Below are 288,358 nucleotides of genomic sequence, written 5' to 3' on the forward strand. Positions count from 1 at the left end.
AGCTGTGTCCGTTATTTAATCATTCATGCCCTCTAAGGGATGTTTGGGTCCCCGCTAAAGTTTCCAAGGTTGTAAATAGTGGTTAATTGTTGCACTTCTCTTTTGTATATGTCATAAATATTTCTCTACTATGTCTCAGGAAGTGAGATCATGGGCAGACCTCATACTACTTCCTTTCAGTGTCACTACAGGCTATCAGTTTCCTAGTTTATCTTAATAGGTGTTTCTACATATTGGTCCTCAAAAAACACAAAAAATTTCCTGAAACTATAAAGTTAATTATTTGTTAACAGGATCCATACTCAGGCCAATATTGACCCAAGAATAAGTCCGACTCTCCTTTGAGTGGTTGTATTAAATCCCAGGAAGGGGAGAATGGGCAGCCTTTTAGCTGTTAATGCTTGGGGGGGGGGGGGAGGCTACCTAAAAGTTTGAGATCTGTAAAATTCTTTGCTTCAACAAATGAAAAGAAATGCTTAAATTTTCTTTCCCTGCCTCCCCCTCCCCCCCCCCCCCCGTAGGGTTTCACTCTAGTCCAGACCTGAAATCCACTATGTAATCTCAGGGTGGCCTTGAACTCATGACAATCCTCCTACCGCTGCCTCCCGAGTGCCGGGATTAAAGGTGTGCGCCACCACGCCTGGCAAGAGTGTTTAAATTAATACTTATGTTTGTTTGTTTGAAGCAGGGTCTCACTCCAGCCCAAGATTACCTGGAACTCACTCTGCAGTCCAGGCTGGCCTCAAATTCACGGTGATCTTCCTACCTCTCAGCCTCCTGAGTGTTAGATTTAAAGGTGTGCACCACCATGCCCTGCTAGTTAGCACAGAGTTCCTAAATGCCCATAGCATGTGGCACTGGGTCAACCTCACCTACGATAGATTTGGTTGAGTGCTTCCTTGTTGAGCTTACCCGCGGTCTGCCTGTCTTCCCTGCTCTCCTCCCTCAGCTAAGGATTCATCCCAGAGCTCTTGGGTTATCTTTCCCACACTCAGGGGAGACGTTCACCTAGAAAATAATCCAAAGGCCTTTTGTCTTTGTGCTTCCTCAGTGCATGAAGGAGGCAAGTTTAACTAAAACTCCCCAGCAGGGGGCAGTGTTGAGGGCAAGAACGGTGTTGGCTAGCGGTGAAGTTCTCCAGCCTTCTGCGGGAGTTCTGGAATGCTGGACCCTGAAGGGAATACATTCAAGCCGCGGGAGGGGATGGGGAGTCTCCCTGCATCTTCAGCCTCTCTTCTACTATCTTCTACTATCAAGCTCCTTTTCGATATACTTGTTTTTCTCGGGTGCTTAGTTCCTACCTCTGTCAAAGCATGTCCCTGTGATTGTCATTTTCATCATGTAAGTGTTATACTTCAAAAAGAAGAAGGAGCCGGGCGTGGTGGCGCACGCCTTTAATCCCAGCACTCGGGAGGCAGAGGTAGGAGGATCGCCATGAGTTCAAGGCCACCCTGAGACTCCATAGTGAATCCCAGGTCAGGCTGGGCTAGGGTGAGACCCTACCTCAAAAAAAAAAAAAAAAAGAAGAAGGAGGAGGAGGAGAACAAGGAGGAAAGAAAGAAACGAAGAAAGGAAGAAAAGAAAAGGTATTCAAGGTTTCTGGCCATGCACTACTGGCGATCCCTTGGATCACACCCACCCCTGATTGGATAGTCATTGCGCAGTCCAGTAGAAAACCACCGGACATTTCTGTTCTTCAAAGAAGTTTGTGATTCCCTGGGAAATGTGCCAGGCCAGGTTATTTTCCAGGTTTCTTTGTACTGAGTACTGTGTGGAATGCCTTATGGATTGAGCTGACTAGATTACGTGACGGTGTGTATGTGGTAGAGGTGTCTGTCTGTGTGCAGATGCATGTGTATGTGTGTGTCCATGCACTTGGAGGCCAGAGGACAATCTCAGGTGTCATTCCTCAGGGGCCATGCAACTTTTTTTTTGTTTTGTTTTTTTGTTTTTTTGAGACAGGGTTTCTCATTGTCCTGGAGCTCCCAGAGTAGGCTGGGTTGGCGGGCTAGCAAGTCCCAGGGATATGTCACTGCTTTCCCAGTGCTGGGATTAGATGACAAGTGTGTGGCCCCTTATCCTGCATTTAATGTGGGTTCTGGGGATCAAATTTAGGTCTTCATGCTTTCAAGATCAGCATTATATTGATTCCACTGCCACCCTGGCTCCTAATTTATGTCATGTTTTTTTTTAAGGAAGCCCAACAGAGTGGCCATTCTTTTTAACCCAAGAGAGAGACAGAGAGGGGGGGGGGGAGAATGAATGAGAGAGAGAGAATTGGTGTACCAGGGCCTCCAGCCACTGCAGTCAAACTCCAGACAGATGCAACCCCTTGTGCACCTGGAGAGTTGAACAAGGGTCCTTAGGTCCTTCTCTGCTAAGCCATCTTTCCGTGTCTATGTCAATTTTTTGCTGGTGATTTTCCACCTTACACAGTGGTCCATAGAATGTGCATCTTTTGATGACTGAAAGCTTGAGATGCAGTTCTGAGAATGAAATGTCCTTTTGGCCACTTGTGCCTCAAAAACCTACAGGTTCCCTTTCAGGAGGATCTTTCCTTCCTTCTGCTTGGAGCTCTGCCTGGGGCCTTGTAAAAATGAAGTAGCCAGAGGTGGGTGTGGTGGCGCACACCTTTCATCCTGGCACCGTGGAGGCAAAGGTAGGAGGATCACCATGAGTTCTAGGCCACCCAGAGACTATACAGCAAATCTCAAGTCAGACTGGGCTAGAGTGGGACCCTACATCAAAAAAAAAAAGGGGGGCTGGAGAGATGGCTTAGCGGTTAAGCGCTTGCCTGTGAAGCCTAAGGACCCCGATTCGAGGCTCAACTACCCAGGGCCCACATTAGCCAGATGGACAAGGGGGCGCAACGCATCTGGAGATTGTTTGCAGTGGCTGGAGGCCCTGGCGCGCCCATTCTCTCTCTCTGTCTGTTTGCCTCTTTCTCTCTCTGTCTGTTGCTCTCAAATAAATAAATAAACAATTTAAAAAAATTTAAAAAAAAAACAGGGCTGGAGAGATGGGTTAGAGGTTAAGTGCTTGCCTGTGAAGCCTAAGGACCCTGGTTCGAGGCTCAACTCCCCAGGACCCACGTAAGCCAGATGCACAAGGTTGCACATGCACCTGGAGTTCGAAGTTTGTTTGCAGTGGCTGGAGGCCTGCCATGCCCATTCCCTCTCTATATATATCTGCCTCTTTCTCTGTCTGTTGCTCTCAAATAAATAAATAAATAAAAATAAACAAAAATGTAAAAAAAAAAAACATTTAAAAATAAATAACAGGAAAAAATACTTAGGTTGGAGGGATGACTTGGTGGTTAAAGCACTTGCCTGCAAAGCCAAAGGACTGAGGTTCAGTTCTCTAGGACCACATAAGCCACATGCACAAGGTAGAACCTGTGTCTGGAGTTTGTTTGCAGTGGCTGGAGGTCCTTGCTTGCCCATTCTGCCTGTCTGTCTGTCTGTCTGTCTCTCTCTCTCTCTTTCTCTCTCTCTCTTTCTCTCTCGCAAATAAATAAATAAATAAAGTAGCCAATAGTAGGCTAAAATTCTATTAATTGCCTGACCATCATCTACCCTTCTCCCAGGAAAATTCCATGATTTCAAAATTGCCCTTGTAGCTACAGTCAAAACGTCATTATCTCACGTTCCTCCTTGGTCATGAGATGATGTAGCAATTTGGTTGTTGCCTAGAGGGTCCAGCCAGGCACACACAGCAGAGCTCTATGTTGCAAATAGAGGTTTACCCAGGTTCACCTGTGGATGTCAGCGTCTGAAACAGCCTCCCAAATGCCATATGTTTACTTATCTGAAATAAGATTTCATGTAAAAAAGTTAAAGCATCAAATGTCTTTTGCTTTTCACTGAAATTGTATAAACTTACCAGTTGAGACGTTGGCCATACGGAGATGAGGAAGACATGGTCCCTATTTTCAGGGTTGTCACTGTCTAGCAGGATATGTGGTAAGTACTCAACACATGCTTGTTGAATTAAATTCTAAGCCAAGAAACCCGAGGTGATCGGCACCACAGACTCTGTCACCCTTCACTCACCCAAGCTTGCAGGGTTGCTTCAGGTTTGCACTGGAGAGGCTGGTCCTTGCTTGGGAGGGAGGGAGTGAGGTCTCTGCTCCAGCCTTTGGCTTTGAGGATTCTGGCAAGTCTTCCCCGTGCCTCCAGCATATCTGCCACTGTCTACCCACAACTTGACTTGAAATTCTCACTTTAACAACATGCCTTTACATTAAGCCACTGTTTCCATTCAAATTCAGTTTTGTCCTACTAAATACAAAGTTTAAAACATCAGAATTCTCTCTCAAATAAATAAATTAATTAATGAAATATTAAAAAAAGAAAATATCGGCTGGGTGTGGTAGCTCATGCCTTTAATCTCAGCACTCAGGAGGCAGAGGTAGGAAGATCGCCAACAGTTCGAGGCCACCCTGAGGCTACATAGTGAATTCCAGGTCAGCTTGGACTAGAATGAAACCTTACCTCAAAAAATTGTTTTTTAAAGGGGAAAAAAGAAAGTATCAGAATTCAAAATGCATTTAGAGGGCTGGAAAGATGGCTTAGTGGTTAAGGCATTTGCCTGCAAAGCCAAAGGACTCTGGTTCAATTCCCCAGGACTCATGTATGCCAGATGCACAAGGGGACACATGTGTCTGGAGATCGTTTGCAGTGGCTGGAGGCCCTGCTGGACCCAGTCTCTCTCTCTCTCTCTCTCTGTCTCTTTCTCTCTCTCAAATAAATAAATAAATAAAATATATTTTTAAAAATGCATTTAGAATACCCAATGTACTGAACATCAGTTTAGTAACTCAGCACGGTACAGACATAGGGTGTTTGCTCTTGTGTCCACGTGGCTGGCTGTGAGCTGAGGCACCCTGTCACTTCCTAGCATGGAGTCAGAATATTGCACAGCGTGTCACTAGGCTGGGAAAAGGGCACAATTCACTGTGCAGAGGATGCTTCCTACTGCATGTGGGTCACTATGCATTATGAAGTGCATTGTAAGCCACGCTGTAAGTTAGGAACTTTCCTACCTAAGTTCCTAGGAGAGAGAGGAAGCTGTATGTCACACGCGTACACGTGTGTACAGTGTTCAGTGGTAAAGAGGGGAGAGACTGGAATTCCCTCTTATCACCACTGAGCACCATCAGTTTCTACTGGGCTATCTCGTCAGCAACTTTGGGAGCCTGGGAAACTGGGTTTTGATGTAGGAAGCCAAATGCCTCTGGGCAAAGGCGCAAGGATGGCAGTGACTCACTTTAGCGTCATCCACAAGCCACATGCTGCTCTCAAGCCCTTGGAATTTGATTAGCCCAAATTCAGATGTGTTGTACCACTGTGTCAGCTTCCATGAGGAAAAAAAAAAGGAGTACAGTGTATTTCAATAACTTTTATATTGATTAACTATGGAACTATTTTCGGTATGTTAGACTAAATAAAATACATTGTTGAAAGTAATTTACATATGTGACATCATATGACTTTGAGCAGCACTGCTGCCAGGACTCGGGGAACAGACCCCACTCTAGAGGGCGCTGAGGTCCAGCAAACAGGCCGAGGTGCCAAAGGAAAGGTGGAGGACAGTCACTAGGAGGAAAGGGTGGCCTCATCACCAGGTCAGTAACAGGAAGTCCTGACTGAACAGACCTTCACTCTGCATATGGTGGTGGACTTTCATCCCGCGGACTCCTGTCTTATGAGACAGGAATGGAGTAGAAATGAGGTCTTTAAATAGCCATGGCTTGGGATTCACTCCTAAGGTGGCTCCTGCTCTTTTTGATCCTAGGTTGTACATGTAGAATCTACGCTAGACACTAGTGAGGGGTTTGATCTCAGCCTGAGGCCAGGCTTGGGAGGGCTGACAGTTCTCTTGATTCTGGTGATGCCAAAATTTCAAAGTGAATGTGGTGACACATGTCTGCAAAGCCAGCCCTGGGGAGGCAGAGACAAGAGAATGAGGTGTTCTCGGCCAACCTATGCTACATGAGACCCTGTCTCAAAAATTAAAAAAAAAAATCAGGGTTCTGGGTAGATGGTTCCGTGGGTTAAAAAGAAATGCTTGCTGCACAAGCACGGGAGCTTTAGAAAGCCTAATTTTCCCTAAGTCTGATTGCCCAGCACTCATGTAAACAGCTGGGTCTATAATCTCAGTCATGTGATGGGGGCTGATTCTGGAGAATCACTGGGGCTTGCTGGTTAGCCAGTCTGAAAAAAAAAAAAAAGAGAGAGAGAGAGAGAGAGAGAGAAGAAAGACTGGGCATAGTGACACACGCCTTTAATCTCAGAACTCAGGAGGCAGGGGTAGGAAGATCCTTGTGAGTTTGAGGTCACCCTAAGACTACACAGTGAGTTCCAGGTCAGCCCGGCTAGAATGAAACCCTACCTCCAAAACACAAGACAAGCAAATAAAGAGAAGAAGCAGCTCCAGTGAGAGATTCCATCTCCAGAAAACAAATGATAGGTGATAAAGGAAGATGCCCAATGTTCTCCTTTGACCTACAGAGAGGGAGAGAGAAAACATGTATCTGCATGTACACACATGCGTATAAGCCACATATCCACACAAACCACATCACACATCCTACACACACACACACACACACACACACACACACACACACGCACACACGTACGTTTTATGTATAAGAACTTGTTTGACTGTTTTCCTAAACTGACTTTGTGGATCCACACACAGATACTGGTATCATGTAGGAATAACTAGATTTTGCATAATAGTTTACAGCTTTCAATGTCCTTTTCAGCAAATTATCACTTTTAATTGTCACAACATATTGTGAGGCAGACAAGGCATGTATAGATTTTTATCCATATGCTATAGCTAAGAAAGTAAAAAAAGAGAGAGAGAGATTCCCTTGACCAGCATTTGAAAGCTGTTCGGTGACAAGATTGGGGATGGATGAGGAACGATGGGATTCAATATCTTGGTCTCTGCCCTTTGGCCTCTTCTACATGTGTAAGGTGGGTCACTGAGGTGGAGGGGGCGGGGCAAGTGGTTCACAGCTTCCTGAATTCTAGCAATGCTGCCCCCTTAAAGATTAGAAACGTAACTCATGGGTCTTGAATGTCAAGGTTTGGAAAGCTGCCATCTGAAAATCCAGGGAAGGGGCCTAATTGGAGCATTACCTTCCATTCTGCGGGAATGCTTTGATGTCTCTGCCTCGGTTTAATTCCTGCATTGACCTCCCTGGGAGCCTGTGAAAGGCTGGCTAGTTCCTTGCAGACAGAAAGAGGTTCTTAGCTGCGGACAGAGACCAGCAGAGGGTGCTGGGAGCCAACTTCAGGGTGAGAAGGGCAAATGTCGGTTTTGCAGAAATGGACAACCAGTAGCGAAGGAAATCGTAAGAAAGACAGGGAGCCAGGCATGGTGGCTCATGCCTAAAGTTCCAGCACACCAGGAAGCTGATGCAAGGGGATGCTACAAGTATGGGGCCAGCCTGGGAAATATAGTAAGTTCTAGGCCAGCCTGGGCTACATGTGGACACACTGTCTGGGTTGTAAGGGCTTTCTATCAGAGTGATGATTCATGATGATCATGATAGAAACAGGGGCCTGGATTCATATCATGAGTGTGAATGATGTGATCTGGAAACGTGAGAGAGACTAGAGCGAGTTTTTACCATTTGAGCTATGGCAGTTAGTACCAAGAACAAGCTGAGGACCTAGGAAATAGGAGGGCTGGGGAAGTGGTAGGCATGAGCTCTGGTTTAGTGCCCCAGATTAATGTGCTGGTCTCAATCACACTGGCGTGATAGAGTTAGAGGTTACCAAGTCCACTGCCCTGTACATTTGGGAATAATGGGCTCAGCTACATTGTGATCTAGATCCCAGCAAATCACTGTACAGCCCACCTTAGAACCAGTCATTCAGTGGTGATGAAGTGAAGCCTTCATTTGTATAGATGGGGAATAAGAGATTAAGAGATGAGGAAATGGGGGCTGGAGAGATGGCTTAGTTAAGGCGCTTACCTGTGAAGCCTAAGCACCCATGTTTGACACCCTAGGTTCCACATAAGCCAGGTGTACAAAGTGACCCAAGGTTGCACATGCACACAAGGTGGTACACGTGTCTGTAGTTCTATTGCAGTGGCTGGAGGCCATGGCACGCTAATTCTCTCTCCCCTCTCTCTCTTTCTCTCTTTCTGTCTCTTGTGTGCATGTGGGATTGTTCCTGCTCTCTCACATTTAAAAAAGAAAAGAAAAGGCCAGTCTGTTGGGCTTGCCTCAAAAAGAGAGAGTGAGAGACAGAGGTGGGGAAATGCTGGAAAAATACTGGACAAAGGTCACAGAGAAATGACTAGTATACAACCTAGATGCAGTGAAGCACTAATGTCAAGAATATGCCTGGCATGGTGGCATATGCCTTTAATCCCAGCATTCTGGAAGCAGAGGTAGGAGGATCGCCATGAGATCAAGGCCAGCCTGAGACTACACAGTGAATTCCAGGTCAGCCTGGGCTATAGTGCAACCCTACCTTGTAAAACCAAAAGACAAAAAGAAAGAAAGAAAAGAAAAGAAAAGAATAATGGATATGACCAAGGCTGCAGACTAAAATTCCAGCTATTCAGAAGCTGAAACAAGGTGATCATAAGTTTAAGGCTGAGCTGAGCTGAAGAGTGAGTTCAAAGCCATTTTAGATAAGACCTTGTCTCAAAATAGAAAGTAAAGCAAATTAACAAAACAAAACACACAAGCTCCACGGGACTATGGAATCAAATCTGCCTTGAAATCTGGGCTCTAACAATTATTTGTTCTTTGACTTTGGGCAATTATTACTTATGTTCTATTTTTTTTTAAATCTGCTTCCTCCTTTGTAACATAGGTATAAAAAGTATCTCCTTTAGTTGGTTGTTGTATTAAGTGAGGCAATAACTTTCCACATTTAATAAAATATTGTTGTTATTAGAACTCAGCTCTCTGACTTCCAGGTTATAATTCATTCTGTTTACTTAAGGCCTCCCAAATCCCACTCGAGTTTCTGCTTGCCTGTGTAGTTCTCACTTTATTAGTGTTTTTTGTGGGAGGTTATATGAATAATATTAAGGAGGCTATTTGGCTACACGGTTTATTTACCTCTAGAGAAGGCTACAACTAGTTAAGTGACAGAACAAGTCCTAAGAGGAATGGCTTAAGCAGGACAGGAACTTGTTTTTCTTTCCTGGGTCAGTCAGTAGAAGACGGGTAGGACAGTGGAACGCCCTCAACATGTGAATCTGATCTCTGGGTTCACAGTGGCTTCTTCCATTTGACATCTTCTCAAGTAGACAAATGGCGCGAGGAGGTGCACGGTGTGGGGTGGCCTGAGGGGATGGCTCGGTGAGTCAGGGTGCTTGCTGCCCCAGGACCAGCACCCATGTAAGAAACTGGACATGAGCTGAAAACGCTTGAGATCTCAGTCTTGAGGGCCGAGTGACGGGTGGATTACTGGGGCTCACTGTTCAGGGAAGCTTCTGGAAAAAATGGTGAGCTCAAGGTTTGGCAAGAGACCATGTGTTAAGGAAACAAGGCATAAGAGTCACAGAGGAGGACACCTGACATCCTCCTGAGGCCTCTGCATATGTGTGCATGGGGCCGGCACATCTGCACACACAGGTGCATTCAACACACACACACACACACACACACACACACACACACACACACACACACTCACACCGTGGAATAGGGATCTAACTCAGTGGTAGAGGACTTGCTTAGCATTTCTTAAGATTGGTTCAGTTCCCAGCACCGTAAAAATCAACTAACTAGTGGCCTAGGGAGACGGCTCAGTGGTTAAAGTTGCTTGTGTGCAAAGCCTGCCAGCCTGAGTTTGATTCCCCAGTACCCACGTAAAGCCAGATCTGCAAAGTGGCACATGCACTTGGAGTTTGTTTACAACACCAAGAGGTCTTGAGTGCCCATTCACAAATATTCTCTCTTCACAAATAATTTTAAAATAAGTGAAATTAATTAAAATAAAAGCAAAACCTCCAGGTATGGTGATGCACGCCTTTCATCTCAGCACTCAGGAGGCAGAGGTAGGAGGATCGCCGTGCGTTCAAGGCCACTGAGACTACATAGTGAATTCCATGTCAGCCTGAGCTGGAGTGAGACAGCCCCCCCAAATAAGTAAAACTATCAATCACTTCTCTCTCTTAGCCAAATCTCCACCACAGGCTCATATTCCAGTGTGACTGAAGGAGAGCAGAAAAACACAGGCTTGTGATGGGCAGTCATGGGGCTGGATGGAGATGTGGGCACCTGAAGTCTATCACGAGCTCCTTACTATTCTGAAGATCTACTCAGCGCCCCTTTTAACAGAACAGACTAATATTAGTTTCCTAGGAAAGTCTTACTGATTCTGAATGGTTTGTGGTTCAAAAGAATCTGGAGGCTGGAGGATACAAAGTGATAAAGTTAGGACTGCAAAGTGCCTGGGAGAGCCATGGAGCAACGGACAGTGGCCTTCCAGTGAAGAAGGAGAGGACAAATATGGAGGTGCTGCACCAAAGTATGAAAATGGATGGCGTTTTGACCATTCGAAGGCTCCATTCCCTTCCCTAAAGGAGATGCCCATACAACACAGTGAAACCCTGGGTTCAACACCATTTATAGAAAGCTTCAGAAATCTAGTTCAGCCATCTGAACCCATGAGCCTCTTGCTGAAAATCATCTCATTACAACGTAATTTCTAAAATCTGAGTACCCTCCCAGTGATTGAACCCTGGGCCTAGCACTTCAATAGGCTGAGAGGACTATCAGATTTAAAAAAAAAAAAAAATGCCCGAGAATACTGAGGAGATCCAAGATCCATTAATGTAAGGAAAGACAGCTGAATGCTCGTGAAAAGCTGGGCCACCTCTGCCACATGGACTGGGGTCCAGAAGAAATCGCAGAGGAAGCCATGACAATGGCAGACCAACACCCACAAACACCAGTGAGTGGAAACTCATGATAACAGAAACACAGGCTACAGAGAAGCCAACACCAACCAAACACTCCTGCCAAGGCTCAGGGGCTGTCGTGGAAGAGGGGGCCGGAAGATTCTTAGAGCCACAGGGTGGGTAGAAGCAGCAGCCTGAGGCGCAGCTCCCCCAGAGACAGAGGCTCTAATTTACCCCACACTAAGCACCAATAACCCCACCAAGGAGGGCCTGCAAGGGAAATGGGGACCTGGGGAGGGAACATACTGCAACCCATGTTAAAACAATTTAAACAATTGCGGGAAGGTGGCAGGCAGCTCACCCCATCCATTCCCTCGGCTCCTGCCCTACACTTGGTGCTCAAGATTGTCTGGTAAACTTGGTATGTTGCTAGTTCTGTAACTTGTCTCCTTACCCCTCATCTTTTGTTTCCTGCAAGCCATCTTGCATAGTGTCCTTATAGCAATTTCTAAAATCTCTTTCATTATGAGCATACTTTACCTCAGCATTGACCAAGAAGAATCATAAGGGTGGTTTTACATTCTGTTTTTCTTTTTCTTTTCTTTTCTTTCTTTTTCAAGGTAGGGTCTCACTCTAACCCAGGCTGACCTGGAATTCACTATGGAGTCTCAGGGTGACCACGAACTCACAGCAATCCTCCTACCTCAGCTTCCCAATTGCTGGGATTAAAGGCGTGTGCCACCACATCTGACTTAAAAACACATACATGTTTATGATGAAATTATTTACACATATGGGTAAGAATAAACAAAATACTAAGCTCTGATAAAAAAAAAAAAAAGGCACAGTGACGCACGCCTTTAATCCCAGCACTCAGGTGGCAAAAAAAAAAAAAGTATATGTTTTATATTAATGAAATGATGAAGTCACTGTTAAATCCCTCAAAAATACAGGAGGACAGTTGGGAGCTACTGTGGCTCTACTTTCTTCCTTACCAAGCCAATATCCCTTAGGACAATAGTTGAGAGCCTCCATTAGCGATCTTTATCTGGCTAATGTATAGGTGGTCCTGTGGACTCAGAAGGAAAGCCAGGCTAATTCACTCTGTCCAGCTGCGTTTCACTGTCTTCCTAAGTCTCAACCTGCTTTCCAAGTTGAGTCAAAATTTTGTCCTCCTGGCAAATTTTAATTCTTAAGCTTATCTGTCACTTCTATGACATTATACTTATGCCTGTGCCATGTCCCTTGGGAAATTAGATGTTGCCAACTGTTCGACCTGAATGAATTCTGTTTTCTCAATGGATTCCCAGTTCATTAAGTACAATGGTGAGGTCTTGAACTTCTTTGCTTTCCTCACACCATCTGCCATAGTTCTAAATACATAATAAGTAGAGTTTGTTCGTTACATTTTGAGTTTTATGCCCATCACAGCTGAATGGCTTAATAGGTATTAGACCACTGAGCCATCCTTCTTCTGAAAAATATTTATAGGATTTATAAGGATAGGGTTATGAATCTAAAGGAACATGGAGCTAATTGGAAGATTTTGGGGTGACAGTAATAAGCATGGCCTTGGTAAATATGAGTTCTCTAGTCCATAGAGCTCTCTGTGATCCCTGTTGACTGATCTGCTAAGATGAACTTATGTCCTTAGGAGGCTGTCAACTTCATTCTCTTAACATCATTCCTTACTACATGGCTGCAGACAGCTCTATCCGTTTATCTCATTCCCAACAGCATTAGAGGTGCCCCTCCCTTTCACCAAGGAGCAGACACTAAATGTCACCAGTGGGTTTGAGAACTCACCTTCTCTAAGGTCTGTATTTGAGTACACCACTCTTTGGCCCTACAAGTTAACATGACCATGTGCCTTTGTGCAAAAGGCTTCAAAATTTGTTTGTTTACTCATATATTTTGCCCATCCTCTGTGTGCACAAGTAGGAAATGTTTCTAGTAATAGTTGATCTTAAAAAAAAATAGTTGAGGACTCAAGAGATGGCTTAGTGGTTAATCACTTGCCTGTGAAACCTAAGGGCCCTGGTTCGAGGTTTGAGTCCCCAGGACCCATGTAAGCCAGATGCACAAGGTGGCACAGGCATCTGGAGCTCCTTTGCAGTAGATGGAGGCCCTGATGCACCCAATTCTATCTCTGTCTGCCTTTTTCTCTCCCTGTCTGTTTGTTGCTCTCAAATAAATAAATATAACAATAACAAAACAATTAAATGACTAAAAAATAATTAAAAATAGTAGCCAGACTTGGTACACACCTTTAATCCCAGAACTCTGAGGCAGAGGTAGGAACATCACTGTGAATTCCAGGCCAGCCTTGGCTAGAGTGAATCCCAACCTCAAAAATAATAATAATGATAATATTTTTTAAAAAGTAGTTGATCTTAAACTGTAAGCTCTGAGAGAGTATGATGTTGTGTGGTTAATGTATTTGGAGCATTCCCTGGTTCATAACAGCTCATCAGGATGATAATTAAGTATGCTTTTTCACAAGGCCATGTTCACAAACCTCCTCTATGACCTGTCACTTTTAGGTTAATGACATAACTTGACAAAAGGAAGGTCTCAGTAGCTCTGAGGCTAGTTAAGTCCTATTCTTAATTGGCAGTGAGACTACATCAAATATACAACCTCCATGAACTCACTGTTGAGAGTGAAACATTGATAAAAACAAGTCATTTCTAGTAGCATCATGAGGATCCAATGAACTAAAGCAAGTACATGCCTAGAAACATTCATAGATATTAGTTTTACAGTCACTTTCATTTTCCCCCTAAGCTAAAAGGTAGCTGTGTAATAACATAAGTGACGCAGCAGCCTCTCATAACAGTTGTTGCATTGGGTTGGATCTGTGACCTACATTCTGACTTCCTGATATCAGTAACCGCTTGGGTCTTTCTGTCAATTCAGTGTGAAGGGTGCTTTTCAGAACCATCACCTTTTTCTTTGTTGTTCATATTCTTTTTCCCAAGGTAGGGTTTCACCTAGCCCGGGCTGACCTGGAATTCACTATGTAGTCTCACCTCTTTATTCTCCTTCCCCAGGACTAGAAATATCCATGGAGAGATGGCTGAGGTTAAGGTACTTGCCTACAAAGCCTAACAACCTGAGACTGATTCCCCAGTAGCCACATAATGCCAAATGCACAAAGTCACACATACAACTGGAGTTCATTTACAGTGACTAGAGGCCCTGGTGCACCTATTTTCTCTCTCAATCTTTCTATCTCTCTCTCTACCAGAAATGGTGGTACACACCTTTAATCCCAGCACTTGGGAGCTGGAGGTAAGAGGATCACTGTGAATTCAAGATTAGCCTTGGACTACAGAGTGAATTCCAGGTCAGCTTGGGCTAGGGTGAAACCCTACCTTAGAAAACAACAAACTAGGGGCGTGTGGCAAACGCCTTTAATCACAGAACTTGGGAGGCAGAGGTAGAAGGATTGCCATGAGTTCAAGGCCACCCTGAGACTACATAGTGAATTCCAGGCCAGCCTGAGTTAGAATGAAACCCTACCTCAAAAAAACAAAAAAGTAACAAGAACAACAACAAAAATATATCCATGGTAGTAATAAAAACAAATGGTCGTTTTGCAGAAGGGGCTGGAAAGGATGAGAGAGTTGCTCCCTTAAGTGCTATGGTCACCCCCCAAAAAACTGGGGCTTATATCGTGGAAGAAAGGTTCTAGCTGGAGTCTTCCCAGGCTGGTGGGGAGTATTGATTGGAAGAAAGCAATCAATTTGTGTTTGGTTTCTGGGAGGGAACATAGAGCAAGGTCATTCAAGTTTTACTGGCTAAGTGCCAATAAAATTAATTAATGTAAATTAATATAATTATCTATTAGTTACAAATAAATTAATGTAAATACCTAAGCAGAGCTCACAAAGGACAAAATGTTGAATCAAAAAGATAAGCCAGTGCACCATGGTGGTAATGCCTTTAATCCCAGCACTCAGGAAGCAGAGGTAGGAGGATCACTGTGAGTTCAAGGTCACCCTGAGACTACATAGTGAATTCCACCTACCCCAGGACCCATGTAGATGCACAGGTGGTGCATGCATCTAGAGTTCTTTTGCAACAGCTAAAGGCTCTGGTGTGCCCATTCCCTCTCTTTATCTGCTTCTCTTTCTTTCTCTCAAATAAATTAAATAAATAAAAATTAAAAACATTAAGCACTCAGCCAGAGAAAAAGCTAGCCACAATAAGACCAGCACAAGAATTTATGAACCAGATGGAGAATATAGCCCAGGTAGCTATTTTCTTTCATAAAATCAGACCGCTATAGAGGGAGGAAGATAGCAATATTTTATTTCTTTGTTAACATCAAACAACATCATCCACTGTGCAACTGTAATGCAGAAGAATCAGAGAACTGTTTCTGGAGGTCTCCCAGCCATGTGGCACAACACCTTGTGTCTCTGGAGCCAGAAGCAGTGCCCAGGGGACAGTCAAAGCCTCTTAGCCTCTAGTCCATGTTATAGAACGCCACTCCTAGGAACTGCATGATGAGAAGTTCTACACACTAAGCTCAGCCTGCTGTGAATGACTTTGACGTGGCTTCTTCTCATGGTGTCCTGCTAACGTCCACGGAGCCAATATTCAACTCCTTATCCAAGCTCAGTCATTTTCACTATTAAAGAATGTGAGAGAGAGAAAGAAAGGTGGAGGAAGAGCAGGAGAAGGAGGATTTAGATTAGTAATTGCTGAATCTTAGTATATATTGTGAATATTTTCAGTTTTTACTATGTTCCAGGAACTGCCTGTGCAACTAACATATGGTATTTTGCTTAATCCTACCCATTCTGTTAACTATTTGTATTTTGCTCATTCGACAAGTAAGGAATATGAGGCTCATAGAGATAAACTGACCTCCCAAATTCACAGTGCAAGTAAGTGACAAAGACCAAGACTGAATCTATAAGTTTAAAATCTGGGAGCATGATTGTTAATTTCCCTTCAATATTTCCACAAGTTTTCAGAGTTATTAAGAGCATTGCAGGAACACATAGACTATTGTTCAAATAAACTTACCTTCTAAAAAGAGAGTCATTTCCTGTCCCTACTCCAAATACACACTGGCTGGAGAAGCTCTTTAAAGATCCTAGATCTCCGCCCCTCCACCCTCCACCTCACCCAACAACTTCTCCACTGGTCTTTGCTGGGGAAGAGGGAGGAGGAGAGGGGAAGGGAGAGGGAAACAGAGAGAGAGAGAATCCTTCTTCCTAGGCATCCCTCATCTGATTTCTCCCTAACAAGGGAGTTCCTAGTATCCAGCCCTAAGAAAAAGCCCTGAGGTAACACAAGCCATACTCTGGAAACATTCATTTTCTTGTGGAGAATGGGGGAGAAGAGCTACACTTCTGCATGCCCTCCCCTGCTCCAGCACAGACATGTTAAGGGTCTTGGCAAGCTGGGATTTCTTAAATCCTGCTGCTAAACCCAGAGGATTGAGATAAATGGATAGAAAACTTGGAAGACAATGCCTACTATTTCTTGTAATGGGGGGGGGGGCAAGGAAAACAAAGTAGCTGGCAAGTGGATAGTTATGTTTAGAAGGCACTGTGGTAAATCTCCCCTGCTCCAGGGCGCAGCCTCCTCAGCCCCAGCGAGCAAGGGAGCGGAAGTCTGAGGTTTGCTTCTGTTTAGGTATTTGCAGCGTTGCTGTCTGTCATGAGTGGTTAACTCTTGGGCAGATGGTACTATGTAGAATTTCTCTGGGCTGTTTAGGTTGGTTTGCATTTTTAACAGGACTCGATTAAAAGTCTTTCTCCTCAAAAACCAGTCCAGTGGTTGAAGCTGAAAGGAGCCCAGCTTTAAAATCCTCTCACAGAAAACCAGTGACAATCAGAGTAGCTTCTCTATTACATGTCTCAGCTGGGAGCCATTACAGGTTTAAACCAGAGGCAACTCCCAAGACCACCCCCAGCCCCCATGGGAGGTCACTGGGCCAGCCATGGACCAAGAACATCCCTTGTGAGATCTGCAGTGGGTGCCAGCTTTCAGGGGTACTGTGGGGTTTCTAGGACCCCAGAGCAGCATTTACTGGTTCACATGTTTGAAAACCTCTTTCCCATGAACGCCCTCTCTTCTTCCAGCTTCCAACTGGACAGGCTAACCAGAAACTTAGTGCTTTTTGACTTCTAAAAGGTTAAAATTTGATGGACAAATAAAATGACTAGATTGCAAAAAGGCAGGTGGATCAGCTGAGTGACTTCGATGTCATCCCATTATGAATTTCAGTAAGCATTACTTCTGAATTGTCAATTTTATCAGCTAAATGTAATTTTCGTGTGTGTGATACATTAAGTATTGCACATCTCAGCCAATGTATGCTTTTCCTTCTTCTACCCTATTCCCAAAGGACTTTGAAGAAGGGAAATCAATAAATCAATAGGTACCTTGTCCAATACCCATTTCGATGACATCACAGCCCCATTTGCTAAAGATCAGGCATTAGTTACGGAAAAAGACAGAGACATTGTCATTTGCAATGTGTCTCTTTGCCTTTGTGAACAGGAGAAGAGGGGTCTTGTAATGAACGATTTTTGTGTTGACCATATTAGAAAACAAAAGAAGGTAATTAAAGAGATGGTGACAATGCCCTTTGTCTTGTATGCATTAGGTTGATCATAAAGCCAGGGTGTCAGTGTTATTTATTTATTTTTGGCTTACTCTATAGCCCGTTTATCCACACCCTTCCCCTAGTACTGCAAAACCAACCTTTTCAAAATTAAGCTTCAGCTTCACTTCAAAGACAATCCTAAAAATATGTATATGCACATCCCTTTTGGGTCTTGAAAATAACTCTGGAATTTAACATGTATGAACTTATAACAGGGCTAGAGAGATGGTTTGGTGGTTAAGGCACTTGCCTGCAAAGCCCGAGCTGTGCTCAGCTCCCCAGTACCCACGTAAAGCCAGATGAACAAAGTGGTGCAGGAGGCCCTGGCAACCATGCACTGTTCCCCTTCTCTTCAGACAAATGGATTAGCTTAAATGAATATACTCATGTATACCAAAGTAGAACAACACACTGAAATGCTTAGGTCTGATGTATGAGAAAAAGTTATGCATCTTGGAAGAAATCCTTTGTGATACTACAAGTCTCACCTTTTTTTCTGTCCATTCACAAGTATGTAATATCTAATATTCTCAAATAGGGGTAAATGATAAATGTTTTTGTCTACTCTTTCTCTTAAGTATTTTAATGTTATATGTCACCCATGTCTAAACTCAATCTTCGTTTAAACCTAACATACTACTCTCACTCTGAAGGACCTTCCAAATTTTGTGATGATTACAATGATGGTGTTCGTATTAACAGTATAAATAAGAGCATTAAGGAATATGCCTCACCAGGGACCCTAAGCTGTGGAACCACAATGATAACCACCAGTGTCCCATGGTCATAGCAGTGCGGAGCCGAGGTGGAGAGGAGAGCACCAGGGGCAGCTCCCGGCTCAGGGCTCTCTCCTCTGCAGATATTGCCTTCCCACAGCTCAGGTCGTCATCAGTGAACTACAGCAGATGGCCAGATGACCTTGAGGTTTGCTCTCACATACGACATCCTTAGCTTTCATGATTCCCTTTGAAGAAGCTCTACACGTGTGACCTCAGGACAGCACCTACCCATTGTAGGTTTCAAGAGAAGGATGGATTTGGTTTTAGTGGGAATAATTGACCAAGAATTCTGTCTTTGGTTCTCATCACAGTGTAGTCAACTGCACGGGACATGGATTAACAGTTCAGCAGCCAACAGCAGTCCCCTTGATCTTCGATGAATACTTTTTTCCTCCTTTCTTGTTGATGTTTTTAGTTAGCATACAAAATAATGGGGTTTACCATGGCATTTTCATGCAGTTATGTCGTAATACATCTATGCATCTACCAAACCCTGCTTTATCACGCCTCCAAGGAATCTTCTGAGAGGTGACTGAAGTTGCTGGGAGGCAAGAGAGGGCTTCTGTTTCTGGCATTCAGGCAGCAAGCCAGCAGGGCTCGTCTGACCTACTGTGTGCTGGGACTACCTAAAATTCACAGGTATAAATGACTTGAGAAGTACACAGAAAGGGAAAAATCTCCTAAACTATTTGAACTGAAACTCGAAATTTAAATCCGGGGAACTAAGACTAGTTTCAACCACAGGTGTCTATGCATGGGGGGGGGGGGGCAGAGAAAAATACAGACATCGATATACATGTGAGCAAAGGTGAACTTGCTTGCTAACTCATGCAACTACGCTGCTCTAGTTCTCCCCTGTCTTCCTCGTTCTAACGCAGCCAGGAAGGAGGCGCGGGCCAGGCCTGCTCTGCTCCTGAACGGCGGGTCCCCAGCGCAGGTAAGGAGGTCATGGGCAGAAAGCGTCCGAGGTAGACCATGGTGAGCAAAGCCCACTCGAGGCTGGGACCCAAGCGGCTCTGGAGACTGCGGCGACTCCCCCTACTGGGAGTCCAGAACAGCGCCCGTGGCAGGGTCCGAGCCGTCACAGCTTCCACCCAGCTGCGGTGGCTTCGAGGGTGGGATCTGGAAGCTGCAGTCCGTCCGCGGGGAGGAAGCGCTTGGCCGGGGTAACGAGCATTTTCCTGCACAAGCAATTAACTGCGAATAAACACGTGAAGCAACGGTTCAAGAGTGCAGCCGGCGTTCGCGGAGCCGCTCCAGCATGCACTGTTGGGAAAGAAGCGAGGCCTAGGAGGGAAGAAGGGGTGGTGGAGGGGGTGACACAGGGGTGCAGGGAGGTGTTCCTTCAAGCGCTCCCTGCTCCCCGACTGCACAGGCCCTTCCAGTGTGGGCCCGTCTGCGATTGTGCCCACTACCCAGAGTCTGTCTTCGCGGCCTGGGATCTGCGTGCGCGCCGGGGTTGTGGGCACTCGCGACACCGGGACAGAGCGTCCCTGCGGACCCAGCCTCTGCGCTCTGGCGGGTCCTGGAACACCGGACCCCGGGGGTGAGAGCGACCCTGCGGGGGCCCAGCCTCCCCGCTCTCGCGGGTCCTGGCAGCACCGATGGTTAACTGAGGCCTTCACGCTCAGGGTCTCAAGTGGGCAGGGGAGGACCCCAGCCCAGGGTCCGTGGCCTTCGGAACGACTCTCCTGTGTCTTGGGTCCCAGCAGCGCCTCGGGGCAAAGCAGTTCGGGGAGGAAGACTAAGTGGAGCGCAGTTTTCCAAGCAGCAGGGTGTGTGCAGGAGCCCGGGCCGCCAGCTGGCTTCCTCGCGCGCGCGAGGGCGACGCTGGCGAAGCTCCCACGAACGCGCGCTCTGAGAGCCTGGCGCGCTCGGCTGGTCCGAGAGCTGGATTCTTGGTGTCGAAGCGTGCCATGACCCCTCCCGCTCCGAGGTCCAGGGATAGTCTGAGCGAACAGGGCGAAGGATTTGGAAGGGAGTCGCGGGGGAAGTCAAATAAGAAAATCCTAATCCAATCCTGGGGGCATTTTTTTCCCCACTCCGGAGTCAACTGGTGGACTGTTAACAGCCACACCTTATAAAGATATGCGCATGATAAAGAGAGATAGGAACAAAGGGGTGAAAGTTTGATTGGTGCAGGGCGTCTTCGCCCGGCTCCTGCGCTGGCCAAGAGGGTTCTGGATCCAGCACAAAGGGTGCCTCACCTGATACCCTACCCAGCCCCAACAGCCTACGGGCCTACGCGGAGCCTAGCCTAAGAACCAGGGTGGCTGAAACCGTGGGCCAAGTTTCAAGAGGGGAGAGGCAGAAGTTCGAGGCGTCGCTGGAGGCTTTCCCGGGATCCTTGCACGCGGGCTGCGACCTGTGAATGGAGTCAATTGCTTTTGCTGTTGCGGGGGGAGGGTTCTCCTGGGTCAAGGTCGCCACCAGAGGTGGTAAAGACCCTCCTGGACTACCCACACTTTATTGCCCCACTGGGCTGAGCCGAAACCATAGCCTGCACCCTTTTGCAGTCCGGGTAGCAGCAGGCTTGGTCCTGAGACCAGGGGAGGCCCGGGGCGGGGATATGGGGGGGGGGGGAGGAAGGGGGTGGAAGGGGGAGTTAGTCTCTCTTTTGCATGCTTCCTTTTTTCTCTCTGACTTCAAAACACGCCAGTGATTTGGCACTTGGGTGTAACAGAGTCCGACTTTCTAAACTACCCCTCCCCACTTCCCTGTCGGCGTCTCAGTGTGCACCCCCCCCCCATTCAAACACACCTTACTCTAGCTCTCCTCCTAGGTTCCGGGAGAAGGGTGAGTAATCCGAGTGAACAGGGACCTGGGGCTGTCTGTAGCTCACCCGCAAGCTAACAGCCTGGGGAAGGGTTCAAGAAAGTGTTTCTTTCTGATGTTGCTGACGTGCGGGGCCTTCCGAGGAGCTGGGCTTGTTGCCCATTAAGATGAGGAAGCCAGAGAGGATCTGGGGCTGTGTGCGCCTCGCCTGGGCAGCTGCCCTGGGCTCTCTGCGCTCCAGGCCCCTGGACTCTGCCAGGGGCCAGGGCTGCCCACCAGAGAAACTGGAAGCTAAACAACCTCTCAGCCCGTTCCCCCCCCCCCCCCCCGCACATCTAGTGGCTGGCTTTTCTGGATTTAGGAACCCAGAGCCGGGGAAGCAGCTGCAGGAGGAGGAGGAAGGTCAAAGGGGTGTGCGAGGTTAACTTCCCCCAGACCTGGAGGGGGCGGTGGGAGCTAGGAGAGCCAGGCTCCTGGATTGCTTCTTTTAACAGGTAAATTAGGTCGCGGGATCTAGAGCGGTGACGACCACCCGGCCGGGCAGCGCCCTTTCCTGTTATCAAGACGTTTAACCCCGAGGCTGTGTGCTGGGGACCTCCCTTGCCCGGGACCTCCCTTGCCCGAACAGTTTCTCTGCGGACCTTAGGGGCTGTTCCTTTCCGCGACGGGCCGGGGTTCCTGAGCTGGGCCCCTCCTGGCCTCCGAGGAGCGGCCTTTACTGGGGCGAGGCTGGGGGAATCCGGGCAGGCCCTGGGGCCTGTGGGTTCTCGACCGCCCACCTCTGCGGAATCCGGTTCACCGGCTGGGTCTCCCGCAGTCCCCAGGGTCACCTCCCCCCCACCACCACCACTTGTCTGAAACTTACCAGATTCCAACCTTAAGGCGGGGGGATGGAGGGGGAAAGTGTTTCATATACAAACCGATCAGGGTATTTGCAGATAATTGCGAATGTCAAATACTCGGGCGCGATGACAAAATGCAGGGGTTGCCCTGGGGGAGGGGGAGCTGTGCCTGAGGGGCGGGGGGTAAGTGGCCAGCTCAAGGCAAGCCAGGAAGGAAGGAGGTGGTGGTCGTCCACAGCTACCCCACAGTCGTTTGCCTGTTCCACCCCTGGCCGTGGAGTTCAGCCTCAGATACATTTTCTGAGTCCGCAATGTAGCCGGCTCAGCAAGGAGGTAACAGGGGAGGTACACACCAGTCCAGCTCTTCCCAACCCCGAGCACTTCCAGCCCTAAGCAAGCAGCACACACCCGCCCATCCGCTGGCCCTCCAAGCAAAGGCAGGCCACGTAGCTCTCCCACAGCTAAGCCAAACTGTCACCCACCCCCCAGGCTTGACAAGCGGAGAGGAGCGAGTTAGAGTCACGGGCCACTTTGGGGCCAACAGCTGCACCCTTTCACAGAAATGAAGACGGATGTTGGGGCGGGGTGGGGGGAACGAAGACAAAGGTGAATCCGCCCCAGTCCTCCTACCACAGTTGAGGGGCCATCGGAACTCCGGGAGTATTCTGATCCAGCCAGAATACACCCTAACAAGGTCTCAGCCACAGCAAAAAGCTCCCTATGGCTTTCTGGACATACACTCTTAAGAGACCCTCCTCCCCGCTCCCTGCGGGCGCGCTCAGAATGTTTCCAGCGCCTCTAACCTCGCGAAGGGGTTCCAAATCTACTGGCATTCGAAGGGATCACTTACAGATGGCACAGTGACCTGGTGGTGGCAGATTTGTGGCTTTGGGGCTCTGGAATCTCGGGTGGATGGCAGGAACGTGAGTGTTGGCCAGGAATGGGGGAGCGTGAAGGCTGGAGATAGGAAAGAGAAGAGCAGTAGACGAAGGTTCACCGCACACAGCTTAATAACCCGCATCGCAGGCAGCCAGCTCTAGTGATCTGGCCCTGGGTCCTTGGCCAACGCGTTAAGGGTGGACCTGGCAGCCCCCTTCTTTTCTGAGGGCGGAGGAATGTGGCTCAGATACTTCCTAAGACCCAAGGAGAAAAAGGATGGCCAGAGAATGCATGCTCAGCAGCTGCTGGGCAGCAGGGGAAGCAGGGGAGGAAAGGTCTACAGCCCACTGGACGTCTGTCCCCTGTCCCTCTCCCCACCTTCTGGCCCCTTCTCCTTACACTGAGTCACTGAAGTTGAAGTCAGAGCATTCCTAAATTTTAGACTCCAGTTCCAGAGTTCTCGATGACAAATGAAAAAACAACTCCTTAGCTGGAGCCAAGAACCTAAGAGAGTTGGGGGGGATTGGATAGAAAGTTGGAAAAAGTAGAGCTGTGCCACCCCCCCCCCCCCATTTTTCAGCAAGTTAAAACTTCTGGAATGAAAGAGGGAGGAAGCAAGCTAAGGCCTCAGGCTGGAGAGTGCTCTATAGCAATTGGAAAAGCTGATCTGATCTGCAAGTAAGAGTGCCCAGCTCCAGATCCACTTGGAGCTTGGGGCACCCAACTTTTCTCTTTATTGCCCAGAAGGCCTCCATCTAGCCAAGTGATTCTGACTTGAGGTTCCTGGAACCCCAAAGGAAATTCGCTCTGGCCCAGTGACGCTGGTGTGGAAGGGTAACAGCGAATGTCCCTAGTCTCACGGCCAGCCCAGGGCTCCCCCCACAAGAGCAAGATGTGATTCTATTTGACTTTCCAAATCAAAGTGTATTGATTGGAACCCAAAGAGTTCACGGCACATAACTATCTTAATTAAACCTGCTGTAAACAGACAAATCACTTCTTGTTCTTGTAGTTAGAGCTCGGGGAGATCGGCAGCAGGTCTGGCAGAAAATGGGCTTCGGGAGGGGTGCCCTTAAAAAAATAGGGGGAAGAAAGTGCAAATGAGGCAAAACTAGAAAAAGAATGAAAGTGGATTTTCCACATCCTCAGAAAACAGCTGAACTGAAACCAAAACCCACTATAGCACCCAAATAATGAAGAACAAACAGGGTCCCCAGAGAAGTTCTGTGTTGCCCAAGTCCAGCGTAGGACCAGCAGTGGAAAGGCGGGGAAGCTAGTAAGGTCCCCAGCTCACTGAAGAGGTGGAGGTGCCTAAGTGGCTCTCAATGATGCCTCAGGCACTGCACTTAATCCTTCCATCTTTCCCGTCACTTCCTCAACACGAGTAATTCACCCCTCTCCAACGTGGTCTGCTCAGGGAACAAGGGTCAGTCATCCAGAGCTCCTTGGGCACCAGCACTGGGTGACAACTGGGTGTCAAAAGATGCCTACAATCGAGGGCAATGGATAGTCTTCTTAGGTGGGGAGCAGTTAGAGAGGAAAGCCGTCTGCAGGAAATGCTAAAGATTTGTTCAAACTGCTTGCTTGTGGCATAACTGAGTACCAACGTGGGCTAAGGCAATCTGATGGAGAAACAGAAGGGCTTCTGCACTACAGTGCTCCTACTTACTCTAGATGTCGGGGACAGAGCCAGGGGAGGTCAAACAGATGCCACTTTTCTTCTTGAATGTGCTAAGGGTCTGGAGGTTAGTTACCTGGCAACCTTCAGCGGACTTTGGGTCTCACAGCTTAAATCCATTCCAACGAAGGGAAACCCACCAATTTCCTATCTAAAAGTGGAAAGGAAACTTTCTTCAGAAGAAGACACAGGGGTTATGAATGCACAGATTTGCTTTTTCTCTGGTAGCTCCAGGCATCAGCATTTTCTTCCCTCCTTGACTCACAAACTTGAATCCCATTTCTTTTTAATTGACTATTTAGCATCCGACCCTCATCACTAATGTAATTCCTAAATACTCCCCATTTCGTTAGGTTGACATTTATAACTACCACTGATGTCGCGTTTAGCAAGGAATTTAACTTCAGGTAAGTATTAGCATAGCATTTCTCCAACAAGTTTTCTTAATGCTGTCTTTAACTTCCATGCAGTATTTTTTTTTTAATCACGATGGCTAGTGGAAAACATTTAGATTATTTTTAGGTTTCAGAAATTTTGGATAGGTGGGAACAACTCTGCAAACACCAAAGAAGTGGTTATTGACAGTTACTCCACACGAAAGATCTTTCATATTTTAAAATTAGGGCTTGATTCACAGGTAAAAATTTATTTATTGTTAGAAATATGGTTAAAACTTGTTAAAAATAAAAATGAATGCTTAAAATGTATTATAGTATGGACTATTTTTTACTAAAAACAACAGATATCGCTATAATCCATGAGGCGGAATATAGTGAAAGTTAATTAAAATGCAAAATATTAAGGAAACAATTCAGATTTCCTATCACATCAAATGAGAAAATCTTCCAAGATCTTCTCCCCTAATATTTGACTTGTTCAACTTGAATTGTGAACGTTTTTCTCCTCGGAAATGATGACAATTGACCTTTCCTAACTCTAGAACAGCAATCATGCTTACTCTGCAGGCAAAAGACTTAGAAACAACTTTCCCACATTCACACTCACGCAAAAAACACACTGTAGTTGACGGGTTTTGTAAAGTGGGGAGAGAAAAGAGAGAGGAGGGGGACAGCAAGCGAGAAAGAAAGAGAGAGAGAGAGAGAGAGAGAGAGAGAGAGAGAGAGAGAGAGAGAAGAGAGAGAGGAGAGAGAGGAGAGGAGAGAGAGAGGGAGGGAGGGAAGTCGAGCTTAGGTAACCAACAAACCCAATTACTAGGCTTTATTGATACTAAAAGGAAAAGTTCCCCTCATAAAATTTCTCTGAGCTTATTAGTTATTTAAATCAGCCGCAGGGCTGGACGAGCGACGCCTGGGGCGCCTTCCCTTGGTTCCTGGAGGTGAGCAGCCAGTGTCGGGCGCTGACCCACCAGCCTCCTTAGGTGCTGGGCACCAGGGGCGAAGGCTAGCGCGGCGAGCTGAGGTGAGCCACTTGGCAAGGGGCGTTGGGCCTGGCATGCTTCGATGGGCTCCGCGTCCTCTACAGTAGGACACGGGCACCACCACACTTCAGAAAAGAGCAGGTCACAACCCAATAATGAGGATGTGAGCCAGCAGGCCAAGTGGCAGCTCTGGTGGCACTGGGCACAGGTCCCCCAGACTTGGGCTGGGCCGGGCTGTGGAACCGGCTCAGGCATCCAGAGCTGTCTCCCTGGTAGGTGTGGGCCTGGGAGCTTTATAATTGGGTGGACACCAGGTGAGTTTTATACCTTTCTGGGTTGTTCCTTTTAATAGCTCACAATTCCACTGTGTGTGTGTGTGTGTGTGTGTGTTTGTGTGTGTGTGTGTGTGCGTGCGCGCGTGAATAGGGTGGGTAAAGAATTGAATTTATTTAAAATAAGCCCAACCATTCCAGTCAAGTCCGCTAAGCCCGACAACACGGGCAGCACCAGGTGATGCCCAGCTCTGCTCGACTGGTCCTTAGGACTGGCAGCAAAGGGGCCGCTTCGTGGGTGGCAGAGGACAGTCTAGCCATTGCCTAAGGGGCAGCCACCTGGACTTTAGCCTGGGTGTCAAGCCTTGAATGGACTTAAGAGCTTGTCCTAGGGGCTTCCTGCAGCCTCGGGAACCGTCGATGCTTCCGCCAGGGAAGACTTTGAGGTTCCCTGCCATTCCTAAGAGTTTGGATGGCTGAGGACACTGACGACCCTCCTCACCCTCGGTCCTAGTAAGTGCCCGGGACTTTTGGTCCCCGCAGCTTGATTTTTCAGCCTCTCGGAGTGGTTCGAGCGCACTCGCGCCCTGAACTGCAGTGGCCGGAGGTGAAGGGGGGTGGGGTGGGCAGTGGCCAGGGGTGGACGCGGATTTCACGGTGCAGGTAGGCCCGCCTGGAGTTTTGAGTTTGGGGTGTTGATGGAATGCGATGCCATGCATTTTCAGGTGACCCCGTCCTTAAGAGGGATTGGGACAAACCGTAGGCAAGGATGTTTTGTTTGTAGTCGAAGGTGCCCTGGGCCGGGGACCGCCCCCCCATCTTTCACCCCAGGACTCGACGCGTGGCGGCGGCCGGGCGGGCTTAGCCCGCGTCACAGGTTTCAAACGCAGCCCACGCGGTGGCGCTGTCGGGAGACGACTCCTCGAAGCTGGGCCGGGACCCTTGCCTGTGACCCGGTCTCCAAAGTGGAGGGCCCTTGACCACCGGCCATGGCCGTGGGTTTTTAGTCTCGGGCCTCAATCTCTCCGTCACGCTCGTTTTCAGAAGGAAAACGAGGCGAATTCGGAGCGCGCCCCCAGCTCGCGCACCGGAGGTGCGACGGGGAGGGGGGGGGGCTGGAGAACGGAGGCTCCTTTGGCTTCCCTCGCCCCTGACTCCCCACATCATTTACAGTCGACTTCTAGGAATAGATACATTAGCAGCGGCGTCGTTTTCCCGCTGAGCTGCCGCAGGAGGAAATCAACTATTAAGACACTCCAAAAGAACGGCCCCCAGGAGTCCCTGGGGTGCGAGGGGGGAGAGGACATTGCCTTGCGTCGTTAGGAGTGCCCACAGTCCCAAGGCCCTCCGTCTTCCAGGGCCTCCCATCCAGCAGCTGGGGACCAGACGTCCAAATCTTCCACCGAAAGACTGCCTCAGCTCTGAAATCTGCCTTTTTGCTCTCCTCCCTCTGGGTGGGCAGTACCCATATCCATCTACTGGGGACCCCAGTCAGAAAGTTGGGGGTCCTCACCTGGGACAGTGCACGGACCAAACATCCAGCTGCCCTTTCTGCCCAGTGGGCTACGCTGCTGTGGGGTGCCCTGACAACCCCCAAGGTCCTTCGAGAGCTTAGCAGTCTCGCCACCATTCTGTACTTGGGCACACCTCAGTCCAGGCCTCAGGGGCTCTTTCCTTTGCAGACCGGGGGAGGACCTCCAACGTCCCTACCTCCGGTGGCCCGACGGCAGCCTCGCCGCTCCGCCCCCTCCCAGACCCCAGAATCGGCTGCAGACCCAGGCTTCATTTATCTTTGCCTGGCGCGGGTTGATCTGCAAAGGCTCTGATGCAAGTGAGGAAGCGGTGCGGATAACTAAGCAAGCGTCCCTCGCCTCTGTGCTCTGGCCAGCCCTTTAGAGCCGTCCGGGGAAAGGACTTGAGCCCATCCTAGCCCACCTGTCTTTCAAGGCTCGTCCTCTCCCGCGCATTCTGACTCAGGGCCCTGGTCCACTTGGCATATCGGATTTGCGATCTAAGCCCGTGCCAGTACGCTGTCTTTGGAAGCGTTGGTCGCCCAACTTCTCCACGGACAGTCCTAGGCAGAAACTGGCTTCAGAGTCGATGTGGGCTTAGTAAGAAAGAACCGATTGATTCCCTCCCACCCTCTTCCCAACCCCCGCAGGGCGACTAGCGACGAAGTTGGCCCAGTTTTGGTCCTAGAAGCGATTGAAGGTTTCTGACCTTGGCGGCTCCTGTGAAGTTCTAACTGTGGGTCCTGTGTGGAGGGAAAATGCAGCACAGATTGCCAGGGCTTTTTGCGAGAGGCAGCGCACCACTGGGAGGGCCTCTTTGCTTAGCTTGACAGAACTTGTAAGCCTGTCAGGCCTGGGGTGAATGCTGGGCCTTCGCGGTAGGGCGGTGGTGAGCTCTTGCGCCTTGCGCCTGTCCTACACCAGGATAGTAGGGCCTAGGCAGTCCTGAGCCTGAGTGGGTGATGGAAAGTTGTCCTGGGTGGCACGGGCACAAGAAGAAATCAAACAATGTTGTCGTTAAAAGTGCAGGCCATAAGAGGAAGAAGAAAGGCCTGGCATGGCTTAGAAAGAAAAGAAGCATGGAAAAAAGGAAACTATGCACATTTGAATTCACCTACGAAGTTTTTTTTTTTTTTTTAAATATTAATCTTAGCGTGATTGTGAAAGATAGGCGACCTTTTACTAAATGATTTTTTTTTTTAAAGTTGGGGATAGTAGAAAGGGGGAAGTCTGAGCAGACCACCTACAAAAATGTCACTTAGAAGCAAACTAAGAGGTAAAACTGTACCAACAAATGCGAATTTTATGTTTTTAGCACTTAGCAAACTTTCTCCTAATGCAAAAGACAAAAAAAGTTTTGGGTCAAAATATTTGGAGACAAACGTTCTTATACCATTTTTTTGGTAACATGCGATTTTGTTTCAAAAATGTTTGGAAAGAAATCATCACGAAGGGCACAAAATGAAACCAAACAAAAATTTTAGAATGATCATCATATTTATTTTCTGCTTCTAAAAGGGAGAAAATCCTAGCAAAGGGCAAAAATATCACTTAAAATATCTCAGTGCAGAAACTAAACAAGACTGAAATAATCGCTTTAGTTGAAATAAAATCAACGTAAAACGTGTTGAAATGAAAACATGATTTGAAGCTGACAAGGCTTTTATTAGGCGTAAAACTAAAGGGTAAAAAAAGAATCACAAACCTTTCTAGAATTCATTTATAAATTGAGAGAAATTTGTAAAATGTGCTGCTAAAAATAAATCTACAAACGTTCAAAATACATTCCCAGTAAAAACGTATTGAATTTGACATTTTTTGTGTATGTTAAATGTAAGTTATTTCTTAAAATGTAATTTTAAAGCCTTTGCATTTTCATCCCAAATGATTGTTTTTTTTTTCACTACAAAAAATGAACAAGGAAAAGCAATAAATTCGAAAGGGTGCAGAACTAAGCCACAGTACACATTTAATTGTACTGAATTGTATACTTCATTTAAATAGCCTTTCTCAGGGGTTTAATAATTTAGAATCAATAGATCTCCTCAAAACATAATAAAATATTTACCCTTTATAAAATATTAACTAATTAACAATACTGCCGTGTTGTTTATAAGAGTGTTACTGCAGTCCTGCAATCATGCTGTTGACATAACCTGTGAGGTTAGCGAAATGATCCTTAGCGAAATGTAAATGAAGATCTTCAGTCAGTAGTGTTTATAAAATAGCTCATTAATGACAGGAGAGAATCATTCCAACCATTCGCATCATCAGATATAATAATAGTGACGAATCAGACAGGAAAGATCCTCACTAAACGATTTGCATTTTTTTTCCAGAAGTACTGAAGTCCTAATACCATCAATTCTTCTAAGTTCCTGGACATTGATCTGGAGGTGGATCCGCAGTTCCAACACCAGGGTAAGGAGGGAAATGGGGTTACTATCGTTAAGATATTAATAAAATAAGCGCCCTTCCCCATTTTGAAACCGGGCTAAGTTTGCCTGTGGTAGTTTTTTTTTGCAACATCCTCTTCTCATTTTGATTAGCTACTATCATAGATTTTAGGAAGAAAAAAAGTTTGTCGATCAAACTTACAGTTTGCTTCTCTGTTGCCCAAACCCTTTTAAAAAGCTACCATCACAGGTTGATTTCCTGGAGCCACTTTACTCTCCTCGACTTTGAATTTTCTCTAACCCTTTTGGATGGGGGTGGGGCTGGGGGCGCTGAATTTGGGGAAAGCAAACGGAGTAAAGGAAAGGTTGTCTAAATCTCCCAGGGTGTCTGCCCAGTGGTTTGCTACCCAGCTTGCTTCCTTTCTCCGGCGGGCTCAGACAGCTTTCCCGGGTCGCCACGGACTTCTTGGGAAGTTGGTGGGCGGCTCCTGGGTGTGGGACTCCCAGGGATCCGGACACCCAGACCTAGGCCAGGGACAGGTTTCCTTTCTGGGACCCTTATGCTTCCATCAGCTGAAGCCTTCCAAGTCGTGAGCATGCCTCCCGTGGGGACTTGGGTGCCCATATGCGCGGACAGTAGCCTACTCCTCGGGTTCTCTATCCCCCTTCTCAGCTTTTCCGCGGTTACCGCGCGAGGCCGGGATTTCCAGAATTGCCCTGGAGCGCGTTTCCCGAAATTGAGTTTAGTTTGGCCCTCTGGCGCCGCCGTACAGCCAACGCTTCTTAAGGGGGAACCTGCGGCTCTAGCTACGAGTAGTGCGAAAGAGCTGGGGGGTCTAGGGAAATTGGAGTGGGGGGGTGGCAGCCGAGGTGCGCTGGAGGGACAAGAGGCACAGCCGGCTCCGGGGGGCTTCCCAGGCGCCAAGGCCGGCAGGGACTCGTCCACATTTTCACGCTAGAGGTCCTAGCGGCGAAGTCGCCGACGCCCCAGGCGTCTCTCGGGGGCTGCGGCCCCAGCCCACGTGCTTTTTTTTTTTTTAAGGAGGTCCGCGCTCGAGCGGGACGGTCAGGACAAAAGTGCGGCCGGGAGCCGGGTGTGCTCGGCTAGCGCTGGTGCCACCTTAAATGATCGCGGAGGCCTGAGCCCCAGCTGCGTGCGGCTCAGGCCCCGGGAGTCCCGGAAAGTTTGTGGCTCTGACCTCTTCCCGGGACCCGCCGGGGACGCTGCGGCGCGGCCTCGCTCGGGGCCGCGGGGAGGCTGGCTTCTCAAGGCACAGCTCCGATCGCGCCGAAACCCGGGACCGAAGCAGCTCGGGGGAGGGGGTCCTCGGGAGTCCTCCCCCCACCCCAGTTCCGCAGCCCGAGGCAGGGCCGCCCCGGTGCTGACACCGCCGCCGCGTCTTGGCCACCCCGGGCTGCACCACCCGCGCCGCAGGGATGCCATGCACGGATGCACCCCGCTCTGCGCCCACCAGGCATCCCTTACTCCCGTGCCACCCGCAGCGCAGCAGGAGGTGGCTTCTCCCCAGGCATTGGGACACCGGTGCTATTGTTCCCGAACCGTGGCCGTGCCGGTGCATGACGGCGAAGCGGCCTTATGTGCGCCGCGGCGGTGGCCCGGTGCGCAGCGGGCCTGGCGGTCGGCTCCGCGCGGAGGGGGAGCTCGCTGGCCGGCACCGGGAAAAGTTGCTTGGAGGGGCGGAGGCGGTGGGTGGTGGGCGGAGGCGGTGGGTGGGGGAGGCGATCGCCCTCCTATCTCCAAAGTCGAAAGTATTCCGCGCAGTTAACAGAGCCCGGAGCTCAGGCAGCCGCTGCCCGCCGCCAGTGTGCCGGTCCGTGCCTCTATACCGGCAGACTCGGCACCGCGCGACCGCCTTGTCGCCGCCGCCTCCGCGCCGGGACCAGTGCGCCTTAGGGGCTGGGCGAGGCGGCCGCGCCCTGGACTTGCCACAAGGAGGAGGACCAGACCCTGGGCCCTGGCGCCTGCCAGAAGCACCCAGACGCACCCAGCTGCGGGCTGCGGCCACCACCTCGCGCTGCACTCGGTCCTCTGCCATCAGCGTTCCTTCGCCGCCCCGGTGCACGAGGTCCTTGTCACCCCGCTCCCGCCGGCGACTTTCCCCTTCTTCCTCCTCCTTTCTCCCAGCTTCCCACCCACCCCCACCCCACCCTCTCGCCTGTCCCTCTGCCTCCTTCGCAGCCCCGCCGCCGTTGGGTCGCCGTGCTCGCAGCGATTGATTGATTGATGTTTAATTTCCTGCCAGGCGGGCCCCCCTCCCCCTGCAACCTCCCCAACCCTCCTCCCCGCCCCCCACTCCCCTCCTTCATTGCGGTGGACCAGTCTGGCTTGGGTTTAGATCCGTTCCCCCCCCATTCCCATCCCGAAATAACCCAGAGACTTCCCCTACCCCCACCCCAAATTATTATTTTGAAGGCGCTAGATCTGGGGACGGAAAGGGGGAGGGGGAGAAATCGGAAACCGAGGACAACCCAAAAGGACTCACTTTGCCTGATGACTCAACGCAACTAATAATCATCTCGTCTCAGTGTGTGTGTGTGTCTCTCTCTCTGCGGCTCGTCAGCGAGTCCAGCTCTGGCTTCTGGCAGAGGCGACCGAGAGCTCGGAGAGAGGCTGGAGGTGACAGCTTGGGCGGCCGCTGCGTTATCTCGTGCGCGCGCGCTCCGGGGGTCCCTGCGCCTTCTCCACTCTTGGTGACACCGGCCCGGCGGCTCCGGCCGCGCCTCCTCGCGAGCTAGCGGCACTGCGAGCCCGCAGCCGCCGCCGCCGCCGCCTCCCAGTTCTCAGCCCTTTCTCTCCAGAACCGGTCTCCTTCCCGAAGGTGTGAAAGGCTCTTTCAGCCTCCCCCCTTCCCCCCTCCTCCGCCGTCCCCTCCCCCGCTCGCTCGGGTGCCCCTTTGGAGGAGTCCTTTCCCTCTCCTCCTCCCTCATCCCCCCACCCCCCATCATCATCATAACAACCATCTCCGCACCAGAAGAAGACACCCTGACCCAGGACCTTAAACGCTAGGGCCTGGGGAAGAGGAAAAGGGAAGGAGGAAAGAGAAAGGAAGACTTAGGACCGCACTGCAAAGCAAAGCACCAGAAACTTTCCACCCTGGATTCTCTACTTTTGCTCCATGGACAGAGCCCCAGCCAGCCAAGTTTCAGACAGACCGTGAGCAGTAAGTACGCAGGGCGAGGGCTCCTGCGCCACGCCGCGCCGCGCTGCGCTCGGGACTTCGGGGAAGCCCAGGGCGCGCCAAGTTCCCTCGCGGCGGCTCGCGCGCGTCCCACCGCGAAGCCAGGAGGTGCGGTGGAACCCTCGCCCACAGCACCCATATCCCCCTCGGGGTCTCCCGCATCCTCCCCCCCCCCCTGCCTGCCACTTCCACCTTGTCTCCTTGACCCATGGCGACACGGCTTCTCCCGCGGCCCCAGCGCCGGCGAGGATTCCCGGCGCTCTGTGCTGTGCCGGGCTTCTGCTCTTCGCGCGTGTCAGCGACAATGCGAGCGCCTTTTCATCAGGTGTCTCCCCTTCTTCCCGGTCCCTCCCTCTCCCCAAAGTCTGGCGTACCCAGACCGGCGGCTTCCAGGTGGAGCGCGCTGCCCGCCTAGCGACCCGGAGAAAAACTTTGTAGAATGATTTCAAAATGGGGTCAATGAAGGCTGCTTCGACAGCTAAGAATTTGAGAGTATTTCGCTCGGGTGTTCTATACTGAATAGCCTTTTGAAAGCACCCAGAGTCAGATGAAGATGAGGATATTCCACAATCACATTGTGGCTCCCGCTCCTGTGGTGGGTTACATCCCGATGCCTACCTCTTGGTGTTTTGGGTGGTGACTAACGTGAAGTTAAGAGTTAATTTCATGCAAAGGGGTGTGTGTTGTGTATCCGTCCACTTGCTCCATAAAAATGAAAAAGCAAGGATTCCAGAAGTCCATTGGCCCGGCATTGGGTGCCTGCCTGACCATTCCTTACGCATTTATCTAGAGATTAACTTGGTTATGGACTAGTGTTATATCCCTGATCCCCTTCTGGACCTGAGAGACCTCCTTCTCCGATGGTCTCGCCCTTGGCCACCCTGAGCCCCCGATGGCGAGGCTTTCACACTCCTGAATGATTTCTGCCAGCCCTGTCCCAATGAATGGACCACTGTTAGGCGCCACGCACACCTACTTAGGTCCGTGCCACCGCGGGCTAACTCCTGGGGGGGACAGCGGCCGGACCCAGGCGCAGCACGTCCACTTCTGGACCGCTTCGGGGCCTCCCAGGGGAAGGTCGCGACCGGCTTGGGCCCTTCGGGCGGCGTGGGAGGAAGTTTGTGTGGCTGAGGTGCTGCGCTCCGCCACTGGCCTGTACGTCTATCACGTGTGTGAGCAGTTTTTCCCTCTTTTTTTTTCCCTCCCCCTTCCCTCCCTTCCGCCCCCTCCCTAGGTCCCTGCGCGTTTTATTGCGACCTGCCGGTGGGAACTTTGTCTCCGAGTCGGAGCAGCATGGAGCGGCGGAGCGAGAGCCCGTGTCTGCGGGACAGCCCCGACCGGCGCAGCGGCAGCCCCGACGTCAAGGGGCCTCCCCCGGTGAAGGTGGCCCGGCTGGAGCAGAACGGCAGCCCCATGGGAGCCCGCGGGAGGCCCAACGGCGCCGTGGCCAAGGCCGTGGGAGGTAACAGCCCGGGGCTGGGAGGCGCGCGCAGCCCGCGGCCGGCTGATAATGGCCGGGGTGTCAGGGTTCAGGTTGATTAGGTGCTCTTTCGGTGTAGGATTACAGGAAGTTAATTTCACGTTGCTAATAATGCCACAGTTGCCTCTCTGCAACGGGTAGCTTCGTCTCGAGTTAAAGCAAGAAAGTGGTTTACCCAGAGGGTGGCATTTTTTGGGCACTTTGCCACTGTGTGCTGAGGTGTTGGCAGGTTTATGTCACAGCCAGCTAACTGTTTCTAGATTTTCCTAGAGAGCTTTTTAGTGTTTTAACTCCTTTGCTTTGCCTGGGGTATCCGTGCTGGGGATGGAGTTTAGGTGTGCTGGCTTTGGTGGGGTAGGGATTAGCGTTTAGGCCGGAACAGGAGGTGCAAGAGTTAGGTGTTACTTTGTAGCTAGGATCTTGCTTCAAGTAGGAGTTTGTCCTGCCTTGTGTCAGGTGGGAAATGAAGAGTCGCTGTGAATCTATCAGGTTCTTAGAGGCTTTCATGCTGAGGTTGTAGAAGTTTAGACACTGACATTTGTAACTTTGTGAGGGATTAGAGAGCCGGGTAAAACAGCAAGGTAACCAGCTACCTACCTGCTGTTTCCCCATTCAAGAGTTAATACTGTTCAAGAGAAAGTCTTTTGTTGTTTTTCCTACCTATAAAAAATACTTTCCTTAAAATTACCGGGAAAAGCAATGTTACAAAATATACAATAAGAAATTTAAAACACAGTATTTTTGGTTTGCATGCGAATTGCCTAGTTTCTTTTGCATATAAATGCAGGGATCTCCATGGCATGCGGATTTGTGTGTGTGTGTTTGGGTATCTTGCTCCTTGAAATTGTATTACTTCTCAGGTCCCTCAAGCCATGGTCATGTTTTCAATAGTAGCTTAATACAACTCTATAGTAATTGGTCGGTATAAAATGGTACAGAATCCTGGCAAAACTTGGCGACAAGGTTGCATTTTGGAGAAAATACTTAGTTTGCAATGTCTACTCCCTTTTAAAGAGTTAAAGCAAGAATGCCATAGAATGGCACTTTCTTATTATGCTATTCTTTTTGTACGTATGTGTTGGGGGTGTGATGGACATTCGGATGGTTTGCCTTTATTTTTATGTTACTTACCTCATCTGAGAAGGAGCCTTCTCCCAAGTTTTAAAGTTTTGGGGGAAAAAATTAGCTCCAGAGTGTGTTTTCTGTGTATGCCCAGTTAGAGATGTGCAAGTATACTATTAATGAAGCAAAAGAAAACTTGATTGGTCTGTGACTCATTTTTCACCAGTGGGTTGTATTGCTGTGCTGTTCTGAGACTGGAGCAATCACCTCAGACTTTTCCTATAATCACATCTATGCATGTCCTGAAGAAAATACATAGAGAATGAGGTAGGACCAAGCTTGAGGTGATATAAATGTTGATAGTGTTTCCTTGAAAAATGTTCAGAAATCCTTGAAGGCAGTATATTCAGAATGGGGCCTCATAGGTAAGAAAAATAATTTCAGGGTCTTTTTGAAAACCCAGTGCAGTTCACTGCACTCTCTGAATATTCTCTGAATGCTCTAAACAATTTTGAATGTAACTGTTAGAAATTGTGCTTCCCTTAAACAAGGTTGCCTTTATTTATCTTCTATGTCACATTGAACTGTGAAAGAAACTGCCTTGTTCTGTTGCTCAGCATACCTTTAGTGTAAAGCAGTGGTTAAATTTTTTGAAATTATAATTCATATTTGACCACTTTAGTATAAGTTGATACAAACTGAAATTATTGTCTTATAAAGAATGATAGATGTGTTTCAATAACCTGCCTTAACTACCACCTTTGAGGCTTAATTTAATTTAGTAATATCAAAGGTCCTATTAGATGGCTCTCAAACTGGAAATAAAGATAACATTATTTTGTTTTAATGTGTGCCATTTATAGTACTCAATAGCAAAGGGCTTAAAATAGTTTATGTGGTAGATTTCTAAAGACTTTTTTAAAGAAAACTTTTTATTCTCTATAGCATAACAGAGTGTTTGGAAAGAGATTTAGAAAACTTCAAAATATAACAACTTAGAAATAAAACTTTTCAGTACAATGTTTTCTTATTGAATGTTAATAATTATTTTGCAGGCTTAAGTTTATATAGTTTCCAAATGTACATTAAGATGTTAATAATTTCATTTCTTTGTAACTTTTAATCATGCATATAGACTGGAGGAAAGCCAACCCTTTTTAAAAATGCACATTCTAAGTTTTGAAAAAAATGTTTAACGTACATTTGTAGTTAGAGGTACTTTCTAGTTGAAACATTTTTTCTTTGCACATAGGGTAAGTACAAAATGGTTTATTTCTATTATTCTACAACCTTTTGTTTAAGTTTTCTTTACAAAATAATAAAACAAGCATAGATAACTATAAAATAATTACAGCTTTGCATCATTTATTTATCAGATATATCACAGCTTGTTAACATTATAAAGACAGATATAATTTGAGAATAGATTTGGGAGTACATGTATATTGCTCTTTAGTATTCTTTCTGAAAAGATCCCCTCCTCAAAAAAAAAAAAATAGAGGAAATCATTAAGTTAATTCCTTACTCAATAAAATAGCAATTAATCTCACTACTTTTTGGTAAGCAGCAAGAGATAGATGGTTTGACCCTACTGGCTACAGTAGTAAGCTCTGTTCCTATTCTGCTTTTGTAAGCAGTAAGAGCTGGTTAGGATTTTTTATGAGAATTGAATATTCATAAAAACGGGGAACATTGTTTCAGTATTTGGTGTGAACTAGTTGAGTATTCCTTTAGTCTCTAAGGTTGTGTTTTAATAGTGGACTTTAAAGTTTGTACGTTGTTTACAATGTGGTTAGCTGCGGAAGACTATTAGAGACTAGATCAGTTTTACTTTGTCTTTCCAATACTTTCCAGGATGTTTTGCTCTGACTTAAGCAGTGTGTTTTAAAGCATGTATGTAGTAAAATGTAAGTGCTCAGATGTATATGACAGTTAGCTTTTATAGAAGGTCTTCAGGAAAAAAAAAAGGCTAATATCTCTTTAAAAAACATATGAAGGCTGGGAAAGAGTTTAGAGCAAGCAAGAGTACCACGGTGTTGACAGCTTTATATCCCTGCTGGGTAACATTCACTTACTAGAATTGGCGGCCCTCTCAGCTAGTAATTCACTCCATAAGGATTTGGAAAGAGGATGATTAATGGTGGGGAAATTTATATTTGTGAAATTGTTGATTAAAACTTATAGATCTATTTGAAGATTTAGAAAGAGAAGAGATTATTAAGAATGACTAAATAAGAATCAGATGATCCTTTTTACTCCCATTAGCATAAGGACCCAGAATCTTCTATATGGAATGCTTCAGCCATACAGTGCAGCCTACAGCCTAAAATGAAAGTGGTGCCAGGGAAGCTTGCAGAGGGAGCAAGCGTTCTTTTTCCCCCTGGACCACTGGGAGGGGCTGGCCAGTTGTGCTCTAATAGCAATAAATTACTGTGCTTCATTCATTGTTAACACAGGCATTTTCGCTTTTTAATGTTTGGCTTAAAGAAGAACTTTAGACAGCTTTATTTAAGCTGAATGAACAGCGCTTGGATCTAGCAGATGGTGTATTTGCTGATGAGAGGCATTAAACATCAGAAATCTTTTTGATATTTTTCTTTTTCCTATGAATTTTTATGATTTTAAGGGGGTGTTAAATGTTCTAGCATTTTGGGAAAAGTATTTGAACATTGGAAATAGCTTATGGAGATACCTGCCCTTCTTGGAAAAAAAATGCTTAGCTTTGAAAAGTATTTCAAAAAAATTTGTTGAATTATTTTTTTAAAAGAACTGCTGGTTGAAGTTATTGGATAACTAATCTGACTGAAGTATACCTATTCTCATTCCCAGGCCATTTGAAGAACATGGTTGTCTTGTAAGGGGGAAAATCATTATGGAGTACACAGTGGTGTATTCAAGCAGAGAAGCAAATGTGATCAAGTTTGTTAGGCAGGGCCCCATTTAGAGCTGAACATTGCCTACAACAACAGCTAGTTTAATTGTCTACATCTGGGACATTTCCTTTTAGATGAAGAATCCAAGAAATGTGGTTTCAGGTCAGGCGTAGAGACTATATTAACAGTAGTGGAGGCATACTTTACTTTTTGAAAGGAGTGTGCAGATAGTAAAAAGTACAGGTATTTATACATTTAAATGTATAAAATATTTAGAACTATAATTGTCAACATTGAAAAATGGAAAACCTCCATTTGTAAGTATAGATGCCATAATATTTATAGGAAGGACTTAGTGTTTCAAGAGAAAAGCATTCCCTCTCCCACCTACATTTTCTTTCTCAATTTAAAAGTTTAAGGTCTTTTAAATAGAGTGTTGGGTTTTGGGGTCATCTAACAGTCCAACATATCCTCTGTAGTTTTGCTGAGGTAGAAAAATAGCCCTTCTCTAAAGTGTTTTTAGTCCTTGGCCTGTTATTAAAATAAAGACATACTTGGTTAAAAAATATATGCAATGGAACATACACATTAAACAGAACATAGGGTATCCGCCCCTCAGAGTCCTGAGCATAATTTGGTGTTTCAAGTAATTTTGGAAGCCTTATGTTCCGTCAGCAGAAACCCACTGACCATTATGTATTCAAGATCATCCGCAGTGGGGGGTGTGTATGTGTGCGCGTGCGCACACTTGCATGTGTGTTTGTGTGTGTGCACGTGCGTTTGTGTGTGTTTGTGTGTGTGTGTGTAGTGTTACAACTATGGAGTTGTTCCTTAGGCATCTGTTTTTTACCCCTGCAGATAATAAGCAACACTAACATTTCCCTGTGGGTAGTGACCAACAGAATCAGTCTGTACATCTTAGCTGTCCTGTTTTGTTTTGTTTCTTTTTAAATTCATGTATCTCTGTGGGGAAGAAAAACTGACCAATCATGATTAATTAGATATTTGAGGATATGAATTTGAGCCATTTAAAGAATAAGTACATTAGTTTTATTCCAGGAAAGACTATGGTAATTTTTGGGTATAACTGGCAAGACAGTAAGCAGTGAGACTTGATGGTTCTTCTTTGATAATTTAAAGTTCTTTTTTTTAAAGTATTAAGTATAGACAGAGTTGATAAGAACATATTTTAAATATATATTACATTAACAGGGTTAGATGCATTCCAAATTATCTTTTTTTGGTTATTCTTATTTTTTCAGAGTATTTTTGGTTTTTGTTTAGATGAAATTAATACAAGTTCTCACCATTATGAAAAGTTTCATATAACTAATAATACACACACACACACACATATATACATATACATATATGTATATATGTGGCTTTATTTTAAGAAGAAAACTTTATCCTAAGTAGTACATAGCATTCAAATTACCAACAGATACCATATATATCTTTTTTTTTTTTTTTTCCAATGTAGGGTTTTACTCTAGCTTAGGATGACCTGAAATTCACTATGTAGTCTCAGGGTAGCCTCACACTTAACAGTGATCCTCCTACCTCTGCCTCCTGTGTGCTGGGATTAAAGGCGTGCAGCACCGTGCTTGGCTTTATGTATGTTATTTAAGAAGTAGCTTAAAAAAAAACATGCAATGAGTATATAGTGACTTTTACTATCTTCCTTACCCTAATGCTGAGCTACAATGGCATTTTGGAACATATTTAAAGATGGAGCATTTGACAAAAGTTGTATGTGTAACAGTTTGTCAGTGAAAAGTGACAAGTGGGAAATGACAAATGAAATGTTGGCATCATCACTCTTTATTTTGATAAAAGTGTCTCAATTTGCAGTGATATAATACTGTTTCATATTATTTCATGAGTTGTGTGAGATGCATAAGGAGAATTTAGATTTTGTGAACGGAAAATTAGCAGCCCAAACTCTCTTTTCAGAAGCTTTGGCAGCATGCTCCCTTTTCCCCTACTCCCCAAGAATAAGAACAGCAGTGAAATGTTGGATGGAACCCACACATTTTAACTCATTAGTTTTTGAAAAAGGGGGGGCCGTAACTGAAAATGGTTTCAAGTAGGAGACCTTTATGCTTAGCTCAAGAAATTAAGAGAGTTTGCCTTTTAGTTTTCTTTTTTTCTTTATAGCAATGTGGAAAGGAGTGACTTCCCTGTAGTGATTTTGATTGTATAGGTCTTTTCTCACTTCTAATCACTGCTGCTCTCCAGCATTAATGTAAGGTGCCAGGAAGGAGAGCTGAGAAGCTCCTTTAACTTAAAGTGCAGGAGAGGTTTCGGCAATGCCTATGTGTTAAAAATGGATCTTTGTATACAAAGGATTCATCAAGCTACTACTTAAGAATAATGTGATAGGCATTTCAAAGACAAAGTACATGTCCGCAGTGGAGTTGAGATATGAATTAAAACAAAAGCCAGTCAAGGACAGGTTTAAAAAAATAGATATAAAAGTAGCCTCTATAGAGTGCTAGTTTCCAGTTTTTGAAGTAAAATTATTTATTGTTACTGGTCAACTAAATATTCATTTTTTTTCTTTTCTATACACACAGCTTGATAACCCTTACATGCTATGTAGTAGTTGAGAGGCTGAAGCAGGAGGATTGCAAGTTAAGTCTGGGCTACATAACATAGTTCTAGGCAAGCCTGGGCCAAAGTGAAACCCTATCTTAAAAAAGCCAAACAAGTAGGACTGGAGCTATGGCTTATTGGTTTAGGCACTTGCCTGCATAGCCAAAGGACCCAGGTTCAATTCCCTAGACCCATGTAAGCCATATGCACAACATGGTACATGTGTCTGGAGTTTGTTTGCAGTGACTGGAGGACCTTCATTTTCTATCTGCTCCCCCCTCAAATAAATAAAAATAAAATTAACAAATGAGCTGAAAATAAATCCATAATGGTTTGCAAAATCACAGAAGTCAATCTATATAATTTTTCAATTGGTAGAACTATTTTGATGTTTATTGGCAAATGATTTAAAAATTGTGACAACATAAGTATAATTAACAGCAAAAGGCATTAGAAATTGTGCCTTTTGCCTACATTTGCTTTAGATATATAACTGGCAACTAGGTTTACAGCATGTATGGCATATATTTTTGAAATTGGTATTTATGCCTTTAAAACTTCAGAAAGAAGAACTTACAATGGAAATAAAGTAAATGACATATATATGAAGATGGCATAATGATACCCATTAGACTGTATTCTAACCTAAAAACTTAACAAAAAAGGCTGGACATGGTGGCTCACGTCTTTAATCCCAGCACTAGGAGGCCGAGGTAGGAGGATTGCCATGAGTTTGACATCACCCTGAGACTACATAGTGAATTCTGGGTCAGCCTGGGCTAGAGTGAAACCCTACCTGGAAAAAACAAACAAACAAACAACAACAACAACAAAATATATATGTATATGTATATGTAGACACACACACACACACACACACACACACACACACATATAGAGAGAGAGACAATAAATAAGAAAACCAAAAACATAGTTATATTGTAGTGACTAGGTAGACAAATGCCTAAAATGCAAAAATACCAAAGCAAATTATATAAAAAATTGATAGGAATTTTAACAACTTAAATCTTGAAATAAAGTTATCAGCAAGCCCTGCCAGCCTACAGCAAGCATATCAGTAAACTATAGTTATGATACATTAGTGTAATAAAATCCCCTGAGGAAGTCTGTTTCAATTTAGTTGTTCCTGGTGCAGTTAAGAATGTTACTGTATAAAACAAATTGAATTCTTCCCTTACGTAGTTGTCTTGCTATTGGAATAGAGTTCTGTCTTTGCTTGGGCAGTTATTCAACTATGACATTATCATAATAGCAAAGATAAATATATCCAGGGGCACCACTGCAAGCTGTTGTTTATAGAAATAGGTGAATTCCACATCAGAATATAGGTTTGGTACCCACTGATGGTTGCATAGTACTCAGTGTCTGTCTTTCTTTCCTGGAAGACTCGAGCAGATAGGAGACAAATAGACTCCAGATAAAGCAAATGTTTCCTAAACTTACTGACAAAAGTGATTTTCAGGACATCACAGAAAGAATGTGAACTTCATCATTTATTGTAGTTGCTATTTTCTTCTTTAAAAAGATCTTTTACTTCTTTTATGTTTGGCTGGAAAAAATTTTATCAGGACTCATATACTAATTATTACTTTTTTCGCAAGAAAAAGTTCTTTGTAAAGAGAGCAAATTTGGTTTAATATTACATCAAGACTCTTGAGAAATTACCAAATGCATACAGTAAAACAAGCCCTCATATTTTGATATTCCCTGATATGCCCATATAAGAACTGAGCATTTTACTGCATTTGTTTCAAGTACTTATATATATAAGGAAAGTTAAAGTTGAAATTTTTAATGGCTCATTAGAAAAATATATTCATACCAAAACTCTTTAGATTTCTGTTTTGCAAACATTATTATTTTTGGTTAATAGAACAAGAACTTTCTTTTGTCATAATCCAAAGATGTTCACAGAGCAGCATGATAAATGTCTCTTTAAGCATCGTAGTAAAAGAAAATGACTTGTCTCACAGGCAGTGGAGAGTTTATGTTGTTCTGGACCCATTTCCAAGCAGTGATCGAAAACAGATTACAATAACAATTATACAGTCAGAAGATGCAATATCCATTTCTGCTTTAATTGAGTGAAAGAATAATAAAAACATCATTAAGAAAAATGAGGTGGACCTGTCACACAGTGCACAGAATTTTAGTCTTAGAAGATGCAGAATAATCCCAGTGCTTTTTCTCACTTTGTCATGTTTATTAGCTAAAATCTACATCAGCTCCATTCTTCCCTGGGAAGTTTGCAAACCAGACCTTGGAAGTGGTGGCAAGGCACTAACAATGCTCACTGAGGTGTCTCCCTGTGCCATGTGATCAGGGGTACTACATCTTCTTAACTGCTGCCTGAGGTATAAATAGCCCTTACCCCTTTTAAAAACACGGAAGTCAACATTTATGACCATTCCTTCTGCAACAGATCCTTGCTGGGAAAGGGCTAAGTGAGGTCCCTGGCTTGCTTTTCTTCCTCTTCCCAATGTCTTCAGGAGACTGAAGAGAATATTGAGGCAGAATAACTAGCGTTCCTATATCTCAGCATGTGTGGGTTTGTAGGGAATCTGAGGTTGCATGTCTGCATGTTACCCCATCTGTATTCAGGTGCTTTGGGCTGTCACTTTAGTAGAGAGGATCCGGTTCCCATCTGCAGTTGTGTGAATTATCCCATCCAGAATCCTTAGCATTGCGGGGCCTTCAACTTCCATCCCCCAGCAACTCTGAGGAAACCACAGGCAGTAGCCAAGATCAGTGTCTAGTTTCTATATCGAGGACTGCGTTTGTTACTTGGAAACTTAGCGTTTTTGAAAGCATGGTGATGACAGTTGAGTTGGGCCAGTCACGTGCTCGTTGAGGGGTACCAAAACTCCAAGTACCAGTGACCACCAGCATAGTTGCAGCCAGAGCTTGGACTCAGTTGACAAACTTAGAGGGGACTGTTTCTTTAATCTGTTGCTAAGCTTTCTTAAACCCATTATTTAGCCTTTCAGAGGGCAGCAAAAGGAAATTTGAATAAAATAGGCAGTATGTCCTCCTGGTGGAAGCCCAGGTCTGTCCCAGCATAACATCCTCCTCCTCAAAGGAGAATTTTATATGGAACAATCCAAAAAAGCTTTTTAAAATTTTTACTCAGTCCAGGGACTTTAGTTAATAGCACCTTCATTAAAATACTTTTGTCAGTAAAGAGTTTTTCAGTTTGAACATTTACATAACCTAACGGTGTTGGTGAATGCAAACAGATTTAAAGGTCTATTAGTGGTTCTGTTTTCTCTGGACTTTACAGTATAAACCTAAATGTTAATTCTGGGTGGAACTTGGCATAGTGTCTTTTTGCCTCAAAGGGGATTTTTGTTGTACAATAAAAAAAGTGTTTTTTTCTTTTAATACAATCACCTTCTTCTCCATGTCCCTTCTCTCATGAGCAGTCAATTAAATATTCAACATTTTAGGAGTGCATCTTTACTTTTAAAAAAAGGAATGGCTAATTTAGATGAATTAAACAATTTTCCATTAGTTTATATTGCAAACCTAGTGCTTTTGATAGGAAAAAAAAAAAAAAAAAGAGCCCGAGCCCGGCATGGTGGCACATGCCTTTAATCTCAGCACTCGGGAGGCAGAGGTAGGAGGATTGCTGTGAGTTTGAGGCCACCCTGAGACAGAGTGAATTCCAGCTCAGCCTGAGCTAGAGTGAGACTCTACATCGGACCCCCCCCCCCCCACCAACAAAAAGAAAGAAAACGAGATCTGAGATGGTGAAAATGTTACAAAAATATTATCTCTCCTTCTCTTCAGTTTTTTATAAAATCATTTTTGATGACCCTTGAATCTTATAAATCCATTACATATGTTCTTACGTTCCTTAAGTTAAGTTATAAAAAACGTTCCTTATAGTATATGCAATAATAACTCTATAAAGAAAGAAATATAAATCTCTATGCAGAGACTGAATTTTGTAATATTAGCTTGGAAAATATACTTGTACTAACTTCTTCAGATGATCATATATGTATATATGTATATGATCTTCTTACTATTATTTTTTTGGGGGGGTAGGGTCTTGTTCTAGCTCAGGCTGACCTAGAATTCACTATATAGTCTCAAACTGGCCTCAAACTCACAGTGATCCTCCTACTTATGCCTCCTGAGTGCTGGGACTAAAGGTGTGTGCCACCATGCCTGGCAGATCGTCTCTCTCTCTCTCTCTCTCTCTCTCTCTCTCCCTCCCTCTCTCCCCCTCCCACCCCCCTTCTCTCTCTCCATATATATATATATATATATATATATATATATATTTCGAGGTAGGTTTTCACTCTAGCCGAGGCTGACCTGGAATTCACTATATAGTCTCAGGGTGGCCTCTAACTCACAGTGATCCTCCTACCTCTGCCTACTGAGTGCTGAGATTAAAAGCGCGCACCACCATGCCCAGAACTTTTTATATTTTAATATTCTATGTTACAGTTGGATTTTATACAAATTACATAGTAAGTACGCAAGTCAGCCCTGCCATGATAGATTGTCGTCTCATGAATGCCTGAATGTGTTCAGAGTGTCATTCATGATGGTGTGGTCTGTCTATGCCAGGGGAACTCTCGGCAAAGTGGGGCTAACCCAGGTACTTTAGAAGGCTGGCTTCACTGTCAGACTGAAAAGTAGTTTCTGACACTTAGACTTGGAAAATATGGTGTCAGAAGATCTACAGCCCTTTGTTGAAAGAATGTAAGAGGAGTAAATTGTTCTTTGAATAGGAAGTCATTACACATTTAAGACTCAGGTAAAGTCTCTTTACAAGGGTAAATAAGGTGATCCCCATATATTTTTTTCTTCTTAAATGAATCCCTAGGTAATGTTCAGCAAAACTAACTCAATTTACAGGCTAGTTCATAAGGCAAGTTTATGCCTTAAGCACATTTTTATGACTTATAACCCCCCAAACTGGAGCTTACCACCGTAAGTCCATCCATGCCGATGCAAATAATCATTAGTTCCCAAGAGAGTTCCAGGAGAGAAAGAGCCTCAGGAAATGCTATGACTTTAGTAACAACCATTTTGTTTCATGTGTGTTTTCTGTCACATTGTCGACACTAGACTTGACTTGCATGTTCACAAGTGACTGTGAACAGGATCCTGTACAATGTATAGAATCCCAGTTAGCACAGGGTCAGGGTGTAAACATACATTTTTCACACTGTTCAAGCGGCTAGTGGAAAACAGGCTGCAGAACAACTCCCTTGGCCCCCTAATAAAAAGATTTATAGCAGAATAATTCTCAGCTCCATAATGGGACTGTTGTAGGTTCCTGTTTGATATTTGTAAAGCTGAAATACAGTCAATGTACCCAAACTAAGCATTTATTGTAAACAAGTTAACTGCCACGAGCTTATATTCTGTCAAACATAATTATGTCGAAGATTGATGTATAGCCTGAAAGCAAGGTTGAGGGAGACAGTTCCTTTACACCCAGGAAGGCCTCTGAGTTGTAGCTCTCTGCTCCTCTGATACTGGGACTGGACTCAGGGAAGCTGCCTTCCTCCCAGGCAGTCCCAGATGTGTAATAAACAGGCATGCTCTTGAAAGCAGATCTGTTTGTCTATCCTACTTTCTGTCAACACATTAGAGAAATGAATTTATGTCCATGGGTGCTGGTATATGCACATTCCTGGCATCATCTTCATCCCCATCTGGCAGCCTTGGAGCTGGGGTTAAATAGCTGCTCTTCCTGGGCCCTGCTGGAATGCCCTGCAGACCTCACCTAGGATCAGCTAGCCCACAGGAAACATTTCTCCCCTCCAAGGGAGTGCCGGACTTATCTTTTGGCTATTTTGTCTCCATCTTGTGATACTAGAACTCTGAGGAAACTGTAGCCTGGGGTTGGAAGGGAATGCTAGGATAGTTCAGTTTGGGGCTCAGAAATTATTTTAAATTTGAAAAAAAATTGAATCCAGGGATATAGAGGAAGTGAAATGATTTTGAGGTTGAGATGTGCATATCTAGAATTATCCCATTTAATATAATACATTACTCTTCTAGGATTTTCTTTTTCCGTAGAGGAAGGTAAATTTTTATATTTTATTTAGGGTAAATATTTCTCACTTATTTTCCTAGGAAAAATAGTTGTTTAGACTTTGGAAACACCCAAGTTAAAAATAAAAAAAGGATAACATTCTTTCTTTGGCTGAACAGTAGCGTTTTACTTACCACAGTAAGGATGGAAATAAAATTCTAAAGCTGAATGATATGGCTCAAGAGACAGAGGTAGGAGGAATGTAGCAAGTCCCAGTATGAGAGACCAGCGTGGGTGAAAGAGTAGGACTTGTCTCAAATTCAAAAATAATAAAAATAAAATAAATTAAAAATAAATTAAAAATTAACAAAATAAATAAGGAAAAGGAAGAAAGAGGATAAAAGGAAAGAAAAAAAAGTGAATTTCTGTTTAATGACTTAGTGGTCTCTATTTTTTTTTGTAAATATAATATTTGATTTTGGAAAGTATATAAATTACAAGGAGAATGTCTTAAAAGCATAAAATGAAAAAACAATAGTAATACATTAGTCTTCTCCATTCTATTTTTCTTAAGTAATTGCTATAAATTACACAGGTACATATATACTTAAGATATTGTATCTGGGAAGAATTCCATCAGACCCTGTTTCTCTGGTCTGTAGGCTGGGTTTTATTAACTTGATCTGAGTCACAATAATAATATCCTAGGTATTGCAAGGGAGAGATCTCATTAACCCCTAAGGGAACTGGAGAATACACACTATGACTTTGACTTTCTGGTGCTTCGTCTCCTCCTGTGCTTTTCTCTTCTTCCTTCCCAAGTCAGTACTTTCCAGGACTGGGTTGCTATTGCCTCTCGGCAGGCATTTGTTGGCTATGAGTCTGACTGAGGGGCTTGCAGCACTTAGGAAAGGTACAAAGTCTGTTAAGGTTCTGCTCTGTGAAATCTGCATCAACTTGTTCATATCAAAGTGATCATTTTTATGCTTTCATTAAATATCTAGAAATGTACATAGACAATAGGATTTTTTTTTTTTTTTTGGTGGAGGAAAACGCTTTTGCTATAAAAACTTTATTTTTCAGGTTTTTATTTGATAACAATCTTTCCAGTCTAGTATGATTTCCTTTGAGGCTGTGCACCAGTGTTTGATCTCAATTTTTAATAATTTTTGTGAGTTAAACTCTCCAAAGGAAACATGCTTGTGCTGTGAAATATTCCCACTAGAAATGTGGGTAGTCTCGTCTTATTGAGAGCTGAGTGCTTGATTCCTTTATTAATTCCTTGGTAGAGAACCTTAGTACACAGTTACCCTTTCCTTAACACTACACTGGAGAAATTACTCAAGGATTAAAAAAATGTTTAAATTAGGTAAAATAACAGTTAAGCAGAGCTCAAACCTGAGGTGATTGAAGCAAATGTCATTTTACTGAAGTCACTTTTATTGACTTCTTTTTTGACTCACAGGACTCCAAGTTGCAAATAGCTTTTCTGGAGAGGTTAACAAGAAGGAGGGAAAGAGAGAAATGTGTGTCCTTATAAATACTGTCTTTAAGACTGTCCTCTCAGAAACCTTCAGAATAGAATTTTACTGTAATAGAGGAAAGGAATCTGATATATTTGAATTATGGAAAAATCACTTTGACTACACCATTGGTTCTCAAGACCTATTTGAAATGTGCATTTGTAACGACTATGAAAAGAACCCTAAGAATTTAGTTTCGAATTACAGATGCTCTAGCAGTATTCTATTTGCTTGAAGTTTTCTGTGATATCCAAACTTGTATCTTCTACTTTTTACTATTTTAAAAAAGAACCTTTCAAATTCAAAGGTTAGTTAATAAGTTTAAAGAAGATACTGCTATCATGCCTTGTAGGACATAGGTAGGACTGCTCACAGTGCTGCCTTCCCTCATCCCAGGCCTTGATTGTGGTGTCTGCAGCCCCAGGGCACTGTGTTGCAAGAGTCCCTTAGGAGTTCACCTGGGTGTTTTGTGTTGAAACACTAGCAGTTTCTGCAGTGTGGACATATGCTGTCTGGCCAGCTCCCCTGTACAAAGGGGAGTGCTCCTGAACCCACTGGGGCACATCTTTTCCTAGAAAGCGTTCCTTTTCCACTGGCTGAACATGGTGCAGGAGGTCCACAGTGATGTCTACACATGTGGCAGCCGGGGAGTTTCCAGAAAGCAAGTCAACACTGCCTGTTAATGGAGATGATTGTCTAACTGGAATTAGTATTTTCTTAAATGGAACCACCATTTATTTTGGTCCTGCTATAGGTCAGGCTTGAGGTGGGGTGTGGAGAAATGAAGGCTTATCTTAAAGGTAGGTCTCTCCCTCACACCAGCTACAGAGCAGGCATTGGGGATTGAGTGTGGTGGGTCAGACTCCCAGGTGTAGCTCAGAGTTCTTGTTTAGACAAGCTCCCACAGCGTGCCGCCTGCAAAGGCTCACCACTGTGTCTCTGTCGAGGGGTAGCTGCAGAGTTGGATTTGGAGACAGGGGTTTATCCTTCAGCCTTCATACTGGCTTCAGGCTGAATTTGGATTTCTCAGCTTGGGAACAGGTCTGGAACTAGAGGTGCAGAAAACTGGAACGAGTCTCTTCTTCCTTTTCTACCGCTTGAGGCCTACTTTGAGCCTTTGTGGGATCAGTGATTGAGGACCAAGGTTCATCTCCCTACCCTAGCCTAAGTTTAGTCTTGTTTCTTCTGGTTAATATCAGCTTCAGGGTCACAAAAAAAAAGTAGTATCTGTTTTTACCAGAGAGAATTCTTAGAATAGACTATATCCTGATAATTATTACCAAATCTCTTGTCCCCCCAAATAGTGTGGGAAGTATTAAGGAGTTTTGTTGTTAAAACTTGACATGAGAGCCTGATATGGTGGCACATGCCTTTATTCCCAGCACTTGAGAGGCAGAAGCTGGAGGATCACTGTAATTTCGAGGTCAGCCAGGGACTACATAGTGAATTGCAGGTCAGCCTGGGCTAGAGTGAGATCCTACCTCAAAAAAAAAAAAAAAAGACAGAAACAAACAAACAAACAACCCCCAAAAAAACAAATCAGGAAAAAACTTTACATAAAGGTCTGATCCTAGTTACAAACTGTTTGGTGAAGACGAAATTAAATTTTTGCATTTATGGCTCAGTTTGCCTTTCCTCCTAGTTGTACAATTCACTGAGGTCTTCCTCTTGAGAACCATCCAGAACTTGCTGCTGTCTCACCTGTGTTTTAGGTCCTGCTTCCTCTACCCAGAGAATTAGAGATAAATGAAACAGCAAAGCACGATGTTGTCCTTCAAGAAACTCTCAAGCAAAGGGCAGGAAGAAATCCTGTCTCCTGGCACATATCAGGGAGCCCTGGGGCCTTTGGTTGATCTGTGGACCCTTCGACTCCCTTGTACCCAAATGACACATGTCCTTTTCTCTCAAAATAGATCAACATTTTATTTCTATTTTATTATACTTTTGAAATTTCTTCCATTAAGTTGATTTGGAATGAAATCTGTTTCTCTTGCAGTGAAGATTCAGTCACAGCCTTAACAGTCATTTAGTACTGGAACGCATATGGGGCAGAGGTGTTATAAGTCATCCCCTAGTGCGGCATAGCTGTCTTAAATTTGTGTGAGTCTATGCTGTGAGGTCAGTACAAGGCTCAGTGAGGCTTTTCTCAGAACATGTCTCTGTTGCTGAGTGAAACACAGCTATATATCTGCGGAGTCAAGGCAGACCACCAAGCTAGTCAGTAGCAAAGCGTAGAACCTTTTCTTCATAATGGTGCTGAGGGTTGCACTCAGGGGTTTATACATGCTGGGCAAATGCACTACCCCTGGGCTATACCCCCGCCCCTAAAGTGTAATATCTATGACCCACTTTGGGCCTCTTGTGATCATCTCCCGAGGGAGAGTAGGAAGCTGGAGTAGAATGTAGCTGCCTTAGCTCAGAAGGTTTTGTGCCTGAGAGGAGACAGAAGGACAACGGCGCTGGCAGAAGGGAGACTAGGAAAGACAGACTTAATTCATTTGAATTTTCTCTGGGACCCCAGACAAATGATAGAGGCACTTTCTTCTTCCTTTCTGTTTCTAGTTGCTATTCTTGGCACTCAAATTTGCCTCTCTTGTTTTAGGGTAGGAAGAAAAGGCTAGGGGTTAGTACTTTTGTTCTTGTCACTGACTCAAAGTGTGTCTGTACGTGTGACATAGATACACTGAGATTATGTGATTACAGAGCAAGTAAGTTGTTTCATTTTTGCAATAGGAAAAGATAGTCATCCCTATCTCCCCGGTCTTTGAAAAGCTCCCTGTCATTCTCTCAGCTACATGGAGGAATTAGCTGCAGTCTTTCAAGGGGCTTGGCCTAGGATTTATTTATTGTAAAGGTGGCTGAGTGAGGTACTTTGTTTCAGGCTCAGTTTATGCAAAGACCAGATATGAGAGGCTCTGCCCACAGCCTTTGTAATCTTCAGTAAGCCCTGGTGATAGGACAGATAGACTGAAGCCCCAGGGCAGGGAGTGGTCCTGTGGCTGCCTTCTTTACTGAAATGGGTGGACTTCTAGAACCCTTTGAAACAGAAATGGAGAAAACTTGGCCTGCTATCTTCTTAGACTAGCTCCTGTCATTCAGGGGGAAGTTCCAAGAATGAGGGTGGACCCACAAGACAAAGGGGCCAGAGAAAAGGTTGGAGACTGGACTGTTTCTTGCGCTGCACTGTGACTTGTCTTCTATTTTTGTCAGCTAGTGACAAATGGGCCTGAACCTTTCTGTCTGCCCGGGGTGACTCAGGAGCTGGAGGCCCATTTGGTTCCTGGTTCTTTCAGGCCTGGCACAACACTCATCACCAAGGGGGCCTCAGAAGCTGAATTCCCTTAAGCAGCAGTACAGTCTACTCATCACGCATAGCAAATGGCAAAGCATCCTTTCTGTGGTAAAAGGATCAACCCTCAGGTTTCTGTGAGTGCGTGAGTTTGTGGTTTCGGAAGGAGAGTTTTGGAGTTAGATGGGATAACCTGAATGGCTTTATTCTTCCCTCACTGTGTTTCTAAAGGAGATATTATTTATTCTGCCATAGTTCGGATTATTTTTTAAAGTATTTCTATTTATTTGTTTGCAAGGAGAGAGAGGAGAAGTGGGGGGTGGTAGAGAATGAATATGAATGGGTATGCCAGGGCTTCTTGCTGCTGCATACACAGTCCGGATGCATGTGTTACTTTATGCATCTGACTTTACATGGATAGTGGGGAACTGAACCTGGCCAGCAAGCTTTGCAAGTACGTGCCTTTAATCACTGAGCCCTCTCCTCAGCCCCCTCAGATTATTTATTAAATGAGATTAATAATCTCTTCACATGAAAAATATAGAGAGACTATAAAAGCACCCATGTCATACTTCATACTACTAGCTCCTTTTCTCACTGTTATATTCATCATGGTAGCATTTCCTGAAGACTGTAGATGTTCTTTAAAATGAAAGGAAGGTAACAAAGCCTTTTTCCTAATGAAAGATGAGTTAATATAGTTAGGAATAACTGCCTACAGTTTGCTTTGTGATAAGGAGAGGGACTCACATTTTGGATTTTTTTTTTTCAAGGTAGCTCAGGCTAGCCTAGAATTTACTATGCAGTCTCAGGGTGGCCTCAAACTCTTGGCCTCACCAGTGCTGGGATTAAGGGGATGCACTACCATGCCCAGCTAATTTTACAGTTTTAAACCAGAAGTGTTTCTGATTTTCAAGTCACTTTAGATCTAGAGCATAAAGGAAAACATTGTCACCTAAGGGATATCCAAGAAGTGGTCATGACAGTCTCCCATAAGTATCCTAGTATAAATTCTCGTTACGTTATCCTATGTGAGCAAAACCATTGTGTGAGTACTTGCCAGATTGCTGTGAGTAGTGTTATCTGAGAGAAATATAATGCAAGACACATGTGCAGTTTTACATTTTCTAGTAGCTTGAGTTAAAAGAAGTCAAAGAAACAGATGAAATTAATTTCGATAATATATTTAACTCAGTACATCCAAATGTTATTTCTACATAGCAATTAATTTTTAAAAATTATTCCTGATACATTTATTTTCATTGCTTCTTTGATATCAAGTCATTAAAATTGATTATATTTATGCTTATAGCCCACTGCAATTAAAGATGAGTCATATTTTAAGTACTTAAGAATAGAGTGTGATGTGTTTTAACACTTTACTTTTTTGCCATGGGATATGGTGAGTGCTGTAAGCCAATACTACTTGCATAGCAGGCCATTCTATGATTATTAGCTTCATTGGGTCATCCAGTGATTAGGCCATTCAGTGACTATTATCTTTATTAAAGTAATACTTGTTAGTGTCATGATCATTTTTTCCTCCATGAAATGATATTAATGCTCATATTAAACAAAACATCTTCTCCTGTCTCAGTTCATATGGCTCTTGTGGTTCAGAGAGGCAGTAACAGTGGCTCTTTATAACCATGCATACTTTTTACAGAAGTAACACAATGAAAACAGCAATTTCAGCATCATGACAAACGACAGTGTGAAAATGTGTTTTTCTAATGGAGAGAATTCCAGGCTTATTTTCCCTCTGTGATGACAAAATACAGCATATGTCCCAGTTGCCTGAACATGTCATGATTTTTAGTAAATGGCTGGGGCCCAAGTGCTTGTCCTCCAGATTAAACTACCTGCCTACCTCCTGCAATTGTAAAAGGCTTAACAAGGCTTATGATCAAAAGGTCCAAAGTTCTCTACTTGATCATCTGGAAATGGGTCTGTGCTACAATAAAATAAAAATAATGCCATAAGCTCAAATACAGGGTTACAGCAATGGTTTTACTTTTAAATTTTTACTTTGCTTCTGGATAATTTCTAAATTTGTTGTGAATGCATTTAGTTTGCAATTGCTCTTATTGGAACTTACTTTTTATTCTTCCTATTTTTAATTTACTTTTGAAGCACTTTCTAAACACCCTCCCTATAATTTTCTCTTTTTGCTTGGGGAAAGTGATGATACTAATTGGGTTAATTTTGCTCTTTTTGGGGGGAGGGGTTGTATATTTCTACTCATCCTTTTTTGATTTGCTGTTTTAGACATGTGCTGTTTTTAAAGTTATATTAATCCTATGCTTTAAGTTTTTTATTCCAACACTTCACCTCAATTGTGTTATTTTTATCTCTTTTATAATTATCAGCGGTAATTTCATCCATTTTTCTTACTTTCCTTCTGGAAAATCTGAATTTTTTTGTTTTGTTTTGCTTTTGTTTTTTTGAGGTAGGGTCTCACTCTAGCTCAGGCTGACCTGGAATTCACTATGTAGTCTCAGGGTGACTTCAAACTCATGGTGATCTTCCTACCTCTGCCTCTCAAGTGCCCAGTGAAAATCTGATTTTTCTTATGAAAATCATAATTTTTAAATGGATCAAATTCTAATAAGAAAGTGAATTTTTCTAGGAATTAAATAACCTATTGTGATATTCTTTTTTGTGTCATGTGGTTTGAAGGAGTCTTGTTATATATTTCTGGTTAATAATATTTTATTTTACTAATGACCAAAAGACCTTCAAGTACTCTTTTATTTTAATTTTTTAAGATTTACTTTTATTTATTTATTACAGAGAGAGAGAGAGAAAGAGAGAGAGAGAGAGAGAGAGAGAGAGAGGGAGAGACAGAGAGTGAGAGTGGGCGCGCCAGGGCCTCTAGCCACTTCAGATGAACTCCAGACACGTGTATCTGGCTTATGTGTGTGACATGGAGAATCGAACCTGGGTCCTAAGACTTTGTAGGCATGTGTCTTAACCACTAAGCCATCTCTGCAGCCCAAGTACTCTTTTCTTGTAGACGCTCTCTAATGGTGGGAGAGGAAGGTTCATGATTGTCTCATTCTAAGAAGTTACTGCTGTCTGTCATGCCAGCTGACAATTACTTCCTTCAATCAGTAAGCTAATATGTTTAGGAAATATTTTACTTATGGACAGTTGTACAGTATATCTCCCTACATGTTGTAGGTCCCAGAGCTTTAGTGTTATATTTTGTACCTGATTGTACTGTTAGTATTTTAAAAAATCAATAGGACCCTAAGTGTTTTCAGTTGACTACAAACTTGATTTAGTAATGGGCACATGATTGCTTATGGAGTAGCTAGATTCATTTAAAGATCTTAGCTGTGGTCCCCAGATGTATGATACTCAGATTATGATACTAGGGACTGCACATGGATTTTCAGTATTGAAACTTATGTAGACACCGGTATTCATGGTGACATGGCTTATGGTAGTGCTATCTACATGGCTGTCGTGTGCATATACTTTAGTCACTAAAGGTAGAAATCAGCTTGTTTCCTTGACAAAGATCATACACCAGCAAGTAAGAGTTAAAAGGTCTAAATGGGGGCTATTCCCTGGAGGTAAGGGCTTTCCTGAATGGGCCCTATAAAATGCCATTATGCTTGCTCAAGAAGATTTTACCGTGCTCCCAGCTACACTGAGAAGAGGGCAACAGCAGACTTGTTTCCACTTGTATTCATGGAGCCTAGGGTGATATCTGGTACATAGTGGGTGTTCAGTGAATGAATGCCATACAAATGAAGGATGATAGTAGGGTAATCTGAAAGAAGTCTAATTTATATTAGTTTTACATCTTAAACATATTTTGGAATAAACTTCCATAAATAAGCAAGCATTTCATATGTGAATAATAGTCACAATGAAAAACTGCATTTTAAACAGCATTGTGGAGGCAGGCTATATCCTTTTCTTAACATTGTAATATGCGCCACTCTTTTTTAATTTTTATTTTTTTAATGGATTTTTCAATGTAGGGTCTCATCATAGCTCAGGTTGACCTGGAATTCACTCTGTAGTCTCAGGGTGGCCTCGGACTTACAATGATCCTCCTACCTCTGCCTCCTGGGTGTGCCACCTGGTGTGTGCCACCAAGCTGGCGATATGCTCCACTCTTACTCAGATGCCACGCATAGTGTATTTAACCTGCACAATAATGCTGCTTGTTCTTCTCAAGAGTGACATGGTGTCAGTAGTTGTCCCAGGGATGGTAAGATGAGACTTGTTAGACTGTTTTGCAGTCTTAATAATAATTACCATGAACTCAAATGATAGCAATTCTTAATGAGTATTATTAGTGTTAATAATGACATTTAATAATTATACCCAATACTTATTATCTTTAATAATAATAATTAGCACATGGGAACCAGTTGCACCATTGTATTATCATTAGAACAAAAACTGAAATCTGTAGCTCAGTGGTTTGTATCTCCCTTCACCCTCTGCTTTCCAGAGCAGAATGAGTCAGGAGGCATCTAGGGTCAGGCACAGGGAAGGACTTCTGAAAACCTCTTGTGCATTTTGTGTGTGGGACCCTATTTCCTAGAGACCTTGTTTTCATTGTGAATGCCCTCACCATCACCATCACCATCACCATCACCATCACCATCACCATCATATGCTCTCCTCCCCCTCCCCCTATGCTTGCCTACATATCCTTCATAACTTTTCATTTTTGTTGCACAAAGACCCAGAGCAGATCCTCATCCCATAACATATTAATTTATGTGAATTACGTAGGGCAGAGTCCATGTTTATTGTATGTTGGTAAAACTTTGATCTTCTTCTGCCTTGGAAATGTTTAGATTTAAATGCCTGCATGATTTTTTTTTTTAAATAAAAAGTTTAAAAAAACGTTTGGTGAATTAAACATTTTTTTAAGCTTTTCACACTTTGATACAAAGCAGAGAAATATTTCAGTGACAACAGATTTCAACAGATTTTCAAATAGACTAATTTGCTTGATTCTTTAGGGTAGTTTACTTCTTTTCTCTGCAAACATAAGAAAAGTACTCTTTTTTTCCAATGTTAACTGGTGTTACTGTACAAAATAATAATTCTAAGGAGGTGACGCTTTGAATATGGAAGCATGTTTTATATTAGTTAAATACTTGTTAAGATTTTCATGATCAGGGGATTCTCAGGCTGACTTGATGGCTAGTATACCCAGATTAAAAAGAGAAAAATAACCTAGAGGAAGATTTCTTATAAATCCTTCTTGATCTTCTTTTATATATTCATATAACATCTCAGGCCCTGAAATCAGACATGCCTCACTACTAAGTACCTTAGGAGTAGAAGCTTTGAAGTTCATTTCTAGAAAAAAAAAAAAAGCAGATACAATCTGAAAATGACAGTGTGCATTTGTAGTTAATGATAAAACAGTAGGCACTACAAATTCTAGGGTCGGTAAGATCACCTTGACCTCAAACTGTGCTAGGCCACCTCTGACTGGGGCAGTCTGTGTGTTAATGACTGGAATGTGAGGGTCTGCCTGTGCCCCGAACAATTGTGCTACAGTGGGATGGTAAAGATAGAAGGAAGGGGTGCAGCTCCCCCACAGGACTAAGAAGCCTGCTTAATCTAAACCACTGCCTTCACAGATGAGTGCCTTTGACTGCTGCCCCTTCCCTTCTCCTGGTGACTCAGAATTGCTTTGTAATACCTGTGTTTTGCTCTTGGATTGTGCCCCTCCAGGTTTGATGATTCCTGTCTTTTGTGTGGTGGAGCAGTTGGACGGCTCTCTCGAATATGACAACAGAGAAGAACATGCTGAGTTCGTCTTGGTGAGAAAAGATGTGCTTTTTAGCCAGCTGGTGGAGACGGCGCTCTTGGCCCTGGGGTATTCCCACAGCTCTGCAGCTCAGGCCCAAGGTATTTCATGCTCGCTACTCTTTCCCCTTCAGCCTCCCATGTGCCATGATGGAAGGCAGAATTTGTTCTCCCAAGTAATTTTTCAAACAAAAGAATGGTCAGATGCAGAATCTAATAGTGAGCAGTAGAATGTGTTTTGTAGAGTTGTGCTTCTTTGTTGTTTTGGGGAGTGTTTGACTACTACCAAAGCTATCCAAATTGGTTTGGTCTTTAAAGCAACTGCCATAGGTTTTTGCACATTTGCCACTCCTGGTATTTTCTCTAATTGAGCAAAGTGGTGTTCATAGGGCTAGTGCTGAGATGTTTGATTCCTGATTTATCCAACTTTAATACAGGATTTATAAGCATTCAGGTTTTGAAAGGTATTTATTGCTTTGGGCCTATGGCTTCTGCCTTTTGCCATCAGTTTTTAATTAAACAGAAAGACATGAATGCATCTGATTCTTTTGTATCTTTGAAAACTGTTCTATAGTTTTGATGTAATCCATTCATTTAAAAAAATCACAGTTTCTTTATAATCACTTCTTTTACCTATTTAATTAACTACTAAATTACATCATTATTCCAGTGCATAGAGTCTCTCTTGTTTCTGTCGGAAGCATAGCCCATTGTTCTTTCATGTCAGAGAATTGACAAATAACAACAATGCTCCCCAAACCTTGAATACTGGAAAAAATTTGAGCCAGTGGAATTATTATTCTTGTTTTTCAGCTGAAACAATTAAATTATATAGGTTATGATAATGGTTGTAACTAAGGTGAGAAATGTATTATAACCAGGTGTTATTTGGTACATTAATTTCATGTCTTACAATCTTAAGGTTTGTGTAGGTCCTAGGAATTTCTGCTCTTTCTAGAGTTCCTCTTCACACCCTTCCTAAGAACTATTAGAACCTCAGTGATTCTGTGACACAGCATTGAGAGGTTATGTTTATACAGTTACAAGTGCAAAGACCAAGGACATGGGACTTAAATGTCGAAGCTCTTGGCTCTGATTCTACAAGTAGATCATTATGTTAAATATATATATATGGGGCTGGAGAGATGGCTTAGCGGTTAAGCGCTTGCCTGTGAAGCCTAAGGACCCCGGTTCGAGGCTCGGTTCCCCAGGTCCCATGTTAGCCAGATGTACAAGGGGGCGCACGCATCTGGAGTTCGTTTGCAGAGGCTGGAAGCCCTGGCGCGCCCATTCTTTCTCTCTCCCTCTATCTGTCTTTCTCTCTGTGTCTGTCTCTCTCAAATTAAAAAAAAAAATATATATATATGCTTTTATATACATGATAATTTAGTTCTACCATGAGTCGAGAATGTCTTCCCAGGTGAGGTGTCTGCTGCGTGCAGGTCACCTCTCGTCTCAGTGCAGTCTGTATCCAAGTGTTTGGCTGGCCTGGGTACAGTGGTAACAGTCCAACCCTAGAGTCCACTACTTTCAAAGCATCTCTGTAAAGGATGACTCATTTCCTTGCCCCAACTACTTAGCCTCTTGTGAGGGACTCAGGATTTGGTCCTCAGTAAATTGCATACTGGACACCATTGCTTTTATTTCATGCTATGTGCTTAAATGAAATGAAAGAACTCCCTCCTGTATCCCCACAAACTTTCATGCCATTGTAGGGATGTTTTTCTTTGAATGTAAAGGTCATTGTATCCCTCTGCTAGCATCTTGGTGTGCCAGCTTCCTGCTTGACAGGGCTATCCATCTCAGTTAGCATGGCTGCTCAGCGCGTCGTGAGCTCACATGTGGAACACGAAACACTAAGTGGCCAAGATTTGATTCTTGGCACATGCTGAGGAAAGGGGCTCTGAGGAAATTTGCACATGGGATCCACATTGACTTTCAGTGATGTGGCCTGAGAGTTCTACTCACCAAGGTGAGGTACACTAGCAATAAATATCTACAATGGAGGATTAAACAGAGGACAAGCCAAATGTGATTATTTGCTTCCTCAAAGTTTTGGAAGGCTAAAGTTAACAATTACTATATGATGATGATTATTATTGGTAAGTTGAATCAACATATTGAAGGGGCCCTAGATCACTGAATGCTTTGTGCTATGGCTATGTGGAGATTTTTTGTCACCAGAGCCTGCATTGGAACCTCACAGACTAAGAATAAAAATTGGTTTGTCTATTTTTTATTTTAGTGCTGCCGACTTGTTTTGGGTGAATGGAAAAACTTAAGAATTGTTCATTTTGTGAACAGATGTATTAGGTTTTGTCATTTATGTAATTAAAAGATCAAAACCCTTTGTTTTGGGTAAGTGGAAAGCTTAGAACTGTTCGCTTTTAGAACCAATATATTAGGTCTTTATTGCCATTCCAGTGACTAGGAGAATGTGATTTGCTGTATGTTTATTTCAGATAAAAAGCATGCTTAATAAGACAGTGAGTCATGAATCACATAGACAACAGAGTGCCAAGAGTTGAGGAGAAGCTCAAACTAGATAATACATTTTGGTGACTTAAGGCAGAAGGTTTTTTTGTATGTCCTTTCCCTTTTGTTGTGGTTTGGTCTTGTTCTTCAGTGTTTTTGTAATTCTACCAGTGTCATGGGTCACCCAGGGAACCTCCTGTAGGGGGAATGCCTTTGCCTCGTCTTTTTTTTTTTCTTCACTGGAAGAATTAGGCAGAACTACCCCATAAGGATAGTGACTTCATTGAGCCTCTTTAAAAAACTGAAGTTCTTAAAAGGCGACTTTTTATTTTGATGAGGCCAGATGGTCAGTGACTGTATTGGAAGGGTCTTTCAGATTGCCTCTAAAGGAGTAAACACATCAGCAATGGCATTATTTCAGAATAGAGCTCAAGTCCTAATAGCCAGGGACCACAGTGGTATGAGCATGAGTTGTTTCTTTTCTAAGAGGGTATTTCCTCCAGGTGAGCTGAAAATATTTTATTAAGAAACAATATTTGGGGGCTGAGTGATGGCTTAGTGGTTCAGGTGCTTGTCTGCATAGCCGAAAGATTCAGGACCCACCTAAGCCAGATGCACAAGATGGTGCCTGTGTCTGGAGTTAGTAGTGGCTGGAGGCCATGACACATATATTCTCTCTTTCTGCCTCTTTCTCTCTCTCTCCCCCTATCTTAGTCAGATAAATAAAATTAAAAAAAAATTTTTTAAAAAAGAATACTTGTGTCTCAGGGATAATAGAAATCCTACTAAAACAGTTCAGGGATTCCTCCTCCCATCTTAACATAATTTTTATTTGAAGGATTCAAGAAAGAGAGAATAAGGTACTGGTAACTGTGATAAGTCATAGGAAGTATGTTTCTATGTCCTCTATTTCCCACACATGCCGCTAAATGCATGATCCTTAGGGAGAGGAGATGCGGATTTATCAGACCTGCTGTTACATATGCACAAAGCAGAAAGCTGGCTGACCCTTTGCTTTTCCCAGATCTGTAGACTAAGGTGTAATGCAGTGTACACATCTCCACTGCCTGGAAGACTGTCCATGTCTCTGCATTAAAAGTCCTGGGGTCCTTGGAGGTGGGTTTAACCTGTGGTACTGATGGTACTTGGGGAGCACTAGAGTTCCCCTTCTTTTACCATAAACTAACCATTCACTTTATTCTTTCCTTTTTATCTTCTCAACTTGGCTGTATAAAATGTTCCTTAGTATCCATGAAGCTCCTGCACCATCCAGAGTCCTTTGCTCATGATTAAGCAGTCAGTCATGCTTACCAGCCCAATGGTGGGCTTTGAGAGGAAGTGTCTGATGGAAAGATGATGTCTCACTATACATAACTGACTTCCTTTGCAAGTGGTCATTTTCTCTGTCCTCTGTATTCTGTAAATTTCAAAATAAAATTTAAAATTTATGTTGACTAGAGAATTTTATTTAAAAGCTAAGCAATAAATAAGCAAAAGTGCTTTGTAACTGGTTATTTTGGTGTTAAAACTGTAGGTTCAAGAAGAGGCGTAGTAATTTTCATTTCTCATTTATGTTGCAATAATTATATTTGTGTAGTCATTTTAAATATTTTTGAAAATGGCACAGAAATATGTATTTAGTAAATGTTATATAAGGCAAACAAGGTGTCAAATAGCCTCAATTATATAAAATTCCACATATGTACACAGAAGGAAAACAAAGGAAATATATTCAAATGTGAACAGAGTGGGTAGAAGGATTATACAGGCCTTTTCTTCTGAAAAAAGTAAAAATAAGGATAAATTTATATTTTCTCCATGAATTCTTCTTGGAATAAGTGGGAAGTTTTTCATTTAAAAATTTTATTATTTTATTTATTTGAGAGAGAAATAAAGAGAGAGAGGCCAATAAAGAATGGGCACACCAGGGCCTTCAGCCATTGCAAGTGAACTCCAGACACATAGCCACCTTGTGAATCTGGCTTATGGTCTTGGTGAATAGAAACTGGGTCCTTTGGCTTTGCAGGCAAGCGCCTTAACATGTAAGCCATCTCTCTAGACAGGAAGCTTTTATTTCTACATATTTCTATGTTTTGGTTCACTTTGTCCCAATTTTATCTATAAATGTAGAAACTTACCTAGGGAACAGATACATTTCTGTTGTTTTTTCAGTAGAAGATATAAAAAAAAAAATTCCCAACAAATTTATGAACTCTTGTAATGCACAGGCCAAGGGATTTCTTAGTCAATATTAGTATTAAATAACAATTGAGCAATGACTACATGTCAGGCACTATTCTAAGAGATTTACATGTACAAATTTATCTAATTTTCACACTAGTCTTTTCAAGTCATTTGTTGATCTCTTCCATTTTAAGGAAGAGGACACTGAAGGTAAGGAAGAGTGGTGGTTAGTGACTTTCTCAGGAGCCCAGGCTGATGGGTGGAGAGCTGAGGTCTGCTGCCCTTTGACCTGCCTGGAGTCAGGGTCTTCACCTCAGAGCTACCCTGTGAGGGGGCTGATCTTTAGCAGTTTAGAGCTGGGGTAGTAGCTGTTTCTTATTTAATATTTGTTCTATTTTTAAAAATTTATTCATTGATTTCAGTTTGAGGCAAGGTTTCATTCCATACCCCAGGTGTACCCTGAGCTCGCTTTGCCATCCTCCTGCCTTAGCCTCCTGAGTGCTGGGTTTCAGGGCTGCGTGGTCATGCGGCACACACCCTTTGTTTTTTGATGCCCGCTTGTAAGAGCAAATAAAAGTCCTCATTATTTCAAGTATACAATTCTCGCTTTTTGATCCCACTATAAATATAAAGCATATTTCTTTGCAGTTCTGACCTTTCTGTTAGTTGATTTGACATCTTACCTGCCTGTAATGCATTGGCACCCTTCAAAGTTTTGAGAACAAAGAGTTAGGAAAAACATCCTACTTTCATTGAGTTTGTATTTTAAGTAGACATAAAAATTTAACATGGGGTACTCTTAAAGTTGATTTTTGACCCTCTGAGCTCAAAACTATCCAGTATGAAGTTTCAGAGAATATAAATATGTATAAAATTTGTTTATGAGTTTGGGGCTGATTTATAACTAAATGGTCACTTTATTCTAAAAAAAAAGTATAAAAAATTCCTCTTGTCAGTTTTTGGAAATGGATACACAGATTAAGCTTCCTAGAAATTTCTTGCTTTGTCTCATTAAAGGAAAACTCACTTGTCATTTCTTTTTTTATTTTTATTTATTTATTTGAGAGTGTTACAGCAAGAAAGGCAGAGAGAGAGAGAGAGAGAGAGAGAGAGAAAGAGTGTGTGTGCGCACCAGGGCCTCCAGCCACTGCAAACGAACTCCAGATATGTGTGCCCCCTTGTGCATCTGGCTAACGTGGGTCCTGGGGAATCGAGCCTCGAACCGGGGTCCTTAGGCTTCACAGGCAAGCGCTTAATTGCTATGCCATCTCTCCAGCCCCCACTTGTCATTTCTTTATATAACTTTTTCATTTTAAGAATAGGCCTCTCAATGCTTTGGCTTTTTGAGGTTTTGATGAGGCTCTAGTTTGGTTAGGTACCATTTCTCTAGACTCTCATGACATTGGTGTCTGGCGCTCAGTCACCCATGTTCAGTTATTGTTGGAAAAACAGACAAATGAACGTGGCAGGTGCTGTGAGCTCACGTACATGTTCTAGAAAGTACTGCTTTGCTTTCTTCAAGGCTAGATTCAGAACCCTTCCCTTCCCTTTTAAAGAGTAATAGTACGCAGCACAGTGTGAAGCCCACAGGAATTCAGTAAGTGTGTAGCAAATGGATGGAAACACTTTTTTGAGTTTCATTTCTTTAAATTAAACTCATCTGGATTTTTTTCCTCTAGTATATCACTGTGAAGTTGGTTTTCATTCACAATGTAGATTTTTTTTTTAAAGTGAGAAGTCAAATATACTTTGATTCTGTTGGTCAGCTGTTGTCATTTCCAAGTTAAATTATGCCATGTCCCCATTCGATACTTGATTCTGTTTTGGCTAACAGTTTTTACAAGAATAAAAGCTATTGTTCAAAAGGTACTTACTTGATTGTGGGGATCCAAATTCTTCTGATAAAAATTTCTAGCTATTTTATCAGTGTTGATCTTGGCCTTAAAATTTTTTTTGTTGTTGTTGTTTTTGGAGGTAGGGTCTGCCCTAGCCCAGGCGAACATCAGGGTGGCCTCGAATTCATAGCAATCCTCTTACCTCTGCCTCCCAAATGCTGGGATTAAAGGCCAAGCCTGGCTTTAGGTCTAACGTTTTTTGAGGGCAGTGAATGTAGAGAGAATAAATTCAGTCTATGACCTAGAAACAATGGTAAGATTAAGTAGAATAAGATTTCAAGCCAAAATAGTAAGGACTTAAAAAAAAGTCTTTGTTTATTTATTTATGTACACTTTCCAGTGGACCAGCCCTTCGCATTGTAACACTGGGAAGACCTTTACCTAGAAACTACCTTTACAAGGCATGATGGCACACACCTTTAATCCCAGTACTTGGGTGTAGAGGTAGGAGGATCACCGTGAGTTCAAGGCCAGCCTAAGGCTTCATAATGAATTTCAGGTCAGCCTGGGTTACAGAAGACCCTGCCTCGAAAAAACAAAAACAAACAAACAAGGAAAAAAACAAAAAAGAAACTACCTTTAAGGTAAATTACTTCATTAAATGTGAATAACTTTTCAATTACATAACTTCCCACATGAGCTACTCTGTTATTTATTTATTTTTTTTCCGAGGTAGGGTTTCACTTTGGTCCAGTCTGACCTGAAATTCACTATGTAGTCTCAGGGTGGCCTCAAACTCATGGTGATCCTCCTACCTCTGCCTCCCAAGTGCTGGGATTAAAGGCGTTCACCACCATGCCCGGCCGTTCTTAAATTATCTATGTAACATACACAAATTTGAGAAGCTTCTCATGAAATGTCCATGAACTATTCATACAGGATCCACAGTTAGTGGCTCATATCCAACATTTTCTTCCATCACTGTCCTTAATGATGTGCCTTTCCTTTTCCACTGGGTTACTTTCTTCCCTCACCTTTTCCAGAGGGTCACTCTCAAACACACTCTAGACCTCTTATCTATCTAGATATTTTACTAAATAATGCTAAATGATAAAGACTTTGCCAGGTGTAGTGATGCACACTTATGATTTTGGGAGGCACAGGCAATAAGATTGAGAGTTTTAGGCTAGCCAGGGGTACATAACAATTTTAGGCAATCCTAGGTCACTGATGAAATCCTTTCTTGAAAGCCAAAAATCTAATCCCTTTCAATATACAGCCATAAATGCTATCATGACTTCTAAATTTTTAAAAAATTATCTATTTGCAAGCATAGAGAGAGAGAGGAGAAAGAGAGGAGAGGAGAGGGAGGGAGGGAGGGAGGGAGGGAGAGAGAGAGAGAGAGAGAGAGAGAAAGAGAATATGAATGAGAATGGGCATGCGCATGCCAGGGCCTCTAGCTGCTGCAGCAAAAAACTCAAGATGCATGTACCACTTTGTGTATCTGGCTTTATGTGGGCACTGAATAATTGAACCTGGGTTGTTAAATATTTTATTTATTTATTTATTTTAAGGAGGGGAAGCAAATAAAAAGAGAATGGGTGTACCAGGATCTCTAGCCCTGCAAACGAACTTCAGACACATGCACCACCTTGTGCAACTGGTTTATGTGGGTCCTGGGGAATGGAACCTGGGTTCTTTGGCTAAGCCATTCAAATTTTTGTTTTATTTTTTTCTGTGTAACTTTTTTTTTTTTTTTTTTGAGGTAGGGTCTCACTCTGGCCCAGACTGACCTGGAATTCACTATGGAGTCTCAGAGTGGCCTTGAACTCACGGGGATCCTCCTACCTCTGCCTCCTGAGTGCTGGGATTAAAGGCATGCGCCACCATGCCTGGCTTGTAACATTTTTTTATTAGTTGTGTGCACAATGTATACAGTCATGTTGGTACCATCATCAGCTTCCTCCCTGTCCTCCCGCTTTTAAAAAATATTTTTTTCTCTTTTTATATACTTATAAGCAGAGGGAGAGAGAATGGACACACCAGGGCCTTTTTAAAACAATAAGTTATGTACACAGTGTATATAGTCATGTTGGTACCATCGTTAGCCTCCTCCTTGCCCTTCCCCCTCTGCAGGGTCCTTCCTCATTGGGGAATATGGGTTGTGCATTAGCCTCTCTAAATGAATTCCAGATGCATGTGTCACTTTGTGCATCTGGCTTTGTGTGGGTACTGGGGAATTGAACCTCCTCTCTCTCCTTCCCTCCCTCCCTCTTTTCCTCCCTCTCTCCTTTTTTCTTTCCCTCCCTCTCGTCTCTCCCTCTCTTTCTTTTTTCCTTCATTCCTTCCTTCCTTCCTTCCCCCTTTCTTTCTTCCCTCCCTCCCTCCCTCCCTCCCTCCCTCCCTCCCTCCCTCCCTTCCTTCCTTCCTTCTTTTCTCTTTTTCTCAGTCTCACTCTAGCCCAGGCTGGCCTTAAACTCAGGGTCCCAGAAGCTGGGATTATAGATATGACACCATCACACCCTCTTGATACTCCTTTAATATCATAAGTAGTTAATAAAGGTCCAAAATTTTATAATTACTTTATGTTATTTTTAGTGTTGGTTTATTCAAATCAGGAGTCTTAGGCATCTATGAATTGTATTTGTTGATGTGTCCATTAAGACTTTTTGATTCAGCTAGGAGTGGTGGCACACTCCTTTAATCCCAGCACTCAGGAAGGCAGAGGTGGGAGGATCACCCTGAGTTTGAGGCTGCCCCGAGACTATATAGTGAATTCCAGGTCAGCCTGGGCAAGGCGAGAGACCCTACCTTGGAAAAAAACAGAACAAAAACCCCAGAGAAACAACAACTCTAAAACCTTTTTGATTGTATGGGTTTTTCTATTCTCTTACATTAAACAAACAATTGGCTGGTTGGTTAGCACACCCCTTTAGACCTAGCACTCAGAAAGCTAAGGTGGGAGGATGGCCATGAGTTTCAAGGTCAGCCTGGGCTATCGTGAAACCCTACCTCAAATAAATAAATGAATGAATGAATAACTAAACAAATAGGAAAGAACCCTCTCTGACATTCATTGCTTTAATTCAGAATTATTTTTGTTTGTTAAACTTAATGCCTACCCTCAGCCTATAAATTTCTTCAAATACTATAGTTTTAAGTGAACAATTAGTAAGCTCAATCATCATTTTTTTTTTTTTTTTTTTTTGGTTTTTGGTTTTTGGAGGTAGGGTTTCCCTCTAGCCCAGGAAAACCTAGAACTCATTATGTAGTCTCAGGGTGGCCTCTACCTCACGGCGATCCTCCTACCTCTGCCTTCCGAGTGCTGGGATTAAAGGCGTGCGCCACTAGACTTGGCTCAGTCGTAGTTTTGAAGAGGAGTTCAGAAGTTCACACTTTTCCTTTTGAGGAGGATGTTAAGACATGTAGTCTAGAGCCAAAAGGTTTTCATGCCTTGAAATTTTGACATTTTCCCTATTGAAAATGCTTAAAATCATCTCTCATTTTGTTTTCTCTGCCTATTTCTTTGGTTTACTCCACATTCCCCACCATTTTTTCCCCTTAATTTCTCATTTATGGAAGGATTTTAACAGATTTTTTTTTTCTTTACAGTGGCAAAAGTTTTAGGTCTGGAGAAACTTGTTTTTTAACTTTTCCTTGACAACCTCCATACTAAACCAAACATTTTACAAACAAGTTCTTTAAAAAAAAAATCTAGCCGGGTGTGATGGTACAAGCCTTTAATTGTAGCACTTGGAAGGCAGAGAGGTAGGTGGATCACCATGAGTTCAAGGCCACCCTGAGACTACATAGTGAATTCCAGTTCAGCCTGGGCTTGAGAGAAACCCTACCTCGAAAACCCCCCAAAAAATTTTAAAAAAAACAACAAAAACCAAAAAACAAAAAACTATGGTTCTAAAATGTAGCCTAAAAAAGCTACCTGAAATTGCTATTGCCATGCCTTAGCCCTGTTCAGAGGTAGGTGGGCTAAGATGTAAACCACTGGCTTGTGCATCATAATAATTTAACGGATTTCTCATGCCCTTCTCTCTTGGGCTGTATACTATTAGGTTTTCATATGTGTGTACATCTCTGTGTTCATATGTACTTGACAAGCCCTGAAACACTGTCTTCTAAATAAACACCAAGGGAAAAATAATGATCATATTATCTCCTAGACCATTGTATGGTTAAGATTGAATATCTAATATGAATGTTTATATTTCTGTATCCTTGTTTATGTTGTCATAATAGGTGTTATTTTAAATATATATGTATGTAATTAATGCCCATATGAAGGTCAGCTGATAGAAATATTATCTGTATGGAAATTTAGAAATGGAAAAGACTCTGTCCAACTTGGCTTTTGGGATACTTAGTAGTTGAGCCAATAGTGTTTGGTAAACCCCCCCGAGGGGGGTTGGTGACATGGCTCAGCTGGTAGAGTGTTTGCCTAGAGTGCACAAAGCCCTGGCCTGGTGGTGGGGAGGTAGAGACTGGAAGAGAGAAGCTCAAAGTCAGCATGAGCTTCATAGTGAGTTCAAGGTTAGCCTAAGTGCATGAGACCTTGTCTCAAACAAACAAATAAACAAAGATAAGCAAATAGAAAATACAAAATATTGAGGGCTATGAGTGCAGGGAGATCTGTTACTTTTCCTCTGACCTACAATTTCCTGTGTGTGTGTATGCCCACGTGCCTGTGGAGGTCAGAGGTCAACATTAAGTACCTTTCTCAATCGCCCTCTCCCTTATGTTTTGAGACAGTGTCTCTCATTGAACCTGGAATTCACTGACTTGGCTAGATTAGCTAGCCTGTAAACTCCAGGTATCTTTTTGTCTCTGTTTCCCTAGCTCTGGGATTATGGGCACACACCACCACATGGGTGCTGGGGCTCCAAAAGCTTCATGCTTGTGTGGCAAGCACTTTTCTGATTGAGCCATCTCCCCAGCCCTGACCCTACAATTTCAATTTAAATGTTTATTTAAAAATTTTAGTTAGGCATGGTAATGCACACCTTTAAGTCCAGCACTCTGGAGGCAGAGGTAGGATCACCATGAGTTTGAAGCCAACCTGAGACAACATAGTGAATTTCAGGTCATTCTGGGCCAGAGTGAGACCCTCTTTTGAAAACCAAACAACAACAAAAACAAAAAAAATCCAGTTAGCTGTGGTGGCCTACCACTTATAATCTCACCACTTGGGAGTCAGATGCAGAAGGATTGTCAGTTCAAGGCCAACTTGGTCTACTTAGAGATACATGTTTAGGAGTAGGACAGAGCTACTCATCTGTGCTCTGTGTTCTGACACTTATGAATGATCCAAGTTAAACAGATTGATCTACAAAGACATGCAGCTTTTATTTAATAACTAAATGAATGGATAGTTTCATTTCTTCTTTCTTTTATTATTTTACATATTATTCTATGTTATTGTGTACTTTAATATCTCATTAGCATATCTAGTTTTGAGGTGTTGCAAGTGTCAAACCTATTGTTTAATATTGGTAATACTCTGATACAATTTATATATGCTTAACATTTCATTTATTAAATTCACTATATATGCCTGACTATTTTTCTATAAAATTAGATTTTAAGTGCAAGGTTGAATTGTTTGCTAAGGATCTAGGTCTGAACTGGGCATGATTGTGCATGCTTTTAATTTCAGCACTCAGGAGGCTGAGCTAGGAGGATCACTGTGAACTGAAGGCCAATCTAGGTCTGTTTGTGCTTTCAGAAGATGAGCAGATTCCATCAAGGGTGTTGTTTGGTATAGAACATGTTCATTAAGATACTTATAAATGCACCCATAATGCTTTTTTCTCTTGAGCAAATCCTAAATTTAAAATTATCTATAAAGTTTCAGAGTTTGTAATATGTCATACCATCATTTTCCAACCCTAAGTAGAGTATATTACTTTGAAAATACTTTAAAAATTATTTTTATTTATTGCAGAGAGAGAGAGAGAGAGAGAGAGAGAGAGAGAGAGAGAACACGAATGAATGAATGAATGAATGAATGAATGTGTCTGCCAGGCCCTCTTACTGCCACAAACTACAGATTCATGCACCACTTTGTGCATCTGGCTTTGCGTGGGTACTAGGGAATAAAATCCAAGCTAGAAGGCTTTGTAAGCAAGTGTCCTTAACCACTGAGCAATTTCCCCTGCCCCTGAAAATGCTTTTGAAAAATTTTAATTTATTTTATTCATTTACTTCTGTATGTATATTCCAGAGTCTCTTACCATCTTACAAATTATTTTTTTATTTGAAAGTGACAGACAGAGAGAGAAATAGGCAGATAGAGAGAAAGAGAGACTGGGCGCACCAGGGCTGCCAGCCACTGCAAATGAACTCTAGACGCAAGCGCCCCCTGTGCATCTGGCTAATGTGGGTCCTGGAGAATTGAGCCTCAAACCAGGGTCCTTAGGCTTCACTGGCAAGTACTTAACCGCTAAGCAGTCTCTCTAGCCCATCTCTTTCCATCTTGTTAGCCCAAGTAGAATATATCTTGACATTCATGTTGGGCTCTAAATTATCTTAGCCATGGATAGAGCATTTTGTAATGTTAATTTTTTAAAAGCACTATAATTTTTCTTCTGTTTTGGAAAATAATTGTCATCATTTAAATCGCATAATTTAGTCAATTCTTTGTGAAATTTTCAGAGTTCAGAGTCAGGTCTTTCATTTCCTGTTGTAATATATGTTTTCCATCTATGCCTTGTCCAGATTTTCTCAGATCTAATATTATTGAATTTCTGTGTTCTTATGGGATCACATTCCATTGTTGTCTGCATGGAGTCAGAAAGGGTCATTTATTGCTAACTTTCCATAACCTGGTACCACTGGGACCCTGAGCCATTTGGAACTTCCTCTTCTGTCTGCAGTGTGACTGAGGGAAAGCTGAGTGGTATCAGTGGAAGGCAGGGGTAAAACGGGAGCACTCAGCTGGCTATGTGGCCACACATGGAAACCTTAGTTTGGTTTCCTAGGTGCCAGGGGTATTTTCCTCAACAGTGAGCATTTAAAACCAGCACTTTGAGGGCTGGAGAGATGGCTTAGCACTTAAGTGCTTGCCTGTGAAGCCTAAGGACCCTGGTTCGAGGCTCGATTCCCCGCTACCCACGTTAGTCAGATGCATAAGGAGGCGCACACGTCTGGAGTTCGTTTGCAGTGGCTGGAAGCCCTGTCACGCCTCTTTCTCTCTCTGTCTGTTGCTCTCAAATAAATAAATAAAAATAAACAAAAAATAATTTAAAACCAGCAATTTGAAATGTAGTGTTTTCTTGACTATAGCTGGTAAAATTCTAGAATTCTTAAGTCCAAGCTCTAGAGCATGTGACATTTGCTAGCTCAGAAGCCTTAACTGGTAAAACTGTTTGAGCGTCAGTGCCAAAGAACACAAAGATTGTCTTCGGTGTCTGTTTGGTTTGGGGAAATACCAGTCAGGAGAGAACAGCAAATCTGCACTATTATTTTAAAAGCTCTTTACTCAGGTCAGGGAAACATTCCTACAGGTGATATGCAAATCAGGTAACACCAAGGCCCCCGCTGCTTCCAGCTTGCAGCTCTGGCATGGCAGAGGAATACTGTGGATCTAGTCCATCTGCCGGTTTTCCGTCAAGGAACGGGGTGCTGGAAGGGGGATAGCACATTTCAGACTTCTGTTCTTGATGGTTCAGCTGCATCAGAGAAGTAATGTCTCAGATAAAAGTGTGCTGATATGAGAGACCAGTTAGGAGGGGAAGTTTGTTCTCCATCCAGAGCTCTGATTAGGGCTTCCAACCTCAGATTGTTCTTGAGAATGTATGCACCAGAGGAAAGGTAATAAATAATCTAGAATGTCTTAGGTATTACGAATGTAGTGAACTCTTCTTTTTTTTTTTTTTTCTTTGAAATAGGGTCTCACTCTAGTCCAGACTGACCTGGAATTCACTGTGTAGTCTCAGGGTGCCCTCAAACTCACGGGGATCCTCCTACCTCTGCCACCACACCTGGCTTGCAGTGAACTCTTAAAGGGGTGGCATGACTTCATTTCAAAGAGGCTTGCTTTACATAATTTGCAATGGGAGATATATCAGTATTATTTGGAAAGAAACCACTTTTTAATATCTTTAACATACTGAGTATGGAATCCCAGCACTTGGAAGGCAGAGGTAGGAGGATCCCCATGAGTTTAAGGCCACCCTGAGACTACATAGTGAATTCTAGGTAATCCTGGGCTAGAGTGAGGCCCTACTTTGAAGAAAAAAAAAAGATCCTTAACTTGTTGAGAGCCATTGGAAGATAGAAAAACTACAAGGAAACTTAAATTGCACATCTTGATTCTCTGATTCTATAGTGCTGTAGTTGACTATCACTTCTTTTATCCACTCATTTTTTATCCACTGTGTACAAGGCTATTTAAGTGCTTGCTAACCTTACTATAACCCCAGGACATTCATCCCATCACCCATATTTTATCCACGAGGAAACGGAGGCTCAAAGGGCTAAATGGTTTCACCCACATAAAACACTGTCCCAGTGACTATGCACTCAACCAATATCTATCTGAGTCAGTGGTATTATATTTCTAGTCTGTCAGTAGATCTCAAATTCAAACTTTGCAAGCAAGTATCTTGAGCCACTGGCCCATCTCCCCAGCCCCTAATTTCTATATATTTTTTTAAAATACTTTTTGTTCATTGTTTATTTATTTATTTGAGAGTGACAGACACAGAGAGGAAGACACACACACACACACACACACACACACACACACACACACACATATATATATATATATATATAGAGAGAGAGAGAGAGAGAGAGAGAGAGAGAAAGAGAGAGAATGGGCACACCAGGTCTTCCAGCCACTGCAAACAAACTCCAGATGTGTGTGCCACCTTGTGCATCTGGCTAATGTGGGTCCTGGGGAATGAGCCTCAAACCGGGGTCCTTAGGCTTCACAGGCAAGTGCTTAACTGCTAAATCATCTCTCCATCCCTCTATATTCTTTATTATTATTTTGATACCACATAGCAGTGAAGCTTTTGATCTTCATATTAAATGTGAAAGCTCTCTCCTTTTTGTATGATTGATCCTTTTTGCAGTCTTTAAATTCTAAAGAGACCCAGCCCATGCTGACAATCACTGATTTAGTCCTCCGTTTATGTGTAAATACAGTATCATTTGGAAAATCAGTTTTTCTTTTCTTTCTTTTTTTAAAATTTGGATCTTTGCAGGTGAAATAAACAGTTAATAAACTCCCACTGCCTCCTTTGGCTTGTTTTCTTTCTTACCTCTGCCTTGCAGTAGAGTTAAGTTTTGTGTGTTTGGAATTTTTATTTTTCATGTGTAAGAAGAGCATAAAGACATTATGCCATTCATGAAACATCAGTTAATTGAGTTCATATTTTGTTTTTGTAATAGTCTTGTTCTTACCCACATTTTGGTCTTTTTCCTCTCTGAAAAGTGTGCGCACAGCATGGTGTGGGCTCATGACTGAGTGCTTATGAGTGTCAGGATGACAGTCCCGGGTCACGACGCCCCTCGGCCTAGGAACTAATAGCTGACAGCAGTCTGTGCTGGTTAGCGGCTGGTCCCGGCTACGGAGTAGGACGGGGATTTAAGGAAAGTGTCTTTTGGGGGAAGCTCTTGTGTTTGCGTTAATTGAAGATAGTGTTCTATGGGAGGTAGAGCATTTGTCAGACAAATTACGAATGCCCCCATGTTTGACGGAGCAGTGACTACAGTCCATGTTTGTGGTTTGTTTCCACCAGGCTACTAAAATATTGGGCATGAAGAAGAATGAAAGTTTATCTCTTTTTCTCTTTTGAATTTTGTACTTCTAACATGGACCCGTAGACTTCTGTAGATTTCTTTCCATAGTTTTTCCTGTGCTTTAGTGGAAGTAGTCCTGGTTTGAATTCAAGTGCATTTAAAATGCTTTTAAACTTTCAAGTGTCTTTAGGGTCTGTGGTTCATGTCTGTCATCTCAGCACTTAGTTGCTGAGGCAGGGGGTCATGAGTTTTAGGCAAGCTGGGAGGGGAGGAAGAGCTGAAATTCAGCATTTGCCCTGACTTACTGTGAGCCTTCCCCAGTACTGTCATGGGCTCCTCTGTGATCATTCCCTGCCCGCACACCTTCCTGGAATCTCTCCATTCACTCACAGGCTGTCCTTGCAAGCAGGGAACATTTTCTTCCTCTATATGTATGTTGGTGGCTTCTAGGCAGAGAAATACTTGCTTTTTAATAAATATTAGGTGGCTTTTCTTACTAGACATTGCACACTGTTCAGTATTTATAGAACACAAATTATCCATTAAAATATGTTCCCTGTAACCAAAAATACCAATTTATATGAAAGAAGAGTTTTACATGTAACATATTAAGGTATAATCTGCTACTGTGTTATATCTTCTAACCCCAGTAAACATTCAAATGTTTGCAACTTAAACTAATTTGCAGTTGAGATCTATTTTTACTTTTTCAGCTTCCTTATTGAGGAGTTTCTTATTGTGACTATGATAAGACCACCTTGTTTGATATTGATTTCAATTCTTATTATTACTTTTTAAACTATTTTATTTATTCATTTGAGAGAGAGAAAGAGAGAGTACTCCAGAGCCTCCAGCCACTGCAAATGAACTACAGATGCATGTGCCCCCTTGTGCATCTGGTTACGTGGGCCCTAGAGAATTGAACCGGGGCCCTTTGGCTTTGCAGGCAAATGCCTTAACTACTAAGCCATCTCTCCAGTCCATATTATTATTTTCATTTTTTTGAGGCAGAGGCTGTTCTATCCTAGGCTGACCTGGAACTTACTCTGTAGCCCAGACTGGCCTCAAACTCACAGTACTCTTCCTACCTCCTCAGCCTCTTGAGTGCTGGCATTAAAGTCATGGGCCAACACATACAGCTCTAATAGATATTAATTTGATCAAGTAAATTAAAAGGAACACAGGCCAGCTGTGTTGTAAGTTAGGGGGAGTAGAACACATATGGGAGGTGTCATCTCCCATCTTAGTAAGGGTGCCAAGGTACATGGTGTCGAGGCTCACTGACAAAACCAGTTATCATTTAAAGCTGTCCCCCAGAGGGTATTCTCTTCTTCCCCATTGGAATGCCCTAAAAGCAGCCAGAAAGACCTAGGCTTATAGGATTCTTGTGTGCACTTAGTCCTAGAAAAAGAGGGCTGGGGCTGTTGTTGCCAATTAAGACACTGGCACACTGAGCTTACTATGTGCCAGTCATTGTTCTGAGTGTGCCGCATATGTGGACTCATTGAAAGCTCACAAGTCTTACGTGGTATAATGACCTCCATCCTGTACCTTAGGAAATGGGGGCACAGGGAGGTTATGTGACAAGTGCTTGGGCACTCTGCAAGTAAGTGATGGAGCCAGAATCCAAATGTCCAGAGCAAGCCATTCCCCTCTTGAGATGGTGGTTTGATTTCCATAGCCCTGCCTGGCTGCATGATTAAGGCTTTGTTGTATTATGATAGTGAGTTACTGTTAAGACTATTAGCTGGCCATGGTGGTTCCATGCTTCTTCTCCTAGTACTCAGGAGACTGAGGCAAGAGGATAGCTGCAAGTTCAAGGCCAACCTGGGTTACATAGCAAGAAGTTGCCTCAAAAAAAAAAAAAAAAGACCATCAAAATAAAAGCCTATATAAGGCCTGACTTACTATAAAACTAGAGTCACTCATTAAAATGCTTAATATTTCTCCCTCTTTTTTCTTTCTTTATTTTTTTTTCCTTCAGGGTGTAGATTGGGAGGGAGTAAAGAAGAGAATTTCAAAGACATTATGAATGCATTCTACTTAATCTGAGATATTTTGATGCTTCTGGAGAAGTGAGATGATTTAATTTCATATATAATTGCATGAAGAATTATAAATTATGTTTTCTAAAATACCTATGACACTAAACCACGAAATGAACAGATAAAACTGATTTGTTCTCTGACAAATCAAGATATATGGCCGTGTTTTCATTACAAGTGCTGCTCGTGCACAGGAAACCGCTGAGCATGCTACAAGACGACAAGGCCTGCTTCCAGGCGCCGCTGCTTTTGCAGGGACATCTCCAGGTGATTTATAACCAGGCTAATTTATTTTTGTTCTAAAACATGCTGTCAAGCAAAGCCCAGGTTGAACTTCTAAAGTGGGGGCGTTCAGATACGTCTTTCTCACTGACCTTCTGTGGCATGGACTTCCTTCTCAGAGAGAGAAAAAAAAAAAAAGTGAATTATTCGGTAGAGTGAATGAATGATCCATTGTCAGAGACTTGGGGGTGACAGTTAAGTCATTTATCTCTCAGGATATTGGGTAGTTTTCTGGAAGGTTGGTGTTGACTTCTGGAGGGGAATTTGTTCATAATAAGAGTTCTTTCTCTATCTAGCTAGACTAAGACAGCATGTGCCTTAGCTCTCTGTAGTGGTGGAAGGTAAGAACTCTGAAATTTGGATGTTGCGATTTGGAACACTTCTCAAAGGACCTGTGTCCCATCTTATGTCCCCAAGCTGCCAGCATCATTTGTTTATTCTGAACTATAAAAGGGCTTTGAAGTGGAAGGAACCAAAATAGTTCTGCTTATAAGATTAAGGATTCTGAGCAAAAGGGAGAGTGGCCTTCTGAGGGAGAAGTTGATAATGGGTTGTGGCTCGGAGGGTATACCCTCAGGGTGTAGGTTGTATCTACAGTGGTGGGAGGGGTACACCCTCAGGGTGTTGGTTGTAAAGTCCAGTGAAGGAGTGTCACTTACCTGATGAGGCATCTGATTTGTGGTGAGCTGTGAGGCATTAGAGTAGAGCCCAAATCTTTGAGTCAGAAAGAAAGGAACTCTTCCCTTGGTCTATTTTACATCCAATTCCAGCCTTAGAAGAAAGAGACATTATTCCAAAAACAGGGACTTACGTTAAATACTTCATGTCCTATTTTCTTTGTAGATAGATTTCTTTTTTTAAAAAATTATTTATTTATTTATTTGAGAGCGACAGACACAGAGAGAAAGACAGATAGAGGGAGAGAGAGAGAATGGGCGCACCAGGGCTTCCAGCCTCTGCAAACGAACTCCAGATGCGTGCGCCCCCTTGTGCATCTGGATAACGTGGGACCTGGGGAACCGAGCCTCGAACTGGGGTCCTTAGGCTTCACAGGCAAGCGCTTAACCACTAAGCCATCTCTCCAGCCCAGATTTCTTTTTTCATTGTGTGTTACAAAAAGTTGACTAAATGTGGCTATTAATTTAAATGTTAAACCAAACACAATCAAAAGGGATCATTGATCAGCTTGCAGAGAGCGCAGGTCTTCCCTTCTGCCATTTGCACTGCTGTTTTCAGGACATGGGCTTCATGTGGTGGCTACATGCAGTGCCCATGCCATGACTACTGGATTCTGATTATTGGGCTTTTTATCTTGATGATTTCCTAGTTCTGTCACTTTTACTCAGTTTTGTCATCTCTAAAATGGGAGTGATACTAATAATTCTGCATAGCATTGTTAGAAAGGCTAAAGGGAACAGTTTATGTGAAGTGCTTTCCTTTATCTTTGACCTAGGTCAAGGACAAGATAAAGTTGGCTGCTATTAAGATGGCTATTGCTGTTATTACTGTATAGTGAACAAGCCCACTAAATCCTGTTCATTTTCTGTAGTCTCAGTTTATATACCATTCCTCATTCTGAGATACTGGATGTGAATTACCAGTGGGGCATAAGAGGCTTGCTGAAGCTTTCTTTAGATGTCATACCCGTTCCACAGCTTTGCATCAACTTGAGAGAGTTGTCTTTTTTAAGAAAGGCATGATCTGTTTAACATCCCCTTACCTGCCTTTATAACACAGTACCTTTTATGTAGGCTGACACTGTAATATAACTGTGGTGGTTTGATTCAGGTGTCCCCCATAAACTTAGGTGTTCTGAATGCTAGGTTCCCAGCTGATGGAGATTTGAGAATTAATGCCTCTTGGAGGCAGTGTATTGTTGGGAGTGGACTTATGGATATTAAAACCAGTGTTCCCTTGCCAATGCCATTCTTTTGTTGCTATTGACCACCTTATGTTGGCCAGGGGTGATGTCCACCCTCTGCTTATGCATGCCATCATTTCCCCCTGCCATCATGGAGCTTCTTCCTCTCAAGTATGTAAGCCAAAATAAACCTTTTTTTTTCCTCACAAGCTGCTCTTGGTCGGGTGATTTCTGCCAGCAATGTGAACCTGACTGCAGCAATAACTTTCTCCTGGAATCATCTGGAAGCTGACTACAGGGAAGACATTTGAACTAGTTGCATCTTTTCTTCTCAAGCAGGCCTGCCTCAGATAAATGAGGCTATGTGGAACATGAGGGATGTCACAGGGCAACTGATGTAAATGATGTCCTTCGGGGACATGTTGCCAGGAGGTATCTGTATCCTGGAAAATTTGAATGTAATGAGAACTGATCATGTCACCTTTGCATGCTAGCTCTTCCCTTTCACCCTCCCTCTTGGATCGTCTCATGGGAGCTAGCTTCAAGGCTAAACTTCACTAATTTCAGAGCACTTTTTCCTGTACTAAATGATAAGAACTTAAAAAAAAAAAAAAAGAGAGAAAGAAATGTAATAGTGGTATTTATATAACTGAAAGCCTAACTAGGTGGAGGCTGTAGGCTATGCCATGCTGTGTTCCGCTGTGTCGCAGTGGAAAGCAATGGGCTTGGAAGGACAGCACTAAAGGTTCCGATGGCAGTGAACTAAAACTTAGTTTTGATTTGATTCTGATTTATTAACTTTCCCCCTTTAGCTCTCCAGTCTTCTTCTCTTCTTGCTGTTTCCTCCTCTATTCTCAGTATTTAATCTCTCCCTGTCTCCTTTGTTATTTGAGCAAAATTCTATCCTTAAAAATATTAAACATGAATTACCTGTGAGAAAGCAGCATTTGAGTAGACCTGTTTTTTTTTTTTTTCTTCTTTTTTGCCAGTTAGTGGATGTGTGGTCCCACTCTGTTTTGGTGTGTTTATTTTAATATTAGAATTACCAACTGAAAGCTAATAATACTTCAGGAAAAGTATAATTAAGAAGGTAAATCTGTATCAAAAATTGCATGGTGTACCTCAAAGTAAAATATAATTATTTAGTGGATAGTCCTCCGTTTAATAGTTATCCATTCACAGACTTGTACATAGTGTTTTAAAATTGTGTTTTTAAATCATTCAAATTTCCATAAAGCATAATCTAGCAGATCTTAGACAAAATAACCTTCTTTGGTATAATAGCCCCACACCTATATAGCAATAACTGAAACACACTAAAATAGAATATGATGCTCCTTCTGCCAAATATTATAATGTAATTTCTGCCAAGCCCTGGAACTCGCTCCTTTCTAGGTCCAGTGGTTCTATTTTTACTTTCTTAGTGCTCCCCCCTCCCGGCTTGTGCATTTGACAGCCACCTCTCTGCTCTGTGGCTTTTTGCAGTGGGAGTGGGGGCAGGAATTGCTACAAGCTGCTATACAAACTCGTGGGCTAGGACAGCCCTACAGAGAAGGGCAGCTGCTCCTTGCTTACTGTCCTCAGAGGTCTCAGAGCATTACGTCAGGAAAAGGAAGAGGTGCAGGTTCCACAGGCCCTGTTTCTGATCCTAAAAGGTTTGCGTGGTACAGAGTAGAGACTCTGGACAGTGGGTCATTCAGAGAGCACAACCTCTTTGTAAGAATGTGGATTCATTCATTTAGTCAAAATTCTGATGAATGAAATATTCACCTTCCCTTCAAATTAAATCACTTACCTGCAGTGTGGTAATGCACTGTGGATATCCACGAATGTCATCTTTGCGCGCGCACATGGTGATTTTTAATTAGCATGCATTATTTTATCAGATGCTTGTTTTTGTGATACCACTTTAAGTTGTGTCATGCATGGTAACTAGTAAATTTCAAACAATACAGTAGAATGCTTTAGTTTATTTATTTGATCAATGATAGAGACTTTTTGTAATATTTGTGAGTTAGTCTCCATTTTATTCAATTGTATATAATAGTTGTTTTACTTTTTTCCCCTTGGTGCTGGAAGGTTAAACGTAGGGCCTTACCATTGAGCTACATATGCCCCTATGTTCCAGTTTTATTTATTCGAAACCATAGTCATTGAGCAAATGGTAAACAGAACTATTTTATTAAAGACAACATTTTTCCTTTGGGGTTTGTAGTTATGTACGTCTGCATCATTGGGTGTGTGTGTGTGTGTGTGTGTGTGTGTGTGTGTGTGTGTGCGCGCGCACGCGCATTGTCTGTTATACTCCCATGTGTGTTTTATTTTCAGTCCCTGTATCTTAATATGCATATTTCTATGGCTTTCACTCCTATGCGAGTTGTTTTGATTTTAGGTTGTAGTCAAATATACAGGGTCTATTGCACTCATTCTGTGCCTTTTTCTTCCTTTCATAATCTATCCCACCATTGTGCAGTTTGAGCCCAACACTTAGTGAAGATTGCTTGTGGTATAGTTTTTACTCATCAGAAGATTGTGGATTTTCACCTGGCTTCTTGTCGCGGCGTGCTGCCTGTTCACCCCTCTCCTGCACATGTGCCAAGGCTTGTTACTAGAGGGATAAGTGTGTGCTGATGGGTAGCAGTAAGACTTCGCCCCTGCTGCCGTCATGGTCATCCCCTATGGTGATCCTGGGGAGAGGAGTGACCAGCAAGGACCTTTCAGAAGCAGCAAGCACATGGTGTTCGCAGGGAAAGACTTGTGCACACTGCGGCTGTGACAGCACTGGGGGCTGGAGGGAGTCTTGAGTGAACGCTTTGACACATGGAGTCACAGCCCATTATCACTTACATTGGTGTCAAAACAATACAGCAGCCTGAACTGCAGCTCTGCATGCTCCTGCTGTCACACATGCTCCATAAGTCATTAGTGTTGGCGTGGACTCCTTCCGGATCAGTCAGACGAGCATTTAGGAGAGGGGGCGTGGTGACTAATCATCTGTGGTTAACTGTGCAGGACTTGGGGGCTCCTAAGCCACTCTGACAAGGTCCCTGACCTCCCAGTGCCTCTTGCTTAGGAGGGGAGCATATGAGCACAGCAGCACTCTAAAGGGCCACGCAAGAGAGGGGAAACCAGCTTCTCCCAGAGATCAAAAGAGGGGGATCGGTTTGGACTGAGAGTGAAGTGGTATGTGAAGGGGCCTAGACAAGGCTGAAGTATTTTGATGGACAGAAATGGGGAAAGAAGGCATTTGGCAGGGAGTGGGTGCGTATGTAGGATTTGTTAGGGAAGCTTTAGGGCTTGGATGCATTGTTAAGAGCCTTAGCTCCCAAGCTGAAGAGTTCATGTTTCCTTAGTGTCTCCAATTTAAGACCACCCATTGAGAGCTTTTGAGTACGTGGAGTCATGGTATGCTGGGCATATGTCAGTCTTTGTTAAGATGTTAGCTAATGTGTTAATCAGCTTTGCAAGTGACTGCATAGTAAAGTCTTAAACAGCAGCATAAGTAAATAGGAGTTTTCTTTGTCTCAGATGGTGATGAATCCTGGCTAACAGTACTTATACAGGGTCACCAGGACCCCAAACTCTGGCTCTCTTCCTAGCTTCTTTTGCTTGGGTTGTAAAATGGCTGCTGTGTATCTAGACACCCAGCTCAGATTCCAGGCTGGGAGAAGCTGGGAAGGAGAAGCAGAGGGCCAGGTGCTCTTCCTGAAGCTCAGCCTTTCTGATTGTGGAAGGGACGTAACTGCCCCAGGACTAAGCAATTTATCTCACTCTCAGGCCTTTGGAGCCAGGGAAATCAAGTTTTTCATTTGACACAATGCTTCTCAGAAAAAAACCTGGGATTCTCTAGGAAGGAAAAAAGGGAAAGTGGCTATTGGTCGGCAAGTACCAGGGCTGGCCACTGTGTGCTTGTGAATCTATCGTGGGAAATCAGGGCAGACGGAGAGCAGAGGGGGCGAATGCTGACAGTGCCAGCAAGCCGTGCTGATTAGATTCAGACAAAATAACTTCGGAGTTCAGTTTCAATTTTGGGTTTGTTTAATGAAAAAAAAAAATCCTAGACAGTGTGTTAGGACAATGAGGTTGTGCATATGGCATCACCATTACATGTACTATGTAGAGGGAAGTGTGTCTGTGCCTCAGTTTTCTTATCTATAAAATTGGAGACTTGAAGGCCTGGAAGCCAACATGCATAATGTTAAGAATGTGTGCTTTGGAATACTATTTTCCTGATGAAATGCTGGGTTATAAAATTACCCGTGGAGGTTAAGAGAAGGCACAGATTTTATTAAAAATGCTCTCTGTGAATTTGAGGGACTTAAGATCAAGCAAAAATGTTTCATGGATCAGTTTAAAATACATAATTTAAAGCAGCCCTCTAATATTCCTTGGCACGGGTATTTTCTTTTATCAACCATATGTACATTTATGTAATGGAAGGGAAGTAGGAGATAACAGATTTGTTCTTGAGCCCCTGTTCTAACAGGATTATTTTTAATGTGACCTTATCACAGTCTTTTACTGATGACTAGTTCAGTTACATTCTCCATGTATTTTACAGTTTCACGTGGGGTGGCCGGTCCCATGTAAAATTGAGGGATCATTATTTATTTCTCATCTGTGACTTGTCCCCATAGAGACTTTTGATTCTTTGTCTTCCTGATTCCTTTAGAGGATTGGCTCACTTATGTCCACATTGTTTTAATATGGAAGGAGATAGAAAGAAAATATAGAATTAAGCCTCTGCCTTTAAAAGGCTTCTAGCTAGTGAGGTGAGGGAACAAAGATGCAGAATACACCAAGGGTGGTATAGAAACTGATGGGTGCCATGCACAAGCAGGCACTTTAGTCTGTGTCTGCTCTACACAGGTGTGCAGCTCTGTGGCAGCTCCCTCCTTGCCTAGGGTGACCTCTGCCTTTGCTCACTCAGTTGCTGTCACCCCACCCCTACACAAAAGATACACACAGACACACACACACACACACGTGATGGGAAGCATTCTACCACTGAGTTGTACCCTGAGATTAAGGCCTGTAGTTTTTTTTTTTTTTTTTTTTTTGTTCTTGGATTTTTGAGGTAAGATCTTGCTCCAGCCCAGGCTGACCTGGAATTCACGATGTAGTCTCAGGCCTGCCTTGAACTTGTGGTGATCCTCTTATCTCTGACTCGCATGTGCTGGGATTAAAGATGTGCATCACCATTCCTGGCTGACTTGTGCCTTTTTTGAGCGTCTTGCTTTATTGTGGCCTCAGAGTTCTTAGACCTTCTGTTTCTCCTTGTCTCTTGCTTCCTCTATCAGGAGTACACACATACACACATACACACTCAGACTGCTCCAAACAAGCAAATTCCAGTTACTTTCCTGATTTAGGCCCCTATTGTATTTTATATATTTTTTTCTCACATGCTTTCAGAGTGTGTGTCACTCTAGCCTATGGTCTTCTTACGTAGCTTTCACATTCCCAGTTTGGCAGCCTTTTTCTGGTCACCCACAGTCTGGACCAGGACTTCCTTTACATCTTTTCTTTAAATTTTTTTTTTTTAATTTATTTGAGAGCAACAGACAGACAGACAGAGAAAGAAGCAGATAGAGAGAGAGAGAAAGGGCATGCCAGGGCCTCCAGCCACTGGCAAACAAACTCCAGATGCATATTCCACCTTGTGCATCTGCCTTATGTTGGGTACTGAGGAATCAAGCCTAGAACCAGGGTCCTTAGGCTTCATGGGCAAGCACTTAGCCACTAAGCCATCTCTCCAGCCCCCCTTTGCATTTCTTTCAGCCCTGTGGCCCCTTGCTTTTTCTATTCTCCCTCAGAAAAGACTTTCTCATAGTCCCTTAGATGTACTATATTCTCTCTTGAATCTTTGGACATCTTTTGAAATACTCCTGTCCATTACATGTGGACCCATGTACCAGTGAGGTTGCCCTCCTAGGGTAGAATGTTCATCTGTCTTCCAGGGGCGCTGCTGACTTTCCTGTCTGTTCTACTACAGCACTTGTGGTCAACAAACAGGCTAGTTCATCTGCCTACATATCTTTGTTCTCTGCTGGTCTGAGTTATTCTAGTGAAGGAACTGTGCTGAGCACACCTACTATTTGCTATAAGTTTGTCCTACACTATAACTATAAGCCCTGGGGTGGAGACACACTGCTGGGATTCATCTTCTGACCCAGCATTTGCTGGTGATAGTGGATAAATCTGTTAACCCCCACAAAGCTCAGTTTATCCACAAATAAGAACAGTGTCCATGTTTATCATGACGAGAGGATAAAATGATAAACAAACAATATTCTTGTCATAATAGTGCCAATTACCTAGAGGATATTGATATTAAAAAAAATGTGTTCATAAGTAGGCCAGCATTGATTAGGCAGGAATATGGTTGCCTTCCTCTTGACTCTTGTCTGCGTAAGAATATAAGCAAGGGAATTAGATAGGGGCCTGCTGTGCATCAGTGCCTTTGGTGGCCCCTGAGTGGTATGTCTATCTCTCCGGTAAGGAAGGGTTAAGTTTCCAGTGAGCATAGAATGGCAAAGACAGAAGTGAGAAAACATTTCTTTTTCTAAAGGTAAAGACTGAGTTGGATAGAAGCTTTGTCAGGGGTGGTCAAGGCAGCCTTTTTGGGGAATGAGCAGGGAGTGTATGTGGCAGCAGAGAGTTAATGATTCAGTGGGATTTGAATTTGATACTTAGTAATATTGCCCAAGTGAGAGCTTTATCATAGGAAGAAACTGCTCAGGACTCATAGATGCCATTTATTAGCAATTACTATTTGGACTTCTTTAATTAGAAAAATAGTCTCCAGGCATAAGATTGCTAATAGGGCTTTAGAAGTAAGCAGCAAAGAGCGCTTTTATGGCTTGAAAAAAAAAGCCTCTTTCTTTTTGTATTTACGAAGGTGAATGTAAATGTTTTACCAGCCTGTAAGTGTACGTTTGAATCTACTTTTGCACTTATTAACTGTATAGTTATGGTAGGAAAATTCATCATAGGTTTTAACACGTTCTTTTATGATAGCTGTATGATGTCATTTCTGTGTAGTACATGGCATTAAAAAATAGTGACCACCCTGAGCAGACGGTTAAAATAATGGAGCATTCATTCCTCTTGAACTACAGCCTAAAATATTCCATCATTAAAGTCACCATAACATCTCTGGGCGGGCTACTTTTCAGAGTTGCAGTTTCACCTCCACACTGGGAATTACTACAGATAAGAATTCCCAGTGTTTTTGGTCCATTTGTTTTTCAGGGGTGGTGGTGAAGATGACGCTGGAAAATACTAAGTTCCCAGAAACGAGACATCACTGCAGATCTATTCTAACCGTGGGACTTATCTGTCCTTAGGGAGAGGTGGAATCTATCCCCAGTAGGGCAGTTTAGCTCAAATACCATGAAAGTGCCTCGCCCCAGGAATAGTGACTTGTTTACAATCTGGCCAAAGATTTCAGGGGCTCACCCCACCTGCCTCAAATATCACTGAAGTAATCTCTAAGCCTAGGATTAGACTTGGTTGACCAAATGTCTTTTGAGGTCAGAGTTCAAGGAGTCCTGGTTAGTTTCCTGGGGTAAGAGCAGGGAAGATAGCCACTCATTATAGTTTGTTAAACAGAGGTTTTATTCTGTACGGCCCTAAACATTTCTCAAATAGCCTTTACTGATGACCATACATTGAGAAAGACAGTTTATCACCTCCTTTATAGAATTTTTTTGCATCAGTTATTAATGACTTTGTCTTACAGAGTATGTATACAAACCAAAAGAAAAAAACAAATCAGTGAAGGTGGGGGTAGAGAGTGGGGAGCCATGCAGACAAGCTTCCTCCCTCCTTCATTCCTTGCAGACTTATAATTACATCCAGACTGAGCAGCAGTGTCATTATACAGTGAAGATGCACTGGAAGCTCTTTTGAAGTTAAATTTCTTAACATTACCCCCTGCAGGAAAAAGGGCCTTGCTGTGGCCAATCTTTAGCATCACAACAATGCTGAGCAGTGCTGGGGTCCCAACAGAGGCTCCTCCTTCAGAGAGACTGACTATTGGTTGCAGGTGGTGTTATGACACCATGGTCTAGAAAAGTCTTTCCTTGATTTTTCAAGGAAAGCAGTGGAAACATCAAGTAGCAGAGTGGTAGGGGGCACAGCTTAATGTAGCATTCCAAATGTGTAAATTCACAACCCTGCCCATGGTAAAAGCTGTTCCTTTGCAAGGTAATGTTCATCGTACAGTGTCTTAGAGCCAGAAACTTTTGGAAAATGTTGGGAGAATGAGCATAATCTAAATTCAGCATTTTAACTATTACTTTCTTTGATTTTTATCTTTTTTTTTTTTTTTTTTGGTTTTTCAAGGTAGGGTCTCACTCTAGCCCAGGCTGACCTGGAATTCACTATGGAGTCTCAGGGTGGCCTTGAATTCATGGCCATCCTCCTACCTCTGCCTCTGGAGTGCTGGGATTAAAGGCGTACACCACCATGCCCGGCTTGATTTTTATCTTAAATCAACAAGTGTACTGAAAATACCTCCCCTATGCAGTGAAATATGGTTTACCATTAAAATAAGAAGCTGAGTCAGGTATCATAACATTGGCTGTGAAAAGAGAAAAATGGGATGGGCTGTTGGGATTACAATTTGAAACTATTATAGAACATTTCTTTGCATACTCACTATGTTCTAGAATCTTCTTTACTTCCCCGTTGGCACTTCATTAAGTCTCTGCTTGGTTGCTTCTAGGGATAGGGGACTCATTGGTGAGTCTGACTTTGGAGTATTTGCTATTGTTTCTTTCATTTTCTCTTTCTCTCTCTTTCTTTCTTTCTTTTGGTTTTTCGAGGCTGACTTGGAATTCACTATGTAGTCTCAGGGTGGCTTTGAACTCATAGTGATCCTCCTGCCACTGTCTCCTAGTGCTGGGATTAAAGGTGTGTGCCACCACGCCCAGCACTATTGTATTTTTCTTGGTTGAAAAAGCAGTATTCTTCAAAATCTGCTTGGCTAATTTATTTTCTACAACTTAAATATTTGGAAACTAAGAATATGATTTCTTTAAAGACTTCTTGTTTAAGCTGGGTGTGGTGGTACACGTCTTTAATTGTAGCACTTGGGAGGCAGAGGTAAGAGGATCACTGTGAGTTTGAGGCCATTCTGAGTCTATATAGTGAGTTCCAGGTCAGCCTGAGCTAGTGTGAAATCCTACCTTGAAAAACAAACAAATAAACAACAACAACAACAAACAAAACTTCTTGTTTAAACAACTATAGGGGTCTTCATTTGTATTTAGTCATTTTCTGTCCTTTAATGCTTTATCTCACCCTTATATCTCAATGCTATTTTATTAGCCATGGCCTCAAACTGACCCATCTTATCATGTAAGCTGTGGCCTTGACTTTCTAGAAAGGCATCATTCTGTTTTTTTTTTTTTTTTAATATTTATTTATTTGAGAGAGAGGGACAGGGAGGCAGATAGAGAATGGGTGAGTGTGCCAGGGCCTCTAGCCACCACAAACAAACTCCTGATGCATGCACCACCTTGTGTAAATTGACCTGTTTTTTAAAAAATTTTTATTAGCATTTTCCATGATTATAAAAAAAAATCCCATGGTAATTCCCCTCCTCCCCCACACTTTCCCCTTTGAAATTCCATTCTCCATCATATTACCTCCCCATCTCAATCATTGTACTTACATATATACAATACCAACCTATTAAGTAACCTCCTCCCTTCCTTTCTCTTCCCTTATGTCTCCTTTTTAACTTACTGGCTTCTGCTACTAAGTATTTTCATTCTCACGCAGAAGCCCAATCATCTGTAGCTAGGATCCACATATGAGAGAGAACATGTGGCGCTTGGCTTTCTGGGCCTGGGTTACCTCACTTAGTGTAATCCTTTCCAGGTCCATCCATTTTTCTGCAAATTTCATAACTTCATTTTTCTTTGCCGCTGAGTAGAACTCCATTGTATAAATGTGCCACATCTTCATTATCCACTCATCAGTTGAGGGACATCTAGGCTGGTTCCATTTCCCAGCTATTATAAATTGAGCAGCAATAAACATGGTTGAGCATGTACTTCTAAGGAAATGAGATGATTCTTTCTGATATATTTGGCCTGTTTTTTAAAAAATATATTTTATTTATTTATTTATTTGAGAGAGAGAGAATATGCACTCCAGGACCTCCAGCCACTGCAAACGAACTCCAAACACATGCGCCCCCTTGTGCATCTGGCTTACATGAGTCTTGTAGAATTGAACCAGAATCCTTTGGCTTAACAGGCAAGTGCCTTAACTGCTAAGCCATCTCTCCAGCCCTGTTTTCTTTTTTTTTCTTTTTCTTTTTTTTTTTTTTTGGTTTTTCGAGGTAGGGTCTCACTCTGGTCCAGGCTGACCTGGAATTAACTCTGTCATCTCAGGGTGGCCTTGAACTCATGGCAATCCTCCTACCTCTGCCTCCAGAGTGCTGGGATTAAAGGCGTGCGCTACCACGCCCGGCTTTTTTTTCTTTTTTGAGGTAGGGTCTCACCGTAGCCCAGGCTGACCTGGATCTTCCTCTGTAGTCCCAAACCGGGATTAAAGGTGTGAGTCACCATATCTGGTACATTCATTCTTTTTAACGGATGTTCATGATAGCAGCTTATATGAAGTCATCTCCACATTTTCAAGTTTCTTTTTGCTTTGTTTCATATGAATTTATATAAGGTCAAAGTTATTTGCATATGCATCATTTAAAAGTGTGAGCTTGGGCTGGAGAGATAGCTTAGCAGTTAAGCGCTTGCCTATGAAGCCTAAGGACCCCGGTTCGAGGCTCGGTTCCCCAGGTCCCACGTTAGCCAGATGCACAAGGGGGCGCACGCATCTGGAGTTCGTTTGCAGAGGCTGGAAGCCCTGGCGTGCCCATTCTCTCTCTCTCCCTCTATCTGTCTTTCTCTCTGTGTCTGTCGCTCTCAAATAAATTAAAAAAAAATTTAAAAGTGTGAGCTTTATTATTATTATTATTATTGTTGTTGTTGTTGTTATTATTATTTATTTTGGTCTGGACAGTTGATTGTCTTAGAGACTGAGCTTTTGGTTTGTTCTGTTTTTGTTTTTTGAGATAAGGTCTCCTATAGCCTAAGCTGGTCTTGGACTTTGTAGGAAAGGATCAACTTTACTTCCTAATCTTCCTGCCTCTGCCTCCTGAGTGCTGGGATTATAGATGTGTTTTATCGGCCTAAATCATATCATCCATTATGTTGGCTTTGTGAAGTTTATAAATTTTATAAGCATCTTCATTCAAAGTATTGGAAAAATGTTAAAAGGGCAGAACCAAAATAAAATACTTGTTATTTCTGAAGATTGTATTCCAGGAGTTAACTTGAAGACAAATTTATCAACAGGGACAAACCATGCAGCTGTACTGTTTGGGAGCTCTGACAGACTTTCCTGTCACCTTGGTAAAAGGATATGATTATGGCTTGGCATTATATATGTAAACTGAAGTTTTTGTTTTCCTTATTCTAAACTCTAAGTTGACCTCTTCTGAAATTGTTTTGTGTCCCCATAGTTTTATTTATTTGTATTTATTTTCTCCAGTCTTGCATTACCCTAGGAGGTGAAATCTTGGGTTAGACTTGTTTACAGGAGGTATATGTTCTTTTATGGTTTTATTTCTATATTAGCTTCCAGGGCTTTCTTACTCGCTGTTCCAGCATTTCCAGTTTGAAGCTGCTTTTGCTTCAGAAGGAAAAATGAAATTAGGTAGGCAGCTGGGTTTGCCTTCAGTTTCTTCATCTTTTTAAAGTGACATCATTTCCCACAAGCAGAACTTTATCTTTTTCTAGATCTTCATTTACTCCCTGACTTCACTAAATACCTTTTGCTAAGGTTAGCAGGTGTCACGTGGCTCAGATCTTTCAGGCCTGTGAGCCCTTTTGTAAGGTTTTCAGAGATTACCACTTTCATACTCCCTCATAGTCTAAAGAATTTAAGCCCTTGGAGAATTTCCCGAGCAACCACATGAAAGATTATAGAGCGTAGTATTCAGATCCTGTCCCCCTCTCTGTCCCCTCCGATTAGGTAGGCATCTGACCTTAGGGGGAATTACCTTTTTTCACTATCCTTATCTATGAAGTGGGTAAGAAGTATCTTAATTTTAGGGCTAGTTTAAGCGTCAAATGAGACACAGTGGTCACTAAACAATAGCAGGCTCAGTTAGCGCTGCCACCGTTACTCTCAGTGATGGTGGTCACTATCAGCACACACATAGTTTTGATTTTAGAAGTCTTTACATTTTTTTAAAAAAATTATTTGTTAGAGAGAGAGAGAGAAACAGAGAAAGAGGCGTTAGAGATAGCTAGCTAGCTAGCTAGCTAGATAGATAAGAGAGAGATAATGAGCATGCCAGAGCCTCTAGCCACCGAACAAACTTCAAAACCATGTGTTCCTTTGTGCATCTGGCTTACATGGGTCCTGGGGAATCAAACTGAGGTCCTGTGGCCTCACAGGCAAGCACCTTAACCACTAAGCAATCTCTCCAGCCATATTCTTTTTTTTTTTTTTTTATAGCTCTAGAACTGTTTTAAACCATTTCCTTCAAGACAGACCCATCCATGAAATCATACTCATGTTTTCTTTTAGTTTTTCTGTATCTTGTTTTCCTAAATTCTGCACTGCATAGCTCCTCTAAGAATACTGTGGCCATAACCTCTAGGGGAAGTTGGTTTCTGTGATTCTGTAACTATGACTTCACAGCTCTTAAAAGTTGATTCTTCTGATTTAGTCCAGCAATGCTCATCTGCACAAAAGACTGTAAACCAGAGGACCATAGGATGGAGCCAGCTCTCAGGGAACTCAGTGGTCAGAAAACTCTAGAAACCTCTATTCTTTGGCAGGGAGATTCTCAGCTAGAGATACTAATATTTCCTTGGATTTTTTTTCTTTTTTTAAAAAATTATTTATTTTGTGGTTGGGGGTGGGGGAGGAAGAGAGAGAGGAAGATACAGAGAAGGAGTGTGCCAGGGCCTCTAGCCACTATAGAAGAACTCTAGACACATGTACCACCTTGTGCATCTGGCTTATGTGGGTCCTGGGGAATCGAACCTGGGTATTTAGGCTTCCTAGTCAAGCACCTTAATCACTAAACCATCTCTCCAACCCCTCCCTGGATTTTCTTATAAAGTGCATTGTGAAAACTAAACATACCATTAGTTTATAAGGCTTTTGTCGCAGTGGACTTGAGAATAAGAAGTGAAACATATGACTAGATTTCATTGTGTTTGCATTTTATTTTTATTTTTGGTTTTTTTTTTTTTTTTTTAAGCTCTCATTCTAGCTGACATGGAACTCAGTCTGTAGCCTCAGGGTGGTACCAAATTCACCCAGATCCTCCTATCTCAGCCTGTGGACTTACAGGTATGAGCCACCACACCCAGAATTGTGTTTACATTTTAGTTTTCTATTTTTCTCCTGTATGTTAATTGCTAAGAAACTACTTTTTAAATGTTCAGTATATACAAACTAGTAAGGAGTATGTAGTTTGGGCTATACCATTTTCATGTAATTAAGCATCCCCAAGTTTTTAGAATTTCTAAATTAGAATAGATTCCAGAGAATTTGGCCCTGCAAGCCTTTTCTCTTCTTTTCCTTTTTAAGAACATATATTCCAGAAATAAGCATGTGGAGTTTGATTTCTTTACCATGTAGAAGTGTACTAAAATATTTCTAGGACATGTTCTAAATTTGCAGTTCTATGTGTGAGGGTTCAGAGAACACTTTTCAGGAAACTGCTTTCCTTTTTCCTAGAAAACAACAAAACATGGCAGCAATAGTGGTGAAGGCCCTCCCCTCCCAGCGCTCTCCCCAAGGATGCAGTGCCTTTAACATACCCTCAACATGCATTTTCCCTCTGGTTTTCCTGTAGTATCCACAGGGGACACACCCTAGCTTGTATTTCCCTGAGCCACCTGCTAACCTTAGGGTGCTTACCGAAGTTTAGATTCATAGGCCCTAGAGACCCGGTGGATTGGGTCCCCTGGTGGCAGGCCCTAGAACTGCCATGTTCACAGCATCTGGTGTATGTGGGGGTATGTGTGTCCCTCCCCGCCCCCACCCCACACTTTGAGAATCACTGTTGCAGTCCAATTGTCCTTGGCTTCTGTTAGCACTGATGAAACCAGTATTATGCACAAGCTCCTTCTGAAGTGCTTTGTTGTTGAAGAACAGGCTGCTCGGTGGGCCAGAACAGATTGTCACAATGTAAATGTGGAGTCAAGGGACATAATTTTGCGGGCTCACACCTATCTCTCAGCCAAAGGCATTTCAGGTTAGTTGTTTGCCTGAACTGGTAAAGGAATATGGTCTCATTTGAACTGGGACAACCCTAGTTCTGGGTACATTCTGTGGTATGATATTTGCCAACTCACATTCAGCCCATGCATTTATAATTGCTCAACTGTTTCCATGCATTGAGTCATGGCAGAAAAGCCTCTTCTTTGTAGAACCTCATTAAGATTTCAGCTGCTAACAGATTTTATTTTACAGTTCCAGCTTTCATGATATTAAGATATGGAGATTTGGGCTTTTGGGAGGGGCTATTTACAAGTTGAAAGCTCTTTGCTTAGGGAACTTTACAGTTTTTTCTAAGGGTACAACTAGAAAGGATAAAAACCAGGTAGTCTAGTATTCTAATTGACATGATACAACTTTGGTGGTGCAATAAAAGATGCCAAATTACTTTTTAAAAATTTATGCTTGATTGGGATTACTGTGATTTTTCTTAACATGGCAGTTAGTTTAGAATGATGTTTTTATAAATATTACCTTGGGTGGCTAAAATGACACATGGCATTAATACAACATTCATAGCATTCTTACTTTTCAAATAAATATACTTTTTATGCTTATTATAGATGGTTCATACATAATCTCTGATTTAAATGACACATTTTTATTTTGTGCTTACACCCAAAATTAAAACTGCTATTTTGTGTTGTTCTGCTCTTCTTGATGGTGTATTTAGACTCCCCCCCACAAATAATGCACACTATTTTAATTAAAGTAAGTAACAATGAAGTGGGAGTTGTTGGTATTTCAATTAGAGGTACCACTTATACTGTCTGTTGTTAATGTGATCATTCCTTATGGTGGCTCCAAGGGGACCTGGGCTAAACCAGAGCCAGGGATGGTTAGTTGACAAGCATGTGAGAAAGTTCTCCTTCCTTGATGTGACCTTACTGTTGCTTTCACAGAGGAGGCCTTTGCTGTTTTAAACTCACCTCTGCTGCTTTCCAATGCAGTTTTCCATAAGCAACTCAGCTGGTCTGTAAGGCCATTAAGAGGCCATGTTAGCCTTTCCTCATATTTAGCCTTCTTCCGAATCTGCCCTGTGCTTGATCATTGGTTCGTCCTGTCCTTGTGTTACCTGTTCTTTCTCCATGTGTGGGGCAGTAAACTTCTTGTTAACAGTCTTCTTGCCCCACAGCCTACTTGTTTGGGATCCTGCCATGGCAGGAGCCATTGTGCAGATGGCTGTTGAGACACAGTGAAGGGTCTGATTTCTGCTCACTGACCCTTGATTTACTTTGTTGGTATTCCTATCCTGTCACTTTGAACATCAGGGTTTTCTTTGTTTAATATCTTTTTAGGCAATGCCATAACTATTTATATTTCTAGCTAAAGATATCTAAACTGGAGGATTTTTCATCTGAGGATAGGTGAGAAGTTACAAAAGAACTGAAATTTCTGAATTCAAATAGCTTTATTTTAGTGGATAGGTTGCTTTTCTTTATTTGCAAGAGGATTATAGCAGTTTGACAGTAATACATACAACCACTGTAAAAAACTGAAGCATGAAATAAAATCTAAGATTAAAGTCTTTATATTTCTCACTGTCTCTCTTCCTTCCCTCCTCATATGTAATAGAATGAATATTTGTGTACATATGTTTATGTGTGTATGCAAATCTGTAATCTATCAATCATATATATTTTTTCATTTAATATGATGGGCATTTTGCATGGCCTGAACTTTTAATGGATGTTGGTGTATGTCCTCATTTATTTATTAATTTATTTTAAACATTTGGGCTAATTAGGATTTTTTTTTGAAAGTAGTCTATACTAAGCATCTTTGTACTTGGATGTCATTCTACTTTTGATTAATTAGTTGGGGATAATAGAGAATAGTTTTAAAAGTCTAGATTTAAAAACTAGTTGACATTCATGATTGATTTTCAGTGACATCTAAGATGCCCTGTTACCAAATTTTAAATTCAATTAGTAGTTTTATTTATTTGTTTTTTTGTGTATGTGTGTTGTATAATTACAGTTAGCATGGAGTTAGGTTTGGATTTTGTTGTTTGGTGTTTGAGAGAGAATCTCAAGTAGCTCAGGCTGGCTTGACACTCCATAGTCAAGGATGACCTTGAGTTAATCTTCCCACATCCACTTTCCAAGTTGGAGTGGCTAATATGAGTGTTCGGGGTATATAGTTACTTGAAACCCATAGCATGGACTTCCATAAAGTTTTTATTTTGAGGTGTGCCATGCTTGTAAAAATATAAATAAAATATGTGTTTAATATTAGGAAATAGATAATAAAACAGACATTCTTGTACTCACCATTACTATATGGAAAGTACTTTTGAAATCACCTCATTTTACTTGATACAATTGTGAATTGGTATAATTTATTATCAATATACTTGATTTTTTTTTGTGCCAAAGAGCTTAGTGATCATAGAATATGTTTGAAAGTATCAAGTTATTTCATTTCTCTATTTTTTGCACTTTTACCTGGTCTAGTCTGCCATCCTTCCTTTCTTTTCCTATTTTCGGTGACTCTTGTAGCTGTTGTCTTGGCCTTTCACCTTGATCAGTAATTCATTTTCCCCCCGCAGAGTGATGGCTCAACACAAAACACGACTGTGTTCGGTTCACTCAGGTTTTCTGTTTTAGAGTGCAATCCCCAGGCTTGCCCTGCCTTGCAGAGCTTCTCCTGACCTGTGTGGGTTCTTCCTTACTGCTTCTTGCCCGGTTGCTCCCAGTCACACTGGCCTCTCCACAGGCGTCCACCCAGGCCCAGCCCTTGGCTCTGTCAGTCTTCAGCTCATGCACACCTTTCTTTACTTTTGCCTGGCACCGTGTAAGGTAGTTCCTTCGCATCCCTGGGGCCATTTTCCCTGACTTCCTGATTATCCTTTCTCCTAACATCCTGTTATTTTTGTTCCTAGCACTTGTTAAATTTTTAATTATGCCTTTGCCTGTTGGTTAAGCTTAGTAGACCCCATTTGGTAAGCACTACCTCTATCTTGGTCAGTACCCTGTAAGTGGGAATACACTTCATATCAAGCTACAAGAATGAGTCAGAAATTTAGTGATGCCTTTAGAAGAGAATATTTATTAATATTACATAGCCATATTAAATATGTTCAAAATTAATATATGGGACTTTGGGTCCAGCAAAATACAACTGATTTAGTCACCAAATCAGTCCTATATCCTGGACTACCTCTGCTTGCCGTGTGTATTGTTTTTAATTTTCACTGATTCATTTATTAAATGTAACCAATATAAGCCAATTAGTTTTTTTTTTTTCTTCAAGGTAGTGTCTCACTCTAGCCCAGGCTGACCTGGGATTCACTATGTAATCTCAGGGTGGCCTCGAACTCATGGTGATCCCCCTACCTCTGCCTCCCAAGTGCTGGGATTAAAGGCATGCACCACCACGCCCAGCAAGCCAAATAGTTGATTAGAGATTTTAAAATATTTATTTACTTTTAACAGTTTCCTACATGAATATAATGTATTTTAATCATACCCACCCTCCTATTTCTTCTTCCACTCTTGCTGAACCCCTTCTGTTTCCCAGCTAGTCTGCTTCCTACCTTCATGTCGCCCCCATTTTTTAATTTATATATATGACTCAATGAGTTTAATTAGGGTTGCTTTCATGAACATGGGTGGCAGGGGGAGTCATTTACTTGAGCATGAGCAGCATACCAGTGGCTACAGTACTAAAGAAAATGCAGAGACTTTTGTGTAACTTGAAATCTTATCCAAAGTATGTAAGATAGAAATATTTAGGCAATATTTTATAGTAGCAGAGAACATAATACAGTGGAAAGAACTTGGGCTTTGGAGTAAAAAAAAAATTCTGAGTGCCTTGTTCTTGCAGATGGCATCACTTGCAGCTCCATTCTATACCCGAGATCTGACAATGGCCAACACCAAATTAAGAGGGCAGAAGTCCAGAAATCTATTCCAAATGGCCAGTCAAAAAAAAAAAAAAAAGAACTTCAAAGTTAAAACACAGAAAAACAAGTTACCACTAATCTCCAGAAGATAAACACTGTGAATGATAAGATTAACAGAATTAATAGAACTTTGAAGACATTCAGAAGGAACTTGCAAACTTCTCAGAAGGCCTTTCTCTCTGCAGAAAGGGCTAATTCCTCATAAGCACCATGAAAATGAACCAGCTAATGTTGATGAAGTTACCATCATGTAGGAATGACACATCAGATTCTCCCAAAAGATCAATAAATTATGTTTTATATAGAAAATCTGAATTTAAATAATAGTTATGCTGCTTGCTAGCTAATTATCTTGGGAAACAGTTTGACCTTTTTGCCTCCTGGCATTCTTATTGGCAAAATAGGTTGGCAACACGTACCTCATTGATGTGTTGTGAAGATTAAGGAAATAGATATATGTTAAATTCTAGCACAGTACTGGTCACAGACGTACGTTTCATTCATGTTAAAATTATTCTTTTTATAGCTTAGTACCTATCACAAGTTATTTAATCCTCTTCTCCCTCTGCTTTGTCCTCTGTAAAATTGGGACAATACTTTATCAGATCATTGGAGAGTGAATGTTGTAATGTATGAGGGCACTGAGGCAGGGCACCTAAGCTACTACCTTGTACTTGACCCTCAGTGACTGCAGGTGGTTAATAAATAGAATAGGACAAAGCAATTGGGAGCTAGTTATTTGATGGCAATTTTGAGTTTCAGTTCCCTTTCTTCATTCAGCTGTTTGTGGAGTGTTTGGGTTTATGGAGATGCTTGGCTAGTGTTGGAACTGCAAGTTTAATGGGGAAAGGAGATTACACATGAAGTGTGTAGTCACTTACCTCATTGGTGAGCCCCCCCACTCCTGTCCCTGTACAGTGTGAGTAATTCTCTCAGCAGGGTAGGAAGAGGGCTATTTTCTCTGGAGGTGTGTAAGGCATGTCTCACAGGCAGTTACCAGTTACCTTGCCTTGGAGGAAAGAATGGCTCCCCACTCAAGCAAATGTGAGTTTCATTGTTTGCCCTCTAACATCTTTGTGACTTCAGGCAAATTATCTGTCCTCATGTAGAGACACTCATGTATGTCATACAAATTTTGTAAAACTATACAATCTTTGCAATCACATGACATTTTTTTCCCTTTTTTATATACCAGGAGATTATACAATGGCTTCTGCATACAAGAGTCCATCTTTATATGTCTTTATATGTCTCTGATTACCTGATTTTTTAACTTCATTAAATCTAACAATGTCTTTATCAGTTAAAGTTCAAAGACTGCCTGATTACCACCCTCTCATATTTAGTTAGAAATTTTCTTTAAGAATTTTTTTATTATTTATATGGGTAAAATAATGTCTTTTTTTCCTCCAAGGTTCAAAGCAGAGATTCAGTGGTTTTAACTTCACTGCTGTTTATTTTTCCTTGTGATAATGTCATTAGTAGTAGCTTATTTAGTTGGCTGTTTAGAATTTACAGAGAACCTGAATAATTCATACTGTTTCATTGAAGGCTTTCGACAGCATGTAGCCATGGGCCCATTGTGATCGTGTTTACAGATGAGGAGACTGAGTATGGGCAAGAGTTGGGGGATTTGACCTTCTTTCATTTTATACTTTCCCTTCTCATCCTCCTAGGTTCTTAGCTAGGTCTTTTAAAATTAGACTGACAAGAGATAATTAATAAGAGTAAAGCAAACAAGTTTGTTAACAGGTGTTTCTCAGTTACCATGAGCTCACATAATATACACAGTGGCATATTTGGAGTGATCAGTTCTGAGGCACATTGGTAGTGTCCGTGCCTTGACGCGTTGTTTTTAGATTCCACTGTTCCTCCTGAGCTGTCGGCTTTCATCCCTTTCTCTCTCTGAATGGCTTAGGTTGTATAGCAATTTCCTATGGTCCAGGTTTAATACATTTAGAAAACTGCCCCTTTGTTGATTTGGATAAATTAATGCTTCTTGGTCACTTATTGAGGCAATTCACCAGGTTTCATGTCCTGAGAAGCAACTTCAGGATCTCTTACCTTCTTTAAGTCCATGATGCAGTCTGTGTTTCTTAATACTAGTTCCTCCATCCTGTCAGGATATGGAATGTATTTAAGCTATGGCTTCTGTGGGGTGGAATCATTATATTTGTGATTACCTTTTGTTCAACAGCACACCATTATGATCCTTCTTTGTATCTTTCTAAGGCATCAGCAAATTCTATCATCTTGCCATGTGGGGACTTCATGCATATCTTAGTGCCATTAAAATATATGATACAATTACCTTCTTCTGTTTATTCTTTATTTCTAGATTTTGTGTGTTTTTTCGTTATGTTGCATTCCTTTTTTCTTTTTTCAAGGTAGGGTCTCACTCTGGTCCAGGCTGACCTGGAATTAACTACGTAGTCTCAGGGTGGCCTCGAACTCTTGACAATCCTCCTACCTCTGCCTCCCAAGTGCTGGGATTAAAGGCATGTGCCACCACGCCCAGTCTGTTGCATTCTTTATTGTTGAGTTATTTTTTTTTTTTCAGATTAATCCATGCTTGTATTGAATGGCTTTGTTGATATCTCCTGGGTTATCAAGAGTGCTATCACTTTACCTATGAGCAGCAGAAGCCTATGTCTATGAGCAGCAGAAGCCAGTGTCAAGATAATAATGGTGATATTTAAAATCATGTTTTCCCTTTTGAAATATTTTACTAATTTGAGGAGGAGGGGAGAGCAAGAGTGAGTAAGCACATGCCAGGGCCTCCTGCTGCTGCAAATGGGACTCCAGACCCAAGCACCACTTTGTGTATCTGGCTTTATGTGTATACTGGTGAATTGAACCTGGGATGCATGCTTTGCAAGCAAGTGCCTTAACCACTAAATCATCTCTCCCAGTCTTCAACATAATGCTTTCCTGTTAGACAGATCATAGGTATATCATTGATTATTTATCTTGGAATCTCTGCTAGCTGCCCTCCTTTCCCAAAGTCAGGGTGTATTTCCATGTAACATGTCTTTACAAGGTATAAAAACACTAAATTAGGGCTGGAGAAATGGCTTAGCAGTTAAGCGCTTGCCTGTGAAGCCTAAGGACCCTGGTTCAAGGCTCGATTCCCCAGGATCCACGTTAGCCAGATGCACAAAGGGGTGCATGCGTCTGGAGTTTGCTTGCAGCGGCTGGAGGCCCTGGCATGCCCATTTTCTCTCTCTGCCTCTTTCTCTCTCTGTCACTCTCAAATAAATAAGTTAAAATAAACAAAAAAAAATTAAAACTGATTTGAAAATATACTATAAGGAGTATATATATACAAACTAATATTTATGCATATATGCTGCATATTATGTTCTATTTTCTATAGGAAGTCTGTTGTAAGGTACAAGACTTGACAAAAAAAACATTTATAGTTACTGCCTACTTCTTTTCCTAGCACCTTTTATTTTGATACTTTTGTTTCAGTTAGTAGCTGTTCAGGAAGGTGCAGAAAGATTGAAAATAAAGGCATGAAGGAAAATGTATGTCCTACTGTTTCTTCCCCTTTCTCTGAGATTTTATGTATGCTGTGCTTCAATAACTAGTTTAAAAATAAAAAAGATGAGGGTGGTTGCAATCTGCTCCACTTTATGCAGATTAAGTATGGCCCTCAGGCACCTGCCAAACTCCTCATGTGGCCTTCAGGTGGACCTGATTCCTGGGAACCCAGGATTTTTTCTTTAAAATGGAAATGAATTTGTTGGGAATAAGTTAACAAGAGGCAATGTTTCCACTAATAACTGTGGGTCAGGTCACTGTTGAGTAGCTTCTCAGTGTGTACACAAACTGGGTTCAGCTTTTGTGATTTCCTCTATTTTACAGCTTCTCCTTGAGGACACTGGGGTTCTCAGAAGCAAGTGGGACTGTGATCCCTCTTTGTGTTGTGACTACTGTGACAGGTCTTTTGCTCTACATTTCAAATGTGAAATATTATCATTTTTATGAAACACACCTAGGCATTATGCTTGCAAAAGCAGATATCTTAGGTTATCAAGAATGAACTTTTGTATAAAGATACCCACTCCAGACAAATTTTTGGGTTACGGTAGCAGCCATTTTGTATGCTCCAGTGTGAAGCATTGTCTTTCAAGAGGATAATGGAGACAGCAAGTATGGAAATCTCAATTACTTCTTACGACTTTTAGAGTAGATTTTATGGAAAAATTCTGATACTAATGATTACATTTAAAAGAATTTATTTATTTATTTGAGAGTGACAGACAGAGAGAGAAAGAGATAGATAGAGATAGATAGAGAATGGGTGTGCCAGGGCCTCCAGCCATTGCAAATGAACTCCAGACACGTGTGCCCCCTTGTGCATCTGGCTAACGTGGGTCTTGGGGAGTCGAGCTTCGAACTGGGGTCCTTAGGCTTCATAGGCAAGTGCTTAACCACTAAGCCATCTCCCCAGCCTGTGATTACATTTTTTTTTTTTTTTGAGGAAAGAATAAAGGATTTTATGAACTAAACAGAGGCTGGACATTCATAAAGTTAAAGTTGGGGAGAGGTTAGGAAGATGGCTCAGTGAGAGAAACACTTTTGGCACAGACTAGAGTTCTGGTCCAAGAACACAAGCCAGTGGGTGTGGTAGTTGCCTGTAATCCCAGCATGCAGGAAGCAGAGACAGGGAATCCCTGGTCAAACTAGCAGTGAGGCTAGCTGAATAGGCCAGCTGTGGGGTCAACTGAGAGACCCTACCTCAGTAAACATAAAGGGGAGATTGATTGAGAAAGACATTTGACATCACTCTCTGACTTCCACTGTCATGCACACCTACCTTCACATATTCCCATAGGGACACACAGCACCTCATAAACATGCAAAAACAAAAAGAGATAAAGTTGGGTCTATACCCAGTTTTGGGTGCATAAACAGTTATAGAAAGTTGAGTTAGCATGTCAATCATTTAAATCCAGATTATGTGGAAAATTGCTAAATATTTAACTTGAGTTAAAGCTCATGTGAAGACATTTTTAATCCAAATTATTTGCCCATGGAGAAGCAAGAAACATGAATGGTTGATATATTTTATACCATGACAGGAGAGAGACAGGGAAACTGCCCAAAATTTAGTTTTAAGTCATCACATAGGTTTGGTTCACTCAGAGTTTCCTTATTCTTGTATATTGGGAGCATTATTACAGACATTACCCCAACCCAGTATTTTGTGTGAGTAATTTTGTAGCATGGATAAGACTTGCAAAGCTTTTGCTTCTTATTTATTTTTACTTTATTTGCCCAAGTATAAATTAAGTGTTGAAATTATATGTTAGATAGGTGAAGTTAAGAGGGACTTTGCAATCATTTTTAGATTCCTGTAGTTCCTAGAACGCATTTATGCTTCATTATAATTAACACAAGCACTTTCTTGAGCCTTCACTGAGTGTTGAGAAGAAGTTAGGATACTTGGAGAAATGAGGGAGCCTTTGCATGACTGTGATGGTTTTAGATGTATCCAAGTGTGTCATGACCACACATTGATAAACAAGTGTGCAAGGCATTTTAACTTATATATTTTAATTTTCTGTGATTCACACTGAGCAGTGTTAAATCAGAATTTAAAAATTAACAACTACTCTTCCTGACATGAAGCAGGTCTGATGTGATAGTGGATAACTTGGCTAATCGTTTATTTCCTTCTTGTGCAACATCAGCTTAATGCAAGTGCTCCTTTTCTGGTGGATTATTTACTATAAAGTGGTTATGATAAAACCTTATTAGACAAGTAAAAGTGAGGAGAGGTGAGGAGAGGTGAGTTTGGGCCACTAGGTATCATGAATAAGGCATGAAGAAATTCAGGGTTCTTGTAATGAATATTTTGTATATTCTCACCTCTAAGAATTATAGGTTATATTTGTTAAAACAACAGACATAAATCAAAAAAGGCAAAGTGAGATTCAAGGGATCCTTGTTTTGTGTGTGTTTTCCATGTAGGGATCTGTGTGACTAGGTATATTTTTAGATTTGTGGGAAGTTGATAGGAGTTTTCTATTAGAATCAAAGCAAATAGAACACAATGGAATGCTACAGCATCTCATTGCCTCACAAGTAGTATCTTTTTCCAGTCTTCTTTACTGATTTTTATTCTAACTCACTATGTATCCCAGGCTGTCCTTGAACTAATGGCCTTCCTGCTTCAGCTTGCCAAGTGCTGAGATCACAGAAATTTACTACCGCGTGTACTCAGACCGCCAGATTAGTTTTCAAAGCTCTGAATCAGTCTCATCAAGGGTTCCAAGATTGCAGGTTCCTTCTCAGGTGGAATGGAGAGAGCCCAGTGGTTCATTTGGCCCTCTGCAAGATGGAAGCTGCTTCTTGCTGAGCTCCTTGCTGCTTGCTTTGGGCATAGGTAAATGCTGCTCTGGGGGTATGGTAGTTGTCAGCATTGGGGCAGGACTGAGCACCCACCCAAGTGTGGCCTAAGGATAAAAGGACAAGTAAGTCTTGTCTTCATTTTGAGGGTTTTAACAAGTTATTTTCATTAGTGTATATATGATTGCATACCTCTGAGATTTTAGTTCCTTGACACTAATTAATTGTTATCATTGTACTTTGTGAATGAGATTTCTTTCTTTTTCTTTTTGTTTTGGTTTTCCGAAGTAGGGTCTTACTCTAGCTCAGGCTGACCTGGAATTCACTATGTAGTCTCAGGGTGGCCTCAAACTCACAGTGATCCTCCTACCTCTGCCTTCCAAGTGCTGGGATTATAGGCGTGCACCACCACATCCGGTGAGATTTATTTCTTTATATCTGTGGGCCAGGTACTAATCGATCCTTTGAGAAGAGAAAATTCCTTGTTTATTCTAGTTAGTGTCATGGATCTTAGACTGTCTTATTTGTCCTAATAACTGTTATTGTCTTTTGCTAACACAAGAGGGTCCCTGGGACAGTCCCTCTTACCTAACCATTTTAAGGTAGTGAGCACAACTGTATTATTCATGTCTAGTCCATTAATAGTTTGTAGGCCACAGTTTTTGCTATTTTAGTAAGAAGTACAAGTGGTAGAGTGATACTCGGGGTTTACAACAACCTGATTGAGCTATATTCTCTTTTTTGGTTGATATAAAAGCTATTGTTTTGCTCACTAACTGGCAGACCTTCAATTATCCTGAATTTAGATTAACTATACTTTGAAAGTCTTAAAAAAAAAGAGCCCACTCTGAGAAACAAAAAAGCTGTGTGCTTGCCATTTTTTTTTTAAAGTAGAATTTTAATGAAAGAAAAATCAATTCACCAATTTAGTGTTGAATTTATTGTCACAGTTTGGAAGTCTTCACGTGTCTTTCTTTAAAAATTTTTTTTTCTAAACTTTATTTTATTATGTTTGTTAGAGAGAGGGAGAGAGAAATGACTGCACTGGGACATTTGGCCACTGCAAATGAACTCCAGATGCATGCGCTACCATGTGCATATGGCTTACATGGGGAATCAAACCTGGATCCTTTGGTTTTGTACTCAAGCACCTAAACTGCTAAGCCATCTCTCCAGCGCTCATGTGTCTTTCAAATGACAGTAATCAAAGCCACTCTTACTGGATCCCAAAGTACTTGAGTAGCCTTTTGATCTAGGATGTCTGAAATGCAATGGGCTGGAGATAATTGATAAGTCTCTGGGCTTGAAGTGGATTTCAAAAGCTAGATTTGGTTTGAGGGCTTTAGCCTGTGAGGTCTTCCTGTGCCTTCATCTGCTGTCATGAACATCTCTTGTTCTGCTGTTCCTAGATGTTCAGGATGCCAAGAATGCCAGAGTTTAGTTTTGCATCTGTTGGGGGTGAGGAGGTTGGCAGCATGTTGTGATAGAGTTTGGGTAGCAGTATAAGATAGAGTTACAAAGTGACTTGGGCTACTCATGGCCATGTGTAGGGTAGACCAGGGGTGTCTACCCTCCCTCCATTACTTCCTTCGTCCTTTCTTCTGTTCTTCCCTCTATCCTTCACTTCTCTCCTCCTCCTTTCCTCATTCATGTCCTTCCTTTCTTCTTGCCCCTCATGCTTCCTTCTCTTTTTCTATGTCTTCCAGACACTGTGCTACGTGTGGAATTTGCAGTCTGGTAAGGAATTGGGACCACAAGTATTTTAGGTGCAGAGGACCTCTGGGACCATTTGTGGAGGGCAGGTGGAGAAATGCACTTCTGATGCTCCCCACTCAGTTTGCATCCACTCCTCAAAATGGCAGAATGCAGTGTTCATGGGTTCCAGTCTCTGGGATCTGACCAATTGCCATGCTAGCTTTTCACTGTTAAGACAACATATCCAAGAAACCCATTTTCAAGGCAAGAAAGATTTATTTTGACTGACTATTTCCAATCTTGGGGTGGGGGTGATGAAATATAAAATAGCATATGGAAGGAAAGAAAGGGTTTATTTCTCCTTAAAGTTTCAAGAAGTTTCTTCATCTTGGGGAGAGCATTACAGGCCTTAGAAGAAAGCCTGGGTGTTATGCCTCCATATCAATGGAGAGAAATTAGTCCAACAGTTGGGTTTGGAGCTGGGCTATATCACCCTCTTTAAAGGTCACCCCCAGCAACATTTCCTCCAGCAAGGCTCCACCTCCAAAAAGCCCCACAATTTTCCCAAATTGCCACTAGCTGAAGAACAGCTATTGTAAACACATGTCTACAAGGGGCATTTCATTCAAACCGCCACCATTCCTGAGGCTTTTGTGTATGGTTGACAGTCTCCATGGCTCTTAGGCCTGTGGGAATGCAGGGATATCATGGCAGAACATGGTACAGGAAAGCTGGTTGGGGGAGGGATTGTGCATGTGGTTGTGTGGGAGGGCAGGATATACACCCCTAAAAGACACACCCGTAGCGATCCGTTTCCTCTAGCTTGACCCCATATTGTGTATTCACCATGGATGAAGTGAGCACCCTCATGATCCACTTACCTCTTCAGTAGCATCACCAGGTGGAGGAACCAAGCCTTTAGGCCTTTGGAGACATTTTAAAGCTCTTATAGCCAGGGTCTTTGGATTATATCAGACGACTTGTGTTAGCAGTGACATTTGAGGAAATTCAAGTTTTTGCTTAAGAAAGGGGAATTTTTCTTTAAAAATGTTCTAAAGAATGGAATGCTTGCTTTTTTATGGTAACATGATCCATGAATGCCAACATATGTTAATATAGCACTTCATAATTTTCAGTGCACTTTAACTCATGGTCTTTTATTGTAATTACTTTATGAGTCGGTTAAGGATTTCTTTGTTTTATTTTATTTTGGTTTCACTTTTAATCCTTTAGTTTATAGCAAAGAAAATAGGGTCAAGAAAGATTAACTGATTGCCTGCAGGTGCGGCACCATGGCCAAGATCAGAGTCAGGGTCTCTTACTCCTAGCCCGCCTACCCTTAGTGAAATGACCTGGGTGGCACTCACGCCATCGCATCGTAGCCCCCTCATAACTATGCGGCCGTAGCTAAGGTTACGAAGACAAGTTCAATTGGCATGACTCCTGCCTTGTGGCAGTTTATAGTTTAAATATGATGAAGTTTCTAATGCTCATGCATATTTACAAGAAATCATTCCCCCATATTGCCTATTCAGTCCATGTCAAGTTCACGTGCCAAGAAGGGTACAGTGCACACTGGGGCTATTTTCCTTCCTATATGCCATAACAGGTTACATTCTTCTCAGGAGGGAGAGTATTTCCTGGTGGATTGAGAACAAAGGAATGTGGAACTCTTTGGTTTTAGGTTCTTCTCTTAAGGATACACAGTAGATGGGATTCCTTAGTCTCCTGGTCCTTGTTTTTTTTTTTTTTTAATACTTTTTGTTCATTATTTATTTATTTATTTGAGAGCAACAGACACAGAGAGAAAGACAGATAGAGGGAGAGGGAGAGAATGGGCGCGCCAGGGCCTCCAGCCTCTGCAAACAAACTCCAGATACGTGCGCCCCCTTGTGCATCTGGCTAATGTGGGACCTGGGGAACCGAGCCTCGAACCATGGTCCTTAGGCTTCACAGGCAAGCTTTTAACCGCTAAGCCATCTCTCTAGCCCCCCCCCTTTTTTTAATGGGAACCCTAGGCAGTGACTCTCAAACCAGGCTTATTACCAACATCTCTTATGGTTCTCCCTCTCAAGCTCTTGTTTCATAGGCCAGAACTATCTGAATTACTGAGCTGTCATCAGGACTAATATAATCTTTAAGTTTCTCATACTTCAGTCGCCCATTGATTCATGTGATTTTTTAAAACATGTCTATGTTTTTATGAGCCATCATCACTGTCCATTGCTGCGTGTGTTGTGACTCTAAGTCTGCCTTTGATCCAATTCAAGGAATATTTGAAGAATACCTGTTATGTATTGGGTCCTTGCCTTATCTTATAGTCATCAAAATGATTGTGATATATTTCAAAGTTTGTTTAGCAGCCTTTAATATGACATTTTCAAAATGCAAACTAAGGAACAGTCAGACCATCTTTAAGTATAAAATATCTGAGACCTACAAAACCATTTGCATTATTAGGTTTAATAGTATAGCATATATGGATATGTACCTGATATACAAATATAGGAACATGGAAAGTGTTAAAATTATGCAGACATTTCAAAAGGAACAAAAATGCCTAAACCAAAATCAGTTGACACATTCAATGATTATATCCAAATCTGACTTCATGTCTTATCATTTCTTAACATATTACTGTGAAATCTGGTAAGTTAGAACATGAATCAAAATGTACAAAATAGCCGGGCGTGGTGGCGCACACCTTTAATCCCAGCACTCGGGAGGCAGAGGTAGGAGGATTGTGAGTTCGAGGCCACCCTGAGACTCCATAGTGAATTCCAGGTCAGCCTGGGATACAGTGAGACAGACCCTACCTCAAAAAAACAAAAAAAAATTTTTTTCAAAATAAATGAATATATTTCTTGCTTTCATATAATATGGCAACATTGTCACTGATGTCTATACACCATCATAATATTATTCTTATGATCAGAATGTGTCTGAGGAAGAGTTTTGGCAAATCCATTTGTGAGCATGTGATTGTTAAGAGTTTCCAAGGTTATTCAGCAAGGTGATGGAGTATCTGGAATGCCGGATCCTTAGGAAAGTATTCTTCAGTTTCTACCCAAAGAGAATACAGATAGTTAATTAGGCTGTGAAATATGCAAAGCAACTGCATTTTAGACTTTTGGTGGAAACTTCTTATCCCAGAGCACACCGAAACACTAGTTAAGCATGTTACCACCTTTGCTAGAACACAGGAAAATAAATTTGAAGGGCTATGTTTTATCCCTGTGCCTTTCTTTGATTATTGGAGAGAGTGTACGGGTAGTGCTGGAGGGAAATCTCTTTATACAGATGTATTTCTGATATAGTAAAGAGGGAAGGAAGAAGGGAGGAAGAGAGATTGTGTTACCTGCTAAAATTAGCCCTTTATTTTGAAAATCTTTCAGAAAATAATTAAACTTTGAGTAATAATGGAAAATATATACCAGTTGAAATAGTTTTTAAATGGTGGCAGAAGCTTAGAACTGACTCAAGTAATCCTCACAACACGTTTCTCTCACATTTGTCCTATTCTTCCTGTAATAGTGTTAATGACACTCTTATGAAATAAATAACTAAATGTCAACCATACTTTCTTCATATTCTGACCAATATTTTGGCTGTTTTTCAGAAGAATCAGAATTTTTAAAATTAAATAATGGCTTATAAAATTCCAACTTCAGAAAGTTTTATTTAATTTGTGGGATAATTTTGTTTTTTTCCTTCTCTCCCCCTTTCTCTTTTTGCAATAGAGTCTTTATTAATTTAGTCTAGTTACTTAGTGCTTATATTAAATAACCTAATAAAAGTCAGAGTTGTAACATAACATTTCCCAAATGTGAAGCAGCATCTATTACATGAGACAAAACCTTTACACTGCACAATGTAAAACCCATATATAAAAGGCACCCAAAGCACTATTTGTATATATGGATAGCTAGCTCAAAAAAGATCAAAATAGCTATATATATCGTCACATGGTTTACTTAGAAGCTTCTTTAATTTTTAAAATACCAATAACCTTCCTTATAATTTCCTTAGAAAGATGTAGATAATGCTTTAAAACTAAGATAGTGAGTGTCCTTAAAGAGTGAGATTATTTTGCTCTTGTGTTTGTCAGTAATACTTGAATTGTAAGCAGAGCAGATATCTGTGCGGCTGGGAGATAGTGTACTGTGTGTATATTGTCTGTGTGGATACTGTGTAACTTTTAAATAGATTTATGGAATAATGGAGCCTCAACATTTATTTTGAATTGTTGAATTATTTATTTTTGTCTGGTGTTTTCTTTTATATTGTTATAAATACAGGATTAAGTGTATTGTAGGCTCCCAGACAAGTATGCTATGAGGTTTCATTAATTTGTGTAAATTATAAGATCACTTGAATAATGTAAAATGACTGAAGGATGTTATTTCATTTCCATTTACTTTTATTCTAATGCATGATAGATAAGATATATAGTCTGTAAAGTCAAAGTTGATGGTGTTGAAGAGTTTGTTTACTTCAGTAAGTCTTGAGGTTCTGATAAGCTGTGTATGAAGAAGCAAAACGTGTGTATTTCAAACACCATTTTTTATTTTGCCTTCCTTTCTCTTTCTTCACTGAAAAGTCATTCCCACCACAGGTTTAGCAATATAACTACAATTTATGCCATTTTTTCTGCTCCAGTTTGATGATATACCACAGTCAGTCCACAGGTTAGAAACACAGGCTGAGTTATTATGCACTGCTGGGGTAGTGATTTCCTGTGAACTGATTTATGCATTAATAATTCTGTGTTCTTATTATATAGGAGAGACAGTTTTTAATTTCTTTAATAAAGCATAGCCTAACAACAGAAAATTATCTGCTATAGCATAGGGACACAGCCACTCTGAGGAGGATAAACAGATGCAATCAATGTCATGAGTTCTCCTATTTTTACAAAGGCCTCATCAGCAGTTGGTGTATTGTGGAAATAATACTGAGAACCAGAAGCCCCAAGGCTTAGTTATTCTGAGACTGGGGTTTTATTGACACTGTTTTGCTGAGATATTTCCCAGCCATTGGATATTAAAGCTAATGTCAATTTTTTTTCCCAGGCTGAGGTTTCACTTTGCTTTTAAAATTAATGTCAGTATGCACCTAGAATAAAAGAGAATTAGCTACTGAGTTGAATTATAAGACGTCTTGCTTGGTTACAGGTGGATTTCAGGGCTTTAATCTGCATTATACATACTATATCCCTATTTACCAGCATCTCTCTCCATGGTACTGTGAACTGTATGAAGCAAGCTCAAGTACCTTACAGGTACATGATTTTTTTCTCATGCTTGGGATAAAGTAGTTATCATTGTTTTATTTTAGGTGTAGTTTTACTTAGTTTTGTGTTTTGCAATTATACTCATCTCTACGTCATTTACAAACTCCAGAATATCAGGAACAGGATACATTGGCTTGTCATTGCAGAAAAGTAACATACAAAGACATTTAAGTAAAAATTGTTGAATGAATGATTAGCATGTAATACAAGTAATTCTAGTGCTCTTATTGCTTATGTTATTGCTATATTTTATTTTTCCTCTATGTGATTGAGTTCTTAAAGCTTGAATTTCATACTATTCATCTGTAATATGTAGTTTCACACAACTCTCTTGTTTTTACATACTTAACGTGAATTTTGCATTGATGTTGAAGAATATTTGGTTTTTATTTTCCTGAGATTAAAAATTGATAAAAATACTGAAAACATGTGAACACAGACAACTATTGACATTTGTTTTTGTGAAATGTCAACTCTTTGAATCTGGCAGAATATTGTATTGAGAGAGTAAAAACTGGTTTCCATTATTGTATCTTTTTAATTTTAGGCAAAAATTGCTTCCATTCCCAACTTAATTTTATGTCACTAATGGGAAATTTACCTACAATTGCATTTTGTTATTTGGTCTGAATGCATTACACAAGACTGGATTGGCACTCTGTATTTTAAAATGAACAGATTTGTCTGGATATAAACAGTTTTATTTATATTGTGTTCAATTCAATCATGTTAACATTTGTATGAATTTCAACTCCAAAATAAAGGCCCATAATTTGTGACTCAAAGACCTTGAAACTGCATCTGTAATAGTCTTTAACACCAGGCATTTGGTAAATGTTTGCAGATGATAAATTTCTTGGAAATAATAAAGATGATTTGGGAAACACTGTTTATGTCTGAAACCATTCCCTCCCCCTCCCCCCCCCCAGCCCAGAGAACTAAGTGTAGCTGGCTGTTCTGTGTTTTGGGTTTAATCACCTGTTTAGTTATTGGTTTCATTTGTTCCTTTATGTAAGATTAAATGTCAATGCCCCGGTTGATGTGTGACCATGGATGAGGCATAACCATGCATGCTTTCTGGAGACCTGTCCTGTAGTTGGGAATTGGCATGTGGACGCATGCTTCAGGCAGTAGCAGCAGAGTTGGATAGAAAGGATATTGATCTAGTAATCCAATAACTTATAAAATCAAGCCCAGTTTCTAGTCCTGGCTGTCACCCGCTGATGTTTTTGAAAAGCTACTCTTGCTTGCTCTTCAGCTCACTTCCGAGTAGAATACTGACTCCATTCCATCTTCATGAGGATGAACTAACAAGTCTAAAAAGTACCTGACACTGGGCATGGTGGCACTGCCTGGGACCTTGGCACTCTGGAAGACTGAGGCAGGAGGGTCAGGAGTTCATTGCCAGCCTGCTGTACATAGTAAACCCTGCCTCAAAAAAAGAGACCAACAAACAAGCCAATGAAAAATCATAACAAGTAGAAAGCACTCATTAAGCTAGAAAGTCATGTAAAAGGATACTATAACAAAGCAAATTCTTATGCAACACGCCAGCCAAGGAAGAACACTTATCACACAGCTACTGAGAGAAAGGTTACTTCTGATAGATTGACTAGATTTGGAATTAGTCCCAAGATGGAACCCAAAGGATGTATAAGATTTCTTGCATGACTACTGGGCATCAGTACTTCAGATAGAATGAGTGTGTGGCATATGTTCTAAGCAGACATAGAAATTTCCATGTATCTACTGTATGTCTAGCTTGTATGTGTGTGTGGAAAAACAACCCTTCAGTGAAGAGAAAAAACATTATTAGATTTTTCTCTTTTCTGGTTAAGGTCAGAAAATTTAGAGTGTGCCATTAGAAATATTCTTTGTATACTCAGTTATGCCACACCTAATGAGATTTCTCTCAATCTGTGAGTTGGATGTTATCTCCAATGGGGCCAATGGCAATTCTTTCCCCCTCTCTCTCTTTCTTCCCTTCCTTCCTTCCTTCCTTCCCTCCTTCCCTCTCTCCCTCCCTCCTTCCTTCCTTCCTTCCTTCCTTCCTTCCTTCCTTCCTTCCTTCCTTCCTTCCTTCCTTCCTTCCTTCCTTCTTTCTTTCTCTCTTTTTTGTCTTCTTTACATTGCAACTTTGGGTGGAGTTTACATCCCCTTAAAGGCCAAGAAGAGGCTGTCAGGGCTGTAACTAAACATACCTCCCTGCATTCCCTTTGCCCTGTTTTATCCCTAAAGTGCTTTCTCTTTTCATCTAGCAGCATCCCAGGCACATTCACCTCCTGCAGCTTTCTTTAAGTGTATTATGCCGACACTCAGACACTTGCAAAGATGGGTCACCCTGATTTTTACTGAGCATTTATTATATGCCAACCCCTATGCTCAACTCTCATAGGAAGCCTCCTTTTAACACTGAAGGGCTGGCATTGTACACACACACACACACAAACACACAAACACACACATACAAGACACACAGAGACATGCCCAAGAACTATACTGATCTTACAAGAATACTGTACATATTAAATGTAAAGACCTCAACACAAGAATTTAGTCCTCAGAAAAAACCGAAAAGAAGTTTGGTATAATTTTCAAATGACCTTGAATGCCTGCATAAGGAGTGTGTGTGTGTGTGTGTGTGTGTGTGTGTGTGTGTGTGTGTGTATGTGGACATACATGCTTGTGGGTAAGCATGCATGCATGTGGGTAAGCATGCATGCATGTGTGTATGCATGCATGCATGTGGAAACCAGAGGTAGACATCAGGTTTAGTCCTTCATGGCTCTATACCATATTTATTTATTGTATAGTACATGTGGTATTGTGTGTCTGTAGTGCATGCATATGTGTGTGCGCAGATAAACATCCAGTGTGTACATGTGTGGAGGCCAGAGGAGAAGCTGTCTTCCTCTATCACTCATCTGTATATTTTCTTTTTTTTTTTAAATTTATTTATTTATTTGGGAGCGACAGACACAGAGAGAAAGACAGATAGAGGGAGAGAGAGAATGGGCGCGCCAGGGCTTCCAGCCTCTGCAAACGAACTCCAGATGCGTGCGCCCCCTTGTGCATCTGGCTAACGTGGGACCTGGGGAACCGAGCCTCGAACTGGGGTCCTTAGGCTTCACAGGCAAGTGCTTAACCACTAAGCCATCTCTCCAGCCCTCATCTGTATATTTTCTTGACACAAAGTATCTCTCTGAATGTGGAGCTTTAGTTTTCACCAGCCCCAGTGATTCTCACTCAAGACATTACAGATGTGCATGGCCATGCCCAGCTGTTTATATGTACACATATACATATACACATACAAGCCAGACATACAAACTTAGATGTTCTCAGGTCCTCTTAGGCCTCTCAAGCACTCAGCCGCTGAGCCATTTCCTCAGCTTCTCTCTACCATATTTCTCTCATTGAACCCAGAGCTTACTGATCCACCTAGATTAGCTAGCCAATAAATGGTAAGACTCTTCCTTGTCTCTGTCTCCCCAGTGCTGGGATTAAAGATGTGCACCACCAGGCCCAACGTTTAGGATCAGTGCATACCACCTGGCAGATGAGAAGGTTGACGCATAAAGAAATTCAGTCACTTGCTAGAGTCACCAGCTTAGAATGTGCAGGAAGCCGGGGATCAGATCAGAGGCAGTTTTCCTGGGAAGCCTGTGATCTCATTCATAGCTACTGTGGGATACTGTCTCCCAGTTTGATTTCTTTAATTAACATTTGACTACTATTCTAAGTAATATTTTGTCTATATTTTTTTAAGTCAAGGAAGGAGGCTGTTTCAGAGAATGTATTCCAAAGAGGATCAGACAGATTCCCTGCTTGGAGAAAAAGCACATTAGAGAACTATTTCTCCCTTTCCCTGGTCTGGAGGCAAGTGGCCTCTAAACAGAGCTCTCTCAGCAGATTTCTACCTGTAGACCCTAGTAGATACCTGAACATGGACTGTGGCATCGATGACGGGGCGGGTTAGTCGCTGTAGTTCAGGGAAGCAAAAGCATGCACTGCCTCCCTTGACTGAGAAAACAGCACACATCAACAGCTCTCTTTCAAGATGTAAAATGAACCCGGAGCAGCTGCTCTGTGTGGAGGTATTAAGTGTTGTGAAACACCTGTGTGTATCTAATTCCAGCCCAAACAAGTCTCCTTATGGCTCATCTTGGTGGGGAGGGAATTTACCTCAATGGCAATGAAAGTGATTTGTTCATCATATTCTGTTAAGATTTTTCCCCCTCCACTTAAAAAAATTAAATTATTCAATATGAGGTATAGGAGGTGGATTAGAGGGTAAGAGTGCTTACTGTGCAAACATGAGGACCTGAGTTTGATCCCTATCACCAATGTAAAGAAAAAGAAAAGCTAGGCATTATATTGCATACTGTAATACTAACACTGAGGTGGACACAGACAGGTGGATTTCTGGGGCTCTGTGGCCAGCCAGGCTTACTGAAAAATGGTGAGCTCCAATCAAGTGAGAGACATGTCTCCAGGAACAATGCGGAAGACCGATAGAGTAGGTTGCCTGATGTCTTCCTCTAGCCTCCACACAATGCGGGCACGGGGCATGCACATCTGCATAAGCAAGTGTACACCACCCCCTCAAACACATATGCTACCAAGCTACTACTACACACACACAGCAAAAAAAGTGTAATTTATTTTTTATTTATTGGGTATTTTGTTTTGTGCAACTGAGTTTTAGTATATAACCCAACCTGGCCCTAGATTCTTCTTCTTTTCTTATTAGCTATGTACATAGTGTGTATACAGTCATGTTGATGCCATCGTTAGCCTCCTCCCTGTCCTCCCCCCTTCACAGGGACCCTCCTCGTTGGGGAATATGGGTCGTGCATTGTGGGGTTAGCCATCAGTTATGGGTCAGAGGCAATATCTCTGTGCATAATGACCCAACGCGTGGCTCTAACATTCTTTCCGCCCTCTCTTCCGCAAATTTCTCTGAGCTTTCTTGGGTTCATTTTAGGTCTACTTCAGTGATGAAGTCTTGGGAGCCTGTGTCTCTGGATATTTGGTCTGGTAGGAATTGAGTGTTCTCTAAGTCTATCTCCTTCATCCTTGTGCTGGTACCAGGCTCACTAAGAAAGCACTCTTGCTTATTTCTGCAGTTACCTTTAGTTTCAGCTGGGGCCCTGTTGAGGTGTGATGGGCTGGTTCTCTCCTTAGGATCTGCGTCCATCTGAAAAAGGGAAGCAAATTCTCCAATGGAGAGTGAAGTCAGCACCAGATAAATGGGATAACCATTGTTATTTTAGAGAGAATTCAATAGGTGTAGGCCCTCTTTTAGCCCACGATTGGTGGAAGCTTGATAATGGAGAGTGGACTTACTTTTTGGATATGGTTCTGACTTGTTTCTTGCTCTTCCTCTACTTCAGTATAGGCCTGTGCCACCATGCCCAGCCAGTTTGTTTTGTTTCTTGAGACAAGGTCTCACTATGTGGCCATGCTAGCCATTAAACTGCTGTCATCCTATTTCAGTCTCCCATGTAGTTACGATTCCATACATGTGCCACCTAACAAGATAATCCCTGTCTATCCCTTCCCTGTTAGTTCCCTCTCCTGTTCCTACATTTTCTATCCCTATAGAAATGAACCCAGAGCAGCTGCTCTGTCTTGTCTACTCTTTGAGTTGGTACAAAGGAAACCACCCAGCTATCGATATTCCTTGGTGGCTGGCTGCATTGTGCAATGCCCTTCAATAATTTCATACTACTGACTCAGGAATGAATGTCTTCTAGAGTTGCACAGTTTATTTTCTTCAAATTACCTTCACATTCATAGTAACTAAAATGGCCTCGCAGAAGCTTCTACTTGTCTGCCACATATACAATTGCCAACTTTAGTTTTCCTCTTCTTTGTCTTATAATAATTAAAAATATGATGCCTTTAGGATATGATCAGTTTACATTCAACTTATAAGTTATTGTGATAATGATTTGTGGAAGGAAGTTAAAATTGGGCCATGGCTTTCTTAAAAAGGTGTAATGTTAGACATATGACATTGTGCGCCTTTAGCACTGAAAATGCCAGCAGTAGTACAAAAAGTGAAGAAGGGGGTCCACCCTCCCCAGAGTGGCTGTCCGGCTGGCCCTGGATGCTCATTTCATGAGGACTACATGCAGCATGCTGTGCACTTTTCATTGTCATGAGGGAGAATGTTAGGAAAACTATCCCCACAAGAAAACAGCTTTTCTTGGCATGTGAAATGAGAGTTGAGGAGCCAGAACTGGAGACATACGGTACGATGAATGAGAGCTGTGTTACTTGCTTGGATCTGAGTCCAGGCACTATTTATATTGCAGCATATTCAGTGGCAGATTGTTCAGTCTTAATACTGAAACAGTGCATCATTTTAATATTTTTGTTCTGTTTATCCCCTGTTTTCAAGCATTATGTCAGGCATTGCGCATTCATTTATTTTATCTTGGACAGGACGTGCCCTGACCAGAAAGTCAATTTCCTCTTGTTGAATTTTTACACTCTAGTCATAAAGCATCATTTTGTGAAGCTTTTAAAAGTACTTTTGAGCATACAGGTGTTCTTTCTGTCTCTTTTCAGTGATAAAAATATATTCTTTTAAAAAAGAACAATGCAGTTAGGTTTACCTGTATTGTCAAAAGTAAAAATAAAACTGCTGTTTTTCTTTTATTTTTAAAACATAACTGTTTTATATATGTGACAATTTCTGACATCCTGGGGACCATTGGATTTTTTACAGCATAGAAATAAAATTTTTGTTACCCTGTGTCATTTGTGAAAATGAGTTTCTTTATTTGTCTTCATCAATTTTCTGCATGCCCGTGTGCCAGACAAGATGGGCCTGTCTGATGAATAAGTTAGCATTTCACCATATGCTGCTAAAGCCATCCCAGGACTCTTCCTGGGACAGGGTAATCCTGAAATTGCTACTCTTTGTGGTCCAAGCTTGACCAGGAATTTTGCCCTTTTGCCATCCTTATGCATGTTTACCATGCTGTAGCAGGAAACCCACAGGGAAAAGGTACTATTGTCATTCTAAAAAGGACTGAGGTACAAAAACAGAGGAAGGTGTTGGTATCTTTGCTATTTCTGATCTGGGGTCAGTGGCAGTGCAACAGCCTCTGGTGGAGAAAGGCAGTCCCCTGTGCTGGGTGAGACTGGGGCTGAACTCTGCTGGAGCAGCTCCCGCTGCCCTTTGCATCCTGGGAGTCACACCTCACTCATGATGACTGCATGCTCGGCCCACACACAGCAGTTTTATTTCAGTCCCAAATCGAATCTTGTATTTACTTAAAGCTTGCTTTCTTTGCTTTTTCTTTCTTTTGTCTATGAAGTCAGTAGTCCTGCATATTTAGCATCAGTCTTAAGTTAGACTGTGAAATGACTTTGAGGGAAGGAAGTGTCCGCCTGGTTTTCTAAGTAATTTAAGAAACAGGAAAACATAAAAGAACCAATTGTCCATGATTAAACTCATCCTTTTCATTTCTTATCTTCCTGTCTAGTCAACCAACTCAGTTGTCAACCTGAAAAGAATGGCTTATTGCGCTGGGTTGTAAAATATTGGAGTGGGCCTTCAATGTTGACTATTGAATGACCGTCTTAACATTGAACAAACAATGGGAAGGTTTAATAAATAGCAGATATGTGTTTATTATGTTTTTCTTCCCTGTGCAGGAATAATCAAACTGGGGCGGTGGAACCCGCTCCCACTCAGCTATGTGACAGATGCACCTGATGCGACAGTGGCTGACATGCTACAAGATGTCTATCATGTTGTGACGTTGAAAATCCAATTACAAAGGTGGGTGTTTCTGAACATCTGCATTTCCTTCCTCTCAGGGCTGCTCAGTGGATCATAGATTCACTGTAGAGATCAGCATATCCTGTCTCCATTAATTTCTAGACATTGGATGAAATGAAAGGAAGGAGGAGACAGAGGAGTGAATGAGGAGTGATTCTCCAGGCATCTTTATAGTCCACATTCCAACTGTTTTATGTTTTGTTTTCAGAAGCAGTGAAATGGTAACCCAGAAGCAACTTGATAAATCATTAAAAATCTACAGGGAACTTGAAGGGAACTTTCCACAGCCCCTCATTCAGGGGTGGCTGGGGATCTTAGCACATCACTTTTGAAGCTTTGAACCTTTTGTTATCTTCTGCTTTGTGTTATAAGAGGTACATTAGGGTCTCCAGCAGGTTCATAAGAATATACTGACTCTGGAGATAATGTTTTCTTCACTTTCTGGTGAATGCTTGATAAATACACCCTGTTGCCTGCATGGGTACCAGGGATGGTTCCTTCCTTCTCCCTAGAATTGAGAAGTTCTTTGTAGTTTTTCATTGAAAACAGTCTGCTAGTTGTCATTTAAGTAATATTGTCCTTAGGCATAAGGGTGTATTTGTTACTTTACTGGTATTGTGAATAAATACCTGACTTAAGAAGTTTGAGGAAGGAAAGCATTTATTTTGGCTTATATTTTGTATTTTTTAAATTTATTTACTTGAGAGAGACAGAGAGAGAGAGGAGAGAAGAGACAGACAGACAGACAGACAGAGAAAGAGAGGGAGAGAGAGAGAGAGAGGCAGATAGAGTGAGAGATTGGATGCACCAGGGCCTCCGGCCACTGTAAATGAACTCTAAACACATGTGCCACCTTGTGCATCTGGCTTACATGGGTCCTGGGTAATCGAACCTGGGTCCTTTGACTTTGCAGGCAAGCACCTTAACTGCTATGCCATCTCTCCAGCCTCTATTTTGGCTTTTAGCTTTGAGGGAAGGCTCATGGTGGGAAAGGCAGGTGGCAGGAACATGAAGCAGAGCTGGTCACATTGCAGTCAGAGACAGGAAGCAAAAAATGAGCAGGAAGCAGGGCTGTCTATAAAATCTGCCCCTAGTGACCCATATCCTCTAGCAAGGTTCTAAAGGTTCTCAAACCTTCTGACGCTCAGGATGAGGTATCCAAACACATGGGCCTGTGGCAGACACTTTTATATGCAAACCAGAACAAAGGTTGTTTTTGAAATTTTCTTACTTGAGAGAAAATTTTTTAAATTTTATTTATTTATTTGCAAGCAGAGAGAGAGAGAGAGAGAAGAGATAATAGATAGATAGGGAGAGAATGGGTGTGCCAGGGCCTCCAGCTGCTGCAAACAAATGCCAGACACACGTGTTGCTTTGTGCAGTAGGCTTTACATGGGCACTGGGGAGTTTGAACTCAGATACTTGGGTTTTTAACTGCTAAACCATCTTTCTAGCCCAGACTTTTTACTTTCATGGATACCTAACATCTCCTTATTTAGGAATACTTTTAGATCTCTCTTTAAAAAGTTATTTATTTATTTATTTATTTATTTATTTATTTATTTTTTGCTGGGAAAGTAGCATCTCTGAATTTTTATGTGACAGTGAAGGGATCTTGACGGGCACTTGTTTACACCCAAACTTGTGATGCCCAGTGATTGAATTTTGTTAAGAACATTTATAATCCTTTTGCCTTGCCATTTTCTTTTTTTGCCTTGTCATTTGCATCTGACTTTTAAAAGCAGCACTTTTTCATATGCAGGCTGATGTGAGAACTAACCTAAGGAGACCTGCTGGGCCCTGGCAGATTGCCGGCAGGCAGGCTGCTCCTCTTTCTTCACTCAGGATCTTCTGTGGGCGCTGCCCCTCCCTAGCCCTCCTCATAGGCACAGGACCCAGGAGTGACCCTGCCCTCGCATCCTCTACAGCCAGGAAGTGGGTCGAGGTTCATGTGATGTTCTTTCTTGCCGTGTTTTGCAGTTGTTCAAAGTTGGAAGACTTGCCTGCGGAGCAGTGGAACCACGCCACAGTCCGCAATGCCTTAAAGGAGCTGCTCAAAGAGATGAACCAGAGCACATTAGCCAAAGAATGCCCTCTCTCCCAGGTCAGTGTCTGCTGGCGGGGGGTCTGGGAAGCAGAGCGCCCCTGGAAGACTCTCTCCTGGATTTTACTTACGCAGTCACACTGCGTTGGCGTGGGAAGAATGTGGAGATTATGGTGGTTTGGGTTTTAGAGTAGAAGTTGCTATTTCAGTAAGAGTTCTTAATAGAGCTTTGATAGAATGGGAGTGCATGAAGACATCTTACACTGCTAGCGACTTCTCAGTTTTGTAGATCAGAAAATCAGGGCATGTCAAGTCACCTAAACTTCATGCCTAAGCTTACACAACTGGGATAAGTGACAGGTTGAGGTTCTCCTGCAGACTTCCACTTCCCAAGCTGACACTTCCCATGGTCACTCATTGTTTAGTGGAATGGGTCAGCCATGCTAAATTCATCTTTTCATGACGAGCCCGCGCTCATTGTAGAGATTTGTTTTTTGTATGTGTCTGTGGCTCACAACACAAAAATGCATCCTTGGAAAAAAATGACAGTCCACTTTTAGTTGAACTGACTGTACAACCAGAAGAAGACATGAAAAAAAGAGACTGAGGGGATCAAAGGAAGCAACCTGAGACACGCCATATTCCATGTTTTCCCACTTGAGCTTGGCACTTGTATAAAAGGAAGGACTCAGCAGATAGTGTGTATTTTCTTGGACCTCCTAGTGGCCTATAATTCGAAAGAGGAACCTTGGAGGCAGTAGAAAAGAATGTAGAAGTCCATAAAAAGGCAACAATTGTAGCCTGTATATTTAAGGGGGGAAGTCATGATTTAGCCATTCTGTCTGGCCAGATGCTGGCAAGTATAGGTTGTCTTTGAGTGCCTGTGTATTTATTTCTGATTTTACCTTTCAAAATGTGTTTAAATGATGATAGTTTCTTCCTGGTCCCCCAAAGTCTCCAAGAGTCATCAAATCCAGCCACATAGGCTGTCCCCACCAAAGCAGCCTGATCTCCCATCCCTTAGGGACAGGTCTCCCTTGTTCAGTGGTCTTTCACTTTTCTGGTTTTAAAACATTGTGAAAATGCCTTCAGTATTCTCCTATAGTCCATGCATGTTCTTTAGGACTTTATGTAAGCTGAATGTTTTTGTGGTAAAATTTATGTAAGAAGGTCATATGTTAACCCTTCTCAAGTCTGCAGTTAAATAACATTAATTGCATCCACAGTGTTATGTAACCATCTTATATTTATAATTTTTTCTACTACCCCAAACATTTCTTGTAACCTTTAAGTAATAAGTCTCTGTTCTTTTACTGCCATTAACTACCAGTAACTTCTCTTTTCTGTCTCTCTGCATTTGCTTACTATATACCTCACATAAGTAGAATCATAAACTGTTTATCAATTTATGCTGGCTTACTTCACTTAGCATATAGATTTGATTTTAAATAAGCCCTGTCCCACACCTCTAGCTGAGGCTGTTTTGCCAAATATTTGAGGAAAGAAATAACCAAAGTTATTGAAGTTGATGATACTCTACATTTTCACTGTGATGGTGATATTGCATTTAGATAGTCTGCATGTAGAAATGGACTATAGGATAATTACTGCTGTCATTTTAAGCATGCCTTGCCCATTTGGGGATCATTAAAGCCCTAACTTATGTGTATACTATGCCAAAATAACTGAGCAATGAAGTCAAACAGCCAGTTGGGTCAGTAGAAAAATATAAAGTGACTATGTACCTGTCTGTAGTCAAGTGCTGATCAACTGCTTGGACCAGTTGTGGGTTAACTGGTTGCCAACTGTCCATTTCATTTAATTTTAAATTCATGTACATAGTGGGAATGTAGCTTGTCTTGTGTTAAGCAGCTGTCACATGTCCATTTTAGTTATTTTCATTTGAGGTTGTTTTATTTTGTGGCACAGCCACATGAAGTTGTGTTGAAAAAGGCTCACAAATCACGCTTGAAAGTAATTCCTAACTAAGGCTTCTCAGTAACCACGAGAAATGAGTGGATGATGAGGGGAGCTTGACAGCATCTTAGGGGGAACGTTTTCTAATGTTGCCTTTTCAAAATGCTGCCACAAAGCCTGGAGGAAGTGTGTCTTTCAGTCAGAGTGGTGAAAGTTTTCAATTCTGATACTGTAGCTCAGGAATGGGCTAGACAAGGATGGTAGTAAGCTGCCACGTGACATTAGGCAAATTGTTTATGAAAAAGTAATTCCTCCATGACACACTTTCCTCTTTTATTGTACTTAATTGAAGTGTCATTATAACATCATGTTTACTATGTTATTTAGAATATCACAAATCAGCTTGAAAAGGTTGAACAAGAGCAAAGAATGCACATGTCACTCACCACTTACACTGTCGTCCCTTCATGGAGTGCACAGTCAGGCCAGGAGACATTGCCCTCTTCCTCTACAGAGTATGCTCAGACAGCACCTAACCATTCACTCTGTGTTTGCAAAGTTACTTTGCATAGAAGATGTATTATGTATCTGCAGCTTAGCTAGTCTTAACATCACATTGATACTCAAAGAAATAAATCCCCCATGCCAATAGGAATGTGGCAAATGTTATTCACTTACTTTCTCTTTTTTAAAAAATTTTTTTTGGTTTATTTTTATTTATTTATTTGAGAGTGACAGACAGAGAGAGAAAGAGGCATATAGAAAGAGAGAGAATGGGTGCTCCAGGGTCTCCAGCCACTGCAAATAAACTCCAGATGCATGCGCCCCCTTGTGCATCTGGCTAATGTGGGTCCTGGGGAATCAGGCCTCGAACTGGGGTCCTTAGGCTTCCCAGGCAAGTGCTTAACTGCTAAGCCATCTCTCCAGCCCTTACTTTCTCTTTTATTTTGGAGGAAAAAGGGAGACTCAGATTTGTCTGTCCAAGTATATTGTGCACATCATTGTAAACTGTGTTGTGTGCTTATTTTTCCTATTCCTTTATGGAGTCAGTATCTCATCTGTAGCTTTGACTGACATGGAATTTGTGGTAAGCCTCCTGCCTCTCCCTTCCCAGTGCAGAGGTTACAGATATGCTCCATTGTGCCTAGTTGTAATTGCTTTTTAGTTCTGCCTTCATTTTCTCTGATTCTAAGCTCCTTAACTAACTGATACCTATGAGGAAACAAAGGTCACCACAAACATATATATTTTTAATTATTCATTTTTTTTATCAGAGAGATGGAGAATTGGGCATGTTAGGTCCTCCAGCCATTGTAATCAAACTCCACATGTGTGCATCATCTTGTGTGCATCATCTTGTGCACTTGTGTCACCTTGTGGACTAAAGATGATGACATCAAAATAAAAGAGAGACTGATTGAGAGGGGGAGGAGTGGAGTTTCAAAGGGGAAAGTGGGGGGATGGAAGGAAACACCACAGGATATTATTTACAATTATGGAAGCTGGCAATAAAAAATAAATATAGGTCCTTAGGCTTTGCGGGCAAGTGCCTTAACCACTAAGCCATCTTTCCAGCCATTTTATTTTATTTTATTTTATTTTATTTTATTTTATTTTATTTTATTTTATTGATTTTTTGAGGTAGGGTCTCACGCTAGCCCAGGCTGACCTGGAATTCACTATGGAGTCTCAGGGTGGCCTTGAACTCACGGCAATCGTCCCCCCTCTGCCTCCCAAGTGCTGGGATTAAAGGCGTGAGCCACCACGCCCGGCTGTTTTTTTTTTTTTTATCATTTTATTTTATTTTTATCTATCATCTATCTATTTGTCTGTGTGTCTGTCTATCTGCCTAGCTGGCCTGGAACTTGCTGTGTAGTCAGGGCTGGCCTCAAACTTGTGGCAGTCCTCCTGCTTCTGCCTCCCAACTAGTGGAGATACAGGCATGTATCACCACATCCAGTATTTTTTGTTTCTTTTATTTTTCAGACAGAGTATCATGTAGCCTAGGCTGGCTTTAAACTCACTATGTAGCAGAGTCTGGCCTTGAACTCTTGATCCTTCTGCATCTACCTTCCAAGTTCTGGGATTACATGTGTATACTACCATACCCATCGTCATTTGTGTTTGGTTTATATGTTTCTTCTTTTCTTTCCCATCATAACTTCTTTACTTCCCCCTTCTTCCCTCCTTTACTTTTTTTTTTTTTTTTTAAATGAGCTAAGGATCTTACTCTAAAGCCCAGACTAATCTGGAATTCACTATGTAGTTCCAGGCTGGCCTTGAAATCAAGGTGATCCTCCTACCTCTGCCTCCTGAGTGCTGAGATTACAGGTGTGTACCACTATACTCAGCTATTTGTTTTTTGAGACAGTGTCTTATGTAGCCTATGTTGGCCTGGATGTATAGTTGAGGATGACCTTGAACATTTGATTCCCCACTTCTACCTCCCTAGTGCTAAGGATATAGGTAAGTGCCACCATGACTGGTTTTATATAGTACTGGATATTGAACCCAGGGCCTTATGCATGCTAGGCAGGCACCCCTACTGACTGAGAAACATCCCTAACTCCATCTTGTTTCCTATCTTGCCTGAAGTGTGGTTGCAGCATCAGTGTCAAGCTGTTTTAGCTGATGAGGGTAGTGGAGAACATCTTTAGATCATTTTTCAGCTTCTTTTCTTAAGAGACAATGCATCCCCAAAGTGCAGTCTCCTTGGGCTGCTTCCTAGTGCTACTCAACTTTGGACAAGATGCTTTCTCATTCTGAGCTTAGCTAAGTCCTCAGTTTGAAAATAGAAGCATACTTATAACCAGGTATAACATCTGTTCCCTAAGGTAGTTAGAAAATGAGTGAGTTTAAACTATCTCAGAAGCTTGAAAGAAAGCCTATTTTTAGATAAGGCAGTGTAGCTTTAAAAAAAAAAAAGTGTAGTTGGTCAAGTGCCACTTAAGGGTGAAGATTCATTCTGAGAAATACATCTTAAGATGATTTCATCATCCTCAGACATTGTGAATGTGCTTCCACAAATCAGGAGTGCAACAAGTGAGACAGGCACGTAGGAGGCTGCTACTGGTCTAGTGTGACACACTGCTTTCCAATAAACTTTTTTTCCCCTAACTGATGAGGAGTATGCACTCTTACGTAAGGATACAAGCATAGTATAGTGCAGTATAGTGTAGACATAACCCATTACTAGAGTTGCTTGTCATCACGTATTATGTGCAATACATAATTGTGTGTGTAGGTTTATGACTGGCAATACAGTAGGTTTGTTTACCCCAGTGTCTCCAAAAACTCATGAATAATGCCTTGTGTTACATTGCTGTTGCTGGGTGATAGCAGTTTTTCGGCTGCATTATAATCTCCTCAGACCACTATTGAGTATCTGGTCCTCTCTCCAAAGCATCACTATGTGGCATATGGCTGTATCAACAACACTATGGTAATGTTTGCTTACAGTCTGAACAAGTTCAAACCAGCTAGTTAGCTTCAGAGTAACTAACAAAATTCTGATGTATTTAGACTCATCAATTACCTTATTATCATTTTAAATTTTTTCTAAAAAACTTAAAATATTTATTTATTTACAAGCAGATAGAGAAGAGAGGGAGACTAACAAAGAGAGGAAACAAGCATGCAAGGACCTCCTGCAACTCCAGATGAACTTCAGATGCATTCACCACTTTGTGCATTTGACTGTACATGGTTACCAGGAATCAAACCCAGGTCATCAGGGTTTGCAACAAGTGCCTTTAACCACTGAGCTATCTCTGCAGCCCAAATACCTTACTTTTATGAAAAAGCACTTCCAAATATAAGTGGCAAACTAAATGTCAGGCTCAGTTGAGTACACATAAGGACACCCGTATTATTCTCCTTCCAAACTCTTTATATTTAAAATTTCATAATTGATTACAGAAAATTCTGAGGAGTTCCAAAGTTTTCTATAGTTGAAAAGACATTTCAAGCCTTTCTTTCTTTTTTTTTTTTTTTCTGAAGACACAGTGTTCCCCATAAATAGCTTTGTCCACAGTCACCACTTTTGCTTTTGCTTATGGCTGTGTCTAAGCACCTGCACAGGGCCTGCCTCGGCTCTCCATCACCTGTGCATCGTCCTTCTTTCCTTCTGACAGTCGACCATAGTGTGAAGTGATTATGATTTGTAAGTGCCAAGCCATTTTGATGTTAGCCTCAGAAAAACAGCTCCTTCGTTTCAGTGTTAAAGTATCAATGTGCACATCTTCCAGGTTATTTGTAGCAGTGTTGTTTTATATTAACCTGGGTACTCAAGAGTTGTTTGCATTCTGGATTGGAAAAGTAGGCTCAGCTTTTGTTCATTTATCAAAATGATGTGGGGATCCCAAAAGTCCATCTATATGATTGTTCTAGAGTGGTTGAAAGACATAAGTGAACCACAAAATGGTACATTTATTTTTAAAATATATTTTATTTGTTTATTTGGGAGAGAGACAGGGTGGGGGAGAGAGTAGACACACCAGGGCCTCCAGCTACTGCAAACAAACTTCAGATGCATAAGCTGTGTTATGCATCTGGCTTACATGGGTCCTGGAAAATTGAACAGGGATCCTTTGGCTTTGGCAGGCAAATGCCTTAACCACTAAGCAATCTCTCCAGCCCATGATACATTTATTTTAAAAAGCAGTAAGTAAGTTGATTGCCAGGGTGGAAGATGGAAAAGACTTTAATCATTGTTTATCTTTTTCTGTTTTAACTATCTGGTTTAAGATGCTATTGATTGGGTCATGGGTATAGCTCAGTAGTAGTGCATTTGCCCTACATACAATAATCACTGAGCTTGTTTCCTAGCACCACAAAAAAGATGGTATTTGACTAAAAGATACATCTCTGTTTTTGTGATATTAAATTATAAAAAAGGCCTTAGAATGGAGAAATGTGGTAAATATATTTTGTGTCCCATGACCTCAGCAGGATATTGATTTTTTTTAACATTATTGATTTGCAAGGAGAGAGAGAGAGAGAGAGAGAGAGAGAGAGAGAGAGAGAGAGAGAGAGGGAGGGAGAGAGAGAGGGAGAGAGAGAGAGACAGAGAGAGAGGAAGTATGGATACAGTGCCAGGGCATCTTGTCACTGTGAACAAATGTCAGACACATGCTCTACTATGTGCATCTGGCTTTATATGGGTACTGCAGAATTGAACCCAAGTCATCAGGCTTTGTAAGAAAGTGCCTTTGACCACTAAGCCATCTCTCCAGCCCTAAATATTGCTTTTTTTTTTTTTTTGGTTTTTGTTTTTTTGAGGTAGGGTCTCACTATTGCCCAGGCTTACCTGGAATTCATTATGTAGTCTCAGGGTGGCCTTGAACTCATGGGGATCCTCCTACCTCTGCCTCCAAAGTGCTTGGATTAAAGGTGTGTGCCAACACACCTGGCTCAATATTGCATTTTATCAAGTACAAATCACATGTGCCAGATTTGTGTTAGCCCTTCTCAGTTTTGCATGTCATCCATGACTTTTTTTTCATGCTTTTTTTTTTTTTTCCCTAAAACCCAAATTGGAGCTAACATTAAGATGACTTTGGGGCTGGGGAGATGACTCAGTGGTTCAAAGCACTTGCTGTGTAAGCTTGATGACCAAAGCTCAGATCACTGGATTCCATTTAAGCTGGACACAGTGCACATGTGTTTGTAATCCCAGCATGCCTGGCAGGGGGAGGTGGAGTCAGGAGAATCCCAAAGTTTATAGGCCAGCTAGTCTGGCATTCTTGGCAATGAACAACAAGAGAAACACTGTCTCAAACAAGATTGAAAGTGAGAACTGAAACCCTGAGGTTATCTTCTCCTCCACATATGTACTGTGGCATCCACACCATACTCATTTACATTGTGTGTGTGTGCGCGCGCGCACGCACACGCATGCACACGCACACACACGCACAAGATGACCTTGCATTTTTTTCTCCAGGATATTGCAGCAGGGCCTAGGGATTCAGACTGAGACTATGAGAACTTATTAGTCTAGTTTAGGTTTAGAGAATACTCATGTTTGAAACTGGAATAATCCATTAACATGACATATCCTATATGATTATTCCCAAAATGTACCCCTGTTTTTAAGTTCCTCTGGTGATGGAGTATAACAGCTCTTACCAGTAAAATTGTTTTGACTGTCTATAGTATATCAAGACCTGAAGATAATATGAATAAATTGTGCTAAAAACTTGAAGAGGCCTTTATGGTGATTAAAGATTGTCATTATCTAGGAAACACTACCCAGTTCCTTTGCTTACTGCATACCTTAAATCTGTTTACTCTTTGTCCTATATCAGTAGATTGACTAATTCATTTATAATAATCTGAGGGTAACTTTAGTTAAGGCAGGGTCCCCAACTTCCTCCTTTTAATTTTTGTTTATCTATTTTGGTTTTCCAAGGTAGGGTCTCACTCTAGCTCAGGCTGACCTGGTATTCACTATGTAGTCTCAGGGTGGCCTCGAACTCATGGCAATTTTCCTACCTCTGCACCCCCCCCACCGGGATGGGATTAGAGGCATGCACCACCATGCCCAGCATAACTTTCTCCTTTTTAAGTGAGTCTTGCGAAATACACGTCCTAGGAATGGAGTCAGTAGAGCTCAAATATTCACTGTCTCAGCACACAGTTCCAGAGACGGAGGTGGGGAGGCTAGAGGCTAAGGGAAATGTGCGTTATCTTGGATCAGAGTAATGATGGGCTTGTGAGGCTGGCATGAGTTGAAGGCACTTTCATTTTGTCTGCTTTCTAGACTATTTTATGATAGAAAGTTTAGTTCTCATTCCTGCCCTGGCTCTATATCTTGTGCCTTCCCAGTGGATAAAGTTCATACAAGCAAGATAAAGAGATGGCAAGCACATTTGTGATTATTCACATACACCAGTAGGACTGGTGCATCTATTATTAGGTAACTTTCATGTTAAAATTTCTATTATTAGGACTTTTCAGTTTGGCATTCCAAAATCTCATCTCTGCCCCTTTTCATGTGTTAAATTTAAGTGACTCAGATATCTCATATAAGAATATGTGAGACACGAGGTATTAAAAAAAAGAAGGAAGCAGGAAAGGAAGGAAGAGATACAGTCACTGTCCTAATGGGTTCCACAGTCTAGGAACAGCGAGAAAAAAATCTGAATCCAGAGAGGGAGTTAGCTCAGGCCAGCAATAAACAGCTTTGCCTGGCTGCGGACACATGAAGCTGACTCTGCCTCCAGCTGATTAGGACTTGATCGATCCTGTAAGGCGGCAGGTACACAGGTGATAGCGGGTCTTTGAGTTTCCAGTGTTGCGTTCAGACTCTGGGAGTATAACGAGCTCTCCTGTCTATCGGCCTTCAGAGACAAGACTTGTCATTTAGAGACCAACAACTGGGGGAGGCTAGCCATCTGCTGTGCAGAAAAGGCCAAAGAGGTTTCAGTGAATTGAATTAGGCACTCCCTCCTCCACCATACCACATAGTGTTTAAAAAAAGAAAGCAAGTCTGATGTTTTCAATGAGAGTCTATGAAGGGACTGTCTACAGGCATTTGAACTTCCTAGTAAATGACTTGCTTTTTTGACTTGATTTATTGTTATCTGTTTTATCTTTCCTACTTTGTAGAAATATCAGTAGAAGTTCTAAGATTTCTCTGAGCTCTTCTGTGTCTGGGGATACACTTTTTGAGCCAGATGAGATTTAAAGGCAAGATATAAAACCTTAGGCAGGGTTATTTGGAATCTCTTGAATTATTTGTGACCATTTGTTGTTAGGTGAAATTTGCAGAAATAAACTTCTGCAAGAATGTACACATGCACTCTTATAATCAGATCAGGTATAAGGTAACATCTGCCCCAAGATTTGGCCGAGACGTGTCACATTGATGGGAAGCACATCTATGTAGGACATTTAAGTCAGGATGTAAAATTAGAATTTCTACTTTTCAGAGGTAAATCAGTTGCACTTCCCTTTGCTTAATGCCAGCCCTAAACAAATCAGTTCAGGACTGAGCCTAGAAGAGGGAAGAGAGCGAGGAAGAGTCATCTACTAAAGCACACTGAAAGCCTTAGCTTTGATTAATTTTTGGTTGAAATGCAGTACAAGTGTTAAGTTTGGTTTCCCTGCTCTAAAATAGCACTGTTAATTTTTTCATTTGGTGAATTTTCACACAAGTGCTAATCACACGTTTCTATAAATTATATTAATTTAACTTATTTCCCTAAACGTTGTTCTGTGGTGTGCAGCACGGATGTTCTCAGATTCTTGGCTGTGTAAGCTTGTTGCAGTTGGAAGCGGAACAGAAACATCTGAAAGGCATTATTTGGATTACGGATGCGGATGCGAGAGCATCCCATCTCACCTTGTGCTCTGGTTCTCAAGCAGTGTGCTGTCCTTTGCATCTAATCTGCATACCTCCCCTCCATCTTTGACATTACATGGCCCAGGGCTAGCTTTCTTTGTTTTTAAAAGAAAACATTGTCACACACACACACACACACACACACACACACACACACACAATATGCATGAACTTAAGGGGTAAGAGAATTTAGGTCATTATATTTGTTGTTAAACCATGTAGTTTGCTGGAGAGTGATAGCTAAAGGATAAAAGATGAAAAAAATTGGTGTGGGCTATAATAACCCTCCTTCCTGCCTCTAAAAAAAAGTGTGCATATATTTGAAAAATAAGTCATTTTTTTTCTTTTCAGAGTATGATTTCATCCATTGTAAATAGTACATATTATGCCAATGTGTCAGCAACCAAGTGCCAGGAGTTTGGAAGATGGTATAAAAAGTATAAGAAGATTAAAGGTAAGCCAACTGTACTTTCTCAGGTCAAAGGGTTATTGGCTATTTGATATGTGTTATATGCTAATTTTAGATATTTCTTAAATATATATTTACAAAGGTCAGATTGTCAGGTCTTTCACAAGATCCACAGTGATACCCCTAAAACTAAGATGGTTTTAGCACTATAAGTAAAATTCTTAGCATAATATATCAACTTTGTAGTTTTTATCAGTGGTTCCTGTGAAGATCAAAATCTGTTTGAAAGGAAATTTCAAAAGAGGCATATTCTAGGTTAAATAGCACTTAGGATTAGACTGCTGATTAACAAAGTATCAGGAAATCTTTGGTTAGATGCAGAGTTCTCATGTGTTTATTTGGAGACAATTCTGGACCACTGTCAAGCCACGGTTCTGCAATCTGGCAGACTAGAATTCAGATATGTGTCTTTAGCTTGCTAGATGCATAGACTTAAGCAAATTACTTAACTTTATACCAAGCTGCAATCTCTTCACGTGACAATTGGAAATAACAGCGTCTAGGCCTCTCAGTGGCTGTGAGGACGTTCCTGCAGTTACTGTTTAGTAACTGATATCTGTGCTACTGTAATTACAACAGCTAATAGTATTAGGACCAGAAGTAATATATTATATATGAAATTGTACTCACACATGAAAAATACAGCTGTTACATAGAAAATAACACACTATTCAGACCATTCGAAATACTCAACCCTTTAAGTGGATCAGAGGTATTTTACCTTTTCAAATATGTTACTGTAAAAGACTTGGTATTCTCTCTAATTTAATATCTCTAATAGATAAATTGTAACTAGTCCTTGTGGAGATTTGGGGTAATTTTTACAACGTTGATGCTTGAGGGTCTTTCCAGCCCCTGTTTTGCATGACCGTGGCATCGTCTATCAGGCTTTATTACAGGTGTTCAGGGCCTTGCTGTCAGCTCCCTGCCCCAAGCTGACAGCCACATTGTGATTTGTGGTGGGTAGGCAGAAATAAAGGATGAGCTATTTGTTTTACTACTTGTGGGTTTCCATAATACTTTTGGCTGTTGAGTATTTGGGAGTGTGTTCACTGACAAGTCACCTTTTGTGGAAATAAGCTTTCACATGCATTTGCAGCACATTTCAAATCACTAAGAAAAAAAGTGTTTTATGGTAAATGTGCAACTTAAAGGAGAGTCAAAATATTGAGCTAGTGGGAGAAATTAAGTGCACTGCAAATTGAATGAAGATCTGTTTCTTGGGTTGGAGAGATGACTTAGCAGTTAAGACACTTGCTGCCAAAGCCAAAGGACCCAGGTCTGATTCCCCAGTACCCACGTAAAGTTAGATGCAAAGGTGACACATACATCTGGAGTTCATTTGCAGTGGCTAGACGCCTTGGCATGCCCATTCTCTTTATCTGCTTCTCTCTTTCTGTCAAATAAAGCAAGAAAATTTTAAAAAGATATATTTCTTTCAACATATTCTGAAATTCTTTGAGCCCTTCATGTTGTGGTTTGGACACTTTCCTTCAATATTATTATCCACCCTGTGCCAGAGAAGATGAATAAGTCATAATTATAAAAGACAACTGGGCCAGGCATGGTGGTGCATGCCTTTAATCCTGAAGATTGCCATGAGTTCGAGGTGACCCTGAGACTACATAGTGAATTCCAGGTCAGCCTGGGCTAGAGTGAGACTCTACCTCGAAAAACAACAAAACAAAACAATAAGTAAATAAAACAAAGTAAAAAAAATAAACACAACTGGGCAGTTGAAAGCTTTGTTTTTTATAAATGATACCTCCAAGTTATTCTTTTAAAATAGATTGTTAAAGTGCTTGAACATGTCCTCTGGTTAAAAATCAGAAGAACTGCACAGCTTCAAGATCATTTGTTAGATCACATTTAGTAAAAAGAGGAGTGTGTCTTTTTGTAACGTGCTAGAGTATAATTCCAGTCTCCAGAAGCCTGGAAATTCTTCACTGTAGTGTTCTCACAGTTGTTGTGACTGAATGTGTGTGTGCATGGATGTACGCATGTGCAAAATAACAATCATGTCTTCTGCTTTTTCGAAGAGATTTCATTCTGTAAGTGAGATAGTAAATGCACAGTTAAATTTTTAAGTGCCATAAAAGTGGACTGAGACCTTGATTGCATTTAGTGGGTCAAGGATCTTCACCTGAAGAGGCTGTCAGACATTGTGTACAAACGCTGTTCAAAGAGATGGTACAAGTCACTGCTGTTGAAAAGTGTGTACATGTCTGTGTGTGTGTCAGTAGGAGGAGAAAGGAGAAGGTTAAGGTATGTGTGAAGTAAACACAAGCTGCTATAAAACAGTTTGAGTGGTGTTGATTCATCAACCAAGGGAGTGGGAAGAAAAACAAAGAAAGCATGACAGGTATAATGGTGGACAGAAAATAAACATTCAGAAAAGTGTGTTCTATTAACTTTCAACCCTCAGAAAACAGGAAGTGTTGGACCTAGAAAAGCACATTTCATTTGGGAGAAGCTTCTTGTTATGAATAGATGTCGCCGTGGAAGTGTCTATAAAGTAGGACCCATCTCTTATTGGAAGAGTCATGGTTTCGTTTGTAAGATTTGTGTCCATTCAGTTTCAAAATGAACCAAAGTGATGAATTTTAAATTTGGAAATCAGTAGTAGCAAAACCAGGGATACCTTTGGTTTTTCCTGAGAACCCAAAAGACAGAATTCCATGTTCTCCTGTCACCCCACTTCTCATTTCTACCCTGGCATCTACCGTGGCTGATGCTCAGTACAGAAGTATATCTCAAGCTGACTTACTGATGTTCTAAACTATGTGCAGCCTGCATTGTTAAAATATGTTTCCTATAATCTGCTAATGTCTGTTTTAATAAAACAGTGGGAACTAAATGGTTGCTTCTTAATCAAAACCATGATTTCCTAAACATAAGCTATGTGATTCTGTTACAAATTGCCACATATAGATCTCCTAGGTCAACATTTTTTTCTCTTCTCATAGAAATAAATAAACAGTAAAATAACTATATACTCTAAAGATCAAAGTAAAATATGACCAAAACCTGGCAAAACTAAAAGTCTACTGGACAAATTAAAAAAAAAAGGATCAGGTTGCAAATTCTATAGTTAATGCTTAAATAAATATGAGAAAAATGAACAATCAATAATTTGATATCATTAAAAACAGATGTAAAAACTATATACAAATGGAATTGTCTAAATTTTGAAGTAAACATTTTAATGTACATTTTTTTGAATTTGTTGTTATTATAGCTAAACTATTTACACTTATTCTTTAAAAGTCCTAAATTGGTTTGGCTTAGCATGTTGACATTATTTTCCCCAGTGATCACAGCAGAGCTCATTTTGTTTACCATTTTCTTTAATTTCAAAGACAATCAAGGTTGACAGAGACATATTTGAGTTAACATTAACGTTACTTTAGGAAAGATGGGGAGACATAGTTTATATTCTCTGGTTTCAAGGTCCAACCATGAACCTGCTTCCTGGGAGTTTTTGTTATTGAAGGAAATGGAGTGGTGGCTGGCATGCTAGGTTGGCATAGACCCCATCTTTTTTTAATGACATTCATTTCACACTATCATCACCTCTGGTCTAGACTTTCAGTATAGCAACCCTGAGCTCCCATGTATAAGGAAAATAGTGTACATTTTATTTAAGAGGTAAACAATGACATGTTCAATATATAAGAACTGTATTAGTGTTGGACAGACACAAAGATTATCTATAGACGCTTGGAAATATTCTTACTATTGAGAAATTATTTTCAAAGTTTTGGGATTATGAGGGGTGTACTTTAGGGATTTCACTAGCATAGCCTAAGTTCTACATATTTTAATGAAATAAATATCTTTGTGCCCAACTGTTCTTTTGTGGGAACTCTAGATATGAGCTTATGTCATCACTTTTTAGGAAACTAAATGGCAGTTATGCATGCAATATAGTCACTAATTATACTCTCATGATAATCACAGAAAACATAATAAAAATAAGCAGATACACTGGGTATGGTGGTACATGTCTTTAATGCCAGAACTTGGGAGGTAGAGGTAGGAGGATCTCCATGAGTTTGAGGCTACTGTGAGACTACATAGTGAATTCCAGGTGCATGGACCAAAGAGAAACCCTACCTCGAAAAAAAAAAAAATAAATAAGAAGGTGCTTCATAATCTTTTTGAGTGTATCCTTATCCTTAGTTAATAAAATAATTTTAGAGCTCAAACATATTTCATCTAAAATTCTTTTTACTAAAGGCAAAATGAATTATCTTTGTTGGGATGGATTGCAAATATTTAATGCCGCAAGAATTGGAGGGTCATTCACAGTTTGTACAAACACTGGTGGCTATCATAAAATTATTTATGTCATAGAATAATACCATCAGAATGAATAGAGCTAACCAAACCCTGTATTTTGGTTAGGGTATAAAATTATTCCCATCACTTTCTTTTTCTTATTCATTGCTCAAAAACACCCCGATTGCTAGTTTTCTTAATTTTGTTTATTTGAGCATATTTTGAAGAATATTAAAAAGCTGGGAGAAAAGAGAATTTTTAAACCGGGGTGACTGTCTGATCCTGGTTTATTCTAGTAATCAGTATTTTATCTGACCCTGTCTGATCTAGTCTTGCAAGATCAAACGTCCAGGCCAGCACGCAGACAGTAAACAAAGCCCATGAAGGGTTTCGGTAAACACAAAGATTAGATGTTGAATGAAAATTAAACTCCTTGAACTAGTCTTCTGTACTAAAGTGGTTAAGTGGGTTGTGATTAAAAGAAATAAGTAATTATGATCATTATAGCTGAGATGATATAATGTTACCACATTTAAAGCACCTCTTGTACCCAAAAATGATTGTGTCATTTACAAAGTGGTGCCTCAGAGTTGAATAGAGAAATCAGTGTCTCCTGACCTGGTTCTGCAAGGCAGCCCTTGCACCGCCATGGTTGTATCAGTGGTCAGGACAATGCCTTTAATCAGCTCTCCGGCCTCCTGCCCCTGCTGTTGTTCAGTTCTGATGAAGTGCATGTAACTTATGTTTGTACCTGATTCTTCCAAGTTATGAAAGAAATTTGCTTTCACCATCAGCTCTAAATGAAGGTGCAAAGAACCCTATGTTACAGCTTTCTGAAAGAAGTGCCAACATCAGGTCCTTTGAATTCTGCATCAGCCCTGGATGCATGGAAACAGAAACACCACTTCTATAAACAACCATTTTCCATTTTGCTGGTTATCCAACTTTTGGAAGAACCTTGTGCATTTTCTCTGTGACAGTCACAGAAGTGTATTCATCAGTCACTTGAGACTGCTTGGCTGTCCAATTAGAAGCTTCTTGGTAGTGTCAGCAAAAAAATCGTACATGAAGGCTGTCTTAAACACCCAGCTTTGATGTGTGTGTTCCTCTCTGGAGCTTATGAGCTCATTCTAGCTATGTTGGTAGCTGCTTCTGTAGCCTGGTTGTATTTATTACATGCTTGGTAGATTAGAAGAAACAAACTTGTTATATGCTCATATGCCATTTAAAATAACATATTTAATATTTTATTTACTTATTTATGAGAGAGAGAGAGAAAAAAAAATGAATATGGGCATGCCAAGACCTCTAGCCACTGCAAACAAGCTCCAGATGCATGTACCACCATGTACATCTGGCTTATGTGGCCTCTGGGGAATTGAACCTGGGTCCCTAGGATTTGCAAGCAAGCACCTTAATTACTAAGCCATCTCTCCAGCCTGGCAATGATGTAATTAAAAAGATGGAAAGTGATCTGTTTTCCTAGCTCTTCCTGCCTTCTGTCTCCCTGTCCTCTTACCCATCCATCTACCATTCATCCACCTATCCCATATACTTGCAGTTTGAAAAAGGGTTAGTTCCTGGTTTCTGAAAGCCTACACTTATTTATTTATTTTTTATTATTAGATATGGACACATTTTGTATGTAAGCATCACATGTTGGTACCATCCTTTCCCTCCTCCCTGCCCCTTTTCTGAAGAGGCCTTCCTCATTGGCGATGCAGGTCAACCCCATTTGTATTGTGGGTCATGCATGATGGGGCAGCAGTCAGTTATGGGGGAGAGGCAGTGTCTCTGTGCAAAATGTCCCAACTTGTGAAAAGCCTATACTTTACATAAAAGTACAATTTATATTTTACCACTTCTTTTATATATCTGAAAGGATTGTAAGGGTGTGAATATCGTGGAAAGCATTATCTAGGTCTTCCTTGGCAAAAACGGAAAGAAGAAAAAGAAATTATAGTTATAATTGGATAAATACGTTTAGTCAAACAACTTTTTTTTTTTGTTTTGTTTTGTTTTTCAAGGTAGCGTCTCATTCTGGTCTAGGCTAACCTGGAATTCACTATGTAATCTCAGGGTGGCCTCGAAGTCTCGGGGATCCTCCTACCTCTGCCTCCTGAGTGCTGGGATTAAAGGCGTGTGCCACCACATCCAGTTAGTGAAACAACTTTTAGCAAATGTTTGCTGAAGATCAAATGCAGTTTTGGAAGAAGTGAGACACAGTCAGAGATATGTAAAAATGGATTTTCTTGGTGCATTTGTGTTGCCCTCAGTCTGGCTAGGCAAGTAGCCGTATGCATACATCTGACAAATAAATAAATATATATATATATATATAATATATATAATATATAGTATTAGTGTGAACTAATGCAACAGTACTTGCTGAGCATCATATTGGTGGGGGGCAGAGGTAGAAGGAGAGATGCAGTATATGAGTTATACTTAGAGAATGAGCAGAGTCTGACAGGGACCACAAAGGAAGGAAGAACGCTTCAAGCACTCGCATGTCTGTGGGAATATGTGTAGAGGTGCTAAGGGTAATGGCAGGTTTATAGTGGTTCCCTGTGTCTAGAATGGCAGTCTTCCTCATGTCATGATGCAGTGATGTAGCAGCTGTCCACAATGGCGAAGATTCTGATCTGTGTGTCATCTTGCCATCAATATAACAAAGACCAGGGATAGTGAACTTATAAAGAGAAAACGTTTATTTTTGCTTTTAGTTTTGGAGGTTTCTGTTCAAAATGTCTTGACCTCACTGCTTTTGGGACTGTTACAAGGCAGATCATGGCTGCCATGGGATATGTAATGGAGCAAAACATCATAGCCAGGGTGAGAAAAAGATAGAAAGAGAAAGGAATTGGGCCTCTACAGTCACCTTTGAGGACATGCTAGTGATTTAAAGGCCTCCCACTAGGCCCCACTTTTATCATTCTGCTAATTCCCAGTAGTACCATTCTGGGGATCCACACCTCTAAATGCATGAGTCTTTGGGGGACATTTGAGATCCAAACTGTAGCAGCCAGTGAAAAGGAAACAGTAGGCCATAGATAAGGGTGGGGCTGGGGGAATATTAGACTGGTAAACAGGCAGGGCATTTGGGACGTGCTGGGGACAGCATTGGTAGTGTAACTGTGGGGAGTAAGGCTAGGAAGGCAAAGATCATATCTTAGGGGCTTTGAAAATGCAGCTGTGGCATTTGGAAGTCTGTTTTGTTTTGTTTTGTTTTTCAAGACAATCTTTCTCTAGCCAAGGCTGACCTGGAATTCACTATGTAGTCTTAGGCTGGCCTTGAACTCATGGTGATCCTCCTACGTCTGCCTCTAGTGTGCTGGAATTAAAGTCAAAAGGATTATATAATGAAAATGGTTTTAAACATAGTCCTCCAGAGAGTTTGAGGTGGCTCAGGCCTATAAGCTCATCATTTGGGTGGCTGAGGCTGGAGGATTACAGCAAGTTTGAGGCCAGCCTAGGCTTTGTAGAGAGGTGCAGGCCAGAGTAAGATGCTGTAATATATATGACTGACCAAGGTAAAAAGGTAGAAATATGCAGTAGCAAATTAAAGGTAAGGAGCCAGTGATTTAGGGACAGAGCTAGAGATTAAACTTTGGAGCCATTTTTTTGTTTCTGTTTTTGTTTTGACATGATGGTTCAAAGGTAGTGTTATTTAAAGAGCAATGAGACAGGACTGAGAAGAAAAGGGCTGGTGGTTATGAATAGCAGAGAATTGTGGAAGTCAAGGGAAGATGGGTTACCATTGGGGAGCAGTCAGCAAGGGTGGCAGGAGGAGGGGACAGGGAGAAGCTGCAATGCTTTGGAAGATGCCCTGCGCCTCTGAGGAGAGAGAGAGAAACAAGGAAGTGAAAGCTACAGATGCTGCCTCAGGGGAGAACAAATCTGCTGGGTTAAGTAGAGCTGACACCTAGGGGATGGAGTCAGTGACAGGTAGGAGACAGCACACACAAGGTGCGTCATCTGAGACCCAGAGGAAGCTTTGCCCTTGAAAGGGACTTGAGGCTGTCTCCCTCAGAGAATGGGGAGAGATCAGAAGACACCCGAGGAGGATAGTGGTAGTGGAAATGGGTGGCTGTGTCCGCTCGGTGAAAAAGTGGAGAGGCAGTGAGGGCCAGGGCTTGAAGAGGACCCTGAGGTCGGTGCTAGACAGATCTTAGGTGGGGGTTGAGGATTTACAGTGGGCAGAGGCTCTTCAATTCTCAGCCCTGGACTTTTAGATTTCTTCTAGCTTCAGATATCTATCTGTCCCATCCAGAAACGAAGTCAGAGACAAAGATAGCTGCGGTGGTTCCTCGCCTACGTTCTACAGAGTTGTGCAGTGGGTTGTCTCTAGACCAGGAAATGTTTAATCTAACCTTTGGTGTGGCTGTGGTGATATCCTCTTATCAAGGGGAAAGTAACAGGTTAAAATCAGACATTTCTTGGCTTCTTGCTCAATTATATAAAGAATGCTCTCTGTTTTTCCTCAGATGATTCACTTAAGTCAAAAGCTGGGAAGTGCTTCAAACTCCTCAGGTCCTCGAAGCTCTTATCACAAGTGATCTGTGAGATGCGAGCACTAAAATCGTGGTTGAAAGCTGTTTGCCTCACTGATGGGGAGCCTTCAACTGGCCCTCCGTGAGAAGCCATGTTTATCCGATGCTGAGTCCTCAACTCCCAAGGCATTGCCCTTGGATTTAGTATCTGGGATATAAATCTCACCACGTTTTAACATTAGGTCTTTCAGACGGTCACCTTACTGTCCAAATTAACACACTGTAATAATTCTAAAATAAACGTTCCTTGAAAAAACATGATGGGAAGAGGTGTGGTCATGGACATGTGTCCATTTTTGTGCCCTCAGAGCCTAATGAACATGAGACTTTGTACATTATAGTTACTGAGTAAGTATTACTAGACTGAAATTGAACATAGGTAAACTTAGTCTAAAGGGATGTATTTCATTTTGGTTTTGCACATACAAAATTGTGACTAATCTTATTTGTTATCTTACTCTCCGTTGAGGGGAAAAAAAGAAATTAAAAAAAAATTTATTAGTTTTCTTTTCAGCAAATACAGGCAGTTTGGTACCATTGTTTAGGCTCATCCATGATCTACCCCCTCCCAATGGACCCTCCTTGTTGATGTAAATGGGTTGTGCATTGTGGAGTTAGCCACAGTTATTGGTACGATAAATGTCTCTGCATATCATGACCCAACATGTGGCTCTGACATTCTTTCTGCCCCCTCTTCCACAAAATTTCCCTGAGCCATGTTGGGTTCATTTTTGGTCTGCTTCAGTGCTGAGGTGTTGGGGGCCTCTGAGGCTCTGGCCCTCTGATTTGGTAGGAGTTGATTTTTCTCTGTGTTGGTCTCCTTCTCCTTTGTGCTGGTATCCGGTTCACAGGAAAACATCACCCTTGCTTGTTTTGCCAATTGTCCTTAGTTTCAGTCGGGCCCCTTTTGAGGTGTGTTGGGGCAGCTCTCTCCTTAGGATCTGCATCTATCTGAAAAAGAGAAGCAGATTCTCCAACGGAGAGTAAGTTAGCACCCAGAAAATTGAGGTAACACTTTTTTGGTAGAGAGTTTGATAGGTGTAGGCCCTCTTGTACCCCATAATTGATGGTAGCTTGATATTGGAGAGTGGGCATATGTTTGGGTATGGTTCTGACTTGTTTCCCAGCTCCAACTATGGGTCTCATACCACTGAGGGGATCAGTTAGCCAAATCAAAGCAGTTGGTTCCCCACCATGGCTGTGTGCCACTATTGCACTTGTGTGGACATCACATCAGGTTATTTGTTGGTAATTAGATTAGACAATGAGTTGCTTGGACAGATATTGGTCATTTCCCCCAGTTGCCCATGTAGCACCTTCTGGCACTAGACATGCTGACTGTCTAGGGACTGACTCTCTCCTGGCTTCCAGCCATGCCATTCCATTTTACATGTCAGCTGCATATGGAGTCTTCAGCAATAGGGTCTTACCACTGGCCTTTGGTGGGTCATCAAGTACTCTGACAGAAGTCTGTCATTGTTCTGGGAAGCCTTGTAGGTTTCTCTGATCAAAAGCTCATTGTGGATGATAGCCCCAAGTTGGTAGTGGGGGTTACAGGTCAGTGCCCACTAAGAAATTGAGGAAAAACATAACTAATATACAAGAGTTAGATAGGAGGGAGAGAGAGAGAGAGAGAGGAGAGAGGGAGAGAGGGAGGGAGGGAAGATGTAGAAGATTTAGGTTAGTCTTGATCCTATCCTCTCCAGTGTCTTGTGGTTCAGGTGTTTCCTGTAAGGGTCTAGTGAAGGTTCAGCCATTTGGTCTGCCTTTTAGGAAGTAGAATTTTATGGTACCATTGCCGTTTGGGTCCAGATTACTGTTTTCCACCCCTTCGATGCCCTCCCCGCCCTCCCCATCCATCCTATTGTCTAGTCCATGAGGTGCTTGCTGGGTATGTAAGGTGTCTTGGGTAGATTCAGGTTAGGTGTTGTAGATGAGTGAGACTATATGTCGATTTTTTTCTGTGATTGGGTAAGTTCACTGAGAATGATCTGTTCTAGGTTCAACCATTTTTCATCAAATTTCTTTGTGTCATTTTTTCTTACTGCTGTATAGAATTCCATTGTGTAGATACACCACATCTTAGTTATCCATTCTTCTAATGTTGGACATTTGGGTTGATTCCAGCTTTTAGCTATTACAAATTGAGCTGCTACAAACATGATTGAGCAAATCTCTCTGGCTTGTGGTTTGAAGGTTTTAAGGTAGATGCCCAGTAAGGGTATAACTGGGTCTGTTGGTATTTCTATAGTCAGCTTTTTCAGGAGTCTCCATATTGCTTTCCAAAGTGGTTGTACCATCCTACATTCCCACCAACAGTGAATGAGTGTTCCTGCTTCTCCACATCCTTACCAGCATTTATTTTCATTTGATTTTTTGATGTTGGCTATCCTTATTGGGGTAAGGTGGGATCTCATAGTTGTTTTAATTTGCATTTCTCTGATGATTAGGGATGATGAACATAAAAAAAGAAAATTTTGTTTATATAGCCAATGTCTTTAGCAAAGTATCAACAAAGCAGAATCCTTTTAAATTTTCCACTAATTAGTTACCAGACTAAAGATTTAATAGTAGTCATTTCTACTGAAAGGAGCAGTCAGAAATTTATTAAGTACAAATTAAGGACTATTCAGGCAAAGGAAAGAATTCCTTTGAGAGGTTTTTGCCAACTAGTATGCTATTTTTCTACAAAACAATGATCTAAAACATTTATGTCTCATAAAATCAGGGAGACCTGTTGTATGAAAAGAATGAATTATGGATTGATGGTTTTCTTGGTTAACTTTCCTCAACAGGTAGAATTAAAGCATTAATAAGAATAGAGTTCAAAGCAACAAAGGCAGAGTGCTTCTAAATAATAATGTTACATTTCTTTTTTCTCTCTCTCTTTCTTTCTTTCTTTCTTTTTTTTTTTGAGGTAGGGTGTCACTCTAGCCCAGGCTGACCTGGAATTTACTATGTAGTTTCAGGGTGGCCTTAAACTCATGGCAATCCTCCTACCTCAGCCTCCTGAGTACTGAGTGCTGAGATCAAAGACATGTGCCACAATACCTTGCTAATGTTACATTTCTGTGTGTGTGTGTGTGTGTGTGTGTGTTTTGTATTTTGGCCTGAATGTATTTTAGAAATTAGAGCCTAGATTAAAATAAAGAACAAAAATGTAGACATTAGATATGGGATTAGGTATGAGTAGTTTTCTCTGTACATTCTAAGCGAGTACTGGAAATGGCCGATGATAACAAAGGGGCCTGCAAGCAACAGACAATGGTCGTATCACACATAGAGGGTGGGGATCACGTGGGGAAAAGTGTTCACTTTTTCCATGGAGCATAATGGGCCCTGTGAGCTTTCATTGCTGGAGAAACAGAGATGTCTCGATTCCAGCTGCTATACAGTAGATGTATATGTTTCTAAAGAGTTTAATATGATGGAAAAGGAAGTTGATAATAAGGGGAAAATACACCTAAGAAAACAAGTTATATGGTATTATCACAATGCCGGCTAGTACACCTCGCTTATGGGGCTGTTTTATTAGGAGTTAACAAGTTGGCTCTAAGTTTCTTGCTTTAGGCAGACTTTTGCAGGGCAAGTTCTCAACCAGAGACAAATTCTATAATAAATTTAGAGAAAAAAAATTATCTGAGGGTTGGTAGTTCCTAAGAGACTTAGCTCCCTCGCTTCCCTCTTTTGCCCTTCAGCTCTTTCAGAATCCTAAATGTTTTCTTTAATTATATTTAGTGAACTCTTCAAGTGATGGTTTTTATTTTTATTTATTTTTTCTGGTTGCTTGTGTCAGTACTGTGAGGTTTGTATCTGATGGATGAGCATACTAGCACTAGTTTTGGCAATCATGCCTGTCTGTGTTTGTGTTAACAGAGAAAGGTTTTCTTATAATAAATTGATTTCATACCTACAGTTATTGTCTAGGAGAGAATAAGTCAGAAATATTTTCAGTGGCTGGGTATATTCAACTTCAGCCAATTGGATATTGTCTTATTTTGACAGGGAAATTAGTGTTATTTTACATTTTTAAAATTAAGAACTAAATCCAGGGCTGGAGAGATGGCTTAGCAATTAAGGCAGTTGTAGGACCTATGTAAGCCACATGCACAAGGTGGGACATGTGTCCGGAGTTCATTTCCAGTGACTGGAGGTCCTGGTGCACGTAAATAAATAAAAGATAAAAAAAAGTTAAAAAAGAACTAAGTCCTGTAAAAATCTTAGTCAGAGTAGGGTTGTTTCGTGTTCATGTGAATCCCACCTTAGAGTGAGGAGTAAAAATACAAACAAGTTCAGCCACCTGGAATTGCCTTTTATGTAGGGCAAAGTTGATGTAGATTGCCCACTTCTTATCACTCCATCACAGGTGAATTTGTTGTTTGCCTGAGGTTCTCAAGGTGTTTCCATGTCATTTGAGTGTGTGAACCACATTTGATTTATCATTGGGTACCTGTCTCAATGAAACACTTTCTCTCTATAAGATTTACAAATGGTACGTGCTTCTGCTATGTGTTGTGAGGTTCCCAGCTCTCATTCCATGCCAATGATCCTCATGCTGGGCAAAGCTCTTTTGTATACAAGAACAATAAAAGAATGGAATTGTGATTGTACATAGCCATACTATGGATGAGCAGAATAACTTGCTAATGAACTAACACCATGAGTATTTTTAATTGGAGTCTCAATTATCACATAAAAATACTTTCTAAGTCATAGGCAGATTATATAGTTCCCTGCATCCCACCCAGTGTACAATCAATTCATTTGTCTGAAGCAAAAATATAGGTGATTTTTTTTTAAAAAAGTTAACTTTATTTGATACTGTCATTAGGGACTAGCATCATTTCTGGCACATAATAGTTCATTACCAAATTTTCATATTAATTTAAAGAAGGAAATGAGAATAATCACATGTTAGTGATGAGCAATTGAAGAGTCATTGGTTTACCACTCTTTAATTGTCCACCTTTTCTGTTTTATGCCATATCAGAAGGATTTGCATATAGTGGAGACATCAGGTTGAACCCTTATTCTTGGGATAAGTCAGCCACCATGTCACACAGGAATGCACAGGCCACATGCACATATGCACACATACAAGTGGAAAGCGGGAGTTGTTTGGAAGGAAGTTGGTTAGTCTTGACCTAAGCTCTAAAACCCCAGCTTGCACAGTTTAGGTTAAGGAGTGGATCACTGGCTTAAATTTTGACCTATCTTTGGTAGGTTTGTCAGAACAGACTTTCTGAGCTTTAGTTCTTCAATAAGGTGGAGATTTTAATATTTGTTGTTATAAGAATTAAACAACCAGTTTTAAGAGGCTTACATTGGGATATTTTCAGTCGTGATATAAATGGGAGGTTTGGTTGTACCTGAAATGCCAACACAGTTTGAAAAAGGTACATTTTTGTACTTACTGCATTTTTAAAAAATATCTAAAATAGAGCCATTAAGTACACTTGTGAAAGATGCAAGCCCTGAGAGCTTCACTTCAAATTAAGTAGAGAAATAGGAAAAAACAAAAACCGGGTTTTCATTGCCTTTGTGAATTGCTTATCCTATCTACAAGGCTAGAATTAATAGCCCAAATAACTTTAAATACTCCTAAATATTTATGTGCATTTCCATAGCTATTTGACCTTAAATAAATTATCTAGCTTCCATTATATTAAATAAAATCATTATCTTAAAAACTGGTCTTCAAGGTATGGGAGCTTAGGGCATTAACACAGAGAACTTGGGGTACAGCTCCAAGGCAATCAATCAATCAAGGCAATTACTGCATTATCTCTTTTTTTATGCTCACAATGTGGATACTAACTTGAACTTACTGATTTGGTTGGCAGCTCTTATGCCAAGGGTGCCAGAAGCAAACCCCTGTCCATTTTGCTGTGTAGAATCACTTGCAGAGTGCTTTCTGAGGTTGAAGGAATCATAGAGAAATTCTGCTCTCCTTTTGTCTGTGGCTGATTTCTTTAACCCAGGGCTTCTAAGAGAGGTTCTAGGGAATACTAGAGTGTTATCTTATTAAGGAATCCATTAGCTCTCACTCATGTTGATCTGTTTACATTTGCATAAGTATCTTAATGGCTTAAAGTATGAAACCTTTTACCCAGTTCATTGCTTTCTACACATTACAGTTATGGATAAATTCCTGATTTTTTTTTTTTTTTTTTTTTTTGCCCCAGGGGTTATTTTTAAAAAGTGACCACACATGTTAAGGTCTGCATTGAAACATTAAAACACTAGGATTGTAGTTTGGGAAATGGTGCCAGTCTCCTCAGCAGCACTGATAAACTTGCAAATGCAATACTATAGCTGCCCCTGCTGTTGCCATCGCACAAGCTGTGGCTCTCGAGCTCGGGTTGTTTTGTATAGAGGGCAGGCCTAGGAAAGAAAGGGTCAGGAAACACAACTGTTCTGGGTGAATTGTTTGGGAAATGCTCACTCTAAGACTTTTTAAGGTGCTGTCATGACAAATAACTAATATAAAACCAATTTATAGTTAATCCTCAGATACCCAACTTGCTAGCGTCTAGGCCTTAGAAATCCCTGTTTGTCCTTCTTTCCACCTGACCTGTGCCATCTTGCTATGGCTGACTGGTATCTGTGCCAGTCAGATACTTCTCCTTTTACCCTTAAGTCCTCCTAGAAACTAAACTTTGCTGTACTCAATTGTTAGAATATATTTTGAGCATTGAATTTTATTTTGTCCATAAAGACAGGCATAATAACTGTTACTATATTGAAGAAAAAAGTATTAAAATTAGGATTTTTTTTTGGTAAGATTATTTTCATTTTTTAAAATACGCAATCTCACACTATGGCCAAGGGTGGCCTGAAGCTCACTATATAACCCCAGCAGGCCTCAAACTCATAGACAACCTCTTGCCTCAGCTTCCTGAGTTCTGATATTATAAATGCCTAAATATAGGCATGTACCACTATGTCTGGCATGGTAGGACATTTTTATTTTTTCCTTTTTATTTATTTATTTTTATTAACAACTTCCATGATTGTAAACAATATCCCATGGTAATGCCCTCCCTCCCCCAACTTTCCCCTTTGAAACTCCATTCTCCATTATATCCCCTCCCCCTCTCAATCAGTCTCTCTTTTATCTTGATGTCATCATCTTTTCCTCTATTATGATGGTCTTGTGTAGGGAGTGTCAGGCACTGTGAGGTCATGGATATCCAGGCCATTTTGTGTCTGAGGGGGCACATTGTAAGGAGTCAGTAGGATATTAATAATATTTATATATTCTATGAAAAATTAAAAAGATTAAGCCATTAAATAGTTGTTTTAAAATGCTATATGATGTCTTCCTTCCTTCTGTTGGTGTTTGTGTGTGTGTGTGTGTGTGTATAGAAAATTCATTGCTATTTTTAATCATATTAAAACTTGGAACTTACAAATGCACTTATATTGTGCTTCTATAAATTTAATTTTAAGAGTTATGACATTATACATCACCTATTGTCCATTTTTCTACCTCATAACTCAAAAGTTAGGGTGAAAACTTTAAAGCTTCATTTAGAGAAACTGAATATCAACCTATTCCTGCATATATCCTGAAACATATGATTTCATTTTGATACTATCATTCATTTTGATATTTTAAAATAGAGGGATTCATTTTCAAATGTGAAATGATAGTTACTTGAAATGAATGATTGTGATCCTGTAAGTGACCTTTTTGGAGACACAAACATTGGTTGAATGTTCTAATTGAAACAAAATGGAGTGAGAAGCTTTATCCATTAATCATAATTATAAAAATATTTTCTGAAATTTATAGTACTTAGCATAATTCTTGCTACTATTTGTCTTCTAAGGTTTACTCTTAGAATTCTGTGATGATATTTTTCTTAGGACAAGATTGAGGTCTAAAGACTTATTTGCTCAAGGGTTCCAGCTAGTAAGAAGTGTTCTGCTGTCTTAAGTATAGCTGCTTCTTCTTCTTCTTCTTCTTCTTTTTTTTTTTTTTTTTTTGAGGTAGTGTTTCACTCTAACCCAGGCTAACATAAAACTTAACTGTATAGCCAAAAGTTAGACTTAATATGTGACATCTTCCTGCCTCAGCCTCCTGGGTGCTGTGATAATAGGCACTACTCAGCACACCTGCTCAGAGCTTTTTGACATCCTGTCCAATTAATGCTTTTTTAGTAAAGCAAAACCCAAAGCTATAAGGACATTTTAAAATGCCTAAGTATAGTTGAAAAGTTAAGTAAAATTAAAACTTTGTGTTAGGAGTTAGAGAAAAAAATATAGCAATTTTGTCTGGTATAATTGGATAAGATAGTAACATTAAATTGAAGCCCAAGTTGTATAGCACAATTATTCTCAAACTTTATTGTTCATAAGAATCATCTGGAGGTGACAGTGTCTGGGATAATCTGAAAAGATACTAGAAGAGCCAAGCTGACGTAGTATTTAAGAATCACACACAAAATCCCAGGAGAGTATAATTTGGACCCAAAGTTTGTGTTTCTCACCATCTTCTAGGTGACACATTTACTGGAGGGTTAACCCACAGACCTGAACTGTGCCACAGGCTGCCTCAGGTTCCCTGTAAGTGAAATCATAGCTCTGAGTTAATGCTGTGGAAGCAGTAGTGCTTTTCATGTTCCCTGTTTTCATGGGACGTTGGGGAGACAGCTCAGTCAGTCAGCATTGTTTGCCTCACAAGCATGAAGACCTGAGTTCCATCTCCAGAACCCACATAAAAATGCCAGCCACAGTGGCATGTGTTTGTAATCCTAGCACTCATAGGTGAAGGCAGGAGGTTACCTGGAGCTTGCTGGCTAGCAATAATAGCCTAAATGGTGAGCTCCAGGCCACTGAGAAGCACTGTCTCAGAGAGGGGGCAGCAATCTTGAGAATGATTCCCAAGGTTGGCCTCTGGACTGTACATGTACACACACATTTACACGTATACCTGCCACACATATACATTGGAAAATTAAAATAAATTTAACCTGAATATTGGCTTTATCTAGAGTATTTTCTATTGTGAAGGTGAATATGAAAATAGCTTTCACTATCAGCAGTAGTCCAAGGGTGGCCTCAAGCCTACCACAATCCTCCTACCTTTGTGTCCTGAGTGCTGGATTAAAGGCATGCACCACCACGCCTGGAAGTACTGCCTTCTATCCTAAAAATTGGTCAGGATTTCTGAGCTGTTGCTGAGTATCACAGGGACATGATGAGCCTTTATAGCTAAGGTGTTATTGTTTAGTCTTAGCTTATTTCAAGACAGACCTAACATGTTGTTTTCCACCAGAGACTGAACAAGGAGAAACAAATGCAGGTAATGCGATTAGATATGTTTCACCATTGTGATTTTTTTCAAGGAATTTAGGAAAGGAGTGAAGGAGTGAAGGAGGGGAGGAGGGAGGAGGGAAGGAGGAAGAAAGAGTGAGAGAGGGGAGACAGGAGGAAAGAAAAGATAAGAGCAGGAAAGAAGGGAAGAAAGAGGAGGGAAGGGAGACAAGAAGCAGTAACAATTCCCTAGGCTTTGTACTCTATAGATAGAGTCTAGCATATTTGCCTTTAAAGCACTTGTGTATCATCTGCTGTGACTCAAAAGGCTGGGATATTATCCTGATATTCTTTTCCTAAGAGTGGCAATGAGAGCTGGGCATCTAGCTCAGGGGTAGAGCGCTTGTCTAGCTATGTGAGACCTGGGCCTAGGGTCTCATGCACTGGAATAAGGAAAAAAGAGACATCCCTAGAAATCAAAAGCAGTTTTTCCAACCAGGAGAATCTAATACTGAAATCAGAGGCAGCGCAGTCAGTCAGTGAGCATTTGTTCTGTGTTTTTTCCTTTCTAATTTCTAGAAGTAAAGAACCCAGGAACCTAGGTTTTATTTGGTAGTGCTCTCAAGGACTGAAAAATATCAAGGGCGCCTTTTGTCTCAGGCAAAAATTTAAGCCCGGCAGTCTCATGGGTAGGATTTACTTATCAGAAAGGTCTTACTAGCCTTTTTCTATGTTTTGAAAATTAATTTTATTGCTGATATTCAAAAATTAGGTGGCATTATATAAATATCCAGATTTTTTTTTTTTTTTTTTTTTTTTTTTTACAGTAAAGATCCAAAGAACAGTTAAGGAAAACAGGCTGGGTTAGAGCAGGGCCTACTGTTGGATTGACCAGGCTTTTCTCCCTCCACCCCACGCCTCTGCAGAAGGTGCTCCAAGTAGGCAATGATGCATGTTGTTAACCTCATGTCCCTAAGGCTGCAACCAAGGCCACATTTCTTGACTATAAGACTTTATAAGAATCTGGCGGCCCATAAAGTTAAGAGTCATTATTATGTGTAAACTTGGAGGGATATGGAATGATGACTGACTATATCAACTCATACAGGTTTTAGAACTCTTACATTTACATTTAATTGCATGCATAATTATGACTAAATCTGAGTTTTTTAAGATTAATGATGTGATTTAGATATATCAGAAAATTTTGGAAAACTTTGGTTAAATAATTTATACTAATCTTGTCAGAATTATTGAACTGATTAATCAATTAAATATGATTCCTTTTTTTTTTTTCAAGGTAGCATTTTACTCTAGTCCAGGCTGACCTGGAATTCACTATATAGTCTCATGGTGGCCTTGAACTCACGGCAATCCTCCTACCTCTGTCTCCCAAGTACTGGGATTAAAGGCGTGCTCTACCACACCCATAGATTACATTTAAGAAAATTGCTTTATGTCATCAAAATAATTATATGGGGGTTGGAGAGATGGCTTAGTAGTTAAATACTTGCCTGTGAAGCATAAGGATACTGCTTTGAGGCTCAATTCCCCAGGACCCATGTAAGTCAGATGCACAAGTTGGTGCATACATCTAGTGTTTGTTTGCAGTGTCTGGAGGCCCTGGAATGCCCATTTTCTCTCTATCAGCCTCTTTCTCTGGCTGTTGCTCTCAAATAAATAAATAAAAATAAACAAAAAAAAATTTAAAAAATTACATGAACTTTTTCCATGTAGGTTTTATTAACCATTTGTTAACTTAAAAATTAATGAATAACAATAGAATTTTTAAGTGAGTGATAACTAAAATTATGTCAGTGGTCCTCTATAATAAAATTTATACATTTTGCAGGACAGAAAAATGAAAAGTTTTAGAAATAGAATATTTGAGGGGCTGAAGGGATTGCTCACTAGTTAAAATGCTTGCCTGAAAAGTCTGATGACTGTAGTTTGATTTCCCATTACCCCTGTAAAGTCAGATGCACAAAGTGGTGCATACATCTGGAGTTCATTTGCAGCAGCTAGTGGCTGTGGTGAGCCCACTTTCTTTCTGTCTGTCTGTCTGTCTCTCTTTCTCTCTCTGTGCTGGTGCACATCTTTAATCCCAGCACTCCGGAGGCAGAGGTAGGAGGATCACTGTGAGTTCAAGGCCAGCCTGAGACTACAAAGTGAATTTCACGTCAGCCTGGGCTAGAGCAAGAACCTCAAAAATACACACAAACAGAAAAAAGAATAGTTGAGAGAGAATTGTAAATGATAGTTCCTGAATTAAACTTGATTTCTAAAGAAAAACAAAATATATTCTATGTTTTTTAAGTAGACAATTAATTGTACATAAAATTTTTGCTTAAGTACTCTGGAAACATAACATAACCTAAAATTTGAATTCATTATTTTATTTTATCTTATTGAATTAAAAACAAATACAAACAAACCAGTGGGTCAACTGTTTACCTGAGGCCGTGTTTCTTTCTGACTTTACCCTGGAAAAAGTTCATGGTCGCTTTACATCTTTTTCCAATAAGCAAATTACAATAGTAATTCCTGCTCGATGGAAACTGTATTAGATTACCTTATCTGAAGGCACTTAGCCATTTGCTCAGTTTGGATTTAAGGATATGTACTTTAAAGTTTAATTAATACAATGATTGGAAAATGTGTGCCTCTAGAGGAGAAGATTAAAATAATTTGTTTACCTTGAACCTTATGCAAAAAAGGTGACATGCAGACTAAATGATTATATTCAAAGGATTAAATTAGAAGTTGAAACTTTAAAGAATTTTGAAGTAAACTTTTGACTTATTTGGGAATTCTTAGAGTAGTTAAGCAAAAATCCAGTTCTTTAGACAAGGAAGAACGAAAATAATGTGCGTGTATAAATACAGCATGAGCGTGGCTGCTCACTTAGTTCTTCAAAGAAGTTTTAAATATGTCGAGCGTTTAGACATTTGATGAAATGACCAAATACCTATTTGTAGTTTATTAATTTATTAAGTTACTTCCACATAGATATATAAAAATCACATTATATAAGAGGCTAATTTAGGTAAACTATTTTTTTGCATTCTTACAATTTATTTATATTTTGTTTATTTATTTATTTGAAATTCTGTCCATGCAATGTGGCACAGTGCCTCTGTCAGCATGAAATCTTTTTGTCTTGAAATCATCTCACCTAGTTTTCTAGCACTGATCATTTTGGTCTAAATTTTTTGAGCTCCCATATTTTTTCCATACAAATAATTTTTTTTTACTATAAATTGTTCATCAAGCCATAAATGCTATTTTCACAATAAGAGAACATTTTTCTTAATGTCTTGCAGATAAATACTTTTGATTTCTAGCACTAGTAACTACCTAAGACAATACCCCTTTAATTTATCCTTAATAAATTGTCACTTGGAATTACAGCAAGTAATTACTAAGTCTGCATGGAAATTTGTTTTCAAACTCAGAATTTAAAATTCTATACGTGTAAGCCCTTAAAACTAGTAATAATGGAGTTGTTTCAGCCTAATGGGTTTTCTCTAAACAAAGTCTTGTTTTAGATAATAAAGTAATCTTAGAGCTCAGACAATGATTTGACTGGAAAATGACTCCCTGTTTCGTGAGAAATAATGTTAGAAGAAAAGCAGTTGTCATAATTCATATATCAGTGAGACATTCCTTTTCTTCTCCTTTTTAAGTTCAATCTTTAAGTATTTAGTAGTATACAATGAAATAGAATAAATAACCTCAAGAGGGAAGATCCTTACTTAATGATTACTAAAGGTAACATTATTGATCTTATGAGATTTTTTTTCTTATTACAGTGCATATCTTAATCATTAAAGTCTCTATTTCTTAAACATTCCTATAAAAATATTGCAATATACTATATGGCAGACATTTTAATGAGCATTCCATGTTGTATAATAGTACCTATATGAAGTATTTATTAGAAGGTAGCAGATGTTGTCTTTGTCATTTCCTGAAAACTGTGAGCTATGCAATTAACTACAAATTACAGAAGATAAGAACACAGCTACTCTTTTATTACTTAGGATGCTCAGGGAGGGGGATCACAGGGCCTGGAACTATGGGAGGATTTAGAATTTGCAATGGCTAGTGGCTTCTATCTTCATTATTTTTTTAAAAAACCGTTCCTTTTACAAACTTTAGTAAAGTGCCAAATCTCCTTACTTTCATATCTTATGAAAATAATTACTACCTTTTTAGATAACCAAAGCTCACCTTTACTTGGACCTTTTCAGTTTCATGTGGAAAATTATTAATATACAGAAATGCTCCATGTATTAGCAATAAATTATAGCAATGAAAATAATAATGTATTATCATTTTTATCTCTTAACAGTGGAAAGAGTGGAACGAGAAAACCTTTCAGACTATTGTGTTCTGGGCCAGCGTCCAATGCATTTACCAAATATGAACCAGCTGGCATCCCTGGGGAAAACCAACGAACAGTCTCCTCATAGCCAAATCCACCACAGTACTCCGATCCGAAACCAAGTGCCCGCATTACAGCCCATCATGAGCCCTGGTCTTCTTTCTCCCCAGCTCAGCCCACAACTTGTCAGGCAGCAAATAGCTATGGCCCATCTGATTAACCAACAGATTGCTGTTAGTCGGCTCCTGGCTCACCAGCATCCTCAAGCCATCAACCAGCAGTTCCTGAACCATCCTCCCATTCCCAGGGCAGTTAAGCCAGAGCCAACCAACTCTTCTGTGGAAGTGTCTCCAGATATCTACCAGCAAGTCAGAGATGAGCTGAAGAGGGCCAGTGTATCTCAAGCTGTCTTTGCAAGAGTGGCATTCAACCGCACACAGGTAGAGTTAACATCCCTTATGACTGGCAGTTAGGAATTAAAATCAGGAGGCTATAGAGATGCTCCAGTGGTCAAAGGCACTTATTGCAAAGCCTGCCTATCTGAATTCAATTCTCCAGTACCCATGTAAAGCCAGACACACAGTGGTACATGCTTCAATTTCTTTCTTTCTCAAATAAATAAATAAATAAAAATAATTAAGGAATGAATTAGAGTCAGGACAGATTGTGACATGTTAGTAATCTCTTTCAAAAATTTCATGACTTTCAGAGCACATATCATTGACTAATCTCCTTCAGTCATGGAATAGTATCATCATTGATCCCACATGACTGTAATGGAATAATTTAAGTAATACAATGGATATCTAAGAACCTAGCATCCAACTCAGCTCCTAAAATCTTTCCACTTACCACTTATGGGTCTTTGTATATGTTCTACACTCATCTTTGCCATCTACTTTTCCCTGGATGGAATCTTAAATTTTGTGGTTATTAGTCCCCCTCCACTTTTTTTGTTGTTGTTTTGTTTTTTGAGATAGGGTCTCACTCTAGCTCAGGCTGGACTGGAATTCACTATGTAGTCTCAGGGTGGCCTTGAATTCTTGGCGATCCTCCTACCTCTGTCTCCTGAGTGTTGGGATTAAAGGCTTGTTCCACTATACCTGGCATATTCCCTTTTTTAAAAAAATAATTTAAAACTAGTTATAAAACTGCATGTCCAAACCATCTGTTATTTATCTTGTTTTTAACATTATGAACAAGTGTTATGATGACAAGCCTTTAAAGTTTGCAAATTATTTTAAGATATCTATAGCCAGGTGAATTATATTTTTAATGTTTTGAAAGAATTGCCTATCAATATAAATTTAAATGAGAAAGGTGAACAGAGTCTTCATGCATGGATTATCTTACAGAGTGCTCATTTACAATATGATTCCATTGACATTATATTTCAGGTAAAGGAATTCATGAAGAAAATATTGAGCCAAGAAATTGGGAATCAATGGTATCTGATAATAAAATGTAAAGGTGGCAGGGCACAGATCATGCTAGAACTTTGAACATTAAGTACTGGAAACTGTTGAAGGTTTTATGTAAGAGTGTGTTATGACTCAATAAGCAAAATTAGATCTTTGGAAGATTTTGTTTTTTTCCCCCTCTTATTATAGCAAGCACTGAGAAGTACTATTTAGTAGATTGCCATAAGTACCCAAATGAAATGTGGGCAAATTTGAACTAGGCTGGTGGCAGCAGACAGGAGGGTACTGAGTCAAGGAGCACCATGGAAGTAAAATTGATGGACGGTGTGTGAGTGGGCACAGAGGGAAGCAGTAAAGTTAATGCCAGGGCTTGAGCCCAGTGACTGAGAGTAAAGGGTAATTACTGAGAAAATCAAGGGGGCCAGTAGAAGGGTGGTGGGAGGAAGGTTGTAGTTGTTGCTTGGGAATTTTATTTTGAAATACTGGAAGATTTCTTATGAAGACTATAAACAACCATTGAAAATGTTGAGGTGGACTAAGAAGGGTTACCAGAGTTAGAGTAGGAAGTTAGAACATTTCCATAGAGCCTGCAATTTAAAGATTGAGATGAAATGGAAGAAATTTCCACCACTACCAGAACCAGAAAAAAGAAATGTAGGAAGAAATGCTAGGCAACTGGACTTCATAGAGATAGAACTGTAGGGAGATGTTAGCAAGAATATAGAGGGTATGAATAGGGTTAATGTCACATGTGAACACTAAGATGCTCTTAGAGAGTGGCTTGATTCCATGCCATGAGATTTGGTGATTGGTTGGAAGAAATACTTGTCAAATCTTAGACTGTAATTTCCCTATAGTGGTGAGGACATAGGCCAGAATTTAGTAGTTAAGGAACAATTAATTATTGAGAATGCAAGTACAGATTATAGCTTTCAAAAATCTGGTATTGAAAAATAGTCCTAAAACAAGTGCATAGCTTGAATGTGGTAAGGAGTCAATTTGCGATAGAAGGGTCTAGGAAATTAGTAATAGTTTCATCTCAAGCAGCCAGAAATAGTGGTGGGACCCATGCTTGTGGTATACCAGCAATGCTCCAGCTGCTCATTGCAAGCAGGGAAGAAACAGTTGGGGTTGTTTGAGATTCATTGCTTACATACTAGGTATGGAGAAGTACAAGAGAGGTAAAGTCTCTTGTTCCCTTGGCTCTGAGCTAATTTATGCTTCTATTAGTGTCAGAGTCTGTTTCTATTGCTTGAAAATGCATTTAGGGAGACCCACACATGTTCCATACATCCTCTTGTGACTCACAGATAGCATTTCTGCATCCATAGTAGGAAGGGTTCTGGTCCTATGGAGCAAACCTACTGATGCTACTGATAGTACAGATAGGAAAAATGCATCCTTCAACTCTATCTTCTGCAGTTCTCTGTGTGAGCGTGTTCTTTCATTATCACCCATGTGCATGAACAGGCATTCATACCTAGCGAACATTTTATTGCTTCATTATGTACACGGTTATTTTGGCTAAGGATAAAAACTGAAAGCATGGCTGTCTTTGGATTTGAGAGCAAATACAGTGTACATTTTTATCTGACTAGCATGAAGCATGAGAGAAGATGCACTATGAGGCAAGACAAAAGACAGGCCATCTTGGTGGGAGGGTGTGCTCTGCCAAGGCGTTCACCTCCTCAGGTCTGTCTTCTGCACAATTCTTTGTCTCTCTTTATGGATTAATTATGTTTTTCCTTGGCATTGCCATCTTTGATGTGCCAAGTTATAAATGGTCTAATTGAAGAATGGAATTCATTTTACTATTTATTCCTGCCATTAAATTTGTAAGATGGTTACACCCAGAAAGAAACATTCACTTTCAATCAACATGAGCTTGAATTCATGGGCCAGTCTTTAGGATATCAAATGGAAACTGAATAGGAATGTATGAGTATTTCCTTTTGAAATTCTGTTTTTAATTTGGGAAAGCTTTTCATCCCTCTGGGATCATAACCTGTTGTGTATAAGCCCTGCCTAATCAAGGTAGATGGCATTGACAGAATGACATAGTTTGAACTTGAGCGTGAGGTCAATAGGCAGATTGTTTTTGCTACATGTTCTGTAGTTACTAGCAGTCAGAATAAGCAGCTGGTTCTACCAGCATCATTGTTAAATGGAAACCATGGTATATTATGTCCCATGAAACCATCCATGGATTTTCCAAGTGGTGAGGCCTTTTTTTGAGTGGAATCAGACATTTCTGGGTGATAGAATAATTTTCCAGCTGTAATAAATATGTAAAAGTTAATATTATTAACATAAATGAATTACTAGTCTTTGGCTAGAATACTTTTTCCTTAAAGCAAACAGAATCAGAATCATTCATTTTTGATAAACGTCTAAAACCATGATCCATCTTGGACGGAGCTGCTTTATTGGTAGGCAGCATGCCCTTCTATGCTTGAATATGTTCCAGAATTAGTTCAGAACCTTTAGCATTCACTTCTTGTTCACTTCAATAAAAAATAATTTCGCACATTTTTGTCACCCTACAAAGCATGTTTCTGAATTCATGCTTGATAATTTAATGAGAAGAAATCTAGCCAGTTTGTGTACATGTATGTGTGTATAATCTACAATCATCTGCAAACATTTTATCAAACAGCAGATCATGGGCAAGAAAACCTTGTTTGCCTAGTTTTAAGACTTCCAGATAAAGATTCAATCTCATGGTAAATAGCATCTGAAAATTCTCATTCTTCAGAGAGAGACTATTGTCTTGGATAGCCAGCTGGTCCACTATAGCATTTGATTATATAAAATGACATTAAGGGCTACGTGTCCAGTAGCTGTTTTTTCATTATTAAGTTAATATACATAGTAATGGATTTTGTCAGGGAATGTGCATACTCATGTGTCATTATACCTTGTTCCTCTCCATCACTATCTTTCCTTCATGTCCCTTTTCCCTTTGGCTGGTTCCCTTCCACAAGAGTTAGTTTTTGATACATTTTAAACTTTAATAAATAAGTGTTTAAAATCATGATATGCATTTGTCTGCTAACATATTATTCTACTCATGCTTCTGCTGGTGTTAGAGATAGATAACCTTTTGGCCAATCTGATTTTATTGTGATTTTCTTTTTTTACTCATCAGACTTATTATGCCCATGCTTTTCACAAAGCAAAACTCATATGCTACCATGGGACTAGTATAGAATATCTCACTTTCACTACTTCATTTTGAAAATATCACCTTTGCTATCACAAACATGAGCCCCTATAGTTCTGGAGTTCCTGTGATAGATGTTGATATTAATAAGACACTCTTAGGGATATTGCATGTGGAAAGGGACAGAGGGAGAGCTGAAGAAAGAAGGAAAACACAGAGGTAAGAAGGACAGAAAGAGAGGAGGGAAGGAGCGAGGAAGAAGAGCATGAGGACCAGCAAATGTGAATAGGAACGGTTTTGACAATTGGTCAGAATTATGATTTGAGACCTAAAGAGCTCTACCCGTTGACTTGAATGAAAACTAACCTTTCTGTGATTGGGGACTTGAGGTTATTTGAGTGTCAGATCCCTTCCTTATCTCCTGCATTCTGTCACAGATGCACATGGCCCCATGGAAGAGCAATTTCAGGAAGCAATAGGACCAGTGATATATCATTTATTTTCATATTTTTTTTCTTCCTTTTCTATATCCTGAATTTATCTTAACACTGGGCAACTTTCACTTGCCAGGTCTGTGAGCATTCAGTAAGTTCCCTGGTGATTTGCTGCATTTATATCTTTGCATCTTTGACAATGTGATTATAAATCCTAACCTTCAGCATTATTTTTCCTTTGTTACAACATAAAAAAAAGATGAGAAGCTTATGCCAGTGTGAAAAGGTATATGGAAGTATTTTAAAAGACTTAATATTACTAATGCCCGCTGACCTATAATAAGCAATGCTTCATAAAATATGTACAGGGAATCTTTCTTAATAGATAAACTATTCTCTAATTTATTTAAAAATCCAATGACCTACATATTCATATGTTCAGAAGTCCCCATTTACTAACATTGCTTCTCCTCTGAGACCTTCCATCTGAGCAAATCTGTTAAATGAAGTAGAGGAAGCTTTGATCCAAACTAGGCTAAATCCAGTGGAACGGATGCGCCGCCACGTGTGAGTAGGAGCATTAGAATGCCAGAAACGGGAAAATAGGTGTGTCCCTCATCTTCTTTCTCTACTCCTGTCCCTTAACCTTGGCACAGAGCTCTGGAAGCACTTAGGGACAGAAAGTTTGCACCATTTGACAGCGAAACTTTTACCATGTTTGTTATTTATATAGTCTATTGGCTTTCCTTTTCTCCTAGCAGGTTCAGGTTCCTCTTGGGTATTAGGCAGCTCTCTGAGTTGATTCTTAGAAACAGGCTTGGGTAGAAGCCCAGATGTGTGCTTGAAAACGTGCTATTCCTTTTTAACAGTACGCCTCTAATGAGGCATCCCACTCCATCTTCAGTTCAAGGAGAACTTAGTAAGACATCTATTACAGGTTTTGCTGGAGAAAGCAGTGCACCCTGGTCTTATCTGATAGAGAACAGATCTCTAAAAATCCTTTGGGAACTCATTTGATTAACCTGTCCTTATTTGACTACTTTTTATTTTTTATGAAACTTTGTAAAAAAAAATCCACAGTTTACTCATCAAAGCCACATCATTTGAAGAAACTTAAGACCAGGATCATAAATACAATTTATGAAGTCACTCAGCAACTGGAGAATGTTTTCCACGGATTGGAAAATTAAATTGAATGATATATCAGAAAAGTTGGCAGTAAGGTCAGCTGCTAGAAATGCAAATGTTTTGCATGAAATGACATGGATTTTGCTTTAGGCTTTATTGACATGGTGTTTGGATTATATGCATATCCCAGATTATTAAGGTTAAAATGTCCAAGGACTTGCTAAATAATATGTTTTGAAATGGCACAGTCATAAAGATATGTGTAGGTGTACAAGACCCTCATAATAGGAGAAAAAGATGATAACATCACATTAAAAGAGAGACGAATAGAGAGAGGGAGGGGATATGACAGAAAGCATAGTTATGAAGGGGAAAGTGGGGGAGGGGAGGGAAATACCATGGGTTGTTGTTTGTAAGTACAGAAGCTGTCTACACACACACACACACACAATGTGTAGGTGTAGCAAGAAAAGGAAAATCTTGGTAACAAATATTTGGGAGTCCTAAGTATCTCTGAGGATACAGAGTATCTGTGTTTCATTTATATACATTGTTAGCCAAAGATAGACACAATTTAATTACATATACAGTTCATATCTGTAGAAAACTTTACCTCCTACATATTCAGGAATTTTTGATAGCTGACATCTGGGCTTAGTCATCAGAATTCAATAGATACAGGTACTCTGCCAGTCATAGAATCATGGGCCACAATGTAAAGCTAGGGTCTTGACTCCATGGTCCAGTGAGCTGGTTATAAAATGACAAGGGAACTTGTGAGAAAAAGGAAGTCCATCCACTGAAAGGTAGGCTGTAAATATGAAATGTTGCAGACCAGGCATGAACATGTTATTGATTTTTGAAGTAAATAATATGCCCTCCTTTGATTTCAGAACATTAAATTAATAAAGTAGGGAGGGATGACCCAGCTTACTTCATAAAGTAGTCTTTCATTTCAAAATCACTGGCTTGAATTCATAGATTTAAAGATTGTAATAATATTAATATCTCCCAAGATAGCAGTGTCTCAAAGTTATTGAATGGCTTATATGGGGACTCTAGGTAGCGGTCTCATTTTACCACCTCCCACACATATAAAGTCTATTGTTAATTAGCACTTCTTAGGCAACCTCAGCCAAAAAGCATGGATTGGTTGGGTTATATGGCTTAGCTGAGCAGTCTGGAAGGAATTGATACTCTGTTCTTTGTATAAAGGGGAAGTTGATTCAGCCGCTATCAAACTACACAATTCAGTCCCCATTCCTAAATCCACCTGAAGTAGAGGCTTGTAGATAACAGAAAATAGGAAGGCTGTTTTTCTTCCTTCTTCACAAAACCAGGAATCAGAGGAATCTGACATACTGATGACTGTACTATCTCTTCCTCCTATCCTTAACTAGTGCCCTTAAAACTTAGTCACTGGACTCATACTACTCAGATTTCTTTATTTTAACTAGGAAAAAGACTCCCCTTCCTAGATAGCAACTTTCATAACTTATTTTACTGGCAATTTAAAAAACATATGTAATTATTTTGATTGCTATTTTCTCCCATTGCCTTCTCTTGTGCCCATCTTTGTCCTGCTTTCACTGAACCATTTCTTTCCAAAATAGCCACTCTTCTACTATGATGTCTTTTTCTTTGGGGCTCTCTCTCTCTCTCTGTGTGTGTGTCTCATTGAGTTTAATTTACATGAGCACGAGTTGGGGATTACTTTTAGAGTTCATGTAATTTACCACTGGCTGCATCACTGAAGAAAATCTCTCTTCATTCCCCCAGCAATCATTGACACCTTTTTTCCCCAAATATTTTATTTTCATTTTCATTTATTTATCTGAGAGAGAGAGGGGGGGGAGAGAAAGAGAGAGAGAAGAAAGAAAGAAAGAAGAAAGAAAGAAAGAAAAAGAAAGAAAAAGCAAGCAAGCAAGCATGCACCAGGGCCTCTAGTCGCTGCAAGTGAACTCCAATCACATATGCTACCATCTGCATCTGGCTTACATGGATCCTGGGGAGTTGAACCTAGTTCCTTAGGCTTTGCAGGCAAGCACCTTAACCACTAAGCCATCTCTCCAGCCCCCATTAGCTCCTTTGATCATAATTTATAAAGTCTCTTGCCATTCTCTAGAAAGGTCTGTTTCACCCATTTCATACAGTCAGGGCATTTATGTCTTAAATACTTCTTTTACCTCTAGTGAGAGTATTATATTAGAAACCTGGATTTTCATGAAAGAAATAGAAGGGAAGATTTTCATTTTCATTAGTAATATGCTTTTTACCTTTATTATTTAGGGCAACATATTCAAAGAGTGTTCCTTTCATGGAAATCAATTGAAATGACCATTTGATCAGGAGTTAAATGCATATCTATTTAATTAAAATTGAGTAATTATTAAAAAATCAGAAATTCTTTTAGGTAAATATAACTTTCTCAAATTGAAATCAGTTTGAAATTACTAGGCTAATTCTTTCTATACGTTTTGCACCTAAGATGATCAATATAGACTATTCCTCTACTTCTGAACATCTCTTACTAATATGCCCATATGGATTATTGCACATCATGGGTTGTACACACATGCATGTGTACACAATTGTGTGTGTGTGTGCTTAGCTGTTTCTGTATAGCACTACAGCAAAGCCTTAATGACAGACATCAAGACCTCACAAAATGATATTCATGCTATGTTTGGAACACTCCAGTACTTTTTCATCTTTTGAATTCTGATTCATTTTAAAAGTTGTTTTGATCTAATAAATTAAACCCTATGATGAACTAATAGCTATGAACCATGTTTAAACAATAATACAGGTAAGGCGTATTTTAAACTCTCAGTTACGTAAGGAAGGAAAGATATTTTACTTTTCTGAAGCATATAATGACAATATCTTTTCTGGAGTCAGTGAGACAGGCTGAGATATAGCTCACGTTGGCCTTGAGCTTGCTGTTAGCTCAAGAAGGCTTTAAATTCCTAATCATTGTGCCACTACCTCACTGGTGTTGAGATTGAAGACTGTGACCTGCTACAACTCATATCTTAATTTAGCACTGCTTAAAACATACATATGGTCATTTTACTTTACATAACTTATTATATTTTATTTATGTTTTCCTTAATCTCCAATAATTTTAATTATCCCACTTTCCAAAAGTTGTTGTTTATATTTTTGCCTTCTGTATGAGCAGATATTTTTCATAATATAACTGCAGTGCCTTGAATACTTAAAGTTGCAAATTAAGAAATATTGTATTTCAGTGTGCTATATATCGATTCACTCATTTAACAAATATTTATTAAGTATTTAGAGGCTAAGTAGGCACTATTATGGCAATTGGAATTCATTGAACTCCTAGTATGTATTATGCACTCATGTGAACTCTGTAGGGAACTCTGTGAGGAAACTTCCATGGGAATTAATTGATAATTGTCCATTTGAAGTCCAGTTTTAAAGTTTGAATTCCAAGCTCATATTTATGACTACTCACTTCTCAATCATTCTCAATGATTTCTGCTATGATATAATAGTTGATAAAAGGCACAATCCCTTCTTCAAGACTGCACAAACAGTATACACACTTTCAAACCAGTAGTTCTTCAGTGTGTCCTGTGTTTTGGGCAAGAACAGGTGCTGTTGACTCTGGAGGTAAGTGAAGTTATAGAGAAATCTTTCAGCATAAAAAGATGATATTTTATATTTCATATGAGTAGAGTGCTTTAGTTACATCTAAAATCATCTGATATATTTGAAGTAGTAATATTCACTAAATGTGCCTTTTGCTTGTTTTGTTTAGCGTTTGGAAAGCATTATTTTTGCCAGTATTTTGACAAAATACCTAAGCTAGTAATTTTGGGGGGCAGTTTTCCAGCAGTTGTTTCCCAGAACACACATGAAAATGAGGGATAACAGGGCTCAGAATTTTGTGAATGAGTTAGTCATGGTGCCAGGTACATGAGGTGTGAGTAGAAACCACTTATGTGCCCAGAGCTAAGAACACCACTGGTACAATGTTTCCAAAGTCTTCTTGTTTGCTTTTGCTTTTTTGGTGCTAATGTGTTTAGAAACATTTGGCTTGGATTGTACATAGCCACATTCTAGGATCTGTCACTTCCTAAAGACAAGAAGGAGAAAGGGGTAAGGTAGAAAATGAACTAGGACTCTTGATCCAATTATGTCTATCATTGCATAGATCAAGTAGGCAAAAAGTAGTGAACATGCCAAGAGCTTGATTTTTTGGCTGCTCCCTCATTAAACACACTCACATGTGGCTTGGACAAGCATTGTGTTTAAGAGAACATAGGCTATTTTTGCTCCAAGAGTGTTCTGCTATACCCATTCAGTTTATGTTGCATGCTTAATGAATCTTGGTGTGCCATCGTGAAGTTTTATTGTATGCACTGGAAAGAAAGCTGCTCAAGACACAAGTTTTTAATTATAAAATACAGAATTGGGGTGCATGGAATATTTGTTCTAAAGTGGGGTCTGTATGACCCAAAGTTTTAGTTTTAGTTATTGTTTTCAATGGGTTGAGTGAAAATGATCTTGAACATAATGTGAGTTGGCTATTCATTGTGTAACCTGCCAGTACTTGCTGCTGTTTAGCCAAGATAGGACTCCAACTTCCAAAACTGCAATACATGGACATCTTGTGTCTTCTTAAAGACCTACATTCTGAGGTGTAACCAACTGCCTCCTGCCTAGGTTATACAGTGGAAAGAAGAAGGTTTTAAACATGCCAGTGTAAAAGATGATAAGCTATATAGATGTGATATAGAATCTGTTCAATTTCAGTCCCTAGGACATTGAGCTTTATTCATATATAACTGTTCTTTTAGTGTTTTGAACAGTATATCTCTACAAGAACATTTGTCTGCAAATGTTACCTTTGAATATGCATTTTTATTTGCAGACTATATTAATTCCCTTTAGATGTTCACTTCTATCCAACCCATCCTACAAAATGCTACATGCATAGGCTGTCATTCTTAATAAAGAAATATTGTAATAAAAGAGAGATTTTATTAAACTAATGCAATAATGACATTTTCTTGGAGGATTTAACACATCATTTTTAATAATAAAAATCAAATTGTCATTGTTTTGCCCTGTAACATTTTATTTAAATCAGACTAAATACTCTGGCTTCATGGCTCAGCAGAGCTCTGGGGGGTTGAGGGCGGGGTGAGTACTTTTAGAATTACACAAATGAATTGTGGCAGACAGATTCATAGTGGGGCTGTGGATTATGAACATGGGGCTCAGGGAAAGCTGCTTGTATTGGTGAATGGAGGGGGCAATGCCTCCAGAGCATCGAGAAAGAGATGAGACTGGAGGCTGGGAGGAAAATGGTTTTGTTAAGTCAGCTTTCAGATAGTGGGATGCCAGTAGGCTGCATAGACATGTGTGACTCCACTGCTTTCCCTAACTCTGGAGGGATCTCTGAAACGTAGACCTCTCTGTGTGTCAGTAGCCCACCAATGTGACCATCACCTTGTCTTGTAAGAAAGGGTTGCTGCTGCTTTCACTGTCATGTCACTTGGACACAGACATTCCAGAATTGTGTGAAGAAAAAGACTAACTAATTCATACAAGAGGGATAATGAAATAAATATGAGGGACATGGAGACGGTCTTCCCTTCCTCCCTGTATGGGAAATATCCCATAGGCTAGTTATAGTCAGGAGCAAAATGGAAGATTGGTTAGACTATTTGCTTTATGCAGTAAACGAGTAGTTTTGGATTGAGTTACTTCTTTATGTTGTAATATTTAAGTAAATATTGCAAGTTAGCCTTTTATTTCCCACTTCAACAGCCACAAGCAGAAACATAATTTATAGAAATGAAAACAGTCTCCAGCTAGTGTGATTCTTGGAGGAGCACTGGGGTTTGGTTGGGCCACTTTGCTCAGCACACACCTGGTGTATATCACTTTAAAAAATAAATTATGCCTCATTAAATTACAATTAAGTGGAATCATGATCATTTGTTTTTCTGGAAGGAAGATGTTTTGCATATTGAAAGCCTAATTTGTTGCAGGTGACAAAAAGGCTGAACAGATTATCCAATATCACTTCATTTTGGGGGTAATGTTTCCTGGTTAGCCTGTATATACTCCAGTAGTTCAGAATCTTATTAATGTCACTGTGCTATTTTCACTTCAGAATGCCTTCTCCTGCCTTATCAAAATGTCTTAAAGCATGCTCTTTCCTTTTCTCTAGTTGCTATTGTACTGCCCACCCGGTCATTCCCCTCTCTCTTGCCTGGTCTCGCCTCTATCTGTTTATACAGATATTACTTGTATTGCGAGTAGCAGTTAAGTTCCAATTCACTTCTTCCAAAAAGTTTTCCCCAAGCCCTGCATAGTACGTTCTTACTTCTTTGAACCAAGATGGTACTAGCTTCATTTTGTCATTTTTTCTTTTTCTTTTCCTCTCTTCCTCTATTCTACCTTTCTTCCCTCCCCTTTCCTTCTCTTTCTTTTTCTTTTTTGACAAAGCTGCACTTTGTAGTACAGGCTGGCCTCAACTTTGTGATTCTCCTGTCTCTCAAGTGCTAGAATGGCTGGTATGCCTCACCACACTTACCTTGCTCATCTTTTCCATCATGCTACTAGAAAACCTTCCTCTCATCATGAAGCCAACTTTCTGGAAGCAGCACCATCCTCGTTTTCATCTCTGTGTGAGCTTTTTACCAAGTCAAAAATGAGAAGTGAATTATTGAAGCTGACATTCTTTGATACTAGTATATTGAATTTGGAGATTCTTTAGATAACTGAGGGAAGATAGTAGGCTTAAGTTTCCCTGAATGTTCAGATAAAGGCATAGTATAATTGTAGGGAGATGCCAAAACTTTGAGAGCTTGAGTGAAGGAGATCTATTCAAATCTGTTGTTAACTGGGCACTGGCCAGGGGGTCTCTGGGGACCTTGTCTTAACATTCCTGAAAGCTAGTCTAGGCAGGTGTGTGTTCTCTTAAAGGACTGAAGGCCTACTAAAAGTATTTTGTCAGCTGTCCTTGAGAAAGTGACAAGAACTAGTACAGTCAGTTTTATAGGGCCAGGCATGATAATGTTCCCCAGCTTTTTCTGAGTATCAATATGAATCATATACACTAACAAATTGGGACAGGTTATAAAAACTATTGAAGAAAGATAGCAATTGAAAGCTCTTTGATAGAAAATGCAGACTTAGAAACTGTCAAGTTGTTTCATTTGCTGCAAATGTAAGAAAGTAAGGACATACTTTTTTCTATTTTAAAAATTAGCTCAAAAGTTTTTTTGGTTGTTGTTCATTTTTAAAATTTATGTTTTTGAGAACAGCAGCAACAGACACACAAAGAGAGACAGAGAGAGAGGGAGAGAATGGGTGCACCAGGGCCTCCAGCCACTGCAAATGAACTCCAGACGCATGTGCTCCCTTGTGCATCTGGCTAATGTGGGTCCTGGGGAGCCGAGCCTCGAACCAGCGTCCTTAGGCTTCACAGGCAAGCCCCTAACCACTAGGCAATCTTTCCAGCCCAGTTTTTATTTTTGCAATTGAAGATGGTCTATCTCAGTAGTAAGCTAGACTATATTAGATGGGGTGTTGTTTTGTTCTTTGAATTATTTTGATTTTAATGAGTTTTCTGCTAAACTTGTCTGACTAGTCTTTGCTGGTGCTGGAAACAAACCAACCTTGAAAAAGCCTTCACAGGTCAGGTAAAGGCGAATGCTTTGTTTGACCCCTTGCTTTTTCCACTGACTTGTAACCCTAGAACTGTTGTACAGCACACCTGTAGTTTGTGTTGACGGTCCTTCTGTTCATTGCAGGCAACATGTTTCCTTGTCTTACAGAACCTCAACTAACACCATGGAGGAAATTATTATAATGTCTCCCTGGAGAAGGCTCTGTTGCGTACAATGAGGAAAATAGTTAATGACCACTTTATGCAATACTTGCAATATGTTTTAATGTGATTACTGATATGAAAGTTTAATAAGCAATATCCTGGCTAATTTATTAATTCCTCTCCATTTGCACATTCTCAATATTTATGACCTTCCTATTCATAGAAGTACATTTTTTTTTTTTCCTGGTGCCCAGGTGCCACACCATGTTTTCTATATCTCAGGCTGCATAATGGCAATGTCCAAGTGACACCTCCTGCCTAGCTGCTTGATAATTAAAATGCCAGATGACATAGTAGCAAGGGCTTTAGAAATATTTATGTGAGATGAATTATTAATTTATGTTCTATCCACAACAGTTCCAATATGATAAACATTTACTTATCTTGATAATTAGTGGATGATGGGGTGATTTGTGTATGTCTGAGTTAGACTATAGATTTTCTTGTTATATTTTTGCCCTCTGGTAATTTTTAACTAATTTCTCTTTGCATGTATGACTGCAGAATTTAGTCCACATTTGAAAAGGCTTATTTTAAAATGGTTAAAAGCACATAAATAACCAAACTGAAGAAGACTGAACAAAACAAATAAAGCTCTTCTTGTGCCCACCAGATAGACACTTGGAAAAATGTCTAGAGGTTAAAGGAATGTACTGTGGGACCACAGCTACACAGATGGCAGTTTAAGTAAATATGCTGGAACAGTGTTCTAATTCTCTGAGGTGATATATGAAGGTGGTGCTGACCACCTTATTGGTTTGATCTGCAATTAGGCAAATGAATCAGGTGCTGCCGTGCCTCTACAAGGCACTTACAATACAAGCGCTGTGTCTCTTTTACTCAAGAAAGGATGCTGTTAGGCAGCCATCCTCCAGGGTGCTTCATCTGCATTTTCCTTAGAGATTAATAAATTTTCCTAAAATGTTGTCTAATGAAACAAATACAGAGGTAGGACCTGTGTATAACTACAAGAAAAAACAACAAGTAAACTCAAGAAACAAAAACACTGATTTTTTTTTTATTTTTTTTATTGGTAGAACACCTACAAACTTGTAATTTGAAGTATGGTCCATTGGAATATCATTTTTGTTATATATCACTATTTTGTATGTAAAATCTTGCTGTAATATACTTGTTTACTTGTGAAAATAATTTCTTGGAGGAAGAAGTATGTCTTTGAGATATGTCAGGTGATGATCATAATTATCATCTCTCCAGGCTGTAAAAGCATCTTCAAATTTCAGCTCTTTGAGATTTATTAAAATACAAAAGGGGTGTTAGCAGAAAACTATTCTTTCTATGCTAGCACATTATGAAAGGTAGCTCAGAAAACACTAATGTCATGTCTTTCTGATTTTAGAAATTGATAGAAACTTAAGATTCACCTGCCTCCTATTAGAGATTTAAAAAAATCTTTTAAGCAAATCCATTGTGAACATTTCTGGTTGCTCAGTGGAAGTGGAAGTAGGATGACCTAAGTTAGAAGTGACTCTTAATTTCAGTGAGACAATCAATTTGTAGACTGCATAACACTCTCCTGGAAGATGTAGATCTCACTTGTTGCTTCTAAAACTACCGAAAGTCTGTATTTTTTCTAATCATTTTATCAGCAGTGTATTTTTGTATATGCTTATCTTGATTTTCCTTTGAGCTTATATGAGCATGCATACACACAAATATTTCTTCTAGTTGTATAGCATGTTTTATTCTTGTTTCATTATGACCTCCCCCAGGTAAAATATATACAAACACACATGCTATGATCTCTAGCCATGTTACTTGTTACAAGTAACATGAACCCTAAGTTACAGAACTGTCAGATGGTATAGCACTGATCAGTGTTTTATGTGTTTTGAGTGGTGATTGCAACCTTAGAACACATAACTGCATTTGCTTGACTATAACAGAATAAACTGCTTTCCATTACATGTCTACCTTATCCTGCAGATTTCTGGCCAGCCTGTGATTGTTTCTTCCCCTTTACCCACTGCCCTTTCATATATAAGCTGTATGTAAAAAAATCTGAAAATCTGATCATGTTGCCTTCACATCAATTCCCCTTGGTAGAAACATCTTTGGCACTAGCAACACTTTTCTGCAGTTTGTAGAAGTGACTTTTCATGGTTTGGGGTTGCCCCATCTGTTCTAAGACACAGGATTAGCATCCCAGGTCCTCCTGGGGACATCCTAAACCCTGATCTCATAGTGCCCTGCGAAGGGATATTAAAATGGGAATATGAAATGATGCCTCTCTGTGGCAAACCAACAAGTGTACAGAATGGTAACGGGTACATCTGCCCAGACACTCCCTGTTCCTGCCCTCTTAGTCCACGTTACTTTCCCAGAGTTTGGCAGGATACTTGTGAAATCTCTGTCATTAGAGCACATGAAAACACTAATTTCCCACTTAGGCCTGCTATGTGGATGAGTCACACATTCAGAAAGCATCAGAGCCTATCAGGCACCGTGTACACACTATACTTAGAGCAATCTTGTCTCCTCGGAGGATGTGACCACGTTTTCATTGCTTAGTGGTGGAGGAGGCTATGTCCTTCCCTTTGCTACATATGCTAGAGTAACATTAGTATCTATAGATTGGGAAGTTATCAAAGGATTGACACTAATTTATAGACCATGGCTTTGTCATTTTTTTTTCAACATAAGAAGTATCTATATTGAAATCAGTGGCCAGTCACAAGGAAATTCAGCCAAACTTTTTTTTTTTTTTTTAATGGATGTAAATCTCCCATGCTGTTTAAATGTCGGAACTAAATTTACCAAACTTGGCAGATTTGTAAAGCTAAGCAGGACTGCCAAGTGTTCCCAGTTTCAAGCCGAGAGAGTTCTAACAGTTCCTGAAATACTTGTAGGAGGCACCTGGTGGTAATTGCAGTTTCCCGATTCTTCCAGAGCACCTACCTTGCTAGCTGGCATCTCTGCACGCAGGATTATTGCAGCTACGATAAAGTGGCTGAATAGAATGGGCCTAAAATAAGGCACAGCCTCCAGAAGTCATGCACATTCCCATTTTCTTTTTTCTTTCTGGTTTTCCGAGGTAGGGTCTTGCTCTAGCTCAGGCTGACCTGGAATTCACTACGTAGTCTTAGGGTGGCCTTGAACTCATGGAGATCCTCCTACCTCTGCCTCCAAAGTGCTGGGATTAAAAGCGTATGCCACCACATCGGACCTCCCACGGATTCTTTCTGCTTGCAGAACCTTAAGGAATTAGATGTCCCTGACAGCCTAACAGGCTGCATTATGTCAACTGATACAGGGAGAGTGGGTTGGAAGGTGGAAGGCATGCACAGAGACCTGCAGATATGACTTCTTAACCTGTTTCCTCCCACTCTACCAGGGACTGTTGTCCGAGATTCTGCGTAAGGAAGAAGACCCCAGGACGGCTTCTCAGTCCCTCTTAGTAAACCTGAGGGCCATGCAGAACTTCCTCAACCTGCCGGAAGTGGAGCGGGATCGCATTTACCAGGACGAGCGGGAGCGGAGCATGAACCCCAATGTGAGCATGGTGTCATCGGCCTCCAGCAGTCCCAGCTCCTCCCGAACCCCTCAGGTGAGCTATTGGCTCCACTCTGCAGTTGGAAACCTTTTGCTTCACGTGTACTATGTTCCCCTGAAAACAGACACATGTAATTCAAGGACTTTTCCTTCCACTGAAGGTGTTGGTCAAAGGGTATGGCCCTGGTGATATGATTATGGTACTCTCCCACTGTATGCTCTGCTATTTTGTTTCCATTAGGCAGTTCCAATTCTTCCATGCATGGCAAATGAGGCAGTCTGGGCAGGAGTGGGTAGGTGGAAGGCTCTAGAATGTCTGTACACAGCTGCTCAGTTGTGGCAGAAAGGGCTGGGGTGTTGGGTGGGAGCCGAGTTTCTATAACGAGTACCTTGTTTTCCTTAAATGACTTATTTGTTTGAGGTGGAGGTGGTTGGGGGCAAAGGCTGTAGAATAGTCCAAGTTCTTCTCTGTGCAATGGAAAAAGGGTAGCAAGGGTGAAGTGCTTGTGGGTAAAGGAAGCTTGCAGTGTAGTGGCTTCATCAGAGTGACTGGGGTGTCCTTCAGGGGTCACATGTAGAAAATGGTAGTGAAAAAGTAGGCCTCAGTTGTTTTCCTTCCCAGGATGATCTCAGTAGGAGCTGATGACTTCACTCCTTCCTCTTTACACACTTCTTTAAAAATATATTTTATTTATTTATGGGGGGTGGGGAGAGAGAGAGGGGTGGGGGAGGCTGAGAGCACCAGGACCTCCAGCTGTTGCTATAAATCAGTTCCATATGTGTGCACCCCTTTGTGCATCTGGTTTACATAGGTACTGGGGAATTGAACCTGGGTCCTTTGGCTTTGCTGGCAACTATCTTAACTGCTAAGCCATCTCTCCAGCTCTCTCTACATACTGTTTTTTATTTTTTTTTAAAAAAAGCTTTATTTATTTTTTTACTTGAAAGAGAGAGAGAAAGAGGCAGAGAGAGGGAAAGAGAGAGAATAGGCGTAGCAGGGCCTTCAGCCACTGTGAACGAACTCCAGACACACACACCCTCTTGTGCATCTGGCTTTTGTAGGTCCTGGGGAAGCCAACTGAGGTCCTTTGGCTTTGCAGGCAACACCTTAACAACTAAGCCATCTCTCCATCTCCTATATACACTTTAAAAAAATTTTTTTTTAAAATTTTTTTTTGTTCATTTTTTATTTATTTATTTGAGAGCAACAGACACAGAGAGAAAGACAGATAGAGGGAGAGAGAGAGAATGGGCGCGCCAGGGCTTCCAGCCTCTGCAAACGAACTCCAGATGCGTGCGCCCCCTTGTGCATCTGGCTAACGTGGGACCTGGGGAACCAAGCCTCGAACCGGGGTCCATAGGCTTCATAGGCGAGCGCTTAACCGCTAAGCCATCTCTCCAGCCCTTAAAAAAATTTTTATTAGCATTTTCCATGATCCCTCTATACACTTTTAAACACTGTGTTCCTAGGTCCTTGTGCACATGTCTGCATCCAGGAATACAGTAGGCTTTGAGGTTCTTAATTGCAGGATCAAGGACCCAAGGCAACCAGAGCGCATTTCCAATTCAGACCCTAGCCCACTCATTTCTAATCTACTCCCCAGCCATCATCTACAAAGCCCATGCTTAAAGATTGCATGATTTATGAGTTCATGTTGTGTTGCAGTCATAGCTATCCTGGGTTATGGGATGGAATACTCCTCCCTGGCATTCCCTTCTCAGTTGACATATGCTCATCCCATTCCAGGGTGTGTTGCACAAGTTTTGTCTTGTGTGATAGCTCTTAAAGCCAATATATAACAGGTCCACATTTGTATAACACTGAAAACTGGGTTCTTCAAAAATCAAAGAGTGTTTCATTAGAAACATTATTTCTTTTTATGAGTTTGTTTTCTGATAAATTCTAAGAAACTAATTAAGCATAGAATCAGAACTTATTCTAGTAGAGATATTCAAGCTTTTGCAAGTACATCAATTTTTTCACACGTCTTGACTCTTTTTATATTTTTTCATTCTGCAATAGATTTTTAATTGAAGATCACTTTATATCATGCACTGCCAAATTGTGTTACTTATAGTTCAGTCTTTAATAAATTATGAGTTTTAGTTACTGTTAAACCAAAAATAAGTCTCAACTGCTTGCTTTGGACAAGTGTCACCAAGACTTTATTTTTCTTTAAAATTAGGGCATACATAGCAAGCTATTAAGTTGGACAAGTTGTTAATTTGTACTAATATTTACTTGTAGTAAACTCAGCAGTATTTTTGCCACTTATGAAAGCTCTTCAACCCCTAGTGGAAAGTCTAGCCATGCTCCAGACTCCACCCATTTATCCAGTCAGCTACAAGGGCTAGCTGTGTGTGTTAGAAAGTGACCCAGGTCTGGTTGTTTTGGATTCATCATCTTTGTAATATATTTGTGCATGGTATGTATGTGTGTATTCATGTTCACTTGTATGTGGCCACACATGTACACACATATGTGTGCATGTGTGTGGAGACCAGAGTCAATGCTGGGTGAGTTCTTCAGTCATTCTTTTTTTTTTTTTTTTAATGAGATAAGATATCTCACTGAACCTAAGATCACTGAATCTGCTAGTCTCACTAGCCAGCAAACTTCAGAGATTTCCTATGTCCATGCTTCAGGGTTTGGATTTCTGACATACATCACCATGTCTGGAATTTTCCATGGGTTCTGGAGGTCCTAACTCAGGTCCTCATGCTTATGCCACAAGCAATGTACCCACTGAGGCATCTACTAGCCCAATATTTTCCTAGCAAGATTCTATTTTAGGTACTTTTTCCATTACCTTGATAGCTTCCAGATCCAGACCAACATAGAGAAGGCCACACAACATCTTTTTTTTTTTTTTTTTTTTAAATTTCCAATAGACTCCCATCTTGAAAATACCTAGGTAAAAGTTCCTTTTAGGGATGAGCATCAGAAATTGAGCATTTAATTAAGACATTTGAGATTTCTGCAAATATATGTGAAGCATTGAGACTTAGTTTTGAGAATGATAATCATGACACTGCATTCATTCTTTGTCATTTCTTTGTTTAACTGCTGGATATGGGTTTTAAAAGGTACAGACTAGCTGGAAAGAAGAAGGGATTCAGTGGAGGTGGTAATGGTTGGGGAGGATGAAGGAGAGTGGTGGGAAGGGATTATGATCATGGTATGTTGTGTAAAAGTATGGAAGTTGTCAATGAAACTTGTTTTTAAAGCTGGGCACAGTGGCACACACCTTTAATCCCATTAATTCCAGCACTCAGGAGGCAGAGGTAGGAGGATCATTATGAAATAGTTGGAGGCCACCCTGAAACTATATAATGAAGTCCAGTGAGATCCTTCCTTGTAAGCCTCCTGACCCCCCAAAAATTTTTTTAAAAAGATTGAGAAAGGGGAAGCTATTAAAATATTTAAAAACATTTATGCATGCCTACTTACTCAAAATTCTTTCAGAGATAGCAGTGAAGATGTGTTACATGCTAAAGTTTTCACTGTGAGGACAGATGTCAGGAGGACCCATGTATAGCCTTTGTTTGGAGTCATCAGCTTCATATACTAAGGTAGCTTACAGAGATTATTTTTTCAAAACATACTAAAACTTTCTTAGCACTTTAGCAAGAATTGGAGGAATTACGGATTTGAAAATTGAATTCTAGAATCTTTTTTCCCGATTCTCCTTTGGGTCAGTGTTCCTCAGCATCCTTGATGATGGCCTCACAATGACACAGGGATGAGGCTGGTCCCATATTGATAGTATGCACTGAGGTGTAGCATAGATTGTGAACATTTTGCCTGTATTTTATCATCACTATTTTTGTGATGGTGAGCAATAAGGAAACAGGCTTCTGTAAGTTCACATGGCTGCGAGAGGGTTGGAAGTGTAGTTATTCAGATACCAGAGCCTACTCTTAACCATATACCATCATTACCACTTTGTTTTGGCCCTTCGAGTTCTAGAGAAGATTTGCCTAGTCATGTAAAAGGAGATCATGATGATAATGAAGACACTGGAGAAAGACAGAAATGACTTGCTAAAACGTTCACTTGACAAGGATAGCATGGTGCATTAACTAGAAATTTTGAGAAGAAAAAGGAGCTTCTTGAAAAAATTGCAGAGGCCTGAGTTGAATGAAGGTCTTAAGTGTTCAGGGCAGAGGATGCTAGCAGGCACAGCCTCCCACATGGACCATGCACGGGAGTCTGTGGGAACAGTGTAGCATGGTGTGCCCAGCTAGTCTTCGAAGCTTGAAAGACTTGAGGTCAGGCCAAGATGCCATCCCTTGCTGCTGCATGCCCTTTAGCAAACTAAGAATCCTCTGTCATTTCAACTCCTTCACCTATACTTGACAATGGCAATACCTAAATCATGGGTTTCTTACAAGAATCAAATGGGAAAACCGAAGTTAAAAGATTTCCTAGGCTGCCTGGCACATCAAAAGAAGCCAATAAATTATACTTACTAAGACTTGGCAGTAATTAGAAAATAGGACTAGGCAGGGAGGGCAAAAGTGTATAGCAGATGTCACGAGGGCTCTCAGGAAGCAAAGTCTTGTGGAGATTTAGGGCAGCAAAGGCTGGCCTCAAGACACCTTTCCATTGTTAGCTTCCTTCAGACCAGCAGTGCCTGATTTTGACGAGGGCAGCTCTATACATCTATAGAATAACAGTTTGGAGGCACTCCTGTTGTTTTGGGATTGTAGGGAGAGTGGGGAAAAAAAGAAAAAAAAAACACAGTTTATACTCAATCATCTGGCAGGGCTAATGTGCCCTGGGAAAAGGGTGGACTGACGAGTCTGGGAGTTCTGCTGCCAGCGGTGGAAGAAAGACACTTGACCCTCCTGTCAGACGCCAGCAAGGCATTTTAGGGCCGAGACTAAGCTAAGCCTCTGACAGTCCTTTAGACCAAGTTGGCTCAAGTGTTTTAGGGTATCGCTACCCCCAAGAAGCACAGACACCTTCTGCATTGTCCTTCATTTGTCTTGGAAGCTGATGGGAAATCATTCAATTAAAATGAGCGCAGCAGAATGCATAAAACCGCAATATGAGTTTAAGAAAATGAAAACGGCACATCAAAGGCATTGTGAAGCCGAGTTTTATGAAATGAAATTTTGTTTCGTTTCCACTGATTTCCTAGGTGAAATTAGGTGACTATCTGGGTAGCATAATGATGATAATGATGGGAACAATACATACTCAAATGACATATGTAAAGCCTTAATAAAGAATGAGAGAGACTCAGGGGAGTGCATTAAATTGAGTAATAATTTATTATTTAGAGACCTCTACCCATTTACTCATTTTTTCTGGAAGAATTGTCTCTTCCAACAAGGTGTGCCAGTTTTGTTTTGTTTTGTTTTGTTTTCTCACAGAAAAAGGTGAGTGTATTCTGCATGTTTGCTTCTAGTTAGATGATGGCATGGCAGCCCATGCCCAGGGTAGTTTTCCTACCTGTGAACCACCCAGCTACTGTAAAGAAAAGCGCGTGGGCTGACAGGACTCTGCATGTCCTATAGGAATGAACTGCAATTATTTCCAATCACAATTAACCTGATTAGAATAATGGACAGGAAGTGTCCCTCTGTAGCTAATGCAGTTTGGCATCAGCTGACTGAAATCCTCTGATAATTTCTGCACAGATGGCTGGGCTGAATGCAGCACTTTTTAAATTATTATTTTCATGGTCTCTTGGTAGGCCAAAACCTCGACACCGACAACAGACCTCCCTATTAAGGTGGACGGCGCCAACGTCAACATCACAGCTGCCATTTACGATGAGATCCAACAGGAGATGAAAAGGGCCAAGGTGTCTCAAGCTCTGTTTGCCAAAGTGGCTGCAAATAAAAGTCAGGTGAGTGGTTTTTAAAAGATCAAGATGGAGGACTGGAATTAGATCTTTCTCCTCCTTCTTCTAATAAAATATACATCTGTTCTTATAATAATAATAACAGTAATAACCCCTGGGGAGCCTATCATGTTTTGCCTTCTGCCCACAGTTTGCTCCAACTCCCACTGGTGTTCAGAGAAGACCAAAACCCACCTTCATTCTTTTAAAGAATTTTTGATATATATAAAAGAGTCAGTGTTGAATGATTTTATCCCTTGTTCCAAGTATTGCTGAATATGGTCTTTTAGTTATTAAAAATTTCTTCTTGTTTTGGGAGATAAGTGACTAATTTTTAAATTTGTAACAATTATTATTGTTTTGTAGTTGAACGAAACTTAGAATGTGCATAACAGCCCCTTCCTGGAGACCACATTTAACCAGTTCTCATCACCTTCTTATTCCACTGGGGGAAAGGTGACTTTGCTATAATAACCACTTTTGCCCAGCCCCAGAGACACCTTGCAATTGTCAGGTGTTTCGTTTATGTATAGAATACAGTTGTTTTTCCAGCAGAAAACACACGTGGGGCTTCCAGAAAAAGTGCTAAAATCTTTTAGCAGAAGAAAACATATAGAAGCTCATGCAGTAAAAAATGTTCAGTGTGGCGGATGGTGGGAAGCGCAATGCTCAGGGGAAAAGCAGCCAACAGATGCTTAGGGCTGTTTGTGAGCACAGCAACAGTTGAGGGATCTATACTGTCTTCAGCTTGTTTAAGGGGACAGCTACTATCCAGCTAGGATTCTTAGGTCTGTTTGAAGTACTTGCTTCTAAGTCCCTTAGATAAACAATTAATCCAGGGTGCAGGAAATGGAAGTTAGTAACTGCATAATTTTATGAAGCCTTTGATTTTGAGATTGCTTTCCTCTGTACTTTGCTTGACAAATGTTTTTATTCCTACTTATGCAAATGTAAAATGGCCCTTTGCCTCCCTAACAGGTCTCTTGTGTGCTATAGAGAAAGTTACTGAGTACTGTATTTCTATGAAGTAGGGGGGATTTCAATAAAAATGATCTTTACAAGTGATAAATGTTATATTTAGACTAATTGTGTGTTGCTTGACCCTTTTGATGTGCAGTTTTGCAGTAACTTGTTTTCAGATGCTACTGGATGGAGAGGACGACAATCAAAGACTTTTGAAGAGGATTGAAATGTTCCCTTTCCTTTTTAGTTTCTATGCAGTCATTTTTTTTTTTTCAAATTACTCTGACTCCCTTCATCAATGGAACCAGTGAAATAGAGTTTGCTAAGATATGTTCCACCATAATATGAAAATGCATGAAAAGAAAATACCATAGAGCCTTCTTAAACTGTTAAATGCATAAAATCCCATGTACCACATGGCAAAATATAATGAGAGTTGGAGCTGTTAAATGGATAAAGCTGTTAAATGTATAATGCCACTTGGCAAAACTACTGTGCATTTAATGGTTTTCCACTGAGTAATAAAGGACATATGTGGTAAATGTGCAGTGAGTGTAAAAGCTGCACGATTGATTTTGCAAACCTGACCCTCCGTTGTGTCTTGACGCACATATCAAAGTTTCACTCGGTCCTTCTTTTAAAAGCATCTTTCCAGAAAAACTGAAGACCAGAGTCTGAGAATGTAACTTAAGGGCCTGCAATCTTCCTGTTGTCTTGGCACTATGGCTCTTGAAGTAGCAAGGCCTCCACTCTCCCCAAAGTAATTCAAGTAGCTCATTGAAAGTTGTGTTTCACAGAGGTGGAATCAAAGACATTAGTAGTCCTAATTTTGTAGAATCTGGAGAAAAACAGTTCTGGGAATTAATGTGCCAAAGGGTGAGAGTGAGCCTAAGTAAGGATGAGATACTTTGTAGTTTTTATTGTTTTAACTGAGAGAATTGTTTACTTTCCATTTAGGAATAGGGGATCTCACTGCTATTAGCTTGTCAGATAACTAAGTCAGGCATCATGTTTTTAAAATTTGTATTGCCAAACAAACAATTCACTTGATAGTTTCAAAGACAGTTTAGCAAAAAGATACTTGATCATATAAGCATGAGCCTTCACCTTCTAGCATGTTTAGTGAACTTAATTGCTTGACTTGGTACCTTGTATATGTATTTAATACATGTGCATAATACATATATGACTCAGTGGTACTTACCCTCACCATGCTATAGACATCCATACTTCGGCTCAATTGTGACAACTTAGAGAACAAAGGTTTTCTCCTATCTTCCATTCCTTTCCTTCCTCAAGTACTTTCCATTCTCATGGAGGTTAAATTAGTAAAACCTTTAATTAGGAACTCTTGTGAACTGGAGAAGGCTGGGAGCCCTGAAGGCCCAGTTAGATATGCATAGCAACAGCTTCCCTTCATTAGAAATTTCCTTTAAAATAGAAATAAGCCCTGGCTAAACCTCATTCACTCTTTGGTCTGAATTGCTGTAATCAGTTATTAAAAGTAATGCCAAGCACTGCTTCGTGTGTCTGGAAAGCTTTGAATGAAGTGATAGAAAAAGGGACAAAACTTTAAGAAAGATGGAGGGTGATGGGCCAAGATGGTCCTTGAAGGCTATCAACGTTTAGGGAATAGGCACAGTGGGAAGGGTTTTATTAGTCCACTTTTTGCTACTAAGACAAAGTAACTGACCAGAAGGAGCTTAAAGAAGGAAGGGGTTTATTCTTGGCTTATAGTTTTGAGGGGAAGTCTGTTATGGTGGGCAAAGCATGGCAGCAGCAGACAGGTGGCATCACACCAGCAGAGAGGAAGTAGAGAGCAATGAATATTGAGTGCTCAGCTGATGGTGCCACCCACAGTTAAGGTGGGTCTTTCCATCTCATCTAGAAAATCCCTTACTGATATGGTGAGAGATTTGCTTCCATAGTATTTCTAAATCCTGTCAAGTTAATGAACAGAAAACAACCATCACATGAGGCATTCAGAAAAGGAAAGAGTGTGATTAAGAAGTTTACTATGAAAATTTATGACTGGGAAGACTGTATTTCCTTAGTGGTGAGTTATATGAGGTGGTGTCGTGACTTGGCCCCAGCTCCTTTGTCAGAGTCACTCTAGGCCATCAGCCAGATCTGTTAAGTGTCTTTTATTTGATACTTTTATCATTTTCTTGTAAGAGAGAAGTCACAGAACAAGATGAGAGGGGAAGGCGTGTTTCTTCCTTCATTTTCTATTGAGGATCAGTTTAGGTGTTATGATACCACTGTGGCCTGTGACTATTTTCTGTGGACCAGGAAAGAGGGATTCTCAAGAAGGACCACCTCAGTCTACCCTTATCTGCAAACTACAGCAGGGATGAATGCCTAGCTTGCCTTGTGAGTGCACACAAGAGCTCCCTCTCCTTCAGTAGCATCTGGTCATCTCTTTATTACTCATATTTGGGATTCATGAGATTGTTTCTGCTTTTCCTCCTAATTGTTCTTATCACCTGTGATCTGTGAGGTGAAATCCAGAGCAGAGAAAGCAGTCACCTCCAGCTGACCCCCAGCAGTCCTTCAGGGATGGCCAGGTCCTGTAGGACAGCATCTTCAGCTACATTTGAATGGATCCAATTGCCCCTGACCCAGACACTAATTTGTTGTTTTCCTGAGTCCTGCTTTTTCCCTTCTTTTACAGTGTGTAGCAGTCCAGCTCATAGAATGCTGAGGATCATTTGGGGTTGGAGATCTATCTATCTTTCTTTCTTTCTTTCTTTCTTTCTTTCTTTCTTTCTTTCTTTCTTTCTTTCTTTCTTTCTTTCTTTCTCTCTCTCTCTCTCTCTCTCTCTCTCTCTCTTTCTTTCTTTCGTCTTTCTGTCTTTCTTTCTGTCTTTCTTTTTTGAAAGATGTGTGAATCTTTATTATTTCTACACTCAAAGGCAAAGACCCAACTTTCTTACTAGGTCTGGGTACAGTTCGAATACAGAAAGTAATAGGAAAAGGTAGATTTTAATCACTGTTTCCCTTTCCCCCCATCCAAAAAAAAAATAAATAAACCAATGAACAATGCATCAGAAGGGTGCTATGTTGACTTTCTATATCAGGAAGGTAGAGAGAAGCTGAGATGTGGTGTTCAGATAGCGTGGGTGAGCCTTAGACAATGAAAGTGCCAGGGCCTGCCCCAGAGGCTGCTGGGATATAAAACAGAGGAGCTAGTCTGGAAATAGACAATGGCTTAGCGTCTCAGTAAGATGACACAGGTGGGATTCCCTCTCCACTCCGAGGACCTCCCAGGCTCTGCCCACCCCTTCCCTGGCCTGAGAGCTGCTGCAGCTGCTGGTTCTTAGTGAGGAATGAGAGGAGGAAGCAGGACTGTGTTCCTCTGTAGCAGAAGGAGCAGGTTTCTGGCCTCAGCGCCATCCGTTTCCCTAGGAATTCTGTTGTACGTGGTGACTGGGTTGCAGTTTGTTCTGTGCTTCATGCACTTTGGGATTAAGTAGATTTTGTGTGCTGACCTTTTGCCTTCTCACTGCATTTCTGCAAAACAACAAGAAACCCAAGTTCTCAACTACTGACTTAACAAGTTGTATTAGAGAGGTTGCATGTGTGTCGTCAGTGAATACAGTCAAGTTAGTACCATTGTTAGCCTCCTCCCTGCTTGCCCCTCTTTGTTGGGGTATATGGGTCATGTATTGTGGGGTTAGCCTTTAGTTTGGGGTAGGAGGAAATGTCTCTGTGTGTCATGACCCAGCGTGTGGCTCTGACATTCTTTCCTCCCTCTCTTCCACAAACTTCCCTCAGACATGTTGGGCTCCTATTAGGTCTGCTTCAGTGTTGAGATCTTGGGAGCCTCTGTGTCTCTGGATATCTGGTTTTATGCACATTATTTTCTTAGCTAAAAATCTCTTTTGATCAATATTCAAATTTACTTGACAGGAGTGGTGGCATATGCCTTTAATCTCTGAACTCTGAAGGCTGAGGTAGGAGGATTCCAGAGAGTTTGAGACCAGCCTGGGGCCACAAAGTTCCAGGTCAGCCTGGGCTAGAGTGAAACCCTGCCTCCAGAGGGTGGGGGAAGTTCTCTCTGGTAGGTTTCTTTTAACTCAAGCAAAACTAAGCAAAGGCAGAGAACTCTCTCTTGAGGAAGATCTTGGAAGTATTAACTGGTTTGTTCCCATTCTCTTAATGTTCTTTGCCATTGGAATTGATACCACGTCAGTCTAAGTACTTGTGTTTGCTTTAGTTATGGGCACTGAATTAATTTGTATTTTTGTATCTCTTTTTTAAAAGATTTCAGGCACAATTTAGTTGTACATAAATCCCAAGTGCTGGGATTATAGGTAGGAACCACAACATCCTGTTACTATCAGAATTTCTGTCTTCAAGTGTTCATGTGTGTACACCTGAGTGTACATGTATGCTTAGATCCAATTAAGCTTATATTATACTTACATGAGGCAATTTATTTTACTTATATTTTTTCTCAATTTTTATTAACATTTTCCATGATTATAAAAAGTATCCCATGGTAATACCCTCCCCCCCAACTTTCCCCTTTGAAATTCCATTCTCCATTATATCTCTTCCCCATCTCAATCAGTCTCTCTTTTATTTTGATGTCATGGTCTTTTCCTCCTCTTATGATCGTCTTGTGTAGGTAGTGTCAGGCACTATGAGGTCATGGATATCCAGGCCATTTTATGTCCTATCCTTCCTTTGGCTCTTAAATTCTTTCCACCACCTCTTCTGCATTAGACCCTGACCTTGGAAGGTGTGATCAAGATGTTACTCAGTACTCCAGTCACTTCTTTCCAGCACTATGATACTTTGTGAGTCATCCCAAAGTCATTGCCATCTGAAAAGAGAAGTTTCTGTACCCAAAGTGAGAGTAGCATTAATATAAGGGTATAAATATTAAGAGAAATGCTTACTGGGCAGTTTGATAAGCATAGTATATACATTTTTCCAGACATCAGCAGATGTTACACCCCTAGGGCTCATGACTACCCCTGTTTTAAGTTTTCAGTATCAGGGATGTGTTTCCCCCATGGAGCAGGCCTCGAGTCCAGTTGGAGGGAAGTTGGTTTCCACCATGACAGACATGCCACTATTGCACCCTTTGGCTCATTTGGTCTGGTTGGCCAATTATAAGGCTTGCAGTGTCCACTGTTGAGCATCTTCACTGGTGGTATCTCTTTCTCCCATTGAACTGCATGTAGAATGGCTTCTTCCAGTTTTCTGTCAGCTGGTCTACATGGAGGAGGTTATTAGATCAGTTGTAGCAGGATTTCTCAGTGGCCTTGCAGATCAAGTGTGTGGAGTCTTCAACAATAGGGTCTTACCATCCATTCCTGGTGGGAAGCCAAGAGTACATGAGGCAATTTAAAACCAGAAGTTCTGTTTAGAACCAATTACTTTTAATTTAATAATTATTCTATTTTTAAAAAATAAATACATGTATATTTGAAGTTTATTAACATGATGTTATGGGGAGCATATAGATAGTGAAATGGTTACTATGGTGAAGCAGATTAACATATTTATCATTCTTAGTTATTTGGTGACAGGAATAGCTAAACTATAATTATTTTGCAAAAATCCTTAATATGATACAGTCTTATGAACTGTAGCCCTTATTTGACACATCATATTTCTGTATTTATTTATCCTGCATATTTTATATTTTTGTATCTTTCAACCTACATCTCCCTGTTTTCTGCTCATTCCCCACCACCCATAGTAACCAGTGTTCTGTCTGTCTTTATCAATTTTTCTTAGAAGTAATATCGTTCAGTATTTTTCTTACTGTGTCTGGCTTACTTTTCACAATACAATTACTTCAAGGTCTATCCATGTTGTAGTAAGTGGCAGAATCTTCTTAGTTTATGGCTGGATAATATGCAAGTGTCTACATATATGTGTTTGGGTATGTGTGTACATACATTTTCTTTATCTACTCAACCAATAGACACTTAGGTTCTTTCTATATCCTGGCTGTTGTGAATAAAGTTTCAATGAACTTGGGAGTGCAGATATCTTAGAGGAGGCAATTTAATGTTCGGGTTCTGAATGTTTCATTAGGAACCTCCATACTGTTTTCCGTAATGGCTATACTAATGCACATTCTTTTTTTTTTAATTTTTTATTTATTTATTTATTTTATTTTGAGAGCGACAGACACAGAGAGAAAGACAGATAGAGGGAGAGAGAGAGAATGGGCGCGCCAGGGCTTCCAGCCTCTGCAAACGAACTCCAGACGCGTGCACCCCCTTGTGCATCTGGCTAATGTGGGACCTGGGGAACCGAGCCTCGAACCGGGGTCCTTAGGCTTCACAGGCAAGCGCTTAACCGCTAAGCCATCTCTCCAGCCCACTAATGCACATTCTTATCAACAGGGCTCTATTCCTTTTGCTGTACCTCACTGCCAACAATTGTAAGCAAATGTTGCCTTTCTTTTTGATGAGATGTGAGGTAATATTTCATGGTGGTTTTGATTATAATTTCTTAATTAGTGATTATGAGTAAGTTTTCATATATGTGTTTGCCATTTTCATGTCATCTTTGTACTGGCTGAGATCCTTCGTCTTTTTTTGTGGGGGGGGGGGATGGTGGTAGTTTGAGGTAGGGTTTCACATGAGCACAGGCTGGCCTTGAACTCACAATGATTCTCCTACTTCTGCCTCTTGAGTGCTGGGATTATAGGCATGTGTCATCATACCTGGCCCTTTGTCTAGTTTTCAGTTGGGTTCTTTATTGTTCTGCTAGACATTTTGTTGCATTGTAAGAGTTCATTATGAATTTTGTATATGAGCCCCTTATCAGATCTATGATTTTAAACTATGTGCCCAGCACACAGGTTGGCTTGTCATTATGTTGGTTGTTGCCTTTGCTGGGCAGAAGCTTTTTAGTTTGATCCATCTCATTTATTCACTTTTGTGTTTGTCAACTGAGGTTTCCTTGTGATAGTCCAACATTCATGCGAGGAGCTTTCCTCCTACCTCACTGTTTGGCACTTTTTACTTCCTTGTTTTACATTTTGGTTTTACCTGATTTAAGTTAATATTTATATGTGGTATAATAGAAGCATCCATTGTTATTCTTTTGCATGTGAAAATTAAGTTTTCCTAGAACTTTTAAAATATATTCATATGCTAATTTTACTTTTCTCCATTCTTACTATTCTCAAGGAAGCTTACGCTATATAGACTAGGCTGATTTGAAGTCTTAATCCTTTTGCATGAGCCTCTTGAGTTCCCAGGATCATTTTATCTACATGATGTCCTAGTTGAAAGTCAGTTGGCTATATATACATCTTTACATATTTCCAGGCCCTCCACTTGTTCCATCAGTCTTTGTGTCTATTTTTATAACTATACTATACCACATGGTTTGGAGTACTATAGCTCTGTTATCATTGATGTATTTATTTATGGGTGTTGCTGTAGATCAAACCCAGAGCCTTGTACATGCTAGACAAAAGCTGTATCAGTGAATTACATTTCAAGCTCCTGCAATATAATGATAAATCAAAAAATATAATGCCTCCAACTTTATTTTTTCTCAGTATTGTTTTAATTATTTAGGAGATTTTCGTGGCTCTCTATGAATTTGAGAATGTGTTTCACTATTTCTTTTTTAAAATTTTATTTTATTTATTTATTTGAGAGAGAGAGAAAGGCAGATAGAAAGAGAGAACAGGTGTGTCAGGATCTCCAGCCACTGCAAACAAACTCCAAATGCATGCACCACCTTGTGCACCTGTCTTGTATGGGTCCTGGGGAATCAAACTTGAGTCCTTTGGCTTAGAAACTTTTTCTGTGAAGAATGTCATTGGAATTATTTTGTTTGTTTGCTACTGGTGGGTATTGAACCTACATCTTATATGTGCCAAGCAAGTTATTGCAGTCAGGTTCGCATTGCTGGTAGAAATCACCCAACAAAGAGCAGCTTGTGGGAAAAAAGAGTCTTATTTTGGCTTACAGGCTCGAGGGGGAAGCTCCATGATGGCAGGGGAAAACAATGGCATGAGCCAAGGGTGCACATCACCCCCTGGCCAACATAAGGTGAACCATAGCAACGGGAGAGTGTGACATACACTGGCATGGGGAAAGTGGCTATACCACCCATAATCCTGCCCCCAACAATATACTCCCTCCAGAAGGCATTAATTCCCAAATCTCCATCAGCTGGGAACCTAGCATTCAAAACAACTAAGTTTATGGGGAATCAAACCACCACACATGTGCTACTAAGCTACACCCATAGCCCCAAACAATGGAATTTTGATAGGGATTTTGTGAATCCCGCTTTGCTTTGAATGATATACCATTTTAAAGGAATATAATCATTTATGTAATGAAGGAAAGCTTTTCACAAAGGAGGGTATGCTTATAAAATATAAAATACTATCTTTAGTTTCATTTCTTTAGTTTCTTAGCCTTCCTCATGGTTTTTGGTTCAATGTGTCACTTACCAGTCCTCTACTCCCTGATCTCATAAGTTCTTGAGAAAATTTTCCCAGTATGTAATGCTGAATCACAGGTATGTTGGAGTTTGGTCTTGAAGGAAGGGAATGGAAAAGTACATCATGGTTAATTTCTGCTTTATAATTTAGTATGTTGCAGGTTGCTATTAATATATTTCTAGTATTTCAGTGGAGACATTCTTTTTTGGCACATAAAAACTGCTTTTTAAAGTACATATACTAATTTCTTCATGTATATATGTAAGCTCACATTTATATGTAGAAACATGGGAAATCTCCATAGAACTGAATAATTATGTCTATTCCCATGTATCTATGACAATGGGGTGATAATATTTTATGTAGTCCCCTCTTGACTTCAGCTTCAGCCATGTATAACAGAGGTTAAAAAATTGCTCTGAAATAACATTTTCATGACTCTAAATTACAGACTCAATTTTTATAAATGCATCCTTAGAAATGTGAGAGTCATATGAAAGGTAGCCCAGAGGTGGTTGAAAATTGTCCCCATGAAAATATAGGTTACAACTTAGTGTGGAATTTTGGAAAATGCAAAAAAGTAGCAGATCAATTTTACTTATTGAATGCAAGGTCAAACATAATTGACCTTGAACTATAACCAAATGTTCAGCACATTTCTTTCTTTTCAAGTTTAGATGACCTCCTCGTCAGGGGTTCATTGAAGCCCTTGACAAGTCTCCCTTGTAGTTAGCCTCTTATCTATTTCAATTTTCTTGATTAGGTTATCTTGAATCATTAGGGGTTTATTTATTTTAATAGACACTTATTGGATTCATGAAAAGAGAATTCAGTGACTAAGAAACAAGAGTGGAATTTTATCTGGCTCATTTCACACTTCAGAAGAGTCTCAACCAGCTGAAGAGAAATCCTTTCACAGTTACAAAAGTTTGTTTGGGGACTTTCTGTGCTTCCATTTAGAAAGCGAACTGTCTGTGGTTAATAATACGAATTTTCTTTTAAGACACTCAGAAAACATTTCCTTTTGGTTGCATATGCTGACATTTCTGTATTGAAGATGTGGGTGAGTAAATGGCCTGTTACATTTCTGCTGTAAGAAACTTGAGTCATTCTCCTGAGGAACTGTTCATTTGCTGACTTTTTCATTCATTAGAGTTCCTAGAGGGGCAGAAGGGAAGGACAGCTTCCTGTTTGGTAGTTTGGATCCACCAGCCAGCACTGTGTTGGGCACACCAAGGGAACAATGTCACTGATAAAGCCCTGCTTTGGAAAAACACATAACCCTAGTCACCAAGGGCAAAGCTAACCTCCTGATGGGTGTCAGAGCAAGCTTGTGTTTACTACTGTTTTGTAGTTGTTTGAGATTACTTAAACTGGGAAAATTTTCATGAATCTAGAACATTTTGAATTTTGTAAAGAATTTTTAAAACTAATTTTATTTGAAAGAGAGAGAATTGGTGCATGCTAAGGACTCTTGCTACTGCAAATGAACTCCAATTTCCAGTCAGATGTGCTACTTTGTGTGTCTGGAGTTTTGTGATACTATGTAGTTGAACCCAGGCTAAGCAGGCTTTGCAAGCATGCACCTTTAACTGCTGAGCCATCTCCCCAGCCTCCCGTTTTGCTTTTTTGAGACAGGTCCAAACTGGCCTCAGACTTGTGATTGATTATTCTTCCTCAGGATCCCCAGGGTTCTTATTACAGACATGCATCATGATGCCTGACTATGTATGTATGTATGTATGTATCTATGTATGTATGTATTTATGGAACTGGAGAAGTTGGAGCCCATACCCAGTGTCCTGGCATAGGAATAAGTAACTTTGTGTATAGTGACATTTCAGTACCACGGACAGGGACCCATTCTTCTCAGCTATGCCCCTCCGTCCCCCCATATCACTCAGTCATAAGGTTTAGAAGTTAGATTTAAAGTCATATTTGATGGGTTCCAATCTCAAACTAGGTCTTATTAATATTTTTCAAATGGCCCTCTGGTAATTGAACCTTCTCAGGCTTTGGCAATTTTTTAAAAGTGAAGTAGATACTGCTATTTTCCATTCATTTTAGTCTGGGGGAGCCTTAAAAACCCCCATATGAGGGGTTGGAGAGATGGCTTAGCAGTTAAAGCACTTGCCTGTGCAGCCTAAGGACCCAGGTTTAATTCTGCAATACCCACATAAGCCAGATACACATGGTGGCACATGCACTTGGAATTTGTTTGCAGTGGCTAGAGGACGTATTACCCCCTCAAATAAACAAAATAATTTTTAAGGCCCATATGAGAAACACCAGCAGCTCGCACCAGTAGACAAAGAAAATGGCTAAAATAATAAACACAGATTGTTAAATGACAGGTATAGTTTGATATTTATGATATATGCCATTTCCTTTTAAATTGAAAACTCTCAGAGCCTGGAGTTTGTGCAGTATGCACCTTACTACTACCAGGGCATTGTGAGTCTTGGTTAACACCCAACAACACATTTTCGCTGTGAACAGGAATGATATCTAGGCAAAGTGGTGTTGTTGACCTTACAGTACTCTCTTTCCTTCAAAGACTTGCTGTTAAACAGAGAAAAAAAAATGAGGAAAGAAAACAAGAAAAGTTAATTCTTTGTTATAACAGTAAAATGCCTTCAGTGGTTTTTAGACTTGTAGAATTAAGGTAAGATGTGCATTAGAGATGAGGAAGGAAACCTTTAGAACACACTGACAAGATTGCTTCTGGGAATTAGTACCCCTCTTGAACAATAACTAAAATTGAACTACAAACATTCCTCTAGATTTTGGCAATTTTATTTCAATCTTGCAAGCATCTACAAAGCAGCTAGTCAGTGTAAGGAGCCATACTGTGTTCTGAAAAGGCTAGACCAAGAGGATGGAGGTACAGAGATGCCCACCCTTCACAGTAACAGCCAGCACACGATGAGGGTGTTCAGAGGGCTTGAGGCTTGTGTAGGAGTGAGCAACCAGTTCTCACAATAGAACCTTGAAGTACAGCATTGCATGACATCAAAGGTTTGGAGAGGAGACATTCCAGCCAAGAGAGTAACATAGCAAAGTGTGGAGGTGGGAGGTGGGAGTATACATCTCTGGGGACTGAATAATTTACCATGGTGGGAGACTTAAGGCCAACACAGGAATTTATGAGATATGAAATCATAAAGGGAAGTGGGAAAGACTGTGGTTCTTATTGTGCCTTCTTCTCTCCTAATGCTCTTGAATTGTGAACTCAAGTTTGCCTTCTCCATGTGACACGTCAATCAGAAGATTGGTTTACTAAAGATAAATGATGAAATCATTTATCTTCTAAATATAATTAGTGGCACATTTCTTTAAGTACTAAGTCCTAGTACATTTACAACATAATTTGCTTTGTAAATTTAGGTTGGCATGCAACTTCCAGGGACATGTGAGTTGTAACCAAGCTCTATCTTGACTACTATGAATGTTGCCTCACCTGTAGAGTGGGAAAGGATGGTCACAGGTCTTTTCTACCGAAGGAAATGTGCTGAACAGGCTGATGAGATGACTGGGATGGGATACTAATACATATTATTTGTTTATGCTTGGAATGTTCTAAAACTTGATTGCAAGAAAGCAGTATTTGGGCTTATGTTCCTTCTCTCAGTGGGATCATTGCATTGAGACTGCATGTGTATTTTCCTTGGTAGGTGATTACTGAAAATTTTAAAACTACCTATTGTAAACTAATTAAAATATTGTAAATTTGGGCCGGAGAGATGGCTTAGCGGTTAAGCACTTGCCTGTGAAGCCTAAGGACCCCGGTTCGAGGCTCGATTCCCCGGGTCCCACATTAGCCAGATGCACAAGGGGGCGCACGCGTCTGGAGTTCGTTTGCAGAGGCTGGAAGCCCTGGCGCGCCCATTCTCTCTCTCTCCCTCTATCTGTCTCTCTGTGTCTGTCACTCTCAAATAAAATAAAAAACTATTAAAAAAAATATTGTAAATTTCACACACAGCTCATTGCAATATACTGTCTGTCTCTTACCTTGCTCCCCGTGATGTTGACACCACAGACCATCATAAGACAATTATTGATAATAGTATAATTACCAAAGTCAGGAAATTAACATTTCAATAATAGAAACCTATTCTAGTTTCTTTAGCTTTTCTACCAATGTCCACTTTTTTGTGTGTGTGTGCAAGGATCTAATTGATAAATTTCCTTATTCTTTAGTCTGTGTTTTCCCCAAGTCATGTCTTTTCTTTTGTGGCCTTGCTGCTTTTGAAGAGAAAAAGACCCTCTCATTTTGAGTTTGTCTGCTCATTGTTCATGATGTGACTGAATTTATGCATTTGGGGCAAGACTTTCTCAGTTAGGGTGTCATGTCCTTTGTAGTGCATTGTATCATGGCATTCATGCATTCATTATGTCATCACCAGCAATGTTGATCTTGACCAGTTGGTCAAAGTCATTGCCTCTTTGTCTTTTTAGATCCTGAGACAGATAACCCACTACCAGCTACTTATGACTTGAGAGCAAGGCGACAGATTAAGGAGAATGGACTAGGGCAGAAATTGGAGACTATGTTTTTTAAGGTCCTCCTTTTAATTAAACATCTAGAAACTCCAACAGAACAGCCACTTACCTAAAGTTCACCCAGTTGTTAATGTCAAAGCTAAGCTTGACAGTGAAGTCTGGAGGCTGTAAGTTTGAATACTGTCCCCTTTTGAGCTGTGCTGAAACACTTGACACTCATTACATCCTAGGTTTACCACCCTGTAAGAGCTAAACTGACTGCATGCATATTCAGTCAATCTCTAGTCAGAGCTTAGAGTCAGACTAAGAGAGAAGTCACAGAGAGGCATGTAGCCACAGAGCCGGCCAAGGTTGGAAATCAGCAAACTTCTGTATCAATGTTTCTGAAATGAAAATAATTCTCTGAGAATGCTGCACATAACACATAGGGAACAACAACAAAAACCCTATTTGAGATTTTTAACAGAAAAAGGAGATTTGTTTATTAATTATTCATGAGTTCCCATTGAACATGCACGACAGAAACACTGCTATTCAATAGAGAATACTGTCATCTGTCACTGTTTTATTTGACATTTACACTTTTTTTTTTTTTGCCTGATACTGCAAAACTTTCTTGGATGGCATGCAAAAATTATAAAAATGAAAAAAAAAATCCCAATGTGGGGACCCCTTTTCTCTTCTGTGATGGGTTCACTTACAATTACACACATATGTGTTCATGCAACAGCGTGTCACTTCCTTACACATCCATTAGCCATCAAACAAGCTACTAAGAGGCCCTACTGAGGAAACAGAGATAAGCATCCCAAATGGGCTGGGAGAAAGATGGTGTGAAATAAAAAGATGATGGGAGAGATGGGCCATGAGGTGGAAGAAGAGATCTAACGATCGGCACATAAATGTGTGGGGTGAGTGAGTGAGTGAGAGTGAGGAGAAGGCAAAGCATGGCTGCCGTGAAGAGAACTGGCAAAACATGCATCGCCATTTCAGATACAAAATAAATATTTATAAATGGCATCACAGGAGCTCTACTAGCAGGGAATATAAGCATTTGGTAGAAGAGCAAGCTGGAGCCAGGAGTACCTTGCGATTTTATGTTCCTATAAGGCTCTTGACAATCTTTCTGCTCTGTAGGTTAGTTATTATTTATAAAAATCACAGAACCAGCTGATACATTCATAAGCTAATTATTGAAGCAGCTGGGTACACATGGTGCAATATGTCCAAGGCTGTGAAGTATCACAGATTTCTTGGGGCCTGCTGTGGTGGGGGTGCGCTGTTGAAGGCTCCATCCCTTAATCTGATCAGCCAAGCAAACACTTTGTGGGGAAACTAGATTAATAACCCTCTAAATACCATGAACGTGCTTCATCTTCAAAATCGGGTTCCCTTAAACATGCTATTAGTTCAGCCATGAGGGATTTGAGGAAGTTCTCTGCTGCCCTAAGAACAGGGTCTTGTTGGCTACTTCCCTATGCCAGAAATTAATTTGGTTTGTTTATGTCTGCACACATGATCACACTTGTGTCTAATCCGCTCCCTAATAGCTTCAAGGTCAAGACCTTGCATGTCACTGGGCAAATTGAGCACTATACTTCTTAAAGACTGATGGCAGACAGCACAGTCCGTAACGAGGCCCATAGTGTTGTTCTAAGTGATTGTAATGAGTGCAGATTATAACAGTGCATATAAATCAAATGTGGCGATGAATGTTGTGCGAGACATTCCAAGTGTCATAAGTGGAGATACCACTCAGCTGTCACCTGTCTCCTTTCAAGCTGCGGCTTCCCACAATGCAGTTCATCCCTTAAGCAGAACAGCAGGTGCTGTCTTCCTTCAGGTCTGGCTATCTCAGAACTTCATCTTTTAACAGATGTAGGTTTTTGTTTTTATTTTCCATCCAGTGATTGGTCTCCATGCTTTTGCCTCCCCTGGGAGATGTTAAACATACCTGTTTGAAACATTTGAAAGAGTTCAGTTGGAGACTAATTCAGATCTGTGAAAAGACAGAGAAATGGGAGCTTATTTTTTCCACAGATGGCTTATTTTCCATTTCACGAATTCTTTCCTTTGTATAAAGAAACCCTTGAGGGCACACTTTGGGACTAGGAGATTTTTATTAAAATATTATTCACTTCCTCATAGGGACAAAAAAATTTATCTTCGATTTTTCATATGCATGATGCCTTGAAAATTAACTATTAACTGTCTCTTAATTGATTGAGAAAAAAAGCTAAGAAAATACTTGGGAAAAAATTTCTAAGCAAATGATAAGATTTCTTGTTTTCATTCTTCCTAACCCTCTAACTCTCCCAAGCTCCCAGTTTATTGCAAGAAAAGATCAGGTCCGCGCAAATGTGGCCTCTCACTTGTAAAAACAAGGCAGTGTTGTGTTACAGATTAGTTTATCAATCCCTAGTGGCTTCACAGTTCAGTGCCTACAGCTGCTGCAGATGGGCCTGGGTTTTTGTCTCTTCGCGGTGCTGCAGCCGGCAGTTGAAGGAGAAAATGGAATGATCAGGTTATTAACATGGAGGCCGTGAGGAAGAGGCTGCACAATGAGAACAGCTGGTGTTGCTGTCTTGGCTGATGCAGCGGAGATAATCAAATCTTGCCTTTTTTTTTTGGGTAAAGGCAGAAGACACAGTGGAGAGTTAGACAAACAACAGCTTATGATATTATATGGGGCTTTTATGATGCATGTCAGGAGCTTTCATTGGCTTACAAGTTACAATATAGAATTTGTGGAGGTTTAGGGTGTATCTTTTCACAAAGTCAGTTGTGTTTATGTACCTTTTAGGAAAAATTTCAACTTTTTGCAAGAGACATAATGTGGGACAGTTCTTGTTTTTAAAATTAGTGATGTAGCTTGGAAATGATGGGTTAGAAAGCTACTGGGTAAAATATTTTGACATGTGTCAGTGAGCGATGTTGACAGCATCCCCTGTATTATTTTCATAGAATCCACCATTATTTGCATTGCATTTTCTTTCTCATGCAGTTGCAAGAGAGAGAACATCCGGATGCCAGAGTTGGGAAGCAGACAATTGCAGGTGTGACCACACCAACTGCCTACCTTCCTGCAGGTGTGGCTGTGGTGGGGAGGTGATCATTAGGAGGGCTTTGAGCCCAGGCCATTCAGAGATGGATACATTTGTGTTCCATTCTAGCAGACTATTGGCTGTATTTTGCTGGGTAACTAATCATAAGAATATTTCCTCCCTGGAGAATTCAGTGCTATTTCCACATAGACATTGTTCTCCAGGAATTTGTCCTCTCATAATACATATTTTTGTTATTTTGTTTTGCTTTAATTCTCTTAGGACTCTAACCAATTGGATAATTTGTAAAAAAAAAAAAAGTAATATAGTTTAGGCATGCAAATTCCTTGTTTTTGAGAAATAAGCAACTAATCTTGCTTGTGTAGCTAGGTTTAAAAATAACAAAAGATCATCAAGAATATATTCTGTATCAGATTGTTCCAGTAGCTGGTTAGGTTGGTGGGAACAATTTTGACACAGAAACATGATCAAGGGAGATACATTACTGGGCACCCCTATAGCTGTTCTGCACCCTGCAGGCTAATTTAGTGACCTCTTCTCTCCAGGGCTGGCTCTGCGAACTGCTCCGCTGGAAGGAGAACCCAAGTCCAGAAAATCGCACCTTGTGGGAGAACCTCTGTACCATCCGCCGCTTCCTGAACCTGCCCCAGCATGAGAGAGATGTCATCTATGAGGAGGAATCACGACATCACCACAGTGAGCGCATGCAGCATGTGGTCCAACTCCCTCCTGAGCCAGTACAGGTCAGTGTTCTTCCTCGCACCTGTCTCAGCAGGGCTTCCGGTGCCAGCTGAGGTTAGAGGGACACACCTCACCACCTCCCTTAGGAGGGTTCATTCCATGTACATAGGGACAGAGGATTCTGTTGTCACAGTGGACACTAGGTATGTGTTTACCCCCAGAGAAACGTGTCAAAGAAGTCCAGTGCTGACGGCAGTGGCTGTCATGGTAGCATGATTTTTTGTGAGGTTGCGAAGCCAGAGCACTCACAGAGGATGAAATCTCCTCACCAGATAAAACATTCTGAAGTCATTTTTGATCTAAAGCTCTTCAGGGTGTGTTTGATCGGCAGGGAGTAGGAAAAGAAACAGCCTCATGACCTGAGGAATATCTTTGAACTCCACAGAATCCTTGAGAGACAATGTAAAAGGTTCTCAGAGTTTTAAGATCAGTTTCTGCTGTCTTTGCTTTTCTCTTGTTGAGATCCACCATTGTTTGGGTGACACACTTTGTTGGCTTAGTTTTGTTAATTTCATTGAAACAAATAGTGTTTCTTTCTGAAAGTAATTGTGTTTTCTGACTCTGTTTGTAGTCTAAAATCAGCTACTTTTAGTAAATCTTAACTAGGGTTTCTATAATTTTCTATATTTTTTACCTTTGAATTGTTTTTGTCCTGCTGCCCAATAGCATGAATCTCACCTGGCACCAATCCATTAAATATTTTCTTCTCTGGAAGAAGAGGAAGGCTGAGCAAAGACTGCATGTGCATGTATTACTTATGTCAACTATGGAAGAGAGCCAGGTGTGGTAGCACACGCCTTTAATCCCAGCACTCAGGAGGCAGAGGTAGGAGGAGCACCATGAGTTCGAGGCTACCCTGAGACTACAATAGTGAATTCCAGGTCAACCTGGACTAGAGCGAGCGAAACCCTACCTAAAAAAAAAAAAAAAAAAAAAAAGGAAGAGAAAGGGAAGATGAAGAGAGTACAGTGTGGCTTATGATAAAAACATACCAGGAGAGACAGTAAAGTGTACAAGGGTGCAGTGGTTTTGACACTTTAAGATTTGGAGAACCCAATACAGCTTACCAAAGTTTTATTTTAGAGAACACATTACTGTGAAAGCATCAAGAGATGCTCCCATTTATTTATTTATTATCAACATCATTTCACAGCACATACTAGCATAGCCTCAGTAAAGATCATATCAACTATGTAAATTCAACCAAATGAAAAACCTGCGACTTCTTCCTTCTTGTCCAAGTATGTATTTTGAACCAACACCACACCAAAGACTTCCATTGGAACTACACATTAACAATGAAGTTAGAAACTTACAGCTTCTTTTTTTTTTTTTTTTTTAAGGCCAAAAAGCTGGCCTCAGACTTGAGATCCTCTTATCTCTGTGTTCCTAGTGATGGGATTACAGTCATGGACCATCATACTTGGCTTCGTGGAAACAGAGAACTTTGATATAAGTGTGTGAAGACAATGGAGGACTGGCCCTTTCATTTGGGTCATAGTTCCCATGCCATGTCTGCCTTGGCTATTTGTCTAGAAATGATCATTGTTTAGGTTGATGAAAGAATATTGAACAGTATTTTTTCTTAGAGTTGACTATTTGGGGCAAAATAAATCACAGAATCAGGTAGTCAGTTGCTTTAATTTTTGCTCTCTTTTGTGTGTGTTAACATGTCAGAACTAGAGTGTGCTGACACTTTTTAATGGGTAAGCAAAAGTTAGCATTTTCAGTTTTTAGCATTTTGTGTGTGCTAACATTGACTTCTGATATTGCTAACAAATTCACTTAACTTTAAAAGTTTATTCTTGGGCTGAAGAGATGGCTTAGCAGTTAAGGCATTTGCCTGCAAAGCCAAAGGATCCTGATTTGACTATCTAGGACCCACATAAGCCAGATGCACAAATGGATGCATGCATCTGGGGTTCCTTTGCAGTGGCTTGAGGCCCTTGCATGCCCATTCTCTCTTTCTTCTCTCTCAAATAGCTAACTAAATAAATAAATAAAATTAATAAAAAGGTTTATTCTTACCACTCATATCTTTTATTTGTTTGTTTTTGTTTTTGTTTTTGAGGTAGGGTCTCACTCTAGCTCATGTTAACCTGGAATTCACTATGTAGTCTCAGGGTGGCCTCAGACTCAAGGTGATCCTCCTACCTCTGCTTGCCAAGTGCTGGGATTAAAGGGGTGCGCCACCATGCCTAGCTTGCCACTCAGATCTTAAAGAGTTTACAACTAAGGCAAATTTATTCTGCATTGAATTTGCCCTAGCCACTGACCTTATGAAACATCAGTTCATTACAAGTGTGTTGACACTGTGCCTATGTCTGAGTGGCACTGCTTTCCTGAATTTATGTTTTTTCAGCAAAATACAGAGCTGTAAATTAATTATTTATTATAGTCATAATATGACAAATGAAGAAAAATAACTAGAACCAGCCTGCATACAGTTGGTACAGTCTGACTGGTAGAAGACTGATTTGAAAGATGCTAAGACACTAAGACATTGTCTTAAGACAAGTCGTTGCATTCAGGGCAGGAACTACCTTGTGTCCTGTGTCAGTTAGAATTTTAAAAAGATATATTTGCTTACACTGTTTTAGGAATTTTCAAATTCATCTGAACAGTGATATTAGGTTGGCAATGTTTCATTTTGTCTAATTAGGTAGGAAATGTGCCATCACTAAATCATTAAGAATAAGTGAAATCAGGGATGATTAAGGACTGCTCATATATGCAGCATAATAAAAACCAGAGAAGTCCTTCCCTCTGTGGAAACAGAAGAATTCCACTTATTTGTCATTAGGTAATTCATATATGCTCTTCCCCAATTTTTCACAAATGGTGAAGATATCAGGAAGTGGTTTTTGATTAGTCTTCTAACCTGGGACCCTGCAGATTTACAAGATCAAAGTAGTTGTTGCCTGTCACCTTCCTCATTTGGTGCTTTCTGTGACATGTCCTCTAGAGTCATAACCTCTCTTGTAACACGAGAGAGGAGACTTTTCTTGCCAATTGTTTGCAAATAGAGTTAAAAAATGACTCATCGATATTGGTTGTAGATGTATTTTTTCTAAGCCCACATAAGGTTTAAAATGTTAAGCCCACAGAAATTTTTTTTAAAAATTTATATTCAAGCCAGAAAATCAGAAGACATGATCCACCAAGTTCAGGAGTCCCATTTGGCGAAAACAATACCCTTCTGACTGAGCATGCACACACCATCCTGCCACCCAGGCCCCCATCAGCCACACCCCATGTATATGCACACACACCAGGTTCACACCATTGATTTAGCCTTTGCACATCTCAGCCACTTTGCCTGTATAAGATCTCCTGGCCCTTGTGGTTTTATTTCCACATCTAAAGGTACCATAGCAAATCTACAAGCACATTTTCCTATGGCTCTAATTTTTAACATACCATTTATTTTTATAATATAAATATATTTTATAATAACGTGTAAGCCTTTTGATTTCTTACTTATAAGTGCATCTTTGATGATGGTTCACCTCAGAGATGGAGCAAGGTTAAGAGTACATTCCTTTGGCTTGGGGCCATGTAGGCATGTTGTCGGCCCCAGACTTGGTTATGTTGGAAGAACAATACTTCTGGAATTCAGATGTACCCATTGAATGTACAGCTCCTAAGTATGATTGAGTTGTCTGGATTCTTCAGGATTCTTTTTGCTATTCCAAATCTCTTCAGTAGCACTAGTTAAGCCCGTTGAGAAGAAACTGGTTTCTTGGCTCTGAACACACTTTGTAAACCAAATCCATGCCCACCCTGGATCCATCTTGAGGGTGGTATTGCCCCAGTGTGTGAACACTGGATCTTTGGTAGCATAAGGATCCTAAATCTACAGTAGCTTCTGATCCTCCAATGGGATGAAGTAAAGAAAGATTTATTAAGCATACCTCTGACATAAAATTTTATGAAGAAGGGAGATGATTTGGGAAACAAATCATAAAACTCTACCTTGGAGAGTTGATAATTGGGGAAAAGGTGAGAAATACTGTGTTTCTAGTGCAAATATAGGTAGCAGAGGGAAGATCAGGAGAGGTGAAACATGGTAAGGCAAATTAAGCCAAACCAAAACATCTCATGAAAAAAAAATGAAATAACTGCTATTTTTCACTCTAAAAGGTTGGGAACAAAGTTATTTTTTGTGGTTGTAGTGATTTTTCCCGCACATGGTTATTATGACCTGAAGCCATATAGTGGATGGATATCCTCAGCTTAGAATCAAAAACTAGTTATGTCAGGGTATTCATTATTACCAACTTCACTTTACAATTGGAAAAACTGGAGCAGCCACCGAGCCTTGCCTGGAGCCAGGATCACCAGCTGAATGAAAACACAGGCATTTTTGGCATCCAGTCTTTCCCTGACCACACTTCCCTTTGAATGCAGGAAGAAGAAAGGACATTGCTCATGGTATGCCAGGGTCCCAAGCAGACTTGATTGGGGGAGCATTTGCCAAATTGTTCGGGTCTGCATAGTCTGCTCTATTGCCTCTCTGTGTTTCCACCACAGTGTTTCCATGGCTTATTTTGTAAGTTCAGGAATTTTGAGCAGCTGCTGTGTGGTTTCCTGACAAGCGCTTGTTTTAAAATTCCATGCCGTATGTTGGAGAAGAATGTGAGACCTGGTGGTGACAGCCGCACACCAGCATTGTACCTTCACTCATCTGGACTGAGGCTCAGGGAATTCTGTGAATTTTCTAAGCCACAAACTTCCTGTCATTGGTTTCTACCAATGGCTCTCAACCAGGGTAATTTTGTCTCCCATAGGACACTTGGGAGTATCTGGAAATATTTTGGTTATTATACTTTGAAGTATTACTAGTGTCTATGAGGTAGATGCTTCAAAATAGCCAGTAATATGTAAGAGAAACCTCCAGACAGAGACTTGTGACAATGGAGTCACAAAGTCCTATTTAAAAAGGTGGGTTCACCTACAAAGCCAAAGGTCCCAGGTTCAATTCCCCAGCACCCACATAACCCAGATGCACAAGAAGGCACATGTGTCTGGAGTTTGTTTGCAGTGGCTGGAGGCCCTGGCACACCCATTCTCTTTCTCTCCCTCTTTCTCTGTCAAATAAATAAAAAAATAAAATATTTAAAACATTTTATTTATTAATTTGTCTGTTTGTTTATTTAAGGGGGGAGGGAAATAAATAGAGAATGGGCACACTAGGGCCTCTAGCCACTGCAAACAAACTACAGATTCATGTGCCACCTTGTGCATCTGGCTTTACATGGATACTGGGGAATTGAACCTTGGGCCCTTAGGCATTGGAGGCAAGTGCCTTAACCAGTGAGCTATCTCTCCAGCTCACAAAGTGCTTGAATAGACACATATTTGTGGCATAACATTGCAGGATATAAACTCATATTCAGGGTTAATTCTGAGTTCTTCCCTGAATGAAGTCCAGTATTAAACTTAACAGTCCTTCTCCTCATCCTCATCCATGCCTTTCTTTTCTCCCACTATCCTCTTCCTTTGTCCTTCTTCTCTGGTTAGCATCTGGACTTTTTGAGAATGAGGCTCTCCAAATGTGAGATCTACAGAAGTTTTATCATCTTGACTCACTGAGAAACCAAGAGTGATTGGTTTTTATCTGCTTTCATGGATGAGAAACTCAAGTTTGAAGAAGTTATGTCACTTGCTCCCAGTGAGAATTTAAATCCATGTCTGTTTACCCTTCCCAGGCTGACTTCTTTGTGTGTTGGAAAGCCATCTAAATTGTACCAGCAGCATCTCCTGAACACTTACTGCTAGCTGTTCACTGCTTTACACAGCTGCTTTCATATGTGTTTTCTTTTTATTTTGTTTTGTTTTGTTTTTGTTTTTCAAGGTAGAGTCTCACTCTAGCTCAGGCTGACCTGGAATTAACTATGTAGTCTCAGGGTGGCCTTGAACTCACAGCGATCCTCCTACCTCTGCCTCCCGAGTGCTGGGATTAAAGGCGTGCGCCACCACGCCCAGCTTGTGTTTTCTTTTTAGTCATTCTGCTGAATTGGTTTAGTTTTGTGAGCTTCTGAGTTTTATAGGACATGTCATGCAGCGAAATCTATAATTCAGTGGTGTGATGTTAAAGATCTGAAATGACTAAAGTTTCTACTTGTTATCAACTGCTTTTGAGACAACTGAAGAATCTGTCTCTTGTTGCTAAGGCTTAAGAGCACCTAAAAAAAAAACAAATCTACCTTTCTACACTGAGCACTTAATCCCACTTTTCCACTCCAGTTCTACCCACCATGTTTTGATTTATGAATTTGCTTCTGAAGGAACAGCTTCTAGGAAAATAAATCAATAAGCCAATTAATTAATTAAGGATGTTTTCAAATTCTCTAACCAGGTTACCAGATTTTTTTCCACCTTGGATTCATTCCAAGCTCTTATGCAAAACCTGCTGTTTGAATGTGGCTCCAGCTTTGTAACCTCAACCTATTGCTGAGGAGAGACCACATGATCTCTGGCCACATTTGATGAAAGGCGAGAGCAGCTGGATGAAAAGAATCTGGCTTTCACCTGGTCAAACTTGCCAAAGCCCTGGCTATCCCTGAGGGGCCATGCTAGGTGTTCTTCATAGTGACACTATATGGTCCTACACACATTTATTCCACATCAGGTGTACAGATTTCTGTGTTACAAACTAGCACTTTAGTATTTCACATTTGTAAAATGTGTTATACAGAAGCACATAGACATTTGGAAGTCTTTTTCAGTCAGTTCTTTTTATTTTAGGAGATAGACATTTTCATCTTAGGTTCATCTTCTTTCAAACAATACGAAAAAGGTGTTTCCTAGTGAAAGAGCCAGTGTTTGTAGTTAGCAGGTTATACATTTGATATAGGTTATTTATTTATTTTAAAAAATGTTGTCATTTGGGCAAAGTAGGCCTGATAACTTTTTTTTTTTTTTTTTTTTTTTGGTTTTGGCTGACCTGAACTTCACCATGTAGTCTGAGGGTGGCCACGAACTCACAGAGATCCTTCTACCTCTGCCTCCTGAGTGCTGGGATTAAAGGTGTGCGCTACCATGCCCAGCTCTGATAACATTTTTTAACTTAAAGTTTCACAAAGGTTTTTTTTTTTTTTTTTTGGTTCATTGATGAATCATAGACATTCTTTCTTAGTTACTGGAAATATAGTAAAAGAAATTGAAGTTGGTGGAACTTTGTGAAACTCCAGGTCTAAGGCTTAGTGTATGGTTAGGTAGGAGCAGGGTGATTTAGCAGGTACAGCTCTGGGATTCACCTCATTTCCATTGTTAACACAACAACCTCTTCTCTCTGTCACCTTCCATCACTGACATTCTTTTCTTCTGTCTCCTTATTTGACATTTACTTTATATATTTGTTTACTTACTAACTTTCACATATAATTACCTGCAAGTATAATTCTGTCTCCTTAAAATCATAGCCCGTCTTTGTTCCCTGCTCTGTGTCTTCATCATTCTCAGGTCTTTGTCAAGCCCAGCTTTCAGTGCCCATACACACTTTCTGTTCACCACCTTACATTCATGTGAGGGGATACACTTTATCCCCCTGCAGACAAACTTTCTTGCCACTAAGTTTCCCAAATGCTTAGTCTACAAAGCACCATACTAGATTGCTTAATGAAGTTGGAAAAGTAGAGTATGAGAACACTGTCAAGAATGATGAGAAGTAGAAAAATGATGGGCTGCTGACCACCTATACACAACTTGTAAATGGGCTGCTCTTAGATCAGACAGTTAGAGCCCTGTTTGATAGAATATAGCCCTCTCTTGTCAGACTAGGTAATTGCAAATGTGATTAACAATCTTAGTAAGAGTTTATTTCTGGGGAGATTCATATGACTTAATTTAATTTATTCTATTTTCATACATGCATGTCATGTATTTTTACCTTATCCCCTCTGATTAACTTCTCTAATCTCCTTCCCACTAATATTCTTCCTCTTTTCTATTAATCTCCATCTATCTTTAATTCCTTTTTTAACCAATTGGGATAAATTAGGGTTGCTTGCATGATCATGGGTGAAGGTTATTTACTGTGGAATGGGCAACTTACCTGTGGCTACACCACTGATATACCTGACACCCTCTTTCCAAACAACCACTAGCTGCCATTAGCTACTTTGGGTCTCTTGTGTCCTTCTCCCATCAATGGTGAAGTAATGGCAGGTTCAGTATTGTGCTCTATACTGCAGCAGTTTATGAGTGTAATTACCATGCCATAAGTAAATGATACTGTTTTCCAGCTCTCCTCCTCATCTTCCTGCTTTTATATTCTTTCCATCCCCTCTTTAATGATGTTCCTCAGTCCTTGGAGGAAGTAGTTTGAAGTTGAGTACACAATAGTCACCTATTGTCTGCTATGCATCTCTGCATTGACCACTGTCCATTGTAGTAAGAAACTTCTGTGTTCTGGGCCTCAAGCAGTGCTAATCTATGGGAACAAGTACAGATAGTTAGAAGGTAATTTGACATGCTCTCCATTTAGCATAAGTGCAGTAGTCCCTAGCCATTTTCTTTTGAACAGGTTTATAGTAACAGGCATGAATTTCCTCCTGTGGTATGGACCTCAAATCCAGTCAGAAAGAAGTTGTTTACTTGCATAGCATTCATGCCAGTATTGTACCAGGCATCACATGACTTGTTTTTGATTTTAAAGTTTGTGGACTTATTAGTAGTTGGAAGCCAATGCCTGAGGGTAGTTGTAAGTCCTTTGTTTGTTATTATACTATTATGCCTTATTGTTTTATTGCATTTCCCTGACATCTGCATGTATTTGTGTTCAGTCACTGTGCTATAGATACTGAGAGAAATTAACCTTGATTTTTTGCAGTATTATTTTCTGGGGTCTGCTTAATTTATTTTTTCTTAGAGTAAGCTTAGTATTCTCCTGGGCTTATCATTTTAATAATTGGAGCTCACTTTGTGCTTTTCATTTTTCATAGAACTGCTCCAGTGTTTTTACCATATGGGGCTCCTGCCAGGAGTGGTTGAAACCCATTGCACACCAGCTTCCCCAATTAAACATCCAGGGTTAGATATTGGAAGTAGAATGTCAAACAGCTGGGAGTCCCTCCTCTCAGTCTTCCCCTGTGGGAACATAAGGAACCTTGGTCTCTTGGGCAGCTCTTCCATTAATGTTATGTTCCTTTCCGTAATAGTCTACTTTTGATATTTTCCATTTTTGAGAGGCAGCACCATCTCTGTAGCTTACCTCTTTGGCTATTGAAGCCCTTCCTGTTGACACCCACAAAGTGAGCACAAGATGCAACTTCATAGGTAAGGGGAAGAAATGGGATTACCTGTATTATTTACATCAATGCAGCCAGTTCTCATGCTCACAGGCTTCCTTACTATTAGGAACCAAAATACTGAGCTCATTCACTATGCCTGCTATTCTAGGCTTTGAATATATCATAGTTGCCCCTGCACTGAGAAGGCATTTTAACAGACTTCCATGTTCCTCTGCTCTCCCTTAGAGGAGTCTGAGTTGATCTCCTCTGAGTTGACCTAGTGTGGCATCTCTTTTTCTGTTTCCAGAATGAGATCATCTCTAAAATATGTTGAGTCATTCAGAAATGACATTACCTATTTTTGATTCTTTAAAGAAAGATTACTTGGCAGGGCATTGTGGCACATACATTTACCCCCAGCACTTGGGAAGCTGAGGTAGGAGGATTGTCATGAGTTCAAGGCCAACCTGGGGCTCCAGAGTGAGTTCCAGGTCAGCCTGGGCTAGAGGGACACCCTACCTTAAAACAACAACAACAAAATGAGGCATGAAATCATGCAGATATACTGAGTCAATTCTGGAGTCCAAAGTGATTTACATAGATAGCTCTACAAAGAATTGTGCCTGCAGATTAGTAATCAAATGTTGGTGTTAAAAATAGCTTTAAGGCCTGGTGTGGTAGTGCACCCCTTAATCTCAGCACTCAGGAGGTAGAAGTAGGAGGATTGCTATAAGTTCAAGGCCAGCCTGGAAATAGAGAGTGAGTTCCAGGCTAGCCTGGGCTAGAGGTGAGTAAATATGTTTACTCTCATGTTAATTTTCTCTCTAACAACATAGACAGGCACTGCATTTTAAAAAAAATCTTCAATCCATAATCATTCTTGTTACCCAGAGTGACTTCTCTGGCCATTTTGCTTGGTACTGTATAAGTAATTCATTGTTGGTATACCAGCAAAACCACCTGGCTCCTTGGGTGTGCCTGGGATAGAGCTGTGGTCCTTAGGAAGCTTGTTGGGAATGTGTCCCTCTTCATGTAGAGCTATGGGGACGAAAGGCTATAGAGCAGCAGGAGCCTGCCTGAGAGTTTCTCCTTAGATTTACTACTACGGTTTCTCTTCATATATAATTGTTGATTTGAAACCTATGCTTTCCTTTCAAAGAAGAAATAGAAAGGCATATTTTCAGAAAGAAAGGATTCCCTATGCAAATTGGTGATATTCCCAGTAGTTGGTTTATGAACTTGTTTGAGTGATGAGACCTAAATCAACATATGTTGATGTCATAAATCCTGGAGGTGGCCACAACCAAAGTAGACCAAGAAAATCTATAGAGTTCGGACATCAGTCTCAGTCACCTTTTTGGTTATGAAGCACATACTGTACTGGGAACATGATGATGGCATCAACAAACCTGATCCAGAAATCATATCACTGTAGCTGTGGTGCCTTAAAACTGTTTGGGCTGCCTAGTTAAATATATATATATATATATATATATATATATATATATATATATATATATATAAATTGCAGTAGAAATAGAAGGTTCAAATGAATGTTGCACTACTTTTGACTTCTTTTACTTTCTTTTGAAATTGAAGGGATATCAGTAATCGAGGAGTTTATCCAGGTAGACCAAAAGTATGGCTCTACTATGACCATAGATAGAGATGGAAAGCCCACTGGAATATGCGTGCTTGAATTCTAAGGTCATTGATATTGCAGTGGCTGTTTGCAATTTCTGGAAATAGTGACAGTCATTCAAATCTTGAGATTCAGTGAAGCTTAAATGAAATGCTAGTTACATGGGAGGCACCTTTGAAATGTTAATAGAATCTTAGAGTGTTCTTATTAATCTTAAGGATAAATTCAGTGATTTTTACACCAAAAAGTCCAGGGTTGAATTTTACTTTGAGTAAAATCCCTTCAGAGGCATAATTAAATGCCATTGGATATGACAAAAAGTTGGTTAGCTTTCTTGCAAGTAAATAAAAATATTTAAAAACAAACTGGGGAGATAGTCTAACAGTTAAAGGTGCTTACCCAGCCTGGGTTTCAATTCCCCAGTTCCCATTTAAAACTGGATGAACAAAGTGGCACATGCATCTGGAGTTTCTTTGCAGTGGCAAGAGGCTCTCACACCCCCATACTCACTCTCTCTCAAATAAAATAAATAAATAAATATATATATATATTTTAAAGTTGATTAGTGCCTTTGCAAATGTTTTCAAGCTTAGAATACAAAACAGATGGCATAAACTCATGGTAATCGCTGGGAGTTTTCTTTGTGTATATGAGGTTATAAAGGGACATGCGATAACTAGGCTTGAGTCTCATTGAATCAGCCTCTATCACATTAGCACTGTGTTGGTCTTGAAGGGAAAAATATATTATTGGCTCATAGTTCTATAGTTTCCAGTTCAAGAACAAGTTGCCCCATCACTTAGGATCCCTGAATGGGAGCATCACATAATGGCAGGAGCATGGAGTGGAGAGAATGGCTGGCCTCAGAGGCCAGGAAACAAAGGAGGGAATACCAGAGGATCTCAGAGTTCCTTTCAGTGGTAGGCACCTGTCAGCAAAGGACCTCTGATAACACCCTGCCTTGTAAAGGTTCCAGCCTATCCCAGTAGCATCACCCTGGAGCCCAACTCTTTGGCACATGGACTTGTGGGGAACCATAACAGTTCCCCCAATTTTAACATTTCTGTATGTTTCTGCTCCCCACCCCCCGCCAAGGATTTTTTTAAATTATTTTAGGAACCAGAGCATCTTACATTAAAAAAAAAGTTATCTTTGGTGTCAACAAACCTTTGGTCCAATGGGAGAGACAGGGAAAGGGCATGCCATAAGTGAGGTGACCCAGGCACAGTGCTGAGTATGCAACCTTAAATGAGACAATTCTGTGTCTTAATTTCTATTTTGTAAATTATTATAACATAAAGTAGGTGATTTCAGAGACGCTTTATCTAAAATACTCATTATGTGGGTGGGTTCATCTATTTCTGATCCTACCTTTTTCAATGAGTGTCAATAACAAAAAATAAAGTAAAAATGTATTGCTCCTGAGAAATCCACATGCACTTAGAAAAGCAAGTTAGCAACAACATAACATTACAAACACCTTGCCTTAGATCCAGTCAGTTTTCATGGGACTGATAGTTATGACTATTGCAAGAGAAAGCAAGCCACTGACTTTTAAATGATTATAGCCAAACCTACCTACAGCGGCCTTTCAGCTGTTTCTGTTTAGTGGGGAAATCTAATGTAGTTGAAAACTACTGCTGAGTTTTATTAAGTCAAAGTCTGGAACTTCCCCTTGTAATAATAGAAAAGCACACTTTCAATTAAAGGAAAACTGCCAAGGTTCTGAAATTCATTTATTTTATTATTACTCAGCTTGACCCTCAGAATGGGAGATCAAGCAAATGGGATAGGTTTGACGGTTCTTAGGTCACAAGTTCAATTTACTCACAAGTTGTTTCTAGATCTAGTTCACTGAAAATCACACAGCCCTTATGTGGAATTGTATATCACATCTTGGTCATCTTAATCATTTAGGGATTGTGAAAATGACAGGCATGTCAAGTCCAGCAAAGGAAGTCCACGGAGCAGTCAGGGTACTGGAGTAAGCCTGTTCTAGCTGATGGGAACTGAGTGTAAAATTTTCAGGACTTCTCGAACCTGATTGCTATAGTCTTGGTAGCAACTGACCATGGTGAGATTCCTCACAAGAACTTGCAAAGGCTCTAACTGGGGCTTTATATGCCACAGAGCCAAGTGTTCTATAACCATCAGAACAAAACTGAATCAACTCCAGTTAACTTTGTTTGTAAGCTCATGGTTGTGCATGTCTTTATTTTTTATTAAGTCAATTTAATCAAACACCATTGCATATTAAACATCAGGTGTTTCCACAGATGAATGATCAAATGCCTACTCAATCACCTAGATATCAGAAGTAGTTTATGTAAATAGCAGTTGTTTCTAACTTTCCAATTCACATATTCATTTAAAAGTCTTCATGTTTGAGGTATTTCTGCTTTCTGTTAGCAATGTACAAAGCTCACCTGTATGTCTGGTTGGATCCATCTTGCAGAATCATGTAGCTTGGGATTCCCTAGTGCCAAACACCAGGAAATATTTGAGAATTTTTAAGACTGAAATGGAGGAACAAATTGTGGTAATATAGTTGCATGGTTTTCACTGGGGAGGTGGCTCAGCTAGGAGTACACGTTGCACAGGCACAAGGAGCTTGGTTTGATCTCCAGCCGCCATGTGAAAAGTCAGGCATGACACACAGTGCTGAGGGAAGCAGAGATGACAAAGTCACTGGGATTCCCTGGTCAGCTAGTCCCACCTACAAACAAGGAGCCTTAGGTTAAGTGAGAGACTGTATCTCAAAGCAATAGGCAGAGGAGTGATAGTTGTTGTCCTCTGGCCTCTGCACTCATGTGCCTGGAACATGCATTTCTGCATACAATATGCACACATAAATAGAGTTGCTTTGTAGATTTGACAGACAAGACAAGTGTGATACAAGACAGTGTGCCTTAAATGATTACTCAGTATTTTTTTTAAATACTCTAAACTTGAGATCAAGATCAATGATTTGGACTTAATATAACTACACATGCAATAAATACATGTCCACTGTGGAAAGATCTTCCCATTTTTGTTACGAATTACATGAGTAAAACGTTTGAAGGTGGGCATGAACTAGATAACTCAAACATCCATTTCCAAATGACTTCTCATAAAAAAAATATTTCTTAGCTTTCTTCTCTTTGTTGGGGGAGGGCAGTTCTTGTCCACAGTATACTCAAAAGTGCGACAACAGAGGCATGAAAGGAGTTGTGGTGGGCCAATGCCGAGCATTTCTATGTAAGTATAATTTAATGACACACTTTTAGAGAAATCCTTATTTAAGTATTCCATGAAAAAAAAAAAAACCCGGGCTGAGGAGGTAGCTCAATGGGTAGAGCACTTGCTGTGTAACTTTGAGAACCCAGTTGAGATTCCCAGGCCCTATGTGAAGACGGACAGCACGGTGCTTCCGTAATCCCAGCAGTCCTACGGCAAGGTGGGAGATGGAGACAGGAGAGTCCACTGAAGCTCACAGGCCACCTAGCCTGGCGTATGCAATGAACAACCAAAAGATCCTGGCTCAAACATGGTAAAAGACCAGGACAGACATCCAAGATTGTCCTCTGACCTCCACACATGTGTCATGCCATGATATGTATGCCTCATACACAAGAACATGTGCATGCAAGCATGCGTGAGTGCACACACACATGCACACGACAAATGTAACATGCACCCAGATTTTTAACAAAAACAAAAACATCCAAAAATCTTCCAAAGAGAGGGACTGCAATAGTTAAAAGTTACTATACTAAGTTAATAGAGCTATGTCTTTTGTAATGAAAAGAGAAGCAAGTTGGCCAGTTCTTTGATTTGTAAAACATAATTTGAATCAAATGTATCATCATGTTCTATCAGTTGATGAGTCTTTGATATATCTTCATATTATATGTACTAACATGTCAATAGAGAAGGTTCCTTGTCACCTTATTTGCAAGAAATCAAGTAGTGTACTTTAAGTTGCTAGAACAGACCGGCTGGAGATGTGGAGACAGCATGCTGCACTCCCGCAGTGTCTGTGGACTTGCATGTGTGAAGCAGAGGAGCACATTATCCTGTATGAACATGTAATGTCATCTGTGTTCCATGGTCCCACTCCTACATATGTAATCAGTTCTTACTTCATGTCATATTCATCTGTTCTTGCTGTATTTCAAAGACTAGTCTGAAACATCTTGGCACAGATGGGAATGGCAGAATCACTTATAAGTTCCAGAACTACAAAGACACAGATCAGACATATGACATTAATAAATAGCCTGGATGGGGGGAGGGGAATTAAAAATCAGATTATTTATTTAGAGAGTTGAAAGTCTGCATTTGTGATTATTATTCTGTTCTTGAAAGGAAATAGGCATTGGGTTTTATGTTTGGTATTTTTCTCCTATACTCTAATTTCTCCTCTCCCCTGTGCTGTATTTTGAATTGAAATCTGAAGGCAGCCTGGAAGGCTGTGTATATAACTTGAAGAAGGATGCGGTAAATCACAGCAGTGGTTTGTGATCTCAGACTCGGTGCTGTCAGAGACTGAGGAGCAAAGGCGAATCCTCAACTTCCAGTGACTTTCCTCAAAACTCCTCACCCTTGTAGCATATCATGGAAAATAGCTTATCATGGACAAGTACATTTTTACAAATAGTAGAGAAAATCATTTACACACACACACACACACACACACACACACACACACACACTATTTTCCATCCAGACCAGCTTCTCAATCACAGCTTTCATGCATTAAGACTCTTTGTTGATTTTTAAAATACTATCATTGATACTAGGTTTTGTTCTGTGGTCTGCCTCCAAACTGAAGATGATGAGGAAGACCTCCCTTTCCCCATTGCCCCAAGTTACACATTTGATACTTTTGTAGGACTTGGCATTCCTCATGCTTTTGCTTAGGTAAGTTCGGGCAACCAAATTTTCATGCAGATTTTTAAGAGTTGTGGTCATTTTTCAGGTGATTGTTATGTGTAACAGAATGAATTGTGTTTAGTGGGAAATCACTAAAAAGTAAAATAAGAAAGCAGAGGAAAGATCAAGGGAGAAATACTCTCATTGATTTACTTGCTACTACAATCCAAGGAAGCAAATCTTGACTAGTTGAACCTAAAAATAATGTGGATCTCCCTACTTCTAGTCATTCACCTGCAGCCCAGTTCCAGTGAACAGAAAAAAAAAAAAGTCAGGAGACAATACTCTTTTCTTAACCCTTTATGATCAGATGGTGTGTGTCATTTTGAAAATGAAACTAATTCCCCCAAGGCCTTTGAAGCTTTAATAATACACAATAAATAAAATCATATCTAATAACTCAACTGTTTCATTTGGCACCGTCATTTTCTAGATGTACTGTAACTGTGGAAACATAAATACTTGCAGGCTTCGAAAGCCCAGTTTCTATTTGCTAAATAAACTTGGCTGGCTTTAAATTCCTCTGTGTACAGTCATTAATACAATCCACTTTGACAGCATTTAATTAAAGTGCTTTTCTCTATTAAATTCATTAAAAGTTCTCCCCCCCACCCTGCTCCCCAATGTATAGCTGCTTTCCAGATGCTAAGAGGCATGGTTCTGTCAGCCTCCCTTTAAAGAACTTCTCATTTCTCTTTGTAAAATGTTTATTACACTCCATTTAGGAACTGTTAAATATGGCTTAGAAAGGAAGTCCGGGGCTAAGACACATTCTGTATCCCTTCAGAAATCTTCTAGAAAACAAATGTTAGTCTAACTCATGTGAATAAGCATTTCTTATCTGCATATTTTTCTTATAATCAGTCAATGCTACAAGGCATTTAAACTGGGGTAATGAAGATACAATTTCCTTGTCAGGGTTGGGAAACGCGCATGTTCTAAGAAGGTACTTGGCTTGAATATATTTGCCTGTAGATTTCAGGGAGAGGGAGCTTGGCCGTCCAGTATTAATAGATTATTGACAGTTTAATGTCTTGGCACCTACTTAGTCCATGAAGTATAATAACCAGGAAGCTGTCTGATATGAAAGCAGTCAATAGCATTTTCAATCAAAACCTTTCAGTTAATTGCTGGTTGACCTTAGAGATTTCCTTTAGGCAATACCATTCTTAGTTTAGAGAGACAGGACTATATTGATCTGTAGAGTTTATTCAGAGATGATTATTTAATACCCATTGCTCTAGTATATGTGGTAAACTTGGCTTTTTCTGTGTCTGCCACATGAATTGCCTTTTTGGCTGTGTATTTCACAGATATTCCCTTTACCAGCTCTACTTTAAAAATATTTCATTAAATCTGTTCTCTTCTCTGAAATAGAAAGTTGGGATTCTTGAAGGCACACATGATCAATTTTTAAATATGATAATAGAATCTTGATAGAATTCTTTGCTCAGTCTGAAATTATAATTTCAGCAAATACTCTGACAAAGCTAAAAACTATGTTCTCAGTGAGGATAATTATATAATACCTTAAAATCACTGTACCTTAAAACAAAATGATTGTTGATGCCCAAATGGTTTTTGATCTCTGTAAGTAAAAGTGAAATTGCTTATGTTAGGTTTCTATCATTTCTGTGTTCAATTTCTACAATTTATTTAGTTTTAGTTAGATATTAAAAAAGCATTTTGATAAAATATAAATAAGCTATAAGGCAGTCAAGAAACAGGAAAGACGGTATATGGCTAAATTTTTAAGCCATTTGTTCACTTTGAGATATGTGGTATTGGAACACAACATAGTCAAAAATATAACTTTGTTACTTTTCTTTCTTTGTTCTTCATATAGGCTAACTTTATTCATCCTACTCTAAGAAAAACTATTTGGGTGTTTAATATTAGTTTTGGAGAAGTCATCTAGTGTTTCTATAGCTTTATGTAGAGAGGTGACATACTTTCACATCTCACTGCTACAAGCCAGTGCCATCTCAGGAGTTTATTGTGGCATACACATATACATCTACTAAAATATTTCTAATTTTTGAGCTGGGTGTGGTGGTGCACACCTTTAATCCCAGTCCTTGGGTGGCAGAGGTAGAAGGATTTTCATGAGTTTGAGGCTGCTTTGAGACTATATAGTAGATTCTAGGTCAGCCTGGCCTAGAGTAAAACCCTACCTCAAAAAACCAAAAAAAAAAAAAAAAATCCCCCTAATATTTAAATTTTTGTTTATTTTTATTTACTTATTTGATAGCAACTGACACAGAGAGAAAGGCAGATCGAGAGAAAGAGAATGGGCACTCCAGGGCCTCCAGCTGCTGCAAAGGAACTCCAGATGCATGCGCCCCCTTGTGCATCTAGCTAATGTGGATTCTGGGGAATGGAGCCTCGAACCAGGGTCCTTAGGCTTCACAGGCAAGCACTTAACCACTAAGCTGTCTCTCCAGCTCCCACTCCCAATATTTATACATTTCTCTTTTAAAGTTTCCTTTCTTTGTGATATATAGTGACTCCAGGTTTTATTTGTCTGCTCTTTTGCTTCCAGCAACTCTGCTTGTCATAGAGGCTATCTGCTACAGGCTTTTCAAGATTGGCTGAGAGCAGAAATATTTCTGCAGTGTGGGAAGGGGCAGAGAAAAACAAATGACCCGGTATGGTGGCACACACCTTTAATCCCAGCACTTGGGAGACAGAGGCAGGAGGATCACCATGAGTTTGAGGCCACTCTGAAATTACATAGTGAATTCCAGGTCAGCCTGGGCTAGAGTGAGACCCTACCTCACAAGAAAAATAAATAAATACATGGATAATCTTGCCAGTTTTAATCTCTGAGAACAGTGACACCTACCTATCTCCAGTGTGCCAGTAATTTTCAGCCAGTTGATTATTGGGTAAATTAGAGAAGTAACTGTATAGTATTATTAGCCTAGGCAAAATGCATGTGCACATTTAGCAGGTTACTAGAAATTACTTTGATTCAGCTCTTTTTAGGAATAAGTATATTGTTAATGAGTACCCACATGACCTTCCTAATCTCTTCCCTTTAGAACTATTAGATGTGTTCTAACTTTTAATAAGAATTTTAGTTTATTTAATAGGACAGTTACTACCACAGAAGTATTCTATATAGTTTATGATAAATCTTATTTCAAGTATTTATTGAAGGCACAAGGACTTGTCACTGTGCAAAGATAGGTACAGGAGCAGATGACCATTGCACAGCATGTAAAAACAGAGATAACCACAAAGGAGTCACAGGTCACAAAGATGGTCACCTGGAGGATCCAGCATGTTTCCAGAAAGTGGTACTGCCTGCATCCCTTACAGGGACTTTCTGGGAGGGTGACATCAGAGCAAAGGCACAGATATGGAGGGCAGACCACAGGAGTTTGGCTAGAACACAGCCTGCAAGGAGCAAGGTGAAAGAGACAGCAGATGCAATCAGGTGACAATCTTTTGGACACTTGTGGAACCTTGACCATTAAGGCCAGTGGGGACCTTGGGCTTTTGGCTGTAACCAAGTGCTGTTGGGAGTAGTCATAGTCATTGAGGCAGAAGCTCAAGAGATTGTAAAGGTCTCAGGTAAAGCATTGGGAGTATCTGTGTGGAGAGGACCTGTTTAAAGGAATAATCAGCAGCACATGACTGGCTCAGTGTGGAGTTTAAGATGAGGGAAAGCAATCAGTGAGAACTCCATGATCTTGGCTGGGCCAGGTTGGGGGGATGCTGGTCTTAGAACACCAAATAAAAACGTTAATGATTAATTCCTTGCTAATGTCATTTGTAAGTATGTTTGTTTTGCATTGAGTTCTCAGCTATTAAATTAAATCCACCCCGAAGCAAATTCACATTTGAAAGTATAATGAATTGACAGTTCTAGCTTTGGAGGACGACCTGCATGGGGTAAGCAAATATGCTCAGGGAAGTTAAGGAGACATGGTGTGAAGACAAATTTGTACTTATTTCATGAATCCAAGTAGATAAAGGCACTGAATAGCTGTCCTTATAGGAGCACTGGGGTCACCTGCAGTTTTGAGACTGGAATCTTTCTTGAGGGAAAATGACTCTCCAGATCACTTACCTTACCCCAGAGGATAAGGAGCAGAGAAGATGTAAATCTAATATCCCCACCATGAATGATGACTAGTTTAGAATTGAAAACCCTCTAGAACTGAGCATTTGGGAAGCTTTATATCACACCATTTAATTGTTGAATATTCTAATTTTCTTATAAGAAAATGATACCAAGGAGGTCTGTTGCTGATGGAATCCAATGAAAGCTGGAAACCAAGGCTGTCTTTGATAAGCTCTCAGTTGATGCTTTTTAAAAATGAAGCCACCAGCAAACTTTGCTGGTACTCCCCAGAGCTCATAGACCACTGCCTCCAAATCTGAGGAGATCATTTGACTTTGTTTACGCAGTCTGGACTTTGGGGCATAATAAGCGACAATAGATGTAATGCTGGATGCTTTGGGTTTTCTTAGCCAGAGGAGTTGATTGTAATGTCCTATCTAAGATTTGCTTACTGTAAAGGGCACATTTGTACTTTTATGTGTTTGATTCACACAGTGCAGTTTTCTCAAGTCCTGTTATTAAGTGGTTACATACGGAAAGCTGAAATATGCTGAGGTCATATTTTATTGGTGAACATCTAATAGTTTCACTAACCATAACTGTCAGATTGTTCTGATTTCTGAGTACCCCAACTGTAAAAATTATACAAAAAATGTGCCCTATCATGGAATTCTATCATGGAAGGCTCATGTGAGGCCTTGGACACATGGATTACCTAACTTTGTCTTTTACCCCCATATAAAGAATCTAATCCAAGCACCTTTCTCCTTTAATGGCCTAAACCCTCTCCTTTAAGAAGACAGAAAACAACATGATTATGATAGTCAGTAATGCCATCACCACTTTTTTAATTTAAAATAACAATTTCAGGGTTCACAAATCAAGTAACACAGGCATTGGTGAAGTTGTTTTCATTTGGGTCACATTTTTACCTTACTTGATTAAAAATTTAGCCTATTCAGTTAACTGCTTCAGAATTCTGAACCCAAATGCTTTCCATATCACTCTTTCTTGATGAGCCATTATGAACCTCTAGATTGGTTCTTCTAATACTGTTTGGAATTCCTGCTACTTGGACATCCTAACCTTTCAAGCCCCACCCCTTCATTTGGTGACCATGATTATCTTTGACCTTACTTAAGAGATTCTGTCTTTGTATGTTAAGGCAAATGCCATGTGTACTCATTTAAAAGTCAGACTCCCAGAGTAACTGTGAGCCTGGTCATTTCTGCATTACTCTTTACTCATTTTAATATTCACATACAATCTTTTTGTTGTTGTCATGCGGGTGTAGATATGTGTAGTATGTGAAGTGTCTGGTGTTTGTGTACCAATATACATACTTGGTGTGCATGCGTAAGAAAGCCAGAGGAAGATGTTGGATGTCCTTCTTTATTGCTCTTCTGCCTTATGTTCCTGAGGCAGAGTCTTTCACTGAACTGGAGCTCCTCATTTGTAGACTGGCTAACCAGAGAATCCCAGTGATCATCTTCCTGTCTCTGCCTATGCTAGGAATCTGGCCTTCAAAAGATAGCCCTTTTCTGTAAATGGGCAGACCAAGTTTTGGGTGCTGAAAAGACACATAAGTAAAGGTGATGAAGATGTGTGGGAACAGGAGAAAGTGAATGCATGTCCACAGTAGGCATATGAGACTTGTGATTGTGCTGGGGGCTAGTTTTTCCAGAACAGAAGGATACATGGTTGTGACTTAGGCCATCCTAAAAAGTCTGCTCTTCTGAGTCCTCTGGATTGTTCGTCACATTTGTGGAATGGTTTTAGATATGTTAACTCTAAATTATCAATGAACCCACTTATCAGGTGGTGCTGGTGAAGGGGGCGGAGATACTGGTTGCTGTTGGGTTTAATATGTGTCTAGTAGTTTATCTTTCGTGTAATGTGGCTGGAAAGCTGATCTGTGCTTTTTTTCCTTTTCTTGATGTCTGTTTGAATGAGACATAGGTACTCATTTCATCTGTCAGTGCATCTCATAGGGAAGAAGTAGTTCACGCAGCTGCCGTTTAGTAGTTGCAGATTCTGGCCATTTCTAATGATCATATTAGTGGTTGTAGCATATTGTTGATTCTTTTAAATCCCAAATAATACTGAGGTTGTTGGTGTAGTTTACAATTTATTACTGAGGAGGAAGCAATATAAGCCGAAGTCTGTTTTAAGATCCATGATTCCTTCAACACTCAAGTTTATTTTAAAAGATTATTGTGTCACAGTGTTGTTATGCTTTCATCTTTGACCAAAGTGTTTATTTTGAGCAACAATTATTAAACTGCATTGAAAACATACACAGTCTTCCAATAGTATCGTGGTTATAATATTGAAGGAAACCCCGATGAAGGCTGGAGGAAATTGAACATGTATTTCTATGTTAGACTTCCTACCATTTTGCTTGTTTGTATTGATTTCTTTTGACGTGGTCTTATTGAGCTCTGCTCTTTTTTTCCCTTTTATTCTTATTCTTTTTTTGAAATCCCCTTTCTATAGCTATCTGTGCTAAAAGCAATTGTAAGAAGAAACTAAGTTATATTAAACCTGCCTGGAGTCACAATGTAACCCCACACCTGTAGTCTGCAGTTGGTCATCACTTCATGGATACTTTTTTAATAACAGATTTCCTGAGTTTTGACCTTAGGATACTGCTTGATCCCAAAAAAAGCAACAAAACTAAACCATAGTTTTTAATAAGTCATATAATGTTAGGATGGGAAATTATAACCCTAAGATCCAACCCAAATAACATCATTTGAAGTTAAAAATAGTGCTGAGTTGTGTCTAAAAGAATATGTTTTGCTGGCAAAAAAAAAAAAAAATGTCTCTAAGTGATAAAGTCAAGAGGCAAATCATTATGATGTGTAATTTCCCTACAGCTACTCTCTAGGGCCTTCCTGGATGATTTGACTGAAGTAAGGATGTTTTGTACTATAGAGACTACTTTGAATTTTCTAGTAATGTTGCCTGGTTATCATTAGGGGACAGCAGGGCTGTGTGTTGGATTTGATTCACATAATAGAAAAGTTTTCAAGTGTTTTGCTCTCAGGACCTCTTTTCACTTTTACTACTAAGGACTCTAATAATGTGTCATGTATATTAATATGACCCTGCAAGAAATTCCTCTTGCAAATTAAGAAAAGGTTTTCTAATTTTTAAATATTTGTACATGTATAGATTATATAAATATGTAAACTATTTATTTTGGAAAATATTTTTAAAACAAAAATTGAAGTATACCAGTGTTTTATATAGTTTTATGAATATTTTATTGTCTGTTTTAATGCAAGGCAACTGAATTCTCATAACTGATGTGTATTTACTACAATATGTGGTTTTTTAGTTAAAGTTAATAAAGAAAATCATGCCTCAGACATGTAATTTAAAAAGTAATGAATATTTAATAAGCTTGCTAGACAATTTTGAAGTTCCTCTTTGACACTGTACCAAAACTTTACAAGTGGCAATGTCTTAAAGGTCTTTTTCAAAATGGAATTGAATCTATAAGCATGTTGATTAGTGGACACTTCATAGTTTCATAATTTGTTACTTTCTCCACTGGCCTGCATTAACCTTCAATCTTTTACCAGTTTATAACTTTATATTGGTATGTATTAGTCACTTGGAAAATACTGGTTTACTCATTTAAGCAGATTTTACAACTGGTGACATTTCATTGTATAACATATTTAAAAACAAGTGGAAGTACTACTATTAGAAAAGTCTTAACTCACCGGAAGGCCCATCATCTTATACCAGCAGTTATGTTTTCCAGGATTCCAAGTTTCCCTTAAAAGGTTGGATTCTATCATTGGCAGTAAATACTGTGAAATATGTCCCTTAAAGTGACAGTCCTTATTTTATTTTTTAAAAATACTTTATTTATTTATTTCTAAGTAGAGAGAGAGAAAGAGGGAATGAGAATGGACACATCAGGATCTCAGGCTGCTGCAAACAGAACTACAGAGGCATATATGCCACTTTGTGCATCTGGCTTTATGTGGGTACTGGGGAATCGAGCCTGAGTCCTTAGGCTTTTCAGGCAAGTGTCTTAACCAAGATGAGCCATCTCTCCAACCCTCTTACTTCATGTTTAATGCAGTTCTACCCAAATCTTAATAAGCAGTTTGTCTGTTAGTTCTCTCAAGCAAACAACGATATTCTATGACAGAAGTGGCTGCTTATCCCACAGCTCAAATTGTACCTGTAATTTCTCCTTAGAGCATGAGTATAAAGAGGGTGCTCTTTTATACTACCATATTACTTCAGAAGGCCAGAAAAGCCCAATGCCAACTTTCTCATTTTCTAACACAGAATATTAAATAGAGATAAACTCAAGGTTTGAGAGTCAGTGTAATCAATAAAGCTTTCTAGTTTCATCACGTTATTATGACATTAGTGTTTCTGTAACCCTGAGCTTGCAGCAGTAAAGAATACAACAGCCACCAGTATTGTCTCTGCTGTGGTGGCAACAGGCCCGCAATGTTCTCACCTGTGCTTCTGTGTCACAAATGTGATTTCTGCACAGTGAAGGCAGTGGATGATGTCTTAGTTTTACTATGAATATAGGGTTTGTTTTTGTTATTATTGTTGTCTTTTTGAGGTGGGGTCTCACTCTACCCCAGGTTAACCTGGAATTCACTATGTCATCTCAGGGTGGCCTCGAAGTCATGGTGATCCTCCTACCTCTGCCTCCCGAGTGCTGGGATTAAAGGTTTGCTCCACCACGCCCGGCCTTGAATATAGTTTTGATGGAATGGATGTCTTTTATTTTATTTATTTATTTGAGAGGAGAAGAGAGAGAGGGAGGGAGGGAGGGAGGGAGGGAGGGAGGGAGGGAGGGAGGGAGGGAGGGAGGGAGGGAGAGAACGAATATGAATGGACACTTCCAGGGCTTCTTGCCACTACAAAGGAGTTCCAAATACATGAGCCACTTTGTGTATCTGGCTATATGTGGTTGCCGGGGAAAGGAAACTAGGCCAGTAGGCTTTGGAAGCAAATGCCTTTAATCACCTGCATGAGTGTTATCCATTACTTTCTCACTGCTGTTATCAAATACGCAACCAGAAACAACTTAAGGAAGGTAGAATGTTTAATTCAGCTTATAGTTTCTAGGAAAACTGTCATGGTGGAGAAGGCATGACAGGCTGGGATGGAAGCGGAGCTGGTCACAATGTACCAAAGTCAGGAAGCAGACAGAACAGGAAAGGAGGCCAGACTTCAAAACCTCAAGGTCTGGCCCCAGTGATCCACTTTCTCCAGCAAGACTCCATTTATTTCTCTTTTTTTTTAAAATTAAAAAAAAATTTTTTTATTAACAACTTCCATGATTATAAAAAAATACCCCATGGTAATACCCTCCCTCCACCCCCCGCCCCCAGGCTCCATTTCTTAAGGACCATTGCAAACAGCTTCAAGAGCTGGGGAGCAATTGTTCAACACACGAGCTTATGGGAACATTTCATATTCAAGCTGCTGCACAAAGCATAGGCACTTCCACGGCGATCCATGGACCAGGCTTTGGAACAATTTGTCATGAATGTCTTCCTAAGACAATGCCGGGTTTATGTGTAGAAGGTATTATCTTGAAGGGGACACTGGCCTTGAGGTTCACTTCTATGTGAAACTGACCCAGAGGCAACTTTCATGTTCCAGATACCATGTTAAGAACAAATATGTGTGCAGTGTATGATACAGGAAATATGAAAAATTGCTGGTAGACATGTCCACCATCTATAGATCTCTGAAGAAAAAGGACATATCATTGAATTTGTTACTGAATTTTATAATATACATATTGATATAAAAGTATGCGAGGCATTATAGTACTGATTCCTAAATCTTCCTAACATTTTAAAGATGAGAGCTACTTATTTAAAAACTTGATTTGTGACCAGGCTTCTGCAAAGAACTTCATATGCATTATCTCATTTAGTCCTTTTTTTACCAGTGCAGCTCATGGTCCAATAGGTGAGCCAGCTATATAAAAGTTTATTCATATTTTTATTCACTATTATTAGTCATTGATGCCAGTTATGTCCTATACTGAGTTTTCTTAGTCAAAACTAATAGATTTTAGTGCTGATTTTGAGGAATTGAAAAGAATGGAATATTTTGGGGGTTAAATCAAGTTGCTGAAACTTTCTTTACATGACATTAATTTGTATGTAGTAAAATTTAAAATAATAGCATGTATTCATTCTTCTATTTAATGCATTTTAATTGAGTTATATATGAGGGCTTTCAACCAGTTGTTCTTGTTAATTATATTTTTCTTGGAACTTTTAGTGGGAGAATGCTTTCGTTTTTTGATGAGTGATGGGGTTGTGGTGTGTAGTATATGTACATGGGTAGGTTGATATGTATTTATGTTGAGGCCAGAGGTGGATATTGGATATCCTTCTCTGTCACACTCATGCCATTTTTTGGTTGGACTGGCTGACCAGCAAGCCCCAACAATTCTCCTGTCTCAACAACACTGGGGTTATAAGTATGTGGGACCATATCCAACTTTTTCTTTAATATATATTTTTTCATTCTTTATTGGTTTATATTTATTTATTTATTTATTTATTTAAGAGTGACAGACAGAGAGAAAGAGGCAGATAGATAGAGAGAGAGAGAGACAGAGAATGGGCATGCCAGAGCCTCCAGCCACTGCAAATGAACTCCAGATGTGTGTGCCCCATTGTGCATCTGGCTAACGTGGGTACTGGGGAATAGAGCCTCAAACCAGGGTCCTTAGGCTTCACAGAGGAGCGCTTAACCACTAAGCAATCTTTCCAGACCCCAACTTTTTTTTTTTTTTTTTTTTTTGGTTATTCAAGGTAGGTACTCTAGCTCAGGCTGACCTGGAATTCACTACATAATCTCAGGGTGGCCTTCAACTCACAGCGATCCTCCTACCTCTGCCTCCCAAGGGCTGGGATTAAAGGCATGCGCCACCACACCCGGATTCATATCCAAATTTTTACATGGATGCTGGGATCCTCATACTTGCACGGCAAGTATTTTTAACCCACTGAGGCATCTCTTCAGCCCTGCTTTCCTGTTTTCATAAACTATTTAATGTTTTACTGGCATAGATGAAGTGAACTGAAGCAAGTCAAAGGAATTCTGGTATGAATAAAAAATGAATGTGGACAAAAGCATTTTGTCCATGTTCTCATCCCTGCTGCTTTGCCTTGGGCTCTGAATGAGGGGAACTCACTGATGTGAGTGAATCTTGCTAGAGAAGGCTGTGTGGGGCCACCTGGAAAACTGTCTTAACCTGTTACCATGCTGGATCCACCACCCTATATAGTCACCTCCTTAATAATTTCTCATTTTCTCTATATAAAAAAGACCACAAAGTCTTGGCTTATTATAAGTAATCCAGTTCACCCCATAATGATACAGTGAATTATATACTTTCCTAAACTTAATCATTCAAGATCTTACTTCCTTCCCTGCAGGCAAGAACCATTATATTTTACATATGGCTCCCAGCTGGTTTTCATTGAGGCCTTCAAAATCTATTTGAACGCTGAGAGCTTTAAGAAGAGTGCTTTATCTTTCTCAGTTGGCTTTTGTCATGGCACCATGAGGTCCTTTGGCTTTCAAAGATTTTGGTTTTGAAGACACAGAAGCAACATGTCCATATTATAATTGTGTCCATATTTTTATGACTGGTCAAGGACCTTCAAGGTTTTGTTTTGAAGTCAATGTCTCTTTAGTACATATTTACAACTCTTCTTTCTGCATTGCTATTTCATGTCCATTTATGTACATAGGCATTATATTTCAGTTCAAAGGAGTATCAGCAAATAAATAAAAATGAACTTATCAGACTTCATACTTTCTATTTTTTATGTCCTACCCATCACTTATTCATTAACCCTTAATTGTTGGGTGTAGAATTCTTCATTTAAAAGCCTTGCAGATTAGTAGGTCCAATTGTAATAGATGCTCCATAAGTATATGATGAATGGATAATACAGATCTTTATCTGTCAGCTCAAAGCTGGTTGATTGTTTCAAACATAACTCCTCTTAGATACCGTGACCTCTGTGGCAGAAGCAGCAGCCATTGGCTAAATGTGAAGTAGCTCTTCCTTTGAGAAGAAGTGGCAGTGCACACTTCTGTCTCCTGTAGTAATGTTACTACTGGATTACCTTGATGAGGATCCAGTAAGATATGACAAGGTCATTCTCTCACTAGTACCTGGACGTTGTGGTATTTGCCCTTCTCTCTAGCCATAGTGTACTAGTAGTTTCTAAGTCAGACTATTTTGGGACCATGTCAGATTATATGAACACAGGTCATCGTGAAGGCTTCCATCACCCTGGCAGTGGAGTGCCAAGCCCTCCATACACTGCTCTTGACTCCATCTGCATTGTCACTGCCTTCCAGTTAGGGTTGTCTAGCAGTCCTTTCTGTAGTAATGGAAGGGTCTTATTGTCCAGTTGCACATGTGCACCAGCCAAGCACTTGACATTTGTCCGATGTGACTGAAGATTTCTTTTTTAGTTCTAATTGAGAGTAAATAGTCACATGCAGCCAGTGGTTGGGCAGCACAGGTCTGGGTACTGACCTTCTGACTTTCTTTTTTCAATCTCACATGCATGCCTTTGCCTCCCAGCTCCTTGGCCTGCTGCTGTGTGGGGTGTTCTTCATGGCATTGCGTGGCTGTCCTCAGACTCGGCTCCTGTGCTGCTGCCTCAGAGAGTCTTCCCTGAGTCACCTGTAGAAACACCTTCTTAGTCCCCAGCTTTCCTCATATGTACTGCTATATTATTGTTCATGATATTTATTGTTATCTGGTATTTTTTTACGATCTGTCTCCTCTGCTGTAGAGGTTTTATTTACTTTTTCTTTGCAGTCTTATTCATGGAAAGGAGAGCACAGTGTTAAAGTCACGGGTTTTAAAGTCAGAGAGGTGTGCTTTAGAAACCCGGTTCTGCTATATACAAGCTATGGATCCTGAACAAATCTTGAATTTTAGTTTTCTCATCATAAAATGGGGACCGGACATGGAATTACTATGAAATAAAATAAAATAACAAATGAGCCGGATGTGGTGGTGCACGCCTTTAATCCTAGCACTCAGGATGCAGAGGTAAGAGGATTGCCATGAGTTGGAGGCCCTCCTGAGACTACAGAGTGAATTCCAGGTCAGCCTGAGCTAGAATGAGACCCTTTCTCAAAAAAAAATGAACATTTAGGCCAGTGTTCAACTTACAGAACACTTTATATGCATGCTAACTTCTATTACTACTATGATTGCTATTGTGCAACTAATATTTCACTACTGTAACCTTATAATTGTCACGATGAAAAATCAACAACAGCTGCTAGCTACATAAAGAGATTTTAAAATTTGTTTTCTAGGACTCTCTAGAAATATAAAAAATGAATTTGTTGATTATATTACATTCAACTGTGGTAGAGAAACAGCCTAACCCAAATAACTCTAGGAAGAGTTGGTACACTTCAGTTTATGCAAAAGTAAAGAGTAGAATGGAATAGATGTTTTTATAAAATGACACATTTTATTTGGAAAAATCACAGAAAGATGTTTTGCACCTTAGGCATAAAGATCAACTACTGGCCTTTTATACATTCTTCGTTATTTACTGAGTTGTGAAGCAGAGTCTCAATATGTAGCTCAGGCTGGCCTTGAGCTCAGTGCTCTTGCTTCAGCCTCCTAAGTGGTGACATTATCACTGGCATGCAGCACCTCACCTGACTCTGAGCCTATTTTATTAATTTATTGAGTCATGATATGGTTTGCAAACAGAAAAATATACATATCTTAAATATGTTGCTCCATAATTGTTTAGACATATGTACATCCTTCTAGTCAATAGACAAGTCAAATGTAGAGAATACTTGCAACATCTCAGAAGACTGTCTCCTACCCTTTCATTTGATAAATTACAAAGGTAATGTGCTGACATTTATTGTTGCAAGTTTTTCCTATTATACTCTGTTGTTAGTTGTTTTTTTTTTTTAATTTATTTATTTGAGAGTGACAGACACAGAGAGAAAGACAGATAGAGGGAGAGAGAGAGAATGGGCACGCCAGGGCTTCCAGCCTCTGCAAACGAACTCCAGACGCGTGCGCCCCTTGTGCATCTGGCTAACGTGGGACCTGGGGAACCGAGCCTCGAACCAGGGTCCTTAGGCTTCATAGGCAAGCGCTTAACCGCTAAGCCATCTCTCCAGCCCTAGTTGTTTTTTTTTCATGACTTTCCTGTAAGTGGCCTCTCATGTAGTTAATAGTCCTTCACATCTGATTTCTTTCACTCAACACTAAGTCTGTAGTATTTCCCCACATTAGGACAAATAGAAGTAGTTCATTTTCCTCCACCTCTCTATTATGTCAAATGTACTGATTTATCCATTCTAGCATTGTTAAATACTTGTATACTTTATAGTATAACGATTTAATGACTAAACTACCACAAATATGGCCACTGGAGGACATAGAACTCATTTAAGGTTTATATTGTGTGTGTGTATATAGCTGGTATTACTGATGGGACCAATTGTCCATTGTACCCATTTTGCAAAAGAGGGAAAGAATCAAACTGGAAAGTCTATGTACTTGCATGGATTCAATCGAGAGCTGGGGAGGTTTTTAGTTAAACTTTTTTTTTTTTTTTTTGAGGTGTGGTCCCCTGTACCCCAGGCTAACTTGGAATTCCCTATGTAGTCTCAGGGTGGCCTTGAACTCACAGCAATCCTACTTCTGCCTACCAAGTGCTGGGATTAAAGGTGTGTGCCACCACACCTGGCCTCCAGTTAACCTTAATTTAAAGAAAATACCAAAATATTATAGCCTTGATATTTGAAGAACTAATTAGGAAGGAGTATCTATTCAATTAATGGGTGTTTTGTCTTGGTTGAATTATGAATTTTATCATTTTTTAAAACCTGTCAGCTCTACACAGATGCATGAACTTGTCCCATGCACTCGGAAATGGGACTGCTTATTAGAACACCCACCAAACATCAAGTGGCATGATCTTCAGAGTGTCTGCTATGGACGGAGGTGAAATCTTAACTCCTTCTAGTTAGCTAAAGGGAACTAGAGAACAAGATGTGAGAAAACAAGGTAGAAAAATAAAAATCCAGAGAGGCTAAAAGCGTTGGTATCATTTTTTCAAGATATGTGTGAGAAAAGACAACTTGATGCCATCCTTCAGCTGCGAGGACTACAGAGAGCACTTGGGTTGAGTTTCCTACGCAAGGAAGACCAGCTTCCAAGTGTCAGCCTCTACCTTGTTTATGCTTGGATTACCTTCTCTCACAAAGAAAGCATGCGTGTTAAGAATTCTTAGCAATTTCTGGAGAGGAGATTCTGTGTATGTATGTATGTGTGTGTGTATGTGTATGTGTGTGTGTGTGTGTGTGTGTGTGATATATATATATACATATATATATATATATATATGTTTTTTTTTGCTGGCAATTTTCTACAGATGATAATTTGCTACCTGGAGAAATTAGAACTTTTTGGAGGAGGAAGGTAGTTGGGCCAGATAATGTTGAATATCTTCTCATCTCAAGTGTCATATATCATCCAAGATATTATACATACTGTAATTGGAAAGGTAAATTTGGCTATAACCAAAATAAAAGTAGCACATGAAAAAGAAGACTCAGCCCTTTTGATAACTTACAAGACAGCCTCACCTTTGAGGTGCTATTGTGTGATCTGTACTTTGCTCTTTATCTGTTAAAAGATGCTAGTATTACTTACCCTTTTTCATGTAGATGTTGTCGTGATCACCAATCCACTCTTGTATACAGCCTCACAAGAAGCTACATATTTCACTTTGTTGAGAATTTGTGTTGCTATTATTTCTTTTTAGAAATATCTTTCTGGTCTATGATGGGTAAATGTCTCACTGACTATGCTTACAATTTCCAATGTAGAGGATTCTCCTCTGAGGTGCCATGTTTCCAGTTTATTCTTGATTCAGACAACACCTTAATGAGAAATTGCAGGGTTATTTTTCAGTTTTCTATGTAAAGATTTTAAAACCACCTGCACAGAAAAAGCATTTCATGTGTGGGCACTGTTACTGTTCTGCCTCTCTTTCTTATTCAGCTTTTTCTGTATGTTTGCACTACTGTGCTCTGGTCTAAGAAAGGAGGGGAAATGAAGTAGTCAAACTGGTGGAGTCTAAGGAGAACAAATGCTATCGTGCAGAAAGATTAGAGGAACTTCAAAGTATAGTTTTGGAAAATCTCTTTAAATCTACCCAACACACAATGGAAAACCCCTAAAGAACCAATCTAATTATTCAATTAAATGGAACCGTTCTGCTGACTTTTACTACAGACGGCAAGCATAATTTAGAAAATGGGGCATTTCAATTTTCTTTTGTTTTCCAATTAACACAATTACTCTAATAGGGAGAACTCGTGCTTGAGTATATGTCTTTCCAGCATGTACTCTGCACCTAATTTCACTCTGTCTTTCTCACCCAAAAGTGAACTCCTCACCTGTTGAAACAAAGGTTCAATTATAAACATGCTCATACCTCTACATTATGAAGCCCAAGCACACATCTTCCTTCGATCAAAGCTACCATGAGCTATATAAGCCCACCATGCAGCCCCACTTTCCCTGGCAGGGATAATTAGGATGTTGGAGTAACACAGCTCTGACATTTTTGCTGATGCCAGCTTACCACATCAGACCACATGCATTTACTCTTAGTGGAAAGTGGTGAAGAAAATCCCAAGAACATTGATTTTAATTGGTCAACATTACTTGGACGTTAGTATCACTGTTTTATTGTCCCCATGTTTTAGATTATTTTTTTTTCTCTTCCTTCTTTTTTTTTTTTTTTTTTATTGCCACCAGCCCTTATTGTGGCAGATAGTCTCAATATGACACTCAAGCTGACCTGAAACTCATGATTCTCCTGTCTCAGTTTTCCACAGGCTGAGTTTACAGGTGTGTGCAACCGTGCCTTACTCCTCATTTGTTATTTTTATTTCATGGTTATTTGAATATATTTAAATTGTTTTATTATTGCCTTATTTCATCTTTTTTGTTATATCTTAAATTTTCTGTTAAAAGCTAACATTTTACATTGGTGAGAAAGTGCATTTTTTGGTTTTGTTTTAATCCAAGGGTCTCTGAGCTCTGGATGAAAGGCACAGAATTTTTCCCTTTAACTGCTCACTATGTTGCTGCTGTTTGTTTGTTAGCTAAACAGAGCAGCACATAGCTAGTGCCTGGTGGTAGTGGGAATGGTGATGGGGAGGATGAGGCCATGAGGTGTCCTTTAATGCAACTCGACATGTTTTCTTCTGTACTAGTTGGACTTATTTATCCTGGACTCCAGAAAATTAGTCAAATATGAAAATATTGCACAAAATATGAGAGAATTAAAAAAGAAAAATGTGTGTGTTTTCAAAAGTGAACTCATTATTCTAAAAGGTCTTGAAAGGATGCAGGAAGTTAGGAGCTGATGTGAACTTAGGAAACATGGTCACCAGCTCTAGAGGTGGTGTTAAGCATTTCAACAGGGATCACATGTATTCTGTTTTGTTGTTGTTGTTTTTGTTGTCTGTTTTTTCTGAAGTAGGGTCTTACTCTAGCCCAGGCTGAGAATTCACAATGTAGTCTCAAGATGGCCTTGAACTCATAGTCATCCTCCTACCTCTACCTCCTGAGTGCTGAGATTAAAGGGGTGCGCCACCATGCCCAGCCACATGTATTTTTTGAATCCCACGATACACATCTGTTCTTACTAGCTGCAAGCAGTGGCCCAAACTCCTCAGGTTTTTCCTCTGTCCTATCTAAGAAGTCTTTCCCTCCAGGCCTGTAATAAGAACAGAAGCTGAGTTCTTATGACAATCAAATTAATATTAGAATAGGAATTATTTCATGCATGGTGACAATTGGGGAAGCAGTAAGGAGGTAGATCAACAGTAAACATGCCTACTTGGGGTTTTCTTTTGTGTTTAAATGAATAGGGGGAACAGAGAACAGGTAAAGATAAATAGGGGAACAGAGAACTGGGGAGGTGGCTTAGAAATTAAAAGCACTTGCTTGCCAACCTGCTTACTGGGGTTCAGTTCCCAAGTCGCCTATATAAAGTCAGCTAGGCATTTGTTTGCAGCACCAAGAGGTTCTAGTATGCACACTTGCATGCACACACACACACACACACACACACACAAACACACACACAAATTAATTTTAAAAGGGAGATTTTTTTTTAATTACTACAACTAGAAAACCTATAATTGAAGATAAGAAATGGATATTTAAAAGTGTGCTTAATGATTAGTTTATAGTGATACTTAGATTGTCCACATATGAGTATGAAACACCATAGTTTAAGAAACAGTTATATCTTTCAATTCCTTTGAAAGCACAAATGTATATAACTGTCTCTTTTATAAAAGATTTATTTTCTGGTTCAATTATTATAGCTGAACTAGAACGAACTATTTCTCTCCAATACCCGAGGAGTAATTATCAGGCTGATGGGAACAGTGATTACCATCTCCTGAATGTTTGCTCTAACCTAGGGCTGAGCAAACTGTGAGCCTGGGGCCAAGTCTAGCCTTAGTAGAACACAGCAAAGCTCATCCTCTGATGCTGAAATGAGTGAATTAGCTGTAGCTCAGACTGGACGGCCTTGCAAAGCCTAAGATATAGCTTTCCCGGGACCTTACTGAAAAGGCTTGCCAAGTCTTCATTTGAAAGCTCTGTTCTTGGAGCTAGGGAGATGGCTCAGTGGTTAAAGACTTACATGTATCATGTCATTTAATTCTTATCCTCCTTTTGTATCTCATAAAACGGGGCTTAAGGTTGCTGCGTGACTTACCCAAGATAGCAGCTAAGGAGAAGAGTCTAGACTTGAACTCTATTATCTGTTCCTAAAGCCCGGCTTGCCTCTGTGCTCCCTCTGTCTGTCATTAGCCTGTAGACGGTAGCGTGCCCAGATGATGTTAAAGGTATGGAATATTTGAAGCAAAGTCTCTTGAATTCAGATACCCCAACGCAACAAATGGCCGAACTAGTGAGCGCCTCAGAATGTAAAGGCTGGCACATACAGCTCATTGCTTTGTTCAATTTTTGAGACTAGATCTTGCTGTGTAGACTGGGCTGCCCTCAAACTCATAGCAGTCCTCCTGACTCAGCCTTGTAAGTGCAGTAAGTCTAAGTGTAGGACTGTAGGTGTTGCCACTGTACTCCGTACATATGACTTAGGAGCCTCTGTTTTGTACATGCGATTCTACGTCTCCAGAAATACTTTAAGCTTTCCACAGGACTGACTCTGCAATTGACTCACAGCCTAACTGGACTGTAAGATAGATGACTAACGGTTTTGGAAGCAATCCCGTTGTCACCTATTCACTTTTCTCCCATCTTTAATTTTCAGGTCCTTCATAGACAGCAGTCTCAGCCGACTAAGGAGAGCTCCCCTCCCAGAGAAGAAGCCCCCCCACCGCCTCCCCAGACCGAAGATAGTTGTGCCAAAAAGCCTCGGTCTCGCACAAAGATCTCTTTAGAAGCCCTGGGGATCCTCCAAAGCTTCATCCACGATGTGGGCCTCTACCCCGACCAGGAAGCCATCCACACGCTCTCGGCCCAGCTGGATCTGCCCAAGCACACCATCATCAAGTTCTTCCAGAACCAGAGGTACCATGTGAAGCACCACGGGAAGCTGAAGGAGCACCTGGGGTCCGCGGTGGACGTGGCCGAGTACAAGGACGAGGAGCTGCTGACTGAGTCCGAGGAGAACGACAGCGAGGAAGGCTCCGAGGAGATGTACAAAGTGGAAGCAGAGGAGGAAAACGCCGAGAAGAGCAAGGCGGCGCCCGCCGAAGTCGACCAGAGATAATGTGAACTCCTACCCGGCAAAGCAATACATCAGTCCAAGGATCTTCTGTTTTAGTTTCTTTAAAAAAAAAAATCTTTTTTGGCTTTATTATTATTTTTTTTATCGTCTGTTTTATTTTCTTACCCTTTCTGACATTCCTTTGTTGCACAGGATACGCCTATAGACTAAATCAGTTCAGTATTTCTGAATCAGATGTCGCCTTGGCAAAGACACTTAAGTGTTACACTTTTACAACTGACTGGACCATAGTCATTCTAGTCACAGGAGACTCTGCCTTCACTCTCCTTGCACTTATGGAAGAGATACCAGGCAAGTTCCAGGATGGAAAGACCCACAAAATAATGAAGGAAGCTACAAGTGTGTGTGTATATGTATATGTACATATCTCTATATTTACATATATATATTAAAATTGCATGGGACAGAGAACTTTACAGTCTGAAAGAGCAGACAGTGAAATGAGTTCTTAAAGAAAAGACTTGCTTATGTATTAAAAAAAAAAAACCACTTCCCAGTGAGTCACTTGGCTTTTTGATAAACTGCAGCCTGCTCTCAGGGTGGGGTGACTATTTTTGAATTTCTATTTATTTTTTTTTGTGTTTGTCCCTGATTCTATTTTTTTTTTAATTCTATAGCTTCCTATCTGGCAGCTTAATGGGTAATTTTTGAGGTATGTATTTAATAAAATGAATCAACACTGCCAAAAAAAAAAGTGAGGAAAAAAACTAGAAGAAAGTAAAGTGGAAAAAAAAAAATCAGGGCACATTACAACAAGTCAAATTATTCCTAAAGAAACAAGACACACTTAAAATGACTCAACAAAATGACTCAATACATTCCGTTACTCAATTTGTCATTGCTGTAGTGAACAGGTATGTTTCTGTGGAATTCCAAATAGGTAAAGTTGAAATATAGTGCCAAGAAAACTGGTCTATTAGTGCAGTCTCAATAAATGACATTATGATGTTGGACTTATGAAATTCATGCTATGAGCCACATTTTGTTGTGAAATTTATTTACCTGCTTGTGGCTCCACTTCTTAAAATTATTAAGCCTGCTCATTTAAAAGTTGTTTGTTGTTGCTGTTTTTTTTTTTTTTTTAATAGAAAATAGTTCAATGTAATGTTAAGTTAGAAAAGAAGTTGCGGCCCAGTTAGAGGGGCTCCCGCTCAGATAAATCTCCACCCATCCCTCTCCGAGCATTTGTTACTTCTCTTTCACATTGGACTTCGTCTTCTTACACATTCCATCCACCTTCACTGGGCCTTTAGTCCCTAATCTCAAAAAACTAGTCCCTTTCCTGGAATGGTGGCCCCAGCAGGAACCTGGTTTGGGATCACTGCAGCTCCAGGCAAGAGAGTAAGTGAAGCGATTCGAGTAGAGTCACCTACTCCTAGGAAAGGAAACATTGTCCCAGTTACCCACATAGCAGTGACCTTACGTAAGGCAGAACTAATGCTGCCTGGCTGTTTCATGGAACGAGCATTAAAGCTGCAACCTACCGTAGTTCTCCAAATCTCCTTCAGCTTTCTGTCAGAAACACCAGTAGCATTACTTTCCACTGACAGCAGTTGCAAAACAGGAGACCTCCCCTTCAGGACTGGTTTCCCAAAGCTTCCTCCAGGGTCTGAGGTGGCCACTCAGCACTCCCACATGGTTGGATTTATTATTATTATTATTATTATTATTATTTGAGTTGTGTTCTCATGTAACCTTGTCAACAACCTCATGCAATATCACTTTGAAAGTTATTTTCTGTTTACTACAAAACATTGTAATATAACTGTTAATACTATTTATATATTTGAAAGGTATAAAAGGTAGGAGTTAAAAAAATTAAAAAAAAAAACCTCTATGTGTAGATATTAACTCAGAACTTACACTATACAGGGAGAAGACACGTTGCAATACAAGCTAATTCTAGCTGCTCGGTAACCTCTGGAGTTTTTAAAGGGACATTTTCCTGTACTTTTTCAAATAATGATGGTTAAAAAAATTCCCTTGACATGAGTGTCATGTATCTTTGCAAAAGGATGGCTGTTTGCAGTTAAGTCCCGGGCCGGTCCTTCCTGGTTCTGTAGTATGCTGCAGCACTGAGCAGAAAGTCCACGGCTGCAGCTTCTGATCTCCGAGTTACTCTTCCCAAATCGTCTTCTGACACTGTTGCTGAAGGTCACTGTACACATCCTAGACACCGATTTTGCCAAGCTCTTACAGGTGGTTCATCGACTGATGACATCCGCATTTGGTATCTTTTACACTTCAACCAAAAATTTATTAGGTATTTTTCAATGCTAAGTCTTGCCTTTTATTTTTTAATTTCACTGCCAAGTTTGCAGTGGTTCTAAGTGAATCTGTGGGCATTTTAGCCTGTGGTCTTGCCAGATCTTTGCGAATTACAATGCATATATGTCTATTTATTCAATATCTGTCATATAATATCTATTTGGAAGAAGAAACTTTCTCTTGTAGTGCCTCTTGACAAAGCACAATTTCCCGCCTTTTTTTTGTGAAATGAAAAAAAAAAAAACAAATTGTGTTTTATTGCAGTATCAACAATGTGAATAAGGATTAACATATTGTAAATGTCCTTTTTTCCATGTAAATCAACCATCTTTGTTATCACTAAGTGATAATTAATTTTTAACTTATGTGCATTGTTAGGCTGTCAGAATTTTTTGGTTGTTAAAATAAAACGCATTCAATAAATCTGACTTTGTTTGTCAAGAATTTTACTGGGCACTGCCTTCTCTTTCCCATTTAATTTTTCACATAGAATAAGACCTGGTGAGTTTAAGAAAAATCTACCCTTATTTTAGAAACACGTCAGCGATACCCACAGTTACAGATGTTTGAGTTCTGTGCGATGCATGGATTTACTTGCACATGTTAATGTGTGGCGTCTCTGGGCATATATAAACACATGCACGCTCACATCCCAGTGCTGGCAACTGACAGAGTCATTTATCCAGTCGTTTTGTCGTATACAAACAAAACTCAAATGTATAAAGATATATTTATGGCCTCGATTCTTTATTTTTCTAGTGAATGTCTTCTGTTTATAATTAGAAAACCACAAATGACTGCGTGTCAGGAAACTTTTGGAGCACATATGTCCATGGTTAATGGACATAATAAAAGTCTTTTATATTTAGAGCTGGGGTACCATAGTGTGTGCATAGAGGAATGCCGGAAGGATTGATGTATCTGAGAAATGTGCGAAAATGATTTTTTAGAAAGTGCTTACAATGGAAAAAATTACTTAAAAGACTAAAAGTCAATAAAGAAGGAGCAAGTGCTTAGCTTCAGAACTGGCAAAGAGAAAGTAAATTAAAAAGTGACTTCATTTCTTTTGATATTGTAAATGTTTTTCCCTCTTTCTTTTCTCATTGCTGCAATTTGTCGGTGTGCATGGTGCCATTTCTTTCCTCTCTTCCTTTCTCTGCCCTCCTTTCCATGATGATTTGTAGCCTCAGTAGATATTAAGGACAGTTGGGGAAAACTGGGTATTCTCAGAAAGACAGAGTAAGGAAAGCTCAGCATAGGGTGACCTGTGTTCTTTATGTAAATATAAATTCATCCGTGTTAGGGAGAGAGACCAGGAAGGAACGTGATTGTGGGATAATTTGCCTTTTTTTTTTGGTTTTTTGAGATAGGGTCTCACTCTGGTCCAGGCTGACCTGGAATTAACTGTCATCTCAGGGTGGCCTTGAACTCATGGCAATCCTCCTGCTTCTGCCTCCCGAGTGCTGGGATTAAAGGCATGTGCCACCGTGCCCTGCTTAATTTGAATTTTAACACAAGTATTTTCCAAGTTCAGGAGGTGTGTTTGGGGTCAGACTTCACCAGAGACTAACTCCACAGGGGATGCTGCCTCTAATAGATGGGCTTTTACTTAGAGGAAGGTCCTTAGGCTAATTATTTTCAGAAAACATAGTAAAACTGTTATTTTTTTTTAGTGTGTGTGTCTGACTGGGGGTATACCCACGCTATGCCACACATGTGGAGGTCAAAGGACAACTTTCAGTTCTGTCCCTCCCCTTTCCCTAATTTGGGGCAGGGTTTCTCTGTGGCTCTCACTTTACAGTTGTTTGCCATTCTGTGCTGCACTTGCCACACCTTGAACTTTGCAGAAAATCTCCTATTCCCACCTCCCATCTCTCTGGGATTACTGAAGCCCACTGCGGCTTTACACTTTATGTGGGGTCTGGGAATTGAACTTGGGTACTCAGACTTGAGCACTTGAGCCACCTCCTCAGCCTTGGATATTTCAGCTACAGTGGAGACTATGAATGGCAGCTCAGAGCCATCACTTCGTAGGGATCATTTTGTCCTCTTCTCACTCCCAGAGGATACATTTTCTTTTGCACTGTCTCTTGCCTTTTTGGAGACTTTAAGAATTCTTCTGATTGTTTTTAATATCTTTTTTTTTTGTTTTATTTTTTATCTATTTATTTGAGAGTGATAGACAGAGAAAGAAGCAGAGAGAGAGAGAATGGGCGTGCCAGGGCTTCCAGCCACTGCAGACAAATTCCAGATGCGTGCGCCCCCTTGTGCATCTGGCTAACGTGGGTCCTGGGGAATCAAGCCTCGAACTGGGGTCCTTAGGCTTCACAGGCAAGTGCTTAACCGCTAAGCCATCTCTCTAGCCCTTCTGATTGTTTTTAAACAGCAACCAATCGGAAGCAAACATGTATCAAATGTGTACTCCATTTGTATAATTCTTAAGAAACTGTTGATAAAGAAAAGCGCTAGTGTTTCCCCCTTGGGGAGCTTACAGCTTGTTGAAAAGTTGCAATACAAATTGAAGGAAAGCAAAAGAATCATGTTAAAAACTTTCTGAAAGAGGCAATGTTTAATGGGTGGTACAAATGCATGCTACAAATGACAAGAAGAAAATGCAAATAAGAATCATAATCTAGAATGGTCTCAAAGTGGATGAATAAAGATTAGGCTTAAGTGGTGTAATAAAAATAAAGGGTAATAGCAACCCAATATAAGACTCTACCTGCTTCTTACAAGATGGAAATTGCTCAGATAAGCTGACCTCACCAAGTTGTCAGGCTCTCCCTAACCCTTCCAGGGCACAGCTCCATTTCCCCAAGGCTTGTTGCTATGTCCCCTCTTCATGGACTACCATGATCACTGTTAGAGCTCTTGCCACATATCACATTCCACATATATGGATAAAAAAAGGGGAAAGCATGTCATTTTTTTTTTTTTTCCTGTTATGGGCACTTAGAGTGTGAATGCAAGGGAGGCTGGTTTGTGTCTTTAGCTATTTCCATTCCAGAGGAAGGCAGAGTGGATTTCTGGTAGCAGTTTCTGCCACACAAGCTATTGAAAATAAAAAGAAGGGGGTGCAAATTACAAAAACAAATTTAAAGATAGAGAAGATTAAGAGGCTTATTTGTTTCTGCACCCGCTCCTTCTCATCACCTTGAATTCTGTGCCCCACTCCTGGATTCATTCAGTTTGAGCATCATGAGGCCTTTCCTGCCCTGCTCTTGCAGTGTGCTCTGAACTCTGGGCTCATGTAGCTCCCAGGGCATTCTACACTTGCAGACCTTTGTGTTAAATGAATGTTCATGACTCCTGAGACCCACAACTGCATATAAGTCATTGGCTTACCCAGTACCTGGGACAGTGCCATGCTCAGCACTCACAAATATCTTTGGGATTGAATGAAGGGTTGTTTATTAAGGGCATGATAAATCAGAGCCAGGGATGTAGCTCACCTGGTAACTTGCTTGATTTGCATTAGGAAGCCCTGGGTTCAATCCCCAGCATGGCACATAAACCAGGCATAGTGGAGGTAAACGCTCAAGGTCGTTCTTAGCTACACATTGTGTTGAAGGCCAATTTAGGCTGTATGAGACCCTGTCTTAAAACCAACCAACCAACAAAGGTATATAATGAACACGTATACAGGGCAGAGAGGTGGCTCAGTGGATAAAGTAGTTGCTTCACAAGTCTGAGTGCCTGAATTTGGAGTCTCAGAACCTACCTAAAAGCCAGAGACTATATAGCAAGAGCAACTGCAATCCCAGTGCACTTATGGCAAAAAGGGAAGTAGAGACAGGACAGTAGCCCAGAAGCTTGCAGACCATCAAAGCTGATGAATGCAAATTTAAATGAGGCTGATGGTGAGGACTGACACCCGAAGTTGGCATCCAACTGCTTTATGCCACCTTGGCATGAATGTCTGTACTCACACATATTAACATACAGGTGTCATAAATACACACCACAAAATAAAAGATAGGATGAAGGCAAAAAAGACAGTACTCAAAGACAGAGAGATAAAGAAGGGTCAGTGAGCAGGCCAGAAGTCACCCCCGAGGAGCAGGAGGAAGGAGCCTGATCCTCATAGCCCTTATTAGTGGCTTCCCTCTAGCTAACTGGGAAAGGAGGCCGCTTGCTTTAGATCCCCAAGTGGGATATGTTCTTTTCCATGGCTTGTCAACTCATGATATACATGTTAGAGTTCACCTAAATTTTATACATTCTAGAGTGAAGATTGAAAAACTGATAAAAAACCATGGAATCATAATATAACAAGTTGAGGTAGAAGTTAAGGGTTTTCATTATTCAATTCCCCCCATTAGTTGTCACATTGTCATATTGTCATACTTTTGCAAAGAAGCACAAAGGCTATGGTGGCACATGCCTGTAACTTCAACTTAGTTATGAACATACTCGGTATGTAAACAGCACATGCTGGTACCATCCTTGCCCTGCCCCCTCCAAAGGAAGCCTCCTCATTGGGGATGCCAGTTATCTTCATGGGGATTGTGGGTCATGCATTGTGTGAATAGTCATCAGTTATGGTGAAGAGGCAATGCCTTTGTGCATCATATCCCAACTTGTCGCTGTAACAGTCTTTCTGCCCCCTCTTCCACAAAACTCCCTGAGCTATGTTGGGTTTGCTTTAGGTTCAGTGATGGGCTCTTATCAGCCTCTGGATCTCTGGTTTGGTAGGAGTTGAGTGTCCTCAGTGTCTATCTCCTTCACACTTGTGCTGATATCTGGCTCACCAAGAAAGCAGAACTTTTGCTCATTTTTCCAATTCCTTTATGGTTTCAGCTGTGACCCTGGTGAAGTGCAATGGGCCATTTCTCTCCTCAGGTCCTGCTTCCATCTGAAGCAGATTATTCAACATGCTCTATCCACCAAGGTCATTCTTGCTCAAAGGTGACCATTCTTTCCTCCTATTCACAGCACTAATCTGGGTCACCCACTAGACAAGCAGAGCTAGTTCTGTGTGGCCAGCTCACATCTCTTAGGTTTACATTATGGTCTTTGGTGACTTCACTTGGGAGATGTTCATAAAGAAAAGCCCTGAAGAGAGTTTGAAACCAAAATAGTTGAGTTCCAATGGTGTTGTCATTTCTGGTTTTATAATGTTTGCCAAATTGTGTCTTTAACCCAATGTTCCTCGTCTAAAACTAAGGGGTAGACTGGAGGTATAACAGACCATGTGCTAAGCATGGACAAAGCCCTGGGGTTAGTCTCCAGAACAAAGGAAGACTAACAAAAGTCAGGCATAATGCACACCTGCCTGATTCTGTGAGGCAATGGATCATCTGAATCCAATATTTTTGGAGATGTTTCGAAAACTATAAAGCTTATAGAAATGCCACATGATTATAATCAGAAGTGGACAAAAACTGATCTAGTATTCATTCTAATTAATTTTATTTATGATCTTGCAAAAAAAAAAACAGATGAAATGAAGTGACTTATAAGCTTTTGTAAAGGCAAGGAATTTAATTACGACTTACAGTTTGACAATAGGAACAGCATAACCAACTAGCATATTCTATTCAACAAGTATATATATTTACCATCCATAGTATGGCCCCAAGTTTTAATGCAGACTCATTAATTTAATAGAGCATAGTTCTGAACTCATTTAAATTAATTAGGGCAATCCAGGCGTGCTGGCTCACACCTGGAATCCCAGCACTCAGGAGGTTGAGGCAGAAGATTGCCACGAGTTTAAGGCTGATCTGGGATGCCTAGTGCATCCAAGTCAACCTGAGTTACAGAGTGAATCTCTATCTCAAAAACAACCCCAGAAAAATTAATTAATTAACTAGTGTATAATTGCAGAGGATTCCAGTTCAAGGATCTCTGAGAGTGAAACTAAGTTTGTTCATTTGTGTCTAGAAAGCTTATCAGAAATGAACATGTAAGTATTAGACATGTTCTGCTTTAGTTCTAGATTCAATTCATCATTCCAAAGTGAGGGAGTGAAGACAAGTTTGAGCTGACTGCATCAAAGGTGACTAAGAAAGAACTGAGATGACTCAGTCATGTGGGACTCTTCAGGCAAAGGAGTCTCTGCCTGTCCAGTGCACTGGGTATGTGGGAGGGTGCGGGCATATAGGGCACTGTGGGAATGGGTGTGGCAATGCTTCCTCTGGGTTATCTCCAGGGCTGGCATATAAAGCAGAGCGAGAAAGAACACAATGAGGGACAGTTTAGTTTGAAACCTATAAATTCCATCTTGCTGGGAAATAACAGAGCCAAGATCTAAAGCCAGGCATGCATGACTCCAAAGCTTCCATTTTCCCCCTCATGTCATACCACCTCTCTTTTATTTGCCCAAGAATATCCCAGAAGGTCTAAGTGACTAAGCACTAATATGTTGGCTACCATAGTTTACATGAATTGACTACTGGACTTCTCCTAACATACTTCATAATCTTGTCTGACTAGCATTTCTGATGGAGTTTTACTCTGAAGTGAGAAAAAAAAAAAACCCTTAAAAAAATGCTATATTCTGCTGGCATAACTGCCCCAGAAGAATTTAGAAGTAACTTCTTTGATGACACTTTAAAAGGGTAAAAGGAGAGATAATTCCATATGGAGAAATAATTACAAAATTATTCCATTAGCACTGTGGTAAAAAGTACACAGCAATAATTAATTAAAGAGATAACTATAATTTATTCACTATATTTTAACAAGTATAATCTCATTTCAACATAAAAAAAGCATAGGCTAAGGGAATCCTGGGAGACTTGATAGCAACTTTGGGCTGAGAAGTTCTAAGAAACTGCTCTTAAAGAAAAAGTGAAGGGAAAATTAAGGAAACATGGGAAGGAAAGGGAGTCCCTCATTCTGAAGTCCAGTTGAAATCTTTGGAAACCTGACAGTCAAGAATTCCAGCACAATTAGCAACATATTAGCAACATAATGTTAGCAATACAATATTTCCTTTATGTAGAGATACTTCAAATAATAATATTAAAATAAGCAATGGACCATTTAATCAATCTGAAGTTGATTGTGGGAGAACACAGTAAGCTGCCCTGTGCAGTTGGTAAGTTGGTTTGTTTACTTCTAGTGCCCTCATCCATATAATAGGGTTAGCAATTTATGTATTCCATGGTTTAACTATAGAAGCATCAGTGATATTTCCTTTTCCCCCTTCTTTTACAAGGAGAAAGAAAGCATGCAATATGTACGTGTTATAAATGACTTAATAATTCTGATCAGTTTTAGAATTAGGACAGAATATGGTATTTAAAAGTTTAAACATTTAAAAATATTTGTGCCCAAGACCCTCATAACAAGAGAAAAAGATGACGACATCAGGTTAAAAGAGAGACTAGTGGAGAAAGGTAGGGGATATGATGGAGAGTAGAATTATAAAGGGGAAAGTGGAGGAGGGGAAGGAAATACAATGGTTTGCTGTCTGTAATTGTAGTTGTCAATAAAAAAAAAAAAAAAATTAAAAAAAAAAACAAACGCCTGTGCCCAACTTCAGACAAGATTAAGAATTTAAGTTGCCTTATGGAGTTGCATCCAGGCTGTATTTCTTCTATTTTTCCTTCTCCTCCCTATTATTGCTATATCCTTATCCCTTCCTTTCTCTCTTTTCTTGTCAAAAAATGTATGATTATCCAATTGGACTAAAGAGGCCTTTTGGAGTCTTCAAAATGGGATATTTAAGTATTTTTTAAAATTTATTTATTTGCTAGGAGAGAGACAGAAATAGAGAGAGAGAGAAGGAGAGGGAGAGGAAGAAGAGAATGGGCATGCCAGGGCCTGTAGCAGCTGCAAACAAACTCCAGATACATGTGCTCCTTTGTGCATCTGGCTTTACATGGCTACTGGGGAATTGAACTCCAGCTGTTAGGTTTCTCAGGCAAGCACCTTGACTGCTGAGCCAAATCTCTAGCCCCCAAAATGGGATACTTAAATGCCAGTAACACCATAACTTCTGGTTCTGCTCCTTCTGGTGGATGTGATCATTTCCTTACTTCTTTCCAGCCTGAAATGTTCTGGGTGGCACAGGTTTACTTTCTTAATTCTCCTTTAAATCCTCACTTCCATTTTTTTTTTTTTTTTTTTGAGGTAGGGTCTCACGCTAGCCCAGGCTGACCTGGAATTCACTATGGAGTCTCAGGGTGGCCTCGAACTCACGGAGATCATCCTACCTCTGCCTCCCGAGTGCTGGGATTAAAGGCCTGGCTCCTCACTTCCTTCTTTTTTTTTTTTAATTTAATTTATTAGTTTTCATTTCAGTGAATACAGGCAGTTTGGTACCATTATTTAGGCTCATCTGTGATCTACTCCCTCCCATTAGACCCTCCTTGTTACTGAAAATGGGTTGTGCATTGTGGAGTTAGCCCCCAGTTATTAGTATGATAAATGTCTCTGAAAATCATGACCCAACATGTAACTCTGACATTCTTTCTGCCCCCTCTTCCGCAAGATTTCCCTGAACCATGTTGGGTTCATTTTTGGTCTGCTTCAGTGCTGAGGTGTTGGGGGCCTCTGAGGCTTTGGCTCTCTGATTTGGTAGGAGTTGATTTTTCTCTGCGTTGATCTCCTTCCCCTTTGTGCTGGTATCCAGTTCACAGGAAAACATCACCCTTGCTTATTTCGCCAGTTGTCCTTAGTTTCAGTTGGGCCCCTTTTGAGGTATGTTGGGGCAGCTCTCTTCTTAGGATCTGCATCTATCTGGAAAAGAGAAGCAGATTCTCCAACGGAGAGTAAGTTAGCACCCGGAAAATTGAGATAACACTTACTTTTTTGATAGAGAGTTTGATAGGTGTAGGCCCTCTTATACCCCGTGATTGATGGTAGCTTGATATTGTAGAGTGGGCTTGTGTTTGGGTATGGTTCTGACTTGTTTCCCAGCTCCAGCTAAGGGTCTAGTACCACTGAGTGGATCAGTTAGCCAAATCAAGAGCAATTGATTCCTCACCATGGCTGTGTACCACTATTGCACTTGTGTGGGCATCACATCCGGTTATTTGTTGCTAATTAGGTTAAACAATGTGTTGCTTGGACAGATCTTGGTCATTTCCCCCAGTCGCCTATGTAGCGCCTTCTGGCAGTAGACACGCTGACTGTCTGGGGACTGACTCTCTCCTGGCTTCCAGCCATGTCATTCCATTTTACGCGTCAGCTGTGTATGGAGTCTTCAGCAATAGGGTCTTATCACTGGCCTTTGGTGGGTCATCAAGTACTCTGACAGAAGTCTGTCATTGTTTTGGGAAACCTTGTAGGTTTCTCTGATCAAAAGCTCATTGTGGATGGTAGGCCCAAGCTGGAAGTGGGGGTTACAGGTCAGTGTCCACTAAGAAATTGAGGAAAAAGATAACTAATATACAAGAGTTAGAGAGGAGAGAGATAGAGGGGAGAGGGGGAGAGGGAGGGAGGGAAGATGTAGGAGATTTAGGTCTTGATCCTACCCTCTCCAGTGTCTTGTGGTTCAGGTGTTTCCTGTAAGGGTCTAGTGAAGGTTCAGCCATTTAGTCTGTCTTTTAGGAAGTAGAATTTTATGGTACCATTGCCGTCTGGGTCCGGATTACTGTTTTCCACCCTTTGATTCCCTCCCCGCCCTCCCATCCATCTTATTGTCTAGTCCATGAGGTGCTTGCTGGGTATGTAAGGCATCTTGGGCAGATTCAGTTTAGGTGTTGCAGATGAGTGAGACTATGTGTCGATTTTTTTTCTGTGATTGGGTAAGTTCGCTGAGAATGATCTGTTCCAGGTTCAACCATTTTTCCTCAAATTTCTTTATGTCGTTTTTTTCTTACTGCTGTATAGAATTCCATTGTGTAGATATACCACATCTTTGTTATCCATTCTTCTAATGATGGACATCTGGGTTGATTCCAGCTTTTAGCTATTACGAATTGAGCTGCTACAAACATGGTTGAGCAAATCTCTCTGGCTTTTGGTTTGAAGGTTTTAGGGTATATGCCCAGTAATGGTATAACTGGGTCTGTTGGTATTTCTATAGTCAGCTTTTTCAGGAGTCTCCATATTGCTTTCCAAAGTGGTTGTACCATCCTGCTATTCGCCAATGACATGATTGTATATGTAAGAGACCCGAGAGACTCCATCCCAAAACTCCTGAAGGTGATTAACTCCTATAGCAAAGTAGCAGGATACAAAATCAATGCACAAAAATCGGAAGCATTTCTGTATGCAAATGACAAAGACACAGAAAAAGAAATAAAGGACATAGTCCCATTTTCAATAGCAACAACAAAAAAAAAAATACCTTGGAATAACGTTAACCAAGGAAGTAAAAGATCTATACAACGAAAATATAAAAACTCTCAAAAAAGAAATTGAGGAGGACTTGAAACGATGGAAAGACCTCCCATGCTCCTGGATAGGCAGAATGAACATTGTGAAGATGACAATCCTACCAAAGGCAATATATAGATTTAACGCAATTCCAATTAAAATCCCTACAGTGTTCTTCACAGACATAGAAAAAATGATCTCAAATTTCATATGGAAAGGCAGAAGGCCTCGCATATCCAAACATATCATCAGCAAAAGAAATACCTCTGGTGGCATCACCATACCTGATATAAAGTTATGCTACAAAGCCATAGTAATAAAAACAGCATGGTACTGGCATAAAAACAGGAGTATAGACCAATGGAATAGACTTGAGGACCCGGATTTTGGGCCAAGCAACTATAGCTACTTGATATTCGACAAAGGCCCAAACAATATAGACTGGAAAAAAGATAGCATCTTCAACAAATGGTGCTGGACAAACTGGATAACCACATGCAGGAAACTAAAACTTGATCCACACATTTCACCATGCACAACACTCAAATCCAAAAGGATCAAAGACCTCAACATAAGACCAGAAACTCGAAAATTACTGGAAGAAAATTTAGGAAGTACCTTCCATGATATAGGAATGGAAAAAGACTTCCTGAATAAAACTCCAGTGGCTCAAGTTCTTAAACAGTCACTCAACCATTGGGATCATATGAAGCTGAAGAGTTTCTTTACAGACAAGCATATAATAAGCAAAGCCAATAGAATACCCACATAATGGGAGAAAATATTTGCAGGTTATCCAACTGATAGAGGCCTTATCTCTAGAATTTACAAAGAACTCAAAAGTCTAAACAATAAGAAGACAAATACCCCACTCACAAAATGGGGCACAGAGTTAAACAGGCAATTCACAGAGGAAGAGATACAAATGGCAAACACACACCTAAGAAAATGTTCATCATCCCTAATCATCAGAGAAATGCAAATTAAAACAACTATGAGATTCCACCTTACCCCAATAAGGATGGCCAACATCAAAAGGTCAAATGAAAATAAATGCTGGCGAGGATGTGGAGAAGCAGGGACACTCATTCACTGTTGGTGGGAATGCAGGATGGTACAACCTCACTTCCTTCTTAACAGCATGGAGACACTAAAGATGCCTATGTGCTGGCCATAATAGGTTCTATCTGCTGCCCAGATCTTACTAGTCTCAAAGCCAGTAAGTCCCAATCCCTGCCTTCCCAACACCTCTACCAGGGTGGCAAGCATAACAGGACCTCAGATGGCCTCATATCTTCTTTGCAGTTGCTTAAGCATGAAGCATTGAATTTTTATTCTCTCCTCAGCACACTGTGCTTAGTTTGAAAGTCAAGTTCATTTTTACTTTCAAAATATCTTTAGTCCTTGTTTTTGCTCTCCTACCCTTCTCTCTGCTGGATGGTCCATCCCCTGATAGCCACATGCCTTCTCTCTTAATTCTTTCTAGTCTGCCCAAAGCCATTTTCTTACACGAGAAATTCTCTAAGGCAGGATAGAAAGGGAAAATTAAGGAAACATGGGAAGGAAAGGGAGTCCCTCACTCTGAAGTCCAGTTGAAATCTTTGGAAACCTGACAGTCAAGAATTCCAGCACAATTAGCAACACATTAGCAACATAATGTTAGCAATACAATATTTCCTTTATGTAGAGATACTTCAAATAATAATATTAAAATAAGCAATGGACCATGTTTATGACCTAAGCATATATGATCTTTGAATATGATGTTTCTTTTCATATATACAAATCTGCAATTTCACAAATACAACTTATCTTAACTCCCTTGTGCAACCGTGGTGACCTATGGTTTTACCTTATCAGCCTTTAATCGTATCATAAACTACCTTATGATCTCATTTCCATTCTTTATCAACCCTTTGAGATATATCTTCAGAAGCCACCCAGTTCCTATATATGGGAGAATATAAGGACTCAAGTGTTATTCTTTCCTGAGAAGTCCACACTCATGCTTTTTGGTGTATATTCATCTTTCCTTAATCACCTACCTATTCACAACCCTGCTTAAATCTATGCTGCAATCTCTTTCTAATAAATACCAACTTTTCTTCATAGTGGTTTGTCCTGAAATGCTTTTCTGCAGTGACATAAAGAATCCCAGCTTCCTAAAATGAGACCCTGCCTCAAATATATGTATAATTATATTTAGAGAGAGAGAGAGAGAGAGATGGCTTAGTGTTAGGGTACTTGCCTACTAAGCCTAACTACCTCAGTTCAATTCTCCAGTGCCCATATACAGCCAAAGGCAAAAAGTGGCACATGCATCTGGAATTGTCTGCAGTGGCTGGAGGCCCTGGAATGCCCCCCCCACCTCCCTCTCTCTCCCTGTCTCTCCCTCTCTCTCTCTCTCTCCTTGCAAATGAATATATATAGAGACAATATCTCCCATCCAAACTACAACAGTACCTAAAGACAAAGGGGCATGACCTATGAACTTGTGGTCAAATGGTTCAGGAAAAAAAATAGTCAGCCCTCAATATTCACATGGGATTGGTTTCAGGGTACCCACATATCCCCATCCTTATCAAATTCTAAAGATTCTGGATATCCATGACCTCACAGTGCCTGACCTACATAAGACCATCATAATAGGAGGAAAAGATGATGACATCAAAATGAAAGAGAGATTGACTGAGAGGGGGAGGGGATATGATGGAGAATGCAGTTTCAAAGGGGAAAGTAGGGGAAGGAGGGCATTACTGTTGGATAATTTTTATAAACATGGAAGTTGTTAATAAACAAAAATTTTTTTGAAAAAAAAAAAAAAAAGAATCCCAGCTTCACCTGAACAGAGGTCTGTGAAAACAGCTTCTCAGTAGAGCTGCTTGCCTGGCCCCTGACCCAATGTCTGATGTAACCACTTTAGTAAAAATTGCAAACAACCCCATATTTGCCTCTGGGTCTGCTTTATTCTGTCATTATTATTATTGTTAATTTTTTTTGTAACTTGTACCATACTTTATGACTTACCTGTTTGTTGTGTATGGTTTTCTTTTTAAATTTTTAGTCTTTTTTTAGTGTCGGACCCCAATGGAAATGGAGGCACAAGTTTCCTCCATTTTAGTCAGTAAATATTTGTTGACAAGGGTGCAGTTCATAGCAATAGCTTCTCTAGTGGCAACCTTACATAATTTGTCTAAAATTTAATATTGATCATTAAATTGTGACATTCCTAAGTTTCTTTTTGCTTTGCAATCACACCATTTGAGGATTTGTGAGTGGTAATACGTATCTTAAACCGAAGTAGATGCTCAGCTCATGCCCTGCAGTTCTCATCATGCTGTGTATCAAAACATGGATCGCATGTTTTGAAAGGGTACTGACAAATTGAGGTACATTTGAAAAGCAGAGGGTGTCTGGGCCCATCTTCTGCTGCTCCGGCAGAATACTATAAACTGGGTAAAAAAAATACAAACAGTCATTTACTAAAAGTTAGTAGTCAGAGAGTCAGAGGATATCTGAGTCAGACAACCAGGTTTGGAAATTAAGATCAATGCCCAATACCACTCCGGGGAGAAGAGTGTCACAGGTATCAGAAGTTGGTTCTCTGCCCTGGGCCCTGAGTGCCACCCATAGGACCTATACATCTATTGTTTTCTGAAGTTTTTACCTCTGCATGGCGGTCACTCCACAGGGCATGCTTCTTTATCCCACTTTTCCCAACACAAAGCCCACTGCATGCACGCCTGCCTGAAGGAGTATGAGTCGCATATAGGAAAAGTGGGTGTCTGTATTCTGTCCTAGGGATGTCTCCAAATACAGGAAATCATAGCAACTCTGGGCCAAAAGTGGGTCAAATATACTAGGCTGTGAACTCTTTGAGCATAGGTGTTTTTTTTTAAATTATTTTTATTTATTTATTTGAGAGAGAGAGAGAGAGATACAGAAATAGGCAGGTAGACAGAGAGAATGGGCGCACCAGGGCTTCCAGCCACTGCAAACGAACTCCAGATGCTTGCACCCCCTTGTGCATCTGGCTAACGTGGGTCCTGGGGAGTTGAGCCTCGAACTGGGGTCCTTAGGCTTCACAGGCAAGTGCTTAACCGCTACGCCATCTCTCCAGCCCAGGTGTTGTTTTTGTTCCTTTAAACAGTATAGTGTTTAGTTTGAAATCAGAAAGATTTAGTATCTGTCCAGTAGTAGAATGATTATGTATCATTGCTTTCTGTAATTTTGCCTATATCTCAGTTACCACATCTGTGAAAAATGAGGAATAAAACGTATTTGCAACCTTGGGGGAGAGAGACAAGAGAAAGAGAGAGAGAGATAATGAACAAAAAATGAATGACTGAATTATGGTTTTCTCATGTTCAGCACAATGCAGCAAGAGCCTGCCTGGCTGAGTTTCCTTTATATCAGTAGTACCAGTGAAGGTTTGCAATGGAATCTCCTTATATAGCTAACAATGAACTACAACTTTTACTCCTCTTGCCACTACTTATTCAATGCTGTGATTACCAGCATGCTCATTGTCTTAAAATGTAGAAATATTTGTTGAAGTTGTGATAGTTGACTGATAATATGTAGACCAAAAAATCCACAATAAGGAAAAAGTGATAGAAGGGGAACTAAGTGTCCTCAAAGACACACTGTCTATTACCACCAACCAAACTTAAGAGTAGCTTCCAATACTACAGAGTCATGAAATCTTGCTGCTCTAAGACTGACTCAGTAGGAATTTGATCAAGGGCATATTTACTTGGGATACTATTAATTTCTTCCAAATGACAGACCAAAACTTAGTAGATTATATGGAAGATACATTTTGTAATTAATCCCACTGTGGTAAACATCAGGTTGAGTTGTATACATCTGAGGGATCATTAAAACACACTAGAAATTTCTGTAGACAGGTTTCAGGTGACTCTACATTGAGATCCTCCGTGGTCAGAAAGTACAGCAATGAGATTTTAAGCAGTTTCATGCAGAGGTTTACACATGTCCAAAGCTGCTCCCTGCAGGAATCCTTAAGCCCTAGGTCAGTGGCAATGAGACCTACTATCCCGTGATACTGGAGATGCTTTAAAGTCTCCAACACCATCATTGTGAGCAAGGACACTCATGCCATGCCCCATCCACAGCAATGACTCTCAGCTCTGAGTCCTAGAGGAATCAGCTTTGTGAAGCTAGTCCACAGCTGCCATTACAGGGGTTGAGACTTCATGGAGAGCCAGACTTAGGAGCCAACAAAGACTTTCCAATTGTGCATTGATAAATAAATTTGACAAACAATACAAAACATACAAGTAACTGAGTGGGGGGAATTTAACCAATATGCTATGAAGGTATATGTCTTCTTCTCCTCCTCCTCCTCCTTCTTCTTCTTTTCCCTTTTCTGGGTAGCAATGAAAGACATCAGCACCTAGAGTTGCCTTGCAGATGAAATGTAAGAAATGCGATTCTAAGCACTAGTGGGATATTTCCTTTTCCAGAGGTTCCGTCCTTTGAGTTGAGCACCAGATGATGTAGCGTAAGTCAAAATTACATTAGACTCCTCCCATAAATCATCTGGGCTTTTCTTGTATCAAGGTTTGGTATAAGACAGTATTGTTGAGCTGAGGAAGTGACTCAGAGGGTTAAGTGCTTGCTCCATAAGCATGAGGTCCTGAGTTCAGACCCCCAGAACCATGTGAAATGTCAAGTGTCATAGTATGTCCCTGTAATTCTGGCCCTAGGGAGGTGGAGATAGGGGCATCATGCTATCTTTTGGACATGAGATAGTCATTGCATTTATGACTTCACAGCAACTATCATCACCTTCACAAGATCTGTCTAATAATGGGCCAGTCAGCATTTTGTCATGGATGATGGAGAAGAGACAACAATAAGAAAACAAACAAACAAACAAAAGACTGTGAAACAGATATAAAGAAGAGATTCAGTGGCAATGGGGTAAGGGAATGTGAACAAAGGGTGTTGCAGGCAGGTTTGCAATGCTGGAAGAAATCACCCAACCAAGAGCAGCTTGTGGGAAAAATGGTTTATTTTGGCTTACAGACTTGAAGGGAACCACCATGATGGCAGGGACAATGATAGTATAAGCAGAGGGTGGACATCACCTCCGGCCAACATCAGGTGGACAATAGGAACAGGAGTATGTGCCAAACACTGGCAAGAGGACACTGGCTATAATACTCATAAGCCCACCCCAACAGTACACAGCCTCTAAGAGGCATTAATTCCCAAGTCCCTATCAGCTGGGAACCTAGCCCTCAGAGCACATAAATTTATGGGGATACCTGAATGAAACCACCACAGAAGGCAATGGGAAGGATTATGATCAAACTTCATTATAGGGGCTGGTAAAATGGCTTAGTTGTTAAGGTATTTGCCTGAGAAGCCAAAGGACCCGGTTCAATTCCCCAAGGCCCACGTAAGATAGATGCATGAGGGGGGGTAAATGCATCTGGAGTTGGTCTGCAATGGCTAAAGGCCCTGTTGCACCCATTCTCCCTATTCTCTCTATCTGCCTCTCTGTTAAATAAATTAATTAATTAACTATTAAAAATGCATTATATACATGTATGAAAGCTGCTATTAATATGTTTTTTTAAAACAACAAGGTGATTAGCAATGAAGGAAGACACCTAGTATTGACTTCTAGCTTCCCTATGTATATATAGACACATGTACGCACACCTGCACACACACACACACACACACACACACACAGAAGAGAGAGAGAGGGAAATTATAAAGCATTGTTACATTTGTTATGTGGTACAGACATTGCATGTGATAAGCTTATGAACTATGGCTGCAGCCTATAATGTCTTCCAGTGTTTCGCAAGTGATATTCCACACAAGAAATTTCTATTGAAATTTAAAGGAATAAAGTTTAAAAGTAATTCTTTCCTCATTTAAACGAGCATGCTGCTTTCTTTTTCTGATGATGAGACCTGGATCTCGTGAGTGGTTATATTTTGCCTTTCTAACCAAAAAGCTCATGATATGTACACAAAGCTCTTCAATTCTGTACTTCTAAATGGCAGAAAAGGTGACAAACTCACTTTACCCAAAAAAGTTTGGAGTACATAGAATTTTTACTGTACAGTCATTAAAGAATTAAACCTAATAAGCTCTCTTCACATAGGCAGGTTCATCATTCTAGAGAGAGCAAAAAACTCTGCCAAGTTCCCATTCAGGGCCACTTCATAGGATTAAGCAGATTTCCATGTAAAGAGGCAAGTAGGGGCTCATGAAGTTGTGTGCCCTGATGTTGACTCTGGGTCAGAGGAAGTGGCCACAATTACAGATACTCCTCAACTTATGATAGTATTCTATTCTAATAAACCTATCATAAGTTGAAAATCTACTAACCTGAAAGTGCATTTAATACACTCTGACAACTTAGCAAGACTTGCTCCACTGTAGAATGCCAACTTCTTTCCTTTCAGATTATGTGAGTACTGCAAGCCTCATCTCACTGCTGCTGCCCCGCATGGTAAAGAGTATATGGCTAACTTGGAACATAATCATGGTTACAAATTAAAAAGATCTGGGCTGGAGAGGTGGCTCAGCAGTGAAGGCACTTGTTTCCAAAGCCTAAGGACCCAAGTTTGATTTTCCAGTACCCATGTAAAGTCAGATGCACAAAGTGGCGCATGCATCTGGAGTCCATTTACAGTGGCTGGATCCCTGGCGTGTCCAGTCTTTCTGTCACTCTTCCATCTCTCTCTGCTTGCAAATTAATAAATAAAAACATTTTTTTTGTGAAGAGTATCATTTTTACTGAGTGTTATTTCCTGTCCATCATAAAGTAGAAAACAAGGCCATCTATTCTCAGTTTTGGGCCTGTCCGTACCAAGGTGAGAGAACTGGCCAGAAGTGGCTCTGCCCATATTCTGCACAAACCTATCTGCATGAAAGTACGTCTTGTTGACACTTGCTTCTGTGATGCTACAATGCCTCATAAGCTCTCTTGGGCTACTTTTGAATCTTGCCTAGGGGTGTGACTTAATTACATTTCAGCTTTAGTGGACTTTGGGCAACAATGGATCAAAATCATCAGCTTATTTCCCATCTTTGCTTTAGCAGAGAGGCCAAGACAAGAAACCAGAAAACTACCAGAAGCAATGAAATTGTTAGTCAGAACTTTTGACTGACTGGTGCCTCCAATTTCCCCCAACATGCCAGATGTACAGTTTTTTACTGTACATAGTTACATATGTGTCCTTTGCATAAAGCCACTCTGGCTAAACCTCAATCCTTAACTATTATATATTCTGAATAAAAGCAAAACATCTCAGCATTTGCAAAAATTCAAGATTTATCAACATATTGAGCTTTTACTAAGTCATGAATTCTTGATTTGTATTCACAGTGCTTTTACATATTCATAGCCCTCTTTAGCCAAAGATCTTCAATATTCATTTACTATGGAGTGGTAAGTATATATTATTCAACTCCATTTACCAATGGGTAAACTGATGCCCAACGAAAGGCCTCATCAGAGTAGCAGAATAAAGAGCAAGATGCTCGTAGCCCCTCAAAGAGAGCTTGCTCCAGCTGTCTCCCTCCAGAAATAAAGACTGATTGCCTGCCTGTCACTCGCACTTCTCAAGAGCTAGGAGAACTAGGATTTTTCCTTTTGGATTTGTAGTAAAGTCTGAGATAGTTTTCTCTTAAAGTGCCTGGGACAAAAGGATAGCCCAGGGTTAGAAAAAGTAGCCTTTTTCCAAATTGCTTCAAATCCCTGATGCTAAAGGTTAATGGACCTGATTAGCTTCTCTTAAATGTGAAGGAGAGCAAGGAGAGAGGAGCATTCATGTGCTCCAATAACCAATTAATGCCATTGATTGGGTGGGATGGGCTCCATATCTCCCACTTTTATTAGAGAAACAAAGGTCAATTGTCTTAAGACCTTCCTTTAATACATTCCTTTAGTTTCTAAATAATGTCCTGAGAATTCTAGCTACATATTTACCAATTGCTGCTTGAAGGGGAGTCTAAAACAGGAAAAAAAAATTATTTATGGCCACACATAGGACATGATAAGAGATGACATCAGAATGATCCCATGAGAGTAACCAGCCTTTCCTACATTACAAAGAATGCTAAGTCTTACAAGTATTTGAAACTGAACTAATGTGTACTAAGCATAATATTGTATCACATTATATTTTATCATAGTCTTTGGTGCATGGTGTGTGTATGCATGTTTGTGCATGTTCATGTGTGTTAGTGTGTATAGTGTGTGCACACTAAGGCATGTGTGGGTTGTACAGCTCAGAGAACAACTTTGGATATTAGTCCTGGTCTTCCACTTTGTTTGAAGCAGAGTCACTTTTTGTATCACACTATGAACACCATGTTAGCTGGCCTGCCTGCAAACTTCCAGAGATTTTGAACTTTGACTTTTGGGCAATGTTGGAATTACTAAGGCTTTGAGTTTTCTTGGAGATGAGCTAAATGCATTTGGAATTATGACAAAGCTATGAGCCTTTGGAGGCCAGGGTAGTGCTCTAAGTTGAATATGAATGCTCACTACATGCTCTTGTGTTGAACACTTAGTTCATGCTATCTTGGGAATGTTGTAGTTAGCTGGCAGAAAATACCATACCGAAAGCAGCTTTTGGGAGGAAAGGGTTTATTTTGACTTACACACTAGAGGGGAAGCTCCATGATGGCAGGGGGAAATAATGGCATGAGCAGAGGGTGGACATCACCTCCTGGCCAACATCAGTGGACAATAGCAGCAGGACAGTGTGCCATACACCAGGCCAGGGGAAGCTGGCTATAAAACCCACAAGCGGGCCCCTAAGAATGCACTCCCTCCAGGAGGCTCCAGTTCCCAAATCGCCACCAGCTGGGGGCCTAACATTCAGAACCCACAAACTTATGGGGACACCTGATTCAAATCACCACATGGGAAGTTTTGAAAACTTCAGGAATGGGGCCTACCTGGAGAGAGTAGGTCCTTGTGGATGTGGCTTTGAAGGTTATGTCTGGTTCCCAGTCTGTTCTTTCTGACTGTTACGAGATAAGCAATCTCCCCCACTGTGGCAGACAGCTTCAGGTTCATTGAGATGAACTTCCAGATCAGGCACAGTTATGGAGGAAGGAATATTTATTGAAGCTTACAGATCCAGGGGAAGTTCCATAATGGCAGAGGAAGCTGGCCACGCACCTAAAAGCCACACCACACAGCACACTACGGGAACTCCAGCTATGCACACTTTGCATATCTTTAGATTGGAATCTCAAACCCATCACCACACCTTAGGGCTGATTCACCAATTCACTCAGTGACATCATCTCCAGCCAGGTGGCTGCAGACCCAAACTACTAGCTACTAGAATATATTGGGGGCCATATATTCAAACTACCACACCTGCATACCCTGTGTTGCTCTGATGTTCTGCCGAAGTCCATGGACCCAAGGAACCATGGACCAAACCCTCTGAAACTGTGAACAAAGCAAATCCCCATTTAAGTTGTTCCCTTGGGTATTTTGGTCACAGCTATGCAAAAGTAACTGATACAGGTGTTCTGAAAAGTGGCCATAAGTCAGTTTTACCTGAATGAAACAGTACTTGCTTCAAGGAACATTGAGAAGGAAATGACAAGGATGACAAATAACACACATGTAATATTTTAAAAATTGATATCCATATTTAGTTTTGTTACATTATGGTATTTAAGTGACTATCTTGGCAGAGACCAGATGGTGCACACAGCATTTAACCAAAGTGAGTCAGAGGAAGGGCCTGTTTCTGGGGATACAGTCAGCAGTAAGGCAACCAGTAAGAGATACTGGCCACTCAGAAGACCTTCAGAATCGGCAGCTATGGCCATTAGTCTAGAAAGATAAAGTGGGGAAGAGCAAGGGAGGCTGCATGACAGGATCTATGCCCTCAGAATATTGGCAGGAGTATAGAACCCTCATTCCATCATTTCTCCATGTTCTAATTTCTTAGTTCCTCATGTTATTCCAAACCCAGAGGACAAAGAGACTTGAGTGAAACAGTGACGAGACAATGATAAAAACAATGGAATCAGCCTCTTGGATTCAGAGCAGGGTCATGAATGCTAAGGAATAAATTTGAGTAACAAACAGAATAATCAACACACAGGGTATATACACATTTTATTTTTTCAAAAACTCAAATCACATGTTCAGACACATTATGGAAATCCAGAATGAACTCCTTATTTGACTCATGTATGAGTTTCCATCATTGAGTTAGCTTGGGAAATTTTATGCAAAATTAAGTCAGTCTTCAAATGTCTAGTCAGTTTTGTACATATAAGGAGAATTGAATGTTGGAGTCAAATTGTTTATATGGAACACAGACAAGAATTTTGCCCTAAAGTTGTATTGTGTGTGATATGAGTATTAACCACACTAAAAGCAATTATTTTCACATGTTGCAATATATCAAGATAACAACAGTTCCCTGTCTTATGTCTCTGGCTCATGTGCATACACTCTCTCTATTCAGAAGAACCAGATGGTTAAAATGAAGATAATTCACACAGTAATTGGTGGTTTCTTATAAGATTTTATTGAGGGATAAGGGAATATCTAATTTGTTTATGGAAGTTTGTAATACTGTATACTGCCATTTTTCTCAGTGTATAGTAAAGAACTATTCCTAAGAATTAATAAAAAAATGCTTTTTCCTGGTTGTTAGGGACTGCAAGAGATACTAGATACAAACAGGAAAGGGTCATGCATCATGATCACAAGTCTTTTAAAATTTGAGTCATTAAAATGTTTTACCCTGAACACATAAAGGATTTTCTTTTGCTTATCTACATTGCTCAAATGCTTTACCAGGTTTTCCTTTACAAGTTGTAAAAGAAAATAGTCTTAAAATGTCCCACAATAATACCAATATATGATTGGTTTATTTAAAACACAATGACTAAGTGCCAAGGCCAAGGTGTAAGGTCCTCAGTAGTTTATCTTTTCTGTGCATTCTCTTTGTTTATCTTTGAAATTATTATAATGATAGAAGCCAACATGTGAAGTTCTGAGAAATTAAAAAGTATACACATTCCTGACACATGGTTCATGCTTAATAAATGTTAGTTTTCATTGTTAGTGAAATTAGTATAAGTTCATCCCATTTACATTTTACTAGAACAGAATCTACATCAGTAAAGTGCAAAAGGTAACAGGATAAGAGTTCTCTGAGGTGGTAATCATAGACTGAATGTCGTGGACTCCTACAAGTTGGATAGGAATGATCAGGGCTCAGAGAAGCTTACCTCCTCTGCCCACTGAAGCCAGAAAACACATTATTCTACCTAACACCTGGAATAAGAGAGAAGGGCTTTCTTTTTTTTTTTTTAATTGTTTCTAATTTTATTTATTTATTTGTGAGCAACAGACAGAGAGAGAAAGAGGCAGATAGAGAGAAAGAATGGGTGCGTCAGGGCCTCCAGCCACTGCAAACGAACTCCAGTCACATACGCCCCCTTGTGCATAACGTGGGTCCTGGGGAATTGAGCCTTGAACCTGGGTCCTTAGGCTTCACAGGCAAGTGCTTAACTGCTAAGCCATCTCTCCAGCCTGAGAAGGGCTTTCTTACAGCAGCATTTATTCCATTCATCCACCTTGTCACTCAGCCCCTTTCAGAGCAGCTTGCAGACTGTCTAGGTTTTAGAAATGCTGGAATCAAGTTGCTAAATACAGCCCTTATTAAAAATGAACTAATGTAACTTTATAATTAATGCATTTCCAGCTGAATACATGGTGATATCATATTGGTATCTTACAACTGGCCACCATGCCAGTATTTATGACATAAAAATTGCATGTGCTACAAAGGCAGACCTTTGTCTCTTCCACCTTTTTTTTGGGACAGCTAGTTGTTAAGCTCACATTACACTACTGACCCATCATTGATCCTTTTTTGTTACTGCAAAAGTGAGATATTAGGTATTAAATTGAACCAATAGTGTCAGAAAGCTATGCTGGGCACATGATTTCAGGGCAATGTAATACAAAGAATGGGAAATTGATTTTAGCTCCTAATGAATTCTAATGAACAGCCATGCTAGAATACTGATCTCTTGATGTAAATTGATTCCTCATAAAGGAATGTTCAGATCAATGGGTGAGATACTAAAGGAAAGTCATGCTTTCTTTTTTTTACCCTTTCTTTATTCCTTCTTTTTCCTCCTTCCCTTCCTTCCTTTCTCTCCCTCTTTTTCTTGCCTTATCTTCTTTTCCCTCTTTTACCTCCCCTTTCTTCTCTTCTTCCTTTCTCTCCTGCCAAATATCTTTCTAAAAATAAAATACAATGGAGAAATCAAACTGGGGCTGAACTGAAAATTTCCTCCTTATACCAGCTGACAGAAAGCTGGGAAAACTGCACTGCATTGCAGCCTTATGGGAGACAGAAGCCATCAGTGGTGAACACAGCAGACATTGCAAGCCTGAAGCTTAGCCAAACAGGCCCAATGACCCAATCAGTGCAATAGTGGCATATTTGTTATAGAGGAAACCATCTGTACTCTATTTGGGCTGGAGACCTGCCCTGTGGGAGGTACATGCCTGGTACTAAAAATCTAATCCAAATCCTATGGTGGGAGAGGTCATGAGCATTAGGTGTGTGATGCCTACGAATGTCTGGCTAAATGCATATGTTATGCTCACCAAGCTATCCTGTAAGCACTTTACTTAATGTTCACACCCATATATTAATGCTCTCACTTTTGGTCAGAGAAGCCTCTCTTTTCAGATGGCGGTGACCACTGTGATGACTCAAAAGGCACCATAGTGCTGAGTCATAGTGATGGAGGAATGTTCAGCACTGAAACGTCTCTATCACACTTTCCAAGGCTCAGGGTCTATTAGCAGAAGAGGTGGTGGAAAGAATATAAGAGCCAAAGAAAGGGTAGGACTGATTACAATGCAACCATCCAGACAGAAACTGGCCTTGAAATCCATGACCTTGCAGTGCCTAGAACCACCTTCACAAGATCCTCAGAATTGGAGGAAGAGATGATGGCATAAAAATTAAAGAGAGACTAATGGAGAGAGGGAGGGGATATGATGGAATGTGTAATTGTGAAGGGGAATGTGGGGGAGGGAATCATCATGGTTTATGATATGTAAGTATGGAAGCTGTCAATAAAAAATTTTTTTTAAAATGTTCCAAAGAGTAATAGAATACAATGGAAGAGGAGGCAAGGAAGTTTTGGAATAGCCATCTACAAATGAAGTTTTGAGCAATATTCACTTCTCTGTGAATCTCATGAAGGAATAATTCACAGAAACCAAGTGCCATCAATAAAGACAGAAGCAAGAAAATGCCTTTGCAAGCCGGGTGTAGTGGCACATGCCTTTAATCCCAGCACTCAGGAGGCAGAGGTAGGAGGATTGCCATGAGTTCGAGGCTACCCTGAGACTCCATAGTGAATTCCAGGTCAGCCTTGGCTAGAGTGAGACCCTACCTTGAAAATCCAAAAAAAAAAAAAAAAAAGAAAAGGAAAGAAAATGCCTTTTCCTGAAGCCATTAGTCTGAAATGTGGAACAGCTGTCTCAGGAGTGACCTTGCAATCTCTCACCCTCCAGGTGCCTCTCCCATCTCAGACATGAATATCCCCTCCTTGCTCATGGGGTGGGAGTTGTGATTAGGTTTAGACTGTGAGAGGCAATGAGACCTTTAATTTTATGTTACTCAACATGACTTTCCCTGTTTTTCTTTGTTCACAGTTTATCACTTCTTTTCCTAGTTTTTTTTGAATCTTTGACCACCCCTCTTAGAAAGTCAGTGTCTCCCTGGAAACCATCCACAGGTGCATGTGTGTAAACAAGATGCACATGTGTATATTTACACCCTCACATTCAAAGTCTCCCTTTCAAGTTTTCTGTTTATAACCTGAGTGAGGTCAGGAGGAAGAATTCAGAAATATCAGTTGTATTGGTTGAGAACCCAGGGAACAGAAGGCATCTGGCGTACATAGAGATCCAAAGATGAGGAACTTGAATAGTTGAGTGACTCCAAAGCCATGCACTGAAGAAATGTGAGTGGGGAAGACATGTACTGTTATCATGGGATTGCAGTCACTGGATGGCAGCAGAGGCAGGATAGGATCCCAGCCCCTGACAGGGAGAAGGCAGGATCAGGTGAAGGTGAGTACCCTTAAAGGATGCATTGTACTGTTCTGTGCTCTGAAGCCTGTCAGGTTAGAATCCTCTATTAACCCTAGAATGTCTGTATACCTCAGTTTATACACAGATAAAATGGGAATAATATTTTTTGGCTACATAATTGGCTATTCATGATAATGAGTTGATAATTGATATAAAATGCTTGTGGAAGTGGCTAGTTGTTATAACTATGAGGGCTTGGACAGATGTAGGAGGATTGCTGTGAGTTTGAGGACAGCTTGAATCTACAGAGTGAGTTCCATGTCAGCCTGGGCTAGAGTGAAACCCTACCTTGGAAAAAAAAAAGGGGGGGGAGCAAACAAACACAAAAGAAAATATTATAGTAGGGTCTGGAGGTACCAGCCTTTAATCTTAGCTACAAGGCAGGCTGAGGCAGAAGAACAACAAATTCTGTAACTGCTGGAGCTACAAAGTGTGGGAATACCAGCTTGGGCAACTTAGTGAGATATTTTCCCAAAATAAAGAATTAAAGAGGGCTGGAGGGATTACTTATGGTTAAGGCGCTTGCATGTAAAACCTAAGGACAGGTTTGATTCCAAGAACCCACATAGGCCAGTTGCACAAGGTGGCACATGCATCTGGAATTCATTTACAGTGGCTACAGGCCTTAGCTCAATCATTCTTTCTCTCTTTCTGTCATAAATAAGTAAATAATATTTTAAAAAGAATAAAGAGAGTCTGGATATATAGTTCAATGGCAGAATAATTGCTTAACATGCACAAGGCCTTAGGTTCAAAAGCCAGCACTCTAGAAATAAAAAAAAAACTAGATAGATAAATAAATGTATTTAGCTTAGAGATATAAAGAGACTGAAAGTCACCAGACCAATCTTCACAATAGAAAAAATATTATCAAAAGTCAGTCAGCCACATGGCAAATTATTGGAAAGAGAGGAGAATGCAGAGATGCAAAGAATAACAACCCAAATGAGCTCACTAGAGCAGAAGCCACTGGTCCAATCACTAGGAGGAAGTCATGAGTAATCATTGACCATTTGCTAAAGGCTATAAATGTGTTTCAGAGGCTCATCCTTGGCTGGGAGTGGGGTAGGGAGTGAGGCTAGGGTGGAGTGGGGGCAAAAATTTTTAATTTCAAGATCTCCTCCAGGTCTTCATGGTGAAGGTGGGAGAAAGATCCCCTCCTAGATCCAAGAAGGGAGGGGTAAATCCCCATTTTGAAATATTTCTGAAGCATTCCCCATAACACAAACATGGCCCTCAAGGGAGGTTACTGAAGTCTTATCTGAGCTGGATTAGGAGAATTAGATAGCTCCAACCCACTGCAGCTTTCCAGGCTCACATAATTGTCCATAAAAGAAAAACTAAGAAATGCCTCTGAGTTTTGCAGCTCAGGGCCTTAGGGCCACTAAGCAAATCTAGTATTGGATCATAGAACCTTTGCCCCCCTCTATAGCTACCACCTCATCAATGGGCACTGATACAGTAACAGTGTTTACAAGAAAGGAGCAGCAAGATACAGACCCTACCTATTTGAGTTTTCAGGGAATCCCAAGGGACAACAGAAGGAAGGGGTAAACTAACAAAGAAACTAGAGGAATGAAAGTCTCTGGCTTCTATAGCTCCAGAAAGCAGTAAGCCCATCCCAGCTGCTGGCCTGTGAGATGTCACACCATAAGCATGATTGTCTTGATTCCTATTGCCATACCCATTAAAGAAATATAAGCCATTTGCCAAAAGGCATGCCTTTCTTATGTGTGTGGTGAAAATGCAAGTATCAGAACTAGACTATAGGATGAAATATTTCAAACTTATCAGATAAAAAAGTTTGAGAGAAAATCAGGAGTGGGAAGATGGTTCAGTGGGTAAAGCACTTGTTCTTTCTGCTTGAAGAATGACCTTAGTTCAGATTCCTAGAGCCCATGGAAAATGTTAAGCATGGTGGTTCATACCTACAATTCCAGTCCGGGGGCAGTAAAGACAGGGAATCCATGGGGCCTTATTATCTAAGTCTAGCTGAATTTCTAAGATCTATAGTCAGCAGGAGACTCTGTCTCCAAGAATAATGTGCAGAGCTTTTAAGTAAGATATCTGACATCAATCTTTGGCCTACATAAGCAAGTGCACACATGTGTATGAACACACATGTACCCATTCTCTCTCTCTCTCTCTGTCATACACACACATGAAAAATAAAATATCTAAAATGAATACATGAAGATTTATAGTGCAATTAGAATATTAATCAAGAGCAGGAGAGTTTTTTTAGTACTAGAAATTAAGAAATTATACTATAAACTAAGAATGTCTTTGCTGTGCTAATCAGCAGAGAATATATGCCTTTAAACAGACAAACCTCAATGAGCAAAAACCTTTCAAACAAAAATATAAAAGAAAAGCAGGTGGGAAAAAAGGAACAGAATTTCCAAAGAATGCGAGGCAATTATTAAAAAAAAAAAAACACAAAAGTATGAGTAAACCAGAAGGATAAGAGGTATGGAGGAATAATAAGTATTTGAAATAATAGTAGTGTGAATATTGAAATATTTTTTACAGAGATCATGACACAGACTCAGATTCACAGAGGATGTCACACAAAATAAATACCCAACATTTGACATCTAGGCATATCACATTCAAGCTGTAGAAAACCACAAATGCAGAGATGGTTTTGAGAGAATCCAGAGCAAAGAAGAGTAAAGGACTTCTAGAGAGGAATAATAAGAACCATATCAGCATTCCAACCAAAGCTATGCAAAGAAAGGGAACGGGTTGAAATATTGCAAATATTGGTGAGAAAAAAACCTGAAAATTCTTTATATAGTGAAATTATCTATCAAAAGTGAAAAAGCAATAGACTTTACCAAATGAAAACTAAAGAACTTTGGGGTTCTCTGCATAGACTGTGTGTGAGCAGGTGCCCTGGTATGGAATCAATAGGCCACATCCCTATTTCCTGGCTCCTCCCAGCTCCCTGGTCTGGGTTTCCTGCACAAGTCTGTGTGCAGACAGACACAGTGGTTTGCAGTGAGCAGGCCAGAGCCTTCCCTTGGCTCCTCCCCACAACCTGGTCTGGGTTCTCTGGGATGGACTGTGTGTAGGCAGGCATGGCACAGGGTGAGTAGTCTAGATCCCCGTACCCTGGCTTCTCCCAGCACCCTGGTCCTGGTAAGTCCCATTGTGACTTGCTTGCGGGGGCCTAATCCTTGTATGAGCTGTGAAACTGGGCCTTTTGCTCTGGCATCCTGACTGGACCAACATCCTTATTCACCTGAGTCAGGGTGCAAGGGCCAAAGGACAAAATTTTCTTCCTCCTCAATAAAATAGTCTCCTTAAAATGTGTAGACAGCAATGCAAAAAAGCCAACAAAAATCAGAAAACTGAGAGATCTCCACTAAGGATGCCTAGTTCAACAATGGAAGCCACCAATGAAATCAAAGAAAAATCAAAAGAAATTAATTCCCCAAATGAAAACACAACAACCAATGAGACACTGATCCAAAAAAAAAAAAAAAAAAAATCACTGAACTGGAAGCAAACCATCAAAGAACCAACAATAATATCAATGAACTTGAATAAAATCATCTCCTAGAGCATTCAGCTTTTGACAGTAGGCTTAACTTGATTGAAGAAAACATTAGAACCTTCCAAAGAGATATGAATAACTTGAAGGTGAATTGAGGAATGGAAGAACTCAACAACCAGTTGATTATGCTTAACAAAGACTGGATCAAATGCAAGAATAAATTCCAGGAAGCATCAAGAAAATCAGAACTCAAAATGAAATCATACTTCAAAAAGGAGATGGACACAATGCAAAATAATACAACAGAAAACAAAAATCAGATAGAAATTATAAAAACCTCTAGAACCACTCCCCAACAGAGTTACTCACATGGAAGGCAGAACATCTGACCTGGAAGACAAGACAGAAGAAATTGATCAGGAGGCTAAAATCTCTACTAAGTTCAAAAAATCAAGTGAACAGAATATGAGGGAACTGTGGGATACCCAAAAACAACAAAACATCTGGATTATGGTTAGGCCAGAGGCATAGAGAACATTTTTAACAAAATTATTGAAGAAAATTTTTTGAAGCTATCAAAAGGAGGCCCATCCAGATACAAGAAGCCCATAGAGCACCAAACAGACAGGACCAAAGAAGAAACTCTCCAAGACACATCATAGTTAACAATGAAAACAAAGAGAGAGTACAAAATGCTTCAGTAGAGAATCTCACTACATACAAAGGCAATACAATCAGAATTATCTCAGATTTCTCAGTAGAAACTGAAAGCCAGAAGGGCTAGGAATGGAACACTTCAAGGTCTAAACAACTATGGCTTCCAACCCAAGATACCTTACCCAGCAAAAGTATCCCTCATAGTAGATGGTGAAAGTAAAAACTTGCCAAAAAAAAGCCAACTCTATGATTATATGAACACAAACCAAACCTACAGGGAATACTTGAGGGAATACTCCACACAAAACAAACAACCCATCTCAAGAGCCAACAAGAAGACAAGAAGATCATAATAACCAAAATAGACCAGGCTCAAAATTGTACAAAATATGGGCTGGAGGAGTGGCTTAGTGGTTAAGTTATTTGCCTGCAAAGCCAAAGGACCCAGGTTCTATTCCCCAAGACCTACATTAGCCAGATAAACAAGGTGGCACATGTGTCTGAAGTTTCTTTGCAGTGGCTAGAGACCCTGGTGTGCCCATTCTCTCTCTCTCTCCCTCTTTCTCTCTGTCAAATAAATAAATACATAAAAAATTTTTTAAATGCAGCTTAAAAAAGTAGTACAAAACACAAGAAAGCACAAAACCCCATAAAACACCTCATCATGGCAGAGATTAATTCAAACTTTACAAAATAACATTAAATATTGATGGCCTTAACCCACCCATCAAAAGACACAGGTTATCAGGGTGGATCAAAAAAACTGGAGCCTGCTGGTCATGATGGCACACACCTTTAATCCCAGCACTCAGGAAGCAAAGGTAGAAGGATCAGTATGAGTTCAAGGTCATCCTGAGACTACATAATGTATTCCAGGTCAGCCTGGGTTAGATTAAGACCTTACCTTGAAAAAACAATGACAACAACAAAAGCAAACAAACAAACAAACAAACAAACAAAAACCTGGAACCTTCTGGCTGCTTTCTTCAAGAAGACCACCTAACCACTAAAGATAGACACCTCCTCAAGGTGAAAGCTTGGAAAATGATATTCCAAACAAATGGAAATTAAAATAAATAAGTGGGTGTTGCTATTTTAATATCTGATAAAATAGACTTCAAACAAAAAGTAATCAAAAAGGACAAAGAAGGCCACTTCTTACTCATCAAGAGAATGATCCAACGTGAGCACATCACAATCATAAATATATGTGCACCAAACACAGGTGCACCACAGTTTATAAAACAAAATCTACTCTACAATGAAAGAGAAATAAACACCAACACCATCATAGTTGGAGACTTCAATACTCCACTATCATCAATAGACAGATCATCCAAGCAGAAAATCAACAGGGAAATAACAGAACTCAAAAATATCTTAGATCAACTAATGGATATCTACAGAACTTTCCACCCCACCTCTACAGAATACACATTCTTCTCAGCATCCCATGGAACCTCCTCCAAAATTGACCATATATTAAGCCATAAAGCATGCCTTCATAAAGTCAGGAAAATTGAAGTAACTTCTTTCATCATGTCAGATCACAATGCTTTAAAGCTAGAAATTAACAACAAGAGGCACATCAAGGACTCCACCAGCTCCTGAAGACTAAACAACACACTTTTAAACAATGAATGGGTCATGAAAGAAATCAAAAAAGAAATTTTAAAATTCATAGAATTGAATGATAATGAAAACACAACTTACCAAAATTTATGGGACCCAATGAAGGGGAAAATTCCTTGCCCTAAATGCCTTCATTACCAAGACTGAGAGATCCCAAATTAATAACTTGGCTGTCCACCTAAAGGCACTGGAAAAACAAGAAGAATCCCACTCAACAAGCTCCAGGTAGAAAGAAATAATCAAGATTAGAGCAGAAATTAATGAATTGGTAACTAAGAAAATAATTTAAAAGTCAATAAAATGAAGAGCTGGTTCTTTGAAAATATAAGTGAGATTAACAAACCCCTAGCCAATTTCATCAAGAAAAAAAAAAGAAGTGTCAAATTAACAACATCAGAAATGAAAAAGGAGAGAAAGGAGAGATCACAACAGATATCAATGAAATTGGAGGAATCATCGGGCCATACTCCAAAACCTCTACTCCACAAGACTGAATAATCTGGAAAAAATGGATGAATTCCTAGGTACATAACACCTACCAAAACTAAACTCAAAGTACATTTATCTCCTAAACAAACATATCAGATCCATGGAGATTGAAAAGGTAGTCAAAACTTCCCCAGAAAGAAAAGTCCAGGACTAAATGGCTTCTCAGCTGAATTCTATCAAACTTCATTGAAGACATGAAACCAATTTTTCTCAAACTGTTCTGCATAATCAGAGACCAGGGAATCCTCCCTGACTCCTTTTATGAAGATAGCATCACCCTAATACCAAAACCAGACAGAGATGCAACAAGGAAAGAAAACTACAGGCCTATATCCCTAATGAACTTAGATGCAAAGATTTTGAACAAAATCCTTACAAACCAAATTCAACAACACGTCTGTGGTGGTTTGATTCAAGTGTCCCCCATACATTAGCTGTTGTGACTGTTAGGTTCCCAGCTGATGGCAATTTGGGAATTAACACCTCTTGGAGGCAGTGTATTATTGGGGGCTGTGTTATAAGTGTTATAGCCAGTTTCCTTACGCCAGTGTTTGGCATACTCTTCTGTTCCTGTTGTCCACCTTATGTTGGCCAGGGGGTGATGTCCACCCTCTGCTCATGCCATCATTTTCCCCTGCCATCATGGAGCTTTCCCTCTAGTGTGTAAGCCAAAATATCCCTCTCCCCCTTTTTCCCCACAAGCTGCTCTTGGTTGGGTGATTTCTGCCAGCAATGTGAACCTTACTGCAACAGTAATGTTGGTACCAAGAGTGGCATTGCTATTGGACACCTGACTGTGTGGCTTTGCCTTTTGGAGATTATTTTTCAAAAGGAATGTGGAAAGATTTGAAGCTTTGGTCTAAGAGATACCCTGCAGTGCTGTAAATTAAGCTTGATGGACTATCCTGGTCAGAGTTGAAAGACCTGAATGCAGTTAGAACTATAGACTGTGAGGTCTGGCTTGTGAGAGTGAGAAATAGCTTTGTCTGGACTGGGCTAGAAATAGTTGTGTGAGAGGATTGCTGTCTTGCCCATGTTCTGAGAAGTTGTGCAGGGTTACATTGTGTAGAAATAGACCAATGTGAACAGAGGGATATGGCACAGAAAGAAATCTTTAGGCTGAAATGGCTGTCTGCTCAGCTGCAATTGTATGATAGACAACCTTTCAGGTTGGGCCAGCTGATCTGCACTGGGGCAACAGGATGAATATAGACTCTTTTGAAGGGACCTGAGTGCTAAAAGAGTGTCCTGTTCTTCAAGGCCTGCTTTATTCCCCTCTGGATTAACAAACTGGCACCCTACCTAGTATTGTGGAGTATAAGAAATGCAGGAAAGAGAAAGTCATTGAATTTGAAACACAGCTTGTGTTTTGGAAATGGCCATGGGCAGGGCAGTGTGAACCAGGTTTACTGGATGCATCCATGGAGATCTGATGGAGCTATGAGGATGAACCACATATTGCAGTAGAGACCCAGTGGAGATGCTGGGACCATGAGATGGCTATTAAGGAAAGCTGCCTACCTTGGATAAAGTTTTTCAGGACTGTGAGTAGCCTAGCTTCAGGGGCAGAATTAGAATTCTAGAGACTTGTTGCTGGTTAGAATTATCAAACTTAGAGACTTGTTACTGACTAGAGTTGTTGAACTCACACAATCATAGAAAGACAACCATTGCATGGTCTCACTCATCTGCAGGTCCTAACCTGGATCAAACCTAGTTGCTGACATACCTGAATAGCATCTTGATGCTTGGGCAATAGGGAGGATATGGCTTGGGGGAAGGGGAAGGGTGTGTAGGTGGGGGGCAAACAACTGAACCCAAATTGAATTGGTACCAAAGAATCCTATATCCTGGAAGTTAGATTAAGGTGGAACCTTCAAGAGGACCTTGGGGGGAGCACCTGAATCGAAGGGCCCTAGAGAGGGTGAGTCGAAGCCTAATCTTAAATTTCTCCTGTTTCTCTTTCTTCTCTTTATATTTTTTCATTTCTCTTAGTGCTGGCCTGTAATTCTGTGTACCAGGATGTGGTTTATATCTACAATGAGCTGTTGATCAGAGAGACCTAATAGGTCTCTCACAACAAACAGGACAGACTTCTGTCAGAGCACTTGATTACACACCAGAGGTTAATGGTAAGACGTTACTGCTAAAGACACCATACACTATTGTCATGGACATGGAGAGACTTGGTTGGAATCAAGAAGAGAGCCAGTCACTAGGCAATTAGCCCATCAAGTGCTATAAGGTACGACATGAGCTACTGGCAGAAAATGGCCAACATCTGTCTGAGAACCTGAAAGTCTAAGCAACTCAAGCAAATAGCCTGATATGATGCTCACACAAATGCAACAGTGGCACACAGCCATGATGGGTAAACAACTGTTCTTGGATTGACTAACAGATTCATTCAGTGGAAAGTAAACCATATATGGAACTGGGAGCTTTCCATTGTGAAGATCCCAGTAATCTTGGGCAATAAAATTTTCTATACCCTTTAAATTCTCTCTAAATTTATAATGGTTATCCCATTTAACCAGCACTAACTTTACTCTCCTTTGGAGAATATGCTTCTCTTTTTCAGATAGGAGCTGGACCTGAGGAGATAAATGACCCAGCATACTCCACCCTTGCCCTAGCTGAAACCACAGAGGAAATGGGAAAATGAGCAAGAGTGCTGGTTTATTAGTGAATCTGGTATGAGCACAAGGGTGAAGGAGATAAGACACTGAGGACACTCAACACCTACCAAATCAGACATCCAGAGGCTCCTAAGTACCCATCACTGAAGTAGACTTAAAATACACACATCACTCAGGGAATTTTTCAGAAGAGGAGGTGGGAAGATTGTTAGAGCCATAGTTGGATATTTTGCACAGAGACATTGTCTCTCCCCCATAACTGACTGTTGCCCCATAATGCATGATCCACAATGCCCATGGGGTTGACCTGCATCCCCAAAGAGGAAGGCCTCTTCAGAAAAGGATCAGAGAAGAGAGAAAGGATGGTACCAACATGTGTTGTTTATATACTAAATATGGCCATATCTAATAAAAACAAAAAATATATGTAAAATAAAAAAAGCTAAAGAAATTTGTCACCAAATTTCAAAAAAAAAAAAAAATGCAAAGAGATGTTCTCCAGAGAAATGGAAGTGGTATATGTCTACAAAGATAAGAATGGTATCCAGGAAGGAATGAATTTAGGTAACATTAGATGTTTTATTCTTCTCAGCTTCTATAGTAGATCTTCTCATCTAGTCACAACTGCAACACTGTATTGGGTGGTTACAGCTTATAGATAAAGGAACTGAGTGCCAGTCTTATGATAAAGGATGGGAGGAGGGAATTGGAAATACTCTCTGATGTAGAAGACTGCACTTATTGTAAAGTTAGATAGTGCTACTTGAAAGCAGACTTGGATAATTATAAATTTCATTAACAAATACTGGGGTGGCCACTAACTTCAAAAGAAATACAGTGCAAATGCTAAGAGGCAAGAGAAATGAAATGAAGTTAAATGCTTGATTACAAACAAGAAATACAAAGAACGCAATGTTTCTTAAAAGAGAAAAAAGGCAACAAGCAGAAAATAGTTATAAATATATGTAAAGCTCAAGCAAGCAGCAGGAAAAAAAAAGAACCAATGACACTGGAAGTAGGAAGTCAGTAAAGAAAGTCAACAAACCTAAATGCTGCTGATTTGAAAAGATAAAGTTAATAAACCTCCTGACAGAGTAACTAAGAAAAGAGAGAGAATATGTGAATTAGTGAGTATTGAGATGAAAGGGGTAAATACCTTTGGTTCCATGAATATTAAAGGTTCATCAAGATATATATGCAACTCTATAAATACAACATTGATAAGTAGATGATAGGGACCAAGTCTTTGAGAGTCACAACCTAAACTCACAATAGTAGGGCATCTAAAAGTGAGTCAATCTCTTAGGTCAGTGTTTTGCTGGTGAATTCTAGTTCTTCCAAATATTAAGGAAGAAGTGATTCCAATCTTCTATGATCTCTTCAAAACAAAAAAGTGGAGGGAACACTTTCTAGCTCTTTCTATGAGTTCAGCATTACTCTTGTACAAAAACCAGAAACAGATAATACAAGAAAGGAAAACCACAGATCAAATCTCTCATAAACATAGAGTAAGCACACTCAACAAAACATTATCAAATCACATCTACTAATGTATAAAAGGAATTGTGTACCATATTTGAGTGGGATTTATTCTGGATATGCAAGGTTTGCTCAACACTTGAAAACCAGCAGTATAATCCATCATATCACAGGATAGTGAATAGAAATTATACAATCATATCAATAATTGCAGAAAAAATTTTACCAGAAAAATTCAACATTCATTCATTATAAAAATATTATACAAGCAATAGAATTTTCTTCAAGTTAAGAACATCTACAAAGCCTCTAAATACCTAATGGTAAGAAATTAAATATTTCCTTTGAGATCAAGAATAATGCAAGAATATCTTGCCTCACCAGTCCTAGTCAAAATTACATTGGAGTGCTGGAGAGACAGCTCAGTGGTTAAGGCACTTGCTTTAAAGTCTGTAGGCCTGGGTTTGATTCCCCAGTACCCACGTAAAGCCAGAGGCACAAAGTAGCACATACATCTGGAGTTTGTTTGCAGCAGCTGCAGGCCCTGGCACGCCCATTCTCACTCTGTCTCTCTTTGCTTGCAAATAAACAAAATCAAATTGGAAGCACCAGGATAGAAGAAACAAATTTTCTTCATTCTGTTGCTAAAATTCCCCTGGAACTAGTAAATGGCTATAGCAAGGCTTCAGGATATAAGATTAGTCATCAAAAATCATTTTGTTTTATTTTTCAGTTTCATTTAGTTATCACTGACATAGCGGAAAGCAAGTATCATTCCCATTTTCACCCTCAACAATGGAAGTCATAGCTTAAATATGGTGAAATATCTAGAGAAGCTTTATGAACAACCACAGACCTGACAAAAGAAGTTAAGTAAGAGCCAAACACATGGGAAGGGATTCCATGTTTGTGCAGAGAATGTGAAGATGGCAGTTCCTCCCAACTGACTTATAGATTAGATGTAATCACACAAAATCTCAAATAGTTATTTTGTAGATATAAAGAATTGATTTTAATATAAATGTGGGGAGAAAAAGACTAACACAATATTGAAAGAGTACAAAGTTGGAAAGCTGGAGAATTTGCATCACTCAACTGCAGGACTGTGTGATGGTGCAAAAAAACAAGCAAAAACAACAACAACAACAACAATAACAACAAAAAGAAAACAGACACAATGATCAACAGAACAGGATAGAGAGCCTAGAATACACACACACACACACACACACACAGAATCAACTAATGGTTGGCAAAGGAATAAAGCCATGTCAATGAGGAAGAATTGTCTTCCTTCCTTCCTCCCTCTCTCCCTCCCTCTCTCCTTCTCTCCCTCTCTTTTTCTTTCTTTCTTCCTATTTTGTGACAGAGTCTCATGTTGCCCTGGTTGGTTACAAACTCATTATATAGCCAGGGTGGCTTTAAATTATCCTTCTGCATTTGCCTCCCAAGTGCTAGGATTAGAGGTGTGTACCACTACACCCAGGTAGATTGGCAGCTTTATTTAGTGAAAATTAGAAGAGAGAGAGAGGGAGAGAGAGAATTGGTGTTCCAGGGCCTCCAGCCACTGTGGTTGAACTTCAGATGTGTGCACCCCCTTATGCACATGTATGACCTTGCATAATACTGTCACTGTGCATCTGGCTTACATGGGACCTGAAGAGTTGAACATGAGTCCTTAGGCTGGAACTAGGCAAGCACCTTAACTGCTAAGCCATCTCTGCATTCCTGTTTGTCCTGCTCTTGCATTGATAAACATTATCTTAACATAATCCTGCTCAAATGAATTGAAAACTTGTGCCCTTACCAAAGCTGAATCAGTATTTATCAATCCTGTATTCATAATTTCCCTAAACCTGAAATTTTTCAATAGAAAAAATTGCTAAACTGGTTCATCCATACAATAGACACTCATTCAGTGGCAAAAGAAGCAAGTTATTTAAAGTGTAAGGAGATATTGAAGAACTTCATTTACTTGGAATTTGGGGAATGGGGGCGTCAAACTGGGGGACTTGCACATGTCAGATGGTCACTGAACTATATTCTTGCCTCGTAGACAAACTAAATACACACTGCTAGATGAAAGAAATCAGCGAAAAGGCTTTATCCTATATAAGTGCAACTAAGGGCATTGTAACAAAGGGAAGACTCTTAAGCAAATAAAAAGTCAGTGGCTGCCAGGGATTCAGAGGAAGAAAGGCTAGGAAAAACTATGTGAACACAGGCTCAGTGAGCTCAGTGATATTATTCTGTCTGTGATAAAAATATGCAATGAGAAGGAGGAAGTCCTTCCTCTAGAGTGAGTCCTTCTTCCGGAATGGGCAGCCCTTCTGGTGGTGGGCTATATATAAGAAAGCTGTGAGAGGAAACAGTCTTATTTTTCCCACCTAGCTACTTGTGTTACTTGGTAGTGAGTGCCTTCACTAATGCGTGCATCTATCCTGCTTGTCACTACTGGAAACAAGTTTTCTCAACCTTCCTATGTGGGCTTACAACCAGAAGCTCTTCAGGAAGCTTGCAGGCCTTCAGTGCTAGATTGGACTGCTGAGGTATCCAGCCATGTGTACAGAGCAGCTACTTGGTTCCTTGACGCTTAAGACTGCAGACATCTATTGGACTGCTGTAAGCTAATCCAATAAATTCACTTTTCAATTACCATTATATATATAAACATGAAACTATACACTTGTAATAATAACAAGAACAGAGCAAAACAAAAATTGGCCTTTGGAAAAAAAATTGACCTTTGATAAAAAACACCAGACTTTAATTCATATTGTATATATTGGCTTCTTATTTGTGATAAATGTACTATACTAATATAGGATGTTAATAATAGAGGAATCTGTGGCTGGAGAGATAGCTCAGCGGTTAAGATGCTTGTTTGCAAAACCTAACAACCAGAATTCAACTCACCAGTGCCCATGAAAATTCACATGCATGAAAGCGGTACATACATTTGTAGTTCATTTGCAGATGGTGGAGATCCTGATGCACCTATTTCTCTCTCTCTCTCTCTGCTGGCCAATAAATAAATAATATTAAAAAAATAACAGGGGAAACTGGATCCAGGAAACTGTATTTGGAAATAATATGTTATCTGTTCATTTTTTCTTTAAATATGAATTTTTTTCTAAGAAAAAAGAACTTGTTAATTCTTTGAAGAAAGGTACTTAGCTCACACATGAGAAATCAGAGGCCTGTGGCTCAAAAGGGTTAAGTAGCTTGATGAAAACTCTCTGGAGCAATTGCAGTGGAAAATGTAAGATTATGTAGGCAACAATTCAGGCTCGAAATTAGAGTTAGTTTGCTTAATCTAAGCACATGCTCAGGACTTAAAAAATATAGACCTCTCTCACTAATTGGGTGCACTCCGTTGGGTGAGACTCCAGGGGCCTATAATTTGTTTAATCACAGCCTCAGGTGACTCTGATAAGGACTAGTACTTGTGCTCCATTGCTCTGGGTTACAGAAGCAAGGTCAGGAAGAGAGCTAGCGTTCAGAAGGACTGGCTCACCAAACTGTGGTAATATTTGGAAGCCTGGGTATTTCATGAGGCCTCTCTTGCATGCATATGTGCTTGTAAGAAGTTGGAGGATACTTGGAGAAGTTATTCACAGAACTTAATGTACTCTTCCCTATATAAGAACTTGTTAATTTAGTTTAGGAGAAAGAAACTCATCTTAATCCTATGTCCTTGCAGTATGAATGAAAGGAGATACAGTATACTAATCTTTTAATCTTTAATCATTTATTGAACAAGTTCATGGGATGTTTACTATATGTCACCCACTGGGTAGGTTTAGAGCTACCACATCAACAGAATGTGCTGATTCTAAAGAGCCTTCGGTACAAAGGATACTAGAAGACAAATGATAAACATTTATTACAGAAAGGTACCCAACTTTTTTTAACCTCTTCTTTTTCTTTTTTCAAGGTTTTTATTTGCACATGTATGTCTATGTGCATGCACTCAAGTATTCCAGGGCTTCTTGTACTACTTTTTGTGCCCAGGTTATGTGGGACTTAAGAATTGATTCTGGGCCATCAGGCATTATATGAAAGTATCTTTAACCCTGAAGCCATTTTCCATCCCTGGGTTTCCTTACTGTTAATATTGCTAAATTGTTTGACATAAAGAGCCCCTTAGGCTCCATCTCAGGCATGCCATGGAATTTTACTGTGGATTGGAGTGAGAATATATCCAGCATCTGCCTCGTGAAGCAGATAATTGTTCTTGAGTTGGTGATGAATTCTCCATATGAAAAACAGACTTTATGTTGTTTTTTAAACAGTCAATAACACCAAAGAAAGTGAGATAAACTATGCAAAAATAACTACAAAAAGATGGATTTGTGATGAAGAAAAATAAAAGGAAGTAGAAAGAATAGAAGAAGAAAGAAAATAGAAAGAAGGAAGGAAATAAGGAAATAAATTCCAAATTAAGACTCAATATTCAGGATCAATATTATCAGCCACTCTGGTGGGACCTGTCACCTGTCAGAATTCTTTCGTCTCATGCTGTTGCCTTAGCTTTTTGTTTTGATACTCAGCAACTCAGGGAGGGAAATTACACATTGTTAGGGTTGGTATATAAAACTTCTCTTTTTCTTCAGTTTTGGCATTTTCAAATAAAAGTCATTTTAGTTTATTCCTGTTGCTCCTATAGTCTAGCTTTCTACTCTTCCCCTAGTTCAACTCTCCCTTATATTTTCCTTTTTTTTTTTTTAAATTTACAAGTCACACATATCCTTTTGCCAACCCTTCTCCTTTTCCACCACATATTTTTATATATTCCCTTTTGGCCAGCCATCTATTTGTATAGGTTAGCAACTTCAGAAAGCGTTTGTTTCAAATTTGTTTGAAACATGATCTTATTGAAGGACTGAACAAAGGGAGGACTATCAGCAAGGACCATATTGCAGCAGATGTCTTTTTGACTAGTAAAAGTATTACTTTGAACATAGAAGCACCATAGTCTCCTTCAAAATGATATTTCTATTTTGTGATTAGTGATGAGGAAAGAGAACAATCAAGTCACCTGACAGTTCTGGAAAATCTGCACTAATTAAATGAGAGCCAGGATTAATCAAAATTATAACTATAAATGACAAAAACCTTCTCTCTATTCTGTTCTCCCTACAAAATAATCTAAAGACAGAGAAAATGATGTCAGTGACTTTCTTGGCAAGTCTTCACATGGTGCCTGAGTCATTTCAACTTCTCTTTGTATCTGTCTCCAGGTCAGCACTGTTACAGTGTGGGTGTGGGTAGAGAATCAGAGTGGTAAACCAGTTAAGTCAAACTGTCCTTGTTGAGATCATAGAAATGCTCTGTGATCCATTTAGTTCAGGCATCCTCTGCCCATCACTCTATCCATCCATTAAGTCAGGAGTTCATAGTCAGCCGTGTGTGTGCAGATCACCCAGTCCCTGGCACATGTGTTGACTCTGCACTTGTCCAATAGCAGGAGTTCCTGTTGTTTTTGTCAGATTGCTCCCATTTAAAGCGTCTCCCCAAGAGCTGTACAGGCTATTGTTGTAATATTTCTGTGTAACAGTGCTTAGTAGACCCAAGTTTGGTGGCCCGATGTCTTCAATCAGCAGCGACTTGGGGATGCAAGTTGTTTATTGTGCAACTGTGCATTTGTTGTAAATTTCATTTGAGGCCTTTGATCACATAGGGAAATGGTAGTTTGATTAATATCAATCGCTGGCCTGAAGTCAAATTCAACCCTCTGAGTGCTTTTAAGTAGATATAAATTATCAAATGATGTAGAAAATAACCCCTGACTGGCTCACTAAGAGTTTAAAAATAAAGTACTTCAAATCACTGGAAAGAATATGAGCATCTACTACTAACAGCTGTTGAATTATAACTGCTATCTCTGTATGTGTAAGCTGACCGGCAACACCACAGAGTTGAAGGCTGACTGGGTGAGAATGGGATCTGTCTATTGAAATGGGAAACATCCATATCTCTTTGCATTTAGCCTTATCTAGGTGACAGCAGAGGTGAAACCATGAGAGGGGCAGTGCTTAAGTGTGAGGCTGTGGCGTCACACACTGGGGCTCAAGGTCCGCCCGCATAATAGGACACGGTGTAATTTTGTGTCTTTGAACATTTTCATTGCATTTTGAAAACGGTGTTTTTCAAAACCAAGATCTACTGTCATAATAGAAAATTGTTTATAATCAATTAATAGAGATCAAAAGCATACCCATAACAGAAATGAACATATAACAGAGGATGGTTGCCTCCCTTCCTTGCTTTCATTTTTTCAATTTTATCTTGTATTTTTGTATTTGTGATGTATTCACTGCGTACCAAGACTCATGACAGCACCACAGACAAATTACAGTCATGCTGCTAAAGCTGAGGGTGGCTATTGGCTGGAATTCTTTTCTTTTATTTTTTTAAATTTTTTTTCCATTAGTTTTCTATTTAGCAAATACAGGCAGTTTGGTACCATTATTAGGTGCATCCGTGACCTACCGCCTCCCCAATGGCCCCTCCTTGTTGATGTATATGGGTCGTGCACTGTGGAGTTAGCCCACAGTTATTGGTACAATCAATGTCTCTGCATATCATGACCCGACATGTGGCTCTGACATACTTTCCGCTGCCTCTTCCGCAAAATTTCCCTGAGCTATGTTGGGTTCATTTTTGGACTGCTTCAGTGATGAGGTGTTGGGGGCCTCTGAGGCTCTGGCTCTCTGATTTGGTAGGAGTTGATTTTTCTGTGTTGGTCTCCTTCCCCCTTGTGCTGGTATCTGGTTCATCAGGAAAACAGCACCCTTGCTTGTTTTGCCAATTTTCCTTAGTTTCAGTTGGGGCCTTTTTGAGGTGTGATGGGGTGGCTCTCTCCTTAAGATCTACATCTATCTGAAAAAGAGAAGCAGAATCTCCAACGGAGAGTAAGTTAGCACCAGGACAAATGAGATAACCCTTACTTTTTTAATACAGAATTTAATAGGTGTAGGCCCTCTTGTAGCCCATGATTGATGGTAGCTTGATATTGGAGAGTGGGCTTATGTTTGGATATGGTTCTGACTTGTTTCCTAGCTCCAGCTATGGGTCCCATACCACTGAGGGGATCAGTTAGCCAAATCAAAGCAGTTGGTTCCCCACCATGGCTGTGTGCCACTATTGCACTTGTGTGGGCATCACAACAGGTTATTTGTTGCTAAGTAGGTCAGACCATGAGTTGCTGGGACAGATATTGGTCATTTCCCCCTGTAGCCCATGTAGCACCTTCTGGCACTAGACATGCTGACTGTCTGGGGACTGACTCTCTCCTGGCCTGGCTGGAATTCTTAATTGCTACCCACTCACTGTCTAAGCAGGGACCCTTGTGATCAGTAATGGAGCAGGTATAGGAGGCTATGATAGCCACCTGGAAGCTCATCCAATTTCAGATGTAACAGTTTCTAAGGCTAAAGTGCCAAGCAACCAAAAGCTGAGTGATTTAAAGGAAATGTATTGTCTCACTGCTTTGGAAGCCAGAAATCTGAAATCAAGGCAATGGAAGGGCCATGATTCTTCTAAATCCAGTAGGAAATCTTGTCCTTCCTAGTGTCTGTTTCTGCTGGCTGTGTTCGGAATCTCTTGGCTTGTATGGGTGTCATTTCTACCTTCCATCTCTTCATGCCTTTCCTCTGCATGTGGGCCACCATAGTCTTTGATTAGTATTCACCTCAACCTGACTGCATCTTTAAGAATACTTTGAAATAAGGTCACATTTGGAGAAATTAAGGGTTAGCACTTCAACATGTCTTTTTTTTTTTTTTTATTGCAGAGCAGTATAAAATTCAGCCCATAGCACCATGGTTCCTGGTGTTTGGAATGGATAGTTCTCTGGAGCTCAACATGCATTTTTCACAAATAAGAAAGGACAATAGGCATCCAAAATGTTTTTAACTTTCTCCATCCACAAGTAGGACATTTAAACTTCCTAAAATCAATATTGTTATGTTACAAAGGCTCGGTGAATTTGTTGTAGTTATATTCTTGTTTCTGGGGCAAAGAACCTCATGCACAGATTGGAGGAAAGGTTGTTTTGGCTTAGAGTCTTGACTCCTCAAGACTTCATGATGGCAGGGAAGAGCGTGGCATGAGCAGAGGCTGGACATTGCCTCTGCCATAGCAGGTAGAAACAGCAGAAGACAGTGTGCTAAGCTCTGACAAGGGGGATCTGGCTATCAAACACCAAAGCCCACTTCCAAGAACACACAAGGCTCCATCTCCCAAAATCAAGTAGGGACTAAGCATACAAAACTCAGGAGTTTATGAGGGACAGCTGATCCAATCCACCAGAGAATTGTGTCTTTTTGTGTTAGAAATATAAATGTGAAATCAGCTGAAAGTTAGAAGGAATCAAGACTATGTGCCACTGTGAGATGGGGCTAAGCATTGGTTCCATGCCAGGGGTAGATGCCATTCCAAGGCACCTGCCAGGGAGGCAACAAACTAGCTAAGGATGACAGAGAAAATGAAGGAGAACCAAGATCCATCAATAAGACAAGAAGATAGCTGACTGCCACTACGGGATGTGCCATTTCTACCACATCTTCCAGGGCCCAGGAGAACTTGCAGAGGAAGTGGCAGCATGAATACTGCTTTCACTACTAGCTTGACAACCAGTTCCTGAGTGATGATGACAGATACAGTGATCAATCAAAACCTATCAAAGCATAAATCCAGAGACTACAGAGAACACTAAATCAGACTGCCAACAGGCCCACCATGTCTCAGGGAACATAACAAAACACCAGGCAGAAAGTTGTAAGAGTCACAGGGTAGGTAGGAATACCCTGAGGCATGGTTCCCTACTACCCCACAGGGACCACCTGAGGCCTTAATGACTTCACAGTGAAAGCTATAACCCCAATGAGGAGGGCTTGCAGGATAATAGAAACTGTAATGAGGGGATAAAAGAGTATAACCTGTTATGTGTAAAATAAAATAAATTTAATTTAGAAATATAAATTGTGGGTTGGGGGAAGGGCTTGCCCTGCAGGCATGAAAACTAGAGTTCAATCCCTAGTCCCTATGGGAAAAGTATGTGGTGTGGTAGCACCAGTCCAATCCCAGAACTGGTGAGGTGGATACAGAAAGATCCCTGGAATTCACTGGCTAACCAGTCAAGCATAATTGGTGTGCTTCAGGCCAAGGAGGAACCCTGTCTTTTTCTTTCTTTTTTTAAAATTATTTGGGCTGGAGAGATGGCTTAGCAGTTAAGGTGCTTGCCTGAGAAGCCTAAGGACCCATGTTCGACTCTCCAAATTTCACATAAGCCAGATGCACAACAGTGAGGCAAGCACAGGGTCACACATGCCCACTAGGTGGCACAAGCATCTGGAGTTCAATTTAAGTGGCTGAGGCCCTGGCATGCCAATTCTCTCTCTCTTAAAAGAAAAAAATAAATAAAGTAAGTAACAGATTATTTATTTTCAAGCAGAGAGATAGAAAGAAAAGAGACAGATAAGTGGAATGGTCGCACCAGGGCCTCCAGCTGCTGCAAAAAATCTCCAGATGCAAGCACCACTTTGTTCATCTAGATTTACTGTGGGTGGGTACTGGGGCACTGAATGCAGATCCTTGGGCTTTTCAGGCAAGTGCCTTAACTGCTGAGCCATCTGTCCTGCCCAAGAGACCCTATCTTTAAAAATGAAAGAAAGAAAGAAAATGAATGAAACAAAAAGAGTGAGAGAAAGAGGAGGGGGAGAAGAAGAAGAAGAAGAAGAAGAAGAAGAAGAAGAGGAGGAGGAGGAGGAGGAGGAGGAGGAGGAGGAGGAGGAGGAGGAGGAGGAGGAGGAGAAGGAGGAGGAGGAGGAAGAAGAAAAAGAAAAGAAAGAAGGAAAGAAAGAAGGAAAAAGAAAGAAAGAAAAACTATGGCTAGCGGTGCTAAAGATGGTACTCTAGGTTATCTTCTGTCCATCACATACACACACACACACACACACACACACACACACACACATGCACACCCACTCACAGATACATGTGTACTTGCACACACATGAACACACATATACATGCACACTATTGTGGTTTGAATATGAAGTGTTCCCCATAGATTAACGTGTTTCATATGCTCAATGTCCACAAATGGTGGCATTGTTTGGCAAGGTTATAGAACCTTTATGAGATACAGCCTCACCGGAGGAGACGGGTTACTGAATATGGACCTGGACATATTTATAATTCCATTCCACTTCCCATTCGCAATTGCTGCTTCCAGATTGTGGATTCAATTTTACCAGCTACTCCTGCCTCTATGTCTTTCCTGCCATGATGGAATGTAACCCCTGGAACTGTAAGTCAAAATAAATCCCTCCTCTCTTAAGCTGCTTATTATCTGGTGGTTGGTCACAGCCATGAGAAAAGTAGCTAATGCACATGCATACATTTTTAAAATAAGAGTTTACCTAGCACAACACAACGTTTAGAATTCAATTCACGGTGAGTTTTGTGATGCTGCTGTGATATTCGTCCCCTTCTAAGACATTTGGAAGCTCAACACATAAAAGTACCCAAGAGCATGAGTCAAGTTTTCTTCATCACTTAATATTACTTAAATCTCTTCTTAAAGTAGTAACTCCAAGGAGTCAACTATCTTCATTTAAGGTTTGCTCTTTATGAAAACATATATCCACACACAGGGACTACAAAAACATGGCACAATTCATTGTGAAGATCAATGTCAGGAAAAAGGAATAACAGTTGATAATTGCAAGTTTCACACATGTGGGCTAAGCACCTTCCTTATATTACAAAGACCTGCATTTACAGCTGCAAAGTTTAATGGACTTTAATTAGCCTCATTGAGAAAACCATTGTGACTATTAATTTTACTGACTGCTTAACTTTGAGAATAAAAGAAGTCTAGCTTTTTTTTGTCATTTAAAAAAGTAAATTTTGGGGCATGGGACATGACTTAGTAAAGTGCATGCCAAGCAAACGTAAGGATATAAGCTCACATACAAGCCAATGTGGTGGTTAGTACATGCCTGCAATTCCAAGTGCTGGGGAAATGAAGTCGAGAGGGTCCTTGCATCCTGCAGCCTAGCTAGTTTAGCAATTCAGCAAGCTCCACAGTCAGTGAAAGGCCTTGTCTCACGAACATGGTGGGGAGCAACTGAGAAAGACAACTGACACCAACTTCTGGCCTTTACATATGTGCAAACCCATGTTCATGTGTACCTGCTCATGCACATGTGTGTATACTCAATGAACACACATACACACATGTATGCACACTATACACACATGCCCCCGAAGGTGATATTCTGATTTTTTTTTTTCCATCCTGAATGTGTTTTTTCTTTTCTTTATAGAATGAATTGTTTTCACAGTTTCTATGTCTTTATTCTAAGGATCTAACCACAGGGTTGTGAAGGAAGTCAGTTTCTACTTTCTGACACCTGACATGCATTGGATGATGGCCAACTGGGCATATTTCAACAATGAACATATTATTTGTACACTTTATTGAAGCATATACATTTTTAAATACTGTGTGAAAATGTCCTCATCTATTCCATTCTTGCATTCACTTATCCACTTCCTACTCCTTGAGGTATTTTTATGGTCAGGCACATATGCATGCAATGATTGTATGACCACCCTTGGATTATGTATTGCATCTAATGAAATTAACTTTTTTGCTCAGCCTTGGGCAACCTTTGGAAATAAGACAATAGTTTCAGTTGTTTGTTTCCTGAGTAAATGTTAATAATTAACTTGAATAGGGAGTACTTCTTTTACTCCATTGCCTAATTTTTCATAATTCCATGCAATTGCTATGTACCTTATCTTTGTTTAATATATTCTATGTGAGATATGAACTTCAACAATGCTGGCACACATCTATTTTGGCTAAGAAAAAAGCATTGCTCTACCATGAGACTGTAGTTCTTTTCAATTCAAGTGATTTTTTTCTCCTTATATTGAGACTTATCCACAGCCAGAAAATGTTGAATTCAGTCTTTCTTTAATAGCTGTTAGATACAGTATCAGTCTGACTTATTTGGACACTAACTACCTTTTGCCTGAATCTATGTAGTAAGTAATGTTTTCCACATGTGCCTGGCAAATCTTTATTGGTGAAATAGAGAAGAAATGTGAATTTCCAAGAGTCTGTGGCCCCTGAAAAATGTTCTCCAGGATATGAGTAGGTGGGTAACTTGATGTGAAATCTGGGGGTGACTTATTGCCCTGTGGTAAATAAAGCATTTGGTCATTGGCCATGATTGTGTACAGAGTATTTAGTGGGTGACCTTGTCCTGTGATGTGTTTGGGAAACTGATTTCTGGGTTCACCTAGAGCTCTTCTTTAGCAGGCTGGGCTGGAGAAATCATCCAGTTTTCTTGGCTGGTGTCTTGCTGTTTGGGCATATAGAATGGGCACAACACTAAATCCTTAACCTTGTTTGTTATGTTTATACACAGTTTTTAAATTTATGCCACTTCAGTGAGAAATGTATTGAGATATTGGCATATGAAAGCTGATCATATTTAGTATGCAGAACTTGATGAGTTTTGAGAACTATACCTGAAAAGTCATCTCCCCGATCTATAAATATACCTCTTACCTCCCAAGCTGCACCCTCTTTGTTATTACTGCCATCATTCTCATTGTTTGGATTTTGCGAAAACACTAAATTTAGGATCTACCCTCTCATCAAACTTCAAATATTCAATACACTACTTTTAACTACAAACTATGTTGTAGAGTAGACCTCTCGGAATTTCTCATCTTGTACAACTGAAACTTAATACCCTTTGAATCTGACATTCCAATTTCTCTCCTTGCCTTACTCACTGGTAAGCACATTTCATCTCTGTATGAGCTTGACTGTTTAGAGAAATCATTTAGCACTCTGTGTTTGGATTATGTAGTCTAGCTTCTCCATGTTATGGCTAAGAGTTGGATTCCCTTCCTTTTCTTGGCCTGATAGCATTGTATAGTATGCAGATACAAAGTTTTCTTTATATATCTGTCCACAGATGGGCTTTTATGTCTGGCCTATGGTGAATAATACTGCAACGAGTATGGAAGGGCAGATGCCTCTTTAAGACCCAGGTCTTGGTTCCTTTGGACAAATATGTGTAAGTGGTAATGCTGGAGCATGGGTGATGTCAGCTAGCTTTCATGAAACTTCCAGCCATTTGTGGGACTTCCCTGAAACAATACCTACTCAGTTCCATTGCCCATTTAAAAAAAATAATTAGTTTATTTGTGCTTGTTTATTTTGGATGGTTCTTGTTATTGTGTTTTAAAAGTTGCTAGTATATATTTGACACTATCTCATGATTCGGTAAATGGTTTGCAGACACTGCCTCCTAGTCTATAGGTTGCTTAGTGATTCATTTTCTAGGGAGAAGCTTTTAGTTTGATGTAATCCCATTTGTCTGTTTTTGCCTTTGTTGTCTGAGCTTTTGGTGTTGTAGCCAAGACATAAAAAAAAGCAAACATCATTAATAAGCCCTTAACTTGAATCAGAAAAGGGGGGGAAAAATCAAACACAATCAGAAATGAAAGAGAAGACAATACAAGTAATGCCACATAAATAAAATAGATCATAAAGGACTTTTATGAAGCATCAACAAACTGTGTAAACTCTAATAAGTGAATAAATTACTAAAAGCATTTAACTTACTCAGAATAAGCCAAGAGGACACAGAAAGCTTCAACAAACCAACGTCAAATAAAGAGATTGGATCAGTATTCCAATATTTTCCCACAAAGAAAAATTCAGACTGAATGGTTTTACAAAACATTTGGAGATTAATAAATGCTAACTCGTCTTTAACTCTTTCCCAGAGTAGAAAAAGAAACAATTATTCCTATGAGGACAGTACCAATATCACCATATCATTCTGATAGCAAAACCAATGACAATATTTGGTTTTCCTTTGTTCATGGGGTATGTATGTGCATGTTTTATGCATGTATGTGTGCAGATGTACATGTCCTGTGTGCACATGTGCAGTGGTCAGAGGAGGACACTGGACATTCTTCTCCATCACTCTTCTGCTTTATTTCCTTGAGATAGAGCCTCACACTGAACCTGGAACTCACATCAGGTCATTTCATGGTTAGACTAGCTAGCTGTCCAGCAGACTCTACCCCAGTGATCCTCCTATGTCTGCCCACATCACAACTGGGGTTACAGGCATGCACGGCCACACCCAGCTTTTTATGAGGGTGTTGAGGATGGAACTTGGGTCCTCACGTGTGTTCTCCAAGCATTCTTACCCACTGAACCTTCTTCTCTTCAGACTCCAGGCCAATATTCTTGATAAGCATGAATATTAAAGTCCTCAACAAAATATTAGCAACCAAATCCAAGAGCACATTGAGAAGATCATATGCTACAATAGCACAGTATTAAACCCTAGGATACATGGATCGTTCAATATGTGTTGAGCAGAGCTCAGCCTTCATCGATGTGTTTAAAATTTGAATAGACTCCTGGGAGTTGATGGAGCTGTGAGATATGGGGTCTTCCTGGAGAGAAGAGGCCTCCAAGAGCATGCCCTAGGATGACTTTGTCTTTTTCCCAACCTCTTCCTATCAGTCCCACTGCTGTGTGGCCACCGTGAAATGTGGTACTTACCAAAAGCTCCTGTTACCATGATGTTCAGCCTCACCTCAGGCCAGGGACTGAAGCCTCTGCAACTGTAAGTCAAAACAAATAATTTTCCCATAGTTGATTCCTCAGGTGTGTTGTCCAGTAATGAAAAGCTGGCAGTCTCCAATGAACCAGTAGGGTACACTGTATTAATAGAACGAACAGCAGAAATATGGTACATGATTATTTCAGTAGATGCAGAAAAATGTTTGATTAAATTAACATCCCTTAATTTTTTTTTTTAAACATAGTGAGTTAGGTGTAGAAGGAATTTGCCTTAATGTAGTAGAGGTCACATGCAAAACCTCATAGCTAACATTATGCTCAATTATGGAAACTTGAAGGTTTTTTCTATAAGATGTGGGGCAGGGATGTGGACTCTTATCACTTGTATTTCACATAGCTTGGAAATGCTAATCACAGAAATTAGCAAGAAAAAAAAATATCCAATCAGTATGAGGAAGTTTGCAGACATGTTCTTACGTGATAAACCACCAAACACTGCAACAAAATCTGGTAGAAATAACTAATTTTCAGTAAAGTGACAGGACCCCAAAATCAATATACAAAGATTGGTTGTGTTTCTACACACTGACAAACTAGCCAAGAGGGGATTGAGGAAGGACTGTCACAAAATACTTAGGCACATATTGAACCACAAAGAGGAATGATAATACCCTGAAAAATATAAAACCCTCACGAATACATCAAAGAACACACAAATAAAAACAGCTAAAATTCATAAATTGAAACAATCCACATTGTTAAATGTCAATAGTGCTGTAAGACAGGATTATGTTATATGTTCCAAAATTCTAATAATAGAAAAAAAAATTCCCTAACCCATATAGAATTAAAAAGATCCCAAACATTCAAAAGACTTTTGAATACAAATAAAGCCAGAGGTATCCTGTATTTTTGTTTTCAAAATATAAAGCCATAGTAGTCAAAACATTATGGCCCTGGCTAAAATAGGCATAAAGTTAAACGGATAGCTATATACCAAAAAATAAAATTGAATCCTTACTTTATATTATACATGAAAATTACCCCATTGGTAAACCCCATTAGATTTTGTACTATTCAAAATTCCCATTTTATTGTGAAAAAATGGAAGGACAGAAAGATTACATAACTTATCCTGGTCACAGAGACAATAGATGATGCAGTGAATTGACTCCTAGTGGTCTTTATTTGGAGTTAGCTTTGTATGACTGCCTATAGAGGCTTATGGCATAAAGCAGAGGCCATGGCTTTATGAGTAGACAGCTCTAGGTTCAAATCCCAATTCTACACTCTGGCTGGGTGTTTTAAGTGCAGTATCTCATCTTTCTTGGCTTTAGTTTCCTCATCTGTAAAATGGAGTTGCTGTGTAAGTTAAATGAGAGAACACATATCATATTGTCTCCTGGGGTGATATTTAGTAGATATTTAGTAGGTTCCCCAGCTATCCTGGCTCATGTTCCATGACTGCATCTAGGCATTCTGTTCTGAAGGACTTTGGGCTGCATCTCCTTTGGTCAGTATAATACCCTGTAACTGCAAATGTTTCAGTGATATTATTTGTGTGTTTTTTTTGAAGCAAAGTTACAGTTATTAGCAACACCAGGAAGTTCTGACATTTAAACATGGTATCTGCTTCTGCAATGCAAACCACAGCTCAGCGCAATGCTTAGTTCATCTAAGTTCCCCCATCTGCAGTTAGTCTCTGAAGGACAGAGGTGGTCACTCTGAGTATAGACTGTCGTTTGCTGGCCCTGTTAGCAGTAAGCCGACAAACTTGCTGTGTTAGCAAGCAAGTTGCTGTTTGGCTTGGGCCACTTCCTAGCCACTGCCAATTTGGAAACACTACCCTAACTCCCTGTCTGAATCTCACCTTAAGGATTTATGAGTTAAAGGCAGGCTTTTCCTCCCCTTAGTATCCACTCATTTTGTCACATGATTTGTTTATTTATTTATTTTTAAAATATTTATTTATTTGAGAGAGAAGGAGAGAAGGTAGAGAGTAGAGAGGTAGAAAGTGAACATGGGCAAACCAAAGCCTCCTGCCACCTCAAATAAACTACAGACATGTGTGCCTCTTTGTGTGTCTGGCTTTATGATTGTACTGGGGGATCAAACCTGGGCAGTCAGGCTTTGTAAGCAAATGCCTTTACCCACTGAACCATCACTACAGCAGCTCCCCCACCACCATGATTTGTTTATAGTATCCATTCCAGCCCAACTCTCACAACCAACAACCCAACATTGGTTTAAGAGTAGGAAGTGGGAACTGAAAATCAGCCCATCCTATAGTCTTTAGAATCTTAAGCTGGAAATGGTGGCACATGACTTTAGTCCCAACATTGAGGAGGCTGAGGAAGCAGGACTGCTATGAGTTCAAGTCAAGTTTGGGAACACAGAATGAGTTCCTAGTCAACCTGGGGTAGAGTGAAATCCTGCCTCAACACACCCCGCCAAAAAAATCTTCTGCCTGTGAGCTCAGTATGGTTTTGTTGTTGTTCTTGTTATTTTTGCTTATTTGGTTCATTTTAACAAGTTATTTATTTACTTATGTTGTTTTTGAATTTTTTGTTTATTTTTATTTATTTATTTGAGAGCAACAGAGAGAGAAAGAGGGAGAGGGAGAGGGAGAGGGTGAGGGAGAGGGCGAGGGAGAGGGAGCGGAAGAGAGAGAGAGAGAGAGAGAGAGAGAGAGAGAGAGAGAGAGAGAGAGACAGAATCAGTGTGCCAGGGCGTCCAGCCACTGCAAACGAACTCCAGATGCGTGTATTCCCCTTGTGCATCTGGCTAACGTGGGTCCTGGGGAATCGAGCCTTGAACCGGGGTTCTTAGGCTTCACTGGCAAGTACTTAACTGCTAAGCCATCTCTACAGCCCTTATGTTGTTTTTCTTAAAGGCAGTCTCACTGTAGCCCAGACTGGCTTCAAGTTCATTGTGATCTTCCTACCTCAACCTTCCAAATGCTGAGATTGCTGGAGTGCACCACCACATCAGGAATTCACAATTGCTTAAATACAAAGAAACCATGATACCTTTTAAGTTCAAGTAGGCTGATCAGAATTGTCTGACATGCTATCTTACCAGAGAACACATAGGTGTCTTTTGAAATGGGCATACCCACCATTGGTCATCATGATAACTTTGGTGCATGAATTTGCATATAATCATCTCCAGGTGGAGATGGGACCATTGTTGAACCAAGGTCTTTCAAAGGTTATGATTTCCACTTCCTTACTTTCTGCCTGTTAAATGTGGGAGAGGCAAAGGAGCAATTACTCTAACCTTAACCAAGGGCTCCAAATGTTGCCATAGAAAAACTCTGCATCTAGTCTGATATTTTTTATTAATTTATTTTTAATGACAACTTCTATAATTGTAGACAATAACCCATGGTAATTCTTTCACTCCCCCTACTTGCCTCTTTGAAATTCTACTCTCCATCATATTCCCACCCCTAATCAGTCTCTCTTTTATTTTGATGTCATGATCTTCTCTTCCTATTAAGATGGTCTTGTGTAGGTAGTGTCAGGCACTGTGAGGCCGTAGATAGCCAGGCTACTTTGTGTCTGGAGGAGCATGTTACAAGGAGTCCTGACCTTCCTTAGGCCCTTACATTCTTTCTATCACCTCTTCCACAATGGACCCTGAGCCTTGGAATATGTGAGAGATATTTCAGTGCTGAGCACTTTTCTGTCACTTATTCTCAACACCACACTGCCTTCTGAGTCATCCCAAGGTCACTGCCATGTGAAAAGAGAAGATTCTCTAACCAAAAGTGAGAGTAGCATTAATATATGAGTATGGACATTAAGAGAAGTGCTTACTTGGCAGTTTGTTGAGCATAGTATATACATTTAGCCAGACACCAGCAGGCATTATGCCCATAGGGCTCATGACTAGCCTTGTTGTAGGTTTTCAGTATGTATTCCCTCTCATGGAGTGGGCCTCCAGTCCAATTAGAGAGCTGTTGGTTTCCCCCATAACAGACATGCCACTATTGCATTTATTGGCTCATTTGACCCAGCTGGCCAAATTTAAGGCTTGCAATGTCCACTGTTGAGTATCTCCACTGGTGATTTCTCTCTCTTCCATTGAACTGCATGAAGTGTAGCTTTTTCCAGCTTTCTGTCAACTGGTCTACATGGAGGAGGTTTTCAGCTCAGCTCCAGCAGGATTTCTCAGTAACCTTGTAGCCCAAGTATGTGAAGTCTTCAGCAGTAGGGTCTTACCATCTATTTCTTGTAGGAAACCAAGAGCCTTGGCAATGGCCTGTAATATTTCAGGGGTGTCAATGACCTTCCTGGCCAACAGCTCACTGGAAGGTATCCCATCCTTGGCACTGAAAATTTTCTAGTAACAATCTATGGCTTCTGAGTGTTCCATTGTCAAAAATGTAGTTTTCCATATGACTTATTTATATCCTCTTAGATTTTGATTAGCCCTCCTCCACCTTTCCTTTACTCAATCTCTTCCCCTGACTTTACTTAGGCCTTTTCACCCCCATTAATCTGTTCTTCACCTTAGTTAGTGGTCAGAACCTTGGCCACATTTTTCTTATTTGCTCACTCCCAGATCCCAGCAGATCCTTCTCAAAGCCTCCCTCATCTGGTGCTGGAGGCAGAGGGACATGTCGGTGTACTAGGTGAGTCACCGAGAGCCACAGCACCGTGGCTGAAACAATGTGACCCATGAGAAACTCTGCAGAGCTGAAATCAGAAGCAGGGTGAGCAGAGGACAGCCTTGCTAGGAGGGAGTGCTTGTGGGTCACATGGGTTGTTTCAGGCCTTGCTACAGAAGTTCACCATGTCTCATGAGACAACAGGGAGCCACAAAGTAAGGTTAAGTCAGACTGTATGGAAGGCGAGGTGACATAGAGGTTTTCATTACCTAAACGCAATACTTCATACAAATGAAAGTGTATTGTAACAATCCTCATGAGATTCATGAAAACTTGAACTAAGTGAATAGTTGTAGCAGAAGGGATGTCTCAGGGTTTCTGAAGTGAATGGTGACAAGGATATGGTGCCCTTCACCAATGTGGGAACATGGGTAGAAGCCCAACTATGGACCATTGAAGTGGAGAAACCAGAGTGGAACCAAAGGTCTGGCAGTTAGATACAAGAGCTCACACTCTCCAGGAAGCATCAGGTTGATGTCACCTAAGTGCAGATTTCAATAAAAGAAAAAGAAGGGATTGACCATGAAATTGGAAGGGAATGAGAAGACGAACATGATGAGCAGCTGCTTTTATAAGAAGAGCTACAAAATCCCATTTACTTTCTTAAAAACATTCCCTGAAGAGATGGACATGTATAGCTAGTCTTATGTGTGAATCAGAGAATTCCATCCACCACTCTGGGGCTTATTCATCTTTCACCCTCTTCCCCCTCTACCTCCCCATCCCTACCTTATTCACTCCTTTTCCTTTTCTTTCCTTTCCTTACCTTCCTTTCTCCCTCTCTCCCTGCCTCCTGTCCCTCCCTCTTCCCTTTCTCTTTCCCTCTCCCTCCCTCCCTTTCCTCCTTTCTCATTATATTCTAAAACTTTAAAAATGTTCCAAAACTAATTTTTAACTTTTTATTGTTCCTGCCATTTGAATCTACTCATCCCATTCTCATACAGCCCTTGCACAACAATTGAAAAAAAAAAGAAAACCCAAGACATTTTGTGCTTTATTCCATATGCCATTATTCATTATTTATTTGTAGAAAATATTCATTAAAGCATAGTGACAATGACAAGGCCTCTAATCTCATGGAGTTTGCAAGATGGGGGATGGGGAAACAGTCAGGAAACAAATAAGAA

General features: G+C 40.5%; 1 protein-coding gene, 1 long non-coding RNA gene and 1 pseudogene across 7 annotated transcripts; 2 read left to right on the forward strand and 1 right to left on the reverse strand.

The window, feature by feature from the left end:
- Positions 1-15,183: 15,183 nt before the first annotated feature.
- On the reverse strand, positions 15,184-32,827 carry LOC123460294. 2 transcript variants are annotated; one of them, XR_006636875.1, is made up of 5 exons: positions 32,536-32,825; positions 24,551-24,625; positions 23,196-23,300; positions 22,768-22,874; positions 15,184-15,529 (listed from the first exon to the last, which is right to left on the reverse strand). It is a non-coding gene; the product is annotated as an uncharacterized LOC123460294 (long non-coding RNA). The 2 variants fall into 2 exon arrangements; XR_006636876.1 differs by lacking the exon at positions 15,184-15,529 and adding an exon at positions 20,185-20,665 and having other exon boundaries at positions 32,536-32,827.
- On the forward strand, positions 25,669-232,514 carry Satb2 (SATB homeobox 2). 5 transcript variants are annotated; one of them, XM_004653597.2, is made up of 12 exons: positions 25,669-25,893; positions 29,975-30,056; positions 34,466-34,693; positions 57,797-57,973; positions 117,564-117,690; positions 119,671-119,794; positions 130,350-130,452; positions 152,917-153,389; positions 170,333-170,545; positions 176,196-176,351; positions 193,862-194,059; positions 229,323-232,514. In XM_004653597.2, exons 3-12 carry the CDS (start codon positions 34,525-34,527, stop codon positions 229,782-229,784), a joined length of 2,202 nt encoding a protein of 733 aa, XP_004653654.1. In that variant the 5' UTR covers positions 25,669-25,893; positions 29,975-30,056; positions 34,466-34,524; the 3' UTR covers positions 229,785-232,514. The 5 variants fall into 5 exon arrangements, with proteins under 5 accessions (XP_004653654.1, XP_045004461.1, XP_004653655.1 ...); XM_045148526.1 differs by lacking the exon at positions 25,669-25,893 and adding an exon at positions 26,375-26,637; XM_004653598.2 differs by lacking the exons at positions 25,669-25,893; positions 29,975-30,056 and adding an exon at positions 32,831-33,213.
- LOC105943765 lies at positions 96,505-96,795 on the forward strand (annotated as a pseudogene).
- Positions 232,515-288,358: the final 55,844 nt, after the last annotated feature.

This window comes from Jaculus jaculus, chromosome 4, assembly GCF_020740685.1.
Source record: "Jaculus jaculus isolate mJacJac1 chromosome 4, mJacJac1.mat.Y.cur, whole genome shotgun sequence".
Lineage (NCBI taxonomy): Eukaryota > Metazoa > Chordata > Mammalia > Rodentia > Dipodidae > Jaculus > Jaculus jaculus.

Bases quoted from the DNA above. Each gene is read 5' to 3' on its own strand.
- Satb2 (XM_004653597.2), top strand. From the start codon at position 34,525: ATGGAGCGGCGGAGCGAGAGCCCGTGTCTGCGGGACAGCCCCGACCGG. The intron at 130,453-152,916 runs GTAAGCCAACTG...ATCTCTTAACAG, and splicing joins AAAGTATAAGAAGATTAAAG to TGGAAAGAGTGGAACGAGAA. The intron at 170,546-176,195 runs GTGAGCTATTGG...GTCTCTTGGTAG, and splicing joins GCTCCTCCCGAACCCCTCAG to GCCAAAACCTCGACACCGAC.